General features: G+C 44.3%; 1 protein-coding gene across 1 annotated transcript; it reads right to left on the minus strand.

Moving 5' to 3' along the window:
* Nucleotides 1-29,687: 29,687 nt before the first annotated feature.
* Nucleotides 29,688-201,062, minus strand: MAN2B2 (mannosidase alpha class 2B member 2). The gene is made up of 20 exons (XM_030191167.1): nucleotides 201,059-201,062; nucleotides 185,097-185,240; nucleotides 180,562-180,708; nucleotides 173,967-174,072; nucleotides 150,972-151,144; nucleotides 142,009-142,124; nucleotides 137,786-137,963; nucleotides 133,196-133,394; nucleotides 122,849-123,039; nucleotides 110,479-110,665; nucleotides 105,133-105,266; nucleotides 81,485-81,750; nucleotides 70,049-70,240; nucleotides 67,707-67,959; nucleotides 63,891-64,001; nucleotides 57,136-57,328; nucleotides 51,186-51,332; nucleotides 45,425-45,537; nucleotides 34,166-34,283; nucleotides 29,688-29,892 (listed from the first exon to the last, which is right to left on the minus strand). The coding sequence occupies exons 2-20, from the start codon at nucleotides 185,217-185,219 to the stop codon at nucleotides 29,786-29,788; spliced, it is 3,054 nt and encodes a 1,017-aa protein (XP_030047027.1). The 5' UTR covers nucleotides 185,220-185,240; nucleotides 201,059-201,062; the 3' UTR covers nucleotides 29,688-29,785.
* Nucleotides 201,063-222,397: the final 21,335 nt, after the last annotated feature.

Consider the following 222,397-nt stretch of genomic DNA (forward strand, 5'->3'; position numbering starts at 1 on the left):
TCCTCAACCAGCATATGACCATCTAAATCTGAATTGACATCATCATCATTTTCCTGAATGAGGTTGACATCAGTTAGCGCAATTTCCAAATCCACAGCATATTTTTGTAATTCCTGTTTTGGAATTTGTTGAAATGTACTTAAAAAGCCAAATAAATCAACATTTTTTTCAGTTGCTTAAACCGTGGCTCCAAAGACTGCATAGCTTTGTCTAAGACTTGGTTGAAGCAATTTACCTTGTAAGCTTCCTTGGGATCAGTAATGGGATTATCAGCAGACTCATACATAAAGTGTCGTTTTCTTTTTCGCAGTCGGTTTGTTTGGAATTCTGGAGTTACCTCCAAGTCATTTGCAAGCTCAGTTGCACTAACCAATACTTGTTCAAAGCCGGTTTCTCTATACTGTTTCAGCCATTGCAAGAGCTTTTGAAATGAAGAAAGAGCTGTGGCAAGATCTACTGTTTTACTCTGTAGCTCTTTGCTGACAAAATTAACTTGAAACAACAAGTCATACCAGAAAACCAAAGAAACAATGAATTTGTAATCTTTCATTTGGTTAGTTAATGATTCAGCTTCACTCCTTGCCTGTGGGTCCTCTGATGCTTCAGCTATTTCTATCAGTGCATCATAGAAATTGCCAGCTTGATACCTTACAGCCCTTACACTTTGTTTAGACATAATTCTCCCTAGGCCCACCCAAAATTTGTTGTCTGGCTACGCCCCGACCCAGCTTCTTAAGTCATACACTCCCAAAAGCTGTCTCTGAAAAGTAAGAATTACTGTTTCCATTCCTGATCTGTTCTATATGACCGATCAGAGTTAAGCCAAGAACGCAATAGCTCAAGCACTGAGAATAAGGAGCTCTCATGAGCCAACTTTTCAAAATGATTGAGGTTGCTTACACTCAACACAAATGAATGCTCCCTTGTCAGAATAACAGCATTTGCTCACTTTTGGGGATGCTCAAGCAGCCACAGAACTAGTACCTACTATCCGGAACCTGAGCAACTTGATCCAACGTATGTTAGTCAAATAAAATCTTAGCTTTGCTAACAGAGTGTGATTCTTGATCTTTTCCTAAAATCACAGTGGAGGGGCTGAGCCCTTTTGGATGAGACTGAGAATCTCCAGGGCAGGCGGTTCACCTGATAGCACCAAAGGCACACTCATCATTATCACACACAATCATTATCAAAGTAGAAAGATTAAGCATGCAAAATAAAATATTGAGCAGCATTCTGTGATTCTTGCAAAGAGATGAAGCTCTTCATTTCAGGATGCAAAGTGTTCTTCGTTTTCTGTTAAGGCCTGTACGTTGCATTTATTCTGAGCAGTGGAAAGGAAATGGGGTGATGCCATTGCAGTAAGGTGGTCTATGGAATTTGTGAATGTAAAAATGTATCCAACTGGGATGGAAAAAAAACTAGGGTGGGGGGGGGGGGGGGGTAGGCAGGGAGCTTTTTTATCAGCAAATCCAGGTTAGGTTGCTACCACTGAGATCAATAAACACATGGCAGGAGAGGAGACTCAGGAGAGAAAACAGTGATGTGTGAAATTGCGGACATACAGGATTATTCTGCGTTCTGTTAAATCTACCACTGAAAATTAACTGGACACTGATACATTTCCTTGACTGAAAATGTCTATTAGAGTAGAAGATGCCAATTAGTCAATGTCTACCACGTTTCATCCCTCTCCAAACTAAAATATTAATATAAAGCTGGCGGATCTTTACAATAGGCTTTAAATATCACACAAATAGTAGAGTAACAGGGATTCAAATGTACGACTAAAAGTCACATGATGAAACTCTCCTAATATACAGCAACATGGGAAACTGAAATTCACTGACTTCAAAACACAGCCATGCAACCTGCATTTCAGTCTGTATTATAACCTTCGACAAACAACCTCTCCCACCCCCCCCCCTGCGGATTATTAAAAAAAAAAGTCTGTGAGTGCCTGAATGACTGCCTACCTCCTGCTCACCTCCGAGGAGTCGATCACGCCACGCTTTCCAAGCAGCTCTTTCTCTTCCTCCCGCTCGGGCCGCTCAGATTCCCGCCCGCCCTCGAGGAAACAGGAAGTAATCATCAGAAGGCGGGCGGGAAGGCGCGTGAGCTGCTGCTGCACTGTGTCTTTTCCGGGGCGGGACTTGCTTTCGTCGACGTCGTCGTCCTGACTCCTGGCCTGGGAGTGGACTGGGAGCTGTCGTCGGGCGGGCTCAGCGGGGGGGGGGGGGGGGGGGCGGGAGCAAGCGTCACGTCAGAGGCAGGCATTCGCGAGCAGATCGGATCAGCCTCAGGATCATGTTGCGAGCGAGCAGAGCAGCAGCCGGGTCGAGTCTCGGAGAGGCAGAGGTGAGGCGCGCCGCGCGGGGCCCTATGCGACCGCCTCGGTCGCCTCTGCATGTCCCCACCTATATATCTGCATTTGGCCCCTCAGCAATATGTTAAGCTGTATTGTAGAAAAGCATTAGTATCATAGAAATGTTATTGGAATGTTCTAATTCTATGCTTATTAGATATTCCATCACTATTATGCTTGCATCATATTATCTCTGTTATTTGAATTTCAGTGCTGTTAAATGTGTATATTTTGATCCTGTTTCATAGTAGTCTTATTAAATTAGGTTGCAATTTGCTGTTTTCAAGTGTTCCTTTTCATTGTATTTATAACTAGTAAAAAAGGCCCGTTTCTGACACAAATGAAACGGGCGCTAGCAAGGTTTTCCTCGGAGTGTGTATGTTTGGGAGAGTGTATGTGAGAGTGACTGTGTGAGAGACAGAGTGAAAGTGTGAGTGTGTGTGTGTGAGAGAGAGAGTGAGTCTGGGTGTGAGTGTGTTTGTGAGAGAGTGTGTGTGTGAGAATGAGAGTGTGTGCAAGTGTGTGTGTGTGAGACACAGTGTGAGAGAGAGTGTGTGTGTGTGCGACACAGTGTGAGAGAGAGTGTGTGTGTGTGTGTGTGTGTGCGAGAGAGAGACTGTGTGTGAGACACAGATTCTCTGTGAGAGTGAGTGTATGAGACCAAGCGAGTGTGTGAGTGACTGTGTGGCACATAGAGAGTGAATGTGATACAGTGTGAGACAGAGTGTGTGAGAGTGAGAGTCAGAAAGACATTGTATATGAGAGAGAAAGTGTGAGCCCTGCCCTCCCAATCCATGCCCATCTGCCCCCTGCCCCCTCCATTCATCCTTTTCCAGCAATTCCCCTCTCTCCCTGAGCCCTGCCCTCCCAATCCATGCCCATCCATGCTCCTCTGTCACCTGCCCCCTCCATTCATCCCTATCCAGCAATTTCTCTCTCTCCCTGAGCCCTGTCCTGCAATCCATATCCATCCATGCCCATCTGTCCCCTCCATTCATCCCTATCCAGCAATTCCCCTCTGTCCCTGAGCCCTGCCCTCCCAATCCATGCCCATCCATGCTCCTCTGTCACCTGCCCCCTCCATTCATCCCTATCCAGCAATTCCCCTCTCTCCCTGAGCCCTGCCCTGCAATCCATATCCATCCATGCCCAACTGTCCCCTCCATTCATCCCTTTCCAGCAATTCCCCTCTCTCCCTGAGCCCTGCCCTCCCAATCCATGCCCATCCATGCTCCTCTGTCCCCTGCCCCCTCCATTCATCCTTTTCCAGTTATTCCCCTCTCTCCCTTCCATGACCCCCCCTCGCATCCATGCTCCTCTCTCTCCCATGTCCCAGCCTGGCCCGCCCTCTTCTCACCCCCCCCCCTTCGCATCCATGCCCCCCCCTTCGCATCCATGCTGTTGTTTCTCCCCTGCCCTCCCTCTCCCATTGTTCAACTTTACTGCCCACCCTCTTCTCTCCCCCCAACATCCCTTTTTTTTTTTCTTTTTAAATTTACCTCCGTGGCGGTTCCGGCAGTGCAGCGTCAGGGAAGGAGGCGGCGCTCCCGACGTCTCTAGCCTTCCCTTCGCTGTGTTCCGCCTTTTTCTGACGTCATCCTTGACGTCAGAAGAAGGCGGAACACAGCGAAGGGAAGGCTAGAGACGTCGGGAGCGCCGCCTCCTTCCCTGACGCTGCTGGAACCGCCACCACGGAGGTAAATCTAATATAATAAAACGCACTGTGCGTGGGTGCGATCCATTTGTTTGTTTTTTTTCCCGCCCTCGACGTCATGACGTTTGACGCGAGGGCGGGGCAGAGACGGCTGGCTGGCTTCACACCATGAATCCACGAACCCTACAGGGAGTGTTTGAGTGACTTCAGAACGTTGTCTTCAGAACGTTCACGGTGCGTTTTATTATATTAGATTGCACATTTTACAATTGTTATGCTGTCAACAAAATTGTAAGCTTGATTTTAAACTGTATCTACTGTACACCACCTTGGGTGAATCTCTTCATAAAGGCAGTTAATAAATCCCAATAAATAAATAAAAAGGTTGACAATACCACTTTACAGAACACTGTTTTGTTTGTATAAGTACCAGATTGCTGTACTAGTCCATTCAGATACCCCAAAATAAAGGCCAGCCACAAGTTGTAGGCAATATCTATTTTTCTGGATTTATTGTTACAAATGTATAGAGACCTAGATCAACCGGGCAAAAATAACTTCCTGCTTTAGGTGTTCACATAAAAGGGACGAAACAAAATATTTATTCAAAATATAAACAATTTTTACTCAACAACATGCCCTAAGGTATGAAAGTAGAAAAATCAAATAAAATCAAAGCACTGTAGCACCAGTGTTCTTCACACAATCAAAAACTAAACAATACCAAACCAGAACATCAAGCTAATCAAAAAATGTATTGTCAGTCCAATAAAAAAGGTAGCATCTTATTTTCTTTTCTATGTTTTTGTTTTATTTCTATGTATTACTTTTAAAAGAAAATTAGAAAGAAACAGGAGACAAGTGAAGAAATAAAAACAACCTACCTAAACAATCCATGCAAAATGTCAAAAGAACCAGTTGGAATGGGAAAGTCATGATGATAACGAAGAAATAGTTCTAATGAAGCATTTTCGGTCATGTCAGGGAAGGAGTGCAGGAAACTGAATCAAAGACCAAGAGAGACAAAGGGACTCAGATCTAACACCTCAGCTTCCTCTTCCACAAAGTGCTGTGTGTACTGATGACCACAAGATGGAAAACAGCTATTCAAGTACACCTACCAACCGAACCAGACAGAAGACATTCATTCCTAACACCACAGCATCTAGCAAGCTAAGAGATACAAATTTTCTTCTAGCCCAGATTAGCAGGCATATACTTAATGGCTGTATTTCAAAGAGGCAGAGACATAAGTAACTTTGTAAGTCTAAGTGCTTTAAAAATACGCCTCCACGTAACTTTGTAAGTCTAAGTGCTTTGAAAATGCAAGTGTGTCACTTATAGATCGTCACAGATTTATATGTTTGACTCTACATAAAAGGAACATGCTAGTATTATTTATTGGTATCATGAGGGTGAAAGACTTACATTTACCCTGTGTAACATTTTGAAACATATAGAAGGTAATTTTAAAACAGGGCACTTAGGCAAGGAGAGAACATGGGTGTTTATGTCGTGTCTACTTTTATTCTTTCCAATGCAATGGAAGGGGTCAAGAGTATCTGCCTGTCTAGGGTGCAAAATAACTGTCTAAAAATTTAACAGAATGGGATAAAAATTGGCATGAGGGGAAATCTGGTAAAAAAAACACAAGAAGCCCAATATTTAGCCAGCGGGGAGGGGGGGGGGGCAGTGCTTTTGCTTTCTGCTGCTGGTATTGAACCTGGATATTCAATGGCAGACCATATCCAGCCACTGGCATTGAATATCCGGGGGGGGGGGGGGGGGGGGGGGTTGGCTGCTAAAAGGTTAACAGGTTAGGCCAATATTCACTACTGACCGGTTAAGTTGTTATCAGCTATTTGTGTGGTCACACTTAAGTACTAAACTTATCTGGTTAGATGCTGAATATCAACACCTAACCAGATAAATCATGCGACATAGCCGGGTTTTCTCCAAACTGCCCCACCCCTAAAACTACTCTCCAACACACTCCAAACAATTATCTCCCCAACTACCCCTCCATCCTGTAAACTGTCCAATTCCCAAAAACTACTCCACTGCAACTACTCCACCACCCCACAAATTTCCCCTTTTCTAAAAAATGCCTTCTGCAACTGCTCCCAACCCAAAACCTACCTCTTGCAACTGCCACACCTCCGTGCATACTGCTCACACACCCAAAATATATTCCCTGCAACTGCCATATCACCCCAAACTGCTTCACGCCCTACACTTACCCCCTGCAAACTGCCCTAACCTCAAAAACTACCTCTACACAATTGCCCACTATCCTGTAAACTGCCCCATCCTTTAAAACTACCCCTACACAATTGCCCCATCATCCCACAAACTACCCCAGAGCATCCCACATACTGTCCAAACCCCCATAACTACCCCCTGGAATCATTCACCACCCCACAAATTGCCCTACCACCATTAGACCCCCCCCCAAACCACCCTAAATGCTCCAAACTACCCCGTCCCCTAAAACATGCCACCCCACATCTGCTCTCACTCCACTATTTTCTTCCACAAACACAAAACATGTATTGCACACACACACAACAGAGATACACATAAATACATGCAGACACCACAGATACACACTCAGGGAATGTAAATAATTCCCTCTCTATTTCATTTTCTTTGTTATTAAAATTCTAATGTGAAAACTACTTCAAGAATCACACTGTTTTCTTATTGGATACTATTGGGCTCATTTTCGAAAGAGAAGGACATCCATCTTTCGACATAAATCGGAACACGGACGTCCTTCTCCCAGGGACTTCCAAATTGGTATAATCGAAACCCGATTTAGGACGTCTCCAACTGCACTCCGTCACAAGGACGGCCAAAGTTCAAGGGGGTGTGTCAGAGGCATAGCAAAGGTGGGACTTGGGCGTGCCTAACACTTGCACGTCCATGACCCATAATAAAAAAAAACAAGGATGTCCCTGACGAACACTTGGACATTTTCACCCGGATGTGTTTTTATTACGACTAAGGCACAAAAAGGTGCCCAAAATGACCAGATGACCACCGGAGAGAATCAGGGATGACCTCCCGTTACTCCCTCAGTGGTCAGTAACCCCCTCCCACCCTCAAAAAACATCTTTAAAAATATTTCGTGCCAGCCTATGATGTCATACTCAGGTCTATGACAGCGCATGCAGGTCCTGGGAGCAGTTTTAGTGGGTACTGCAGTGCACTTCAGACAGGTGGACCCAGGTCCATACTCTCCCTACCTGTTACATTTGTGGAGGAAACAACGAGCCCTCCAAAACCCACCACAAACCCACTATACCCACATCTAGGTGCCCCGTTCACCTGTAAGGGCTATGGTAGTGGTGTACAGTTGTGGGTAGTGGGTTTTGGGGGGCTCAGCACACAAGGTAAGGGAGCTATGTACCTGGGAGCAATTTATGAAGTCCATTGCAGTGCCCCCTAGGGTGCCTGGTTGGTGTCCTGGCATGTCAGAGGGACCAGTGCACTACAAATGCTGGCTCCTCCCACGCCCAAATGGCTTGCATTAGGACGTTTTTGACATGGACGTCTTTGGTTTCTAAAATTGCCTAAAGTCAGAAACGTCCATGTCTAGGGACGTCCAAATATAGGGACATCCAAATTTAAGGATTTGGACATCCTTGACGGTATTTTCGAAATGAAAGATGGACATCCATCTTGTTTCAAAAATATGGGATTTCACCGTTTTGCAAGGACATCCAAATCGTAACTTGGACGTCCCTTTCGAAAATGCCCCTCCAAGTGTATTGCCAAGTGTACACGCTTGCTCTTCTTGAAGAAATTGAAGACTTGGCTGTTTGTAGGTGGATGCCCAGTCTTCCAGTTTCCTAAGGTCTTCCTGCCATATTTCACCGTCCGCACGTGTTTTAACAACCTTGAATAGTGTTGTAACATCTGCAAATTTGATCACCTCATTCGTCATTCCGATTTCCATATTATTTATACATATGTTAAATAATACCAGTCCCAGTACAGATCCCTGTGGCACTCCACTGTTCACTCTCCTCCATTGAGAGAAATGACCATTTAACCCTACCCTCTGTTTTCTGTCCAATAACCAATTCCTAATCCACACCAGAACCTTGCCTCCTATATGTCCCTGGACTTTTTTTTTGTTGTTTAAAGCCTATCTGCAGTTCTCTAGTTCTCTCCCCCTCCCCCTGCCCCAATCCCTCCATTGTAAATGAGCCTGCCTTCCTGCTCACATTTTAACTGGTAGCAGAGACTGTAGGTAGGATCCAGCCAATGGGAAAGCAGTGGGGGTGTAGGACTGGAAGGCTGCTCTAGTCTCAGAAAGGAAGGGGGTGAGCCAAGTGGAAGTTTCTGTATTTGGCTGGGGGCAAAAGAGAAATTAACACATGCACAAACACACACAAACATATATACCCCTTTTCTCCTCCCACACATAGATGTATTTACATGTAGAAGGGTTGGAAAGAGCATCATGAGCCATGCTTTGCATACTTTCCCCACTCATATAAGGTAACATGTGCTTATATGCCTTTTTACAGAATAGCCCGCCGGAAAGCCAACATGCAAAGTTACCTATGCTCTGAGGCAGGAGTTACTATGTATGCATACAGACCTGCCAAGTCTCCCGCATTCTGCAAGAACTTAGACCAGTTCCTTATATCTTGATTAACTGTACAAAGAACTTGCCTTTAGTTTAGACACCCATTTATACCAACTGACTCTGTACCACGCATCATGTCCCCAGGGCCGGTCTTAGCAAGTGCGGGGCCCTATGCAGACCAACTTAGTGGGGCCCCATCCTAGCCCCGCCCCACTGTAGCTCCGCCCCACCATAGCTCCGCCCCATTGATAAGATTATTCCATTTTTAGAAAATTTTTTTATTTATGAAATTTCAAATAAAGACAAATGAAGCTAAACTTGTACAAAAAAAACTGATTGAAATAATAAGCACAATGCTATCATGAAACCTCCCCTCCCCAGAAATTCAGTTCAAGTCCACTACAATTAGTAGTTCCAATTCTCATAACAAAGGAGAATAAAGGAAAAATATTAAGAAAAGATTCAGTACTTTCAAATTCCCCTATTACTCTGTAACCCATCAAACCAGAGAGGCAAGTAGCCAAAAAAGAGGTAAGTGCAAGGTTCCCATTAAAGACAAAACCACAACACATTTACAGTACCAAATGTTTCCATAAATCAGGTATATTACAGATAGACTGACTGTCCTAAATCTAGTCCTCCTGCTCCTGGGTGTGCTGCTTTGAAATCAGCTCCCCCTGCTGCCGCGAATCTTCCATGAAGAAGGAAAAATTGACTTTTGTGCTTCCATTTCCTCAACCAGCATATGACCATGTAAATTGACCAACATCTGAAGGACTGTTATTGAAAAAAAAATACCCATTAGTGTGTCTAGTGAAAAAAGGACTACCATGGATGGTTCTCCTTCAGCCAGAGAGCTATGTGCTTCATGGGTTAGGAGAACTTGAGGCCCGCGGCTGCAAGGGTGAGGGCCTTGGGCCAGGGCTCCATATTATCTTTGGTCCCTCCGGGCACTGCTCCTGTCCCATTCTCTCTCTGCACACTGCTCCTTAGAAGAAAAGAGTCAAAAGGGTCCACTGTCTGTCTGCTCAGAGGTCTAACAGGGGCTGTCCTCCCTTCCGATTCCCAAATCCCAATTGTGAGAGGAAATATACCAGCTGAAACAGAAGTCTCTGCAGACCTACAAAATGTTAAAACAACAAAACAATACTTATAAATTAACCTTTCTTGCTCTCTCTTCTGCAAAGGCTCTCAATATTTTGTTGAACTTTAATTTTTTAGCTTCTTCACTTTCTATGGATAATATTGCAAGGCTGTTCAGACTATCTTGGAGCATGTTTGACCTTAGATATGATTTGATCAATTTTAATTTGGAAAAGCTCCTTTCCCTGGAATAGTCAAAAATATGCATAGAGCAATAAAAAAGTGTGGAAATCCAGTTGCTCTCTCATTCAGTGCAAGGAATTCCAATATTTTCAATGGCTTTCCAAAAGATGAAGAAGGAAGAATTGGCTTTAGTGCTTCCATTTCCTCAACCAGCATATGACCATCTAAATCTGAATTGACATCATCATCATTTTCCTGAATGAGGTTGACATCAGTTAGCGCAATTTCCAAATCCACAGCATATTTTTGTAATTCCTGTTTTGGAATTTGTTGAAATGTACTTAAAAAGCCAAATAAATCAACATTTTTTTCAGTTGCTTAAACCGTGGCTCCAAAGACTGCATAGCTTTGTCTAAGACTTGGTTGAAGCAATTTACCTTGTAAGCTTCCTTGGGATCAGTAATGGGATTATCAGCAGACTCATACATAAAGTGTCGTTTCTTTTTCGCAGTCGGTTTGTTTGGAATTCTGGAGTTACCTCCAAGTCATTTGCAAGCTCAGTTGCACTAACCAATACTTGTTCAAAGCCGGTTTCTCTATACTGTTTCAGCCATTGCAAGAGCTTTTGAAATGAAGAAAGAGCTGTGGCAAGATCTACTGTTTTACTCTGTAGCTCTTTGCTGACAAAATTAACTTGAAACAACAAGTCATACCAGAAAACCAAAGAAACAATGAATTTGTAATCTTTCATTTGGTTAGTTAATGATTCAGCTTCACTCCTTGCCTGTGGGTCCTCTGATGCTTCAGCTATTTCTATCAGTGCATCATAGAAATTGCCAGCTTGATACCTTACAGCCCTTACACTTTGTTTAGACATAATTCTCCCTAGGCCCACCCAAAATTTGTTGTCTGGCTACGCCCCGACCCAGCTTCTTAAGTCATACACTCCCAAAAGCTGTCTCTGAAAAGTAAGAATTACTGTTTCCATTCCTGATCTGTTCTATATGACCGATCAGAGTTAAGCCAAGAACGCAATAGCTCAAGCACTGAGAATAAGGAGCTCTCATGAGCCAACTTTTCAAAATGATTGAGGTTGCTTACACTCAACACAAATGAATGCTCCCTTGTCAGAATAACAGCATTTGCTCACTTTTGGGGATGCTCAAGCAGCCACAGAACTAGTACCTACTATCCGGAACCTGAGCAACTTGATCCAACGTATGTTAGTCAAATAAAATCTTAGCTTTGCTAACAGAGTGTGATTCTTGATCTTTTCCTAAAATCACAGTGGAGGGGCTGAGCCCTTTTGGATGAGACTGAGAATCTCCAGGGCAGGCGGTTCACCTGATAGCACCAAAGGCACACTCATCATTATCACACACAATCATTATCAAAGTAGAAAGATTAAGCATGCAAAATAAAATATTGAGCAGCATTCTGTGATTCTTGCAAAGAGATGAAGCTCTTCATTTCAGGATGCAAAGTGTTCTTCGTTTTCTGTTAAGGCCTGTACGTTGCATTTATTCTGAGCAGTGGAAAGGAAATGGGGTGATGCCATTGCAGTAAGGTGGTCTATGGAATTTGTGAATGTAAAAATGTATCCAACTGGGATGGAAAAAAAACTAGGGTGGGGGGGGGGGGGGGTAGGCAGGGAGCTTTTTTATCAGCAAATCCAGGTTAGGTTGCTACCACTGAGATCAATAAACACATGGCAGGAGAGGAGACTCAGGAGAGAAAACAGTGATGTGTGAAATTGCGGACATACAGGATTATTCTGCGTTCTGTTAAATCTACCACTGAAAATTAACTGGACACTGATACATTTCCTTGACTGAAAATGTCTATTAGAGTAGAAGATGCCAATTAGTCAATGTCTACCACGTTTCATCCCTCTCCAAACTAAAATATTAATATAAAGCTGGCGGATCTTTACAATAGGCTTTAAATATCACACAAATAGTAGAGTAACAGGGATTCAAATGTACGACTAAAAGTCACATGATGAAACTCTCCTAATATACAGCAACATGGGAAACTGAAATTCACTGACTTCAAAACACAGCCATGCAACCTGCATTTCAGTCTGTATTATAACCTTCGACAAACAACCTCTCCCACCCCCCCCCTGCGGATTATTAAAAAAAAAAGTCTGTGAGTGCCTGAATGACTGCCTACCTCCTGCTCACCTCCGAGGAGTCGATCACGCCACGCTTTCCAAGCAGCTCTTTCTCTTCCTCCCGCTCGGGCCGCTCAGATTCCCGCCCGCCCTCGAGGAAACAGGAAGTAATCATCAGAAGGCGGGCGGGAAGGCGCGTGAGCTGCTGCTGCACTGTGTCTTTTCCGGGGCGGGACTTGCTTTTGTCGACATCGTCGTCCTGACTCCTGGCCTGGGAGTGGACTGGGAGCTGTCGTCGGGCGGGCTCAGTGAGGGGGGGGGGGGGGCGGGAGCGAGCGTCGCGTCAGAGGCAGGCATTCGCGAGCAGCGGGCGGATTGGATCAGCCTCAGAATCATGTTGCGAGCGAGCAGAGCAGCAGCCGGGTTGAGTCTCGGAGAGGCAGAGGTGAGGCGCGCCGCGCGGGGCCCCTTTAAGTGCGGGGCCCTATGCGGCCGCCTCGGTCGCCTCTGCCTAGGACCGGCCCTGCATGTCCCCACCTATATATCTGCATTTGGCCCCTCAGCAATATGTTAAGCTGTATTGTAGAAAAGCATTAGTATCATAGAAATGTTATTGGAATGTTCTAATTCTATGCTTATTAGATATTCCATCACTATTATGCTTGCATCATATTATCTCTGTTATTTGAATTTCAGTGCTGTTAAATGTGTATATTTTGATCCTGTTTCATAGTAGTCTTATTAAATTAGGTTGCAATTTGCTGTTTTCAAGTGTTCCTTTTCATTGTATTTATAACTAGTAAAAAAAGCCCGTTTCTGACACAAATGAAACGGGCGCTAGCAAGGTTTTCCTCGGAGTGTGTATGTTTGGGAGAGTGTATGTGAGAGTGACTGTGTGAGAGACAGAGTGAAAGTGTGAGTGTGTGTGTGTGAGAGTGAGTCTGGGTGTGAGTGTGTTTGTGAGAGAGTGTGTGTGTGAGAATGAGAGTGTGTGCAAGTGTGTATGTGAGACACAGTGTGAGAGAGAGTGTGTGTGTGTGTGTGTGTGCGAGAGAGAGATTGTGTGTGAGACACAGATTCTCTGTGAGAGTGAGTGTATGAGACCAAGCGAGTGTGTGAGTGACTGTGTGGCACATAGAGAGTGAATGTGATACAGTGTGAGACAGAGTGTGTGAGAGTGCGAGTCAGACATTGTATATGAGAGAGAGTGTGAGCCCTGCCCTCCCAATCCATGCCCATCTGTCCCCTGCCCCCTCCATTCATCCCTATCCAGCAATTCCCCTCTCTCCCTGAGCCCTGCCCTGCAATCCATATCCATCCATGCCCATCTGTCCCCTCCATTCATCCCTATCCAGCAATTCCCCTCTGTCCCTGAGCCCTGCCCTCCCAATCCATGCCCATCCATGCTCCTCTGTCACCTGCCCCCTCCATTCATCCCTATCCAGCAATTCCCCTCTCTCCCTGAGCCCTGCCCTCCCAATCCATGCCCATCCATGCTCCTCTGTCCCTGCCCCCTCCATTCATCCTTTTCCAGCAATTCCCCTCTCTCCCTTCCATGACCCCCCCTCGCATCCATGCTCCTCTCTCTCCCATGTCCCAGCCTGGCCCGCCCTCTTCTCACCCCCCCTTCGCATCCATGCCCCCCCTTCGCATCCATGCTGTCGTTTCTCCCCTGCCCTCCCGCTCCCATTGTTCAACTTTACTGCCCACCCTCTTCTCTCCCCCCTACATCCCTTTTTTTTTTTTCTTTTTAAATTTACCTCCGTGGCGGTTCCGGCAGTGCAGCGTCAGGGAAGGAGGCGGCGCTCCCGACGTCTAGCCTTCCCTTCGCTGTGTTCCGCCTTTTTCTGACGTCATCCTTGACGTCAGAAGAAGGCGGAACACAGCGAAGGGAAGGCTAGAGACGTCGGGAGCGCCGCCTCCTTCCCTGACGCTGCGCTGCCGGAACCGCCACCACGGAGGTAAATCTAATATAATAAAACGCACTGTGCGTGGGTGCGATCCGTTTTTTTTTTTCCCCGCCCTCAACGTCATGACGTTTGACGCGAGGGCGGGGCAGAGACGGCTGGCTGGCTTCACACCATGAATCCACGAACCCTACAGGGAGTGTTTGAATGACTTCAGAACGTTGTCTTCAGAACGTTCACGGTGCGTTTTATTATATTAGATTGCACATTTTACAATTGTTATGCTGTCAACAAAATTGTAAGCTTGATTTTAAACTGTATCTACTGTACACCACCTACTACTACTACTACTTAACATTTCTATAGCGCTACTAGGGTTACGCAGCGCTGTACAGTTTAACAAAGACCACCTTGGGTGAATCTCTTCATAAAGGCAGTTAATAAATCCCAATAAATAAATAAAAAGGTTGACAATACCACTTTACAGAACACTGTTTTGTTTGTATAAGTACCAGATTGCTGTACTAGTCCATTCAGATACCCCAAAATAAAGGCCAGCCACAAGTTGTAGGCAATATCTATTTTTCTGGATTTATTGTTACAAATGTATAGAGACCTAGATCAACCGGGCAAAAATAACTTCCTGCTTTAGGTGTTCACATAAAAGGGAAGAAACAAAATATTTATTCAAAATATAAACAATTTTTACTCAACAACATGCCCTAAGGTATGAAAGTAGAAAAATCAAATAAAATCAAAGCACTGTAGCACCAGTGTTCTTCACACAATCTAAAACTAAACAATACCAAACCAGAACATCAAGCACTCAAAACTTGAACGAGACATCAAACACAGTGCACTCACTGAGTGTAGTGGCTAAGTGGAGGGGGTAGTCAGCTCAGGAAGGTTCCGTTAGAGGTTGGGGGGGGGGGGGAGCTGATGTTGAGTGTGTGTGTGGGGGGGGGGGGGGGGAGAACTACTTTTCTCACTAGGACAGTGGACAGCTTCTATACTACTGGGCTGCTGGTAGAGTTATTGTACTTAACATCACCTCTTACTACTACTACTACTTAACATTTCTAAAGCACTACTAGGGTTACGTAGCGCTGTACAATTTAACATGGAAGGACAGTCCCTGCTCGAAGAGCTTACAATCTAAAAAGACAAATGTACAGTCTTGATTTTGAAGCAGGGTCTTGATTTTGGGGGTGGTTACTGTCCAGGAGGGACTTGATTGTGGGGCTGGTTGCTGGCTGAGGTGGGGGTGCTGATCAAGGGGGGGGGGGGGTGTCAGATTAGATCAAGACCTTTCTGTGAGGTTTCCCTTTTTATTTTATGTTGGGCAAGGCCAATACTCAGTGTATGCCTTGGCAGGTGTTGATAGTACATATGTGCTAGTTGCCAAGGCATAAAATGTGGGCTCATGTAGTAAATGCCTGTCCTGTGCATTAAACACAGAGTCGATGTTGGGCTCACCATAGTGTAGGTTCAATAACTGATACCAGGTGGAGGTGGTAGCCAGACCTTGATTGGAGGGGAGCCAGAGCCCAAAGTGTTGGGGGGGGGGGACATTTTGGCCCGCCTTCCTGCTGCCGTCCCCCTGCCCCCCCACTGCCCCCTCGCACGATGGTATCTTGGCTGGCAAGGGTCCCCAATTCCCGCCAGCTAAAGCATTTTTCCCACGCTGGTCTCACATTGCCTGCCCTGCTCTGTTCTCAGTTGCGCTGTACACGATCATTTTAATGAAAAAGTGTCGCGCATGTTCAGTTTCACTAAAATGAGTGTGCACTGCACAACGCAGAAAACAGCAGGGTAGGCAATGCGGTGAAACCAGCATGGGACAAACGCTTCACCTGGCAGGGTTGGGGACACCTGCCAGCCAAACGGGGGCCAAAGAGCCAATTTGGGGAGGCCCAGGCCCCCCATAGCTATGCCACTGACTGGTACCCAAAGTTAGCATGGATCACCCTGGCACCTAACCTACTATTCTATAATGGGCACTCTGCACTCTGCGTCCTGCATAAAAATACTAGCTTACTCCGCATTTCACGCCTAACTTTGTTTGTAAGCATTTATGCCAATGCTTGTGCCCAACTGATGGCGGTTAGGTGAGCATATACAGATATTCTATAACATCGTGCCTCGTTTCTAGAAACACCTCGACCAACCCATGCTCCTCACACGGCCATGCCCCCTTTGCAGTTGTGCACTATGAATTTAGGCACACGTTATGGAATAGGGCATAGGGCACATCGATGCCTAATTCCTGTCAATCAAGTGCTTGTTAACTCCAATGACTGATTGTTAGCATCTATTTGACTAATTGGTTTGCATGTGCCACCCTAATTTAGGCAACCTATACAGACTCTGAGGGCATATGTATTTACTGCACAGGCTTTGCTCTCCCCACCCCTTAAGTTTGTTGTTAAGGCACAGCAAGTGCACAAAACAGGTCCCAAAGATAGGTATTGTGGTTAATAATTGGTTTTACACATTGCATTGATGTTTGGAAGTGACTTTTAAGAACAATTCTTTAAGACATTGTAATACACGTTGGATTACACAGGCTTCATCACAAAATTTGGGATGATTTCTCTATGAGGAAAGGTAAAAGCAGCTAGGGCTCTTTAGCTTGGAGAAAAGGCAGCTGAGGGGATATATAATAGAGGTCTATAAAATAATGAGTGGAGTGGAACGGGTAGATGTGAATCACTTGTTTACTCTTTCCAAAAATACTAGGTGTAGGGGGCACACAATTAAGCTACGAAGTAGTAAAATTAAAACAAATCAGAGAAAATATTTCTTCACTCAACGTGTAATTAAACTCTGGAATTTGTTGCCAAAGAATGTAGTAAAAGCAGTTAGCTTAGAGGGGTTTAGAAAAGGTTTGGATAGCTTCCTAAAAGAAAAGTCTATAAGCCATTATTAAAATGGACTTGGGGAAAATCCAGTGCTTATTTCTAGGTTAAGCAGCATAAAATGTATTGTACTATTTTGGGATCTTCCCAGGTACTTGTAACCTGGATTGGCCACTGTTGGAAATGGCAATACTTATGTACTTATAAGGACTTTGTGGCTTTCTGTTAGATCAGATTCCTGTGCAGCTTTTTTGATTTTTCTACTACATACTCTTATACACGCTTTCCTTTTTGCCCATCTTCATTACTGTAACCTTGTTTATGCTGGTTTACCATCATCTCAGGTAAAAAGGCTTCAGATTCTACAGAATTCTGCAGCCAGATTACTCTATTGGGCATGAATCATTAACCACCAGACAGACATAATAGATGATTATCTGTTTAAATCAGAAATAATTAGTATTGCCTTGCTATTCATTACATAGCAAGAAGGCTTGTTATTTTCATCTATCTGCTATGAGTAATCAGCTGCTCCATGCTAGCTTGACTCCATTTGACCTAAAAACACAACTCAAATTCTTTGAAGGCCCATCCCATTCATGAGGCCTATTGATCATATTATGCCTCTCTTAATCTGTGTACACTGGCTCCCAGTATTATTTCAAATTTTATTTTATAATACTTTGCCTTATACATAAGAGCATATCATTTGGGTCAACTTCCATATATATATCTTCCCTTACAATACTATATATTCCTACTTGAGTATTGCGATCTTTAGGTGCTCATAGGCTAGTGCATCCCAGGCAGGTGCACTATGGGGCCCATTTACAAAGCATTGATAAGCCCAACGCGGGCTTACCATATGCTGTCCCGGAACTACTGCCAGCCCAACACGGCCGACGGCGGTAGTTTTGGCTCGACAATGCCCCATTTCTGGCGCTCTGGAGAAAAATATTTTTTTATAGCATAGAGTTAATCCGGCGGTTAATTGTGCTTCGCTGCAGTAAGTGCTCCCCGCTGCACGGTCACGTAGTAAGAGTTATCTTACTACATGGCCAGATTTTTTAGGGGCTTTTTACCCATTGCAGAAAAAGGCTCTGGCACGTGGGAAAAATGGCCCCCAACACTACTGCAGTGTCCTTTTTCTCGCAGCTTAGTAAAAGGACCCCTATGAGTCATGCCGTGCTGCATTTATTTTTAGCCTCAAAGTTGTGGAATGACCTTCCCCCAGCTATCCGTAATGAGTCAGTGTATATGAAATTTAAAAATCTTTTAAAAACACATTTTTTTTTAAACTTAAGCTTACGGGACTAAGGCATTTGATGGGTTACTGAACACACAAATGTGTCCTCTATGTGTGGATGTTATCTTTCCTATCTAATTTTTGCATTTCCTTTCTGAAATTTGATATTTTTTAGTATTGTAAACCGCTGTGATCTGTATGCAGCCCAGGCAGTATAGCAAGATTTTAAATAAACACAAACTCTATATACCGGCAGAGGAGGTAGAGAGAACAGTTTCCAACACTTGCATAAGTCTTTAGTAGGTTTTCTTTGGAACACACTAAGTAGATACAGACTCCTGGTCAGGTCCTTTTTACAGCTTTACTCGATCTGGGCCCTTCTCTCAGTGAGAAGCTGCTCTGTAAGTTTCTAATCCAGTTAGTCAAAAGGACCTTATGAGACTGGGAGACTGAAGGGACACAGAGACTGAGCCAGGCCCAGGGCAGAATCGTCATCACCGCCACCGCCCCCCCCCCCCCAAACTGTCATTGCTGCCGCCACCGCCCCCTCCCTCCCGTCCAAAGTACCTTGGCTGGCCCTGCCAGCTGCAAGCAGTGTGGCTCCTTCTGCCCAGCATTGCCTGCCCCTGTGGCTGCTTTCCTCAGGTCGCACTTGCTCAGTCTCAAACTGAGCATGCATGGCCTGAGGGCCCAGCAGCTGCTAGGCAGGCAATGCAAGGGGGGCCCAGCGGCAGAGTTCTCTCTCTTTTGCTCCTATCGGAACACGATCATCCGGGTCCCGTCAGGAGCAGGAGAGAGAGAGCCCTGTGCCGTGCCGTGCCGGGCCGGGCCGCCCCCCCCCCCCCCCCGGAGACCCAGACCCAAAGAATTTTGCTCCCCCTCTTGCCGGCTATGGGAGACTGGCATCCAAATGGCAGAAGACATTTAATGTGAGCAAGTGCAAAGTGATGCATGTGGGAAAGAGGAACCCAAACTATATCTACGTGATGCAAGGTTCCAGATTAGAAGTCAGAGCCCAGGAAAAGGATCCAGGTGTCATCGTTGATGATACACTGAAACCTCTGCTCAGTGTGCAGCAGCAGCTAAGAAAGCAAACAGAACGTTAGGAATTATTAGGAAAGAAGTGCAAAATAAAAATGAGAATGTTATATTGCCTTTGTATCGCTCTATGGTCCGACCGCACCTTGAATACTGTGTGCAATTCTGGTCACCACATCTCAAAAAAGATATAGTGGAATTAGAAAAGGTACAGAGAAGGGCGACAAAAATGATAAAGAGGATGGGACGACTTTCCCATGAGGAAAGGCTAAAGCGGCTAGGACTCTTCCGCTTGGAGAAGAAACGGCTGAAGGGAGATATGATAGAGGTCTATAAAATACTGATTGGAGAGGAATGGGTAGACGTGAATTGATTTTTTACTCATTCCAGAAGTACAAAGACTAGGGGACACTCAAGGAAGTTACTACTACTACTTAACACTTCTAAAGCGCTACTAGAGTTACTTAGCGCTGTACAGTTTAACAAAGAAGGACAGTCCCTGCTCAAAGGAGCTTCCAATCTAATGGACAAAATGTGCAGTCAAATAAATTGGGACAGTCTAGATTTCCTGAATAGAGGTATAATGGTTAGATGCCGAAGGCGACATTGAAGAGGTGGGCCTTGAGCAAGGATTTGAAGATGGGCAGGGAGGGGGCTTGGCGTATGGGCTCAGGAAGTTTATTCCAAGCATAGGGAGAGGCGAGGCAGAAAGGGCGGAGCCTGGAATTGGCGGTGGTGGAGAAGGGCACTGAGAGGAGGGATTTGTCCTGTGAGCGGAGGTTTCGGGTAGGAGCGTAAGGGGAGATAAGGGTAGAGAGGTAATGAGGGGCTGCAGATTGAGTGCATTTGTAGGTTAGTAGAAGCTTGAACTGATCGGAAGCCAGTGAAGTGACTTGAGGAGAGGGGTGATATGAGCATATCGGTCCAGGCAGAAGATGAGACGTGCAGCAGAGTTCTGAATGGATTGAAGGGGGGATAGATGGCTAAGTGGGAGGCCAACGAGGAGTAGGTTGCAGTAGTCAAGGCGAGAGGTAATGAGAGAGTGGACGAGAGTTTGGTTGGTGTGCTCAGAGAGGAAAGGGCGAATTTTGCTGATGTTATAGAGAAAGAAGCGACAGGTTTTGGCTATCTGCTGGATATGCGCAGAGAAGGAGAGAGAGGAGTCGAAGATGACTCCGAGGTTGCGGGCAGATGAGACGGAGAGGATGAGGGTGCCATCGACTGAGATAGAGAGTGGAGGGAGAGGAGAAGTGGGTTTAGGTGGAAAGACAATAAGCTCTGTCTTGGCCATGTTCAGTTTCAGGTGGCGGTTGGACATCCAGGCAGCAATGTCGGATAAGCAGGTGTGGAGAGATAAAGCTGGGTGTCGTCAGCATAGAGATGTTACATTGAAATACTTTTAAAACAGATAGGAGAAAATATTTTTTCACTCAATGAATAGTTAAGCTCTGGAACTCTTTGCCGGAGGATGTGGTAAGAGCGATTAACATATCTGGGTTTTAAAAAGGTTTGGACAAGTTCCTGGAGGAAAAGTCCATAGTCTGATATTGAGACAGACACGGGGAAGCAACTGCTTGCCCTGGCATTTGTAACATGGAATGTTGCCACAATTTGGGTTTCTGACAGGTACTTGTGACCTGGCTTGGCCGCTGTTGGAAACAGGATACCAGGTTAGATGGACCATTGGTCTGAGCCAGTATGGCTATTCTTATGTTATGTTACCTCTATCTATTAGGAAAACTATTTGCTTCCTAGCTTTTAGCCAGTTGTTGATCTGTGGTAAAACATCATCTCCTAAAAGGAGGAGGGGGGTCATGGATTTAATATACTGCTTTGCTGTGGGTACAACCAAAGGGGTTCACATATAATATTTGCAGGTACATTTTCTGTCCCTAGTGGGCTCACAATCTAAGTTTTGTACCTGGGGCAATGGAAGGTTAAGTGACTTGCTCAGCATCACAAGGAGATGCGATGGAAATTGAACCCAGTTCCCCAGGTTCTCAGCCCACTGCACTATTAGGCTACTCCTATTCTATCTAATTTCCTAAGGAGTCTCTCATAGTGGACTTTATTAAACAGTTTCTGAAAATCCAATTACACTGTTTTGACTGGTTCAACTTTATTCATATGCATATTTACACATGTTCAAAGAATTCTAATAGAGATGTCAAATCCATGACTCTTTATTAGTTAGGGTCAACCTGTCTTTCCTAAATCAATGCAGGCTCATTCCCATAAAGCCATGTTTATCCATGTGACCAGTAATTCTGCTCTTATGATGACTTGTACTATTTAAGTGTGACCAGCATGAGGCTCATCGGTCTATTGTTTCTTGGGTCCCTTTTAAAAAATTGGCATTATATTCATTACTTTGCAGTCCGCAGATTTAAATAAGTTAAAGATTATGAGTAATAAGTCTGCAATTTCATATTTGAGTTCCTTTAAAACTTTGGTGTGAATACTTTATTTATCATTCCATTTTCCTATGAGGCTGCAAGATGGTTTACAACATAAAATTAATACAAACGTTTACTAGTTATAGGTAGCATATTAGTTCACATTAAAAAAAATACAATTCATAACAAGTCAGTCATGGCAGATCAAAAAAAAAAGCACCTTTGCAAAGTTTTCTAAATCATTCATCATCTTGAGATCACTAGGCCAGTGGTTCTCAAACCTGGTCCTGGAAGCACCCCAGGCAGTCAGTTCAGGATACCCACAATCACTACTCATAAGAGAGATTTGCATGCACTGCCTCCACTGCATGCAAATCTATCTCATGAATATTCATTGTGGGTATCCTGAAAACCTGACTGGCTGGGGTGCCTCTAGGACCAGGTTTGGGAACCACTGCACTAGGCAATAAATCAATTACATCAACACAAAAATACATCAGCATACATGAATTCCCTGACTGACACCTCCTCTCACTAGGGAATGGAAGCAGAGCACATTACAAACTACAGCAAAGTATGACAATATAATCTCTTCTAAGAATCCACACATTATGAAAACTGTTAAATATTTAACATTTCCAATCCCAGACTCCCAACAGTTACCTTCCCCTGCTCCATTGCAGTTTTCATGGAGAACCCCACAGGAGTAGCATAGTTATAAACAATCCATTCTGCTGCTCTCCATCAAAGGGGAGACCGTTTTGGTATGTCCTTTCAGGAGTGTCCTACCCCCAGTAGCAGACTCTCATTTATACTCTGCTATTGATGACATCACAAGGGCTCCCAATAAAGGACCAGGTCCAGATTCAGTAAAATGGCAAGAACAGTAGCATCTTGGCTGTGGAGGAGGGCCTGTTAAAATATCTCGCACTTTCCATGGATCTCATGTCTTTTAAACTAGTTTTAAGGTGCTGGTTCAGAGATATATACTAAAGCAAGTGTGACCTCCAAGGCTGGAAGGTAGCAGCCCTAATATGGCTCCCATTCACATCAGTGGAAGAAAGGTTGGTATTCTAAACTGGTACCCAAGCAATGCCGACCATGGAGTTTAAATATTTGGGGGGGGGGGGGGCCCTACCAGGATACTCATGCTGAATATTTTTTTTGTACAACCCACCCGCTGGAAGTTATCCAGGTGCTGGCATTATTCAGCGCAGGTATATGAATAGTTATCTGGTTAACGTAGGACAGTTTTTCTGATGCCATAAGTTAACCAGATAGCTATCAGGGTTTGGCTTATAAGTACATAAGTAGTGCCATACTGGGAAAGACCAAAGGTCCATCTAGCCCAGCATCCTGTCACCGACAGTGGCCAATCCAGGTCAAGGGCACCTGGTCACGCTCCCCAAACGTAAAAACATTCCAGACAAGTTATACCTAAAAATGCGGAATTTTTCCAAGTCCATTTAATAGCGGTCTATGGACTTGTCCTTTAGGAATCTATCTAACCCCTTTTTAAACTCCGTCAAGCTAACTGCCCGTACCACGTTCTCCGGCAACGAATTCCAGAGTCTAATTACACGTTGGGTGAAGAAAAATTTTCTCCGATTCGTTTTAAATTTACCACACTGTAGCTTCAACTCATGCCCTCTAGTCCTAGTATTTTTGGATAGCGTGAACAGTCGCTTCACATCCACCCGATCCATTCCACTCATTATTTTATACACTTCTATCATATCTACCCTCAGCCGTCTCTTCTCCAAGCTGAAAAGCCCTAGCCTTCTCAGCCTCTCTTCATAGGAAAGTCGTCCCATCCCCACTATCATTTTCGTTCGCCCTTCGCTGTACCTTTTCCAATTCTACTATATCTTTTTTGAGATACGGAGACCAGTACTGAACACAATACTCCAGGTGCGGTCGCACCATGGAGCGATACAACGGCATTATAACATCCGCACACCTGGACTCCATACCCTTCCTAATAACACCCAACATTCTATTCGCTTTCCTAGCCGCAGCAGCACACTGAGCAGAAGGTTTCAGCGTATCATCGACGACGACACCCAGATCCCTTTCTTGATCCGTAACTCCTAACGCGGAACCTTGCAAGACGTAGCTATAATTCGGGTTCCTCTTACCCACATGCATCACTTTGCACTTGTCAACATTGAACTTCATCTGCCACTTGCACGCCCATTCTCCCAGTCTCGCAAGGTCCTCCTGTTTGTTGTAGTCGATAAAACTGCTTTTTTTTTACACAATAAATCAAGGCGATGTACAAAATTAAAAATACAGAACAGAACTCCATTAAGATGAGGAAAGAACACACCCCTACAATACAACAGTCCAGTTCCTATCATATATCGTATAACATCTGGCGGCAGTATCCCCTACTCTCCTGCACCATCTACACCCTTACCTCATCTACTACAAAAGGCCAAAGCAAAAAAGTGGGTTTTTAAATCTGTCTTAAATTTTTAAAGTGATGATTCAGCACAAAGAGGTAAAGGTAGTCTATTCCACAGGAATGGCACAAGAAAATAAAACACATTTTTCCAAGTGGATTCCCAACATACTTGTGAGGGGTTGGGAAGAGCCAATTGGTGAACATTTAAGGACCTCGGAGAGCGAGTAGGTATGTATGGAATTGTTACTCTCACCTTCTGGGCGACTAGCACTCAATATCACCGGTACCTTGCCCAGGCTCTTTCCCCAGTCCATCCCAGTGTTATCTAGATAGTGCCAGGGTAGGTATGGCCTCGGCAGCCCTGCCACGGGCCCAGCTCAGTGTCTCGGCAGCCCTGGTCCTTACCACTGAAAACCATTACCAGCTTGGAGCAGGCATTAGGGTGTTTGAAGAGAGGATTTCTCATGATTCTCTCTTTAAAATCTGCCAGTTTTGATTTCTTTTGGAAGTAGAAGAAAGCCTGTACAAGCCTGTAAGTACTGGTACTAAGAAATAAATATGTGCGAGCCCGAGCAATCCTGAAAGTGAAAGCACACATTGGCGCCTGTTTCCTGCACTTATATATAAGCTCATACTTAAATGCAAAGAAAACAGGTGCTAACGTGTGTTTCACTTTTGGGTTTGCTTAGGAGGTCATGGAGAACAGACTGAGTCAGTTTGGGTTTTACTTCCATTGCAGTCAATGGTAGTAAAACCCGGACTGGCTCAGTTTGTCCTCTACAACCTAGAGCCATAACTCTACCTGGCGCATGCGCACAAGAGCTTAACACAATATTCTTCTGCGCATGCACAAAGCATGGTCTTCCCTTGTTTTCGCTTTTACAGTGCACATATAATTCGAATACCATTTCCTTTGAGCATTGGCGAGCTAGTTTCCTGCGCTGCTCCAGCAGTATAGGTTTTGCACTATTGGCTTTATCATGGGAATTCTGAGCTTCGGCCTGTTAGGCAGGTAGGAAGTGCTCCTACCTTGATAAGTGATGCTGAATATTGGGCCTTTATTTTTTAGCTGCAAGCACACTATCAGGAATATGACGACATCAGAGTCAGACAGAAGGCAGCAATCTGTCCTTATCAGTTGCCCAGATTGAAGAAAAGACTTTGTGCCACCATGTTCTGAAAGAAATATAGTTTACTACTATTTAGTCTATCAATTTTCTCCAGCAACTCTTCCAGATCCACACAGATTTATTTCAGCTCTTCTGAATCACCACCTACAAAGAATGACTCCAGCATGGGTATCCCCCCCCCCCCCCCCCCCCCCACCATTCTCCATTGTAAAGACCAAAACAAAAAATTCATTTTTTTTCTAGCTATGACCTTATCCTCCCTGATGACCCATTTTTACCCCTTGAGTCATCTCAGGGGAAATTTTATAAAGGTTGTTTTATGCATGTAAAAGAATATTTATAAAATTACCCCAGGAGTTATATACCTTAAAATATGCTGTGAGAGGTAGCAGGTGAAGTGGCAGATGTTAAAGAATCACCCTGCAGCTGCACCTAGCCATTTTATTAGAAGGTCTTAGTCCTTTGAGAGGATCTCTTTATTTTTGAGATGGGATCACTTTAAGAGAGAGATTCATCCAGGGAACTTGGAAAGGTCCAGACAACTATGGCGCTAGGGGATGACTTAGCAATCCCCTGGTAAGACAGTCAGTTTCCCTTAAGAGTGTGTAAACTACTCTTTAAAGCCAGGATCAAGAGACCAGGAAGCTCTCACTGAACCCCTGCTTGAATCCCAACTGAGCTCTGGAGATGCTAATGAGTGCATGAAAGTAGATCTGGAAACTGAAGATTCTATGATACCCGATTCAGAGGAGACGGAATTCCTAGAGCAAGGTAATTGAACTCTTCCTTCTGCTCAATTGAGCTTTCACTCTGGGAGAGAGAAGGCATGGTGTTTATGATGCTGGGGAAGGAGGGAAAAGCAGGAGGTAGGAATGAGCATACTGCCACTGAAGAGATGGAAGGGGAATGCTGAAGGGCTGAAGCAGCATGGGCCTAACAGAAGACTAGATGTTATTATGTTAACAGGTGAATATTGGGTTATTTTTCCTTCTTCCTTTTTCTAGGGGATTCACAAGATAGCAAGTATGTTGGGTTTGTAAGTAAATGGGACCGAAGTATCCTGGGGACACCAAATGGAGCAAGGAATAAAATCATTTCTATAGTGCTACTAAGTGTACGCAGTGTTGTACACATACATGGCACCAAAAAAAATCAGTGCTAAAAAAGCATATTCTATAATTGGCACCTAGATTTAGGCACTGATTATAGAATATGCTTAGTTGATATTTCAGCGCCGATATCTACACGCATCCATTTACGCCAACAAAAACCTGGTGTAAATCTCAGCGTGTAGATTTAGGCACACTGGGCCATATTCTATAACGAGGCGCCTAAATTTTGGAATGCCCATGAAACGCCCATTTCTCCACCTAGAACCATGCCCCTTTTCGCTGCACATCTTTACAGAATACGCTTAGCGAGTTGTGCATCTAAATTCTAATCAGTGCCAATTAGTGCTCATTATTGCTTGTGAACTGCTGTTATCAGCATTCATTAGCTTGTTAAGCCAATTAAGTTATGCGTGGTGTTACAGAATTTGCATTAAATTGAGCGCCTAAATCTAAGTGCACTAAATAGAATCCAGGGGCATATGCAGGTATTTTTCCTGTCCCTAGTGGGCTCTCAATCTAAGTTTTTTGTACCTGGGGCAATGGAGGCCTATGTGACTTCTCCATGGTCACAAGGAGCTGCAGTGAGAATTGAACCCAGTTCCCCAGGATCTCAGTATGCTGCACTAGCCATTAGGGGAGACTGTTGAAATTGGAAGATGGGTGTAAGTGTGAGAAAATTAGATTCAGAGAGCTGAGAGTGAGTTTAGGGTGTTTCAGTGACGAAGGGAGAAGAAGAAACGTGCGTATCATTGAAATGGGAACAGCAAGCAGGGTGCTACTGGGATAATTTCCCGATGAAAGAGGAATGTATTTGCTAAATAATATAATGAGAGAAGACTAATTTGAAAAGGATCTCAATAAACACTGATGGCACCTGTTCACCTGTAAAAAGAAGGAAAGTTCTAAATTACTTAAAGGGGAGGCAGGCATTGCCTTTCTGCAGAAAACACACCTTGACCTGGCTGAGAATAGGAAATTAAAAAGACTGGGTAGGGGGATTAGGATATTCAGCATTTAATAAAAGACAAAAAAGAAAATGTCATAATAATCCACAAAAGGTATTGATTGAATTAGTTATTTATTGCATTTGTATCCCACATTATCCCACCTATTTGCAGGCTCAATGTGGCTTACAGAGGCCTGTAATGGTGACGCCATTCCAGGATATCAAATACAATTGGTAATGCAAAAAGAATAAAGATAGGAAAAGAGATCTAAGCAGGTTCATCATAATACTAGGAAACATCCAGAGCCACAGCCCTTATGAAATGTGTGCAAGCCTATTATACACAACCATAAATTCTTTTTGGCATTACCAGCCGAACTGGCAGAGTACAGCAATTATCCGATGATTATTGGTGGACACTAACATAAACAGAAGATCCATCAGTGGACTGTAAGCTGCCAAAACCATTGCCCTAGGATAGGGACAGAAAGAGGATTAATGAAGGAAATGGGCTTGCTTGATACTTAAGGGTCATTGCACCCGACAGAATCTGATTTTACTTTTTCTTCCAACAGACACAGTTACACATGGTTAAATTTATGAACTAGTATCAGAGGGCTTGTTCCCTAATTTGGAACCAGCTTCAATTACAGATCCAGGAATGTTAGACCATGCAGTGGTGACTATCATAGTCAAGCTGACAGAGCATAAAAATGACACTATATGGAGGAAGGCTCCTCACCTATACTGGGATGAAGAATTGGTGTATCTCAGAAAGGTATAGCAGGAGTTTGAGAAGGACAATGACACTAAGGATGTAACACTGTGGAAAGTGGCAAAAACAGTTCGGAGGGGCAAGATGATGGAATATGTGACAGGGAAATGAAAATAAAGAAAACTTCTGAGGCTGACTAGGGAACTCCAAAACTGTACCAAATCCATACTGCCCACTATGAGGGTGTGTAAAAAAGAACCCCAGTCTTCCTCAAACACATGGCTCACTAGGCCACCTTCCCAAGGCCAGAACAGAAAGGTAGCCAGCAGGGCACGGTCTCAAAGCAGAAATATAAAAACCTGGGGTTAGAGACCCAGAGAGAAGAAGGGACCTCCAGCATAAATAGGGAAGACTACTCTGGAGAAGTTTAACACTGTATAACCTGCAGGACAGAATAGACCTCTCTTATGCTGGACAAAAATTCTGTGTGTTAAACCATAAACTATATAATAAAGTGTTTGTCACATTTAACCTGTGATCTGCCTGGTTACTTAAAGGTCCAGGGCTCAAACACTCACCCATGGTACCACACCCACAGAACCTTTATTTTCACAAATATAAATTGCATGTGTGGGGAAACAAGACAGGGAGTGACTAGTCAAACTGGTTAAAACCTGTGACACAATACAAAGTGTAACACAGGTTAAAGACAAAAAGGAGAAGGTGCAGTGAGAGGAGTGAAGACAGCAGAATAATTTTTGGAGTTCTATCAGGACCAGGATAAGGCAGCTTGGAAGGTGTTTTTCAAAGATTTAAAACTCCCAGAGGTTAGTGCAGATCAGTTAATAGACCGTTCTCACTAGAACAGATTAGTAAGGTGCTCTGTACCTTAAAGTTGGCAAAGGCCCCAGAGCTGGCTGGCCTGGGCCTACAGTTCTATAAAATGCTCAAGGAGCTGGTGATCCTCCCAACAAAAGAATGTGTATGGAAGACCTTAGCATGTATGCACTGGGAGGCATGCAAAATGGGGCACACATGACAGTGGTCCCGAAGCTAGAAGGGCAAAGCATCAACTGGGATCCTACAGACCAATCTCATTGCTAAATCAAGATGTAAAGATTATTAGAGCGATGCTAGTTAAAAGATTGAACAATGTGCTGCTGCAAATAATACAAACAGATCAAGCTGGTTTTGCAAAGGGTTAATATGTGTCGAGAATCTGCTTACGGTTTTGACTGCAAAGAAGAGGAGGCATGAGCAGGTGGTGAAAACTAACCTAGATCCTGAGAAGACTTTGGTCAAAATGTCCTGGGATTACCTGTACTGCGTAACAGAGCCCTTTGGGATACAAGGAGACTTAGAGGCATATTTTCAAAGCACTTTGGGAGGCTAAGTTCCATAGGTTTCTATGGAACTTTGGGAGGCTAAGTGCTTTGAAAATGAGCCTATTAGTGGAGCACCCAAAATATTATAGAGGAATCCAGTAGCACAGTTTTTAAGTAATGGGAAACTTACAAACCAATGTGAATTAAAAAAAAAAAAAAAAAGGATTAGGTAGTGTTGCCCTCTTTCCCCAATGATGTTTGCATTGGCCCTGGAGCCACTAGCTATAAAAACCCATCAAGACCCAGAAATCACAAATGACACACTCCTATTAGTTTTGGGGGGGGGGGGGGGGGGGGGGCTGACAGACCTATGGGGAAAATAATTTGACTTATATATCAATTTGGAAGATTTTTTGGGATTAAAAATTAACTATGATATGTCAGATCTGCAATGAAGTACAATCAGAAGAAATGTGACAAATTACATAGCAGCTTAATCATATGTGCAACTTATTTTAGAACAAAATATCATTTCAAGGGCCCTGTTTACTATGGTGTGTTAGCATTTTTAATGTATCTACAATTAGCGCATGCGCTAATCGTGTACATGGTTAGCACATGTTAAAAATGCTAATGCACCTAGAACGGAGCTTTGTAAACAGGGCCCCAAGTACCATCAGAACCCATGGTAACCATAAAAATATCTATAAAAATGAACCATTTTGAAAATACACAAATAAAGTCTTAATCTCCTTTGGCTGAAGAGTCACAGAAAAGTCTCCTCTCATCCTTGTGGCATCTTTTGAAAGCCCTGTAAAATACAAAAAAAGAGACGTTTTCTGTAAAATTCAATATTCTTTTTGTATAGTCAATAATCTCTGCTGGCTGACCTTAATGAGCCTGATGCTGTAAGAGGCAGTACCACAAGGCTGCTGCTAGAAGTCCTGGCAGCCATTTTGAAGGTGCAGCTGTGACGGGCAGGAGTGGGTCCTGGTTGAATATTGGTGGCCTGCACAAGTCTTGTAAGACACTGATATTTAATGCTGTTGCCCGAATAAAGCCCGATATTGAATATCGAGGCCTAATTTAGCTGGCGATGGTGAGCTGGCCGAATATTGACTAGTACATTACTATGTAACTGTTGAAAGTTTGTCAAAGAAACATTAAGGGGTCCTTTTACTAAGGCCATTAACAGATTTAGCACGTGCTAACAACTACAGCATGCTAAATGATAAGATGCCCAATATATTCCTACGGGCATCTTATCATTTAGCACACGTTAGTGCGCCTTAGTAAAAGGACCCCTAAGTGGGTCCAATAAAAAAATATCATCCTGTTTGACCCTTATGTCCCCATAATTTTAAAAACTTACAATTATGCAAACAGTTTTGAAGTACACCCCAGCACTCCTCCCCACAGAGTCCATAAGCTGCACGATTAATAGTACTACAGAGACACTTTTATCCACCTATACAGCCCGCAGTTTTAAAACAACCCATTTCCACATATAAAGGGAGCCCTATTACTAAGCTGCAGTAAAAGGGACCCTGCGCTAGTGGCGGAGGCCATTTTTGCAGTGCGTCAGTGCTCTTTTTACCCCAGCAGGTAAAAAGGCCGAAAAAAAAAATGGCCGTGTGGTAAGTTTGCACTTGCCATGTGGCCATTTCGGGGGGAAGCACATACCACCATCCACTGAAGTGGTGGTAAGGGTTTCCACGCTAACCCGGCGGTAACCGGGCAGTGCCTGACACATCGAGTTGCTATGTGGGCAGCAAACCAATCCCCTGAGGAAGCCGAGCGGTGAAACGGGTCTCCGTTGGGATTATTCGGAACCATCCGATTGCCTCAAGCTAAGTTTAGCTGTTTAGCAACATATCTTTATGTTCTATATGGAAGTTGTGCATGTTAAAGAAAATTGACCATGCTATAACTTTATTCAACGACAAAATATTTTTCACACAAAATTTCAAATAAACAGTTTTGTTGTTTTTTTTTTAGACCAATGATAGAAGCTATGAACTGTGGTTCGAACATGATGACATCTTGATATGGGGTTATTTGATTAATACCACAGTCATTTGAGGTCTTTCTTCCCCCATCATTCCGTTGTTTTGTTTGATTTAAGTGAGTTGGCTTTTCTCACTGTTTTGATTGAGTTTGGGCAGATTTTTGAGTGACATTTTCCTTTTTTTGTATTTTGTCTGTATGATACACAAATACCCATGTGCTTTTAGCTTTTTGATATATATGTGATGTATTTCTAGTAAAGAGTTTTGCTAAAAAATGTGTTTGATTAAATACTGTTGTTGCTACTTTGACAATTTGTACAATTTTTGTCCTATTTCATTAATGTCTGGTTCCTCTGAATTCATGTCTTACCCCACTCTTTACTAAGCCAGCTAGCGGCTGCCTTGCGCTAATGTCGACACAATCCATTCACTTTGAATGGGCTGTGTTGGCATTGCCGCACGGCTTAGTAAACAGGGGGGTTACTCTGAAAGTTGTAATTCTGGAAATAAATTGCTTTCTGTAGATACTAATGAAGGACATTACACCTGCTGCAGTATAAAAGCTTAGTTAATTTGTTACAACAATGCATCTTAGCACCCTCTGGAATTCATTGCTAGAGAATATGGTAAAAGCAGTTAGCTGAGCAAGGTTTAAAAAAGGTTTGGATAATTTCCTAGAAGAAAAGTCCATAAGCCATTATTAAGATGGACATGGGAAAAATCTACTGTTTATTTCTAGGATAAGCAGTATAAAATCTGTTTTACTCTTTTAGAATTTTACCAGGTACTTGTGACCTGGATTGGTCACTGTTAGAAACAGGATGCTGGGTTTGACGGACCTTTGGTCTGTTCCAATATGGCAACACTTATGTTCTTATGTTCACAGGCCATGCTATCACAAATCATGTGTGTTTTATGATATAGGGGATGTCATTTAGTGTTAACGAAATATACACAAATTTGCTGCATTGTATTACACACTGACAACTAGAGTGAGTGCTAGAAGCATACAGAATACATAAGTTTCAAGACATCCTTTTCAGCTTCTTGGTCTACTTGTTAGTGGTGCAGTTTACCACATTACTTCTTTGTAGTGTCAATTCAGCACTATCTAAGCTTTTGCAAGATTCCTCCAGTAGGTACGTTATAAGTGAAATATCAGAAAAGAATATCCTAATTCTTTCTGGAACGACTCTCCTCAGAGCCATTGAGCCAACCGAAATGGAAAGTGCTATCTGAGAAATATCGAAAGGGCCACTAGAGTGCTGCTTATCTACAAAGCCGCGGTAGAAAACGGGCTTAGTGCTTGGTAATGCAGGACTTTTCAGCATGCTATGCCTGCATGAAATTTCCATTTTCCTATTTTTTTTTCTGGCTGTGCGCTAATGTGAGCAATAGTGCACAGCAACTGAAAAAAAGGTAACATGGGTGCACTTACAGCCTCCTATTTAGGGGACACCAAGGGCTCCTGAATTAAGAATGTGTAAATCAGTTAGTGTGTGGTAATGCCAACGCACTAACCGGTTTACACTTCCACAACCATTCTCCACCCATAACATTCTCCCAGCCAAAAAAAATAATAATTAGTGCACTATTACCACATGCTAATGGCAAAACTACCACAAGACGCTTTACCACATCGTGCATTAGCCCATTTTTATCACATTAAGCACAAATTAATGCTTAACGCAGCTTAGTAAAAGGGCACCGAAACATTATTTTGGAAAATTACACTTTTTTGCCAGGGTAGCCTTCCACACTCCCAATTGGTACCCCACACAAGATATTCCAGTTCCTAGGTCAGAAATCCTAAAAGCATGCCTCAAAAACTGAGTAGGATTGATATACATCATTATAGAAGTGATTCTTAGGATGTCTTCCCTTTTAGTGTTCTCTGTACATGTACAAGGATGACCTGCAAACAAGATAAGGGCAGTCTGCACAGCAGTCCCATTACTAGTTCTCTGATGTGAAGGGGCATAATCGAACAGCGCCGGCCAAATCGATGGCCAGCCATCTTCGGAGCTGGCTCTGCAAAGGGGCAGAGCCAACCGCATTTTCGAAATACGGTTGGGGCCGCCTAAATCAACATTTAGGTCAAATGTTGAGATCGCCGGGTGTACAGCAGATGGCCGGCTTCGGTTTTCAGCCATAATGGAAACCGGGCCCGGCCATCTCAAATCCGGCGAAATGCAAGGCATTTGGCCGTGGGAGGAACCAGCATTTGTAGTGCACTGGCCCCCTGACATGCCAGAACACCAACCGGACACCCTAGGGGGCACTTCTAAAAATAAAAAAAAATAAAAAAAATTGGTCCCAGGTGCATAGCTGGGTACCTTGGGTACTGAGCCCCTCAAATCCCCCCCGAAAACCCACTCCCCACAACTCTACACCATTACCATAGCCCTAAGGGGTGAGGGGGAGCACCTACATGTGGGTACAGTGGGTTTTGGGGGGTTCTGGAGGGCTCAACATTAACCACCACAAGTGGAACAGGTCAGGGGGGGTGGGCCTGTGTCCACCTGCCTGAACTGCACTGCACCCACTAAATACTGCTCCAGGGACCTGCATACTGCTATCAGGGAGCTGGGTATAACATTTCAGGCTGGCATACAAGCTGGCAAAAAAATGTTTTATTTTAACTTTTTTTGGGTGGGAGGGGGTTGGTGACCACTGGGGGAGTAAGGGGAGGTGATCCCCGATTCCCTCCGGTGGTCATCTGGTCAATTGCGGCACTTTTTTGTGACTTGGTCCTTAAAATACATGGACCAAGTCCAGTGGCGAAATGCTCGTTCGAGCCAGCCATCTTTTTTCCATTATAGGGTGAAGCCGGCTATCTCATAACCACACCCCACCCCCGCTCCACCCCGCCTTCTGTACCCTCCCTTGAAGATTGGCCGGCTCAACGACGAAAAAGCAGTTGGCGCCGGCCAAATTCGGCTTTCAATTATACCGATTTGGCCAGGAGCAGGAGATCGCCGGCCATCTCCTGATTTGTGTTGGCAGATGGCTGGCGATCTCTTTCGAAAATGAGCTGGATAGTGTCTGTAAAAACTTATAAAAATAAATCCTCACCTCTGCTTTTCTGCTTTACTGTTTTCCATTTCCACCGATTCATAGTATTGATGTCCCAGGTTCCAGTGAGAGAACGTTCTTCCATGGACACTAGAGTCCCCAACCCCTTCAGCAGAGGCTGCAAACACAGTGTAGTAAGAGCAGATTGTAAGTAATATGCCTTGTAATGTCTGCAAACTATAAAGGATAATATATCACAACCTATTAAACAACACTGAGGATGTCAGGTTACTTTTAACAAAAGTGAGAAAAACTGTTTAAGAGATGCCAGCAAGGAATTGTTTAGTAAAATTTAAGGGTAAATATTCAGCTGGCTTTATGCCCTGATATTCAATGCCAGGCTATGTCCAGGCACTGGCACTGAATAGCCGGGTCTGTGCGGATGGCTGATGCTTACCCGGTTAAAGCCAATATTGAGCACTTAACTGGATAAGTGAGACAAAGAAAGGACTGTATTTTATTCAATCCAATTTGTCCGGTTATTTTATGCAGTTAAGTGCTGAATGTCAGCACTTAACCATATACATGCCGGCTCTGCCCTAGAATTACCCCCACAACATAGCTGGTTTTGGCTTAGGTGGTCAGAGGGGATGTTCAGTTGCACTATCCAGTTATGTGGCCCGAGTTGGACGCTGCTATAAGATAAGTAGTGTTTTTGCACTTTATGTCCTGAATGGTTGGATGGAGCATTTTTTGCATTAAAAATTATTTATAAAAATGTACACTGTTTAACACCTAGGGAGGAGGTTGGTTAAGGACCAATGATTGAATCACGATGACTGTTCATGAGCAATCCCATTAATTTGGCTGATTGTCACCCGTCTGAGGTCTTTTTCTCCCCTTCCATTATTTTTTCGCTATCTTGCAATCTGTTTGATCAGACCCACTGATTTTGCTGCTGTATTTCCAAAAGTAAAGCGGAGTTTTTCCCATTTTTGTTTGTTACCTTGGCAGCTGAATATAGACAAATAGCCCTGCCCAGATGATTTAACCAGCCAGCAGCCTCTCCTGCCTGGTTAAATTGGTTTGAATATCAACCCACCAGATTTAAAATATTTTTAATGAGAAAAGTCTATCAGATCGTACTTCTTCGCTAAGCTAAACCTGAAACACAATGAAACACGTTGTGATTTTCATTTAAATTAGATATGACAGCACTGATTAAAAAACAGAGTCAGTATTCAGGTACTGGAAAATTAAAGATTTGTTCGCTTTGCAAATTGGATGTAGAAATATGGAATGATGATATCCTTGTCATGTTGAGGAACAAGACTAAATAAAGATTCAATACTGATTTGGTCTTGTCTTTATGATTCTATGCACATGCATTCTCTCCTGCAGATTCCACTCCTGGCTGTCCTGGAGATAAGTTAGTTAGTTTTCATCTGGGGAAAGGGAAGGAGGCAGGGGTTCTTTGGAAATAGTGTGTGAGAATTTAAGTCTTATGCCAGTAGGTAAGTTTGAATTCCCATGCATTTTGCCTCAGGCAAATGATGAAGTAAAGGGGAAATATTATGACTGTTCACTTCTCTGCTTTAGTAGGATTTTCAAAGTAAATATATACATGTATGTTCACTTTGAATATCATCTCAGGGAAAACAGCTACAAAAGTTTGCACCTGCTAATTTCTGCAGATACTTTTTTCTAAGTAAAAATAAACGGCTTTTCAAAAATTCAAAAATATTATTATTATTATTATTTATTGCATTTGTATCCCACATTTTCCCACCTTTTTGCAGGCTCAATGTGGCTTACAGAGTGTTATCATGATGTAGTCATTACATGATCTTAAATACAATCGATAATAGGCTGAAGGTATATGAGGATTTAGATGGGAAGGTGTTCGGTAAGGTCGTGGGAGAGGTGTTTTTTGATGAACCTGAGTGGTTTGAGGAATGATTTGTTTTATTAAGGATGTCATGAAGTTCCAAATCATTGCCCAACAAACACCTACCCCTAAAGCAGGCAACAATGTGCATGAAACTGCACTATGTATGTAAATTTCCCAGAATATAGGCGGCTTTATAAAAGCCCAATTCTATGTAAATTTGCCTAAGTTAGTCTGCTCTCTGAAAACTGCCCTTCTCAAAATGGGTAAGGACACATACAGGAATCATAGGGGCCCTTTTACTAAGCGGCGGTAAGCCCACAGCGGGCTTACTGCGTGGCAATCCAGAACTACTGCCAGGCCAATGCAGGTGCTGGTGGTAATTTAACCCCAGCGCGTGGCATTTCTGGCACTAGTGGAAATATTTTAAAAATATTTACGCAGGAGGTTACCCAGCAGTTAGCGCAGGAGCCCTTCGTCACCTCAATGGGTGGAGGTAAGTGCATTCTTACCGCATGGCCATTTCATTTCTCGGCCTTTTCACCCACTGCAGTAAAAAGGGCCTCAGAACACGGCAAAAACTGCCACCACTGCTAGCACAGGCCCCTTTTACTGCTGCTTAGTAACAGGGCCCCATGATGAGCATACCTTTAACCTCATTAATAAAAGGGCATTCCTACAGGCATACTTAGGTAAGGGAGTAAAGTATGCATGTAGAGTAGAATTTTAAAAATCTGTCCATGTTTTTACCCTCTTTCTTTCACCTCCAGAAAAATGGGTACAAAGTCTACATGTACTTTTTGCTACCAGCTACGCTGCCTAAGCAAATTTTCTAAAGCTATGGCTGCTATGTCCACTAGACAAAAGGAGAAATTATGTTTTGCCTGATAATTTTCTTTCCTTTGGTCCTGCCAGATCAGTGGGAATAGTTATGTCCATCAACCAGCATTTGGAGACAGAAAAAGAAAGTTGTTCTGTGATTTGCTCCTTTAAGGCTAATGTGAAGTCCTAGAATGTTCCATATTTAGAACTGCCATGCAGTGGTGCTCAGGATTACCTTGTCTACCAATTATGTACATTCAAGACGAACCAATGAAATTAGGGATGCCTGCAGCAACCCAAAAGGCTTATGCTGTACTGACATATAGTGTCTTCACTGAGCCAGGAGTCAAGAGAGTCAGGAAACGAGTGAGATGTAATAGGTCGAATAATCCAACAAACCAGGAGACTGTAACCTGATAACAAGGAGAGAAACAGACTCGGTGCGGGATTCTGGACTGGTCTGGTAGGACTAAAGGAAAGAAAATGATCAGGTAAGACATAATTTCACCTTCATTTGCACCTATACCAGACCAGTCCATATCAGTAGGATGCAGCAAAGCAGTACCCATATAGGGTGGGACTAGAAGAAAACTAAAGGAACATATGAGACCCCAACCAGGGAGAAATCAACCACTTGAGACTCTCAGTCTAAAAGAAAGGTCACCTTAGTAGCAGTGCTACTGACTAATATAGGCAAACGCTATACTACCCAGCCGAACTGAGCATGAACAGGAATACAGGGACCCCATGGGACTGATAAAAAATCTAAGAGGATTAAGGTTAACATTGGTGAGCCTGTTGGTTGGGTCTGGTTTTCTTTGTGTTGATCTTGTAAAATAAAAATAAAAAAAACTAAAACATGGCGAGCCTGAGCCATAGCAGAGGCTGGAATAGGAAAAGAGCACTGATGAGCACAAGGTCCATGCCACCAATCTGATGGCTGTCACTGTGCCATAGTGTTGGTTGGAGAAGGAGCATATCAAAGAATGATAGGACCTTGAAACTCCTAAACTTCCTACAATAGCTACAGTAGAGAAAGAGAAAAGCTCCCTACATCATAATCGTAGGGAACTAGATCTTGCACAGAAAGTTCTCATCAGGAAAAGATGACAAACAAGGCAAAAAATGCAGAAGATTGCTGTTGACAGCTATAAGACTTGTGTAGCCGAAGGCTGCACTAGAGTCCTGAGCAGCTGCAGCCTCAGAAGGTCATAACAGGAATGCCGAAGAGTTCAAACAACTTCAGCAGAGTCTGCCTTCCTCAGTGAGCACTGTGGTCGAAGAGGGGAGGGCAGGGGAGAGAGGAGAATCACAGCTTCAGGTAAAACATTTTGCAAGTGAGCTGACGTCAGGAAACGGTAGGCGCCCTCCAGAGGTCGGCGCCCTCCCTGCGGTGCTTACCCCACTTACCATGTTAGCACGGCCCTGGCTATAGCATCTGTGGCCAAGGTCACTGCTGTAAAAGCTAGAACAGAAGCCAAGAACTAGTACTTCTATACCACTGATATGGGTGCAGGGGCTGTAGAAGGCCAGTGCTGGCTACCAGGATAGCTATCATTCCAGAAGTGACAACAGCAAAACTTCAGTAAAAAGGAGTTTTCTGTGGAGCTATGGGAAGGACTGCCTGACAGAGTACATCTGCCACAGAGTCAAGCACTGTCACCACTGTGATGTAAAATACCACAGATGAGACCAAAGACCTCATTAGTGAAGCAGCCGAGTGCCTAGGTAAACCCCATCATAGATTAAATGAAAGCATAGCCGCTTGCACTATTGCTGTTCTCATGTACTGGAAGCTGCTGCAGCCATAGGTACAGTAGCCCAGCGAACAGGGTATGCTGACCCAAGAGGGCACTTGTGCAAATGACACATAGGACACAATTCTACCACAGCCGTATCATAAGATGCTTCTGCTGCTGAAATTGTGACCCACTGGCGACCTTGCTGACAAAGCAGAAACAAGCAAGCAATCTGCTGCTGATGCCTGGGCATTACCATACAGAAGGCAGCCAGTGTCGATGCAATACCATGCAAGAGACTGCCAATGTTGCTGCTGTGGCATGGCAGCAGCTGACAATGCTGACACAGTACCATGGTAGTGAAATTGGCCAAAGATGCAGATGCAGTTCCTTGCAAGTGACTGAAAAAGCTAACAGTGCCACGAAAGCGGCAGAAGGTGTCAATGCTGCGTTCTGCAAGTGGCTGATAAAGCCAATGCATGCTAAGTAAACAGCAGAAGATGCAGATGAAGTGCCCTGCAAGCAGCTGAAGATGCTGATGTAGTGACATGCAAGTGGATAAAGATGACGATGTAGGTTCTGGAAGTGGCTGATATTGCCGATGTTCTATATGAGTCTGATATTGACACCAGTGGCGCAGCAACAGGTGGGCCTGGGTGGGCCAGGGCCCACCAACTTAGGGCTCAGGCCCACCCAACAGTAGCACACATTTGGTGGTAGCTGGTGGGGATCCCAAGCTCAGCCAGCTGAAGACTTCCCCTTGATGGTAATGAAAACAGTATTCTCCATGATACCGGCACCTGCTCATGCTCTGTTTTCTGCACATGCCTGCTGCAGACTGAAAAGGTGGAAAGAAGCATTTTCCCACCTGCTGAGATATTTTTTTTTGGGGGGGGGGGGGGGGGGAGGGGAGAACACTTGGTGTCCACCCACTTCTTGCCTAGGCCCACCCAAAATCTGTAGTCAGGCTACGCCCCTGATTGACACAGTGCCACAGAAGTGCCCATTAACGCTGACACAGTGCCATGCAAAAGGCTGTGGATGCAGTGCCAAGCTACTGGCTGCTGAAGGTGACTCAGTTCCACGCAAATGGCTGTCAAAGGTGACTCAGCACCATAGAAGCAGCTTCTGATGCTGAAGCTATGCCGCAAAGTGGCCTCTGATAGTGAAGCCTAGCCTGAAGTCTGCAGAAGTTACTGAATCAAAAATTGAATCATCTAGGGAGCTGGTACTGCAGAAGCTGTGCCCTGCAATGTCTACAGAAGCATTTTTTCATGCAGGTAGCTGCTGCTGCAGACACTGCACCAAGCAGGGAGGTGGTACTGCAGATTCTGCAGCAAGCAGAGAGCTGATGCTGCAGATGCTGCACTATGCAGGGAGGTGGTGCTGCAGATGCTGTGCTACAGAAAGGTGGTGCTGCTGAAATTGTGCCCTGCAGTCAGATAGCGTTGCTGAAGCTCAGTCATGCAGGAAGCTGATGCTATTGAAGTCGTACCATGAAGTTAGCTGGCACTGCTAGAGAGTAGCTACACAGGAGTCTTGACATGCAGGTGGCAGGGGCTACTGAAGCTGTTCCAGGTTGTGTCAGCTGCTAAAACTCTACTATGTAGCAGGCTACTGGTGACGCAGAACAAGGTTGGAAGCTTTCACAGAAGCGAAGCCAAGAAGTAGCCTATAACTGATGCTGCAACATGCCACTAAGCACTGGTGAAGCTGCTGAATAGAGCAAGCAATTGTTGAAATGAACCATGCTCCTGGGTGAGTCTGAAGAAGTAAGCTACAAATAAGATGCTTGTTGTTGGACCACCTTAACAGAGAAATAAGCAAATGAAATACAGAAGTAGGAACCTATGTGTTCCAATCAGTCAGCTACTAATACCACGCCAGGGAACCCTAAGCCCCTGTAAAGCTAAACAGCAATATGTTTTCTGCAAAATGTTGAAAATTCAAAAATATTCATATAGTTCCAAATTATTGCCCAACAAACACCTCCCCCTAAAGCAGGCAACAATATGCATGAAACTGCACTATGTATGTAAATTTCCCACAGAATATAGGCGATTGTATGTGTTCTTTCCTATCAAATATTGTAGTTCTTCTTTTCTGTTTCTTCTAATTTCTGTTTTTAGAATTGTGAACTGCTTTGCCCTGCTTTCTAGTTAAATCTGTATAGAAAGTATGGAATAAACAAAATAAATAAAAGACAACTCTAGAGATTTGCGGTATCGTCACCTACTTAAAGTCAGGAGACAGCTGAGAACATAACAATATAGCTTGTATTCCTCAAAATACCTCGCAGTTCAAAGCGGATCCCAATTCACAAGAAGCTGGACATTTCCAGGAAATACAAATTATAAACAAATAAACTAATCCAAGCTAGTTATTTGACTGTAATACAAATTTCCTAAATAAGTAGGTTTTGATATGTTTTTGAGAACTAAGAGAATTAGCACTATTTTTTTTTCACTTGCAGCTCAAGAAGTTGATGAGCTGTGGAAGGCCATAGCCTACAGCTTCCTCAGCCCGTCCTGACTTGGGGAGAAATACAGAGGGGAACCGAATAAGGAAGACTATGAGACCATCACTTACATAAAGCAAAACACAGCAGTGCTGTCCAGAGAAAACAAAGCATAAGTGGAGGTTTGGCCTCTGAGCAGTCGATAATAGTTCCTAAAAATGACTGCTATGTGCTGAGTGAATAAAAAGGGAATTATATAATTCCACTATATAGAACAGAATGAGCAGAACCTAGAAACTAAACTGTTCTAAGCAGCCACTCCTTGCAACCAAGAGTAACCAGGGGCCAGCCAGCCAGCCAACTTTACCATCTGAAATAACCAAGCACCAACATAGTCATGAAGGCGGTAACAGAAGCAGCAACCGATTGTAAGGCTCAATATGAATTGAACTACCCATGGAGCCAATACCACCTGGGATGCAGTCCACACAGGGCTGCCGAGAATCAAAGCTGGGCCCATGTGCCGGCCCTCCTCCCGGGCCTGCTTACTTGCTTGTCTTCTCTCTTGCTAGCTCCACTCTGCTGCACAGGTCCTTCTTCCTGCCATGTTCCAACAGGAAGTACTTTACACAGGAGGTGGAACTCGGAAGGAAGAAGGATCTGTGGCCGGCAGAGCAGAGTTAATGTGATAGCTCTGATCTGCAGCACACAGGAGCGATAGTAGAGCTGGGTGAGAATCGAGGCCGGGGCCCTGGGGAATTTTGCCCCTCCTCTCGGCAGCCCTGGGTTCACAAGAAACATTTCCAGTTTTCAAAATAATAAAGGTGCGGCAGCACAGTTAACTACCAAGCCGATGAAAATGCCAGAAAATAGTGAGCCAAAGAATTTCCCGCCAAAAAGGGCGCCAGCAACTGGGAGTGAAAAATTCATTGCTGTAATGGAGAAAGAAATAACTGTGTTAAACAGAGAGCTTGAGAAAGAATCTCTTGTCATTCTCTCGACCATTAAGAGCCTCAGATACAGGAAGGAAACTACCTCAGAGTAACAGAAAAGGTATTATTTACCCTATGTGAGAACATGCCATCTTACTCAATAGGAAAAAATATTGAAGAACCATTTCTTGTAATAAAAACGTCTGTCTCACAGAAAGGCATTTTAACTTTTATTATTTGCAGCACCCATAAGGAGTGGTGGGGCGGGGGAGGAACTCGGCCTCATTGAGTGTCACCCAGCACCAGATATGCCTTCAGGACTGAATTCAAAGGTGCGTTAAATGTGATTAGCAAGAAACCCCTGCTCTACTGAGACCCAGATACTAGCTGGAACAGGAGCTAAGAGCACCAAAGAGCTGCACAGTCCATCCACCATCCGCTTGGAGAAAGAAAAAAATACTGAACATTCTAGGGCTGCACACTATCCTTAAAGGGGCGAATCACAGAACTACTTTCTTCTTCCATCTCCATCCGCTGACTGACAGACATAACTATTCCCACTAGTCTGGGCTGGTCTGGTATGGACACAAAGGAAACTATTTTGTATTTGCTTTCCAAGTTTCTGCATTTTCCAAAGAAAATAATGCACGATGCCTTGAAAACAAATCTACACACACTATTATCAAATCGCACACCCTTGGAATGTTCCCCATCTAGTTGCAGAATGCTGCACACACTTTTAGCAGTATTCTGGGAGGGAATTTTTCAGAGCAAATTTACATGTACAAACAGCTATTTACCTGCACAAATGGCTTTGAAGATTGTTCTCTATTTGCTTTAATATACTTCACCTGAAACTGGGTGTCACAATTTTCAGCTGAAAATCATCCTAAATCTAATCAGCTAAAATATAGTCGTCTAGAGTAGAACGGGTGTGCACAGCCTTTAGGAACCTAAATTTAGAAGGCTAACTCTGGAAATCAGCATTAACTGGTCATCCACCTAAAAGAAAAAATTATCTCCAGGGCCCTACAATCACCCTCCCACCTGCTGAAATTCAAAGGTAACTAAGACTGTCAACCCCTCCCATATGTGTGAAGATAAAATAACTGGCAGAGCTGACAACACCTCCTGGCAAAATTCTCCAAGATCTTGCTTCTCAACCCCAAGAAGATTGTTAAGCCTAGCCAGGAGGACAGCAGCGTTGGTAGCACAGAGCTACCAGACATGGTGAATCAAATCCTTATATTGGGGTAATTCTGTAAGGGCCCTTTTACTGAAGTGCCTTAAGCACTTAGGGACGGATTCTATAAATGATGCTCAAAAATGGGTGCTGGAAAATATTGGTGCTAAACAAGATTCTATAAAGGCCACACACCCTTTATAGAATAGGGCTTAGTGCTAATTTCTGGTCCCTAACTATGGGCGCCAAACTTATGCCTGTTGAAACCCAAGTTGGACTTGTTGGTCTATTATTCAGTAACAATGCGTGCAACCTTTTGGAATGCCCCTGTCATGCCTATGCCAAGCCCACTTCATCATTTTCACCCAGCAGTTCAATCTTATTTTTACCCCCATATCATCAGACTCCTGAGGCAGGCACGTTTTTATGCTGAAACACGGTGCTGTCTTGAGTATTGATTTTATGTTATTGTGTATTGTTTTATATACATCACAGCAATACATTTTAATCTGATTGATCCTGCATTTGTCCAGCCTTCTTCCATTCCCCACATTCGTGTGTGATGCCCATGCTCCTCCCTTATGAATTGTGCGCTATGGGATCTGGGTGCCCAGCGTTACAGAATATCACGGAGCCAGACGAGTGCACAGATCCCAATTGGTGCCAATTATTGCTTGTTAATGGCTCGTTAGCCAAATAAGATGTGTGCATCTTGGCAGCATGCCAAAATGTGGGTGCCATATATAGAATCCGGGGGTTAATGCATAAATTAGTGTACATTAACTGCTATTGCACAGGTACACCAATTGTTACCATGGTGGGTTTCCACTTTGCATGCACTAATTTGCATGTTAAGTGTTTTCCCCCAAATTCTATCAATGGCACTAAAATCTGCATATTTGGACGTACACCCAATTTGCATGTGGAATTTAACTGAATAAAAAGCCAATTAACGCCAATACTTGGGCTCTGACAATCAATTATCAGTGCTAATTGGCATCAATTAAAATTTATGCAGGCATTTTTATGTGTCTGGATCCACACGTAAATTTTATATGTGGTTCCAAAAAGGGGGCGTGGTCATAGGAGGGTCATGGAGAGATCCGGGGTGTTGTAATTTATGCCCGCTGTTACAGAATAACAGAGATCCACACCTAATTTAGGTGTGACAATTTACACTAGGGTTTAGTTGGTGTAAACTGTGCCTCAAGTTAGGTGCAGTTCCTGGCATAAACGCTATTCTATAAATGGTGTCTAACTTTTGAGCACTGTTTATAGAATAGCGCTTACCATGTTTTTTAGTCGGCGCCGATTTTTTGGCCCCATTTATAGAAGAATTCAGTCTTTTATGTATTGGGGGCAGGAACTAGGCGGGCCATGAGCAGATAATGCGCATGGTAGAATACACCAGCTAGCATGGGGTATATACTGCATGCTGTCATTTGTTCAGTTAGCGTGGCTTCATTTAGCACCTGCTCAACAGGGTGCATTAAGTGCAGGCCGTGCTAATTACGACCAGGTTCTATGAGCAGTAACACATTTGTCCACGTGTTAATTTCACAGAATGTGTTGGGCCTGCCCCCAACTATTAGTGCACAGGCTTCGTACATAATGCGCACTGATTTTTTCTGTTAGGGCACTTTAAGAGGAAAATACTTAACGCACTTTATAAAAGACCCTCTAAATATTTTTTCTGCATGTCAAGCCCATTTCACATGCAGCAAAGGCCTTTTATACAACTGCAAGGCTTTATACGCACATATGCCAACAGACTGCCCCAACGTTTACACAACCACTCAAGAGGCATCCCCATGGGCAATAGTTTGAATGGAGCAGATGTGGTGCTAAAAAGTACACACCAAACACACTTGTAGTACAAGACACAGATTTATACCATCTACAAAGCATGCATAAATTCATTGCATTTGAGTTTGCACAGTATTAGAAATAGTTTTAGGAGCCTATTTTATAAAGGTAGGACAGCTTCTACGTTGTCTTTATAAAATAAGTGTCCTGTTTTAAAACTTCCCCCTGGATGCAAGGTGATGTACCACAGGAAAGATGTTTATGTCTATTAAAACTTTTGATATACCACGATTTCCAGCAAGAGGATCAAAGTGGTTTACAATACATAACATAACAATCAAGCAAGCAAATAAATGAAAGGATCACCATCATAAAAATAGGACAGAATACATTATAAAAAGGTTAAAAATGACTATAGCAACAAGAAAGGAATTTTCATCAGACTCCAGAGAGACAACTCTCTAATAATGAACCAAAAGCATAGCATTTACCTTCAGATTCACCGTTGCAGGCTGAGACAGAACAGGGTCCTCTCCCACTTCATAAAGGTGCCTGAGTCGCAGCAGCACACGGCTGAAGTTTGCATCTGTTGATTTCAGTTTAGCTTTTATATAAAGAAAAAAATATTATTAAAATACACAAAAAGATAGTAACGTAACATAGTAAATGATGGCAGATACCTGCACGGTCCATCCAGTCTGCCCAACAAGATAAACTCATTTTACATGGTATGCGATACTTTATATGTATACTCGAATTTGATTTGTCCTTGCCATTCTCAGGGCACAGACCATAGGAGTCTGTCCAGCACTGTTCTTCTACTAAAAGCTCTGAAGCTAATGTCGAAGCCCCTTAAAATTTACACTCTACCCCATCCATATCTATTCCATCACAATCAGGGTACAGACTGTAGAAGTCTGGCCAGTCTGCGAAGCACTGTTTTTACTTCCCAATTACTGGTGTTGCCACCCAATCTCCATTAAGATTCCATGGATCCATTCCTTCTAAACAGGATTCTTTTGTGTTTATCCCATGCATGTTTGAATTCCATTACCGTTTTCATCTCCACCAACTCCAGCGGGAGGGCATTCCATGTATCCACCACCCTTTCCGTGAAAAAATACTTCCTGACATTACTCCTGAGTCTGCCCCCCTTCAACCTCAATTCATATCCTCTAGTTCTACTGCCTTCCTGTCTCCAGAAAAGGTTTGTTTGTGGATTAATGCCTTTCAAATATTTGAACATCTATGTCATGTTACCCCTGTTTCTCCTTTCCTCCAAGGTATACATGTTCAGGTCGGCAAGTCTCTCCTTGTATGGTTTGCAACACAAATCCCATACCATTTTTGTAGCTTTTCTTTGAACCGCTTCCAGTCTTTTTACATCTTTAGCAAGATACAGCCTCCAAAACTGAACACAAAACTCCAAGTGGGGCCTCACCAATGACTTGTAGAGGGGCATCAACACAATATAAACACAGTGATTGAGAAAAAAAGAGAACCCTAACATTTTGTCATCTAGCTATGTTAACAGTTTAATTTAATCTGGTGTATGAGGCAGTAGAAAGGGGTTTTGTGCTGCTTCTTTTTTCAACAGGAGGTTTACTGAATGCCTATCAAGAACAACCGAAGAGCAAACTTAAGGGAACAGAGTTTGAAAACAATAGGCATGATCAAAAAGTTCCATACCTTTTGTTATAAAAATATACAAAATAACACAATTTTAGAAAAGAGAGGGGAAACCACAATCTACTCCTCCAGCTGGCTGTGGCTAGAGATGCTAAGCAGGTTCACAGCCCCCAGGTAGGGAAGAAGGGAGGGAGAGGGAGGAATGGCAATGGTGACACCAGACTTAGGGCATGCATAGAGTTTCTGGAAGGAACTATGGTCTGAAGGTCCATTCCAGAAACTCTATGCAAGGAAGATGGAAAGAGGAATTTAAATGATGCCATTTCAGAAGCAGCTGTGAAAGATAGCTCATGTGCACAGCTTCATTAGGTAATGGTTCTGATTGAGTTTAAAGCTCAAAGGAGAGTGAGGTAACTGCCCGGATTCAAAAATAGTAAAAAACAAAAAAAAAAATAGGAAGTAACAGATCATAGAAACAAGTAAAGTGATATCTCTAGTATATTGTCCAGTGCTATAGATTCAGGACCTTCCAATACCACTGCACCAATGCTAAAAATGGTTCTAGGTCAGTTCCCACCTGGACAGTTCCCACCTGGACAATTACCATCTAACCAATTCCCACCACATGAAGGAGGACAATTCCCACCTATAACCCCAAAAATAGAAAACACACAGGACAATTAATCCCCTTCCCTTTCTAGATCATTTAGGAGGGAGCAGTGCCCCCCCCACATCACCCAAAACATTATCTTTTACATATCCCCTTTCCCTTCCAGACATGCAGTTTGTGTGTGTGTGTGTGGGGGGGGGGGGGGGGGGGGGAGAGCAATGCCCCCCCTACACTACACCCATCCATAAAGAAAAGGCTTAAAATAATCCAGTATAGTTTTACTTGCCTGTCCGCCACTACATGGAAAATGTAGTCTAAGCCCCCTAGGCACAGTTTGAACCTAATTCATGTTTATAAATGTTATAAATAAGTAGCCATTACAACAGGAGGGTTAAATTATTTATTTTCATCCTAAAAAGATGTGGGGAGGATCAGCTTCAATCACATCACACCCATCAACATATGCTTTAAAAAAAAAGCAGGAAACATCCTACTACAACAAGCAACAAGAAGACTACTTATCGCCTACTGTGACTCAGGCCCAGATGCATCAACCAAACGTAAAAAAATGTAAAACGTAAAAGTCCTTAACGAATTTTAAAAAATGAAGAATGCACCAAAAAAACAGGTCTTTAATGTTCGGTACGGTATTGTAAAGTACAATGCATTCAAGATTCGTTAAATTGGTGTAATCCCCGTAGGTAATCGGCCCCTAAAGCATGCGCAGAGCAGCCAAGCATTATGCTGGCTGCTCTGCGCATGCCACAAACGTCAAAACAAACAAAAAAAAAAAACAACACAAACACGTGGCTCCCCGCTTTCCCCTGCATAAAATATAAAATCTAAACAAACATCAAAAAAGGATCGGGAGGGGGCAAAGGCGCTCATCAGGAGTGTCCTGTATGGACGGCCTTGCCCCCCCCCCCCCTGCCTGAGGTCGCCACTGCTCCCCGCTTCTCCCTGTATTAAATAAAAACTCAAAATAAAAATCAAAACTTTTGCAGCGCCGGGCCCCCCTCCCTTCCTCTCTCTTTCTCCTTCTCCCACCACTGCTCCGCCTCCCACCATCCTCCGCCCCCGTGCCCAGCCCCCCTGAGGCCGTCGCCGCCACTCCCCCCTCCACCGGGCCCCCCCCCCCGTCTTACCGGGCCCACGCAGCGCCTCTCACCTCTGTGTGAAGGCGCTGCACGGGCAAGAAGAACAACAGCTGATCGACGCAAGTCTTCAGGACATCTCTCCTTCCCTGACCTGGGCACGCCCCCGTCTGACGTAGTAACTATGTAGGTTACTTACGTCAGACGGGGGCGTGTCCAGGTCAGGGAAGGAGAGACGTCCTGAAGATTTGCGTCGATCTGCTGTTGTTCTTCTTGCCCGTGCAGCGCCTTCACACAGAGGTGAGAGGCGCTACGCGGGCCCGGTAAGGCGGAGGGGGAGCCCGGTGGAGGGGGGAGCGGCGGCGACGACCACAGGGGGGCAGGGCACGGGGCGGAGGATGGCGGGAGGCGGAGCAGTGGTGGGAGAAGGAGAAAGAGAGAGAGACAGGAAGGGAGGGGGGCCTGGTGCTGCAAAAGTTTTGATTTTTATTTTGAGTTTTTATTTAATACAGGGAGAAGCGGGGAGCAGCGGCGACCTCGGGCAGGGGGGGCGGGGGGCAAGGCCGTCCATACAGGACGCTCCTGATGAGTGGGGAGATGACAGCTCAGGCCTTAACGACAGGTCTGACCTCACGTTAAATTTATCACGGTAAATGATTCGTTGCTATCGTCGGTATGGTTAGTGCATCCTGAATTGTTCACATTTCAATGGTAGTTACTCGTTTGCATTCCGTTTTCGTTAGCTGCTAGCGTCGTCGGAAAATGGCCTTTAATGCATGCTACAGTTGAAAATTTCTTCGTTAAAGGGTCATTAAGGTTCAGTGCATCTGGGCTTCAGAGACTTCCAAAGTAGTTATACTTCCCTTATTTCTTAGCAGCACAAAATTCGAGCCTGGCAGGCTCCTTGTGTTTTGTCTCGCAATACAGTGAGAAGCCTTAACTGCTTCACAATAGATTGTGAGCCCTCCTGGGACAGAGAAATATCCAGTGTACCTGAATGTAACTCACCTTGAGCTACTACTGAAAAAGGTGTGAGCAAAATCTAAATAAATAAATAAATAGAAGTGAATTCCATATACATACCTGAGTTTACTGCCTCCTTGTAACCCATCAGAGATTTAAACGCACACACACACACACACACACACACACACACACACACACAAAGCTCAATATGCAAGTGTCTGCTGTATTTCCACAATGCCTTGAGGTACAGTAAGGAAAACACTTGCAAGTTTACAGGCAGACAAGACCATCTAACACCATATATTCAGAATTAAGGATCGCACTGCCTGCATACAAAAGAGGTGAAAGAGAGGCTCTCAGGTGGAGACAGTCTCCTCTCAGGTGGAGGAGAGGGCTCAGAAGGAATCCCATAGGACTCATCGGAGGAAAGGTACCTGGAATCCTCTTCTGATTCCTATGAGCGCTCCTCTTTGATGTCGGACAGCACTTCCCTAAGGGATGTCCGAGACCAGGCCAGCCTCGATGCTGAGTTCCTATGTTGAGAGCGGCGTCGAGAAACTGAGTCCCATCTCGACTCTGGCGAAGCTTTCTCCATCGACGTCAAGGGGGTGCTGACCTGGGTGGCTGTTGACACCGGTGCTGCAAGTGGTGCTGGCGACGGGGGCCACACTCAGGCTGAGAGCCAAGCGGGGCCGCAGTGGGAGGTATGGTAGGCGCAAGAACCCCCGTACCGATGCACATCTCTGCATAAGGCCATCCAGAAGCTTAGGGAACAAGACCCGGATGTGCTCATCGAGGGCCGCCATAAGGAAAGACTGTGGTGTTGGCTGAGGCGCAGGCTGCAGAATTGCTGGGGCCAGTGCAGGAGCAGGATCTCAACTGCTTGGAGACACACGTCGGCGCCTCCTGGATAGAGGGGGAGCGGTCCTCCCGGTGTCAACGCTTCTCGGCTGCTGAATCCCAGGTTATTTTGTTAAATTGGAAATATATGATTGCTACTACTACTAATAGTAATAATAATAATAAATCACAATACTGGATCCACTATAGTGGTCATTAAATCATAGTCAATGGTAGGGGCCTACGAAATGCTAACCATGAAGAATTTCCTTTTTAAACCTAAGGAGCAGGAAGAAAGGAACAAAGAGAAAGGAATCAAGAAAATATGAGAGAGCACCCCATTATACTGTGGATGAAAACAGATAAAAGAGTAGGAAGACAGCTGCTGAGCAGGAACTCATGGTGCCAATAGATGCACCTTTCACTGATGTGGCCGATTTCATCCAACTTGTTGACAGAGAAACCAAGACACATTGTTTCAGCCCTCATATTGCTCTCTTCTTTTTGATAATACTAGCGATACTAAACTAGTAAATATGCACCTTTCAGGGGGCCTTTTACTAAGGTGCGCTGAAAAATGGCTTGCGGTAGTATAGGCATGAGTTTTGGACGCCCGCCAATCCATTTTTTTAGCACGCCTGTAAAAAAGGCCTTGTTAAAATTTTTGCCGAAAATGGACATGCGTCAAAATCAAAATTGCCGCGCGTCCATTTTGGTTCTGAGACCTTACCGCCAGCCATTGACCTAGTGGCAAAGTCTCACGCGGTAACTGGGCGGTAATGAACTACACGTGCCACAAGCCACTTGGCGTGCATAGATGACCCCCCCCCCCGGAAATTAAAATTATTTTTCGGGTGCACATAGCAGACGCACACCAAAAATGAAATTACCACAAGGGCCATGTGGTAGCCGTGCGGTAACTCCATTTTGGCGCGCATTGGGTGCACGTAGACGCTTATGCTGCTTAGTAAAAGGGCCCCTCAAAGCCAAAAAAATAGCTGCTTGGGGACTGTGAACATGACTTTGGGCAGACAGCTTGGGATGGTGATCCCTCAATTACCCGATTCTTTATGGTTCACTGTACAGTACCTTTGAGTTGTACACAAAACTTACCTCTGTAGATGCTCTGCATGTGTTTGGTGTGATTAGAATTATAGTTCCATCCGGGAATGCTGAGGATCTGGAGGTGAAGATTAGGGGGCAGGTTTACAGAATAACTGGAACTTTTATGCATTCTTCTTTGCAATTTTGATCCGTCACCTGTACAACACAGAAGTGTATAATAAAAATTACATTATGAAAAAAAGCCAGTTTGAGCTGCAAAAAAAAAAGTACCACAGAGGTAAGCGTCTATGCAAGAGGACTAGTTTGGAAATTAATATCGGGGCAAAGAGGAGGGAAAATTAGTATTCTCTTATGCTTTCAGGTTTAATCAAACTTAATAAACCACCTTTTTTCATCAATACATTAAAGGGTGTACAATGATAAATATTTAGGGGAATTTAGCTTAACAAGAGACAAAGACTGAGGCAAAGAGCCATAAGGATATCTAATACAGTGTATTTGGATTCAATTGCTGTTACAGCATAGACTACAGATGGCAGGCAAGGATTAAGGAGGAAAAAGCTAGACACCTTTGTCAGCCAAGCCAACATCTTACTGCCCAGACAAAAAAAAAAAAAAAAAAAAGGAATTTCGAACTAGGTAGGAGTCATTAGTTATACTGGCTACCAGAAAATGATGAAATGAAAAACTAGGGGGTCCTTTTACTAAGGTGCACTGAAAATGGCCTGCGGTAGTGCAGACGCAGGTTTTGGGCACGCACCGAATCCTTTTTCAGCGCACCTGTAAAAAAGGCCTTTTTAAAATTTTTGCCGAAAATAGTTGTGCGGCAAAATGAAAATTGCCACGTGTCCATTTTGGGTCTGAGATCTTACCGCCAGTCATTGACCTAGTGGTAAAGTCTCACGCGGTAACCGGGCAGTAATGACCTATGCATGCCAAATGCCACTTGGCGCGCATCCAATATGTGCAGCGGAAAATAAAAATTATTTTTTGGCCGCGAGGCAAAAATGAGATTACCATAAGAGCCATGCAGTAGCCATGCGGTATCTCCATTTTGGCGAGTGTTGGGAGCGTGTAGATGTTTACGCAGCTTAGTAAAAGGGCCCCTAGGTGTTTAGGTTATCTTTAAATTTTTGATAGCTCATCTCCCCTCTAAACTCTGTAAGCAAGAGCAAGAAATATAAAAGTTGTCTTATAGGTAACCTCTAATCTAACACTATAAGCAGACAGGAGACAAAGCTGATGAAGCTGTGAGGCTCTCAACAGCCACAGTGGGTTATGAGGTTTAGTAAGGCAAGATAAGTGAGGACACCCATATAAAAAGTGCACAGCATCAGTAACAAGATTTTAAACTGAATTCTGAAGTTTATGGGAAGCTAACAGAGTTCACAAAGGAGAGGGGTGACTCGATCATATTTTTTCACCTTATAGAGAAACTTACTGCTGCGTGCTCAATCATTTGCAGCCTTTTAACTGCCCACGTACATAAACCAAAAGATTACAATAATAAAAGTGGTTAATAATTAAAGAGTGAATCAGACATTGCAAACTCAATGGAAATTGGAAAGAATTATACAATCAGGGTCAAGAATGTCTGTCTGTCAACAAATTCCACAGTTTAATTGTTCACGGAGTGAAAAAAATACTAGTATTTCTTGAAAGGGTAAACAATTCCTTATCAACTTCTTCCACACCAGTCAAGGTTCTATAAATTTCTGTCACACCCCCTTGTCAGTCATGCTCTCCATGCTAACCTTGTAAACCTTTCTTCATAAGTGAGCTGTTCTACTCTCTTCATCAGTTTTGTTGCCCTTCCCTGTACCGTATTTAGTTTTCCTCTATCTTTTTTGTGCTGCAGTGACCAGAACTGCACATATTATTCAAGTGTGGTTCATATAGAGGTATTAAGATATTCTCAGGTTTATTACCTATTATTTTATGAGTAACTCTTAATATTCTATTTGCATTTAGATTGCTGCTGCACACATGGAGGGGTACTGTCCACAATAACTTTGAAGTCCTTTTTCCTTCTGGTGTGACTGCTAATATGTACTCTACACCACGCACCTTGTTCCCATCAGATATCTGATCTTGGTCCCTCAGCTATACGGTAAGCCATATTATAGAAAATCTTTAGCATCTTATCTATGTTAGTTAAATGTTCTAATTCATGCTTATCAGGTGTATCATTAGTATTATGCTAACATTGTATTATATCTCTGGTATTTTAATTCCAATGTTGTTAAATGTGTATATTTTTGATACTGTTTCACAGTAGTTATATTATTAGGTTTCAATTTACTGTTTTCAAGTTTACCTTACTTAGGGCCCTGTTTCCTAAGGTACGTTAGTGTTTTTAGCACGCCTACACTTAGAGCACACGCTAACCATGTAGGCGCCTATAGGGTTATTGTAGGCACGTATATGGTTAACGCACGTTAAAAACGTTAACGCTCCTATAACGCTGCTTAGTATTTATGTTTATTCTTGGTCATTTTACTATTGTTATGCTGTTAACAAAATTGTAAGTTTTATGTTAAATTGTACCTGCTGTACACTGCCTTGGATGAATTTCAGTAGTTGGGGACATATATTCAGCAACAGGCTCTAATGTGAAGGTGGATTTGTATATTAAGGCAATCCCACCTCCTTTCTTTTTTGGTTATGTTGATTTGTGTTATTTTGTAGCCCGGTGGAATGATGGAGAGGTAAAAAAAGAACAGAACACACAGATAACTACAAACTGTTAAGCATACCAACATTAAATTCCTATAGGATACATAAACACAAGGTCAGTAGCTAACAAGACAGCGATAATCAGGGACTGGATTGAAGCTGAACAACTAGACTTACTACTCATAACAGAAACATGGCTGCATCTTAAAGATGACCCAACACTGCTGACCTATGCCCACTGATACTGTCCCAACTAGACTACTGCAATGCAACATATATAGGGTGCAAAGAAAGCATACTAAAATTGCTGCAGACTGTTCAAAACACAGCAGCAAAACTGATATTCAAAAATTTGATATATGAAAGAGAAACACCACTACTCAAAGCGCTACACTGGCTCCCAATCAAGCCAAGGCTATCCTTCAAAGCAAGCATCCTTATATTCAAAATATTATTTGGCATGTCCCAGACTACATGCAAGACCTGATTAAACTATCCCCAAGAAATGCAAACCCAGGAACCAGAAGCTACCTACTACTTCACCTACTAAACTGCTAAAACATAACATACAAATCCGTCTACATATCCGGATTTAGCTATCTGGGATCTAAATGGTGGAACTCAATACCCAAGATCACATGAAGCCTCACAAACTATCTCCAGTTCAGAAAAGAACTAAAGACATACTTTTTCAAAAACTTTTATGGACAACTACATGCACGACCAATGCTCTATACCACTTTATAATCATACTACACAGCATCTTATTGGAAACTGTAAACCACACACATAAATGTAATTTCAATAATTGCAAACTGTAAGCCACTTTGAACCGAAACTTCCTTTTGGATAACATTAGGATACAAGAATGAATGAAAGAATAAATACACAGTACCTCCTGTACACCACCTTGGGTGAATCTGTTCATAAAGGTGGTTAATCAATCCAAATAAATAAATAAATAAAAATTTTCAGTGATTTTCTGATGGCTGTGACTTTGAACTATTTCAAGATTTTATAAATTGTGTTTGCCATATCATGTGTTTTGGAGTATTAGCAACAACTTCACCAGACAAGTGAATGTGCTGACAGAAAAGTGAACTATTTTCATCTTACCAAGCTTTGGTGCTGTGTGATGTTATTTACTTGATTTATTATTCAATACATTGCCAGATTTGAAGATCTTGTGGCATTATATTTGTTAAATGTGTGTTAACAGAACCTTTGGGTTCATTTTGAACAGCACTAGCATATTAGAGTTTGGAGGGTTTGTCCGTACTCTGCTTGTTTGTAGGGAACACATGATGTGCGATAATAGTTTCCAATCCAGTTTTCACTTTTTTACATTATAGGTGATCACACTGGTGAACTGAGCACATTATATTATATTTCAAAATTTTTAGAGTTTATATTTTTATATATTTATGCTTGAGTAAACATTAAATGGAACTGGGCACTTTATTTAGTTTTATTGTGAACACATACATTAATAGTACCTTATTATTAATTTGGTCCCATTGATTTATAATTTTGTAAAATCCTTTTATTCACACCACATTGTGGGTATGGGATAAACTGGATAAAATACTAATTGGTGACAAGAGGCTATCTAGAATGACTCCTCTTTGTGGAAATGATGAGTTTCCACCCGGGAGAGTGTATAAGGTCTTTGGGTGATGGGGGGAACACGGCCTTAGTAAAAGGCAGATGAAGAAGTGTTATCTTTACCAGATGCCAAGGAGAAATTTGGGCTAGGATGAGACTTTTTATTACAATCAGTGAATCCACTTTGTGAAGAGTAAGAGCAGATCCACATGGGTGGACTTAATGATACGGAAATGTTGTTTGAAAGACTTTATAGGTCGATGAAGAGGCTCTAAGGGGTTGCTTTCTAAACTTGATACTATCTTGCTGGGAGATGGGAGCATAGAGTGGGGATATATGAAGGTTTGGGAAGAGGATTTGGGAAGGAGCCTTACAGGAGAGGAATGACAGCAATGTTATAAAGATCTAAGACTATCTACAGTCTCAGCAAGCATATTAGAAAAAGGGTATAGAATGGGGTATAGAACCTATATTACACCTACAAAATTGAGCCACATATGAAGTAAGGGATCTAATTACTGGACGGGCTGTGAGGAGGAAGGGACTTTTATGCATATGTGATGGAAGGGCCCAGCTATTGCTTTTTTTATGGGATTATAGTTTGGAGAATGCTGAGTGATTGTCTCAGGGTAGAGGTGAGGAAGGATATGGCAACTTGCCTCTTGATAAGGAAGTTTATTTGCCTGTAGATATGTGGAAGCTCGTGAAGGTGTGGTGTGTGTCCACTCATAAGGAAACACCCAAACTATGGAAAACCAACAAGGTACCTGGATCTGTTGATGTTTTATGGAGTATAGATTTGCCATATGTATGAGATCACTGCTTGGAAAAACTACATGGTGGAGGGGTTCAAGAGAGTCTGCCATGGGAACTTGCAGCCACCATTTTCAAAACGCAGCCAGTGGGGGCAGGATGCATTATAGAAAGTATGCGATTATACACCTTCGATCTCTGTATTAGCACACATATTGAAAAATTTGTAACAGCATTAGTGCAGGCATCCTCACAGCATAGAAGTGGCAACATGGTGCCTCGGGCTATTTATTTTTTCTGTGCATCTTGGAGCTAGTCTTGTGCTTTGAAACATGATGTAGCACTGTGACATCCTCTATGGTTCAAAGCATGACATTAGGGCATCAAACAGTAAAAGAGAGAAAACAGTCTGAAGCACTATGTTGTTGTTGCTGCTATTTTAAGGAAGTCTAGATTGGAGGGGGATTAGAAAAGATTAATCAGCCACTTGAATTTACACATGCCCCCCCCCCCCCCCCACCCAACAGTCTCCTACAGCAATTCTGCAAGGAATGGAGAATTCTATATGAAGGGATGTGTTTTATGGCCCTTCTTGCACACCACAGGAGACCAGAGGCCCTGAAATTTCATATATGAACACCTTTGGAACTCTGGAGTGAATGCCACAAGGTTCCAATGATTTACTACTATCTGGTTTATCACTGATTTGCCCGAGTTCCTCTATTTCGTCACCTAACAGGTGGTATATCTTGATTTGCAGGATGAAATAGAATTATTTTTATTAGCCACAAAATAAATAGAGTCTGGGCACCTGCTGAAATAATGTATGCCTGAACTCTTCATCTGTAAATGTTTGCAAACCCAATGAAATATAACTTTCCAGCTACTTTGTTGGATTTCTTAATATTAAATTTGTTCATGTGCTCAGTAAAACCAGGTTGGAAAATACCATATAATCACTCACCTGCCAGCTGTCCAAATGTGACCACTGGTCTGTGCTCCAGTGCCAGTCCGCTCTTCTGATAGAGAGCTGTTGTCACATGTTTTGATCCCAGCATGAGCCAGATAACTGGCTTCACCACTGATGTATCGTTCAGAGTCAGGTTGTAATTCAGGTCCCATTCAAAGTTGTTCCACAATCTCCTGTGAAGCATTACCTATTTTATGAGTAACAAATTAAAAGATCACCATCTTTTCACAAACCACTGGTGAAATAAACACTGCATTGCTTTTGTAGATGCAGCATCCATGCTTGTTATTTTAACAGGAGTGAAACATTGCAAAATTTTCAAATTCTCTCTTAAATCACTCTTGGTCACTATAAAATAACACCCCCCCCACCCATCTTCAAAGCTATTTAACTGGCCAGACATGGCTGCTGACCAGTTAAATAGTATATCGGTGCTTAACCACTAATATTCAGCAGAAGATAACCGGTTATCTCCGCTGAGTATTGCTGGTTAGCACCTAGGGCATAACCAGCTATATCATGCGACTTATCTGGTTAGGTACCCATATTCGGCACCTAACTGGATAAGTTTAGCAGTCAAATAGGACCACATAAATAGCTGTCCTATTTTTAACCACTAAAAAATTAACCAGTTAGCGCTGATAACCGGTTAACATTTTAGTGGTTAAAAAAAAACCCTGGATATTCAATGCCAGTCACTGGAAATGGCCTGGCATTGAATATGCGAGTTTAATACTGGCGGCGGACAGCAAAAGCGCTGCCTGCCGCTGGCTGAATATCAGGCCCAAAGAAAATAATTATTTGGTATAATAGACATCTCCTTTGTTAACTAACTGTGACCTGGCCTATTTAAAATATGAGTAATGTCCTTATATTATGCTTTAACACCTAAAAGAAGTACAGTGCAATCCGCTTAAGTGCAAGGGTCTGGGACCAAAGAAATGCATGCAGTTAACCGGAGCATGCACTTAACCGTTGTGACACAAAGAAGCTTGACATCTGATAAACATATGTACAGTACTGTTTATTATATGTACAGATACAGTCTCCGTTAACTGACGTTAGGCTTACTTGAAGTAATCAGTCATAGTCCTCTGTACACTCTTGTGTCTGTGAGTTCCATAGACTACGTCTGCCAGACGGTAAAAACTGTCATAGCACTGACATCCAGTGGCCTCCAGATAGACCAGCACAGTGTTGAGACTCTCCAGCGCTCTTGCAAAAGTGACAGGAGATTGTTGAATTTCGTCAGCATGTGCCTCGCTGCTCATTTCATCATCTGTTTCATCATCAGCCGTTGCCTGCGTGTAGGCACATATCTGGACATCAGTGCTGTCGTCAGCTGTTTGTAGATCGTAATCAACAGCTACGTAGTGATGAAACTCCTCTTCAGTAACACAGGCTGGGATGTCAATAGCCTGTTCATCTGACGCTTTTGCAACAGCTGCATCTGTTTCGTCCCTCTCCACATCCCTAACAAAGCCTGCCCGCTTGGAGCAGTTCAAAATGGTTGCCTGTGTAACATGATTCCAGGCTTCTTTCTGCATATGTAGGGAATCCAACAGTGATAGATTACGAGCCAGTTCAACAGCACATTTATCCTTGCCAGTCTGGTCATCCATAACACTCATCAGACGACGTAGCACAAGAGCCCGATAATGTTGTTTGAAATTGGCTATTATGCCCTGATCCATAGGTTGGATCAGAGAGGTAGTGTTTGGTGGTAGGAAGACCACCTTTACGTTAGACAGCCTGACAGCATCACTGTGTGCTGCACAATTATCACAAAGCAACAAAATCTGACGCTTTTGTGCACGCATCCACCTCCCCACTCCCCCCATTTTCTATTTCTGTTGATGGCTCTCATATTCTCCCTGTCTCCTCAGCTCGAAACCTTGGGGTCATCTTTGACTCTTCTCTCTCCTTCTCTGATCATATCCAGCAGATCGCCAAGACCTGTCGTTTCTTTCTTTACAACATCCGTAAAATCCGCCCCTTTCTTTCCGAGCACTCTACCAAAACCCTCATCCACACCCTTGTCACCTCTCGTTTAGACTACTGCAATCTGCTTCTTGCTGGCCTCCCACTTAGTCACCTCTCCCCTCTCCAATCGGTTCAAAACTCTGCTGCCCGTCTCGTCTTCTGCCAGGGTCGCTTTACTCATACTACCCCTCTCCTCAAGTCGCTTCACTGGCTCCCTATCCGTTTTCGTATCCTGTTCAAACTTCTTCTACTAACCTATAAATGTACTCACTCTGCTGCTCCCCAGTATCTCTCCACACTCGTCCTTCCCTACACCCCTTCCCGTGCACTCCGCTCCATGGATAAATCCTTCTTATCTGTTCCCTTCTCCACTACTGCCAACTCCAGACTTTGCGCCTTCTGTCTCGCTGCACCCTACGCCTGGAATAAACTTCCTGAGCCCCTACGTCTTGCCCCATCCTTGGCCACCTTTAAATCTAGACTGAAAGCCCACCTCTTTAACATTGTTTTTGACTCGTAACCACTCGCCTCCACCTACCCTCCTCTCCTCCTTCCTGTACACATTAATTGATTTGATTACTTTATTTTTTGTCTATTAGATTGTAAGCTCTTTGAGCAGGGACTGTCTTTCTTCTATGTTTGTGCAGCGCTGCGTACGCCTTGTAGTGCTATAGAAATGCTAAATAGTAGTAGTAGTAGTAGTCTAACTTCTTTAGCCACTGCTTCCAAATTTCCCCCGTCATCCATGGATTTGCGTTGGCCTCGTATGACACAGGAAGTTGCTTCACATTCTTGAAGCAACAGGGCTGTTTGCTCTTTCCAATGATGAGAGGTTCCAACTTCTCACTCCCATCCATATTGCAGCAAAGGAGGATCGTCAGTCGGTCCTTCAACGTTTTACTTCCTGTAGTTTCGGCTTGTTTGAATGCAAGTGTTCCATCAGGAATCGCTCGCCAGTAGAGACAGTTTTGTCAGCATTGAAAATGTCACGAGGTGCAAACTCGTTCAAGATAGTAGGAAGAACTGAAACAACCCAATTTTCAGCACCAAAGTCATCAGTGTCTTGTTTTTCACCATGCTGTTTCTTGAATTTTATGTTGCTCCTCTCCTTCCATCTTTCCAACCATCCAACAGTGGCTTTGAATTCAGTTAGTCCAATACTTTCAGCTAGCTGATTAGCTTTCTCCATAAGCAATGGACCACTGGCAGGAAACTGTCTGCTCCTGACTTGAGAAAACCACTGAAGAAGAGCATCTTCTACCTCGTCAGCTTTTCCCGCCCATTTTTGTTTCCATTGTGGATTTGTATTGTTTTTGCCAGTCTTCCAGAAGCTGGTCTTTCTGCTTCAAGATACGTGAAATTTGACTGGGATTGACACCATATTCTTTAGCAATAGATGCTTGACTTTGTTTGTTTTCTTATTTTTAAGAACTTCTATTCGTTCAGCCAGTGTTAAAGTCTTACAGTTGCGCGACGACGACCCCAGTGTACACTCTAACAACATTCTTTCGCTTATTCTGCCTGTGGCAGTTAAAGAGGCGGTAAATTTGAAATCTCGTTGGTTGTCACACACCAATCAGCTTCCATATTCCGTGCACGCGCTTATGCGGAGTCTTTCCTGCAGAGGAGTGGTCTTAAACCATGCATATAAGCAAATCTTGCACTTATCAGTGGTGCGCTAAACCAGTTTGTCCCCATAGAAATTGATGGCGCCAAAACGGGACCGAAGTACAGCATGCAGTTAAACAGAGCAAGCGCTTATCTGACGTGCACTTAAATGGAGTGCACTGTATATCACAATAGAGTAAGTTTACAAATATAGTAAACCTTAGGCTACGTGCTCACTGGTGAGTTTTTTTCTTTTTTTTCATTATGTGTGCTATCTTTTAGGCTAATGCAGAGATCGAAGGTGTTTAATCATATATTTTCTGTAATGCATCTACAGTGTTTTTTTGGAATGCTTTACCTTTTGGGAGCAAGGCTGAACAAGACTTGATTTCAATTATGACATATCTGTTTATAAAAGCATATTCTGTTTAGTGTATTTTGTATTACAGTGGTCATGCCATTACCAATCCCAAAATGGCAGCCGTGACCTCCTGAGTTAGTCTTGTGAGGTTGCCACGGAAAGTTGTGGCCACCATTTTCACAACGCAGCCAGTGGGGAGAAGCAACTCGGGATGCTCATACCCCAAAGAAGCCACTAGATCACCAGGGCTTTTAGAAGGTATGCCCGGGGAGAGCTTATGGGGGGGGGGGGGGGGGAGCGGTCATGCTTGCTACGGTTTCGGTCTCCACTGAAAATTACGGGCATTTTCGGCCAAAACCCAAACCTGGATTTCAGTGCTGAATCTTAAGTAGAGGAGTGTGGTAGCCGTGTTAGTCCACTCTTAAGGTTATCAATAGAAATCAAACAAAATAAAACATGGAAAAGAAAATAAGATGATACCTTTTTTATTGGACATAACTTAATACATTTCTTGATTAGCTTTCGAAGGTTGCCCTTCTTCCTCAGATCGAAAATAAGCAAAAGTGCTAGCTGACAGTGTATATAAGTGAAAACATTCAAGCATTACTATGACAGTCTGACAGGGTAGGAGGAGGGGGGTGGGTAGGAAGTATGCATGGGGACTGAATCTGAAACCAAAATTCGGTTGGCCTCTACTACAGGATAATTTTAAAAGGGAAAGGATGCACACACTGTTCCTTTGAATGGAGTCAAATTTTTCTTGTTTCAAAGCTGCCCCATAAACACACCTTTTCACCCAGGTTTTTGGGGACTGGATGGCACTCAATGGACAGCAGTGTGTGTGGGGGGGGGGGGGGGGGAGGGGGCAGGGGTTGCAGTGTATTTTATTTTAATTGTAAACTACCTTGCTGCATTGTGCAATTGAGAGGCCATATATTAAGTCAATAAACAAAACTTTTACAATTGGTATGTGCATATCTGTTGCACGTAAAGGTTGCTTGTTTTACATGTGCCTTTTTAAATTTTATTCAGAAGTTTGCCCTCCACATGTATAATTTGTGCTATTTCAATGTTATAAAAGGTATTTCTATGCAGGAAAGGCATCCTATAGCATCTCCAAGTTTGCTCAGATGATTGTATTCATGATTATATTTCGTAATTTTACAACTGTTATGCTGTTAACAAAACTAAGTTTTATGTCAGGCAGTACCTATTGCACATTGTCTTGGGTGAATCTCTTCACAAACATGCTTAATAAATTCCAATAAACAATAAGACTACAAAATAAATCCCTATAAATAAATAAAAACATGCTTGCTCTCTGAATTCTAAAAAAAGAAAACAAAATTACCTTAACATTGTCCATCTGTAGCACAAATAATTTTATGTCCAAGTTGGTGAGCTAGAGAAGTGTGGTGAAAAGCAGTATAAGGCCACTGAAGGCATCAATGTGGTTGATAAAAGAAGGTCTTTTACAGGGCAGTTCTACAAAGGAGTGCCTACTTTCCTTCACAGAATACTAACACAACAGTTAAAATACACACATATAATTTAGACAAGATCACTTAATTCAGCCACAGAGCTGGTGTAATTATTTGCAGCTAGATTGTTTAAAAATGTCCATAAATTATATTATAATTTACATGTGTAACTGTGAATCCTGCTCATGCAGATTTCAGGAGGACCATGGTAGCATGCTCCATCCAGACTCCACCCACATGTATGTCCACCTTCAAACTTGCCATCACATTTAGGTGCTGCTTTATAGAAAAGCGCATTGTGTATAGGCACATTTATGACAGTATTCTGGTCATCTACACACATTCTTGGCTCCTAAATATTGGCACCTTTTTTTTTTTTAAAGAGTTACCACCTTAAAGTCCATCTCTTCATGTATTCCTTAATCACCTCTCTACTTCTAGTCTCTTTGTATCCATTCACTCCTGGCAGATCAAATGCACCCACAACCACACAGTAACTGCAGGAAAAGAAATAAATTTTAAACATCACATATTTCTGCTAAGAGAAAGCTACACTCCTTGCCTGATTTGTTTTTAATCTCCTGTTCTATTACCTTAATCAGTTTAAAAGGCAAGGAGGAGGGAGGGAAAGTGAAGGTCCTCTAAGAGCACAACCTATAGTTGTTCCTGTGAGAATTTGCAAAGGAACATGAAGAACATTTGCTGGCTCACTAGGACAACAAGCTGAACTAACCTGTGAACATTTTCATAGGTTAGTTTAGAGAGATAGGGGTCCTTTTACCAAGCCACGCTAAAAATTGGCTGGCGCTGGTATCAGCGCATGGATTTTCTGCACGCTGCGGCCACTTTTAACGTGGTGGTAAAATGGCCACCGTGACATAGTTTATTGTAATGGCCACACACTAATTTCAAGCAGAAAAACAGCACAAAGGGCTGCTTGGACTTTTTTTGTACTTAGCTCCCTCTCTTTGTTACATCACACACTAATTTCCCCATTAGCACATGGCCATTACTGTGGAAGCCCTTATCGCCACCCTTTTAGGAGGCATTAAGTGCTCCCGTACTACTCCCATGCTAATCAGGTAGTGCATGGAAATGTGCCCACTCTAATGGGGTAGCGCAGGCATGCCTACTCTCTGCCCTTTACCCGCTCTGAAAAATAAAAAAATATTTCTAGTGTGAGCTTAGCACATGGTGAGCAGGAAACTACTGCAGGATGTGCTCTTTTAGCGTGAAGTAGGCCTGCTTTAGGTCTACTACCTCTTAGTAAAAGGGCCCCTTAATCAAAGTGAAAATAATTTTCAAGTCTCACCCACCTCCATCTGCCCACTTTCTTGACTGGAGACACCATGCGCTCTGTCTGACAGCATTACCAGCCTCGTGGTATCATCTTCAATGTAAGCTGTTTGAACCATTGGATAATAGTTCTGTTAAACCAAAAGAAAGAGAATGATAAAAAAACAAAAATTCCCAGCTGATTTACTGCATTTATGCAGCCAACGAAGCTCATTCCAGTCAATAAACACCTGAAACTGACACATGAAAGGGCTGAAGATTAAGGCACAGACAAATTGGGCACATGACTAGGGCTCAAATATTTAGGAAAAGCCATCTACTACTACTACTTAACATTTCTATAGCGCTACTAGGGTTACGCAGCGCTGTACAGTTTAAACAAAGAAGGACAGTCCCTGCTCAAAGGCGCTTACAATCTAAAGGACTAAATGTCAAGTTGGGGTAGTCTAGATTTCCTCAATGGAGGTGTAATGGTTATGTGCCGAAGGCGACATCGAAGAGGTGGGCTTTGAGTAAGGATTTGAAGATGGGCAGGGAGGGGGCTTGACGTATGGGCTCAGGGAGTTTATTCCAAGCATAGGGTGAGGCGAGGCAGAAAGGGCGGAGCCTGGAGTTGGCGGTGGTGGAGAAGGGTACTGAGAGGAGGGATTTGACCTGTGAGCGGAGGCTGCGGGTAGGAACGTAAGGGGAGATGAGGGTAGAGAGGTAGTGAGGGACTGCAGATCGAGTGCATTTGTAGGTAAGTAGGAGAAGCTTGAACTGTATGCAGTACCTGATCGGAAGCCAGTGAAGTGACTTGAGGAGAGGGGTGATATGGGCATATTGGTCCTGACGGAAGATAAGATGTGCAGCAGAGTTCTGAACGGATTGAAGGGGGATAAATGGCTAAGTGGGAGGCCAGTGAGGAGTAGGTTGCAGTAGTCCAGGCGAGAGGTAATGAGAGAGTGGACGAGTGTTCAGGTGGTGTGCTCCGAGAGGAAAGGGCGAATTTTGCTGATGTTATAGAGAAAGAAGCAACAGGTTTTGGCTATCTGCTGGATATGCGCAGAAAAGGAGAGGGAGGAGTCGAATATGACTCCGAGGTTGCAGGCAGATGAGACGGGGAGGATGAGGGTGTTATCATCTGAGATAGAGAGTGGAGGGAGAGGAGAAGTGGGTTTGGGTGGAAAGACAAGGAGCCATCTCTTAAGTGTTAATGATTCCTAATGCAGATTTTTGCTCTGGTAAGTTAGCTATGGGCAGAAAAGAGCGCCTCCTTGTGTATTGGGGAGGTTAACCAGAGCCATCACTGCCCACAGAGGTCTGTCAGTTCTCCTCACTTCCTATATATTGTCCCCATGGACAGCAGAAGAAGTCAGCAAGTAGTACTTCTTATCTGCTGTTTCCTTCTTTTCTGGTTTTATCTCTGATAGTCAGAACCACCCAGGACACTGTTTGTGAGATATTTAAAATGTATATAATGTTGAGTGGCCTGACTTGTGTTTTGCTTAGGGCCCACCAATGGGTAAATCCTGCACTAAGAATTATCTCAATTAGTTTCACTTTACCTTCTTGTTAAGACCATCTATGCAGAGGACTCCCTAGACCTACACAATTGCCATCTGGCTACTGCCTGTATCTCATCCTCAAATGCTGGCGTTATGCGGCCAGGATACACATGCCCAATCGCAGGACAACATGGAAAGAGAAAAAGAGGCTATGACTTCAAACTTTGCCATTTTCCTTCATAATCACTCTACACTACCATTCTCTTTCTTGCACACATGCACAGCTGATAGTTCTATGGACAAAAGAGGTCACAACAGAAACAAAGACCATGAATGCAGATCCAGCCTGAGCCCGCCCAGTTTAGTTCCTGTTAAAATACCTATATCCAGTTGCAAAACCATATGCACAATCTTCAGTCAGAGCTGGCAACACACTCTGAAGTCATCTTCAGAGCACACAGAACAGCTCCTGACCATGTGAGCATTATATATCACCACAGAAGTTGAGTGTGTCAGTGTAAGACTATCCTCCTCATACATTGTTATCAAGGCACAAAATTTAGTCAACCACCACCACACTGAAAAAAACAGCCACCAATTGTCTCTCTCTGCTTTCATTTCTTCCTTTCCCCATCACTTCTTCCCTAAACAGGAAGCTGTCCTGACTCGGAGATGGTGAGCCCTTGGGCCGCAGCTGGTTCCAGCTGGCAGCAGGCGAGTCACCCGGGCTAGGCACAGCATTAGGCAAAGAACTAGTCAAGGCAAGCTCGGACTGGTGAGAGGCAAGGCAGGCTCGAACTGGAGATAGGCAAGGCAGGCTCAAACTGGAGACAAGACAGACACGGCTGGAGACAGGGTAGGCGAAGCTGGACCTGGAGACAAGGAAGGCAAGGCCGGAGTAGGAGATGAGGCAGGCAAGGCTGGAGCTGGAGGCGAGGCCAGAGCTGGAGACAAGGCAGGCAAGGCTGGAGCTGGAGGAAAAGCAGGCAAGGCCAGAGCTGAAAGCAAGGCAGGTAAGGCTGAAACTGGAGGAAAAGCAGGCAAGGCTGGAGCTGGAGACAAAGCAGGCAAGAATGGAGCGGGAGATAAGGCTCGAAGGTAAGGCTAAACAGGCAAGGCAAGCGAACTCGTTGTGAAGGCAGCGCTAGAGAGAGCGAAGCTGCCTTAAATAGTTCCCACTCTATGACATCATCTCTGCGTGTCTGGGCGGGTTTCCTGCTGCTGCCCCTAGAAAGCCAGGGTTGCGGCGTGTATATTTGCCTAAGGAAGGCAGCACTGCTGGCCCATCACCTCGATGAAGGGCCAATACCTCAGGAGGACCGCGGGAACTGCTCCCGGCGCCCCGAAAGCAACAGGTGAGTCATATGGTGGCAGCCTTAACAGAAGCTTCATCAATGCCAGTTCTCTCTATTATCAGGTACCAAGAATGTGAGCCCCCTACGCTCAGACACATCACTTCTGCCTACAGCTTTGAACATTACCATTCTGCAGAGCAAAACACCATCGTTGTTTCTGGCTGAGAAACAAGCACAATGGTTTAAGTGTCCTATGTATTAGCCCAGTGATCTTCAGCTTGCAGCGATCAGTTTTTTTTTAAATGCTGCGCCAGGCTTTCCCCGAACAACAAGTACTAAATATTTGGAGATTGGGTAGCTGCCATCACATCCATTGAATAACATGGAACTGTTTGAGAACAGAGTGCCGTTGGAGTGTAAAAAAACTAAGTCAACTTCCCTGATACAGCTGGAAGTGAAACATAGCACTATGTCGGACTGACTCGCTGTGTGATTCATAGATTTTATAACAATTATATGTGAAGAGATCATGCACAAAATAAGTGGAAATTTAAAAAAAAACATATAATTTGATGGAACGTAAGACATTGATGACAATATATTTGAAAATGAAGTTAAAAACATGGACTGATGAGGAATGTTGGTGTTGATTAAAGCACACTATCTTGGTGAATATTCTTTGAATATATCTACCTTCTGATGGTCCACAAAAAATGTATATAATCTATTTTTTGAGAACTATATTTCATGGACCACATCCATACTGGCATTTTTCAGACTGTTAACTGGATACATTTTTGCTACCCTAACTTTTTCCAGGTAATTACCTGGTTAGTGAATTGAAATTTGCTGCTAACTAGGTAACTCCCAGCTCTGCCCAGACCACACCCCCAGACCACCTCAGCAGTAACCAAGTAGTGCCGAGGAGGTCTGAGCAGATATTCAGCAATCTGGTCAATGTAAGTCAACCAGGTTGGAGCCATTCCTACCTGGTTAACTCTTGATGAATAGCGACCTCTACATGTTTAAGTTGCTGTGTAGTCACTCTACTTACTCTAGCCAGTGAGTTCGCCTTATATGTCTTGAATAGTCTTTTCTGCATTTGATACCCGTTGTTGTCCGTATGAATTGTCTTGTTAGTTATTATATCTGTACTTGTCTTTATGACTGCTTCACGGTTCAGCTCTAGTGGTCCAACTCTGTATTCTTGCTCTAAGCGGTGACAGAGTAGAGTCTTGTCATAGCCATCGGGCACATTGTAGATCCTTGAGTACACTACATAGGTGTAATCCTGAGAACTTAAATTACTACAAAGAAAAAAAGTGGAGATTAGCGCAGTTAACCGATGATAAAATAAAATATTTTTAAGTACAAATCTATAATGTGTGAGCATGAGGTTATTGTACAGGAAAGCCACAGACAGCTGGCACACGTAGAGGGGCATAATCGAACGGGGCGTCCAAGTTTTCCTGAGGGCGTCCTCGTAGGACGTCCCCGCGAAGGGGCGGGGAAACCCGTATTATCGAAACAAGATGGGCGGCCATCTTTCGTTTTGATAATACGGTCGGAAATGCCCAAATCTCCACATTTAGGTCGACCTTAGAGATGGTTGTCCCTAATTTTCGGCAATAATGGAACCAGAGGATGCCCATCTGAGAAACGACCAAATGCAAGCCCTTTGGTCATGGGAGGAGCCAGCATTCGTAGTGCATTGGTCCCCCTGACATGCCAGGACACCAACCGGGCACCCAAGGGGGCACTGCAGTGGACTACACAAATTGCTCCCAGGTGCATAGCTCCCTTACCTTGTGTGCTGAGCTCCCAACCCCCCCAAAACCCACTTCCCACAACTGCACACCACTACCATATCATTTAGGGATGAAGGGGGGCACCTAGATGTGGGTACAGTGGGTTTCTGGTGAGTTTTGCTGTTCTAATGGACCTGGGTATATATTTGAGGCTGGCATAGAGCCTGGCAAGTAATATTTGGGAGGATGGGAAGGGGTTAGTGACCACTGGGGGAGTAAGGGGAGGTCATTCCTGATTCCCTCCAGTGGTCATCTGGATATTTAGGGCACCTTTTTGTGCCTTATTTGTTATAAAAACAGGTCTAGGTCAAAACGTCTGGATAGTTTGGTTTTGTTCCATTATGGCTGAAAAATGTCTAAGTCTTAGGAACACCCAAGTCCCGGCCTAAACACACTCCTGACATGCCCCCTTGAGATTTGGATGCACTTTTGACGGACGTCATAGTAAAATGTATAAAAATAGGTTTCGAAAAGTGGGTCTAAAAAGTGGCATAATGCAGCATTTGGATGATGTTCTCACAAAAACGTCCAAATGCTGCTTTATGCCTCTTTTTAGACATTTTTCTGTTTTGAAAATGAGCCCTATAGCCACGCTAGCTATTCCTGTGTAGCAAATGTGACGACGCCATAGAAACTGAATGGGCTTCATTGCATTTGCTGCACCAGAACCGTTAGCATGGCTTTGTAAAAGGAGCCCTAAGTTTTTAAAAACATGAGAATGTGTGGACATTTCAACCTGTCTCACTTCTTTCTTCAGTATCTCAAGGCTAGTTGTGTGATCTTCTGTGAAGTAAGTATATCATTAAACATTAGAGACCTTTGTTTATCTACAGGAGATTAAATAAGAAGTGAAATCATGTGGCATCCACATGACAAGGCCGACTTAAACATGCTCAACATCACAATGTGTTAGGACCAACCTGAGATGGCAATATATATGAGCTGTCTGTTTATGTTAGTGTACAGAAAAGCAAAAGAAAAGAAATTCTCCTGAGAAACTGAAGGTACTCTATTATCTGTGGCAGAGATCTGAATGAAACTGAATAGAAGGGGAATAAACAGACCTACATGGTAATCTTATAGGCCTTGCCAGGAAATTACACACGTACACATACACCCATGCTCAATACATACAGATACTTTTAAAACTATACACCTTTTTCTTTTGCCATTTTGAAACTGCTTCTTGAAACTGAAGAGCTTACACATCTGAAATGCAGAAAACGTTTCAGGTCTGTAGATTCTACTCATCTTCTTTCAGTCATGCGAAGGTGGGGGAATGTTTTTCACTTATTCTTCCAAGCAGCTTGACTGCACAAGTCTCAAGAGTTCACCTACATTCTTTCAACCTACACTGCACTGACATTTTTTAAAATTATGAGCACACTAATATATGTGCTTTTTATTTTTTTTACATTTTCCACTGATACAAGCTCAGTTTTACACAGCACTGAAGAAAAAAAAAATAATCAGTCACATGCTTCCAAGATTCAGTGTTTCATATTACCAGGGAAGTTATATGAGAGCATGGACCCCCCCCCCCCCCCCAAATCGCACATAGCAGTGAAGTCAAACTATATAACAGTACCTGTAAAAGAACTGCCTAATTTCAGTCACAAGTGGTCCAGTTATAATGTGCAATTCAACTGCTGCTGTGGCAGGGACAGCTGTTTCATTTGCAGTAAACAGGTAGTTATCTGAAATAGGTCCCTGGTTTATATCTCCATTGGCATGATATTCAAAAACGTCTTGGGTGACTCGGACAGTCCGGTTGTTCTCTCTTAAGGTCCAAAACAGAGAGGGTAAAGACAGTTTAATGGCACATATTATGTACATCATAAACTGCAGCATAAATAGGGGTGAAAAACTCTTAAAAGTCTTTGAAGCCATCCACAAATAGGGATTCAGTTAATTTTTTTCCGCTTTTTCTGCCTTTTGCTTATTTACGCGTATGTTTACTAAGGTGCGCTATGGGTGTGTTAGCATTTTTGACATGCGTAAATGGTTTACGTGCATTAAACGCTAACGCGCCCATAGAAATGTATAGGCACGTTTGCATTTAACGTGCCTTAAATTCAATAATGCACCTTAGTAAACATACCCCATAGCTTTCATTTTCTTTTGTTTTTTTTCTTTGTGGTGTTATATTGTTAAATACATTACATTAAATTGTATTTCTATACTGCTGAAACCATAAAGTTCAGAGCAGTTTACAAAACTAAAAAAAAAGAGTAACAAATTCATACACTTGGGAATCACATCGAAATAGATTTCTTAAAAAGCACTATCTTCAAATTTCTCTTAAACAAAGGGAAATTAGACAAAATATTAAAACATGGCTGCAATTCTGTCAAAATTCTGACAGTCTGATAAGCAAGCAATTTCTTATATAGTTTAAATCTTTTAACACCTCTTGAAATAAGAAAAGCAAAGGGAGAATTACATAATGCACTTCTAGATCTAACACAAGTCATGAACAGCAAATGATGTAATAAATACTCCGGGCGATCACCATTTATGTTCCTATACAGTACACATGAAAATATAAACAAAATCCTTGCTTCTACAGGTAGCCAATGGAGCTATACAAAACATATAGGGCTCTGTTTACTAAGCTGCGTTGTAGGCGCTCTAGCGTTTTTAGCTAGAGCTAAACATTAGCACGAGCTAAATGCTAAAGACACCTATAGGAATCTATGAGTGTCTTTAGCATTTAGGGGCCCTTTACAAAGGTGCGCTGAAAAATAGCCTGCGGTAGTGTGGGCGTGTGTTTTGGGCGCACACAGAATCATTTTTCAGCGCACCTGTAAAAAATGCCTTTTTAAAATGTTTGCTAAAAATGGACATGCGGCAAAATGAAAATTGCCATGTGCCCATTTTGGGTCTGAGTCTTTACCGCCAGTCACTGACCTAGCGGTAAAGACTCATGCGGTAACCAGGCGGTAATGACCTATGCGCATCAAATGCCACTTGGCGTGCGCCCAATACGCACATCCGAAAATAAAAATTATTTTTCAGACATGTGTATCGGGTGCACACCAAAAATGAAATTACCGCAACAGCAACGCGGTAGCCAGGCAGTAACTCCATTTTGGCATGCGTTGGGCGCACGCAGACGCTTACATAGCTTAGTAAAAGGGCCCCTTAGTATGCATTAATTGTAGGCATGCGCTAAAAATGCTAGCACATCTTAGTAAACAGAGCCCATAGACATTTGATCATACTTTATCATATTTCTGCAAGGAAAAAATTTCCAAATAACTTGTTTTGAAGCACCAAGGTATATGAAATTACAATAATCCAATTTAGACACCACAAGTCACACATTTCAAGAAAGCATCTCCTCTGCTCAGGAAACTACACTGGCTCCCTATAAAAGCCAAAACAGCCTTTAAACTCTGTGTATTCGTTTTCAAAACGCTATGTGGGTTAACCCCATACTATATGTAATCCTTTAATTAATGTACCTTTATGTAACGCTCTTCCTGGCTCCAGAGACTATTTAACTCTCCATTACCCTAGTTGCAAAAAAAGTAGTATATAAATCAGTTTTTACGAAAGGGTTCCAGATGGTGGAACTCCCTCCCAAAACTAGTAAGATGGAAGCACAATTATTTGAAATTCTGTAAATCTTTAAAAACTTCTCTTTTAATTAATTTTTTTACTGATAGGATCCTTCCTTATAGGTGGGTCTAACACAAAGTGTCCATTTCTATTCTTTTTCTACTTCATGTTATTCTTTCAAATTAATTATGACATTCTATGTAATCATTGTTTAATTCAACCCTGTAAGTCTTTTTATACATAAGTATTCACAGACTAATTTGCATTTTTAGTTTGATAATATGTTAGACATATTGAACCCGATTTGTATTGTTAACATTATAATCTGTTAGCCACATTGAACCCAATTTGATTGGGAAAATATGTGATATAAATGAAATAAATGATTGTACCAGCAACCTCAATTGCTCAAATTCATAATACATAAATAATATGTCACATAATCACAAAAATCCAAGTGGATTACAATAAAAACATATTTAAAAAATAATTAAAACAAAAATAAGCAAATTATAACATGTGGAGGGGGCATTCTCAATATTTTTTTTATTTTACTTTTTTGTTACATTTGTACGCTGTGCTTTCCCACTCATGGCAGGCTCAATGCGGCTTACATGGGGCAATGGAGGGTTAAGTGACTTGCCCAGAGTCACAAGGAGCTGCCTGTGCCTGAAATGGGAATTGAACTCAGTTCCTCAGTTCCCCAGGACCAAAGTCCACCACCCTAACCACTAGGCCACTCCGCCATCCTATAATGTCTAAGTCCAACTTTGGATATTTTACTCAGAACATCCAGAATTCAAGTGGTGAATATGCGATTTTAGAAATAGCAAAATGTCATGTTTTTTTTTTTTCCAAAAACGGCCACTTCCTAGATGTTTTTGTGCTCTGTGCATTTATCTTTTTGGTCCATTTTCAACCCCCCCCCCCCCCAAAAAAAAAATCTAAGTAAAAAATGCACAAAATCAAGCCATTCGGATGTATGAGGAGCCAGCATTCTTTAGTAGGCTGGCAACACAGACATCCCAGCAGAGCAGTGGGGCACCCTAGGGGGCATTGCAGTGGACTTCACCCAAAAGCTCCCAGGTACATATCTCATCTTGACCCTCTTATATTTTTATGGTGAGCCCCCCAAAACCCACTAAAAATCTACTGTACCCAACTATACACCACTACAATAGTGCTTATGGCTGCAGTTATCACCTATATGTGGGTACAGTAGGTTTTTGACAGGTTTTGGGGGGGCAGACACTTTTCAGCACAAGTGTAACAGTTAGTGTGGATTATGGGCCTTCTCTACAGTGCACTGCACTGACCACTAGGCTATTCCAGGGCTCTCACTGCTGCTCTAATAGGTCTGGCCACACCATCTGAGGTTGTCAAAGAGTTTGGTATGCACTGTTTCTTCCAATTTTTGAGGGGTGGGAGGGGGACAGTGACCACTTGGAGACATTCCTTTATTCCTCCAGTGGTGATCGGGTCACTTAGGGCACTTTTTTGTGGCTTATAGCGCTATAGAATTGTTAAATAGTAGTAGTAGTAGTAAAACAGGTCTAACTCAAAATGACTTAGTTTTAGTCCTGGACGTTTTGGTTTTGTTCCATTACGGCAGAAAAATGTCCAAGTGTTAGAAATAACCTAATCCCGCCCCCAACATGCTCCCTTGTGATTTGGATGCACTGCAGATGAACTGCATAGACAGACATCTACAAAATAAGGGCCCTGTTTACTAAGCTGCGCTGTAGGGATGCTAACTTTTTAGCACTTGCTAAAAATTAGAGAGCGCTAATGATGGAGACACCCATTATATTCCTATGGGTTTCTCTAGCGTTAGCGCGTGCTAAAAGTCTGCAAGACTACAGTGTGGCTTAGTAAACAGGACCCTAGGTTTTGATTTGAATGTTTTGGCAAGCAAAACATCCAAATGCTGCTTTATGGCACTTTTTAAACATTTTTCTCTTTCGAAAATGAGCCCCATAGTTATATAAATAGAGCGGGCACTGGTTAATGCCTCCATGCCCATTCCCTGACCATGCCACACTCCCTCAGAGGCAAATTCTTAACATAGTAACATAGTAGGTGACGGCAGAAAAAGACCTGCATGGTCCATCCAGTCTGCCCAAGAAGATAAATTCATATGTGCTACTTTTTTTATTTGTACTGTCCTCTTCAGGGCACAGACCGTATAAATCTGGCCAATCCTATCCCCGCCTCCCAACCACCAACCCCGCCTCCCACCACCAGCTCTGGCACAGACTGTATAAGTCTGCCCAGCACTATCCTCGCCTCCCAACTACCAGTCCCGCCTCCCACCACCAGCTCTGGCACAGACCGTATAAGTCTGCCCAGCACTATCCTCGCCTCCCAACTACCAGTCACGCCTCCCACCACCAGCTCTGGCACAGACCGTATAAGTCTGCCCAACACTAGTCCCGCCTCCCAACCACCAGCCCCGGCACAGACCGTATAAGTCTGCCCAGCACTAGCCCCGCCTCCCAACCACCAGCTCTGCCACCCATTCTAGGCTAAGCTCCTGAGGATCCCTTCCTTCTGCACAGGATTCCTTTATGTTTATCCCATGCATGTTTGAATTCCGTTACCGGTTTCATCTCCACCACCACCCGCGGGAGAGCATTCCAAGCATCCACCACCCTCTCCGTGAAAAAATACTTCCTGACATTCTTCTTGAGTCTGCCCCCCTTCAATCTCATTTAATGCCACTCGTTCTACCGCCTTCCCATCTCTGGAAAAGGTTTGTTTGCAGATTAATACCTTTCAAATATTTGAACGTCTGTATCATATCACCCCTGTTCCTCCTTTCCTCCAGGGTATACATGTTCAGGTCCCCAAGTCTCTCCTCATACATCTTGTAACGCAAATCCCATACCATCCTCGTAGCTTTTCTTTGCACCGCTTCAATTCTTTTTACATCCTTAGCAAGATACGGCCTCCAAAACTGAACACAATACTCCAGGTGGGGCCTCACCAACGACTTGTACAGGGGCATTAACACCTCTTTTCTTCTGCTGGTCACACCTCTCTCTATACAGCCTAGTAACCTTCTAGCTACGGCCACCGCCTTGTCACACTGTTTCATTGCCTTCAGATCCTCAGATACTATCACCCCAAGATCCCTCTCCCCATCCGTACCTAGCAGACTCTCACCGCCTAACACATATGCCTCTCTTGGATTTCTATTCCCTAAGTGCATCACTTTGCATTTCTTCGCATTGAATTTTAATTGCCAAACTTTAGACCATTCTTCTAGCTTTTTCAGATCCTTTTTCATGTTTTCCACTCCCTCCGGGGTGTCCACTGTGTTACAAATCTTAGTATCATCTGCAAATAGGCAAACTTTACCTTCTAACCCTTTGGCAATGTCACTCACAAATATATTGAACAGAATCGGCCCCAGCACCGATCCCTGAGGCACTCCACTACTCACCTTTCCCTCCTCCGAGCGAACTCCATTCACCAACACCCTCTGGCGCCTGTCCGTCAACCAGTTCCTAATCCAGTTCACCACTTTGGGTCCTATCTTCAGCCCATCCAGTTTATTTAAGAGCCTCCTGTGGGGAACCTTGTCAAAAGCCTTGCTGAAATCTAAGTAGATTACGTCTATAGCACGTCCACAGTTCAATTCTCCGGTCACTCAATCAAAGAATTCAATGAGATTCGTTTGGCACGATTTCCCTTTGGTAAAACCATGTTGTCTCGGATCTTGCAACTCATTTTCTTCCAGGAAATTCACTATCCTTTCCTTCAGCATCGCTTCCATTACTTTTCCAATAATCGAAGTGAGGCTTACCAGCCTGTAGTTTCTAGCTTCTTCCCTATCACCACTTTTGTGAAGAGGGACCACCTCCGCCGTTCTCCAATCCCTCGGAACCTCTCCCATTTCTAAGGATTTATTAAACAAATCTTTAAGAGGACCAGCCAGAACCTCTCTGAGCTCCCTCAATATCCTGGGGTGGATCCCATATGGTCCCATGGCTTTGTCCACCTTTAGTTTTTCTAGTTTTTGATACACACTCTCTTCCGTGAACGGTGCTATATCCACTCCATTCTCAAATGAACTTTTGCCAGTCCATCGTGGTCCTTCTCCCGGATTTTCTTCAGTAAAAACAGAACAAAAGTATCTATTTAGCAAATTTGCCTTTTCTTCATCATTATCTACATAGCGGTTTGCAGTATCTTTTAGTCTCACAATTCCCTTTTTAGTCAATGTCCTTTCACTAATATACCTGAAGAAATTTTTGTCACCCCTCCTTACCTTTCTAACCATTTGTTCTTCTGCTTGCGCTTTCGCCAGACGTACCTCTCTCTTGGCTTCTTTCAGTTTCCTCCGGTATTCCTTCCCGTGTTCCTCGTGTTGAGTTTTTCTGTATTTCTGGAACGCCAACTCTTTAGCCTTTATTTTCTCAGCCACTTGCTTGGAGAACCATAGCGGTTTCCTTTTTCTCTTGCCTTTATTTACTTTCCTTACATAAAGGTTTGTGGCCCTATTTATAGCTTCTTTCAGTCTGGACCACTGTCCTTCCACTTCTCGTAGGTCCTCCCAGCCCATCAGAATTAAATGATGCACAGTTTAGCAAATGTAAACAGTACCACAAAATGTTTTAACGTGTTTCTGCAGTAACATGTTCATGAATGATAACCATGCATTAAGGGCTTAATGAATAGTTAATGCAGGAGCACTTAGTGCCTTCTCAACAGGAGGTGTGAAGTGCTCCCCTGTTAACTTTCTTCAGGTACTGCACATGACTTGCAAATTAAAAAAAAGTATAAGCCCTCAAAAAGTGTTGTGTTAAATCCGACTTTAGAGCGTAGTAAGGTCATGTGTTATAACGTGTGAAAACCCAGATTTTACTGCACTTTAGTAAAAGGGTCTCTCAGCTAGTTAAATCAAGCTCCGAAGGCTGTTCAAAAAACAATGCTTTAACTCTTTTCTTACACTTTAAATAATCAAATCTAAGACAGATTAACAAGGAAATTCCACAAGATGGAACTGCACAAGAAAAAGCCTTGGCTCGAGTTTCAGCTTTAGGCATCGCCTTCAGCCTGTCCTGATTCTATCATCAAAGCGACCTCGTAGGAGAGCATTTTTGCAAAATGTAAACATAAAATAACTGGAAGCAAGATCAGGCAATGCCTTGACATGTTTGTTTTGTCTATTTTTCTCAGTTTCTTTTCCTTTCCTTTATTTTTACTTTTCATTCCTGTTTCTTTTCTCCAGACGCTCCCTCCTTCTGGCTCCCCACTCACTCTGGCACCCCACTCACTCCACCGCCCCCACTTCCAGCTTCTCCTCCTTCCAACCTCTCTCCTTCCATGACTCAGCAGCAGAGGGTAGCCCCCACAACATGCTGTCTCTCTCCAGCTGTCCCTCAGATGGCAGCAATCAGAGCCAGCTCAACCAGTGGCGTAGCCACAGGTGGGCCTGGGTGGGCCAGGGCCCACCAGCTTAGGGTTCAGGCCTACCCAACAGTAGCACACGTTTAGCGGTAGCTGGTGGGGATCCCAAGCTCCGCCAGCTGAAGACATCCCCCTGATAGTAATTAAAATGCTGCTCTCCACTATACTGGCACTTGTGCATGCTCAGTTTTCAGCACATGCTTACTGCAGACTGCCAAGGTGTAAAGAAGAGTTTTCCTGCCAGCTCAGATATTTTTCTGGTGGGGGTTGGAAAGAACACTTAGTGCCCACCCATTTCTTGCCTATGCCCACCCAAAATCTGTTGTCTGGCTACGCCCCTGACGTCGCTCAACCATTAGGCAAGACTAAGCAGTCACTTAGGGCAGCTGCTTGTTGGGGGGCAGCAAAAAGCAGCTGCAGTCAAAGTAAAACAATTAGTCCTGACAGTCACATAAACTCAAAGAACCATGAGCATACACTTCAACCTGCATTTCTATACGATGTTTGTGTGATGATCAATGGAGTAGCTACATGGGGCCAGGGGGGCCTGGGCCCCCGTAGATTTGGCCCTGGACCGCCCCTGCTGACGACCCTCTCGACCCCCACTCTTGCCGCCAACCCTCCCCCGCCATCGCCTACTTTTCCTGGCAGGGGACCCCAATCCCCGCCAGCCGAGAAGGTCCTCTTCTTTCCGCGAAGGCTTCGTTCTGTTTCTGACGTCCTGCACGTACAACGTGCAGGACACCAGAAACAGAACGAAGCCTTCGCGGGAAGAAGAGGACCTCCTCGGCTGGCGGGGATTGGGGTCTCCTGGCAGGAAAAGTAGGCGATGGCAGGGGAGGGTTGGTGGCGGCGGTCGGCAATGTCAGCGTCAATAATGGCTGGGGGGGGGGGGTCGACGGCGCAGAAAGGGGCTAAAATGTGCCCCCTCACCTCTGGCTCTGGGCTCCCCTCCAGCCGAAGTCTGGCTATGCCCCTGGTGATGATTATGATTGTTGAGTTTAACTGACAAAATCTTGTGGGAGGGGGGTAAGGCTGAAGATTGCCTAAGGTCCACCACCCTTCTGTTAGCTCTGGCAGCAGTAACCACTATCTGTCTGCCCAGGCCCAATTCCTGCTGCATTTCTACTTGAGCCAGGCTAGCAACAGCAACACTGATATCAACCATGACAATAAATACTATGTAAGCATTTCTCAAGGGCTGTTTTGATATGGCAGATTTTTCCTATTACTTTGAGCTTCCAGTTTTGTAGGAACCAGGGGGTCCTTTTACTAAGGTGCGCTGAAAAATGGCCTGCGGTAGTGTAGGCGCGGGTTTTGGGCACGCGCGGAGTCATATTTCAGCGTACTTGTAAAAAAAAAAGGCCTTTTAAAAAAATATTTTTGCCGAAAATAGACATGCGGCAAAATGAAAATTGCCGTGTGTCCATTTTGGGTCTGAGACCTTACCGCCAGCCATTGACCTAGCGGTAAAGTCTCATGAGGTAACCAGGTGGTAATGACCTATGTGCGCCAAATGCCACTTGGCGCATGTCCGATACGTGCGGCAGAAAATAAAAATTATTTTTCCGCCACGCATATTGGACGCACGGCAAAAATGAAATCACCGCAAGAGCCAGGTGGTAGCCGTGCGGTAACTCCATTTTGGCGCACGTTAGGTGAGCATAGATGCTTACATGGCTTAGTAAAAGGGCCTCAAGGGCTGGTGTCTGGCACTTTAGGGCTTCATTTGCAACTATGTTTCCCCATCTACCACACGCCTGGTCCCTGTAACAACAGTCCTATACCAAAGACTCCAACTAGAACCCTACCATTGTGAGCCCCAAATTCAGCCTTTAGCAATGACGACCAGTCCCCTCCTTCAAGGGTTGTGAAATCTGCTTCTGCAGCACTTCTAGGCCCAAAAGTACCAGGAATCAAAATAGGGCATAATACTGCTACAGAGCCACCAAGCCAGTCTGTATCTTCTAGTCTTGGTAAAGGGGAGGAAGTCAATAGATTCATCTTAATCCCGACTCTTACAATGGTCAAGGTTGCAGTGAAGACTGCACGCTCGGCTGTCATAAACCAGGACTTATCACCTGTACACACCAGCCCTTCACAAGATGCCCATGTCAGAGCACCCCCCTCCCCCAAAGTTTAACAGAGCAATTGTGGAAGATATATATCAAGTTCCAACATAAGAACATAAGAAACGCCATGCTGAGTCAGACCGAGATCCATCAAGCCCTTCATTATGTCTCTGATAGTGGCCAGTCCGGGTCACAAGTACCCAGCAGATTCCCAAACGTAGATCTGTTTCTCATAACTCATTTCCAGGGATCAGCAATGACTTTCATGTCTATCTGGCTAATCAGTTTTGTGGACTTTTCCTCTAGGAATTTGTCCAAACCAGTATTAGAGCAACCAGAGCCACCACATGTGCTTTGCCATATTATATGTACATAGCCAAACAGAATGAGTCACATACAATGCAATTTTGTTTTCTATACATGCATTATGCGACTGAGCCAAAGCAGTTTTTAATTAGACTCTGCTGTGATCAGAATCTAGTCACCCACAAGAGCTACTGCTTATATGGCAACAGGATATTCATGGAGACAAAAAAAAAAAAAAGAGCCCAAAAATCAGTATGGTGTAGTAAAGAACTAGAGCTGTGTATTCAGGTAAGATTCAATATTTTGAAGAGGGGAACCAAATGGCACACCCTGCTGATGACTACTGGGTAATCCTTCCTTTTTAACTGGGCAGTAAAACACTTGTATACCTTTACATTTGGTCATTTCCAGACAACCTTCATTATTCACATGCACAGAATTTGTTTTAAAAATTTGCATAAAAATCAAATCTGAAATTGTGGAAAATATAAAGGGTTATTCAGTTTTATTTTAATGCATACAATTTAAAAAAAAATCCCTGTATAGCTCCACAAAAGGGGAAAGTTATCAACGTGGGCTACTGTTAGAATGGTGTTATTTTACCACAGGTCCCATTTTATGCAATGAGACCTGGTTACTAATAACCCAGGTTAACAGCAAAATAATTCATCTTAACGGTAGCCCACTTTAATAATTTTCCCTAAAAATGTAAAAAGAAAAAAAAAAACAAAATATCTAGGTAGGGATGATATCTTTATTTAGCTATGGAACGTTTTTACATTGTTTATTTGGCACAACCTGAGTCCTAACACTGCCTAAGAAACAGTGGTTAAACAGTCAAAAAAAACTTGCAAATTTAGGGGTCCTTTTACCAAGCTGCGGTAAAAGGGCCCCTGCAGTGGCATCAGCGCACAGGTTTGCTGCACATCAAGGCCCCCTTTTACCATACCGGGTAAAAGGACTTTTTTTTAAATGGAAATGGCCATGCGGTAAGTTAAGCACTTGCTGTGTGGCCATTTCCTGTGGGAACCCTTTCTATTTAGGAGGTGATAAGGGATCCTGGGCTATCCTGGCGGTAACCGGGCAGCAATTACCACCGGGTAAGCCCCAATGCCGCAGTAGCACTACTGAGGCTTAGTATAAGGGCCCCTTATACGTTTAATAGTAAATATTATTTAAAATTTATTATAAAATCAATACATGTACCAAACACTACAGTGCTCACAAAACCATCCACAAGCGCTAAAAATAATTTTAGAAAACATCCTTTTGACGTATAGGGACATTTTAACTAAAGCTAAAGTGTGACCCATAAGAATAAAGCTTTAGTAAACAAGACCCTTAGTTTCATGGGATTCATTTCTCTGGACCTCTCTCATATATACTTTCTCAGTAAGGACATATTTTTAATGTGTGTAAGTGGGTGGGTGAGCGTTGTAGTGTTTTGGTATATGGGTTGATTTTGTAATAATAAATACACATTTTTTTCTATATTATGTAGTATTAAATTTATATACTGTAAGTTCTTTGTATGCTCTACCACTAATTTATTTGTAATTTAATCTTGGTTGTGTTATGCTTGTTTTAGGCCCATTTTTGCCAGTTCATTGTGATCAATAAAGTCAGGGTGGCATCCTCCTGCATGGAATCTTTCAGCAGTCTCTTACCTATCGGTGATACTGTGCATTAGATGACTGCCCTCGTCGAGTGTCACCAGGTAACAGTCATTCTGCACAGGGGGAAGCCGCATACGTTGCCTCTCAGTACTGTTTTTTAATCGTCGCTTAAACATTACCAGTCTTCCAATGAAAGCCAGCCCCCTGCTGGCAGAGGAATCGCCAGCTCTTATGGTATATCTTCTGTAACTGAGGCCTCCAATGGTGACGAGGATATGCAAATCATAAGTGATATAAGAGTCTGCTGAACTCTGGATCTACAAAGGCAAGCAAGGGATTCACATCATGCACTGAAAGGAATACTATGGCACAGTGGCTAAAGAATGACCTACAGTAATGGACTGGCTCTTGAAAATGAACCGTGTGGGAGAGATGGAGAAATTATCTGATACACGATTCGTCAATACAATCTCACTCATGAGGAATGATCTCTCCTACAACAGCTTGTTAAAGAAGGGGGGGGGGGTTATAGGGTAAATAGGGTATACTGAAGGATCTATGATATACCCTTGGCTGAGTTTGCAATTGGGATAAACAGGGGGATAGGTGGAATGGAAAGGGGGATAAATGGGGGAGTTGGGGTTTTCAGAAGGGGGGTTGGTTTAAATACATTGTATGCTACTTTTATTGTGGGTATCTTAAAGTTTGTGCTTTTTTGATTACTTTTATATTTCAACATTTTTTATTGATGGTTCAGCATGTCAAACTTTATGATCAACATTTAATAGTTTAAATAACATAACATACTTATATGAATAAAGTATTTACTACCATTTCCAGTTTCCCCCCCCCCCCCCATTTTCTTCCACCCTCCCTTCAAACTTTTATTGCTGTGAACTAAATGTTTATATTTTATTTTGTAAATAAACAGTAAAATAAAAGTTCAAACAATACCTCGTATTGTGCTTTATTCAATATTTCCCATCCCATTCTACTTTCCTTCCCTCCCTTCTCTTCCTAAAGATCTCAATTCCATACTTCATGGTATCTACTTCCCTTTGTCCTTTTCCCCCAAACTCCTTTCCTGTCTTCCTATAGAGAATTCCATAACTGACCTATTATTTGGTACTTATTTACCTATAGCTGAGCGCTATAGGTAAGGAAGCTCCGTGACCGAGCTCCTGAGGTCCGGAAGAGTGGACTTACTTGGACCGTACTAAGCCGTCTCCAACCGATCTGGAACGGATCGGAATTAACCCGCAACCGACAGGAAACCACAACACCGCGAGGATCTCGCTGCAATTCTGAACAGAAGAGCGAGTGGAAACTGATCGCGGTGGTCTACCTGAGGTCCGGAAGACTGGGCCTACCTAGTCACGCTGCGCTATCTCCAACCGGACTGGAATGGTCCGGAGCTGACCCGAAAGTAACAAGTAAACTGCAGAACCGCGACAGGCTGATCGCAACGGTGATTGCCTGCCTCGTGGCCACGACGCATCCACATCCCGAACCGGACTGGAGCCGAGCTGGATCCGACAAAGAGCAGGCTCGAAGACAAAGCGAGGAACTAACTAGCTGAATTCCGCCAGACCTACTAAAGGTGGGAATTCTCTGCCCGCCCCTGACATCGCTCCGAACGGCGGCGACGAAAGAACACAGTGCTGAGCTTCCTCCACCGCCAAACGCCCAGCAACTGACCACCACGTGACCAGCCTCCTCCACGGACGAACAACACCAGGCCTCCAGAGCTTACCGGAGAACCCCTCGTGGACGGCTTCTCACCCCCCGAGCTCATCCCCGTCACAACTGGCCAGGCACGGCTGCCGGTCAACCATCAAGGCACACGTCACGTTCACCATCCGCCACTGCCGACTGGCACCCACCCGCCTGAACATACCGGAGACCACCTCATGGCCGACATCGGGGACTAACATAGAATTCAGCTAAGAACCTGCTCGCTCCCACGGTGAACTCCAAAATAGCCAAAATAACAGTTTGCTCTGATTAATCTGCATTTAATGCTTTTAGCTAGATTTAAAGTTTAAACCCTGCATTGCTTGCTTACAGATAAAGCTTTAATTGCTCTCAGCGCGATCTAAAAGCTATACTCTGCACTGCTTGCTTTAATAGACACTTTAATCTAACTTAATTGTCTTCAACCTAATCTAATAGCTGATATTCTGCACTGCCTGTTTTAAATAGATGCTTTAATCTAACTTAATTGTCTCCAACTTGATCTAATAGCAGATATTCTGCACTGCTTGCTTTAAATAGAAGGCTTCATCTGCTCTTAGCCCGATTTAAAAACTTACATTTTGCACTGTTTGCCACACATATAAGGCGTTAATTGCTTTCAGCTATATATAAGAGTTCTACTCTGTGTTGCTCGATTCAATAGTTCATACCATGCATTGCCTGCTTAAACAGAAGGCTCTAACTGCTTTCAGCTTGGTTAAAAGTTTATACCCTGCACTGCTTGCTTTAAATAGAAGGCTTTAATCCAATTGCTTTCAACCCGATCTAAGAACTATACTTTGCACTGCTTGCTTTAAATAGAAGGCTGTATCTATTAATTTGCTCTCAGATCAATTTAAAAGTTTGTACTTTGCATTGCTGCTTTACATAGAAGGCTTTATTGTGTCCAGATCGACTCAAAAGCTTATACTCTGCACTGCTTGCTTTAAACAGCAGTTTTTTTTTTTACCATGCTCTACCTACTTGAATGCTAACCAGCTGATTATGCTTTACCTACTTGAATGCTAACCAACTGAATATTGCCACAGGGACCAAGCACAGATATGAATATCAGCAAAACACTCCTAACCATTTATTGTCTCACCCTACTCTCACACACAAACACAACCCGTAATCCAGATAACAACAGCACCATAAATCACAAATCAAACAACACTCACATACACACTATGCCCACCCCAAGGAACATCTATAATAACTCACCCACAACACACCAATCATACGCACAACCTACCAATAACTCGCCAAACCAACGACACAACAACCAACCAAGAGGAAAAATCTCCGAACAGGAACACCACCAACAAAAAGAGGAAAACAACAACAACAACAAACTCAACCACCGAAGACACAGGCAACTAATAAATATAAACACATCGAACCCCCCCACAGAACCATATCGCTCAATCCAAATAGGATACATCAATGCAAGATCAGCAGCAAGGAATTCAGTAGATATACTAGACTGGATCACCACAGACGACTTAGACCTTCTATTCATTACAGAAACCTGGTTCCACTGCCCTACAGACCCCGCCATCTTAGAAGCATGCCCACCAGAATACAAAATCACCCACTGGACAAGGAGTGGAAAAAGAGGGGGCGGAATAGCCATAATTTACAAACCCGAATTCGCCATCACAACCACGGGTGAATCTACCTCATCACAACTTGAAATTGCATCGACAAGAATTAATCACCCAAACCTAATAGGACACCTCAATGCAATCCTATTCTACAGACCACCAGGAAAATGGCAAGACTCCCAAACACAACTCATGGACTTCATCTCGAACACATGTGTATCTGCCACAAACATCCTTATATTAGGAGACATCAACCTACACCTTGAAGATGACACCTCAAGAGGCACACGAGAATGCAAAGAATTCCTAAAACTCTGGGATCTACATGCACCCTACACGCAACCAACGCATGAAAAAGGACATACACTGGACATCATAACACACAAATTCGACCCGGACTCAACTATCACAATCACCAATACAAGATGGACACCCACACCATGGTCGGACCACTATAAAGCAAATGTCTCTCTCAACTGGCATAAAACACACATAAACACAACCAATACACATGAGCGAACAACATACACCACGAGAGGAAAAATAGACCCCACAACATTTTGGCTACAGATCTACCAGAACGAATGGTCAACCAATGCTGACACCATCCAATTCCTCCAAGAATGGGACGATTTATGCACAACATTAGACAAAATCGCCCCAATCCAAACCAGAACATCACGCAGAAAAAATCTAACCCATGGTTCACCGAAGAGCAGAAAAAGCTTAAAACACAAGTCAGGAAACTAGAACGTGCATGGAACAAAAAAAAGAGATGAACAAACACTGAATGCCTGGAAACTACTCCGGAGGAAATACAAATATACCATAAAACAAACTAAAAGACTACACTACAAGACAATGATAGGACCAAACTACAAAGACACACACAAACTCTTCTACCTCGTGAACAAACTATTAGACACCACACCAGTCACAAACAACAGCAAAGATACACCAGACGTGGACAACCTTGCGAAATACTTCAAGGAGAAAATAATAAAATTAAGACTCCAAATACCTACCAGCCCTACTGAATACGCCACACTCCTAGATTGTCTAGACCCAGAAGACGGAATATATCCAGCAGTCAGAACCTGGACCGAATTTGAACTACTATCAGAAGACCTCATCTCTGAAACACTTAGAAGATATGCCAAATCCCACTGCAAACTAGACATATGCCCAAATAACCTCATGAAATCAGCTCCTCAACAATTCACAATAGACCTAACAAACCACGTAAACTTCATGCTACAAAACGGACTTTTCCCTAAAGAAAAAGGAAAGATTTTACTCACCCCCATACCCAAAGACACAAAGAAATGCGCGAGGGAAATAACCAACTACAGACCAGTAGCATCCATACCACTAATAACCAAAATAACCGAAGGAATTGTAACTAAACAACTCACAAACTATCTAAACAAATACTCAATACTACACGATGCCCAATCAGGATTCCGATCGAACCACAGCACGGAAACAGTATTAATTACCCTCATGACTAAATTCAAACAAATGATTGCAACCGGCAACAACATACTCCTCCTACAATTTGACATGTCTAGTGCCTTCGACATGGTAGACCACGGAATCCTACTACACATACTTGAATACTTTGGCATAGGAGGAAATGTCCTAAACTGGTTCAAGGGGTTCCTAACCCAACGTTCATACCAAGTCACATCAAATTCAGCCACGTCTGCCGCATGGACACCTGAATGTGGGGTACCACAAGGATCACCTCTCTCACCAACCATCTTCAACCTAATAATGACCCCGTTGGCAAAACTCCTATCAAACCATAACCTCAACCCATATATCTATGCCGATGATGTAACAATATACATCCCTTTCAAACAAGACATCAAAGAAATATTCAATGAAATCAACCAAAGTCTACGCATCATGAACACCTGGGCAGATGCATTTCATTTGAAACTAAATGCAGAAAAAACCCAATGCCTGATACTCACCTCCCAATACAACACGAACGAATTCACTGCAATAAATACACCTAACCTAAGCCTTCCAATCTCAGAAACATTAAAAATCCTTGGAGTTACTATTGACCGACACCTAACACTCGAAACCCATGCAAACAACACAACCAAAAAGATGTTCTACTGCATGTGGAAACTGAAAAGAATAAGACCATTCTTCCCAAGATCCGTCTTCCGCAGCCTAGTACAATCCCTCGTACTCAGCCACCTGGATTACTGCAACTCACTGTACGCCGGATGCAAAGAGCAAATCTTGAGGAAACTGCAAACAGCCCAGAATACAGCAGCCAGACTCATCTTTGGAATACCAAAATATGAAAGTGCAAAACCCTTACGAGAGAAGTTACACTGGCTTCCACTCAAGGAACGAATCACGTTCAAAGTATGCACATTAGTCCACAAAATTATTCACGGCGAAGCCCCAGCATACATGTCTGAATTAATCGACTTACCACCCAGAAACGCTAAGAGATCATCCCGAACCTTCCTCAACCTCCACTTCCCTAATTGCAAGGGCCTGAAATACAAGACGCTGCACGCATCAACCTTTACTTACATGAGCACGCAGTACTGGAATGAACTACCGCGGAACCTGAAAACGATCTACGAACAAACCAACTTCCGTAAATCACTAAAGACACATCTTTTTGATAAAATCTACGGAAGAAACCACAACACATAAAGCTCACACTCACTGTTCAGTTATACATCAATACATCTACTTATGAATTCTTAACCCTAATCTCACTACACCCAAACATTTACTCACAGAAAAATGTGTACCATTTGCTTCATATAACGCCCCTTAATTTCTTGTTGTCTCCTTCCAATGTCTCAATGTTCTTTCAATTGATTTACTCCTTAACGAATTTGATTTTGACTCGTTTAACTCTTCACAATGTAATCCATAACCTGAATTGTAACAAATTGTATTTCCATTATTCATAATGTATTGTAAGCCACACTGAACCTGCAAACAGGTGGGAAAATGTGGGATACAAATGCAATAAATAAATAAATAAATACTCCTTGCTCCCTCACTGGCTTGTTTATTCCTATCCATTCTTCCCCAATTACGACTTACCACCACCCCTGTTACCTTTATGCTTAGTCTATGATATTGAAAGTTTGTTTAACACATCGCTTCGTGCTTTATGAGAGATATTTTGCAAATAGTTGCTCCAAACAGAAACAAAGAACTTCCTTTTCTTTGGAGTGCCCTGAGCTGCCCACGCCTCCCAGAACATTAACTCATGAAATCTATTCCACCAGAACCAAAATGAGGGCTTTTTGCTTACTTTTAATAAAAATGTATTGTTAACAAAAAAAATAGAATGGTAAAACCAGAAGAATTTGAGCCTTCCCCCTTGTACTCATCATGCAACCTGACCAAGCCACTTGCAATTGGAGTCTCAGAGTAGGGAGGGGTTTGATTTGATTTACTGACTTGATATACTGCATTACACAATAATGCTTCAAAGCAGTTTATACATTTACTAAAATATAATACAAAATATTAAACAAAATCATTTCAATAAACAACATACAACACTCAAAGATTACTAATATACTCCAGCATTATTTCAGAACTGCCTAAAGGAATTCTGAAAAAGCCATGTTTTCAAGGCTTTACGAAACATGAAATAAATATTAATGCTTCTTATTTCTTCTGGCAAAGAATTCCACAAATAAGGACTAGAGTAACAAAAAACATGATAACTGAAGACAATTTAACCAAAGATAATGAAGGGAGTACCAGCAAAGTTTGCTGAGAAGACCACAACTGCCTTGTAGGTGTATATCTCTTAACCATATCAGAAAGATATTTTGGAACTCCCATATGAAAAGCTTTAAATACCAGACATAATATTTTAAAGGTTATTCTCACTGACACCGGCAGCCAATGCAAAGCAGAGAGAACCGATGTTATGTGATCAGTCCTTTTCTTTCCAGAGATCAATCGTGCCACTGTGTTCTGTACCAACTGCAATTGCTTTATGCTGATCATAGACAAACCTTGAAAAAGTGAATTGCAATAATCCAACCTACTTGTTACAAGAGCATGTGTTATTTTTGCCAAGTTTGTTACATTTAGCAATGGCCTTAATTGATGACATCATCCTCATTTGAAAACAACATGACAACCACATTACTAATTTGTAAATTAAGGGGTCCTCTTACTGTATTCTTTACCATGTAAGATGCTTTCTTTTACTATGTAAGCCGCACTGGACCTGCTGGATGTGGGAAAGAGCGGGGTACAAATTGTAAACAAGCCCGCTGTGCCAGTAGGGGGAGGAAGGAAGTCTCCTCCCCAGGATTAGTCCAAGCTCCACAAATTGCCACCAACAGATACTTTCAAATATTCTTTTCTTTTTATTTTTGGTTTCCAAGTTACAGACAAAAGCTTCAGTCCAGCCCTGGGTTAGGGCTGCCCCAGGCAGGGCTATGCTGCCCCTCACCCAGCAATCCAAAGTCTCTGCCCTTTCTTGCAGGGCTGCAATAGTCCCCTTTGAAAATACCTCTTTTCAAAGTCCATATCACAAGCCGTGCTGGCCTCTAAGCAGGATTGTTCCCTCCTGGTCCAACCAGGGTTTCCAGCTCCAACACAGTCCTTACACCACAATCAGGAGCAGCTGGGGGAACCAGGCTTGTAACTCTTCCAGCCCTCTGCCCCCCCCCCCCCCCCCCCCCAGCAAACAGGTCTAATAAAAAAACAGGCTTCTTTACAGCAGGTTTATAAATCAAAACATCTTTTAAACACATAGATTTCCACCTTCAGGTGCTACCTTCCTCAGGGCTCTCCAGCTCCCATTCCATCCTGCTTTCTGCGTCTTGCTCAGCCTCCTTAACCCCCTCCTCCACCCAATCCATCCAATCCTCCTCCTGCTTCTCACCCCACCCTTCCCTCTTACAGGTGGGAGGCATGATGTACTGATTATGGAGCCAGGGGAATTGGGCTTCTTCATTCCCCTCCCTCTTGTGGTCTGAGTTGGTATATAGCCAGCTTGCCTATCCCTGGGGCTCCCCTTGCTGGGACGAGCAATGCATTCTGGGAGATGTAGTTCAGGGTTTTGTTGTTTCTTTTTGTACCTCTGGGTTGTAGCCTTGTCACAAAATGTAATAAATAAATAAATTAAATAAATAAATACTAAGGGGTGCTAACAGATTTAGTGTGAGATAACAATTACTGCATGATAAATGAAAAGACATCCAAAGGAGTATAATGTAATCTGATCTATCTGGGCTGTTCTAAGGGCTCATTAAGAAGGCTTCAAACAGTACACAACATGGCGATAAGACTGATTTTTGGAATTCTGTGTGTATTTTAGCTAAATATGAATATGCTGCGGCTGAAAAACATAACTCACTTGTTAAGTACAACAAAATATGGTCTCCTTTACTAAACCCACTACGTAATAACCTTTGTCAGAATTGAAATTATGTATTACTCCTGTGACTTATGATTATGATCTGTTATTGAAATAATCCCTGACTTGCCCTAACTTGAACATGTATGCTGATGCTTGTTACTGTTAACTTGTTAAGCTGGCTAATTGCTTTATTTTAGCCATTTGTTATCATTTATAAAACACAATAAAAATATTTCCTCTTTCTACATCAAGCTTTGGTTGCCCATTGCAGCTAGAGTCTTATTTAAGTTAGACTGCTTTCTCTTTAAAGCAGTAGCATAGCCGGGGGCTTGGGGGCCTAAGCCCCCCAAATTTGGGTTTAGGATCCCTCAAGGTCTGTTGGTTTGGCTGGTGGGTGTCCTCAAGCCCCACCAGCAGAAGCTTTCCTGCAGTGATATTTGCCAACGTGCTGCCTGCTCTGCTTTCCCCCTCCCCCATGTGCATGGTCATTTTTAGTGAAATTGAGCATGCACGAGCTTTGTGCATGCCCAATTTCACTAAAAACAAGCATGTGTGCTGGGGCAGGAAAGCAGGGCAGGCAGTGTGACAGCGAATATCGCCGCAGGAAAGCTTCTGCTAGTTGGCGGGAATTCGGGACCCATGTTAGCCCAGGTATGTGGGGTTATGGCAGGGGTCAAGAGCAGTGGGGAGGCGGGGCAGAATGTGCTCCCCCCACTTTGGGCTCATGCCTCCTCCCAGATCGAGGTCTGGCTACGCCTCTGCTTTAAAGTGTTACAAGGGCAGATTTCTAACTATATGCTTGCTCATTTTTGTTTTGCATTTTCATACAGACTTCAGAGATGTGATGCTGATAACTTCCTAAGCACAAAGTAACAGTGAAGGAAACAAGATGGATGATGTAAAGAAACTTCCACCGGACTTGAAAAAGTTCACAGCAAAAGTTTATTAATAAAACCTGGACTAGATACGAGTCGTGTTTCGGCCACTCTGGCCTGCCTCAGGAGTCCCTGTATATTATTGCTATAGTGTTTTCTGGAAAAGCACGCAATCTTCAAACAATATGTACAGCAAAATGAAAGCTGTGTAACAACGATCTCCTTGACTTAAGTGTGTGTAGTCAAAACAATAATATATATCTCTTCTTGTTTCTATCTGGTACTTTGTTACATTTACTGCAGATTTGATATGGTGTGAAATGTTATGTACTGTTCTTGGCTTGCTTTGTCTAAATGACAATTAATAAAGACTTCTATAAATTAAAAAAAAACAATAATATATATCTTGTCTCCTTCACTGTTACTTTGTGCTTCGGCTTTACCAGTGTGAAGGTTTGTTTTCTTCTGTGCTGATAACTTCCTTACACTTTCTTCGGTTAAAGGAAAGTAAAGATTAGCATTTTTTGATAAATCTCTAGCTGTCCAAGGATTACGATTATGGAAAGATGTTGCTGGAATGTTCTTCATATTACAGTCATATTTCTCATTTAGGAAGAACATAAAAATTTATTTATTAAAAAAAAATTGTAGTTAATTAGTTTTCTCTTACTTGAGTTTTATAGATTCCCAGAAGTATGTTCTGGTTTTCTTGATATTTGGAACCCGCTTAGATCTGAAAGGTGGTAGCGAGATATAAGCCTAGATGCAATGTAATGTAATCATTTAGGGACCTTTTTACAAAGGCACAAAAGGGTTAACAGGTGTCCAATCAGCACTACTGCAGGGGTAGCATATGTGCCCAGTGGTAATTCTGAGTTTGGCGCATGCCGAATCCCGCGGTAGAAAATAAAGCGAATGCTACATACCTGTAGAAGGTATTCTCCGAGGACAGCAGGCTGATTGTTCTCACTGATGGGTGACGTCCTCGGCAGCCCCTCCAATCGGAATCTTCCTAGCAAAGTCCTTTGCTAGCTCTCGCGCGCCCACGCGCACCGCGCATGCGCGGCCGTCTTCCCGCCCGAAACCGGCTCGAGCCGGCCAGTCCAGTATGTAGCAAGACAATACACTTCAAGGGAAGACACAACTCCAAAGGGGAGGCGGGCGGGTTTGTGAGAACAATCAGCCTGCTGTCCTCGGAGAATACCTTCTACAGGTATGTAGCATTCGCTTTCTCCGAGGACAAGCAGGCTGCTTGTTCTCACTGATGGGGTATCCCTAGCCCCCAGGCTCACTCAAAACAACAACCATGGTCAATTGGACCTCGCAACGGCGAGGGCATAACTGAGATTGACCTAAAAAATTTACCAACTAACTGAGAGTGCAGCCTGGAACAGAACAAACAGGGCCCTCGGGGGGTGGAGTTGGATCCTAAAGCCCAAACAGGTTCTGAAGAACTGACTGCCCGAACCGACTGTCGCGTCGGGTATCCTGCTGCAGGCAGTAATGAGATGTGAATGTGTGGACAGATGACCACGTCGCAGCTTTGCAAATTTCTTCAATGGAGGCTGACTTCAAGTGGGCTACCGACGCAGCCATGGCTCTAACATTATGAGCCGTGACATGACCCTCAAGAGCCAGCCCCGCCTGGGCGTAAGTGAAGGAAATGCAATCTGCTAGCCAATTGGATATGGTGCGTTTCCCTACAGCCACTCCCCTCCTATTGGGATCAAAAGAAACAAACAATTGGGCGGACTGTCTGTGGGGCTGTGTCCGCTCCAGGTAGAAGGCCAATGCTCTCTTGCAGTCCAATGTGTGCAGCTGACGTTCAGCAGGGCAGGAATGAGGACGGGGAAAGAATGTTGGCAAGACAATTGACTGGTTCAGATGGAACTCCGACACAACCTTTGGCAAGAACTTAGGGTGAGTGCGGAGGACTACTCTGTTGTGATGAAATTTGGTGTAAGGGGCCTGGGCTACCAGGGCCTGAAGCTCACTGACTCTACGAGCTGAAGTAACTGCCACCAAGAAAATGACCTTCCAGGTCAAGTACTTCAGATGGCAGGAGTTCAGTGGCTCAAAAGGAGGTTTCATCAGCTGGGTGAGAACGACATTGAGATCCCATGACACTGTAGGAGGCTTGACAGGGGGCTTTGACAAAAGCAAACCTCTCATGAAGCGAACAACTAAAGGCTGTCCTGAGATCGGCTTACCTTCCACATGGTAATGGTAAGCACTGATTGCACTAAGGTGAACCCTTACAGAGTTGGTCTTGAGACCAGACTCAGACAAGTGCAGAAGGTATTCAAGCAGGGTCTGTGTAGGACAAGAGCGAGGAGCTAGGGCCTTGCTGTCACACCAGACGGCAAACCTCCTCCACAGAAAGAAGTAACTCCTCTTAGTGGAATCTTTCCTGGAAGCAAGCAAGACGCGGGAGACACCCTCTGACAGACCCAAAGAGGCAAAGTCTACGCCCTCAACATCCAGGCCGTGAGAGCCAGGGACCGGAGGCTGGGATGCAGAAGAGCCCCTTCGTTCTGCGTGATGAGGGTCGGAAAACACTCCAATCTCCACGGTTCTTCGGAGGATAACTCCAGAAGAAGAGGGAACCAGATCTGACGCGGCCAAAAAGGAGCAATCAGAATCATGGTGCCTCGGTCTTGTTTGAGTTTCAACAAAGTCTTCCCCACCAGAGGAATGGGAGGATAAGCATACAGCAGGCCTTCCCCCCAATCCAGGAGGAAGGCATCCGATGCCAGTCTGCCGTTGGCCTGAAGCCTGGAACAGAACTGAGGGACCTTGTGGTTCACTCGAGATGCGAAGAGATCCACCAAGGGGGTGCCCCACGCTTGGAAGATCTGGCACACCACTCGGGAGTTGAGCGACCACTCGTGAGGTTGCATAATCCTGCTCAACCTGTCGGCCAGACTGTTGTTTACGCCTGCCAGATATGTGGCTTGGAGCACCATGCCTTGACGGCGAGCCCAGAGCCACATGCTGACGGCTTCCTGACACAGGGGGCGAGATCCGGTGCCCCCCTGCTTGTTGACATAGTACATGGCAACCTGGTTGTCTGTCTGAATTTGGATAATTTGGTGGGACAGCCGATCTCTGAAAGCCTTCAGAGCGTTCCAGATCGCTCGCAACTCCAGGAGATTGATCTGTAGACTGCGTTCCTGGAGGGACCAGCTTCCTTGGGTGTGAAGCCCATCGACATGAGCTCCCCATCCCAGGAGAGACGCATCCGTTGTCAGCACTTTTTGTGGCTGAGGAATTTGGAAAGGACGTCCCAGAGTCAAATTGGACCAGATTGTCCACCAATAGAGGGATTCGAGAAAACTCGTGGACAGGTGGATCACGTCTTCTAGACCCCCAGCAGCCTGATACCACTGGGAGGCTAGGGTCCATTGAGCAGATCTCATGTGAAGACGGGCCATGGGAGTCACATGAACTGTGGAGGCCATGTGGCCCAGCAATCTCAACATCTGCCGAGCTGTGATCTGCTGGGACGCTCGCACCCGCGAGACGAGGGACAACAAGTTGTTGGCCCTCGCCTCTGGGAGATAGGCGCGAGCCGTCCGAGAATCCAGCAGAGCTCCTATGAATTCGAGTTTCTGCACTGGGAGAAGATGGGACTTTGGATAATTTATCACAAACCCCAGTAGCTCCAGGAGGCGAATAGTCATCTGCATGGACTGCAGGGCTCCTGCCTCGGATGTGTTCTTCACCAGCCAATCGTCGAGATATGGGAACACATGCACCCCCAGCCTGCGAAGTGCCGCTGCTACTACAGCTAGGCACTTTGTGAACACCCTGGGCGCAGAGGCGAGCCCAAAGGGTAGCACACAGTACTGGAAGTGGCGTGTGCCCAACTGAAATCGCAGATACTGTCTGTGAGCTGGCAGTATCGGGATGTGTGTGTAGGCATCCTTCAAGTCCAGAGAGCATAGCCAATCGTTTTGCTGAATCATGGGGAGAAGGGTGCCCAGGGAAAGCATCCTGAACTTTTCTTTTACGAGATATTTGTTCAGGGCCCTTAGGTCTAGGATGGGACGCATCCCCCCTGTTTTCTTTTCCACAAGGAAGTACCTGGAATAGAATCCCAGCCCTTCTTGCCCGGATGGCACGGGCTCGACCGCATTGGCGCTGAGAAGGGCGGAGAGTTCCTCTGCAAGTACCTGCTTGTGCTGGAAGCTGTAAGACTGAGCTCCCGGTGGACAATTTGGAGGTTTGGAGGCCAAATTGAGGGTGTATCCTTGCCGGACTATTTGCAGAACCCACTGATCGGAGGTTATGAGAGGCCACCTTTGGTGAAAAGCTTTCAACCTCCCTCCGACTGGCAGGTCGCCCGACACTGACACTTGGATGTCGGCTATGCTCTGCTGGAGCCAGTCAAAAGCTCGCCCCTTGCTTTTGCTGGGGAGCCGCGGGGCCTTGCTGAGGCGCACGCTGCTGACGAGAGCGAGCGCGCTGGGGCTTAGCCTGGGCCGCAGGCTGTCGGGAAGGAGGATTGTACCTACGCTTACCAGAAGTATAGGGAACAGTCTTCCTTCCCCCGAAAAAAACGTCTACCTGTAGAGGTAGAAGCTGAAGGCTGCCGGCGGGAGAACTTGTCGAATGCGGTTGTCCCGCTGGTGGAGAGACTCTACCACCTGCTCGACTTTTTCTCCAAAAATGTTGTCCGCACGGCAAGGCGAGTCCGCAATCCGCTGCTGGATTCTATTCTCCAGGTCGGCGGCACGCAGCCATGAGAGCCTGCGCATCACCACACCTTGAGCAGCGGCCCTGGACGCAACATCAAAAGTGTCATAAACTCCTCTGGCCAGGAATTTTCTGCACGCCTTCAGCTGCCTGACCACCTCCTGAAAAGGCTTGGCTTGCTCAGGGGGAAGAGCATCAACCAAGCCCGCCAACTGTCGCACATTATTCCGCATGTGTATGCTCGTGTAGAGCTGGTAAGACTGAATTTTGGCCACGAGCATAGAGGAATGGTAGGCCTTCCTCCCAAAGGAGTCTAAGGTTCTAGAGTCTTTGCCCGGGGGCGCCGAAGCATGCTCCCTAGAACTCTTAGCCTTCTTTAGGGCCAGATCCACAACTCCAGAGTCGTGAGGCAACTGAGTGCGCATCAGCTCTGGGTCCCCATGGATCCGGTACTGGGACTCGATCTTCTTGGGGATGTGGGGATTAGTTAAAGGCTTGGTCCAGTTCGCCAGCAATGTCTTTTTGAGGACATGGTGCAGGGGAACAGTGGACGCTTCCTTAGGTGGAGAAGGATAGTCCAGGAGCTCAAACATTTCAGCCCTGGGCTCGTCCTCCACAACCACCGGGAAGGGGATGGCCGTAGACATCTCCCGGACAAAGGAAGCAAAAGACAGACTCTCGGGAGGAGAAAGCTGTCTTTCAGGAGAGGGAGTGGGATCAGAAGGTAGACCCTCAGACTCCTCGTCAGAGAAATATCTGGGGTCTTCCTCTTCCTCCCACGAGGCCTCACCCTCGGTGTCAGACACAAGTTCACGGACCTGCGTCTGCAACCGTGCCCGGCTCGACTCCGCGGAGCCACGTCCACGATGGGGGCGTCGAGAGGTAGACTCCCTCGCCCGCATCGGCGAAGCTCCCTCCGCCGACGTAGTCGGGGAGCCCTCCTGGGAGGTGGCCGCAGTCGGCACCGCACGCGGGGTACCGACGTCGGGGACCTCACCCCGGGCGACGGGCCAGCCGGCGCCACGCTCGACGGTACCGGAGGCGCAAGCACCGCCGGTACCGGAGGGGTAGGGCGCAACAGCTCTCCCAGAATCTCTGGGAGAACGGCCCGGAGGCTCTCGTTCAGAGCGGCTGCAGAGAAAGGCATGGAGGTCGATGCAGGCGTCGACGTCAGAACCTGTTCCGGGCGTGGAGGCTGTTCCGGGCTGTCCAGAGTGGAGCGCATCGACACCTCCTGAACAGAGGGTGAGCGGTCCTCTCGGTGCCGATGCCTGCTGGGTGCCGACTCCCTCGGCGACCCAGAGCTCTCGGTGCCGACGCGGGGAGGGGACCGGTGTCGATGCTTCTTCGACTTCTTCCGAAGCATGTCACCGGAGCTCCCCGGCACCGACGAGGAGGACGTAGAATCCAGCCGTCGCTTCCTCGGGGCCGAGGCCGAAGGAGGTCGGTCTCGGGGGGGCTGTACCGCAGGAGCCCTCAGGGTAGGAGGAGACCCACCCGAGGGCTCACCGCCACCAGCAGGGGAATGGACAGCCCTCACCTGCACTTCACTCGATGCACCACCGTCCGACGACATCAGGAGACGAGGTCCCGGTACCACCGACGTCGATGCAGCTATCCGATGTCCCGGCGCCGATGCAGAGGGCCGATGCCTCGATGCACTCGATGCACTGGCAGCCAAGGAAGAAGGTCTGGACGCTGATGACGTTGATGCACACGATGACCCCGGTGCCGATGCCGACGAAAAGCCCGAGAACAAAACGTTCCACTGGGCCAATCTCGCTACTTGAGTCCGCCTTTGTAAAAGGGAACACAGACTACAGTTCTGGGGACGGTGCTCGGCCCCCAGACACTGAAGACACGAAGAGTGCCTATCAGTGAGCGAGATTACCCGGGCGCACTGGGTGCACTTCTTGAAGCCGCTGGAAGGCTTCGATGTCATGGGCGGAAAAATCACGCCGGCGAAGTCAAAATCCGAAATGACGAATTCGGAGCACCAAAACTTTAAGGGAGAAAAATCTCGACCGAGGCCGAAAAGAGGCCTACCCCGACAACGAAAGAAAACTTACCGGGGCAAAAACTGGAGATACGGGAAGGGGCAAACGAAACCCAAGGGGGTTTCCGGAGCACTTTCCGAATGAAAAGAAACTTTTCCTAAGCAAAAACACGTCGATTAAACACCGGACGCGCGAGGTCGACTCTCCGGGGCTCAACACGGCAAAAAACACAGCCGTACCGAGTGCGGACGAAAGAAGACTGGCTGGCTCGAGCCGGTTTCGGGCGGGAAGACGGCCGCGCATGCGCGGTGCGCGTGGGCGCGCGAGAGCTAGCAAAGGACTTTGCTAGGAAGATTCCGATTGGAGGGGCTGCCGAGGACGTCACCCATCAGTGAGAACAAGCAGCCTGCTTGTCCTCGGAGAATTTTCTATTTTCTACCACAGGAGGCGTTCCCAGCGGTAACTGGCAGCATGACCATGCTGGCAAGCGCTGCATGGTTACTGCGTGGGTAGTGGATGACCCTTACCGCTAGGACAATGGGTGACTGTAAATAGGGGCTCACTAGTTTTAATATTAGCGCACGCCCATTTCCCGGCCCATTAAAAAATAGCCTTTTTCCCAGCCGTGGTAAAAAATGGCCTAGTGCGTGCCTAAAAGATGCATCCACACCAGTGGCGTAGCTACGTGGGGCCACGGGGGCCTCGGCCCCAGTAGATTTGGCCCTGGACCCCCCTGCCAACGACCCTCTCGACCCCCCTCCCGCCACTGACCCTCCCCCGCCGCCGTCGCCTACCTTTGCTAGCGGGGAACCCCAACTCCCGCCAGCCGAGGTCCTCTTCTTCTGGCGCAAGGCTTCGTTCTGTTTCTGAGTCTGACGTCCTGCACGTTTCTGAGTCTGATGTCAGCTGATCTGCAAGGCTTCGTTCTGTTTCTGTGAGTCTGACGTCCTGCACGTAGAACTTGCAGGACGTCAGACTCAGAAACAGAACGAAGCCTTGCGCCGGAAGAAGAGGACCTCGGCTGGCGGGGGTTGGGGTCTCCCGCCAGCAAAAGTAGGCGATGGCGGCGGGGGGGGGGGGGGGAGGGTTGGCGGCAGGAGAAGGGTCGAGAGGGTCATCGGCAGGAGGGGTCAAAGTTGGTAGTGGTGGTGGAGGCGGCGGTCAGCAATGGTGGGGGGGGGGTCAGCAATGGCGGGGGGAGGGGCTAAAATGTGCCCCCTCACCTCGGGCTCTGGACCCCCCTCCTGACGAAGTCTAGCTACGCCCCAGATCCACACCACTGCAGGCCATTTTTTACCATGGCTTTGTAAAAGGACCCCTTAGTGTGTGCTAAATCTGTTAGCATGCCTTAGTAAAAGGACTCCTAAATCATGAACAATAGCAAGTTGTTTACCTTGAAACATAGGTTTTAAAACCAGAGGATTAGATTTGTAGGAAATTCACATGAGCACAGATTTTTTCACATTCAAAACCAACTCCTGATTGTGTAACCAATCACCTATAATGGTCAATTTCTGGTTAAAATCCTAAATGGCATCTTGCTGATTATCTTTCATAAAAACTATCAACTGAATATTGTCTGCAAAAAAAGATGAAAATATAAATTCAAACTCTCCAAGAACTTTGTCAAAAGAAAAAAATATATAGATTAAATAATAATGGAGCTGGAAGTGAATCTTGAGTAACACCTCTTACTAGCTCCTTTGGCAAAGAAACATCAAAATTCCAAGAAACCATTCACAAATGATTAGACAAATACGAAGAGAACCATTTCATTACAGTTGAACTTTCAATATATCAGGCAACTTAGAATGGGACACAATATCAAACGAAGCTAAAGATGAAGCTAAAGGCTAAAGATGTAAAATGAATGGAAGAAGTGCGAAGAAAAGCTACAAAAATGGTATGGGATTTGCCTTGCAAACCGTACGAGAAGAGACATTTGCTGACCTGAACATGTATACCTTGGAAGAAAGGAGAAACAGGGGTGACATGATACAGACGTTCAAATATTTGAACAGTGTTAATCTGCAAACAAACCTTTTTCGGAGACAGGAAGGCAGAAGAATTAGAGGACATGAATTGAGGTTGAAGGGGGGCAGACTTTGGAGTAATGTCAGGAAGTATTTTTTCACAAAGAGGGTGGTGGATATGTGGAATGCCCTCCCGCGGGAGGTGGTGGAGATGAAACAGTAATGGAATTCAAACGTGCGTGGGATAAACACAAAGGAATCCTGTTTAGAAGGAATGGATCCATGGAATCTTAGCGGAGATTAGGTGGCGATGCTGGTAATTGGGAAGTGAAATTGGTGCTGGGCAGACTTCTACTTTTAAGGGGTTTCGACGTTAGCTTCTCTTTTCCGAAATTGGTGATCACCATTACGGAACAATTGTAAGCCACATTGAACCTGCAAATAGGTGGGAAAATGTGGGATACAAATGCTACAAATAAATAAATAAATAAAATAAACTTTGTAGAAGAATAATGCTGGGCAAACTTCTACAGTCTGTGCCCTGAGAATGGCAAGGACAAATGAAACTTGGGTATAAAGTATCACATACCATGTAAAATGAGTTTATCTTGTTGGGCAGACTGGATGGACTGTACAGATCTGTCGTCATTTACTATGTTAGTATGAAGCACTCAAATCTAATTGAACCTAGAGGGCATCAAAGCCCTGATCAACTTTTACTAGTACATCATTTGCAATGGATGATAGAAGAATTTTGGTACTATGGCTGTGTCTATAGCCAGATTGGCATTCGAGCAATACTTGGTGTCTCTCAATGAATTCTGATTACTGATTCAACACAATCTTCTCCAAAAACAGGGATAAATTTGAAACAGGGTGAAAACTGGAATAGCCGCCCTCTGTCCTTTCTTCAAAACTGGAGTAATAACTGCTCTCTTCAAGTTGTCAGGGACAAATCCGTCACTTGGAGAAAGATTAATCAAATGAGTAATGAATGGCAAAAGGTCTTTGCTACACTGACTTAAAATGGAAAAAGGAATATTGACTAAAACAATGGATGAAGAATTAATGCCTTGAAGAAATGTACTGCTTGCTCAGACACCTCAGAAAATTTCTCCCATGTCTCTACACAGGAAGCTATGCCTTCACCAATTAATGAATAATAAACCTTATTTGAAACCTGCATTGAACTACTAACTGAAACAAAATCAATTATCTTTTCTTCAAAAATGTCTGAAAACCCCAAACTAGTTAAAGAATCATCAACCACATCAGAACAAGATTGCAGAGTGAGATCAGAAACTAATTTGAAAATTTTGTGGAGGTTATTTCCAACCTAATCCAGTTTCTTATTAATAAACTGTTTTTTACTCTTTAAACTTTTTGAGTGATAATACCTAGTAATTTCACAGCACTTATTTTTAGATTCAGTGGACAGATTTCTCCTTCAAACTCGCTCTTGCTGTTGTACCTGATGCTTCAAAAGGGATAATCCTTGATGATACCATTTTGCTGTTTGTCTATGAGACTCAGAAATCATTTGAAAATCTAATATTCCACTGGCTATATTACTCAGCATGTCAAACCAGAGATTTGCCCCTCTTTCTATACCCAAATAAGAAAATGGTGGTATTAAAAGGGTTACTATTTTACCTAAATCAGCATCTGCCAACTGCTTTTTCAAACTAGCTTTGACAGATTTCTTTCCTATAGAAACAGAAGATGGCTTGCTCAAAAATTTAAAATCACAATGAACAAAATAAGGATCAGACCACAAAACTGGATAATTAGCTACAAAAAACCATGTTCAGGTATAAAGAATGTGTCACAAAAAAGTAAATCAAAAATATTACCTTGCTGCTGATGAGTAGTAGTAGTAACCAGTTGAACAAACCCAAAACCATCACCTAGCTCTAACAATTGGTCATACTTTACTGAAAGTTCTGAAATAAATTCTAAGAAAGAAAAAATGCTGTCTGAAGAGGTATCAGGCGGATTATATACTAACAATACACAACACCCAAAGATACATTTTGATTGTACAAGAAGCATTGTATAGAAGAAAGTTTTTTAAATCAAAATAAAACAATGATTAAAATGAAAAATAAAAAGCAAACCACTCTCTTTCTTCGATTGCCTTGGTGAGTTAATACAAATGTACTCTTCAGGCCTTAACTGCTCAGGAGGGGCATAACTGCCCAGGAGAAATACTATTTCCTTCTGCTAATCATGTCTCAGTCATACAAATACAAAGAAATATTTATTTATTTGTTGCATTTGTACCCCACATTTCCCCACCTCTTTGCAGGCTTACATAGTACTGTGAGGTGTTAGCCACTTCCGGTGATGAAACAAATACAGAGTGATGTTGTTACAGAACATTAGAGAATCAAGAGAAGAAGAGTGATATATTGCTCATTGCAGGTTATGGCTTCGTTGTGTTGCTGAGTTCAGTTACTTAAGTTGGATCAGTAGTGTATGCCGGTTGGGCCTACTGCTGCTTTGTGAAAGTGACCCTAAGTTCTCTATGACATGGTCTCAGGAATCACGTGAAACATCCTGCACAATGCTGTGCATGCTGAAGGCACAAATACAAACTATAAATGCTGACTGCAATACAGTTGGAGTCGCCAGTTTGATGGTATTTATTGCTTATATTTTTCCATCTCTCTATCTTGCAATGTTTCCACAGTCTTTTTTTTCCTTTTTTCTAGATCCTGGATTGTGTCTATTTGTACTTTGGAACCCTGCGTATGCTACCTTAAGACATGAGGGGTAATTTTATAAGAGGTCATTTAGGTGAAAAGTCCAGAATGGAACGTATTTTATTAGGATAACACAGATGCCTATCTGCCTTTAAAATGTAGGAAATCAGAACCAGCCTCATGCACCAATTTACACCTGTTCCCACTACACAATTTTAAAAAAATCCTTTTTCTGCATGTAAAATAAGCTTTGCAATATAATGGGCTCAGATCAGAATCAGGATGTTTTACCACCATACAAAAAATGAGTATTCAGATTCTGGTGTTACTTCAGTTATAACAACACAATCACTACCGGGCAACTTGTGAAACACATTTCCCTGTACACAACACACTGGGCACCTAGACTTCAAACAGCAAAAACTGCACCTCTGAAAAAGTGGAACTGCAAATAGAGCAATGCGTTCTAGAACACCCACCTCCTATCAGGTGCAGATTTGAAAATTAACCAAGGTAGACTTCTATTAATCCCTACACAGAAACAACACTCCAGTAGAATACCTCACTTTGGCCACACATGCAGAACACATACAGAGAAACCAACAAATACAGAATAAGCAATAACAGACTGGAAATAACTGAATTGAAAACCCATGAAGCAAGACACTGCATCCGGTGCAACATAAGAGAAACAAAAACAGAAATGCATTTGCTCCTGTATCGTGCAAAATAATAAAAAAAAGAAGGTTATCAAAGATGCATGTTCCCAAAGCTGACATTGGGATGGAGAGAGCCCCAGTGCCAAAAGTAGACTAGTGGGAGAAGCTGAGTGTCAGCACAGAGGCAGCTTCAGGGCATCTAGAGGCTGATGCAAGAAACTAACGTGGGCAGCAGCATCCATTTACTGCAAAGTGTACGCAGGAACGATTCTGGAGTAGAAGTTAGCTCACACGGTGACCACAAGCATACAGCATATTTAAATCAATGGTAAGATTTTAGCTATTCCACCCTGATTCAGAGAAGTTTTGAAGGGAGCACAATGCCTGCACAACGCTGGCATGGGGCAGAAAAGGTAATAAATATCCTCCGATCACTGATCTTACTAAAAACATCACTGGTAGGCTAGCTTCCCCCCCTCCAACCCGACACCCTGCCCCCAATATAAAAAAAAATATCCTTAGTGTCTGGTAGCACCACTTTCTCCTTCCCCTGACTTCTCCCTCCCTCCCCCCACACTTAAAACACAATTCTCTAGTGTATAGTGGCATCCATCCCTCCTCTCTCTGCCCCATCCCCCAACTGTAAATAAATAAATAAATAAATCTGCCACCCGATATTCAGAGTAATTTAAAGCAGGCAGGAGAGGCTCTTACCTCAGCGTAGCCATATTTGAAAATGGCGGTGCCTAGGATGCACCGAGCAAGGTCTGTTTGCCAAATAAGAGAATTTTATTTGGTACTGTGAGTGGAGACTATCCCTACCTGAAATTCTGTGGACATAAGTCGAGTTGTCTCAACATTCTAAAATGAAACCTGTTTTTTTTCATCACCAACCCTTTCTGGGGCTCCAGAAAAGTAGTACATTCATTTATACCCCTAAGCCTTGCACCTTACCAAGATCAGTGTTTGAACGTTCTTATAACATAAGACTTCATCTTGTCCAGTACTGGGGAGGAGCTCATCCATAACATTTCTGTTTCATCAGGATTCAGCTTTAAAAAGTGCTTACCTATACAGAACTGGATCTCATCTAAACAATCCTCAAATTTCTTCAAGGTTTGAAACGTACCCTCTTGTCAAGCCATCAAACCTCGATTCACATCTACCCATTCCACTCCACTCAGTATTTTACAAACCTCTATCATATCTCCCCTCAGCCATCTCTTCTCTAAACTGAAGAGCCCTAGCTGCTTTAGCCTTTCCTCATAGGGAAGTCATCCCATCCCCTTTATCATTTTCATCGCCTTTCTCTGTACCTTTTCTACTTCATGCCAATAAATTACCTGGATTTGAGAGAGCGGGACAGAGACTACAATGAACATGAGAGCTTTTTAAATTCTGAAATAAATGACATCTGGGGATGTGAGCAGGATTTTCCAACCTTTTACTTTCTACACTTTTTACATTTACTTATGTTGATGTTTAGTATTGTACTCTGCTTTGCTGTTTGCTTGCAAAAGGCACTTAAAGAAATACTGTAATAAACAAAGACAAATAGGGCAGAGGGGATAGCTTGCCACTTTGGTTTAGTGACTGGTGGACAATAGATGGAAAATCATTCTATATACTACACAAATGTGGCAATTCTATACACTGACGCCTCATTTTAGGCGACACAAAGGGGCATGCTTACCGTAAATTCTATAACGGTTTAAGGCACGCCTAAGCCATCGTAGAAATGAGTGCAAAGCTACCCTGGCACGCCCACATATGACAGATCAATGGCTGGCATAAGTGGGTGTGCCTAAATGCACCATGAATGCACACAACTGATAGTATTCTAAAAGCTGTGCACGGTGCTGGTGACACACTCCTGCTCCGCCCACACAGACACCTCCTTGACAGTATCACCTTATGGAACTGCCTTTAAAGATTTTAAAGGTCTCAAATCTATGTGGGAAATTATTTCAAGTAAAGTTTGTGCCATCAGTCGAAGGGAAAATAAACAAACAAAATTGCAAAATGCCTATTTTGCTAGCTTGATTAATAAAATTAAACAGAATAGAGATACCTGTGCTGGCACTGGATGTCCCATTTCATCAAACACATTCACTGTTGAGAAGCTCACGGAAAGGATAACAAAGGTTGTGATGTTCCAGGCAAGAGGGTTGTATACAATCACATAGTGTTCTATATTACTAGAATCTTTAAAAAAAATGCAAAAAAATAAAAATAAAAAAAAGAGTTACAATGTTCAATTAAAGAGCCATAATTGACCACAACTGGGGTTTTTTTTTCGCCCTGTAGATTTCTTTCTGATGCTTCAGGCTTCAGATGTTTTAGAACCAGACTGTTGGGATACAGCACCATAAGCCTGTGTTCCAAACTATCCATGCCCCCCCCCCCCCATTTTACAATCTGCCACTTAGCCCAGCCATTACAGTGACAGTCACTAGCCAGAGGCTACCAGCTAGGATTCCCACCAGACCTCAGCAAATCTAAACCCTGAGCTTATTCACTTAGGGGTATTAAAATTCACACTAAGGCCCCAATATTAAGCACAGCTCATATTTGAACCAACTGGCACTCCATACACATAGAATGTGCCACAGTTCAAACAGCAGATGTTTCTCACACCAGACACAGAAGGGAACAGAAGGCAGAAGGATCAACAAGCAAAGGGGGTTCGAAGTGGCAGCTTGAGGAAGCAGCAGCAAGGAATGAAACTAGGAAGGGTAGGGGAGAAAGGGACTTGGGACGCTATGGGGGGGACTCAGCTTGGTTGAAAGAAGGAAAAGCAGGAAAGGAATAGGATTAAAGAATGGAGATTGGGAATTGGAGGTCATCCAGGTTTTGGGGGGCGAGAGAGCAAGTACTCTGGGATTAGGGATGACAGGGGACTTTAAGATAAAGTGGACAGAGGGGTATAGCCAGAATTTGGGGGGAAAAAGAAGAGTGGGGATGTGGACATTATGCAGGTATTTGGTCAAACAGTGAAGACTTGGCAATTAGGTATGTATGAAAAGGTGTGTGTACTGAATTAGGTGGGCTGAGCATGACAGCATGACCTCTGATGCAAGATGGTAAAAGAAAGGAGCTAAAGGGTGACAAAGGATGATCTAGAGGGCATGAGAGAGGGTGAGAAGCAGTTGAAAGAAATGGAGGCACTGTAGAGGGGTGAAAGAGGAAATGGACGGAATACTGAAAGGGTTGAGAGGGTGGAAACTAGGGAGGCTGGGGGGGATGGAGGCTGGGGAGGTGCTAAAAGAGGAATAGTAGATTGGGTAGAGGATAAGAGACAGAAGGGGACAGAGGACAGAGAAAAAATGGAAAAGAAATCCTTTAAAAGACATTGGCAGAAGATTGAGAATGCCCAGGAAAAAGTCAATTAAAAAATAAACTACGCAGACAACAAAAGCAGAAAAGAAAAAGAAAATGGTTAAATTTTACAAATTGGTATCCATTAGCTTCAGGAATATGAATTTCTTACATTTTTGCATTTTGCTCTATAAGAAGAGTTACTCACCTGTAGTAAGTGTTCTCCAAGGAGAGCAGTTTTTACAATGGCTGAGAAAATTCAACTCCAAGGGAAAGAGAGCGGGGCAGTAAGAATATTCATCCTGCTGAAGGACTATCTGACCAAACTGGCTGTCAAATTTGGAATCTTGCTCTAGACAGTAATGAGGGGTGAATGTATGGACTAAAGACAGCATTACAGTTCTGCAAATCTCTACCATTGAGGCTGACCTCAAGTGGGCTATTGACACAGCAATGGCTCTAATGTTGTGAGCTGTAACATGAACACCAGAGTTACCCCAGTTTGAGCATAAATAAAGGAGAAGCAGTCTGCGGGCCAGTTGGACTGTTGGCAGTCCAAATCCTGTTGTAGTCAAAAGAAACAAAAAGCTAGGTGGACATTCTATGGGCTGTAGTCCAGTCCATATGGAAGGCCAAGCTCTCCTGCAGTCCTGTTGGCTGATCCTCCTGAACCACAGAGACAGAGCCTCCATTCATTAGACTGGGAGGAAAGCCCTGTCTCAAATCATATCTAGCAGGGCTCCTATGAATTCCATTTGCTAGGATGGGCTGAGATGGAACTTGAGGTAGTTGATCTCAAACCCTAGTAGCTCCAGCACCTGAATGGTTCTGTGAATTGATTCTATTGTCCCTTCCTGTGCTGTGTTCTTGCCCAGCCAATTGTCCAGATTTAGAAACACATGCATGTGTAGCAACATCTTGTAAAGACCTGGGGTGCTGACCTGAGGCTAAATGGAAGTACACAGTGCTGGTAGTAGAATCTTAGAATCTCAGATACTTCGTGTAACTGGAATGTGGGTATAGGTGTCCTTCAAGTCCAGAGAACATAGCCAGTCTTGATACTGAATCTTTATGAGTAGGGTGTCTAGGGAAACAATCCTGAACTTTTGTTTTGCCAGATATTTGTTGAAGGCCTTTAAGCCTAGGATGAGTCATAAGCCCCCCCCCCTCCCCCCCTGCATCTTCTCAGTGACCGGAAAATCTTGGAATAAAATCCCTTCCTTTTTTCCCCGGTGGAACAGATTCAACTGTATAGGCCTGTTCAAGGGAAGAGAGTTCCTTTGTAAGCAATTTCTGGTGCTAAGAGCTTAACTTTAACACTTTTGTTGGGCAATTTGGAGGTGTGTATCCAACTGCAGGTGTAGGTAGTCTGGATTATTTTGAGAACCCACCGGGCTTGAGGTTACAAGAGGTCACCTTGCTTGGAAAAAATTCATCTTCCTTCCCACCAGGCATATTTTCAAAGCACTTAGACTTCCAAAGTTCCATAGGTTTCTCTCAGGCTCATTTTCAAAAGAGAAAAATATCCAGAAAGATAAGTCTGCATTTGGACATATTTCTCACAAACGTCCAAATCAGTATTTTTGAAACCTCCTTTTAGACGTTTTTCTCTGAAGTCCGCAGAAGTGTGTCTAAATCTCAAGGGGGCGTGCCAGAGGCATGTTCAAGGCGGGACTTGGGCGTTCCTAAGACTTAAACGCTTTTCAGCCATAATGGAACAAAACAAAAAAGTCCAGGACTAAAACTTAGAAATTTTGAGCTAGACCTGTTTTTATTACGAATAAGGCACAAAACGTTGCTCCAAATGACCACTGGAGGGAATCAGGGATGACCTCCCCTTACTCCCCCAGTGGTCACTAACCCCCTTCCACCCCCAAAAATTGTGATTAACAACATTACTTGCCAGCCTTTATGCCAGCTTCAGATGTTACACTCAGGTCCATTACAACAGCATGCAGGTCCCTGGAGTAGTCTAGTTTTGGGTGCAGTGCACTGCAGACAGGTGGACCCAGGACCCTACCTCCCCCTACCTGTTACACTTGTGGAGGAAACTGTGAGCCCTCCAAAACTCACCAGAAACCCACTGTACCCACATATAGGTGCCCCCTTCACCCGTAAGGGCTATGGTAGTGGTGTACAGTTGGGGGTAGCGGGTTTTGGGTGGGATTTTGGGGGCTCAGCACACAAGGTAAGGGAGCAATGGTCAGATGTGTACCTGGGAACAGTTTATGAAGTCCACTGCAGTGCCCCCTAAGGTGCTCTATTGCTGTCCTGGGATGTCAGGGGGTCCAGTCTACTAAAAATGCTGGCTCCTCCTACATCCCAATGGCTTGAGTTTGTGCATTTTGCACTTGGACGTTTTTGTGGGGGGGTTTTCGAAAATGCCCCCCCCCCCCCCCCCAAAAAAAAAAAAAAAGTCCAAATCACAAAACATCCAAAAAACAAAACGTCCATAGTATTTTCGCAAATAAAAGATAGACGTTTTTCCTTTTTGAAAATTACCTTTCCTGTTCAGAATTTGGATGTTTTGTGTAAAACGTCCAAATTCAGATTTAGACGTCATATTGAAAATGCCCCTCCACATAACTTTGTAAGTCTAAGTGCTTTGAAAATGAGCCCCATAGTTTGCCAGCCAGGTTGAGATTGTACGTTTGGCGATGGCTATCCATAATCTGTTAGAGTTGAAGGATACAAAAAGCTGGGACGATTTCCAATGAGGTTTTGTACATTCTAGATAGTATGTTAGAGCATGCTTGTAGTCTAAGGTATACAGTACAGCTTCTCCGGGATTACAGTGTGGCTTAAGGAGGAAGACAGGTAGTTCAATGGATTGATTGAGATGGAACTTTGATACCACTTTAGGAAGGAATTTGGGTGGGTTTGGAGTACAACCCTGTCGTGGTAGAACCTGGTATAAGGAGGGTCTGCCGCCAGTGTCTGAAATTTGCTGACTCTTCTGGCAGAAGTGAGAGCTATTAAGAACACTATCTTATATATGAGGAATTTTAGAGAACAGGAATGAAGTGGTTCAAATGGCGGTTTCATGACAGCAGTCAGAATGACATTTAGATCCCATGCCACCAGAGGTGGTTTAATAGGAGGTTTGGTAAGAAACAAATCTTTCATGAATCTAACTAGTAAGGGTTTAAAAAAGGTTTGGACAAATTCCTGGAGGAAAAGTCCATAGTCCGCTATTGAGACAGACATGGAAAGCAACTGCTTGCCCTGGGATTTGTAGTATGGAGTGTTGCCATGATTTGGGTTTCTGCCAGGTACTTGTGACCTGACTTGGCCACAGTTTGGAAAACATGATACTGAGCTAGATGGACCATTGGTCTGACCCAGTATGGCTACTCTTATGTTCTCATGTTAACTAGAGAACAGTGTTCCTGCACCAACTTTGGATAGCCAAATCCAGACTAAAGATGATGCATATTAAGCTTAGTTTAAGCCTGTTTATGTTTGTGTGTATTGTTCTAGTTTCATCATCATATGGTTGGCTGACCTAAGATGGTGAGAGTTGAGCATTGTTTTGAGCATGTTGATGCACCATCTGCCTCCAGTTCCAGTACATCTCCTGTCTCCAGCTCCGATGCACATCTATCTTCAGTTCCAGCACATCCTCTGCCTTCAACTTCAGTGCGCCATCTGTCTCCAGTTCTTGTACACCTTCTGTCGCAAGCTCCCTGTACACATTCAGCCTCCAAGCTTCAGCACATCTTCTAGTCCATAGTTCCAGGCCACCATAGCTGGGGCGTGACTCACCTGCCGCCAGTCGGGGCCTGCTTGACCTCCAGGTTGGGTAGGCAGTGCAAATCTGACTGCGGCCCAAGGGCTCACCAATCCTGTGGCGTGACAGGACTCTACCTTATTAAAGGTAGAATAAACATAAATTTTAAGCTTAACTTTTATGACATTACCCCCTAAATGTAAGACAATCAAGGGTTTTTTCAATATCACTTCAAGCAGAAAAAATAATTGGTTAAACATCACATATTTCTTTAATACCACTTAGCGGAACATTTTTTAATCTAATTCTATTTGGAATATTTATGATTCTTATATTTTGATAATTTAAGAATGAAATGATCAAACATACCGGGTCTTCCAAAATCTTTAGTGGAAGTGTAAGAAGAGAGCTCTCCTTTCTTCTTAGTACTGAAGGTGTCTAAAATTATAGATGCCATCAGTTTCTTCACCACATACATCCCTTGCATTAGGTTAGTCATGTACATATCCTGCACCTTGGGGGATTCAGTACCTGTTATCCCATCATGGTGTTGAACCTTCACAAACAATACCAGATAAATATAATTATTAGAGGAGGAGGGAGCAACAGTCTAAGCCTTGCAGCCTGAGTGAAACTGTACCATGATGCTAAGGGACACCTCAATTGACATGGCACATGAATGTCATGAATCAAATGGACAGGCCCTATTAAGAAAGTTTCTTGAAATGTCTCATAGTCCAGCTAGAGTTAAGTGTAGTGTGTGCCATGCTTACCTCCCAGCACTGACACCACTGCCTCCGATTTTTTTTTTCAAAATCAAACTTCAATCAGTCCAGCAGCAGGCAGCTAATACCAGCGGGTGGTCCTTGGCTTTTGCTCAATGGCACCTGTGCTCCTCCCTCCATGCATTACCATTCCAGTATTCTTAGAAATCTAATGCAATCATTTCAGTACTGTCTAGGGTTTAAGATTATGACCACCACTCAGTGAAGGTTGTCCCAATATTTTCTTGGAAGTTCAATGCAATCATATCGCTGCAGTTTAGATCTATAACACTTTCTAACTGCTACAGTGCATCTCTGATATAGGAAAGAGATGGGCACCGTTTGTAATAGCTTCAAGTCAAGCTTCTCTATACAAATGTTCAATATTAACAATTAGCAGTCAATGTTTCACTAGCATGGGAGCTCACTAGTACACTCCAGTAATATAATATTCAGATAGATCTACTCTCAAATTTTAATAGCTTGCTCAAAAAGCAACGCAGAACAAATACAACTCTGAATCTGTTTCCAACTTTCAGGTTTTTTTCCTCCTGTACTAAAACAGAAAAGTTTTTGGGCAGATTTTGCACTCTGTGTCGGCTGCAGTTTAGCACAGAAGAAAAATGGTACACAACAAGCTGGTCATAGTGAGTCGAGCAACATCGAATTTACATATAGAGCAGATTATTATACAGATAACTGACTTGAATATTGCCACTTTTCTTAAAGGTATGCAGAATGTGTATGATCACCCTGGTACTAACTGGATAATGCTGAAGCAGTCTTTAAACATTTTTAGCAAGACTATTTGTATGAAGGGCAATTCCATAGCAAGTCACTTATATTACATTTATGTCCCAACTGAACCCCTAAATGTAAAGTGTGATAAACACAGGACCTGTCCTACCCTAAAGAGGCCACCCGAGGGTGCTCCTGTAGTGAAATCCCTGTGAAATGCCAGGAACTGGCCACTAGAGGGAGCTCCAAGGGGGACACCAGTGAAATACTGGGAAGGAGTCACTAGAGGGAGCTCCAGCAAAGGCCAGGCATATAGAGGTCAGGGAGGACCCATAGAAGGAGATTTCCCCTTTAAGAGAAAAGGCACCCAGGAGAAGGTTCTAGACTCTTCCAGAGCCAGGGGGAGGGACCTAAAGAGGTGGGGAGGATTATTAGCCACCCTATAAAGAGCACCCTCCAAGGAGAGAAAAGAAGAGAGGAAATGGGGGCCTGAACGCCTGGAGCCTGAAATTTTGTCACAAGCACAAAGTCCTGTCATTCAGAGCTCCACTGGGCTATGAGTGCTGGACTACAAAACAGAGCATTCTGGGACCATGAGACAGGAAGTGTATGCACAAGGCTGAGGGAGTAGGGGCTGTGACCAAGCATTTAAAAAAGGGTTTCAAGAAAGTGAAACATGCAGCTGACATATGAGAAAGCCAGGGAAGTGTAGGGTGCGAAAAGTCCTTAGGAAACTGGTGAGAAGGTAAAATTATGTATAATCATACCTGATAATTTTCTTTCCATTAATCATAGCTGATCAATCCATAGACTGGTGGGTTGTGTCCATCTACCAGCAGGTGGAGATAGAGAGCAAACTTTTGCCTCCCTATATGTGGTCATGTGCTGCCGGAAACTCCTCAGTATGTCGATATCAAAGCTCCATCCGCAGGACTCAGCACTTAGAGAATTACACCCACGAAGGGACACTCTGCCCAGCTCACCACCGCCGAAACGGGGGAGGGGAATTAACCCAGCTCATCCCCACACAAGTGGGGGAGGGGAATCCGTCCAGCTCATCCCCGCGGAGCGGGGGAGGGACACCACACCCGCCGATGCGGGGGGATCTGGCTTATCCTGCAACCGCAACCGCGGGAGGAGCTGACTGACCCTAACACCGCCGAAGCGGGAGGGTACAAAGCTGCCCTACAGCCGCACGAAGCGGGAGGGAGTGCCGGCAGAATTTTAAGTCTCAATCCAGCCCCGTAAAACGGAGGGGAGAGGAATGCAGCAGCTCACTGTAACACAAACTCGTCTTAACTCTTGAAGAATCCAAGTGAAAAAACTTGAACACGAAGTCTTTCTGAAGTAACTGAAGACTAAACTTGAACCTGAAATGCAACCAGAATAAAAACAGTACAGATATCTGGGAGGGGCTATGGATTGATCAGCTATGATTAATGGAAAGAAAATTATCAGGTATGATTATACATAATTTTACCTTCCATATCATCAAGCTGATCAATCCATAGACTGGTGGGATGTACCGAAGCAGTACTCACCCAGGGCGGGACATTGAAATCCCTGACCTCAACACTGAAGCTCCAAACCGGGCCTCCGCCCGTGCAGCCACAGTCAAACGGTAATGCTTGGAGAATGTATGAGCCGAAGCCCAAGTTGCCGCCTTGCATATCTCTTCCAAGGAGACGGATCCGGCCTCTGCCATCGAGGCCGCCTGAGCTCTCGTGGAGTGAGCCTTCAGCTGGATAGGCGGCACCTTCCCCGCGGCCACATAAGCCGCTGCAATGGCTTCCTTGACCCATCTTGCCACTGTAGGCTTAGCAGCCTGCAGACCCTTACGAGGACCTGCAAACAGGACAAACAGATGATCCGATTTCCGGAAATCATTGGTCACTTCCAAGTATCTGATGATGACTCGTCTCACATCCAGATATTTAAGAGCAGAGTACTCCTCTGGGTAGTCCTCCCTACGAAAGGAAGGGAGACAGAGCTGCTGATTCACATGGAAGCGAGAAACAATCTTGGGCAGGAAGGAAGGCACTGTGCGAATAGTCACTCCTGCCTCAGTGAACTGCAGAAAAGGCTCTCGACATGAGAGCGCCTGGAGCTCGGAAACTCTTCTGGCCGAAGTGATAGCCACCAAAAAGACTGCTTTCAACGTCAGGTCTTTCAGAGATGCCCTCGACAAGGGTTCAAAAGGCGGCTTCTGCAATGCTCTTAGTACCAGATTGAGATTCCACGCAGGCACCACTGAGTGTAGAGGAGGGCGAAGGTGATTAACTCCCTTGAGAAAGCGCACCACATCTGGCTGCGAAGCCAGGGAAGCACCCTTCAGGCGGCCCCTGAAGCAAGCCAGAGCCGCTACCTGGACTTTAAGGGAACTGAGCGACAGGCCTTTCTCCAGACCTTCTTGCAGGAACGCCAACACTGAAGAGATTGGAGCAGTGAAGGGAGAAAGTGAGCCTGCTTCACACCACGCTGCAAAGATACGCCAAACCCTGGCGTAAGCAGTAGAAGTAGAGCGCTTCCTCGCTCTCAGCATAGTGGCGATGACCTTGTCTGAGAAGCCCTTCTTTCTCAGACGCTACCGCTCAATAGCCAGGCCGTAAGCCCAAAGGGGGAGGGATCCTCCATCACCACGGGACCCTGATGTAACAGGCCCTGCTCCACTGGCAGCCGCAGAGGATCGTCGACTGAGAGCCTGATCAAGTCCGCATACCAGGGACGCCTGGGCCAATCCGGACCCACCAGGATGACCCTGCCGGGATGCTTTGCCACCCGGTCTAGCACCCTGCCCAACATGGGCCAGGGCGGGAACACATAGAGAAGCTCTTGTGTCGGCCACTGTTGGAGAAGAGCATCTACTCCCAGGGATCGAGGGTCCCGTCCTCTGCTGAAAAAGCGCGGCACTTGGCAATTGGCCGATGACGCCATCAGATCTAGGCTCGGCTGGCCCCAGCGCTTCATGATGTCCAAGAACGCCTGAGCAGATAGCTGCCACTCTCCGGGCTCCAAGGTATGGCGACTGAGAAAGTCCGCCTTGACATTCATGACTCCGGCAATGTGGGCCGCTGAAAGCTGCTCCAGGTTCGCTTCCGCCCACTGGCAAAGATTCATAGCCTCCTTGGCTAGAGGGGCGCTCTTGGTACCTCCCTGGCGGTTGACATAGGCCACAGCCGTGGCATTGTCCGACAGGACCCGTACAGGCTTCAACACCAGTACCGGGATGAACTCCAAAAGCGCCAACCGAATGGCTCTGAGTTCCAGGAGGTTGATAGACCACTTTGCCTCTGCAGGAGACCATAGCCCCTGCGCTGTCCTTCCCAAGCAGTGGGCTCCCCAGCCCGACAACGAGGCGTCCGTCGTGACGACAATCCACTCTGGGGTCACCAGAGGCATTCCCGCAGACAACTTGACTGTCTGCATCCACCAGCTCAGCGCCTTGCGCACTGCTGGGTCCAAGGGAAGGCGCACAGCATAATCCTCCGACATCGGAGTCCAGCGCTGCAGCAAAGAGTGTTGAAGTGGTCTCATATGAGCCCTGGCCCAGGGCACAACTTCCATCGTGGCCGTCATAGAGCCCAACAGCTGCACATAGTCCCAAGCCCGAAGGGGAGAGGCTACTAGGAACTGGTCCACCTGAGCCTGAAGTTTGACAATCCGATTGTCTGGCAGGAACACTCTGCCCACTTGGGTGTCGAATCGAACTCCCAGGTACTCCAGGGACTGAGTCTGGCGCAGCTGGCTCTTCTCCCAGTTGATGATCCATCCCAGGGAGCTCAAAAGAGCAACTACCCGGTCCACAGCTTTGCCGCACTCTGCATAAGAGGGGGCTCGGATCAACCAGTCGTCCAGATAAGGATGGACTTCTACTCCTTCCTTTCGTAGGAAGGCCGCGATGACCACCATTACTTTGGAAAAGGTCCGCGGAGCAGTAGCCAACCCGAAAGGGAGGGCTCTGAACTGGAAGTGTCGTCCCAGGACTGCAAAACGCAGAAAGCGTTGATGAGGAGGCCAGATGGGAATATGTAGGTACGCTTCCTTGATGTCCAAGGATGCCAGGAACTCTCCTGCCTTCACTGCCGCTATAACAGAGCGGAGAGTCTCCATGCGAAAGTGCCGCACTTTCAAGGCCCGATTGACCCCTTTGAGGTCGAGGATAGGCCGGACAGAACCTCCTTTCTTTGGTACCACAAAGTAAATGGAGTAACGTCCCTTGCCAAGCTGACTTTCTGGCACCGGAACGACCGCGCCCAGGCGGATCAGATTGTCCAAGGTCTGCTGCACTGCCACAGCTTTGACCGGAGACTTGCAGGGAGAGAGTACAAACCCGTCTTTTAAGGGTCGGCAGAACTCTAGTTTGTAGCCGTCTCTGATGACTTCCAGCACCCACGCGTCTGAAGTTATTGTGGTCCACTCGCCCAGAAACGAGGACAGCCGTCCTCCAATCTGCACTGGGGCGTGGACCAAGACCCCGTCATTGGGTACGAGACCCTGGGGGAGGACCGGAGGGAGCACCTCCGGGACGGCGGTCTCTGCGAAAGGAATGCTGCTTGGGGGAGAAATTCCTCTTAAAGGAAGAGGGGGCAGAAAAACCCGACCTGCCCGGGCGGTACCGACGGGCTTCCTGAAGCCGTCCTCTGGAGGTACCGGGACGAGCACTAGCCCGAGCCCTGACCTCTGGTAACTTCTTGCCCTTAGACGTGCCGAGATCGGTCACGATTTTGTCCAGCTCGACCCCAAAGAGCAGCTTGCCTTTAAAAGGCAATCTAGCCAGGCGGGATTTAGAGGCGTGGTCAGCAGACCAATGTTTCAGCCAAAGCCACCGCCGCGCAGAGACTGTCTGAGCCATGCCTTTAGCTAAGGCTCTCAAGACATCATACAGCAAGTCTGCCAAATAGGCTAAGCCCGATTCCAGGGCCGGCCAATCAGCCCTCAAGGAATGATCCGAGGGGGAAGCCCGATGTACCATAGTCAGGCACGCCCTGGCCACACAGGAGCTGCAAACTGAGGCCTGCAAATTTAAAGCAGCCGCCTCAAAGGACGACCTTAAGGCCGCCTCCAATCTTCTGTCTTGGGCGTCCTTTAGGGCTGTGCCACCTTCCACCGGCAACGCCGTTTTCTTAGTCACCGCAGTGATTAAAGAATCCACGGTAGGCCACAGATAGGCCTCACGTTCACTCACAGCCAAAGGATAGAGGCGGGACATAGCCCTAGCCACTTTAAGGCTCGCTTCTGGGACATCCCATTGAGCCGAAATTAAGGTGTGCATGGCATCATGCACGTGGAAGGTTCTAGGCGGGCGCTTCGTCCCCAGCATAATGGCAGAGCCAACAGGGGCTGAGGGAGAGACGTCCTCCGGAGAGGAAATCTTCAAAGTGTCCATGGCCTGTAACAACAGGTTGGGCAAATCCTCTGGGCTAAAAAGCTGCGCTGCAGAGGGGTCATCCGCTCCATCCGAGCGGGGATCTATCTCCTCCAAGGAATCCGCAAAGGACCGTTGGGAGACCTCAGCCACGCTGCCCTCATCTACATCGGAGGAGACAAAGTCCTCCAAGGCCTGGAAATCAACCCGAGGGCGTTTACCTCTGGGAACCTCAACCTCTTTATCAGAAGAGGGAGCAGGGGCAGCGTTTGCATGAGGAAAGCCTGATGCAGCAGCAAAACAAACTCAGGGGAGAAACCCCCCAGACTGTGCACTTCCGCAGCCTGGGCAACAGCCCTAGATGCACTCTCAACCGGCGCTCGCAATAGCGGGGGAGAGACATGCTGCGCATCCAAAATGGCGTCCGGCGCGAAACTCCGCGAAAGAGTCGCGCGGGAAGAACGGCGCTTAACTTTAGCCGCTTTGTGCCGTCGCCCAAATTAAGGGCGTTCATGGCATTAATGTCTCCAACCTCAAGGGCGGCCCACGAAGAAGCCGTCCGAGCCGCGTGGCCGGCCAAGATGGCGGAGGCGAGGAGCGGGGGATGGGCGTTTATGGCGGGAAAAAACCGCCACGCCGGAGGAACGACCGGGACATTCATCGGTCACTAAACTGTCACCCATCAAGGGCGAATCAGGTTGTAAAACCCCCGCATCCCCTCCAGAAGCGCTCCAGCGATCCGGGGAGCGACCCTTTGCGCCCTCGCCCTCCGACGCCATATGCCACGAGGAGAAGAATCGGGGAACCCCCTGCCCGCTATAAAAAGGTAAAATTACCTGCTTGCCGCTCCGAGCTGTAACGAACTGGTGTCCCAGTGAGTAGCTGCAATGAACGTTTAAAGAAACGTCGAATTAAACGCCTTTAAAGACGTTTAAAATTTTTTTTTTTTTTTTTTTTTTAAACGGAGCCAGCGGGAGGGGGGAGAAAAGGAGGGACCTGGCACCACCAGGTTTGCACTTGCTCAAAAGAGCCCTCAACCCCAGGCCTCAACAAAACCTAAGGATTAGGCTTGGAGGCCTAGCCAGAGCTGCTGCTGTGTGTGACCACCACCTGCTGAGATAGAGAACATACTGGGGAGCAGGGTTGCCAGGTGGAAAATATTTTTCCAGCCTAAAGGAGCCCAAAATCCAGCCCAAAACCCGCCCAAACTCAAACCCCGCCCCTGACACCCCCGCCCCCGCGTCATCACCCCCGCCCCCGCCGTCATCAACCCCGCCCCCGCCGTCATCGGCCCCGCCTTCCCCGTCACTAACCCCGCCTCCCACGTCTCTAACCCCGCCTCCTACGTCACTAACCCCGCCTCCCACGTCACTAACCCCGCCTCCCACGTCTCTAACCCCGCCTCCCACGTCACTAACCCCGCCTCCCACGTCACTAACCCCGCCCACCGCGGCCGAAAAAGCCACCTAAAAAAACCGCCCGAAGCACAAAAACCAGCCCAAAAAACCGCAACCCGCCGCGGGCAAAAATTTCCCGCGGCGGGTCGCGGAAAACCGCCCAATTGGGCGGTAAAACCGCCCACCTGGCAACACTGCTGGGGAGTTTCCGGCAGCACATGACCACATATAGGGAGGCAAAAGTTTGCTCTCTATCTCCACCTGCTGGTAGATGGACACAACCCACCAGTCTATGGATTGATCAGCTTGATGATATGGAAGCTATTATTTCAAACTGGAAGATTAGATTATGCTAGAAAAATAGAAGAGTGCCTGTGCTTGTGGAAATTCTGGGATTTTGAATGGAATAGAGCTGTTTTGCTGTGAAAAAGTAGATGTCTGAGTTTAAACCTAACATAAAGCTCACGGTTGCCCAGCTTTATGGGAAGAAATAGTTACACTTAAAGCAGACTGCGTGATGGGCAGCATTTATGATTTAAGTCTGCAGAAGCTGTAAATCTTGTACTGGACTGAAGTTTAATATTAGAAGAGAATTTTTTTTGTCTGCTAAGAGGCAGAATCAGTTTAACATTGCTGTTTTTGGTATTATGGAGAGTGCAGGGACTGCATTTAAAACGATGGAAAGGAACTGAAGGGAGAAAATGAAAACTACTTTCCAGCATATGTTCTGGAAGATTCTTGCTCACTTGATTACATCCAGCCATTTCCATAGAGAAGGATAAAGACTTTATAAAAGTGAAAGAACTGAAACTATCACAGAGTAGTACCTGCTAGTATATCTAGCATACTTGTGGATTGCTGTAGCAGTAACAGCATACTATCTTGCAGCTCTAATACTACTACCACTACTTCTTATTTCTATAGTGCCACAAGATATACGAACATGAAGAGACAGTCCCTGCTCGAAAGAGCTTACAATCCAATCAGGACAAATGGGACAAATACAGGATAAAGGAATTACTTAAGGTGGGAATGAAAAATCATACATGGGTACTGTACAAGTGAATAGGGGTTAGGAGTTAAAAGCAGCATCAAAAAGGTGGGCTTTTAGCTTAGATTTGAGACAGCAAGAGATGGAGCTTGACGTACCAGCTCAGGAAGTCTATTCCAGGCATATGGTGTAGCAAGATAAAAGGAATGAAGTCTGGAGTTGACAGTGGAGGAGAAGGGTACAGATAGAGTTTTATCCAATAAACGGAGTTCCCGGGGAGGAGTGTAAGGAGAAATAAGAATGGAGAGGTACTGAGGAACTACAGAGTGAATGCACTTGTAAGTCAATAAGAGGAGTTTGAACTGTATGCGGAAACGGATAAGGAGCTAATGAAGTGACTTGAGAGGTCTAAAAAAAGCATAGCGACAGTGGTGGAGTATAAGTCATGCAGAAGAATTTTGAACAGATTGAAGGGGAGAGAGATGGCTTAGTGGGAGACCTGTGAGAAGCAAGTTGCAATAGTTTAAGCAAGAAATAATAAGAGTGTGGATAAGGGTTTTGGTAGTGTGCTCAGAAAGGAAAGGACAAACTTTGGTGATATTATAGACAAAGAAACGACAGGTTTTAGCAGTCTGTTGGATATGTGCAGAGAAAGAGAGAGAGGGCTCAAAAATGACCCCAAGGTTACAAGCTGAGACAAGAAGGATGAGAGTGTTATCCACAGGGCTAGAGTTTGGGGGAAAAGGAGAGATAGGTTTAGGGGGAAAGATAAGAAGCTCAGTCTCGGCCATGTTTAGTTTCAGATGGCAGTGAGACATCCAGGCAGCAATATCAGACCAGCAGGGTGATACTTGGGCCTGGATTCCTGCTGAAATTTCTGGTGTGGAGAGGTAGATCTAGGAGTCATCAGCATAAAAGTGATACTGAAAACCATGGGAGGAGATCAGAGCACCAAGGGAAGAAGTATAAATGGAGAAAAAAAAAAAGAAGTCTCAAGACAGTCTGAGGTACACCAACTGATAGTGGGATAGAAGTAGAGGAGGATCCACCAGAGTATACACTAAAAGTGCAAAGGGAGAGAAGAAGAAAACCAAGAAAGAACAGAACCCTGAAATCCAAGTGAGGACAGCGTTTCAAGGAGTAGGCTGTGATCAACAGTGTCAAAAGCAGCAGACAGACCGAGAAGGATGAGGATAGAATAGAGACCTCTGGATCTGGCCAGGAACAGGTCATTGGAGACTTTAGCAAGGGCTGTTTCAGTTGCATGAAGGAACAAAAGCCAGATTGAAGTGGATCAAGAATAGCTTGAAATAAAAAAGTGAAGACAATGGCAGTGAACAGCACCGTTCCAGTATCTTGGATAGGAAAGGGAGGAGGGAGATGGGGCAATTGTTGGAAGGACAGGTTGGGTCCAATGACAGTTTTTTGAGGAGTGGTGTAACTACAGCATGTTTGAAGGCATCAGGAAAAGTTGTAGTGGAAAGTGAAGGGATTGAGGATATGATAGAAGGGATGATAGTAGGAGAGATAGTGCTAAGTAGATGGCGGGAATAGCATCAGAAGAACAGGTAGTCAGTTTGGAGGAGGAAAGAAAATGTGCAGTTTCCTCTTCAGTGATTTCAGAAAAGAAAGAAAAGGAGGAAGGGGTTGAAGGAGGGTTGACAGAATGGACTGAGGGAAGGAAAGGTGGAGGTGACTTGGTTAAGAATTGAAGGTTAATCTTGTGAACCTTATCATGAAAGTACTCAGTCACAGCCTGGGGAAAAAGTGAAGGGGGAGTTGGAAGTGAAGGTACTTTGAGGAGAGAGTTCAGTGTATCAAAGAGATGTTGAGGGTTTGAGGCAACAGAATTTGTCAACTGGATGTAGTAGTCCTGCTTGGCAAGTGAAAGAGCATACAGGAAGGAGGTCAACAAGAATTTGAAATGTATCAAGTTATCGAGTTATTGGCATGGGATTTCATCCAAAGGTGAGAAAGGAAGAAAGGGACATATCAGGGGGTTGATAAATGACTGCTACTTGGAGAGGTAGAGGAGTGAATAGATGGATGAAGTGGACTTCAAAAGAAGAAAAGCATAGAGACTTAGGTGGAAGAAGAGCCTGAAATCTACAGAGGGCGAGAGTAGTAGCCTGACACCACCTCTGTGGCCAACTAGGCAAGGAGTATGGGAGAAAAGAGAACCTCCATGACACAGGGCCGTGGCTGAAGCAGAGTCTTCAGAGCAAAGCCAAGTTTCAGTTAGGGCAAGCAAATGGAGAGTACAAGAGATAAAGAGGTTGTAGATGTAGGAAAGTTTGTTGCAGACACAGCAGGTATTCCACAGAGCACATGAGAGGCAGAGAAGAAGGGGTAAGGAGAAGAACAGAAATTAGATTAAAGACATCACTGTGTGACCAGCATGAATAGGATGAGAACTGATGTGGAAGACCAGGATTAAGACTGAAATCCCCAGCGGAGAGCAAGAGAAGCAAGAGAGTATGGAGAAGAGTAGGAGAGGCATGATGACAGAGATGCACTCAGACAGAATGGAGATGGTTGAATGAAAGGAGGGAAATGTTGAGAGCTGAGAAGGGAGAAGACAAAAGGGATGGTGAGATAATGAAAGCAGAGGTGGGCAATGTGTTCCTGCAGTGGTTTCAGATGGAGAAAGAGATTGGGAAGGGAAAGTACCAAGAAAAGAAACTGTACTGGAGACACAAGAAATAGCAGAGAGAAAATACAAATAGTATAGAATGGTGTGCAGCACCTGGAGTGGAGTCCCTGGGTGGATTGGGGCGGACCTGGAAGTCATCCCAGACTAGGCTGTGAGGATATGCAGATGGGCTAGAAGTCCTCCACAGCACCTGGAAGGCAGCTGGTGGAAGCGCTTTGCACCTGGAGTGGAGGCCTTAGGTGGATCAGGGTGGACCTGGGAGTCACCCCAGACTAGGCTGTGAAGATATGCAGATGGGATGCAAGTCCTCCACAGCACCTGGAAAGCAGCTGGTGGAAGTGCTAGGCACATGGAGCATAGCCCTGGGTGGATCGAGGTGGACCTGGGAGTCACCCCGGACTAGGCTGTGAGGATATGCAGATGGGCTGCAAGTCCTCCTCACCACCTGGAAGGCAGCTGGTGGAAGCACTAGACACCTTGATAAGGCTGTTCCTTACCTAGTCACTGGTGAGAAGATGACATACCACCATTAAAGAAAATAATTTCAGGATCTACCTGAAGTCCACTAGATTAAGTTCTACTGAGAGCAAGGCCAGGGATTGCCACTCTATAGAACAGAGATAGGAAAACAGTGTCCACACAGAACAGGCTCACACCCTGTGTATCAGAGCACCAAAATGGAGGCGCTCTCTTGCAGAATTGCCCCCATAATGCCACTAAAAATCCACAGATAGTGTCACCCAAGGCTCTTATTCAAATGCAGTTGTCTGGATATTGGAGCCAATATAATCTCTTTAGCAGTCCATTATCTTAGAAAAGAAAATAACTGACCTCAGACACTGCCCATCGAAGGATGCGAAGCTGCTGTAAAGCCCATGTTTTACAGACAGAGCCAGATGGGAAATTCAGAATGTACTGTGTGAACGCAGACTCCCCGGCATACAAAATGGAACTTGCTCTTCGGGCAACTCCTTTTAACACATTACGGGAAGTGTAGAAACCTGTCCAAGCCTGAAAGGGATCTGAATGGAATTTTAGTAAGCATTACTTACACTGAAACACACTTTAGAATTCATATACAGTGCAGTCTCGATAATCCGATGGAAACGCAATCGAGCAATTGTCAGATAAGTGAAAAGTCAGTTAATATGAAAAACAATGGTAACCCCTTAAAAAATGCACAGAAAACATACTTTGTGCATAAAGAACAGGCACAGGGTATCTGTATTTAAAATACAGCATTGTTTATTAACATTAACCAGCAACGGCGATGAGGGGTGCATGAAGGAGTATCAGCTGCAAAGCATGGTTCCCACACAGCCTCAGATCAAACATGACTTCCTTGAAGCGTGAGAAGCTGGAAAACAGGAAGATAACCTGCACACTTCTTAATGGCAACGTGATGATGTCACTAGCGGGGGGTCTGTCAGATATGCCGGATAGTTGGATTAATGAAGGTCAGATAATCGAGACTGTACTGTATATAAATACACAATTTAGGGGGTAAGGGCTAGATTCTGTAAATGGTGCTGAAATGATATACATTAACCGTGAATTTCATAAAAGCAGTTCCACAAGGACCTGTCTTTATAGACTACTCGCTTAAGTAATTTATGCACCTAACTTTTGGCGTGAGCGTTTACGCCTGCCAGAGGCTGGTGTAAATGCTCGCACCTAGCTACTGTTGGTTAGACACAGAAACAGAAGAATTCTATAACTCAATGCCTAAATCCTGGGAACACCACTGACCCGCCCATGACCCTCCCTTGGCCACTCCCCCTTTGAAGTTGCACACAAGATGAATGGACGTGCAGGTTACAGAATGGGTGTGGATTGTACATAACCATTAACTGGTGCCAATTATAGCTTGTTAAGGCGAATTAATAATTATCACCAATTTAGCCAATTACTTTAGGCAGGGATCATAGATCTGTGGCCAAAATTGCATGTATAGGGCGACCTATACAGAATTTGGGGGGAAACATGGAGTAACTGTATAACTGTCTAAAAAAACATAAAATCTCCATGTACTTTTTGATATGCAGACTTTGCTGTACTTTTTTTATGTACATTAATATTATACTCTGAAGGTTATCCCAGGAAAAATACTCACACACATTTACAATTATCAAATTCTGTAGGCAGTTTTTCAGAGGAAAAAAATGTGCATATTTTTAAAAATCAAAAATTATGAATGTATGTACACAAATATCCCAGAAATGTCAAACTGCAGGTAAACTTACAAACAATAAATAAATGTTGTCAAGGCAACTTACACAACAAGATTCAAAAGAGGTTTAGATAAGTTCTCAGAGGAAAAGTCCATAAAAATTATCAGCCAGGTTGCCTGTATAGAGACAGCCGAGGTTTTAGCTGTTGAGCAGTAGAAGAACCTTTAGTGTGTCTACCAGAGTAAAAGAATTCTGACCTTTTCCTTAACATACAGTTTCAAGAACAGGGCCTGTGTCTTCCTTCCTGACATGGTAGGCGGATACATCCCTTAGAGGAAAAATCTGGGCTGATAGAAATACCTAGCCCAAGGAGGGGGGTGGGAGGGAGGAGGTCCTGTCTTTGGCTCCAGATCCCTGGCCACTGTACCTCACAACAAGGGGATCAGGGTTGGATCCTGGGCCCCTGGCCAATTTCTTACCATCAATAGCTATTCTTGATCCACTTCAATCTGGCTTTGGCCCTCTACGTTCAACTGGAACAGTCTTTGCTAACGTCTCCAATGACCCATTTCTGGCCAGATTCAAAGGTCTCTATTCTATTCTCATCCTTCTCGATCTATCTGCTGCTTTTGACACTGTTGATCACCATCTACTTCTTGTTATGCTGTCCTCACTTGGATTTTAGAGCTCTGTTCTTTCTCGGTTTTCTTCTTATCTATCCTATTACACATTTAGTGTATGCTCTGGTGATCCTACTCCACTTCTATCCCACTATCAGCTGGTGTACCTCAGGGCTCTCTTAGGACCTCTTTTCTCCATCTATACTTCTTTCCTTCTGATCTCCTCCCGTGGTTTTCAGTATCACCTTTATGCTTTCAGAGTCTTTATCTCTAAAGGAAGTATTAACCCCTGAAGAAGAAAGGATGACACAAACAGCCAGAGAGACAACCTGAAATTCATGCAAGAATGAGGAGCAAACAATCATCTATGCAATAATGATGTGATCCAGCTGCAGGACCTGATCCTTGACTGAAATACAAAAAACACAGAAGGAAGCAAGGAAGGCAGGACCAGAGTTGCCCTGTTAGGAAAGTATTAACTATACATACTGAAACTTATTGGTTGCCCACTAGTAGAAAAGTGTTGCCAGATGGATTGGGGCAGGAGAGGTAGATATCAGCTGGCTGTAGCAAGAAGGTAGTGAGTGCAAATTTGCATGTTAGTATGGATGTGCACACCACCTTAGGCATTATTTTAAAGTAGTTCAGCCAAAGTGAGAAGCATATGCAGCTGCAAACCAAGGCAAAGCGACTATTGGAGAAGCAGGCCTTATCTGCTACAGGCCAGGATAGAGACCATAGAGAAAGCAGGTCCCATCTTCTACAGGCCAAGCTGAAGCAAATGCAGGTAAGAAGACCCTGTCTTCCATGGCCTGCACTGTAATTGCTGCAGGGAAGGAGAGCAATATTCATTGTGCCAGCTGGTGTTGGGGTGGCGGGGGGGGGGGGGGGGGAGTGGAGGAAGATACAGATAAAGTGCTTAAGAACATAAGCATTGCCATACAGGACAGACTGAAGGTCCATCAAGTCCAGCATCCTGTTTCCAACAGTGGCCAATCCAGGTTACAAGTACCTGGCAAGATCCAAAAACAGTACAATACAATTTACACGGTTTATCCTAGAAACTAGTAAAAGAGGCCCGTTTCAAACAGAAAGGAAACGGGTGCTAGCAAGGTTCCAGGGCCCTCTCACCCCCTCCTCCTCCCCCCTCCCCCTCCTCCTCCCCCTTACTCCCTCCCCCCCTCCTCCTCTGACTCCCCTCCTCCCTTCCTCCTCCCCCTCCCATCTCAGGACCCCCCCCACCCCCTCGTCTCAGGACCCCCCTCCCCCTTCTCTCTCTCTCTCGTCTCAGGACCACACCCCTCCCCCTCTCTCTCGTCTCAGGACTCCCCCCTCTATCTGCGCCCCCCCTCGCCTCCGATTTCCGCCGCCCAGCACCTCCCTCCCTCTGTGTCTGTGGCCTGTGAGTGCAAGGAGGACGTGTGCTGTTTAAAATGTTTTACCTCCTGCTTGGCTGCCAACACTGAAGTGCAGCAAGTACAGACACCGCTTCAGAAAGGCTGTGGTTTCAGCTGTTCCTCTGGTCCCGCCCTCATTTCCTGTTTGCGGAAACTGAGAGTGATTGCGCTTGCCTGTGGTTGGTCCCTTCTCCTTCTGACGTCACGTTTGTTTCCCTGGCAACTATACAGAGTTCCCTCGAGGACGGGGCAATTACAAACCCTACGAACACTACATGGCTTCACTGCCACGCTGCCACGGAGTCAGCTTCAGAACGTTGGAGGTGCGAATTATTATATTAGATAAGCAGTGGATTTTCCCCAAGTCCATCTTAATAATGGCTTATGGACTTTTCTTTTAGGAAGATATCCAAACCTTTTTTAACCCCCTGCTAAGCTAACTGCTTTTACTACATTCTCTAGCAATGAATTCCAGAGTTTAATTACACACTGAGTGAAGAAATATTTTCTCTGATTTGTTTTAAATGTACTACTTTCTAGCTTCATTGCGTGCCACCTAGACCTAGTATTTTTGGAAAGAGTAAGCAAGCAATTCACATCTACCCATTCAACTCTACTCATTATTTTATAGACTTCTATCATATCTCCCCTCAGCCATCTTTTCTCCAAGCTGAAGAGCCCTAGCCGTTTCAGTCTTTCCTCATAGGGAAGTCTTCTCATCCCCTTTATCATTTCTGTTGCTCTTCTCTGTACCTTTTCTAATTCCACAATACCTTTTTTTGAGATGCTGTGACTAGAACTGCACACAATATTCAAGGTGTGGTCGCACCATGGAGCAATACCAAGGCATTATAATGGCCTCATTTTGTTTTCCATTCCTTTCCTAATAATAACCTAACATTCTATTTGTTTTCTTAGCCGCTGTCACACACTGAGTAGAGGGTTTCAACGTATCATCAACGATGACACTTAAATCCCTTTCCTGGTCGGTGACTCCTAATGTGGAACCTTGCATCACGTAGCTGTAGTTTGGGTTCCTCTTTCCCATATGCATCACTTTGCACTTGCTCACATTAAACCTCAACTGCCACTTGGATGCCCAGTTTCCCAGTTTCGTATGGTTCTCTTGTAATTTTTCACAATCCTCTTGCGATTTAACAACTTTGAATAAATTTGTATCATCAGCAAGTTTAATTACCTCACTAGTTACTCCCATCTGTAGATCATTTATAAATATGTTAAAAAGCAGCAGTTTCAGCAGACCCCTGCGGAACCCCACTATATACCCTTCTCATTGAAAATACTGACCATTTAACCCTATTCTCTGGTTTCTATCTTTTAACCAGTTTTTAATTCACAATAGAACAACCTCCTATCCCATGACACTCCAATTTCTTCTTTCATGAGGTACTTTGTCAAATGCCTTTTGAAAATCTAGATGCACAATAATCGGCTCACCCTTAATTCACATGCTTGTTCACCCCTTCAAAGAAATGTAGTAGACTGGTGAGGCAAGATTTAACTTCACTAAATCCATGTTGGCTTTGTCTCATTAATTCATGTTTAAAAATAGGTTTTGTAATTTTGTTCTTTATAATAGTCTCTACCATTTTGCCCGGAACTGACATCAAGCTCACTGTCTATAATTTCCCGGATCACCTCTGGAACCTTTTTTAAAAATCAGCATTAAATTGGCCACCCTCTAATCTTATACCCTGCTTGATTTTAAAGATAAATTACATATTACTGATAATAGTTCTGCAAGTTCATTTTTCAATTCTATCAGTACTCTGGGATGAATACTATACTATCCAGTCCAAGAGATCTGCGACTCTTCAATTTGTCAAATTGCCTCATTACATCTTCCAGGTTTACAGAGATTTGATTCAATTTCTCTGTCTCATCAGATTTGAATACCATTTCTGGAACTGGTATCTCTCCAAAATCTTCCTCAGTGAAGACCGAAGCAAAGAATTCATTTAGCCTCTCCGCTATGGCTTTGTCTTCCCTAAATGCCCCTTTTACCCCTCAGTCATCTAGCGGTCCAACTGATTCATTGGCCAGCTTCTTGCTTTTAGTAAACCTAAAAAAGTTTTTACTATGTGTTTTTGCCTCCAACGCAATTTTCAGTGTTTTTGCATTTGACTTGCCATCCCTTATGCTGTTTATTATTTTAAGTCTAATGCTTCCATTTCTGAAGGATTTTCTTTTATCTGTAATAGCTTCCTTCACCTCGCTTTTTAACCATGCCGACTGTCATTTGGCCTTCTTTCCTCCTTTTTTAATACATGGAATATAACTGGCCCGGGCTTCCAGGATAGTATTTTTGAACAGCATCCACACGTTATATAAAGTTTTGACCTTTGCAGCTGCTCTTCTAAGTTTTTTTTTTTGTTTGTTTTTTTACCACCTTTCTTCTCATTTTATCATAGTCTCCTTTTTGAAAGTTAAATGATAACGTATTGGATTACCTGTGTATACTTACTCCAGAACTGATATCAAATCTGATCATATTATGATCACTATCAAGTGGCCCCAGAACCATTACGTCCTGCTCCAGATCATGCGCTCCACTAAGGACTATGTCTAAAATTTTTCCTCCTCTTGTTGGCTCCTGTACCAGTGGCGTAGCCACAGGTGGGCCTAGGCCCATCCACTTAGGGCTCAGGCCCACCCAACAGTTGCACAGTAGCTGGTGGAGATCCCAAGCTCTGCCAGCTGAAGACTTCCCCCTGATGGTAACGGAGACGCTACTCTCCATGGTACTGGCACCTGCGCATGCTCAGTTTTCAGTGCATGCCTGCTGCAGACTGCCAAGGTGGAAAGAAGCATTTTCCTGCCAGCTGAGATATTTGTTAGTGGTGGTTTGGGGGGGGGGGGGGGGGGGATAACACTTGCTGCCCACCCACTTCTTGCCTATGCCCATCCAAAACCTGTTGTCTGGTTACACCCCTGTCCTGTACCAGCTGCTCAATAAAGTAGTCCTTGATTTCATCAAAGAATTTTATCTCCCTAGCATGCCCTGACATTACATTTACCCAGTCAATATCGGGGTAATTGAAATCACCCATTGTTGTGTTTCCCAGTTTGTTAGCCTTCCTAATTTCTGATAACATTTCTACATCTGTCTCTTCATCCTGGCCAGATGGACAGTAGTACACTTCTATCACATTTTGTTTCCTTTTTGCACATGGAATTTCAATCCATAGGGATTCCAAGATGTATTTTGTGTGCTACAGAAGTTTTAGTATATTTGATTCAAGGCCCTCCTTAACATTCAATGATACCCCTCGAGCTGGAGAAGGAGTGAGACTCTTCCAGGGAATTTCATTAGGTATCAACACACACACTCTTTACTATTATGATAAGCAATATATCATTATTTTTAATACCTGTACTTTGAAATGTTCATATCTAATCTTCATATGGATTAAAATTATGCCTAAGAGCAGCAAAGATGATCGAACAATGACCTGTTCGGCTTGGAAGCTTTTCAGAGAAACTAGATTTGAATTGCAACTTTAGAGTGCCATCATGTGGTAAAAGAACAGAGTTGTATAATTTTACTTTCAATCCTCTTTGACATTCAGGCAATAATTTGTTTTAACTCCCTGATGCAGGAAAGGCTTAGTCCAGAGGACAACTGCAAGGGCATCATACATACAACTGAAATGCAGATATACAGAGCTCAAAAATTCTAATTCTCATCTCAAGAATGCCCATCCTCACAAGATTTTAATACTACAAGACAACTCAAAATTGTAATTACTCTTCTGTCTGTTGTTACTAAAGTGTTATAGGATGCTGGAAAGATTGTAACCTACTTAATGTTCATTTTTGATGAAGTCAGCCTAACTTATTTACAAATTTGGAGCTGCTGCTGCTGACTATAGAAAATGATTTTTAAAAATCTAGAAACTTTTTTACCTACACATATGGATAACCTAACAAATACAATTACAGTATTATCACAGGTCTCCTTTTATATATTCAGATTATTGTTAAAAGTTGGTTTTGATCATAGCATTCTACTAAAAAAGTAAATGAGGTTAGTGGTACTCAATCTTCAAAATAACATATCTGCAAATACCACTATCAAATCAAAATCAAATCAGTTCTTGTATACCACTTTCACTATGATGTGAAATAAAGGAGGAAAAGCTTCATAAAGGAATTTTACCTCCCTAGTGTGCCCCGATGTTACATTTACCCAGTCAATATCGGGATAATTGAAATCACCCATTTAGATTGTAAGCTCCTTGAGCAGGGACTGTCCTTCTATGTTAAACTGTACAGCGCTGCGTAACCCTAGTAGCGCTTTAGACATGTTAAGTAGTAGTAGTATTATGTTGCCCAGTTTGTTTGCATCCCTAATTTCCTTTAACATTTCTGCATCCATCTGTTCATCCTGGACAGGCGGACGGTAGTATTATTATTATTATTAACATTTGTATAGCGCTACCAGACGCACGCAGCGCTGAACACCTGACATAGACAGACCCTGCTCAATAGAGCTTACAATCACTCCTATCATTATCCTTTTCCCATTTACACACAGAATTTCAATCCACAGTGATTCCAAGAAGTGTTTTGTTTTCCTGCAGAATTGTCAATCTATTTGATTCAAGGCTCTTGTACAATGCTACCCCTCCACCAATTCGATCCACCCTATCACTACGATATAATTTGTACCCCGGTATGACAGTGGTTATCCTCCTTCCACCAGGTCTCAGAGAAGCCTATTATATCTCATTTTTCATTTAGTGCAATATATTCTAACTCTCCCTCTTATTTCTTAGGCTCCTGGCATTTGTATATAGACATTTCAAACTATGTTTGTTGTTCCTATTTACATCATGTTCAATACTTGACAGTACTAATTTGCAATCTTTTGTCTGATTTTTTTTTTTATTTAAGTACACCTGTGGTCTCTTTTTCAACCTCACTATCGGGATACCCTATCTTCCCTGTTTTGGTGATACCTTTGAAAGAAACCTTATCCCAAACCATTTGCTTTTGAGCGACTGTTGGCCTTCTCCCCGTTTCTAGTTGGCATTTGACTGGTGGGATTCCTCAGGTGTCGCCACTTTTGCCCATGTTGTTCAATCTTTTTAAGAGCTCTTTGTGTAATATTTCATTAATAGATGGGGAATGCTTATTTTCTTATGCGGATGACATTTTGATGCTGGTTCCTGTATGTAGTACTCTGAACGACATTTTTGAAAGAATATCTCATATGGATAAGATTCAGTAATGGGCCACTGATAATATGCTTAAGTTAAATTCAAACAAAACTAAATTCCTGATTTACTAAGCTATGTGCTAATGCCGACACAGCCCACTCACTTTGAATGGGCTGTGTCAGCACTGCCGCACGGCTTAGTAAATAGGGGAGTAAGATTTTATGGTTTTCTAGTTCACAGGAGGTTATTCCTTCAGCAATTTTGTTGACTAATGGGAAAACTGTAAAGTTGGAAAAAGAGTCTAGGGTTTTGGGAGTTATTTTGGACTCCTCTCTCACCTTTGAGTCACAAGTTAACCAGTTATGGAAAAAAGCTTTCTATTGTTTGAGACAATTGAAATTGATTAGACCTTATTTCTAAGATTCTCATTTTGCTCTCTTAGTCCAAATGTTGGTGCTGTACTATCTGGACTATTGGAATTCTCTGTATGTTGGTTTTGGTGGCAATTTGTTATATAAATTAAAATATGGAAGTAATGGGACCTATAACTACAGTGGTTAAATTGTGGAGCGAGAAGTGGTTCCTGGACACGAAAAGTTTAAAGGAGAGACCTAGGTCCCATCAGATGGAATTTGTTGAACTCAGCTCTTCATTGCAATGTACAAGGGGTTGGTGAGGGGCAAGGGAGGGGGGAAAAATAAAAATGCACTGTGGTGAGTTGTATTAAGGCAGTGTGGTATTGCATTAGTGGAACATGGATTTTTTAACACGGTGACTGTATTGTGTATGTTTATCTTCTGCACCAATAAAAATATTTAAACATAAAATATGGAAGTATGGATTTGTTTTCCATTTTAAAAAACATGATAATATTTCTCAATATGTTAAGACTTCACTGGCTTCCTAAAAGAGTGCGGATTGTTTATAAAACTACTTGTTTTGTTTTTCATGTATTGTACGGCAATTCTTCAGAGTTATTCATTCAATTTTTTCTTATTCATTTTATTTTTCTGCTCAAGTCAATGATAGTCTTTTATTAAAATTTCCAACTTTTAAAGTTTAAAATGGCAAAGTTTAAATGGCAACTTGATGCTATGTTTTCTTTCCAAGCAGTTTGTATCTGGAAAAAACTCCCTATACAAATTTGGTTGGAATCAGACTAAATGCAACTGTGAAGGAAGCTGAAAACATTTTTATTTGATAAATTTTGATATGTTTTTGTCTAATTGATGGCTGATATTTTCAATGTGTTTATTCATGATTGATGTTATTTCTCATGTTATTTGTTTGGACTAGTGTGATCTACAAGTCATGAATTAGATTGGAAGATACTCTTCTCTGACACATAAAGCCCTCCATTTAGGGTTACGCTTGTATCTTTTCTCAGTTATTATTCCTTATACTCCTGCCAGAGCTCTCCATTACCTAGATCTGCCCGCTATGAGACCACCCATAAGTCAGCTTTTTATTTTGTGGCCCTAAGCTCTGGAACGATCTTCCTCTGATTATTCATTCAGAGATTTCTTTTATTAAATTTAAATCATTACAAAACTAATTTTTTCCAACATGCATTTGGCCCCCTACTACAGTCCTGAGATTGTTGAAAACTCTTCCACTCTCTATTTTATCTCTTGTTTACTTTCCTATCCTTACGCTGGAGTTCTTTTCTATTTGTTGATTATTGTTTTTATTGATTGCAAACTACTTTGATCCTCTTGCTGGAAATTGCGGTACATCAAATATTTTCATAAATATAAACAAACAGACAGATAGCAAGAGATTTCCATACTACAGACATTATAAATACCTGTTGAATATGGAAGGAAGTCTTCATCGTTTCTAACATCCCACACAAGGCTTCTGTTATAAACTGCCTGGAAATAATCTCTGAGTGTGGCATACTGTACGGTAACACCAAACTCCCCAGCATGACTATTAATGTAATCCAGCAATGGGTCCATATTACTGAACTGAACCGAAGAATTAAAGAACTGCTTATCACAGCCCTGGAATTTAAGAGCAGAAAAAAAGACACAAATTTAAGAGTCATTAAGTGATAAAAGAAAATGCTTCCAAGTTTAGAAATATTCAGCACACATTCTTTAACATTTTTACTTTGCTTAACTTTTTCTTTTCTTTTTTTTTTTTTTTTTACAGTTAATGCTGCTTGGAGTTTTTCTTAAGCAACAGTGGGAGTAATTCTATAAGGAGGTGCCTAGTTATAAGTACGAACAATGCACATAAAGGCAATGTATGAATATAAATGACCTCTTATAAAATACTGACCAGCATAAAAGTAGGCACCTTGCTTGCATGGTGTGTACATAGTGGTTGGTAGCCAACCGTTTTGATGACTATATTGGATAAGAAGATTTGAGTGAACCTATACTAACCGAGTTCAGTGCCATGGGGAATGAACGAGAGTTGACCGTGATGGTCCATTTTGATATAGAGCACTTTGACTGCATGTTTTGGACTGTGATGCAGCAAAGCTTCAGTGTGTTTTTCTCCATGAAGAAAGAAAAGAACTGACTTTGTACAGATAAGTGGTATCTAGTTTATGGGACATTTCATGTGGATAGTGGTATTGTTTTATACTGTAGGCCTTATCAGGACTGTGACCAACTGATTAAAAGGTTTAACAGAAGTTTAAAGTGATTTGTAGTAGTTCTAAATAAAGTGATATTCATATTTGTTAATATATAAAACAATTATTTTTTTAAATTTTAGAATTGTTTGTGCTATTGTTATAAGTTGGTAGGCCAGATTTTTATTGTGCATATTTATTATTCTATTACTAGTAAAAATGGCCCGTTTCTGACACAAATGAAACAGGCGCTAGCAAGGTTTTCCTTGGCGTGTGTATGTTTGAGAGAGTGTATGTGAGAGTGACTGTGTGTGTGAGAGAGAGAGTGAATGTGTGTGTGTGTGTGCTCCTGGGAAGAAAAAAAAAAACGTCTGTGTGCTTGGTTTTGAGTGTATAGGAATGACGGCTGTGTTGGGGAGTGGAAAGAGATTAACCAATGGGCTTCCTTGCTCGTGTGTAGTAATCGTCGTGCACCATGGCCGGAGTCGGAGAGGAGAGGGAATGGGGTGGAACGGTGAGCGAGCGGCTGCGGGAGGGTGGGTGAGGGGGACTGTGGGCGGGGTGACGGGGTCCAGCGCCGATTTTGGTTGGTTTTGAGTGCATGGGAATGACGGCTGCATTGGGGAGTGGAAACAGAGATTACCCAATGACAATCCGATTTGTTGTGTCATTGCTCCGCCCTCAACGTCATCACGTTGTGATGCGGAAGCGGCGCAGACACTCATGCGATCTTGCAACTACAAATTTAGAATGTTGGAGGTGCCTTTTATATATAGAGATTATATCTATTCTATTCTATCCTCATCCTTCTCAATCTATCTGCTGCTTTTGACACTGTTGATCACAGCCTACCCCTTGATACACTGTCCTCACTTGGATTTCAGGGCTCTGTTCTTTCCTGGTTTTCTTCTTATCTCTCCCAACGTACTTTTAGTGTATACTCTAGTGGATCATCTTCTACTTCTATCCCAATGTCAGCTGGTGTACCTCAGGGATCTGTCCTGGGCCCTCTTCTTTTCTCCATCTATACTTCTTCCCTTGGTACTCTGATCGCATCCCATGGTTTTCAGTATCATCTTTACGCTGATGACTCCCAGATCTACCTCTCCACACCAGAAATCTCAGCAGGAATCCAGGCCAAAGTATCAGCCTGCCTGTCTGACATTGCTGCCTGGATGTCTCACTGCCATCTGAAACTAAACATGACCAAGACTGAGCTTCTTATCTTTCCACCTAAATCAACTGTCACAACTATCAGGAATAGTGAGCCCTTGGACCAAAGCTGGAGCTTTGGCAGACAAGTCACCTGGGCTAGCACAGGCAGAAATCAGAACAGACTGGACTAGGATAAACTAACAGACTCAACAAGGCAGGACAGGGGTAACTAAAAACAATGGACAACACAAGAACCGGATCCAGACGAGGCAAGGAAAAGAAGGCAAAGGGCCAGAACTGGAACCCAGACAGGACAAGGCAAGACTCGGAACTGGATTAAAACTGGAACTGGGACCCAGAAATGCAAGACAAGGCAATACACGGAAGTAGATTAAAACTGGGTCCAGAAAAGGGCAAAACAAGGACAAGGCATGGACTGGATCTGGACAGGACTAGACTGAAAGAGACAAGACAAAGCACAACTATACAGGCAAGACAGGGTAGGACCTACGCAACAAGAATAACAAAAGCAAGACAATACACAAGCCAGGAACAGGATTCAGGATTCTCAAACAGGCTTGGCTGGAACAGGATTCAGGATTCTCAAACAGGATTCAGGATTCTCAAACTGGCTTGGCTGGAACCGGATTCTGGAACGGGCTTGGCTGGAACCAGATTCTGGAGTGGGCTTGGCTGGAACCGGATTCTGGAATGGGCTTGGCTTGGCTGGAACAGGATACTGAAAGGGACTTGGCTTGAACAGGATACTGAAAGGGACTTGGCTTAGCAGGGAACTGGGACAGGACTAGCTCAAACATAGAGCAGGAGCAGAACCTGGCTCAAACACACACAGGAACAGAACTTGGCAGAAACAGAGCTCAAGAGCCAGGAAGCAAACATGGCAGGCAAAGGATTAAGCAGACTAAGGGAAGACAAACAAACAAACAAACAAACAAAGAAGCAAAGAAGCAATGTGCTTACCAGCACCCACAGCTGGATAGCAGTGAAGTAATCAGGTATGATGCTGGCTTCTACAGACAAGAACCAAACACACAAAGGAAACAGAACAGGGAATACAGAAACAGAGCTTGGCTAAACACAGAGGTTGTCTTAAACACAGAGCTTAAGTATAGCAAGAGTCAAAAGCAGGGCTAGACTAAAAGCAGGAGCCAAGGGTATAGTTAAACAGATACAGACACCAAGGGCAGGGTGTGGCTCTCAGGATCAAGGTACAAAAACAAAAACACAGAAACAAAGCAAGCACTGAAACACAAGACTCAAAGAAACACAGCACAGACCTTCGGAAGTAAAACACTCAGGAACAAAGCCAAGCATGGATAAGATCTAAACAGGTAACACAAGATTAAGAGACCTCTTGCAAAGGCAATGTAGGAAAGCTCCCTGGGTCCTTATAATGGAGTAGGCTCATGATGTCACATTTAGGAAATGAAGCAGAAGCAGGGAGACCAAAGCAAGGCTTGGCTTTAGGGCCACAAAAGCGAGGTTTGGCTAACAGGAAGAACAACAGAAAATGAAGCAGAAGCAAGGAGACCAAAGCGAAGCTTGGCTTACAGGAAGAACAACAATAGGAAAAAAGGCAGACTGGAGAGGTCACAGAGCTAGATACAGAGAAACAGTAGGTCTGAACATAAGGGCACAGCCACAGCCGTGACATCAACCTCTCCTCTTCCCCCATTCGATATTTCTGTGGATAACACTCTCATCCTTCCTGTCTCATCAGCTCATAACCTAGGGGGTCATTTTCGACTCCTCCCTCTCCTTCTCTGCAAATATTCAGCAGACTGCTAAAACCTGTCATTTTTTTCTCTATAATATCACCAAAATTCACCCTTTCCTTTCTGAGCACACTACCAGAACCCTCATCCACACTCTTATCACCTCTCGCTTAGACTATTGTGTTTTTCACAGGTCTCCCACTTAGCCATCTCTCTCCTCTTCAATCTGTTCAAAATTCTGCTGCACGACTAATATTCCGCCAATGTCGCTATGCTCATATTAGCCCTCTCCTCAAGTCACTTCACTGGCTCCCTATCCGTTTCTGCATACAGTTCAAACTCCTCTTACTGACTTATAAGTGCATTCACTCTGCAGCTCCTCAGTACCTCTCTACTCTCATCTCTCCCTACACTCCTCCCTGGGAACTCCGTTCACTGGGTAAATCTCTCTTATCTGCACCCTTCTCTTCCACCGCTAACTCCAGACTCAGTTCCTTTTATCTTGCTCCTGAGCCGGTACGTCAAGCTTCATCTCTGGCCGCCTTCAAATCTAAGCCAAAAGCCCACCTTTTTGATGCTGCTTTTAACTCCTAACCCTTATTTGCTTGTTCAGAACCCTTATTTTATCATCCTCACTTTAATAGTCCCTTATCTCTTATTTGTCCTGTTTGTCTGTCCTAATTAGATTGTAAGCTCTGTCGAGCAGGGACTGTCTCTTCATGTTCAAGTGTACAGCGCTGTGTATGTCTAGTAGCGCTATAGAAATGATAAGTAGTAGTAGTAGTTATTAGAGCTATCCTAAAAATCTGACTGGCTAGTGGTCCCCCAGGATAGGTTTGAGAACCACTGCTTTAAAAGACAGAGATCCTCCCACTGAAAAGCTTTATACAAAGAGAAAGTGATCTAAACAAACTCTTACCCAAGGCCATAGGACATCATTGCTTCTAAACCAGGTGGCCCTATTTTTAATGTTTGCTACCATGGTTTCTGCATACCGCCGAATAGTGTCATTAGTTACTGGAAGACTCATGTTTGGATAAAAGCCATCCTTTGGAGGATCAGGGAAAAGTGCAATGCCATTCCAGTAAAATCCTGATCTATAAGAAAGGGAAGTAAAAGTATAAACGTTACATATCTTGCTGCTCAAAATTTTACAATGGGAGCTAAACATTTAAGTTAAAACAAATACACAAATACAATTCATACCCAAGTTGCTAAACAACTCAGATATCTGAAAGAGGCACAACATATCTAATTAAATAAGAAACCATAATATTTATTTTAGATACAATTTGCTTGCACAAACTGGTGAAGTAAGTTGTGAGGGAGTACATGGTATAAGGAAGAGCACTCCCTCACTGATACAGTTCAGTCACCTTGCAGCAGGTGGCGCTAGTATGCCAAGGCTGATGTTGAGTAGGAGGGTCATGGTACATGGTATGTCAAATAATATATTTTCCTTTTCTTGCAAACCCTGTGTCTGACTGAGTTTGTTCCCAATCCAAGCCACACCCTTAACCACATTAACATAACATAGTAACAAGATCATACACCACATAAGTGCTGAGAGATTTTTTTTCTGCAGGTATATATCAGTACAACACATTTCATCACTGCTACCTGCAGCCTGCTTCAATTACTGTTCTTGATATCTTTCAGATGTGCGAATTTTGTTCTGGGACAGAGATGAGCAAAACAATTGTAATGTGGTGCTATAACCCCACTTCTAATTAGCGCGTTATTGGAATGTAACAGCTCAAGATAGCTTATAGGAACGTAACAACTCAGGAAAAAAATTGGCATAAAAATGAAAATATCCCCTAAAACAAACCAAAGACTCAGACTTAAGTCACCCACTTTACCATCCTTCTGATCCATCCATCCATCCATCAAGATGCTTCTGCTGTTCAAATCGCGCACAATCTCTGCTCTGGTTGGTTATCAGCACTGGCACAGGTTTATACCTCAGGCTGATGGCAAAGTGCTCACAAAACACATATCTGGTTCCTTCATTAAGGGATCCTTTTACAAAGCAGCGGTAAGCCCAACGAAGGCTTACCGCTAGCTAAAAGGGAAGTACCGATGGCTACCGCAGCAGCCTGGCAATAGTTCCCACCCCCAGCATGCATCATCCGGTGCTACAAAATTATTTTTATTTTTGGAGCACCGGTGTGTAGCTGGTGGTAATCTGGCAGTGCCGTGCGCTGCCTGGTTACTGCCAGGTTAGCGCGGGAGTCCTTACTGCCACCTTAATGGGTGACTGTACGTACTCCCCCCTTGAAATGGTCATTTCCTGAAAAAAACTGCTTTTTACCTGCTGCGGTAAAAGGGGGCCTTGTCGCACATCAAAAACGCGCGCTGATGCCAGCGAAGGTCCCCTATTTCCACAGCTTCATAAAAGGGGCCCTAAGTATGGGAAAAATTGGGTGAGAGCCTTTTCAATATATGCCCCTTTTCTGTGGAATGGAGTACCCTTTGGAGATGAAGCAAGACATAAATTCAATAGATACTGTGATTGGGGATCCAATATATCACACTTGTGGGTGAATACACAGAAAAGTGGCAAGATTTAGGATCACAATCTCTAATAGCAATTGCCCTGCCTTATTCAAACATTCTCTATTGCTGACAACATCTTAAGCTATCTATAGATAATGTCAGTTTATTTATTTTTATTTTATTTATTTTTTAAAAATGGAGCCCGCTGTATCTACAGTTCTAGGCAGAGTAGTGTTTCACAAACATAATATATAACAGTGTTGCAGTACTTGCCGAGTTTAACTTCTTGGGGTCTCCAGTTCAATTTTGGTCTTCATATTTGTTCCGTATTTGGTGAATGTCTGTGTTTTGTGTGTGAAGAAGTTAAAGTTCTTTTATGTGTGGTAGTAATGGCAGGTGGGAAGACTGGGGAAGGGGGGAAGAGAGGAGAGAGAATTAGGGGGAAGGTCCCTCCTTAATATCTGCCTTGGGCTCCAGAATGTCTAATACCAGTCATGAGCGGGAGAAGAAGGATCTAAATCCTTGTTTCCCTGGTTATCAACCTGCTGTTCTAACCAATAGGCAACTCCTTCACTCCAAAATAAGGGGTAGATGCACTAAAACCATCGCTAAAGCCCTTCCCTTACCGATTCCTTAGTGAATCGGTAAGCAACGGGAATGCATCAAGGAAATCGCATGCAAATGAGCTGGTCGCTGGTAGTAAGAGAAGGAGTAAAAGAGAGCGGAGGAGAGTAGGAGAGGTGTGGCCACGAAGGCGTCGAAGACGAGAGGTATTTACTGTAGGTGGCATGGGGAAGGCGAAATGTAGGGAAGAAAGAGGCGGAGATTAAAAACCAAGAGGGAGGAAGAGGGTAGGAGAGAAGGTGAGGTGATGAAGTCGATGGATGGGCAGTGAGTTCCTGTAGCGGAGAGAGGTAGGGGGTGAGGGAAAAGATTAGGAAGGGACAGGACCAGGAAGAGAATGTGAATAGGGGCCATAAACGACTGAGGTACTTTAGCAACTGGGAAGAAGATTAGATGTAAACGGCGCGCGGCACCTAGAGCGGAGGCCCTGAGTGGATCGGAGTGGACCTGGATGTCACCCCGGAGAAGGCTGTAAGGATATGCAGATGAGCTGCAAGTCCTCCACAGCACCTGAAAGGCAGCCGGTGGTAGAGCTGGGCACCTCTCAGCTGAGGAAAGGCTTACCAGGGGTTAGGCCGAAGCCAGCATTCCTCCCCCTGAGGGTCGCCTCCCTCCCTCTGGATCCGTCTCTCACCAACTTGATCTTCGAATTCTTCGCCTGACCGCTAGCGCTGACTCTCCCCTGCCGGTTCGCGCTTCAAAATGGCCGCTGAAACTTCAGCAGAGGTCTCGCGAGGCCGCCTCTGGAAGTCTCGGCGGCCTTTTTTAAAGCGCGAACCAGCAGAGGAGAGAGCGCTAGCGGGCAGGCAAAGGATTCGAAGATCAGGTCGGTGAGGGACGGATCCGGAGGGAGGGAGGAGAGCCGGCTCACGGGGGGCCAGGGGGGGAGGAGAAGGAACGGGGAGAGGGCGGGGTGAAGGGAGAGCTGCCTGGTGCCGGCCCTGCGTTTGGGGGGGCATTGCCCCCCTTGCCCCCCCAGTCTACGCCCATGGAGGAGGCTCCCGATGCTGCTGGCAGCTATAGGCGGCTTCTGCTCCGGCCGCCTTGCTCCTGTCTGTCTGCCCCGGGTTGTTAGCAGCACGTCCGATGCCCCTCCTCCAGGTGTCTCTCAGTCAATCACAGCACGTTTAGCTGTTACTGTCGTCAGCTAAACGTGCTGTGATTGGCTGAGACCTGGAGGAGGGGCATAATCAAAAGAGACGTCCAAATAGTTTTTTGATTTGGACGTCCTCGGCACTAGAAGGACACCCATCACAAAAAAATCTGGGGGAAAAATGTCCAAGTGCTAGTCAGGGACGTCCTTTTTTTTTTTTTTGGTTTTGTGAAGGACGTCCATGTTAGGCACTTTAGAAGGATGGCCCTGACGAGCACTTGGACGTGGCTAGGCAGTGAAGGAAATCCATAAAGGACGTCCCTGATGAGCACTTGGCCGTTTTTTTTCTTTTGTTAAATCTATAGAAGTTTTTAGAGGCGAATAAATCCCGCGCAGCCCCAACGAGAGGTACAGACCTCCCGTTAGATTTTCCACGGTTAGGCAATCGGAAAACAGTAGTGCATCTCATTACAATACGATTTATTCACATTATAATATTAATTTGCTCATCTGTATTCCGTTTTCATCAGCTGCTATCGTGATAGGAAAATGCCCTTTTGTGCATGTCCTGGTTTACTACTTGCACGTTAAACTGGCTAGAACCAGTTTAAAACCCACGTTAATGGCTCTTTAAGTTTAGTGCATCTGGCCCTAAGTAGCACTACACTTTAGCTCACAACAACAGTGGTATAAGAGTGTGGTGCTTCCAAGAAATAGCACTGGGTAACCTTATGTAGGATAATGATTTAAGTGCCATTCTGTGCAGTAATCCCAGTGACTGGATAGGACTATTAATAGTGCTGTTCCTTTTCTCCTCTCTGGAAGCTCCCAGGAAGAGCAGGTAGCTGCATCATTCCACAGTCTTAAAGCTGAAAGGCATGTGGAATGAAAAGTACTAAACAGAAAGAAAGGAGTATTCATGTTACCTGTCAGAGAAGGGTAGGTATGAAGGGGTGCAGTAGCTGTACTGGTCCATAACGTGAGTGAAGATCTCTTGCTTTTCTGATAAGGAAGGAGAGCCCCTCCATACAAACTGAAGCTTCTAAAAGCAAAGGGAGACATACAACAGGTCATTACAAATACATACACAATCCACCGATACTAACAAATCCGCTGTGAAGGTTCAGTCATTCACAGTGATAAAAAAGAAAAGAAAAACAGGATAGAAGTGTTTAAAAAGAAAAATCTAGAGCTACTTTGTTAATTCCGTATGCTAAACATCAATCATTCATTTTGGCTTCATTAAAAAAAGTTGTAACAATGATTATAAAGGTGAGCTAATTAGCCAGAGTCAGGATTGTCATGTTACCACATGTGCTCCAAACCCACTGCAACACACACCATTCACATTCACTGTGGATTAGATTTGATAAATGATGCTCAAAGTTAGGAGCCAGGATGATCCGCGCTAAGCTAGTATTCTTAAAGGGTGCTCTGCACGGAGGTTCCTGAGAGCCCTTACACTTGCCAATGGCTGGTATAAATGATTGCACCCAACTGATGGCAGTTAGGTGTGCAAATCCAGGTATTTTATAACATTGCACCTAAACTCTGGGAACGCTCCTGACCCATCCATGCCCCTCCCATGGCCACAACCCCTTTGGAGTTGTGCACTATGAAATTTAGGTGTGCGTGTTATGTTATAGGACAGATTCAAACCTAACTATTAATTACTGATAATTAAGTACTCGTTAACTCCAATAATTGAGACGTAATGTGTGAATCTGAGATTTGCACCCCAGGGGCCTAGCCAGACTTCGGCGGGAGGGGGGGTCCAAAGCCCAAGGTGAGGGGGCACATTTTAGCCCCCCCCCCCCACACCGCCAACCCCTCCCTGCCATTGCCGACTTTGCCCCCCCCCGACCCTCCTCCCGCCGCCAACGCCTACCTTTGCTGGCGGGGGACCCCAACCCCTGCCAGCCGAGGCCCTCTTCTTCTCGCAAAAAGGCTTCCTTCTGTTTCTGACGTCATGTACGTTGTACATGCAGGACGTCAGACTCACAGAACGAAGCCTTGCAGATCAGCTGATCTGCAAGGCTTCGTTCTGTGAGTCTGACGTCCTGCACGTTGTACGTGCAGGACATCAGAAATAGAAGGAAGCCTTTTATTTTATTTTTTATTTATTTATTTATTGCATTTGTATCCCACATTATCCCACCTCTTTGCAGGCTCAATGTGGCTTACAATTCATCATGGATACTGGAAATAGAAGAGAATATACATTTGGTTTTACAGAGGGTTTTAGGTTACATGCTGGCGAAATACATGATAGTGTTCAAGCAAAAGACATTAAAGAACATTTCTGGATATGCTAAAGATTGTGCAGTTACACGTGTTGATCTTTGTGATATATTTTGTTGAAGAGATAGGTTTTCAATAGTTTGCGGAAATTTGCAAGAAGAAGAGGACCTCGGCTGGGGGAGGGGGTTGGGGTCCCCCCCCCCCCCCCCCCCAGCAAAGGCAGGCGACAGCGACGGCAGGTTGGCGGCGGGAGGGGTGGTCGGGCGGGTCATCGGCAGGGGGTCCAGGGCCAAATCTACGGGAGCCCAGGCCCCCCTGGCCACACGTAGCTACGTCACTGTTGCACCCAAATCTGGGCAACCTATACAGAATCCGGGGGTGTGCCAGTTTGCAGCCTATGTACATGTGCAATATATTTAAAAATAAATAAAATCTGGACAGTTTTTTCCTATGCTGGTCAGATCTTTCATCTTTTAAAATATCCTTCTTCACACCCAAAGGCAGGAACTTAAGTAAGGTATAACAAGGGATCTGAAAATAAACAGGTTAAAGTTCAAAACTATTTAACCAGGTAACAGATGCTCATACATAGAAACACAGTGCTGACCAGGGTCATCCACAGATTTTTAACGGCATTATCCAGATGTTGATACTGAAAATCCATGCAGACTGTGTCGTCACTCTCTATAACTTGTGCATCCAATCGGACGCTTAACATGCAAACTTGTGAACGCCACTTATAGAAGGCTAAACACATAGGACTAGATGCAGTAAACTGCGTCAAAAATCGGTGTAGAAAACATTATGCATTGAGCCTAAGCTCCTAATCTGCGCCTAACTTAAATCACCTGAATTTAGACCTCCTGAAGCAGATGTAATTGCCACATCCTAAATTCGGCTTGGATTGGGTGTATTCTATAAGAATTGAGTAATTCTAAGGAATGCCCTCCAAAAAATACGCATCCTAGGATTTACACACAGATCATTACAGAATCCGTGTGTAAATCACAATTACAACAAACTTGCATCTTGGTACAGAGTGAGACACAGCAAGGAGGCAAGTAAGATACTCCCTCACACCTCACTCTCAGATACTAGGGTGAATCTTTATGAAGCATCTGGTGCAGAGACGGGGCCCAAAAAGGCTCCGCCACATCTCACTCTTGGATATTAGGGCCCAAGTAGTCCCTACTATTTTATTTTATTCTGAATCAATTATACCCTAGGATAAATCCTAAAGATGGAAGGGACATGTTGGCAACTGCTCCTAATTTAGCTAGTGTTATGAGCTTAAGCACCCTAGAGGGGGAATGGCCACCATTCTCAAATGAGATCAACCTCTGCCTCAACAGCAGGAGGGTACAGCTTAATGCTATTAATCAATAAACCTCTAACCAAGATCTACTCCCAAATCCAATCGAAATCCTGAACCAGAGAGGGAACAGACAAGCCCCGAATTTAAGGAAAGCCACCAAAATGAAATACAAGAGAAAACGTAAACAGATAAGATAGAACACTGATCCAAAGTGCACTGCTACTATTTTAATGCAAGATCTCTGGTCAACAAAGAGGTGGTGATCAGGGACTGGTTGGAGCTGGAGGACCTCGAGCTGGTATTTATAACAGAAACTTGGTTACAATCCAGGGATGACTCAGTTTTGAGAGACCTCCTACCATGGGGTTATAAAACAGCTCATATTTTTTGGAGAACATAAGAAAGGGGGAGGGGAAAGATTTCTTTGATGTACAGATTTTAAACTCACACCAGTCATGTTGTCTAGAATTGTTATCTTGTAAAATCAGCATTTCCTTCTAGGAAATTTATACTGCACAGTATGCTACTGCCCCAACCCCCTGGAAAATGGAAAGAAGATAAAAGAGATCTATATGACATACTAATGACCCAGGGTCTAAAACCTGGTGGTCAGTTAATAACCGGCGATGTCAATATTCATCTGGAGGACCCTAATGATACCTCGGTACATGATTTTAAAATTTTCTTAGATAGCATAGGGCCTTCCAGAGCATGAACCAAAAGGGTCATCAGTTGGATTTTGAGGCCTGGGGTATAGATAATGAGAACAGGATGAAGCTAGAAGACAAAGGATGGGCTCCTCTAATATAGTTCGACCATTTTGTATCATACTGTGTAATCTACTGGCAAGAAACTAATAATGGAAGACAGGTACACAACAACTTTCATTCACATGAAGTTTGCAGCAGAATTGATCATGAATCTTTCTGGTTAAAGATAGAAGATAAACTGAACAAATTAGATTATCCTGTCAATATGGATCAATGGAATGATATTATGGAGGAAGTACTAGATGAAATAGCCCCAAAAAGGATAAAAAAAAAGGTGAGGAAACAAAGGAGTGTACGCCACTTATAGAAGTGTGGTTCAACAACACACTTTTGAACTTGAAAAAATCTTGCAGAAAATTAGAAAGAAACTGGAGAAAGTCACAGAGCATATCAGACAGAGAAGCATGGAGGAAGTTAATAAACACCTACAAATATCAAATCAAATCAGCCCAACAAACATACTTCTCAGAAAAGATAGGGAAAAGTAAACCAAACATAAGGAAACTGTATCAGATACTAGACCATTTAATGAAACCCAAATAATTAGTAAGCTGGACTACTTTGATTTCCTCTGCAGAAGCCTTAGCACATTACTTTGAAAAGAAGAATACAAACATAAACCAATCAATAGAAAGGGAAAACATCGATCTTACAAAGTATGAAGATATCCTCTCTAGTGGAAATTTGATAAGAGGGAGGCAAATGGGATACACAGCAAATAGATCTCGGACAGAATTTCTTCCAGTCTCAAATGAAGATTTCAGAAGTACGGTGCTAAAATACTCCAAATCTCAAAGTAAGCTGGATATTTGCCCAGCCTACCTGCTAAGACAGCCACCAGAGAGCTATATGAAAGTTGGAAAACAATGGATAGCAGACTCTTTCAATAATGGCAGATTTCCTAAACAACTAGGCAAGACTGTACTCACCCCCGTCCCAAAAAAACAGAAGGGAGACTTGGGTGACATGGAAGCATATTTTCAAAGCACTTAGCCTTCCAAAGTTCCATAGAAACCTATGGAACTTTGGAAGGCTAAGTGCTTTGAAAATATGCCTCATAACCAACTATAGGCCGGTGGCCTCCATACCTATACATGTTAAAGTCCTAGAAAGTATAGTGGCCTCACAACTTACTAAATTCTTAGAGCAGTTTAACTTATTATACCAGAATTAATCAGGGTTTAGGAAAAGCCACAGTATGGAGACAATACCAGGCACACTACAAATTAAGAAAGTTTATGAGCCATGGCCAACAAGTTGTGATCATGCATTTCGACCTCTCCAGCGCGTTTGACATAGTAAATCATCAAATACTGCTGGAAGTCCTAGCCTCTTTTGGCATAGGAGGCCAGGTGCTAGACTGGATAACAGGATTCCTCAGCTCTAGATCTTACAGTGTGAAAAGGAACAGACTATTATCAGAGGAACGGTGAGTGCACACAGGAGTATCACAAGGACCCCCCCCCCCCCCCAATACTATTTAACTCTCTTATGACCTCCCTAGGCTTTTTTATGAAAACGGAGGGGGTAAACTGCATCTTTTAAGCAGACGACATCACCTTATACTTTCCTCTCTACAAGGATAAGGACAATGTCAATCTAATATCTCATGGCCTCACCTTAGTGGAGAAATGGGTGAAGAACTTACGTCTCAAATGAAACAGTGACAAAACAAAGTATCTCATTATTACAACACCCTACACTGATATCTCAAATATACAATTACACATCAACAGAGCCCCCCCCCTGAAAGTAAACACAGAATTAAGGATATTAGGAATTATGGTGGACAGACACCTAACACTGGAAAACCACTGTCAAAAGGTAGTCAAAAAGGCATTTAATGTCCTTAGAAAGTTAAGGCAAGTACATCACTGTTTTAGCACTGAAAACTTCAGAATTCTGGTACAATCCCTCATTTTGTAACAAATCAATTACTGCAATGTATTATATGTAAGATGCCCCATGCTAGTCAGAAAAAGACTGCAATTAGTACAAAATGTAGCCGCAAAATTGATATTCTCAAAGCCTAAGCTTGAAAGAGTTACCTCACTGTTTGTAGCGCTACATTGGCTCCTGGTGGAGGCGAAAGGGATCTTCAAACTCTGTACAATGATTTATCTAACTCTGTATGGCACTTTACCTGAATTTATAAATCAATGGATAATACTACCAAAACAAAGAATTAGGAGACAAGCCGGCAGTCTCCTGGAGCTGTCATTTCCACCTCCCACAGATATCAGATTCAATTCACTACACTGACTTACAGTACCATACTTATCTGCGAAATACTGGAACGAATTACCAATTCAAATTAGGACCATGACTCAATACACAGCATTTCGCAAACTTCTGAAGGCCTATCTGTTTGAAAAACACGTTTTACGAAACTACAACAACTAATGTTTGCCAGTAATTAGTTCTTTAGACAAACGTCAATCTCTCCCTCTTTCTGCTGTAACTGATAAAAATGTACTTTTAAGTCAATGTAAGTTGCCTAACTGTTAGAAAGAATTGTCTTACAAAATTACAATAGCCAATGTTTGCCAGTATTTAGCCCATCAGACACTCTCCAATCTCTCCCTCCTTATCATGTAACCAAAAAATGTACTTAGTTTCTTGATGTAAGTCGCATTGAACTCTATGTGGGAATATTGGCGACTAAGAAGAAATAAAGTAAAGTAAATATATGATTATACATAAGAAGCAACATAAGCAGTGTCAAGCTAGATAAAAGCACTGACAAAGAAGAATAAAAAAGAAGAAAACCTTGCTGCGGAGACAAAAACTTGTAGGAACACTATTTTCAGATATATCAAAGAATAGTTAAGCTCTGGAATTCATTGCCGGAGGATGTGGTAACGGCGGCTAGCGTATCTGGGTTTAAAAAAGGCTTGGAAAAGTTCCTGGGGGAAAAGTCCATAGTCTGTTATTGAGATGTACATGTGGGAAGCCACTGCTTGCCCTGGAATTGGTAGCATGGAATTGGGTTTCTGCCAGATACTTGTGTCCTGAATTGGCCACTGCTGGAAGTAGGACACTGGGCTAGATGGACCATTGGTCTGACCCAGCATGGCTGTTCTTATGTTCTTATGAACAAAAACATTCCTTAACTAAGGGTAAAGTGAGTTGATAAACCCAAGGAGGAGACTTTCATCACCAAGACTGTAAGAAGCAGATCTCTGATGCCTGCTTAATGCATGTCTTCCCAGGCCTAAGGTGAATCTTCTGATAATGAGAGCTGGCAAACATACTGTAAAACCTCTGTGGCTGTATCGAAAATGTGTATCTTTCCTCTGTTTTGTACTCGCAAACATGCAGGGTAAAGTAGTAAAAACTGAATTTTATGATTATATAGCTGATTGCTGCATACTGGTGCAAAACCTTTACGTTGCACTTGCACTCTTGTGGAAAAGTCCTGAAAACAAAGGAAGCAGGTAAAAGCCTGGTTCTTCTCCCAAGCCTTTAATACATTGGGTGACTGATGTTATTGAATTTGTCATAGCATAAGCCACGCAGCATTACACTGACTACACACTAATTTTGCACCTGGACTAGCTTGATACGCCCACTGTAACTTAGACCAGTTCCTTATATAACTGTACAAAGAACTAGCCACCCATTTATGTATCCCAACTGACTCTGTACCACACATCTTGTTCTCATCTATATATCTGCATTTGGCCCCTCAGCTATATGGTAAGCTGTATTTTAGAAAAGTATCATAGCAATGTTATTTGAATGTTCTAATTGTGTGCTTATTAGATATTCCATTGCTATTATGCTTATATTGTATTATATCTCTGTTATTTGAATTTCAGTACTGTTAAATGTGTATATTTTTGATCCTGTTTCATGGTAGTCCTATTAGGTTTCAATTTGCTGCTTTCAGGTTGTCCTCTTTCACTGTTTCTATGTCTATACTTGTTCATTTTACTATTGTTAAGCTGTTAACAAAATTGTAAGTTTGATGTTAAACTGTATCTACTGTACAGTGCCTTGGGTGAATCTCTTCATAAAGGCAGTTAATAAATCAATCCCACTAACTAACTAAATAAAGTACTTTTTTTTCATAAGTAAGAGATCCTTACACTCAGTTTACTTGTACAATTTCCAGCTTGTGCACATTACTTAAGAGTTTGAAGATCACCACTCTCAGGTGTTGTTGATCCGGCCTCTTTGCACCTAGGTAATGTGCTCTTTCGAGTCGAATAGGCCCCGACGATGATAGCAAATTTAAAGATTTCTCCAGCCACAATTCCAAAAAGCCTCTAAGTTCACCATCTGAGATTGTTGCGGGCAAACCCACCAAGTACAAATTACAGAGACATGATCTGTTTTCTAAATCATCCAATTTTTCCTCCATGTGACACCCCGAGTGAGGGTTGAAGGTGGGCCTGTGAAATAACAGAGCCGGACAAAGGGATATAAATGAAAACAAGTGTTTATTTAATTGAAACTTGAGGCCTGTTACGTCACAGAGCCAGGAACACAAGGAAAAAAGCCTCTGTAGTTCAATACACTGTCTTAAGCAGGCCTCTGGCAGGCAGGCCCAAAACACAGTCTGTGGCTGGTGGGGCTGCCACGCTCCAAACACAGCCTGTAAGTCCTTCTCAGTTCTTCACCGAGTTACAGGGTCTGGCTCCAGCCAGGCCTCAGAGCAAAGCTCGCAAGTCTCAAGCAGGAACAAAAGTGGCTTACCTCAGCCAGGTCACAAATATTAAATGTCTGTTGTAGTGCAGTAGGCTGGGGTCTCAATTCTTCCTTCCCTGGGCCTCCTTAACCTCAGTCTGGCCCTGTCCTTTATATTTCCTGGTTCCGACTCCACTCTCCTGGCTCATTTCCTCCTGGGGCAGGACTAGCGTTCTTAAGATGGATCAGGCTGTCTGAGGGGCAGTGTTCTATAAACCCCCTCTCATTCCATTTTAATCAATTTGTCACGTCAATTGCTCTGATCATCTTCTACTTTTTGCACTCGGTCTTCCAAATCCAACACTCGCTGATGATAGGCTTTAAAATCTGTGCTTAATATTGCCATGCCTTCATCCAGTACATCTATCTTCTCTGATACACTCACCATCTTTAACCTCAGTGACAATTTCGGCTACCCATGCTGAGCTTAGAGATGACCTGTCTGCCGGCTCTCCCTCCACTATTTTAGCATCTTGCACTCGGCTCTTTTCTCGATCTTTACGTTGTAATTTTGATGACATTCCCACGTACCCAATTGCCACAAGGTATTTGAACTGGTCTGGAAGATATCTACTTTCAGTAGGTGGAATAATAGTTAAAAAAAAAAAAAAAAGTTCAAGGAAGGATTACAGAATCAGGGACTAGGAGCTTATCCCACACACACACATCCACTCATCAGCTTGGCATCACATGACCCTAGAAATACCCAGATATTCTTTTTAAATCAAACATAGTCTTGTATATAATCTAATATCATATATCTTCCAAATAAACAAATATGCAATCAATGGAAACAAGCAATGCATGGCAAACATGTCTTTCCAATCCCAACTGAGGAAGCATGGTATGTATCTTGTATTTTTTTTTTTACCTTGGCATTCTGCATGTTATCTTTGACATCATAGTCAATGCGGGAGATGAGGTGTGCATTAAAACCTGCTAGTGCAAACACCGTGGCTGTAGCAGCAGAGGCACCAAAGGGATCCACCTGCCATGAAAACTCAGGTCTGACTCCAAAGGTGTCATACAAAAAACCATGTCCTTCTGCAAGAAAAATAAAAGGTATTCTGTGTTTTTAAAAGCAAGCTAAGCTTGGTTAGCAGTTTCACATAAGCTGCCATAGTACTTATGGTATAGTCTGCAGAACATTTCCTACCACTACTATTAAACCTTTCTGTAGCACTGTAGGATTCATAGCACTGTACAAACACATGCAAGAGACATTCCTTTCTCTATGGAGCTTACAATCTAGTGAAAATTAGTGACCGCCCATCATGTACACTTTCTCTGGAGCATCAAAGATGGTATTACCAAAGACTCCATGAAATAAGGCTATGAATGAGCAATGTCTGGCAGCCTGATGTACACTATAAAACTATCAAAAATCTAGAAAAGCTGAAGAGCAAAATCTATACAGAAACTATAACAAGAGAATCAATTTGCTCTTATATTGGCTCTCACTAAGTACATACAGAAGATCAAAGAAATTCGTTAACAAAAGGAACCTCAACTGCCTGGAGTGCCCCAAACTGTCTAAACCCCTCATTAATGGCTACTATCCTCTGTTTTTTTTTTGTCTGCAAGGTTTTTTCTCTATATGAGTTATTTTCCTTGCAGTTGGGTTTGGAGGATCAGTTAGAACCCGTGATAGTAACCGTTATTGAGGGTTTAGCCATAGTTTGGGGCACCCCAGGCAGTTGAGGTTCCTTTTGTTAAAGAATTTCTTTCATCTTCTATATGTACTGAGTGGGAGCCAATATAAGAGCAAATTGATTCACTTGTTACAGTCACTATAAAACTAAGCCATGTGTTATTTCCGTTGCATTTTTATTCTGTACTGTTAAATAGTCCCTTTATATAATAACAAGGCAACTTGATTCCAAGCATGTCACCAGTCTAGGATTTCTACATTTTCCCAAGACAACCATTGTTTCTTAACATTTTATTTTCATATTCTGCAATAAACTGTGTGCTCATGATCCTGTACAGGAAATGAGCAGGCTGAACAATCCATTTTCCCAGCCTGAATAATCTATTTTCATATAATAAATTGACATAGTAATAAGTGATTCTAGTTATAAAAGTTGGATATGACTTATTCTAATTTAGGTTTGTGGCTTGTCGTGCCACAAAGGCTTGCGTACATCAATAATGCAGAGAGCTATACCACTGGTAACTACTGGCAGGGTCTCCCAAAGTGGACAGGTCTCAGCTGAGGTGCCAGACTACGACAAACCACCAATCTGGATAGTAGCCATATGAGACAGTGGTGGCAGCATAGGATCACATTTCTGTGACAACAACCTGTGTGGAAGAAAGGCCAGGCAATCTACTCAATGGATAATTACAATGAAACAAATTGCAACATAGTGCTGGAAGATAAGCCTCTCAGGTCAGAAGGCACTCAATAGATTGCCAGGGAATAGCTGAAGACTACTGTCTTACTGAATTATAGAAGCCAGCATTTGTGATGTGGTTGGAACAAAGTCCTTAGGTTATTTGTTGATATAGCTCTACGTGAAATTATAGTCAGAAGTTACAAAGATGTTTTGTGCATTAGGACATGGAATGTGCAAAGCATGAACCAAGGAAGGATGAATGTGGTCAAGAATGAAATGGAACGGAAAAAATTTCAAAATGAAAGACAAAGAAGGAATGGTGTTATAATTAAGAAGGTTGTAAAAACTTTGATGAAATAAAATGCAGTCAGTGAACACTTAACTTCTGTTCATCTACAAGGAATGCCCATTCACACCTCTATTATTCAGGTATATGTACCAACAATAGATGCAGAAGAGAACAAAGTTGATCAGCTTTATGAACAAGTACAAGCTGAAATTGAGAGAACATTCAAACAAGGTGTACAGATAGTCTTGGAACACAGACGTTGGGAACAAAGAAAGTGGCCAAGTGGTTGGAAAATATGGGCTTGGCAGAAGAAATGGAGCTAGAAAATGTTTGATAGAATTCTGCAAGGCCAACCATCAGTTCATTTCAAACACCTTCTTCTACCAACACAAGAAGGAGCTATATGCATGGATTTCACCCAATGGATTGTTAAAAAAAAATCAAATTACTACATGGAAGTCAAGAATAGAAAAGATCAATAACATCAACAAATACAAAGCTTGGAGCTGACTGTGGTACAGATCACTAACTACTAATATGCAAACTAAAGCTATAGCTGAAAAAAAGCAAGTCAATCATGAAAGTAGGAAATATGATCTTGAAAATATACCACCAGAATTTAAAGACCACCTGTGAAATCAATTTGCCTCATTGGCTACTAAAAGTACCAGAGAAGTTATGAGAAGACATCAATAGAATTGTTCTAAAAAAAGTGAAAATCCCTGCAAAAGGTGCAAAAGTACAAACCATCAAAATGGATGACCGACATAACTCTCAAAATTGCTCGAAACAGAGAGAAGTTAAAGACATAGGAGAAAGAGAGACAGCTGGGTAATTTAGCTGAAATTTCCAATGTCCCACAAGACAAGATAAAAAGAAATACTACAATAATGCATGCAAGAAAACACAGGGGCCCTTTTACTAAGCCGCGTAAGCATCTATGCGTGCCCAACATGTGCCAATTCTGAGTTAACGCCCGGCTACCGAGTGGCCCTTGCGGTAATTTCATTTTTGGTGCGCATCCGCTACAAACGTTCGAAAAATATTTTTTAGTTTCTGGTGTGTGTCAGCTACGTGCATCAAGTGGCATTTGACACACGTAGGTCATTACCGCCCAGTTAGCGCGTGAGACTTTACCGCTAGGTCAATGGCTGGCGGTAAGATCTCAGACCAAAAATGGATGAGCGACAATTTTCATTTTGCCATACGTCCATTTTCAGCAAAAATGTTAAAAAAGGCATTTTTTTTACAGGTGTGCTAAAAAATGATTCTGTGCGCATCCAAAACATGTCTACACTACCGCAGGCCATTTTTCAGCACATCTTAGTAAAAGGACCCCAGAATCAGAAACTATTAGAGTAAGATCATGATCAGCTTTTCTAAAGCTACGAGAATTAAGGAGAAAATTCCAATCTAGGACTGGAATGCTAAAAGATGCTCCAGGATCCATATTGAATGACACTGAGAAGATCAAGTCATTATACCGTAAAGATCAAGTGGATCAGCAGCCTTTTTTTTTTTTAGTTACATTTGTACCCCGCGCTTTCCCACTCATGGCAGGCTCAATGCAGCTTACATGGGGCAATGGAGGGTTAAGTGACTTGCCCAGAGTCACAAGGAGCTGCCTGTGCATGAAGTGGGAATCGAATTCAGTTCCTCAGCTCCCCAGGACCAAAGTCCACCGCCCTAACCACTAGGCTACTCCTCCACCTGCACCTTATGATCAAGAACCCTTGGTGATGAAAGAAGTTGAAGCAACATTGAAAGCTTTGTCAAAGAACAAAGCACCGACTATAGATGACTTTTCCCATTGCTTTTTCTGATGTTTGTTCTTGCTATTACAGGGTTTTCTTATGTTTATTTTAAAGAGGCAAGCATGACTTTACTGTGAAACATTTGTATGGTGGTGTTGTTGTCTTGCTTTAATCTGCAATTTTCTTGTGTTTGTTTTTATTGCTACCTGCCTAGAATGGCAGATAGTGTGGGCTAGAAATTTTTAATAAAATAAGTATTTATTTATTTATAAAACATATCCCGCTTAAACCTAAGCAGGTAACAATAAAACATTCACAATTACAACATATAATACAGACAATTACAATAACCGCTGTCCCAAGGGAATAACAGCTGCAAAATATTAAAAGGCCTAAACACATAAGTGTTCCTTCAGAAACTTTTTGAAGTGTCCTGCATTAATACAATAACACAAGTAACCAGGTAGAATATTCCACATCACAGGACCTGTAACCGAAAAGGTTGCCACTCTCGTAAGAGCATAGTGCGTACTCATCAAGAAGCCTGTTGCCAGTGTTTTAATAAAATCAAATCTCAGTCCCCTAGCAGATACAAACAGCTTAATTATTGACTGAAAATCACGCAACTTTACCATACACAGTCTGATGAAGATAACACAAAATCTTAAAATGAATCCTATATTGCACAGGCAACCAATGTAGATGTTTCAAAGCGGGAGTAATATGTTCTCTCCGTGAGAGACCCATAACCACCCTTGCCACATCATTCTACACTATCTGCAATGCTTTAATTCTTGTACAGAGAATTACAGTAATCTAACCTCAATATCATCATGCTTTGTACAACAGAACGAAAATCAGAAAAAGTCAACACTGGCTTCAAATGATATAACAAACATAATTGGGCAAATGATGAACAAATTACACGATTAATATGAGATTCCATAGTAAGATGTACATCCAATAACACCCCTAACAATTTCATCTCAGTCTTAATCATCATCTCCACACCACACACCTCCACTGACTTAGGCTATCTTTCATCCTTCTTTCGTTCCACAATCATTATCTCCATCTTCTGCAAATTCAAAGCCAATATATTCACCCTCATCCACTCTTGAACGGCCGTCAGGAATGCTGAAATTTGGTCTGAGAAACCAACACTCCATACCATTATTGGGAAAAATAAATTGAAGTATTACAGCAATCAGATGCAGTTATTACAATACTTACATGGCTCTGCCAGGAAATTTGGAGGACACACATCATGGTCAACTGATTGGGAAAGATCTGTTTCCATACTAATACTGTTGTAAGGTGATCTGATTGACTGAAGAAATTATCGCTAACTTTTGAAAAGGAGATAAAGCAACTTTTAAACTAGAATGGGGGGAGGGGGAAGCCAACAGTTGCACAGGAGCACATGGTTCGGTATGGAGTATCCTTGAAGGATACTATTGAAACAGGACATTCAGGGTATCCCAGCAGAGGTTTCAACAATGCTGAAAGGAAGCTAGGTGTGTTTAAAGAAGAAAACAGGATAAAGGATGCACATTATCCCCTTCAACTTCTAAACAGCTTGTAGATGCATGGAGAACACAATCTGTATACAAATGCTAGAAACTTAAAAAATAAGATTGGAGAGTTAGAGTATATAGTACTAAATTATGAGGTAGATATAATAGGCATCTCAGCAACTTGGTGGAAAGAGGACAATCAATGTTGTATTGCAATAATAGAAAGGATCAAATTGGAGGGGGGGGGGGGGTTGCGCTATATGTTAAACATGGAATTGAGTCAAATAAAATAAACATACCACATAAAACAGATAGCAGAGTGGAATCATTATGGATAGAATTCAACGTGTGAAGGGAGGAAATATTCTTATAGGGCTGTACTACTGTCCACTGGGAAAGAACAAACAGACAGATGAAGAAATGTTTACAGAAATGAGGAAAGCTGGCAAATTGGGCAACAGTATAATAATGGGTGATTTCAATTACCGTACAGACAGAGAGGGTAATACAGTATACAGTCAAAGAAACCAAAAGAAAAAAAGCAACACTGGGCCTTCAAGAATGAGACAACAGGAGTACTTTATTAAGCCAAAGACCCGACACGGGCCGTGTTTCGGCGCCAAAAAGGCGCCTGCCTCAGGGGTCAGGGCCTTAGACGCAATGCAAAGGCCTTTGCATTGCGTCTAAGGCCCTGACCCCTGAGGCAGGCGCCTTTTTGGCGCCGAAACACGGCCCGTGTCGGGTCTTTGGCTTAATAAAGTACTCCTGTTGTCTCATTCTTGAAGGCCCAGTGTTGCTTTTTTTCTTTTGATTTCAATTACCCCAATATTGAATGGATAAATATTACATCAGGGAGCACCAGGGAGATAAAAATTTCTGGATGCAATAAACAACTGCTTCCTGGAGCAACGTGTCCAGGAATGGACAAGAGGGCATTTTAGATCTAATCCTTGGTGGTGTGTAGGGCATAGTATGAGAGGTAACAGTGTTGGGTCCCCTGGGAAACAGTGATCATAACATGATAAAGTTTGAGCTACTATCTGGAATGAAGCCACAAACAAAATCTACTGAAGCTGCATTTAATTTTCAAAATGGCGACTATACTAAAATGAGGAAAATGGTTAAAAAGAAGCTAAAAGTATTGGCTGCAAAGGTTAGGACAAATGCAGGCTTATTTTCGAAACAGAAGGACGCCCATCTTTCGACACAAATCGCAAGATGGGCGTCCTACTCACAGGGTCGCCCAAATCGGCATAATCGAAAGCCGATTTTGGGTGTCCCCAACTGCTTTCCATCGCGGGGACGACCAAAGTTCACGGGGGAATGTCGGAGATGTAGCGAAGGCGGGACTTGGGTGTGCCTAACACATGGGCATCCTCGACCCATAACTGAAAAAAGAAGGGCGTCCCTGATGAGCATTTGGATGACTTTACTTGGTCCTTTTTTTTGTTACGACCAAGCCATGAAAAGGTGCCTGAACTGACCAGATGACCACCGGGGGGAATCGGGGATGACCTTCCCTTACTCCCACAGTGGTCACTAACCCCCTCCCACCCTCAAAAAAATTCTTTAAAAATATTTTTTGCCAGCCTCTATGCCAGCCTCAAATGTCATACTCAGGTCCATCGCAGCAGTATGCAGGTCCCTGGAGCAGTTTTAGTGGGTGCAGTGCACTTCAGACAGAGGACCCAGGCCCATACCCCCTACCTGTTACACTTGTGGAGGTAAATGTGAGCCCTCCAAAACCCACCATACCCACATCTAGGTGCCCCCCTTCACCCATAAGGGCTATGGTAGTGGTGTACAGTTGTGGGTAGTGGGTTTTGGGTTTCTTTGGGGGGACTCAGCACACACGGTAAGGGAGCTATGCACCTAGGAGCAATTTCTGAAGTCCACTGCAGTGCCCCCTAGGGTGCCCAGTTGGTGTACTGGCATGTGAGGGGGACCAGTGCACTACGAATGCTGGCTCCTCCCATGACCAAAGGTCTTGGATTTGGTTGTTTCTGAGATGGGCGTCCTCAGTTTCCATTATCGCCGAAAATCAGAAACAACCAAGTCTAAGGACGACCATCTCTAAGGTCGACCTAAATTTCCAGATTTGGGCGTCACCGACCATATTATCAAAACGAAAGATGGACGTCCATCTTGTTTCGATAATACGGATTTCCCCACCCCTTCACAGGGACGTCCTACGACGACGTCATCAGAAAAACTTGGGTGTCCCTTTCGATTATGCCCCTCTATATCAGGAATGGACGTTGTTCAAAAATACCATCTTGGAAGCACAGACCAAATGCATTCCACGTATTTACAAAGGTGGAAGGAAGAGGACACGACAGCCAGCATGGTTAAAAGGTGAAGTAAAAGAAGCTATTTCAGCCAAAAGAATGTCCTTCAAAGAATGGAAAAAGGACCCTAATGAAGAAAATAAGAAGCAACATAAGCACTGGCAAGTCAGATGCAAAGCATTGATAAAGAAGGCAGAGGAGTGTGGAAGGCAAAAAGAGAATATGAAAAGAAACTTGCTGCAGAAGCTAAAACTCACATTAACAACTTTTTCAGGTACATCAGAAGCATAAAGCCTGCGAGGGAATCAGTGGGATCGTTAGACCATGAAAGAGCAAAAAGGGCACTCAGGGAGGACAAGGCCATAGCAGTGAAACTGAATGAATTCTTTGCTTCGTTTTTTACAGAACATGTAATAGATCTACCTGTACCAGAAATGGTTTTCAAGGGTGATGATGTGGAAGAAATGAAAGAAATCTCTGTGAACCTGGAAGACTCACTGAGCCAAATCAACAAACTGAAGAATAGTAAACCACCTGGACCAGATGGCATACATCCAAGGGTAATCAAGGAACTCAAGCATGAAATTGCTGATCTACTGTTAGTAATATGTAACCTGCCATTAAAATCATCCATAGTACCTGAAGATTGGAGGGTGGCCAATATAACGCTGATTTTTAAAAAGGGTTCCAAGGGTGATACAGGAAATTACAGACCAGTAATTACGGAACATATAAATAAACATGCTTTAATGGGACAGAGTCAGCATGGATTCAGCCAAGGGAAGTCTTGCCTCACCAATTTGCTTAATTTCTTTGAAGGCATGAATAAACTTGGGTGCTAGGCGTGGCAGCAAGCCCTACCTACTGAATTTGACACTAGACGTCATGGGGTTTTGAAACCCATGCTGTGATACCATCTGTAAACCAATTCTGCAGCTGACTGATGAACAGAACTGTTCCTGATTGTGGTGCTTCTTATTATAGCTTGCTTACTGTTGTCGCTGTTCTTGGCATGGGAGCAAGCTTCGTTATAGTTGCCTTTTCCATCTGGGTGCTAGGCATGGGAGCAGGCTCCGCCTACTGAATTTGATGCTAGAAGTCGTAAGGTTTTTAAACTGTACTGCCTAGCGGTATGCTGGCTCACACCTTTGCAAAGCGAATTTGTGAAGCGAGTATTTGTTAACATTTAAAATTTTTATATTATCTTGAATCTTATTTTAAGATGAAACTATTACTGATTTTATGTTTGTTGTTAATTAGTTTGAACCCAGGGACTTCAGGAACTCTACAAGATTGTGAATTAAAAATTCCTGTACGGATATCTTCAATGCCTAGGTTGAAAGTTAAAACATCTTCCTATATTTCTAAAAGAAAATTAATTGACTGCCTGGATTTCTGTCCTTGCAGCACTGAAGTTATTATAGGAAGAAGAACCTTGTCTGATATATATTCTAAATCTAAATCTACTAAAGCAAGACATAGAAATGTAACACCTTTATTGATACATCCTACCCAACCTTATTTTTGTTCTTTAACTCCAGTCCCGGCTTATTATAATGCTAGGTCTCTTAGCAACAAGTTTTTAATATTTCAGGATCGTCTTTGTACACTAGATTTAGGTTTCATGCTTATTACTGAAACTTGGATGTTAGAGGATGATACCGCAATTAAACCTCACCTTTGTTTACCAGGTTATGATATGTTTTGTTCCACTAGAAAGGGCAAAAGAGGTGGAGGTCTACCTATAATTTATAAAACAAAATTTTAAGCTTTCTATTGAATCTTCTATGTCCTCTCCTGGTTTAGAATTTTGCTATGTAACTTTCAAGATGACTTCTATAATTATACTACTAGAAAATACTCCACTTTAGTTGGAATTTTTTTGATTTATCAACCACCAGGCCCCTTGGTCAAAATCATAGCAGGACTTATTGGATGTAATTATAAGAATTGTACCTGTTATTACGAAATGATCATGTCATAACCACACCCTGTAAGCCACTTTGAGCCTACAAATAGGTGGGAAAAAGTGGGATACAAATGCAATAAATAATTACATAAGATTCTTGTAAATTTGAAAGACTGATTATTTTGGGTTCATTTAGAGGACTTTGGCGATCCTAATGTTGTTAATTTATAGAATTTTGTAACCTTAACTTGATGAATAGTGGAACAACACACGAAAAGGGACATGTTCTCGATTGTTTAATCAGTAGTTTGACTCTTTTGATATACTCCTAACATCTGGTTGCTGTTCCATGGTCAAACCATTCTCAATTATTGTTTAAGTTCAATTTATGTCTCAAGAAACCATATAAATACTCTAATATAAAAACCATTTTGACTAGGGGGAAAATTGATAGTAATAGTTACTGGTCTGAAATGCAATTATGTCTTGATAATCCCAATCTTAATAACTCTCTGAAACCTTGCTGGGATAATTTGTATAATTATATCTAATTGGATAATATATCGCCTTTGCAATTTAAAAAAGTAGATTCTCACAAAAAATTTGCCATGGTTTAATTCTGAATTAAAAACTCTAAAACTTAGTTGTCGAAAATGTCAAAGACAATGGCGCAAGCCCAATAAATTATAAAATAAGCTGGCATGGAAATCTATCTACTAAATGTCTATTTTCTCATATATTTCCACTATTCATGATGTATTGTAAGCCACATTGAGCCTGCAAAGAGGTGGGAAAATGCGGGATACAAATGCAACAAATAAATAAATATCTTTAAACAATATTTAAAAAAAAAGATTATTGAAACCAGAAAAAAGTATTTATAGCCAGTTGATAAATGAGGGTAACATCAATAGCAACAAACTTTTTTCACTGATGAAATCCCTTACAACTGTGTCTAATAATCCTTTAGATTCTTTTATGTTTGTACCTTCTGCTCAAGATTTAGCAGATTTTTTTCATAATAGGGTACTAAAGATTTGTACTGATGTACTGACCAGCACTATTGATAAAACGGTTTATTTGGTAAATTCCTCTTCAGCTTTGTTAGATGGAGTTAAGTCTGATTAAATTTGGGAAACTTTTACACCATTAACTGCTATCAGCACTGCTAACTTGTTGAAGAAATGCTCATTCTCACAATGTATCTTAGATCATTGTCTCATTTTTTTCAACTGTTCCGCAATTTATTATTCAATGGTTGAGGCTGGTAAAAAAAGTTTTTAAAGTTGTTTTTTTCAGGGTGGAAGGGGGTTAGTCACCACTGGGGGAGTAAGGGGAGGTCATCCCCGATGCCCTCCGGTTGTCATCTGGTCAATTCGGGCACCTTTTTGAGGTTTGGTCGTAAGAAAAAATGGACCAAGTAAAGTCGGCCAAGTGCTCGTCAGGGACGCCCTTCTTTTTTCCATTATCGGCCGAGGACGCCCATCTCTTAATCACGCCCCAGTCCAACCTTCGCTACGGTGCCGACACGCCCCCATAAACTCTGGTCATCCCCGTGACGGGAAGCAGTTGGGGATGCCCAAAATCGGATTTCAATTATGCCGATTTGGGCGACCCTGAGAGAAGGATGCCCATCTCTCGATTTGTGTCGAAAGATGGGCGCCCTTCTCTTTCAAAAATAAGCCTGATAGTGTAAGTTTTCACAAAAAATTATGTGGTTACTGGTCATCGGGGTGTGCAGTCCCTCAGGGCTCACCGCTCTTTCCGATTTTATTTAACTTTTTCATGTCATCTCTGGGTCAAATCAAATTGAATGTAGATGAAAGACTATCTTATGCAGATGATATTTTTTTACTTGTACCAGTCCCAGATGTAATTTCTGATGTTTCAGACATAATTAATAATGGACTAAATAGAATACAAGAATGGGCTTTTGCAAACAATTGAAACTAAATTCAAATATAACTAAGATTTTATTGTTTAAAAGACCAGAAGATATAATTCCGTCCACTATAAAAATTGCAGAAAAAGCGAATGCTACATACCTGTAGAAGGTATTCTCCGAGGACAGCAGGCTGATTGTTCTAACTGATGGGTGACGTCCACGGCACCCCCTCCAATTGGAATCTTCACTAGCAAAGACGTTTGCTAGCCCTCGCGCGCCCATGTGCACCGCACATGTGCGACCATCTTCCCACCCGAACCGGCTCGTGTTCGTCAGTCCCGTATGTAGCAAGACAAAGACAAGGGAAGACACAACTCCAAAGGGGAGGCGGGCGGGTTTGTGAGAACAATCAGCCTGCTGTCCTCGGAGAATACCTTCTACAGGTATGTAGCATTCGCTTTCTCCGAGGACAAGCAGGCTGCTTGTTCTCACTGATGGGGTATCCCTAGCCCCCAGGCTCACTCAAAACAACAAACATGGTCAACTGGGCCTCGCAACGGCGAGGACATAACTGAGATTGACCTAACAACTTATCCAACTAACTGAGAGTGTAGCCTGGAACAGAATAAAAAATGGGCCTAGGGGGGTGGAGTTGGATTCTAAACCCCAAACAGATTCTGAAGCATCGACTGCCCGAACCGACTGTCGCATTGGGTATCCTGCTGCAGGCAGTAATGAGATGTGAATGTGTGGACAGATGACCACGTCACAGCCTTGCAGATCTCTTCAATAGTGGCTGACTTCAAGTGGGCCACTGACGCTGCCATGGCTCTAACATTGTGAGCCGTGACATGACCCTCAAGAGCCAGCCCAGCCTGGGCGTAAGTGAAGGAAATGCAGTTTGCTAGCCAATTCGATAAGGTGCGTTTCCCCACAGCCATTCCCCTCCTGTTGGGATCAAAAGAAACAAACATTTGGGCGGACTGTCTGTTGGGCTGTGTCTGCTCCAGATAGAAGGCCAATGCTCTTTTGCAGTCCAATGTGTGCAGCTGACGTTCAGCAGGGCAGGAATGCGGACGGGGAAAGAATGTTGGCAAGACAATTGACTGGTTCAGATGGAACTCCGACACCACCTTCGGCAAGAACTTAGGGTGAGTGCGGAGGACTACTCTATTATGATGAAATTTGGTGTAAGGAGCATGGGCTACCAGGGCCTGAAGCTCACTGACTCTACGAGCTGAAGTTACTGCCACCAAGAAAATGACCTTCCAGGTCAAGTACTTCAGATGGCAGGAATTCAGTGGCTCAAAAGGAGGTTTCATCAGCTGGGTGAGAACGACATTGAGATCCCATGACAGGAGGTTTGATGGGGGGGCTTTGACAAAAGCAAACCTCTCATAAAGCGAACAACTAAAGGCTGTTCCAAGATCGGCCTACCTTCCACACGGTAATGGTATGCACTGATTGCGCTAAGGTGAACCCTTACCGAGTTGGTCTTGAGACCAGACTCAGACAAGTGCAGAAGGTAGTCAAGCAGGGTCTGTGTAGGACAAGAGCGAGGATCTAAGGCCTTGCTGTCACACCAGACGGCAAACCTCCTCCATAAAAAGAAGTAACTCCTCTTAGTGGAATCTTTCCTGGAAGCAAGCAAGACATGGGAGACACCCTCCGACAGACCCAAAGAGGCAAAGTCTACGCTCTCAACATCAAGGCCGTGAGAGCCAGAGACCGGAGGTTGGGATGCAGAAGTACCCCTTCGTTCTGGGTGATGAGGGTCGGAAAACACTCCAATCTCTACGGTTCTTCGGAGGACAACTCCAGAAGAAGAGGGAACCAGATCTGATGCGGCCAAAAAGGAGCAATCAGAATCATGGTGCCTCGGTCTTGCTTGAGTTTCAACAAAGTCTTCCCCACCAGAGGTATGGGAGGATAAGCGTACAGCAGGCCTTCCCCCCAATCCAAGAGGAAGGCATCCGATGCCAGTCTGCCGTGGGCCTGAAGTATGGAACAGAACTGAGGGATCTTGTGGTTGGCTCGAGATGCGCAGAGGTCTACCAAGGGGGTGCCCCACACCTGGAAGATCCGGCGCACTACTCTGGAGTTGAGCGACCACACGTGAGTTGGCATAATCCTGCTCAACCTGTCGGCCAGATTGTTGTTTATGCCTGCCAGATATGTGGCTTGGAGAAACATGCCGTAACGGCGAGCCCACAGCCACATGCTGACGGCTTCCTGACACAGGGGGCGAGATCCGGTGCCCCCCTGCTTGTTGATGTAGTACATGGCAACCTGGTTGTCTGTCTGAATTTGGATAATTTGGTGGGACAGCCGATCTCTGAAAGCCTTCAGAGCGTTCCAGACCGCTCGTAACTCCAGGAGATTGATCTGTAGACCTTGTTCCTGGAGGGACCAGCTTCCCTGGGTGTGAAGCCCATCGACATGAGCTCCCCACCCCAGGAGAGACGCATCCGTAGTCAGTACTTCTTGCGGCTGAGGAATTTGGAAAGGGTGTCCCAGAGTCAAATTGGACCAAATCGTCCACCAGTGTAGGGATTCGAGAAAACTCATGGACAGGTGGATTACATCCTCTAGATCCCCAGCAGCCTGAAACCACTGGGAAGCTAGGGTCCATTGAGCAGATCGCATGCGAAGACGAGCCATGGGAGTCACATGAACTGTGGAGGCCATGTGGCCGAGCAATCTCAACATCTGCCGAGCTGTGATCTGCTGGGACGCTCGCACCCGGGAGACGAGGGACAACAGATTGTTGGCTCTTGTCTCCGGAAGATAGGCACGAGCCGTCCGAGAATCCAGCAGAGCTCCTATGAATTCGAGTCTCTGTACTGGGAGAAGGTGGGACTTTGGATAATTTATCACAAACCCCAGTAGCTCCAGGAGTTGAATAGTCATCTGCATGGACTGTAGAGCTCCTGCCTCAGATGTGTTCTTCACCAGCCAATCGACGAGATAAGGGAACACGTGCACTCGCTGCTACCACAGCCAGGCACTTCGTGAATACCCTGGGCGCAGAGGCGAGCCCAAAGGGTAGCACACAGTACTGGAAGTGACGTGTTCCCAGACGGAATCGGAGATACTGTCTGTCAGCTGGCAGTATCGGGATATGCGTGTAAGCATCCTTTAAGTCCAGAGAGCATAGCCAATCTTTTTCCTGAATCATGGGAAGAAGGGTGCCCAGGGAAAGCATCCTGAACTTTTCCTTGACCAGATATTTGTTCAGGGCCCTTAGGTCTAGGATGGGATGCATCCCCCCTGTTTTCTTTTCCAAAAGGAAGTACCTGGAATAGAATCCCAGCCCCTCTTGCCCCGGTGGCACGGGCTCGACCGCATTGGTGCTGAGAAGGGCGGAGAGTTCCTCTGCAAGTACCTGCTTGTGCTGGAAGCTGAAAGACTGAGCTCCCGGTGGGCAATTTGGAGGCATGGAGGCCAAATTGAGGGCGTATCCTTGCCGGACTATTTGAAGAACCCAACGGTCGGAGGTTATAAGAGGCCACCTTTGGTGAAAAACTCAACCTCCCCCCGACCGGCAGATCGTCCGGCACAGACACTTTGATATCGGCTATGCTCTGCTGGAGCCAGTCAAAAGCTCGCCCCCTGCTTTTGCTGGAGAGCTGTGGGGCCTTGCTGAGGCGCACGCTGCTGACGAGAGCGAGCACGCTGGGGCTTAGCCTGGGCCGCAGGCTGTCGAGAGGGAGGATTGTACCTACGCTTACCAGAAGAGTAGGGAACAGCCCTCCTTCCCCCATAAAAACGCCTACCTGATGAGGTAGATGCTGAAGGCTGCCGGCGGGAGAATTTGTCGAAAGCGTTAACCCGCTGGTGGAGCTGTTCTACCACCTGTCCAACTTTTTCCCCAAAAATGTTATCCGCTCGGCAAGGGGAGTCCGCAATCCGCTGCTGGATCCTATTCTCCAGGTCGGAGGCACGCAGCCATGAGAGTCTGCGCATCACCACACCTTGAGCAGCGGCCCTGGACGCAACATCAAAGGTATCAAATACTCCTCTGGCCAGGAATTTCCTACATGCCTTCAGCTGCCTGACCACCTCCTGAAATGGCTTGGCTTGCTCAGAAGGGAGCTGGTCCACCAAGTCCGCCAGCTTCCGCACATTGTTCCGTATATGGATGCTCGTGTAGAGCTGGTATGATTGAATCTTGGCCACGAGCATGGAAGAATGATAGGCCTTCCTCCCAAAGGAGTCTAAGGTTCTGGGGTCTTTGCCCGGGGGCGCCGAAGCATGCTCCCTAAAACTCTTAGCCTTCTTCAGGGCCAGATCCACCACACCAGAGTCGTGAGGCAACTGAGTGCGCATCAGCTCTGGTTCCCCATGGATCCGATACTGGGATTCTATCTTCTTGGGAATGTGGGGATTAGTTAGTGGCTTGGTCCAGTTCGCCAGCAATGTCTTTTTCAGGACATGATGCATAGGTACTGTGGACGCTTCCTTAGGTGGAGAAGGATAGTCCAAGAGCTCAAACATCTCAGCCCTTGGCTCATCCTCCACGACCACCGGGAAGGGGATGGCCGTAGACATCTCCCGGACAAAGGCCGAGAAAGACAGACTCTTGAGAGGCGAAAGCTGCCTTTCAGGGGAGGGAGTGGGGTCAGAAGGAAGGCCATCAGACTCCTCGTCAGAGAAATATCTGATGTCCTCCTCTGCCTCCCACGAGGCCTCATCATCGGTATCAGACACAAGTTCACGAACCTGTGTCTGAAGCCGCACCCGTCCCGACTCCGTGAAAACACAGCCACGGTGGGAGTGTCGAGAGGTGGACTCCCTGGCCGGCAGCGGCGAAGCTCCCTCCCCCGATGTCGTCGGGGAGTCCACCTGGGAGGCAGCCAAAACCGGTGCCGCAAGCGATACCAGTACCGGGGACCTCACCCCGGGCAAAGGGCCAGCTGTCGCCTCACTCGACGGCACCGGTGGCGCAGGCACCCCCGGTACCGGAGAAGGGCACAACAGCTCTTCCAGGATGCCAGGAAGAACGGCCCGGAGACTCTCGTGCAGAGCGGCTGTGGAGAAAGACTGAGAAGCCGGTGCAGGCATCTAGGTCAGAATCTGTTCCGTGCACGGAGGCGGTACCGGGCTGTCCAGGGTAGAGCGCACCGACACCTCCTGGATGGAGGGTGAGCGGTCCTCCCGGTGCTGATGCCTGCTGGGTGCCGACTCCCTCGGCGACCCAGAGCTCCCGGTACCAAGTCGGGAAGGTGACCGGTGTCGATGCTTCTTCGACTTCTTCGAGCGAAGCATGTCACTGGAGCTTCCCGGTACCGATGAGGAGGACGTTTAATCCAGACGTCGCTTCCTCGGGGCCGGGGCCGAAGATGGTCGATCCCGGGGGGGGGGGCTGAACCGCAGGAGCCCTCAGGGCAGGAGGAGACCTACCCGAAGGCTCACCGCCACCAGCAGGGGAATGGACAGCCCTCACCTGCACTCCAGACGAAGCACCACCGTCCGACGACATCAGCACCAGCGGGGGTCCCGGTACCACCGACGCCGACGCACTCTTTCGAAGTCTCGGTACCGACGACGCAGGAGGAAGACATCTCGATGCCGTCGACGCCGATGCGATCTCCGAAGACTTCAGTGCTGCCGACGCCGATGCACCCGACGAATCCCGAGATGCTGTTGCCGTCGAAGCGCCGGAGAACAGAACGTTCCACTGGGCTAATCTCGCTACCCGAGTCCTCTTTTGCAAAAGAGCACAAAAACTACAGGCCTGCGGGCGGTGCCCAGCCCCCAGACACTGAAGACACGAAGCGTGCCTATCAGTGAACGAGATTATCCGGGTGCACTTCTTGAAGCCGCTGGAAGGCTTCGATGACATGGGCGGAAAAATCGCACCGGCGAAATCAAAATGCGCGATGATGACAATAGGCACCGAGAAAAAAAAAAGGGAGAAAAACCCATACGGGCAGCCAACAAGGCTGCTTCCGAAAGCGAAAGGATACTTACGCTGGGAAAAAGCTAGAAATACGGGAAAAAAGGGAACCTTCCTCTCTCTTTTTTTTTAAAAAACAAACACAGAAAAATAGAAACACGAAAGACGCGTGAGGTCTTCTGAGGGGCATGAAACAGCGGCAAAACACGACCGTACCGAGCGCGGACAAAAGAAGACTGACGAACACGAGCCGGTTCGGGTGGGAAGACGGTCGCGCATGCGCGGTGCGCATGGGCGCGCGAGGGCTAGCAAACGTCTTTGCTAGTGAAGATTCCGATTGGAGGGGGTGCCGTGGACATCACCCATCAGTGAGAACAAGCAGCCTGCTTGTCCTCGGAGAATAATGCTTTAAAGGTGGAACAGAGTCTTGAGTCCTAGGAGTCATACTTGATTCTTCATTATCTTATCATTCATAAGTGAATTTCTTATGGAAGAGAATTTTATTGAAATTGAGACAGCTAAGATTAATACGTGCATTCTTTACCAAAGATACTTTTGCTTGTGTGGTTCAAATATTAATACTAACTCATTTAGATTACTCTAATATCTTATACTTAATGCTTAATACAAAATATCTTAAGAAACTTCAGCTTACGCAGAGAACAGTGGTGAGACTGATCTTTAGGATTAATAAATTTACCAGTGTTTCCCTGGTTTCCAGTAGCTGAACGTATTTGATTCAAAGCTATTTGTATTTTATATCAAGAAATTCATGACCTGGCACCTTATTTTCTGATCAATTCAATCTCTACATCTCTATTTGGCTCTTCTTCAAGATTGATTAAGAAGTTACTTCTTTGGCCTGTGTACTTTGGTAAGATTAATTTTTCACAAAATTTTAGCACTATCTTTGAAGTTGTATTGTTACCCTTATGGAATTCTCTTCCAGTTAATGTCAGGGTGGAATTGAACTATTTAAGTTTTAGGAAAAAATTGAAAACTTATCTTTTTAGTAAGTGTTATTAGTCTTCATGAAATTTTATTTACACTTTGTTCATTTACAATTTTATTTGTAAATCGCAGTGAACCCTTAATCAGGAGATATGGAGATTAATAAGCAAAACATTGACAATGACATTGACATGTGGATAAATGTAAGCCAGTTGATGTAGTGCATCTGGATTTTCACAAAGCTTTTGACACAGTTCCTAATAAGAGACTTCTGAGAAAATTAGAGTCATGGGGTAGGAGGCAATGTTCTGGTGTGGATTAGGAATTGGTTATTGGACAGAAAACAGAGGGTAGGGTTAAATGATCATTTCTCTCAATGGAGGAGGGTGAACAGTGGAGTGCCGCAGGGATTAGTACTGGGACAAGTGCTGTTTAACATATTTATAAATGATATGGAAATTGGAACAAAGAGTCAGGTGATTAAATTTGCAGATGACACAAAACTATTCAACTATTCAAGGTTGTTAAAACACATGCAGACTGTGAAATATTGCAAGAAAACCTTAGGAAATTGGAAGACTGGGCATCCAAATGACAGATGAAATTTAATGTGGACAAATGTAAAGTGATGCACATTGGGAAGAATAATCCGAATCATAGTTACCCGATACTAGGGTCCACCTTGGGGGTCAGTGCCCAAGAAAAAGATCTAGGTGTTGTAGATAATACGCTGAAATCTTCTGCTCAGTGTGTGATGGTGGCCAAAAAAGCAAACAGGATGCTAGGAATTATTAGGAAAGGGATGGTGAATAAGACCAAAAATACTATAATGCCTCTGTATCGCTCCATGGTAACTCGCCTTGAGTATTGCATTCAGTTCTGGTCGCCGTATCTCAAAAAAGATATAGCAGATTTAGAAAAGGTTCAAAAAAGAACGACCAAAATGATAAAGGGGATGGAACTCCTCTCGTATGAGGAAAGGCTAAGGAGGTTAGGGCTCTTCAACTTGAAAAAGAGATGAATGAGGGGAAATACAAATCCTGAGTGGTATAGAATGAGTAGAAGTGAATCAATTTTTTACTCGTTCCAAAAGTACAAAGACTAGGGGACACTCAAGGAAGTTACATGGAAATACTTTTAAAACAAATAGGAGGAAATATTTTTTCACTCAAAGGATAGTTAAGCTCTGGAATTCTTTGCCGGAGGATGTAGTAACAGCGGTTAACGTATCTGGGTTTAAAAAAAGGTTTGGACAAGTTCTTGGAGGAAACGTCCATAGTCTGTTATTGAGACAGACCTGGGGAAGCTACTGTTTGCCCTACGATTGGTAGCATGGAATGTTGCCACTATTTGGGTTTCTGCCAGGTACTTGTGACCTGGCTTGGCCACTGTTGAAAACAGGATACTGAGCTAGATGAACCATTGGTATGACCCAGTATGGCTATTCTTATGTTATGCCCTGATCCCACATGCCAGCAAGATTCTACTCAAGATCATTTATTACAGACTACAACCATGACTGGAACAAGAACTGACTTTGCAGTCCTTTTGTTAAGGTGTGCCAAAAAATGGGCTTCTCTAGTGTAGGTGTGAAAATTGAACAGTGAAGAAGCAAGACAGGATGCCTTTGAATTATGCTGTTGGCAAAGAATGCTGTGTATACCATATAACTGCCCGAAGAACAAATCAATCAGTATTGGAGGAGATCAACCTAAACTTTCCTTGGAAGCTCAAATAACATCATGCGAAGAGAAAGATCAATCGAGAAAGACATCGTGGTTGGCAAGGCTGAAGGTTAACACAAAAGAGGAAGGCCAGAAATGTGAAGGATCAATCCAATAACAGCAGCTATGGATGCCTCTCTACCAACAATTAGCCTCATGATTGATGACTGAACGAAGCTCAGGACAAATATCTATAGGGATCGCCATCAGTCGACATTGTTATTGCTATATGCTTTCAAGGCAAACTGTTTTTATTTCAACTGCTGCAAAATTCTGGAAATATTTAACTTAGAATATCTTCTTGCATTTAATTAGGTTCATTTGTATTAGTCTGCATTAGAAGTTTCCCTTCCTAATAGAACTCTAATCCCTCAGAACCTACAGATATTTACAAGCTCTCACAGCAGCTCTGACAAGAAGGATTAAAGACAGCTAGGTGCCATGCACCTGATTCAAGTTCCAAGAAAAAAACCCCACATTATAACTAAAAAGATGTTCATAAGTTCACTATAACCCCCCCCCCCCCCCCAAAAAAAAAAAAAAAAAAAAAAAAAAGTCAAGCAAATCAAAATTTAGAAAGTCCTCCAATAAGTAAATAAAAGGGAACACAAGCAGCATAAAAATGTACACAAAATTAGAAAAAAAAATAAACGTGGTCTAATAACCATCAAAACCTCAAACAAAAACACAAGTAAAAATAAAAGAAGTCTAGTTTATAAGAAATAAGTTGACATCAATAATGACAACTTCAACCTTTTAGGATGGGTGGGGGAGGGGGAAACAAAATGGGCCAGATATTCGAAAGCACTTATGTTTAGTAGCAGCCGTTAAATATACAAGGGCCCCTACCTGTTAATTTTCAGCAGTATTATCCATATGGTGCTGCTGAAAATTCTTACAGACCACTCTGGCACTAGCCGGAGAGTATGGGGGCAGAACAAGGGCAGCGCAGGGACTTTCTGCATAACTCCATGGACAGCTGGCGATATTTGGTTGTTATTCATATAGCTATGCAGTGTAATTTAGGACAGTAAAAAGAGTGTCCTAAATTAAACCACCTAGTTATTAGATACCAGCAAAACATCATTACAATATATATATATATATACTAGCCTTTGAGCCCGTAAAAACGGGCTATTATAGGAAGGGGGGGTTGAAAGCCCCCCCCCCGCGCCGCCGAGTTCGCCGCTGCCCCCCCCCCCCCCCCCCCGGAGCCATCGCTGTCGCCACCCACCTTCCACCCGGCTGGGCCCCTCCGCTATTGAAACAGTGAACGTCCGAGCGGGACACAGGCAGAGAGAAGAAGAAGGAAGGCCGACGTCGGCTGCTCAGCAGAGCTCAGTGCTGCGTTCCCGGACTCTCGCTGTTTCAGTAGCGGAGGGGCCCAGCCGGGTGGAAGGTGGGTGGCAGCGGCGACTCCGGGTGGGGGGAGCGTTAGCGACGGCGGTGTCCCTCCCTCGCAAATGTGCAGTACAGACCCTCTCTGTTCCGCCCCCGTCATCACGTATTGACGCGGGGGCGAGGCAGAGGTCTCTACTGCGCATTTGCGAGTGAGTACGACACTCGCCTTTTATATATATTGATATATATATATATATATATGTGTGTGTGGGTGTGTGTATATATATACAGTGGTGGAAATAAGTATTTGATCCCTTGCTGATTTTGTAAGTTTGCCCACTGACAAAGACATGAGCAGCCCATAATTGAAGGGTAGGTTATTGGTAACAGTGAGAGATAGCACATCACAAATTAAATCCGGAAAATCACATTGTGGAAAGTATATGAATTTATTTGCATTCTGCAGAGGGAAATAAGTATTTGATCCCCCACCAACCAGTAAGAGATCTGGCCCCTACAGACCAGGTAGATGCTCCAAATCAACTCGTTACCTGCATGACAGACAGCTGTCGGCAATGGTCACCTGTATGAAAGACACCTGTCCACAGACTCAGTGAATCAGTCAGACTCTAACCTCTACAAAATGGCCAAGAGCAAGGAGCTGTCTAAGGATGTCAGGGACAAGATCATACACCTGCACAAGGCTGGAATGGGCTACAAAACCATCAGTAAGACGCTGGGCGAGAAGGAGACAACTGTTGGTGCCATAGTAAGAAAATGGAAGAAGTACAAAATGACTGTCAATCGACAAAGATCTGGGGCTCCACGCAAAATCTCACCTCGTGGGGTATCCTTGATCATGAGGAAGGTTAGAAATCAGCCTACAACTACAAGGGGGAACTTGTCAATGATCTCAAGGCAGCTGGGACCACTGTCACCACGAAAACCATTGGTAACACATTACGACATAACGGATTGCAATCCTGCAGTGCCCGCAAGGTCCCCCTGCTCCGGAAGGCACATGTGACGGCCCGTCTGAAGTTTGCCAGTGAACACCTGGATGATGCCGAGAGTGATTGGGAGAAGGTGCTGTGGTCAGATGAGACAAAAATTGAGCTCTTTGGCATGAACTCAACTCGCCGTGTTTGGAGGAAGAGAAATGCTGCCTATGACCCAAAGAACACCGTCCCCACTGTCAAGCATGGAGGTGGAAATGTTATGTTTTGGGGGTGTTTCTCTGCTAAGGGCACAGGACTACTTCACCGCATCAATGGGAGAATGGATGGGGCCATGTACCGTACAATTCTGAGTGACAACCTCCTTCCCTCCGCCAGGGCCTTAAAAATGGGTCGTGGCTGGGTCTTCCAGCACGACAATGACCCAAAACATACAGCCAAGGCAACAAAGGAGTGGCTCAGGAAGAAGCACATTAGGGTCATGGAGTGGCCTAGCCAGTCACCAGACCTTAATCCCATTGAAAACTTATGGAGGGAGCTGAAGCTGCGAGTTGCCAAGCGACAGCCCAGAACTCTTAATGATTTAGAGATGATCTGCAAAGAGGAGTGGACCAAAATTCCTCCTGACATGTGTGCAAACCTCATCATCAACTACAGAAGACGTCTGACCGCTGTGCTTGCCAACAAGGGTTTTGCCACCAAGTATTAGGTCTTGTTTGCCAGAGGGATTAAATACTTATTTCCCTCTGCAGAATGCAAATAAATTCATATACTTTCCACAATGTGATTTTCCGGATTTAATTTGTGATGTGCTATCTCTCACTGTTACCAATAACCTACCCTTCAATTATGGGCTGCTCATGTCTTTGTCAGTGGGCAAACTTACAAAATCAGCAAGGGATCAAATACTTATTTCCCCCACTGTATATATATATATAGAGAGAGAGAGAGAGCAGCAACCTGCTAAATATTGATCTAAATTAAAATTATAATGAAAAAAAGCATACTGTGTACCTGTTAACTGTAAAATCTGGTCATCAATTGCAGTTACTGCCTCATCATGCATTACTTGACCTCCGATTATGAATTCTAGCTGTCCCTCTTTCAGTAACTGATATACCTGAGACAGACAAAAAAGAAAAATGCAAAACACTATGAGAGGCTGTAGATGACAGATAATCAAGAAGCTAGGATGCAGGGGGCTTCATAGGGCCAACTCCAGCGTTTCACTTATCTACACACAGACACACACACACACACGCACACACACACACACATCTTAATATCTATATATAGAGCAGGAATGTACAAAGAAAAAATGTTTGGTTCATTTTTGGACTTTTTTCTCTTATTTTCATTTTTTCAGTTTGTTTCAAAATGTTCTGTTAATAAAAACATTTTAATGCACAGGAATTGACTTTATGGGGGTAATTTTATGAAGCTATTTTCATGCACATGTGACTATGTATGTTTATAAAGGGAAAATGTGGATTTACTTGTTAATTTCCTTTCCTTGCGACCTGCCAGACCAGTCCATGCAAGTGAGTAATGTCCCGCTGTCCACAGACAGAGCCAGAGAAAAACAGCTCAGAACTGACTTTTGTTGCTGGTTCCTCAGTACCTTATGTCAAAGCTAAGATGACTGAAGACAATTTACCACCAAGACAAACTTGATGCAGTCAAAAACATTTCATGGTCACTAACCCAAGAATGAGATACCACCATACACCATGAGTACAACTTCCTTCAGACTGGATGGACTACAACATGCTCATTGTTAGCTTTCTGAATTTGTTGGACTGAGAGCCCTTAACTGCCATGGCTTCTATGGATAGGTTCTGGACTCGTCTGGCAGGATTCAAAGAACAAAATTACAGAGCATATTTAAAAGCATGGATTAATGAGACAAAGCCAACATCGGCAGGGCTAGAGGTTTTAAGACGCCTTGTAGCGCTATAAAAATGCTAAATAGTAGTAGTAGTAGTAATGGCTCACAGTACCTGAGAGATCCTTCTTAAGGGTGAGGAGCAGTGTTCTGTATACCCCCTCACAGGCTGGTTTACATGTATGCATGATTTCCTTCAGTTAAGCTAATATTTTATAAAAACAAGTAGGTGCCTTCCTGTTTTTATAAAATTAATCTAAAATCAACGCCTGAAAAATGTGCTTCCACTAGGCAATCCCTTATAAAATTATCCTCTCTTTGTATAAATTTGTAGGTTAATGTGCACTAAATTGATTAATTTGTGCAGTTTTTATTTAAGGCACCTAAATGAAACAAATGCATATTAATGAATGCAATCCCTAATATATGGACATAAATATATTCATAAGCAGATGAAAGCAGTCCGCCTCTAATATATCCCCACTGGATAACTCTGACTCAAACAGGCTGTAAATAGAGGAGAAAAAGGGATACCCAAGTTTCAGCTACCCAGTGCAAGTATGTTCTTCAGTAATCCCAGTGCACAAGGTTATATTAAGAAGCCTAATCCACAAGGAAGAACAAAGATGAAAGCTGGAGTTTCTCCCTTGTAATGCAAATGTCACAGGAAGGCTGAAAAGGCCTTCAAAATAGCCCTGGAAGTGCAGCTTGAAAAGTCCATTATGCCCTGGCTCTGATTCAAAGAATTATCAAGCAAGCTCCAGATATAAATTTTCTCCAAAGTGGCTTCCTGTCGCACTCCTCTTCAGACACAGTTGAACAACAATACAGCAGGTAAGCATCCTGCTGTCCTCTAAAAGAATTCAACTCCTCTTATGACTACTAGCATAAGGGCCTTTCAAAAATGATGGGGAAAAAGACATATTTATGCCACTCCCTTAACATCTTCCTGCCCCTAAAAAAACAGCACACTGCACCGGGCAGACATATATATATACACATATACACCTATTTTATAAACTGTGTGTACCCACATACAGAACGTGCACATATTTGCATCTGCCCCATATGAGGATAGTTCTGCTAGCCTGTTTTATAACGGCACATAGGTTTTTACTTTGCCTTTAAAAAAGTGTATTTTTGAATTTTTTTTATAGATGTTCTGTTATAAAATTACTCTGATAGAGGCCAGGCAATGTCCATAAGTCTGTTTTTTATGCATGTCATCCCCTGGTAAAAGGAAAACAGAATGGATTTCCCCCAGGGGATTACTAAGGAGCCCTTTTACTAAGCTGCGGTAAAAGGGGGCCTGCACTAGCATCAGCGTGTGGTTTTGACACTTGCCGACGCCCTCTTTTACTGTAGCGGGTAAAAGGCTGTCTTTTTTTGATGAAAAGAAATGACCATGCAGTGAGTGAAACACTTACCTCGCAGCCATTTCGGGGGGGGGGGGGGGGGGGGGGGAGGGGGGAGCCCTTACCGTCACCCATTGAGATGGTGGTAAGGGCTCCTGTGCTAATCTGGTGGTAACCGGGCGACGATTACCACCAGTTAAGTTCCAGTGCTACAAAATAGGGCATATTTTTGTAGCGCCGGAAATGGCATGCGCTAGGTGTGGGAACTACCACCAGGCTCCTGTGGTAGCCCAGCAATAGTTCCGTATTGGCGCGCAGTAAGCCTGTGGTGAGCTTACCGCCACTTAGTAAAAGGCCCCTAAGATTGGTATTAGGAGCTCTCCAGGTACACTAGGGGGATGGGGAGGGGGGGGTGTAAAGAGCCCAGCCCAAAGGGAGATGTTGAGAGGTGAGTGACTTGTAACGTCATATGGGGGTGGAGTTAAATGTTATAAAAAAGGTAATAGGGTCTTTGGATGCCCTCACCCGTCGGGACCTATGAGGAGAGGGGAAATCCTGGTCAGGCCCAATAACCTAAGGCTGAACAAAGTGGTAGTTTCTGCTGAATGAGCAGTAACTGAGAGGAGAACTCTGGGAGGGTAGAAAGGGTAAAACCCCTGGGAGCAGAGTAGGGAGAAGCCTGTTTGGAATCAGAGGGGGAAGTTCACCTCTGAAGGTGAAGGATGGACAGGGAGGTCCGGTGGCTGATGAAAAGTCCAACAGGATGCTTGCCTGCGGCAGGAGCAGGAGGCCACAGCCTTGGATAGTTCTGCCAGAAAGGATGGGTATAGGTGGGCAGGCAGTATTGTAAATATGTAATTACAATAGGATTACCGAAGAATATACATTTCAGTTAAGGTCTCTACCAATAACATAAACTGCTATTACTGCTTCTACCAATAACGTGAATTACTGTTAAGTGAATAAGATGACGTTTGGATATCTGCCTGTTGCAGCATTCTAGTGAAGAGTTATGTGCATTTCATACAACACTTGGTGTGGCGAGTGAAGTTATTTTTGCTCAGAGACTTAAGAGAGAAATGAAAGAATATAAGAATAGCTATATTAGGTCAGACCTATGGTCCATGTAGCCCAGTATCCTGTTTCCAACAGTGGCCAATCCAGGTCACAAGTACCTGGCAGAAATCCAAATAGTAGCAACATTCCATGCTACCAATCCCGGGGCAAGCAGTGGCTTCCCCCATGTCTATTTGTGCTGTTTATTTTGAATAGAAAAGCTCTGTCAAGCAGGGATTATCTCTTGTGTGTATTTCTTCAGCCCTGTGTATATCTAGTAGGACTATAGAAATGATAAGTAATATTTAGCAATAGATGCACGACTGCCTAATAGTCGCATGTGTCCAGAGAAAAACAGTTAAAGCAGAGCCAAACAGAATAACAATATGCTGAAGACTGACAGCAGCAACTGGAAGACAGTAACATAAGAAAATCAAAAATGTACAAATAGAAAATAAAGCCTACTAATGAGGCAACACATACGGGGAAGCATATGAACATATACTAAAACCATTTTATGGTTATGTCAAAAATAAATGCTTCAAAAGCCACATATAGACATGTATTCCAATGCATTCCTATACATCCTGCTTTTTACTTAAGTAAGTTGACAAGGTCTTGCTGTTAGAGACAAAAGAGAGAAGGCTTTTTTGTATGACGATCATAAAGATTTAATACCTGTCAGATCTCCTCATCAAAGATCCTGAAATACCTGCTCTGCTCAACAGAGAAGATTTCAGAGTATGTGACAATGTAGAAATACTAATTATAATTATAATTATAATTCAAGTACTTATATTCAACAATTACCCTTCAAGTTCAAAGCTGATTTACATTAGATTAACTAGTCATAAAAAGGATGGCACATAAAACGACATCAATCAAATAAAGACACACAAATCTTCCACAAAAAAACAACCAGGTAGCACAAAAGTGGAACCAGCCAACTACAATTGACACAACAAACCCAACACAGGCCTTGTTTCAACAGACAAAGCCTTTATCAGGGGTTCTTATGAAGCCAGCAGAACAGATAATTGTTGGTCAAAGTCATAAAACAGACCAAACAGTGATTACAAGCCACGTCACCTCCTTGGTAAAAAGCAATCTGTGCCAAAAAATGGCAGCCTGACAAAGTATTTCAGTAATGCAACTTGTGCCACATAAAAAATTGTACTTGTCATCATGAAACGACTATGCTTATCTTCTATTACCAACATTCAAACTACAAGAAATGTACCTGTTAACACGAAATGATTATGTCATAACCACACTCTGTAAGCCACTTTGAGCCTACAAATAGGTGGGAAAAGGTGGGATACAAATGCAATAAATAAATAAAAATAAATAAAACAATATAACATCAATGTACCAGAATCCCATATTATTCATTTAAAAACTTTTTAAACAAATAAGTTTTCAATTTCAAAGGAATTACAGACATTTAGAATTACTCCACATTACCACTTTTAGGGGCCCTTTTACTAAGCAGTGGTAGGGCTACCGCGCGGGTAACACGTGCCAAATCAACCCTACCGCCAGGGTAGCGCGGGCACCTGGCAGTAGTTCTGAAGTTGGCACGTGCAGTTTCCTGCAGTAGAAAATAATTTTCTATTTTCTGCTGCACGGGGCATTCCCGGCAGTAATTGGCAGCATGGCCACATTGCCACACGCTGCCCAATTACCGCACGAGTAGCGTGTAAGCCCTTACTGCCTTCTAAATAGGTGGCGGTAAGGGCTCAGGCAGTAAATAGCTGCGCGCTAATTTTAATATTAGCACTTGGCTTTTTACTGCCCTATTTTTAAAAAGGCCTTTTTCCCACCGTGGTAAAAAATGGCCAAGTGCGCCAATTTCACGTGCCAAAACTAGCATGGATCACTTTACCACAGCTTAATAAAAGGAACACTTACCCCAAGATCACAAGATAAAATATCACAAGCAAAACTGCTTAAGTAGCATAGGTTATGTTAATTGCAATCAATTATAATTGTGAAGTAGCTTGCTTAACTGTTGTTATCTATTATGAAATCTTCTAGAGAAAATTTCTGATGTCTGAAACTAAGGAAAGTTCTTTTTCTAAATGTTCATCACATAAAATATTTTTTAAAAGTTTTATTCTAATATCTATACATGTTGCATGGATTTTTTTATTATTACAATTTCCATTTCAAGCAAAATGCCAAATATTTATTCTGGAATAATTCTGCAGTTCATAGTTTTTGGAAGATTCAACTGCAGATATCACAAAAGGTTTGGTATAGATAAACTATATTGTACAATATTATGTTCAAATTGTATATAAAAATTATTGTGAAGTTACAAAAAAAAAAATATATATATATATATGAACACACAAGCACACACAAATCCACTCTTTCTATAACAGGTCACCTACATTTTAGTGCCTTTTGAACACTTAAATTTATAGAATACTGCCATCCACGCGGGTAGGCAGGAGCTCACTTACACATGTAAACAGCAGTAGCATGGCCAGGCGCTATTCTATACCTACATACTTAAATGGCATAAGGTTCCTTTTACTAAGCCATGGTAGTGATTCCCATATGGCAAATGCAACGAAGTCCATAGGAATTGAATGGGCTTTGATGCATTTGCCGCACTGGGTATCATACCACGGCTTTATGAAAGGAGCCCATAGTGTGTAACTGAAAAGAGGGGCATGAGTGAGTCATAGGGAGGGCCAAAATTTACGCGGCCAACTTACATAATACTGTAAGTTGTGCGCATACACATTGCATTTGGGTGCTAAATTTGCCAGAGCCATAGGCCTGTTGTAAATGTTTGCGTCTACATGTAGGCATGTTGATGCAGGTTATGCTAGTATTCTACAGGGACACTTATGCTCATAAATATTCTTATAGAATAGGCTCATTATCTGCGGTATTATGTTGCCTAAATAGTAGCGCCCTTATGCAGTAGAACTGCCTTCAAAGAGTGCATTTCTCTATACAGGAGAAAATAAATATGCTGTGAGCAGGATCAAAGAAATATGATCACATTTTTAAAAAGTCTTCTAAGTTCTTAAGCATCTGGAGCTTGGATCCAATCAAGAAAAATATATAACCTTTTAAAACACATCTTCTTAGAGCATATTCGCTTTCCAGATCTGTCAAAGTCAGGTAGTCATGGGTACATAGCATTTCATTCACATCGAGCTGGAAAGATCCTAACAATTATGCAACAAGACCCCAACCCCTGTGCAGAACAACTGACCGGAGCGTTTGTTTCATTCATTTTTTCAGTCTTGTCTGTAAAGGTGCTATTAAAAGTACCAGCAACTGCACTCATTACCTGCTGTTTTTGTGTGTTCGTAGCTACAGCGTCCCACCAGAGACGGAAAAACTCCTGCTCCACAATACTGAATTTGCGATGTTTCACTTTCACCAGTTCTTCTACCACCGAGGAATAAACGTTGGCAGCATAGGCATGCATACTTTCCTGTGAGAACCAAAAATGTTGCATTTTCAGAAAGACCAGGCCATAGAGTTCATACCAACATAACTCAGTTTGATATTTGCTCCTTAAAAACTGAACATAATTCAGAAACATAAATGCAGAGTATGGTGACTATGACAAAACAGTGGGTTTTAAACCTGTAAAACAGTATTATTTCTTGAAGTGTATTTCTCTAGTGTGGCCAACAGGTGTTGCATGCTTATGTTTAAAGCTGTTACTGAGAACTGACTGTTCCTTCTTTAGTTAACACAGATAAGAGGTAACCTGCACTGATGTGGCCAGCTATTTTTTAAAACTTGCTGTTCTGGGCTTTGATTAGCACCGGAGCTCAAAATTCAGCTAGGATGTACTGGCTTTTTCTTCGGTCTCAGCTTGGGAGAAGAGAGAAAAAGATCTCCTTGCTGAGGCCCTGTGAACAGTTATATTTGAGAACCCGTGAGTAGCTATATGTCCTGATCTCAACAGGTTCTATTTAGATAGTAAACAAATGTTTAGTCAGTTTTATAATTGATCTGTATCTCAATTACCTATTATTGTTTTGCTGATTACACCTTTTCTGTTCATTGTTTTAATTTTTCTTGACAATAAATATTTTTAGTTGATTGCCTCTGTTTGTCTGGACTGACTAAGAATCCTGGTGGTTTGTGTGTTGGGTCTATGAGTGCTTCCTAGGAACTGTGGGACCACTGGGAGAATGGCCCTAGTACCCTAGAAATCACTGGGAAACACCTTGAGAGCAGGAGACTCACCCAAAGACGGTTGGGACCCAGTCAGTGGGAGGAGGGTGCTAGTGTAGAGCACAAGTAGCAGGTGCAGGCAGACTTGAGCTGTGCTGGGGATAGACCCTCTAAGTGACCATGGGGTAGCCCCAGGCAGGTGGCTAGGTGTTTTGTGCCAGACCTTTCCCTTCTTTTTTGGCTAGGCGTTTCGTGACAGTGACAAAATCTGTAAGGTTCATCTAGTCTTCCTAATTAACTTTCTCATTCAAATACCATAAGCCCAACTACACCTCCAATTTTACTTTCAATTCCTTGAAACTAAGAATTCCCCATGCCTATGCAAAATTTTCTTGAATTCTGCTACGGTATTTGACTCTAGAACTCTATTAAAAGACATTTATTAATGTTATTTCCCGTACCCCCCTCCCACCTTGAGTTTCATATTCTCTCATCATGAAACATTCTATCCATTGGAAAATGCTTGCTTCAAAATAAAGACTATAAAAAGATTAAGAATGAACAAATTTAGACTTGTTAAACATGGATAATAAAAGCTGGAAAACCATCTGGCTGTTGTGACATTAAAGACATGGCATTACAGGCTTTTCAATCTGCTATTCACAGATGCACTTCACCATGACAGGAAGCTTCAAGTTGGCTTTCTTCCCAAACTAAACAGTCAAATAAACCTTTCTTGCATTTCACTTGAGGTCCTCAATTTTTGGACAAAATATTGTGAAATTTTAGAATGTGATTCCATATATGCAAGTGCCTGAAATCTCAATACTGCACTACAGATGACATCACTACATGGAAATACCAGACACAGGTGAAAAGGACACGGGACAGCAACTGTTCTGGTACAATAACTAACTTTTAAAAGGCTAGATTTTTGGCAAAAGCAGAAGTGTTTATTTTGAACCCATCAAACAGAAAATGCTCTGTAAAGCTCAAAAGAAAAAAATATACCAAGATATCACAAGAAATATCTCATGCAGCTGCTGTCTGCCATGATACCAACAAGACAATATCTGCACATCTGAAATGGAATTGAACATAATTTAGCAATCAGCACAGAGGAAAACAAAATAAATACAGGGGACAATATTTAAAGATTCATATCCTCATCAGCAGAGAAGCCAAGAGTGAACCATCCCAGAGTGAGATCTTTCAGACTCCCGACAAACAGGGTTGGGGATATAAATCTTAGAGTACATATTCAAAGAGGTTTAAGTAGGAAGGAGAGGGCCCCCCGCCTGATTAACCTTGATCAGCACAAGTTAGTGGTAAAATAATACATTGATAACTATGGCGTTAAGGGAAAAGGAATGGGTCTTGCTATATTGCCTTTCTGTGGTTACTAAGCGCTTAAGAGTTACATAGTTAGGAGAGATGTCTTTTCAAAACACTTAAGACTTACAAAGTTAGGTGGAGGTGTCTCTTCAAAGTGACTTACAAAGTTAGGTGGGGACATCTTTTCAAAGCAACTTATACAATTAGGTGGAGGCATCTTTTCAAAGCACTTGGACTTGCAAAATTAGGTGGGGACATCGTTTGTAAGTACTTAAGAGTTACAAGCACATCCTAGACTTACAAAGTTAGGTGGTGGCGTCATTTCACAGCACTTCAGACTTACAAAGTTAAGTTGAGGCGTCTTTTCAAAGTAACTTACAAAGTTAGGTGGAGGCATATTTTGAAAGTAGTCAGACATACAAAGTTAGGTGGAAGTGTCTTTTCTAAGGATTTAAGCGTTACAAAGTTAGGTGGAGGCTTCTTTTCTAAGCACTTAAGAGTTACAAAGTTAAGTGGAGGCGTCTCTTCTAAGCACTTAAGAGTTACAAAGTTAGGTGGTGTATTTTGAAAGCATATCTTAGACTTACAAAGTTAAGTGGAGGAATCTTTTCAAGCACTTAAGACTTACAGTTAGGTGGAGGCATCTTTTCAAAGTGACTTACAAAGTTAGGTGGAGTCTTTTCAAAACACTCAGGGCAAGATGCACTAAACTAAACAAGCCTTTAACGACACTTTAACGAACAAGTTTTTAACCCTGGCATGTACTAAAGCCCAATTTCCGACGACGGTAGCAGCAAACGAAAACGGAATACAGATGAGCAAATTGTGTAGAAACCCTATTGAAATGAGATGCACTAAGGTTTTCCGCTTGCCCTAACGCTGGAAAACTCTGGGAAAGCTAACGAGAGGTCTGTACCTCTCGTTGGGGCTGCCCGGCTTCAAAAACACTGTGAGAAGTGCTTTAAAAATGATCCCGTCACACACATTAAACATGGAAGTTATGCATTTGGCTTCCTTTACTCTCACACGCTAAACACCCCTCTTCACAGCACTCGGGGACCTTGCTGCCGCTCCCTCCGGTCCAACATGTGCGTGATTCGGCACCTCTTCCTCAAACCCTTCATTCTACCGTCAAATTTGTATGTGTGCACCAAGACAATAGAATACTATTGTTATTATTAGCATTTGTATAGCGCTACCAGACGCATGCAGCGCTGAACACCTGACACAGAGAGACAGTCCCTGCTCAATACAGCTTACAATCTAAAATAGCACTAATATGCCTGCACATTACATTCACATGCGTTAAGTGCCAATTGGGCACTAAGTGGTATTCTGCAAACTTAATGCGCAACCCACATATCATGCAACTGCCACAGGGGTGTGCATGTGGGCAGTGTCCACACTTACACATGTAACTTACAGAATACTGTAAGTTGAACAATTAAGTGCAATATTTATCACATTTACACGGCATGTTAGCACCTAAATGTTGGCATGCACATGCAAACATACACTCTATTGCAGAGCTTCCCAGCCTTTGGGGGGGGGGGGGTCACAACCTGGGGAGCTCTCCATAGATGCATCATTATTCTACACCTCCAGGAGGTCACACAATTTTATGTGGTTGCGCCCATGGGGCCACAGTCACAAAAAAATATTGAGAAGCACTACTCTATTCTATAATGAAATCTAGGAGCCCTTTACAGAACTGCATATAAGCACCTATATGGCTTTTTGGCCTAGAAACACTGTCATAAAATTATCTTCTTTGTATCTAATTCCAGAAAGCCATATACTAAGCACTTTCCCCACAGCTATAATCGGAAAACAAAAAGTGCATGATATGCTCCTTTGCTTTTAATAATTTAGCTGCCGGTTTGAATATGCTCTCGCTTTTTGTTCAAAATGCACCAAACAGAACCTTAAAATAGAAAAGGCAATGTAGAAGTATGCCAGTAAGCAAAAACAGAGCATTCACTTTTTCGATCCTTTGTGATTTGAGGGCTTGTTGTTTTACAGCAGTCCAAAGGCTAATTCTCTAACCTGTCAAAATACTTTAGCTGATGACTGGTCGACTGTATGTTGTATGCCAGTATATCAGGTACTACGAGTCAGCTCTGTGGGTGCACCCCAAATATTGAACAAATACCTCGACTGTGTGTATCAAAGGAGAGGAAATTTCCATTGGATTTAGCACCCCCTCCATAATTTTGGAAACCTGGCTCTTATATATATTGGCATTACAACCTTAAGCATTCACCGAGTCAAAGAGTTTGCTTGTTTGTTGTTTTTTTTTTTTTTTTTTAAGTCTGCCCCCCATCCCGTGTCCCGCAAGAAGAAGAGTTGTGCGGCTACCTGCACGGTGTACACCCAGCCCACATCCATGTGACTGTGCGGCACCACGAATACTTGCGTGCTCCTTACAGCACGCGCCGCCCCGCACAGAGCCAAGAGCGGAAGCATAGACAGCAGCTTCATTTGCACGAGCGAGCTCTTAGTCTTCGCAGAAAACCTCCCAGCCGGGTTTGGAGCAACCCGCTTCCTTATTCACTTTCAGTTGCAAAAAGCAGGTAGTCACGAGCTACGGATAGGAAAGAGGGACCAACCTCTGAAACAACGAGTGTTGTCAACGACCGACACACCCACACGCTGCCTGGTGCTATGGTTTGTAATACTGTGACTCAACAGTAAGGGTTAGTGCCTATATTTTGAATGCAAGTTTTTAAAAATTAGTAGCGAGGCCATCTGTTATAATAGGCTTTCATTTTACCATTTTTGAACCACTGTGGGCAATATGGAAGAACCCATTGGGTCTTTTTATTTTATAATTTTTATAAATTTCTGCACAGTTGCCTTAATTACTTAATAACTGTTGGACCTCTTTGCTTTTCTTACTACACATTATGTTCCAATTAAATATATAAGGAGGTAGTACAATCTTGAAGAAAACTGTGATATTTATATTTATTTTAATATAAACCATTAAATCAAGAACAGCAAAAGTGGGAGAGAGAACAACAAACAGAAGGACAGTCACATGTGGAATGTTTATTTTATTTGACAAAGAGGGCATTGTGTCAAATAAAATAAACATTCCACATGAAATAGCAGCGTGGAATCATTATGGATAGAAATTATATGTGTGAAGGGAAGGAGTATTCTTATAGGGCTGTACTACTGTCCACTGACACAGAACAAACAGACAGATGAATAAATATTTACAGAAATTAGGAAAGCTGGCAAATTTGGCAACTCTATAATAATGGGTGATTCCAATTACCCCAATATTGACTGGATAAATGTTACATCAGGGAGTGCCAGGGAGATAACATTTTTAGATGTAATAAATGACTGCTTCTTGGAGCAACTTGTCCTGGAACTGACGAGAGGGGGAGCCATTTTGGATCTGGTGCTTGGTGACGTGCAGGGCATAGTGCGAGAGGTGGCGGTGTTGGGTCCCCTGGGACAAAGTGTTCATAACATGATCAAGTTTGAGCTACTATCTGGGATGAACCCGCAAAGGAAATCTACTGTACATGCAATTAATTCAGCCAAGGGAAGTCTTGCCTCACCAATTTGCTTCATTTCTTTGAAGGTGTGAATAAACGTGGATAATGGTGAGCCGTTTGATGTAGTGTATCTAGATGTTCAGAAAGCTTTTGATAAAGTTCCTCATGAGAGACTCCTGAGAAAATTAGAGAGTCATGGGATAGGAGGCAAGGTTCTGGTGTGGATTAGGAATTGGTTATTGGACAGAAAACAGAGGGTAGAGTTAAATGAACATTTTTGTTAATGGAGGAGGGTGAACAGTGGCGTGCCGCAGGGATCTGTACTGGGACCAGTGCTATTTAACATATTTATAAATGATATGGAAATCGGAGCGACGAGTGAGGTGATAAAATTTGCAGACGATACAAAACTATTCAAGGTTGTTAAAACATGTGCAAACTGTGAAATATTGCAAGAAGACCTTAGGAAATTGGAAGACTGGGCATCCAAATGGCAGATGAAATTTAATGTGGACAAATGCAATATGATGGAAAGAATAATATGAATCATAGTTACCTGATGCTAGGATCCACCTTGGGGGTCAGCACTCAAGAAAAAGATCTAATTGTCGTTGTAGATAATATGCTGAAATGTACTGCTCAGTGTGTGGTGGCGGAATTATTAGGAAAGGGATAGTGAATAAGACCAAATATACTGTAATGCCTTTGTATCACTCTATGGTGTGACCACACCTTGAATATTACGTTCAATTTTGGTCACCATATCTCAAAAAAGATATAGCAGAATTAGAAAAGGTTCAAAGAAGAGTGACCAAAATGATAAAGGGGGAGGAACTCCTCTCGTATGAGGAAAGGCTAAAGAGATGGGTGACGGGAGATATGGTGGAGGTTAACAAAATCCTGAGTGGTGTAGAACGAGTAGAACTAAATCAAATTTTTACTCATGCCAAAAGTGCAAAGACTTTAGGGGACACTCAATGAATAGTTAAGCTCTGGAACTCTTTGCCGGTTGATGTGGTAGCAATGGTTAGTGTATCTTATTTATTTATTGCATTTGTATCCCACATTTCCCCACCTTTTTGCGGGCTCAGTGTGGCTTACAATACATTATGAATGATGGAATTACAATTTGTTAGAATTCGGTTATGGATTACATTGTGAAGAGTTATACGAGACAAATCAAATGTCGTTAAGGAATATAGCAATGGAAAAGAACAGTGAAACATTGGAAGGAAACAAGGGAAACTAAAGGGCAATATATAATAACAAGAAAACATATGGTATACATTCCTCTGTGGGTAAAGGTATGAGTGTGGTGAGATTTCGGGGGATGAGAGTTCAGAAGTGGATGTATTGATGCATTACTGAACAGTGAGTGTGGACTTTATGTGTTTTGGTTCTTTCCGTAGATTTTAGCAAAAAGATGTGTCTTCAATAATTTGCAGAAGGAGGTTTGTTCGTAGATCGTTTTCAGGTTGCGCGGCAGTGTGTTCCAGAACTGCGTGCTCATGTAAGAAAAGGTTGACGCGTGCAGCGCTTTGTATTTCAAGCCCTTGCAGTTAGGGAAGTGGAGGTTGAGGAAAGTTCGGGATGATCTTTTGGCGTTTCTGGGTGGTAAGTCTATTAACTCAGACATGTAGGCTGGGGCTTCGCTGTGAATGATTTTGTGGACTAATGTGCATACTTTGAAAGTAATGCGTTCCTTGAGTGGGAGCCAGTGTAGTTTCTCTCATAAGGGTTTTGCACTTTCATATTTTGGTTTTCCGAAGATGAGTCTGGCTGCTGTGTTCTGGGCTGTTTGAAGTTTCCTCAGTACTTGCTCTTTGCAGCCTGCGTATAGTGAGTTGCAGTAGTCCAGATGGCTGAGTACGAGGGATTGCACTAGGCTGCGAAAGACGGATCTTGGGAAGAATGGTCTTATTCTTTTCAGTTTCCACATGCAGTAGAACATCTTTTTGGTTGTGTTGTTTGCATGGGTTTCGAGTGTTAGGTGTCGGTCGATAGTGACTCCAAGGATTTTTTACGTTTCTGAGATTGGAAGGTTTAGTTTTGGTGTGTTTATAGCGGTAAATTCATTCGTGTTGTATTGGGAGGTAAGTATCAGGCATTGGGTTTTTTCTGCATTTAGTTTCAAACGAAATGCATCTGCCCAGGTGTTCATGATGTGCAGACTTTGGTTGATTTCATTGAAGATTTATTTGTTGTCTTGTTTGAAAGGGATGTATATTGTTACATCATCGGCGTATATATATGGGTTGAGGTTATGGTTTGATAGGAGTTTTGCCAAGAGAATCATCATTAGGTTGAAAATGGTTGGTGAGAGGGGTGATCCTTGTGGAACTCCACATTCAGGTGTCCATGCGGCAGACGTGGCTGAATTTGATGTGACTTGATATGAATGCTGGGTTAGGAACCCCTTGAACCAGTTTAGGACATTTCCTCCAATGCCAAAATATTCAAATATGTGTAATAGGATTCCGTGGTCAACCATGTCGAAGGCACTTGACATGTCAAATTGTAGGAGGAGTATATTGTTGCCGGTTGCAATCATTTGTTTAAATTTAGTCATAAGGGTAATTAATACTGTTTCTGTGCTGTGATTCGATTGGAATCCTGATTGGGCATCATGCAATATAGAGTATTTGTTTAGATAGTTTGTGAGTTGTTTAGTTACCATTCCTTCGGTTATTTTGGTTATTAGTGGTATGGATGCTACTGGTCTGTAATTGGTTATTTCCCTTGCGCTTTTCTTTGTATCTTTGGGTATTGGGGTGAGTAAAATTTTTCCTTTTTCTTTTGGGAAAAGTCCGTTTTGTAGCATGAAGTTTACGTGGTTTGTTAGGTCTATTATGAATTGTTGAGGAGCTGATTTCATGAGGTTGTTTGGGCATATGTCTAGTTTGCAGTGGGATTTGGCATATCTTTTAAGTGTTTCAGATATGAGGTCTTCTGATAGTAGTTCGAATTCGGTCCAGGTTCTGTCTGCTGGGTATATTCCATCTTCAGGGTCTAGACAATCTAGAAATGTGGCGTATTCAATAGGGCTGGCAGGTATTTTGAGTCGTAATTGTATAATTTTCTCCTTGAAGTATTTCGCAAGGTTGTCTACATCTGGTATGTCTTTGCTGTTGTTTGTAACTGGTGTGGTGTCTAACAGTTTGTTCACAAGGTAGAAGAGTTTATGTGTGTCTTTGTAGTTTGGTCCTATTATTGTCTTTTAGTGTAGTCTTTTAGTCTGTTTTATGGTATATTTGTTTCTGGGTTTTAAAAAGGTTTAGACAAATTCCTGGCGGAAAAGTCCATAGTCTGCTATTGAGATAGACATGGGGAAGCAACTGCTTGCCCCGGGATTGGTAGCATGGAATGTTGCTGCTAATTGGGTTTCTGCCAGGTGCTTGTGACCTGGCTTGGCCACTGTTTGGAAAACAAGATTATGGGCTACATGGACCATTGGTCTGACCCAGTATGGCTACTCTTATGTTCTTATGTTGTAAGAAAAAATGACAAGATTGCAATCCAAGATTTAAGAATTTACAAAGAGAGCAAAGCAAGGAAAAAGAAAAGCCACTCCTAACTACAGCCATTAGGATCATCCTTGAAGTGCCACTGCAATCACAGGCATTTTTATTTAATATAAATAATGTTTTTAGACCGGCTTTAAATCTGAAAAAGCAATATTCATCTCGCAACTCTTGGAGAATGGATTTCGAGAAAAAGTAGGTGAGTGCAGAATTGGCAGATTGGCGAATTGATTTGAGCCAAATATGCATCAGTGAGGGAGTTCGAAGAAGACTCTGCTGAGTGAGGGCCTGATGCACAAAGCTTACTGTGCTTATGTTTGCTTTAGACTGGTTGTAACCACTCTAAAGCAAATGTTATTCACAAAGACTTTCTGCATGGCTTTAACTGTTCGCTGTAGCAGCTACTGATAATCTAATTCAAATGTACTACAAGCTCATTAGTATTAAAATGAGCATTCCATGTGATGCACAGAAAGGAACACCTACCTTTAACATGCAAAATTTTCTGGCAGGTCTGAAGCTGTCCTTATGTGAGGGCGGCTTCTGGGAGGTGCAGTCTGCTTGCATTTTTCAATAGCAGGAGGAACAAAACAGTATGCCAGAGCAGAAAACAGCTTAGAGAGAGAGAAACAAAAGTAGACAGCCAATTTGGCTGGGGAATGCCCCTTTCCATTACGTTCCAAGGATCAGTCCAGACAACTGGGTTGTGACCATCTGCCAGCAGGTGGATATAGAGAACTCTAATGAGTTGTGCCTCATAAGCTCCTGTGCTTAGCAACAAAGCCAGTAGTCTCTATCTCCAGCAGGCAGGATAGCAGTTCCTGTTCACAGTGGTGACTTCTGTGTGGCCTCCTGTCCTGCTTGCAGGTTCAGTTGAGTTTGGGGTTGAGAATATCTTGTGGCTCATGTGTAAACCTAGTGGTCTAGTTTCCTCCGTGCTCTCCCATTGCCATTTTCAACCTCTTTATCTCAGTCTTCCCTTCTCTTTTTCTCCTGCCTCTATCTTAAAAAAAACAAACAACACTGCGGTTCTTTTTGAAAGCGCTTGGCTATGGGAAGATTGTGGGACTTCAGTGCCTTGGAGGTCACGAGACTGGCTCTTTTCTGTGAATATATTCTACTAGTAAAAGAGGCCTGTTTCAGAGCAAATGAAACGGGCGCTAGCAAGGTTTTCATCGCCAACACCCCCCTCCCTCCCTGGCCAACCCCTTCGTTATTCTTTCATTGCTCCGCCGCCAACCTCATGACGTTTGACGTGAGGGCGGGGCCCGGAGCGATTTCCCACCCCCCCACCTCCCTCCCTGCCAACCCCTTCGTTGTTCTGCCATTGCTCTGCCCTCGAGGGCGGGGCCCAGAGCGATTTCCCACCCCCCGCCTCCCTCCCTGCCAACCCCTTCGTTGTTCTGCCATTGCTCCACCCTCGAGGGCGGGGCCCAGAGCGATTTTGGTGGCTTCACCACCATGAACCTTCGAACCTTTTTGAAGGAAGTCAGGGCTTGGCTTCACTGACGTCAGTGTCCTCAGAACGTTGAGGGTGAGTTTTATTATAGTAGATGTGTGATGTGATAAACACAGTGTCTGCCCTTACTTGAGGAGGCCGCCAGAGGGCGCTCTCCCACTGAAAACTGGGAAAATGCCCATTCTGGTCACTAGAGGGAGCTCCAGGGATCTAGCTGAGTGTTGACTTGCATGGCCCAGTAGAGGGAGCTCCAGAGGGCTAGCTGGGGGAGTGAGAAGAGACTTCTAGACCCAGATCATTCTGGAACCAGAGGGGCGAGGTCTCAAGAGGTGGGGAGGTTTATTGGACACCTCATAAATAGCTTCCTCTCAGGAGAGGAGGGAGTTTTGCCCGAGGGAGAGGAGATGGGAGCCTGGAGGCCTGAAGCCTGGACTGTGTGTCCCAGGTGCTGAGGAAGAAGGACTGTGTGTCCAGGACTGTGGGTCCCCAGAACTAATGTTGGAACTGTGAAGTGTTGAAAATGAACAAACAGCCGTGGGGTGGAGGATAAGACCGTAAGGTTAATGAGAGTAAAAAAGGTCCTATCCAGGGGTGGTGGCTGTTATACCCTGAGACCCAGGTGTCCCACAGTAAATGGGCTCAGGGAATGAATTGGTAGTAAATGAATAATAGTGGAAAGGAAGGTTCCCACATGACAGAAGCATAGCTCTAATAAATGGAATTTACATTTACTCAGCTAATTTGCATATTTCTGAAAGCAGAGGAATCCGTGCTATCTTCCAGAGAAGGGTGAGCCAGGGGCCCCACCAGAAGAACTGGTAAGGGGGTCGGTTACCTGGAGATACAGCAGGGAGGCAGGTCCAGGACCGGAGGTTAATGAAGAGGGGGCCCAAACATGGAGGCCTGAGTCACCGGAATCATATAGAAGTCTAGCTTCCAGGTTGTTCCCTGAAGAAGGGCTGGTGAGGCCAGGCAGGAGCCACTAGAGGGCCACTGCACACCTGAGAGCACCCCTGTGGGCTTATAGTGAGTATATTCTCTTTGTGCGCGCTGCAGGGGTAAGCTCTTAGCTACCGGTTCCTGCATGCTTTGCTTTACTTCTGTGGACCTACTGCTTTTGTCTACTTTGCCCATCAGTACGCCCTGCTCTGATGGCAGTTTTGGCAGGCTCAGCACCAACGGCTCCTGTGCTTCACGAGACTTCAGCAGCCATTTTGTCAGTGGGTTTCTCACCTACTATCTTGCCCTGGGATGTTGGTTTTGCAGGGGTAGAAATCTCTGCCCGGCCGTTTTTGCCTGAATTTGTTCATTACATCGCACATAAGTACCGCCATACTGGGAAAAGATCAAGGGTCCATCATGCCCAGCATCCTTTGCTTATATATATATACTAGTATAAAAGGCCCGTTTCGGTAGGCAATGAAACTGGCGCAAGGTAATCCCCCCCCCCGCAGCGTCCTTCCTGTCTCCCCTGCAGCCACCCATCTGGTCTCAGGACCCCCTCCCCACCAACCCTCCTCTGCCCCTGCAGCCACGCATGTGCAGCGGCCCTCCTCTCTCCCCTGCAGCCACCCATGTCCAGCGACTCTCCTCTCCCCCTGCAGCCACCCATGTCCAGCAACCCTCCTCTCCCCCTGCAGCTACCCATGTCCAGCGACCCACCTCTCTCCTCTGCCCCCCCTGCAGCCACTCATGTCCAGCAACCCTCCTCTCCCCCTGCCCCCCCTGCAGCATCCCTTCTGTCACCGCTGCCCTCCCCTGCAGCCACCCATCTGGTCTCAGGACCCCCTCCCCACCTCCCTCTTCCCTGCTCCCCCTGCAGCCATCCATGTCCAGTGACCCTCCCCTCCCCCCTCCAGCCACCCATGTCCAGTGACCCTCCCCTCTTGGTGCATCACCCAAACCCCTACCCCCCCCCCCCCAGTGCATCACCCAAGCCCCTACTCCCCCCCCCTCGGGCACATCAACCCCCTCGCCACCCGCAGCCGCCAATACTAACGCTGTCCGGCCACTGCTGTGTCTCCTGTTGAGCAGCAGCGGCCGGTACAAAAAGAAAAAAGCCAAAAAAAGATTTGAAACCTGAAACATGGCTCCGTAGACGGCCATCTGGCATTGGCTGTCATCTCTGCAGCCGCTCCTCCTCTCCCCTCTGACGTTGCTGCGCTTCTCCGGGGTCTTCCTGCAGGGGCAGTGACGTGGAGGGGAGAGGAGGAGCGGCTGCAGTGACGACAGCCAATGCCAGATGGCTGTCTACGGAGCAGCATTTCAGGTTAAAAATCTTTTTTTGGCTTTTTTCTTTTTGTACCGGCCGCTGCTGCTCCACAGGAGAAGCAGCAGCGGCCAGACAGCGTTAATATTGGCGGCTGCGGGTGGCAAGGGAGTTGATGTGCCCGAGAGGGGGGGTAGGGGTTTTGGTGTTGCGCCGGGGGGGGAGGGTCTTGGGTGATGCGTCGAGGGGGGGGAGGGTCTTGGGTGATGCGTCGAGGGGGGGTAGGGGCTTCGGTGCTGCGCCGAGGGGGGGGCACTGAGGGCTGATTGGTAGGCAGGGGGAGGAGTGCCTGGCTCGCGGTTTTGCAGGGCAGGGGCTTGGCTGTTGCGCCGAGGGGGGGCACTGAGAGCAGTTTCCCAGGCAGGGGGAGGAGTAGGGAAACTACTTCTCCCCTTGCCTTGGAATCAGCTGTCAGTGACATCACTGACGTCAGTGCATTCTAAACTGTCTAGCAGACTACCTCCGAGGGAGCCACGGTCCCAGGCACATTAGAACGTTGGATCCAAGATGGCGTTGTGAATGGACGCACCTGTGTTAGCTCCTGGAAGTTGCTCTGTTTGTAGGTCCTCTTCGGTGCCTCTGTCGCCTCATCAAGCATGGGGAAACAGAGGGGAAAAGTGAAGGAACATCCCTCAGCTCCTGTGACTTCTTCAGCGACGAGGCAGACAACTTTGCAATTTTTCAGACAGCAACCAGGTCCTCAGGGCTTTTTGACCCCCTCTGCAACTCTCGGTGCTTCGGCGTCGATTGAGAATGGAAACAGGGCTTCCCTGAGCCCTGTGGAACGAGTTGCTCCACCCCAGCCTGGAGGGGAGTTGCTGGCAGCTCTGACAAGGAAGGAAGCCGAAGGGGCTCAGCCCGACCTGTTTGAGGGAGTGTCTGCAGTAACGGATGCTGAATCTCAACACCAAGAACTATTGCTACAATCAGCTTCAAAGGTATTGCCCCAGGATATAGTTTCTAAACTTGCTCGTGTTGAAGATCAACCTCACCCTTCTCCAGCCCTTAGTGGTGTGAATAGACCAGCAACTGTGACATTAGAGTCACTATGGGATATGGTTTACAGCATTCACACTTCTATGCAAACTACTTTAAAAATGAATACTTCTGACATAAAGACTCTTTCTGAGGCTGCCCTGCTTCAGGCGCAAAAGACTGCACAGCAAACGTTAGATTTGGAGACTGTGAATATTAAAATTCAAGAAATGGGATCTGTAGAAACGGCTTTGGTTAAGGATAATAATTTCCTACATAAAAGATTGGAGTACCTGGAAAACCAGGCTAGAAGAATTAACCTCAGGTTTCTTAATTTTCCCAAATCACCTTTAATTTCCCCTTTGGACATGGTTAAAAAATATATGATTGATATTCTTGGAATGGATAAGGACTCACTGCCTCCCCTTACTCGGGCTTATTACATCAGGAGTGGTGGAGTGGTGGAAGAAAATCCCCCGATAGCAGGGGAAGGAATGGATCTTACTTCTTTCCTTGAAAGTTCATTGGAGATAATTACTCAGAGGTTGACTCTGCTTGTTACTTTTGTGCTGGAGCCTGATAGGAATGCCGTATTAAGGCTTTCCTTGAGACACTTAGAAAATCTGTTTTTGGGCTCAAAAATTCGTATTTTTCCTGATCTCTCAAGGCCTACACAGATGAGACTGAGGGCTGTTTTGGAACTCCGCCCTAGGGTGGTGGCACTGGGAGCAACTTTTATATTACATTTTCCTTGTTATTGTAATGTAATGCTTGAGGGTAAACAGTTTCAATTTGTAGACCCAATACAGTTAAAACAATTTCTAGATTAGAGTGGAATTGAATGTTGTGTGCCCTCCCTAAATGCAGGCTGGGTCTGAACCAGAGGTTGCAACCACTAGTCCGTAATTATTGCTATATGTTTTACTTTAAATTCTAAATTCTTGGATTCCAAATTTCCTAAACTTGTGGACAGAAAGGCTGTTAATGATATTTCCTTTTATTTTTGCCTCTTGTATAAATGCCGATTGCATATTCACGTATTGTGATGATATATTGAAATATATGAATAAAGAAATAATAAAAACAAAAAAAGAACGTTGGAGGTGAGAATTATATATATATATATCCTATATAATAATTCTCACCTCCAACAGGATGTGCTTGGGACCGTGCCTGCCGGAAGTGGTCTGCTAGGCAGGCAGGCAGGCACTGACCTCAGTGACAGACAATTTGGCAAAGCAAAACAATCTGAGTGCTGGCCATTAGGACACAGGGTTGATAGGAGAGTTTTAAAAGACTGAAGGAACCAAAAGTGCTAAATGGGGGGAGGGGGGAGTTCTGAACGACTGAAAGACATGAACATTTGGGAAAGGAAAACAATCTGAATGCTGGCCATTAGGACACAGGGTAGATAGGAGAGTTTTAAAAGACTGAAGGAACCAAAAGTGTTCAGGGGGGGGGCAAGTTCTGAATGAATGAAAGAAATGAAAATTTACGAGAGGAACACAATCTGAATGCCGGGCATTTGTACACAGGGTAGATAGGACACTTTTTAAAAAAAATGAAGGACGAGAAAGTATTACATCTTGGGGGAGGGGTGAGGAGGAAAGCGGTGGGGTATCCGGATACTGGGCGTTAGGGCCACGGGGGTACATAGACTTTTGAAAGCCTTAAGGAACCCAAAGTGTGGGAAGGAGGAGGAAAAGGAGGGGAGGGAACGGGGTGAGGGGCATTAGGAACAGGGGAGGGGGCCCTGTCACACACTCTCATTCTCACACACACACTGTCACACAGTCTCACTCTGTCACACACCCGCACATTCACTCTGGCTCTCTCTCTCAAACATACACACTCCCAGGAAAACCTTGCTAGCACCCGTTTCATTCGTTCCAGAAATGGGCCTTTTTTTACTAGTATATATATATTGTGTATGTGCTTTATTTCATTTGACCTCTTCAGGGGAATCTAGGATAAAGAACTGATAGGTTCCCTGGTGGGGAAGGGCATATAAAGATCACACTTTCAAGATCACAGCTTTCTTAGTAATAGCTCAAGACAAGTTTCATTCAGGTACAGTAGGTGTTTTCCTGTCCTTGGAGGGCTTTCAATTTAAGTTAAGATGTGTTAGCATTTTTAAAACGCTTTTAAGGTGTGTTAAATGCTAATGCACCTATACATTCCTATGGGTGCATTTAAAAATGCCTATAGCGTGCCTTATTTTTATTTATGACATTTATATCCCGCATTAGCCTGAATAGAACTCCGGTGCGATGTTGCTTACATAACAATTAGAAAAGCATGAGCATGTTCAAAATATATTAACAGAAAGTAAAATGTATCATATGTTAGACCAGTAAAACTTGAGTTAGGAATTAGTAAACACAGCCCTAAGTTTTTTTTTTTTTTATCCGATTCAATGGAGGGTTAAGTGACTTGTCTAAGATTTCAAGGTGTAGCAGTGGCCTCCCTGTTTTTCAGCCTGCAGCTCTATTAGGTACATCTAATACAGATAACACATATTATCTGTATTAGCCATACCTAATCTTTGGTAACGCAACCGCTTACCAAATGCTAGATGAGCTGAAGCCTGGTGGCCATTTGGCAACCTCCCCAAAACATTGATAGGTAAATTATTTTATGGTTGCCAGTAATCTCAGGATTTCTGTTACAGTGTTGCTGAACATCACTGTTCACATTCACATGGCCAATGGGAAGACGCTGGACTGATGAGCTAGGGCTGACAGATAGCCAAGTACTGTACCTGCATATATTTCCAGAATACTTCAAATACTTTTCTGTTTAATATGATGCATTGTTTTGCCATGCATTATTTTGAATTTTTTTGGTACATAATTCCCTGAAGTGTATTACAGTATGCATAATACCATTAGTAACAGAGGTACTGGGGGAGGCAGCTGGAAAAAAGTTTCCTACTGTCCTTTTTTTGTTTTGTTAGAAGAGGTGCTTGTACAGGGAGAGAGCAGTGTTCACACTAAGCTGTGCTACATATCCAGTAGCTGAGTAAAATTCAGAGTAGCTGTAAATATAGTTAGACTACAGGCAAACGAGGGAAAGCATGCACAGCATGGCTCATGGAATTCTTTCCTACCTCCCTGCAAGTTTATGTATGTGCTTGTGTTATCTGTAAGAAGTGATCACAAGGTAATGTAACGGACAATGTTTGCTCATGTCAACTTTAATCCTTAGAGGGAAGATTGCTACAATTTCTCTCTCCACCTTCCCTGACCCCCACAACGAATTTAGTACCTTACCTCCCTCCCTCAGGTCAGTGATACTCCAACTGGCACAGCACCAAAAGCCGATGCGTCAGAAGAAGGCGGAATACTGAGCGAACCATTGGAAGGCTAGAGACGTCGGGAATGGGAGCGCCGCCTCCTTCACTGACGCTGCGCTGCTGGAGGAAGGTAAATTTAAAAGAAAAAAAAAAGGAAAGGGATCTTGGGGGGGTGGGGGGGGGGGAGAAGAGGGCGGGCAGTTCCTACATGGGAGCGGGAGGGCAGGGGAGAGAGGAGCATAGATGGGAGGGCAGGGTTCATGGAAGGGAGAGAGGGGAATTGCTTGATCGGGATGAATGGCGGGGGCAGGGGACAGATGGGCATGGATGGGTGGGAGGGTAGGGCTCAAGGAGAGAGGGGAATCGCTGCCTTGGAGCCAGGCAGGTGCGGGGGGGGGGGGGGCGGCGCCAACTGGTAGTCTGCAGGGGGGCGCCAGAGACCCTTGGCACGGCCCTGCTGGCGGGTGTGGTGTCTTGAGCATCAGAAGCCCAAGGCTTGTCAGCTTCTGCTCCATCTGAAATAGGAAGTTTGGAGATGAAGGAAGCAGGTAGGCTTTGAGCATGCACAAATGCTCAAGACCCCATGCCCTGGGAAGGCACTAAACCATGGGCATAGCCAGACCTCGTGGTGGGAGGGGGCCAGAGCCCACCCCACCGCCTCCCCTCACCATCTCGTCGCTCCCCCCCCCCCCCCGAAAAAGCAAATACCCAACCCCCACCAGCCAAAGCGTTCTTCAGCGCCGGTGTCTAGTGCAGCCACATTTGCTGCCCAGCTCTTTCTTCTTTCTGACGTCCTGTGCACACTCCTTTACGTGAAACTAACTGAACATGCTCAGCTTCACTTAAAGGAATGTGCAGGACGTCAGGAGGAAGAAAGAGCACAGGGCAGGGAACGCGGCATGCCGGAGACCAGCGCTGAAGGCTTCAGCTGGCGGGGGTTGGGGACCCTCGCCAGCAAAACCAGGGGCCCGGATGAAATTTGGGGGGGGCCAGGCCCCATGTAGCTATGCCACTGCACTAAACATGTCGCAGGGGGTGGGGAAGTGCTGGAGATCATGAGCAGGGGGTTAGGGAAGGAGAGAAGTGCTGGAGCCTAGAGGGGAGGGGAGAAATGCTGAGTACCATGGTACGGGGTTCAAAGGTAGAGAAAGATGTTAGATGCCATGGGAGGGGACGACTATGGGATGGTAGGTAAAGGGAGATGTTGGAGCTGGGGACAGAACATGGCACCCCCAAACAAAAAGGCATTCTGCTACCCCTGCATGAAATCAAAACAAACAAGAAAAAGACCTATATCATCAAATGGAAACCACACCCACCCTTTTAACAGAGTCAAACTGTATCTCAAGAGGGAAATTTTCCCATGCAGCCAACAGACAAAGTCGCTACCACACCAAGAAATGTTTTTTTTTAATCACCTTTAATAAGGTGACAATTAACATACAGCTTTAAGATGATCTTGTATTTCTCACAGGAACATACTAAGACAGACTATTAATTGAGAGGTTGAAATTCAAAGCAATTTAACCAGCCAGAAATGGCTCCTGACTGGTTAAATCGCTTATTTGGGGCTAACTGGTTAAATTCAGTGGCACTTGACAGGATAGCACTGCTGAAAATGTCTGGTTAGCACGCAACTTGAAACCAACTATTTTGGGGATGTTCTGGAGGTGAAATCAGCACTTGGCAGTTAAGTGCTGATATTCAGCACTTACCGGCCATGATAACTGCATAATAGCTAGCCCTATCTTTATGTGGTTTACCATAGCTGGTTAAGTGCTAAATATCACACTTAAATGGCTGTGTTTTCACCCGCTCCGTAAACCCAGAAATTTAATACTGGAGCCCAGACATAGCCCAGCATTGAAGTTCAACTTTCTATTAAGGATTTCTTAGCCCGCCCATCAAATAAGTGTCTGGGTGGCTTACATGCTAAGAGTACATATAGGTTATATATATTCAAAGACAGATGATGACAAGACATGACTAAAAGGGAAGAAGGTGGAACTACAATGTAGATATAACAGAGGGGAAGGGATATAGCAGTCAGCAAAATGCTGATCGCCACCAGCTGACGATCGGGCCCTAAGTATTTAGACCTCAGCTGGATGAAGCACCTTAAAAATCAGTTCTATCAGTTTAAATTCTACATGTTCTCCGTATTAGGAGAAAAGCACAAATGAACCTCCAGGAACAGGCCAAAATGCCGAGATGTCAAATTCTTCTTCCGTTAATAGACCTTTGAAAAATCGTCTAATTTTGATTTATATGGAATTTAGAAAAAAGCTGAAAACACATTTTTTAAAACCAAGTTTGTATGTGCTGATCATTTTTATATATATTTCAATTTAAGATTGTAGGTTTGATGATGATATTAACCACTTTGAACCTGATTGATTAAGGATTTGGCAGGATACAGATCCTTTACATAATACAAATTTTGTCCGATCAGGGCCTCCAATGCCTAAAAATTCCATTTGAAATTCAGCATCATCCCACTTGTTTGCTAGCCAATCAACCAACCTGCCTGCTTGTCAGCCCATCAACTTGCCCGCTTGTCTGCCCATCAACAACTTGCCTGCCTCCTAGCCTGCACAACTACCTACCTGCCTCCCCCTCCTGACTGCTCAGCCTTCAACCTGAGGTTCTAAAAGAGATGATAGAACCTCAGTCCACGTGGGTGTTGTCTACAGACCCCCAATACAACTGGAGGAACTAGATAGGGATCTGATCGCAGATATTCAAAAGTTAGGAAAGAAGAGGGAGGTGCTGTTGCTGGGAGATTTCAATCTGCTGGATGTAGATTGGAAGGTTCCGTCGGCGGAATCGGAGAGAAGTAGACAGATCATGGATGCTTTCCAAAGTGTTTTGCTCAAACAAATGGTGACGGAACCCACGAGGGAGGGAGCGACGCTGGATCTGGTGCTCACAAATGGGGATAGCGTGTCAAATGTCCGAGTGGGTGCCCACCTGGGCAGCAGTGACCATGAAACGGTTTGGTTTGATATGACTGCTGTAGTGGAGGGCAGCCACTCAAAAATCAAAGTCCTGGATTTCAAGCGTGCTGACTTTACTAAAATGGGGGAATACCTGAGGAAGGAGCTGATGGGCTGGGAGGAAGTACAAGAAGTGTAAGGACAGTGGTCTAGGCTGAAAGAAGCTATAAATAGGGCTACAAACCTTTTATGTAAGGAAAATAAATAAAAGCAAGAGAAAAAGGAAACCAATATGGTTCTCCAAACAAGTGGCTGAGAAAATAAAGGCTAAAGAGTTGGCGTTCCAGAAATACACAAAAACTCAAGAACAGGAACATGGGAAGGAATACCGGAGGAAACTGAAAGAAGCCGAGAGAGATACGTCTGGCGAAAGCACAAGCGGAAGAACAAATGGCTAGAAATGTAAGGAGGGGTGACAAAAATTTCTTCAGGTGTATTAGTGAAAGGAGAATGACTAAAAAGGGAATTGTGAGACAGTGAATGATACATACCTGTAGCAGGTGTTCTCCGAGGACAGCAGGCTGATTGTTCTCACGACTGGGTGACGTCCGCGGCAGCCCCCACCAACCGGAAAGAAGCTTCGCGGGACGGTCGGCACGCAGGGCACGCCCACCGCGCATGCGCGGCCGTCTTCCCGCCCGTGCGCGACCGCTCCCGCCAGTTGAATGACTAGCAAAAGATGAAACACACAACTCCAAAGGGGAGGAGGGAGGGTAGGTGAGAACAATCAGCCTGCTGTCCTCGGAGAACACCTGCTACAGGTATGTATCATTCACTTTCTCCGAGGACAAGCAGGCTGCTTGTTCTCACGACTGGGGTATCCCTAGCTCTCAGGCTCACTCAAAACAAGAACCCAGGTCAATTGAACCTCGCAACGGCGAGGGTATAACAGAAATTGACCTACGAAGAACAACTAACTGAGAGTGCAGCCTGACCAGAATAAATTCGGGTCCTGGAGGGTGGAGTTGGATTTACACCCCAAACAGATTCTGCAGCACCGACTGCCCGAACCGACTGTCGCGTCGGGTATCCTGCTGGAGGCAGTAATGAGATGTGAATGTGTGGACTGATGACCACGTCGCAGCTTTGCAAATTTCTTCAATAGTGGCTGACTTCAGGTGGGCCACTGACGCTGCCATGGCTCTAACACTATGAGCCGTGACATGACCCTCAAGAGCCAGCCCAGCCTGGGCGTAAGTGAAGGAAATGCAATCTGCTAGCCAATTGGAGATGGTGCGTTTCCCGACAGCGACCCCTAGCCTGTTAGGGTCGAAAGAAACAAACAACTGGGCGGACTGTCTGTGGGGCTGCGTCCGCTCCAAGTAGAAGGCCAATGCTCTCTTGCAGTCCAATGTGTGCAACTGACGTTCAGCAGGGCGGGTATGCGGCCTGGGGAAGAATGTTGGCAAGACAATTGACTGGTTAAGATGGAACTCCGACACCACCTTCGGCAGGAACTTTGGGTGGGTGCGGAGCACTACTCTGTTGTGATGAAATTTGGTATATGGAGCATGAGCTACTAGGGCTTGAAGCTCACTGACCCTACGAGCTGAAGTAACTGCCACCAAGAAAATGACCTTCCAGGTCAAGTACTTCAGATGGCAGGTATTCAGTGGCTCAAAAGGAGGTTTCATCAGCTGGGTGAGGACGACGTTGAGATCCCATGACACTGTAGGAGGCTTGATAGGGGGCTTTGACAAAAGCAAGCCTCTCATGAATCGAACGACTAAAGGCTCTCCAGAGATGGCTTTACCTTCCACACGATAATGGTAAGCACTAATCGCACTAAGGTGATTCCTTACTGAGTTGGTCTTGAGGCCAGACTCTGATAAGTGTAGAAGGTATTCAAGCAGGTTCTGTGCAGGGCAAGAACGAGGTTCTAGGGCCTTGCTCTCACACCAAACGACAAACCTCCTCCACTTGAAAAAGTAACTCTTTTTAGTGGAATCCTTCCTAGAGGCAAGCAGGACCCGGGAGACACCCTCCGACAGACCCAACGCAGCGAAGTCTACGCCCTCAACATCCAGGCCGTGAGAGCCAGAGACTGAAGGTTGGGGTGCAGTAACGCTCCGTCGTTCTGCGAAATGAGAGTCGGAAAACACTCCAATCTCCACGGTTCTTCTGAGGACAACTCCAGAAGAAGAGGGAACCAGATCTGACGGGGCCAAAAGGGCGCTATCAGAATCATGGTGCCGCGGTCGTGCTTGAGCTTCAGTAAGGTCTTCCCCACCAAAGGTATGGGAGGATAAGCATACAGGAGGCCGGTCCCCCAATGGAGGAGAAAGGCGTCCGACGCTAGCCTGCCGTGTGTCTGAAGTCTGGAACAGAACAGAGGCAGCTTGTGGTTGGTCTGAGAGGCGAAAAGGTCCACCGAGGGGGTGCCCCACTCTCGGAAGATCTTGCGTACCACTCTGGAATGGAGCGACCACTCGTGCGGTTGCATGACTCTGCTCAGTCTGTCAGCCAGACTGTTGTTTACGCCTGCCAGGTATGTGGCTTGGAGGAGCATGCCAAACTGGCACGCCCAGCGCCACAGCCCGACGGCTTCCTGACACAGGGGGCGAGATCCGGTGCCCCCCTGCTTGTTGACGTAATACATTGCAACCTGATTGTCTGTCCGAATTTGGATAATTTGGCAGGACAGCCGATCTCTGAAAGCCTTCAGCGCGTTCCAGATCGCTCGGAGCTCCAGGAGGTTGATCTGCAGATCCTTTTCCTGGAGGGACCACAGACCCTGGGTGTGAAGCCCATCGACATGAGCTCCCCAACCCAGGCGAGATGCATCCGTCGTCAGCACCTTCGTGGGCTGCGGAATTTGGAATGGACGTCCCAGAGTCAAATTGGTCCGGATGGTCCACCAGAGCAGTGAAGTGCGGCAACTGGTGGAGAGGCGGATAACATCTTCTAGATTCCCAGTGGCTTGGAACCACTGGGAAGCTAGGGTCCATTGAGCCGATCTCATGTGAAGACGAGCCATGGGAGTCACATGAACTGTGGAGGCCATATGACCCAGAAGTCTCAACATCTGCCGAGCTGTGACCTGCTGAGACGCTCTGGCCTGCGAAGCGAGAGACAGGAGGTTGTTGGCCCTCGCTTCGGGAAGGAAGGCCTGAGCCGTCTGGGTATTCAGCAGAGCTCCTATGAATTCCAGAGACTGGGTTGGCTGGAGATGGGACTTTGGGTAATTTATCACAAACCCCAGCAGCTCCAGGAGTTGAATAGTGCACTGCATGGACCGGAGGGCTCCTGCCTCCGAGGTGTTCTTGACCAGCCAATCGTCGAGATATGGGAACACGTGCACTCCCAGCCTGCGTAGGTACGCCGCCACCACCACGAGGCACTTTGTAAACACTCGTGGGGCGGAGGCGAGCCCAAAGGGCAGCACACAATACTGAAAGTGCCGTGCGCCCAGGCGGAATCTGAGATACTGTCTGTGAGCTGGCAGTATCGGGATGTGAGTATATGCATCCTTTAAATCCAGGGAACATAGCCAATCGTTTTTCTGAATCATTGGCAGAAGGGTGCCCAAGGAAAGCATCCTGAACTTTTCTTTGACCAGGAATTTGTTCAGGCCTCTCAGGTCTAGGATGGGACGCATCCCCCCTGTTTTCTTTTCCACAAGGAAGTACCTGGAATAGAATCCCTGCCCTTCCTGCCCGGGTGGTACGGGCTCGACCGCATTGGCGCTGAGAAGGGCGGAGAGTTCCTCTGCAAGTACCTGCTTGTGATGGGAGCTGAAGGATTGAGCTCCCGGAGGACAATTTGGAGGCAGGGAGGCCAAATTCAGGGCGTATCCACACCGCACTATTTGGAGAACCCACTGGTCGGAGGTTATGAGAGGCCACCTTTGGTGAAAAAATTTTCACCTCCCCCCGACCGGCAGATCGTCCGGTACGGACACTTTGAGGGCGGCTATGTTCCCGTGGATCCAGTCAAAAGCCCGTCCCTGGCTTTTGCTGTGGAGGCGCAGGGGGCTGCTTAGGCGCACGCTGTTGACGGGAACGAGCGCACTGGGGCTGTCCCTGTGCCTGACGAGGCCTTCGGGCCGGCTGGTTGTACCTACGCTTTGCAAAAGAATAGGGTGCAGCCTGCCGGGCCCGGGAAAAACGTCCACCTGTGGAGGTGGATGCTGAAGGCGCCCGGTGGGAGAGTTTGTCGAGGGCGGTTTCCCGCTGATGCAGTTGGTCCACCATCTGCTCGACCTTCTCACCGAAAATGTTATCCCCCCGGCAAGGGACGTCGGCCAGTCTCTGCTGGGTGCGGTTGTCCAGGTCAGAGGCACGCAGCCATGAGCGCCTGCGCATCACTATACCTTGGGCCGCAGCACGAGATGCCACGTCACAGGTGTCATAGATACCCCTGGACAGGAACTTTCTGCACGCCTTCAGCTGCCTGACCACCTCCTGATAAGGCCTGGACTGCTCCGGCGGGAGCTTCTCGACCAGGTCCGCCAGTTGTTGCACATAGGTCCGCATGTGAATGCTCATATAGAGCAGGTATGACTGGATGCGGGTCACGAGCATGGAGGATTGGTAGGCCTTCCTCCCAAACGAGTCCAGAGTGCGAGACTCCCGCCCCGGGGGCGCCGAGGCGGTATCCCTCGAACTCCGTGCCCTCTTGAGAGCAGAATCCACGACCGCCGAGTCATGGGGCAATTGGGGCCGCATTAACTCTGGGTCGGAGTGGATCCTGTATTGGGACTCTGCTTTCTTGGGAATGGTGGGGTTAGTTAACGGTCGCACCCAGTTCCGAAGCAGTGTCTCTTTGAGGACATTGTGCAGCGGCACCGTGGAGGACTCTCTAGGTGGTGATGGATAGTCGAGGACCTCGAGCATCTCGGCCCTCGGCTCTTCCACAGAGACCACGGGGAAGGGAATGCTAATAGACATATCCCGCACAAAGGAGGCAAAGGAGAGACTCTCGGGAGGTGAGAGCTTCCTCTCCGGTGAAGGCGTGGGGTCCGAGGGAAGGCCCGTAGACTCCTCTGAGGAGAAATATCTAGGGTCCTCCTCTTCCCCCCACGAGTCCTCATCCTCGGTATCGGACATAAGCTCATGTAGCTGAGTCCTGAACCGGGCCCGGCTCGACGTCGAGGCACCAGGGTCTCGGTGTCGTCGAGCGGTGGACTCCCGCGCTGGCGGGGACGGAGCTCCCTCCAACGACGTCGACTCCACCTGCGTGGCGGTTGAGACCGGCGCCGCAAGCGGCGGCGGTGTCGACGGCCCCGGCGCCGGGCTAGAGCTCGCCGGCGCCACAGACATCGGCGCCGAGGGCGCAAGCACCCCCGGCGCCGGCACAGCCTGGCGCATCAGCCCTTCCAGGATCCCCGGAAGGATGGCTCTGAGGCACTCGTCCAGGCCCGCTGCCGGGAAAGGCGGTGGGGCCGGTAGGGGTGTCGGCATCAGAAGCTGATGGGGGCCAGGAGACGGCACCGAGGTGCCGTAACCCCGACGCGTCGGTACCTCCACAACCGACGGGGACCTCTCCTCTCGACGAGTACGCTTCGGCGTCGCCTCCTCTCCGATATCCGGATGCACCGAGGGCGACCGGTGACGACGCTTCTTATCCTTCTTGCGATGCCCGTCACCGGCGCCGGAAGGCATGGAGGAGGAGGAGGTCGATCCCCCTCGGTCTCGAGGTACCGGGTCAGACAGGGTTCGGTCCCGTGGCCCACGAGCTGAGGGAGTGACCGGGGCCGACTGCCCACGCGGCCTCTCACCTCCACTCTCACCGGAGGACCGGCGGGCCGACGGGACCTGTTCTCCTGGGGTCGATGCCATCGGTGCCGATGTCTCGGGCATCGATACCGGTACCGAAGGACCGGGCGTCGATACCGATGCCGTCGAGGTCGACGTCGAGGGGCCGGCGCAAGTTCCAAAAAGACGGTCCCGCAGAACTTGCCTCGCAACCTGAGTCCGTTTCCGGAGACCGAGACACAGGGAACACGACTTGATATTGTGCTCCGGCCCGAGGCACTGGAGGCACCAAGCGTGGGTGTCGGTCTGCGAGATCGGCCGGCCGCAGCGACCACACTTTTTAAATCCACTCGGGACCTTCGAGGACATCGACGGAAAAATCGCGTCGGCGAAGTCAAAGTCGTCAATGGTGGCTGGAATCACACCTCGAAAAAAGAAACGACCGAGCGGCCACTAGGCCGCAACGCGGCGTTCCCGCTGGAAGCGAGGGAAAAGGGGAGCGCGTGCTCCACACGCTCAGGTTTTTTTTTTTTTTTTGAAAAGGAAACCGGCGATAACCAAAAACAAGAGAAAAAAGAAAAGCGACGATCCGCATAAACGCGATCGAAATTCCGGCGGCTGAAACAGAGAGAGAGGCAAAGCACGACTCTCTCCAGACGCGGAAAAAAAGGAACTGGCGGGAGCGGTCGCGCACGGGCGGGAAGACGGCCGCGCATGCGCGGTGGGCGTGCCCTGCGTGCCGACCGTCCCGCGAAGCTTCTTTCCGGTTGGTGGGGGCTGCCGCGGACGTCACCCAGTCGTGAGAACAAGCAGCCTGCTTGTCCTCGGAGAATAAAAGATACTGCGAACCGCTATATAGATAGTGATGAAGAAAAAGCAAATTTGCTAAATAGATACTTTTGTTCTGTTTTCACAGAAGAAAATCCTGGAGTAGGACCGCGATGGACTGGAAAAAGTACAAATGAAAATGGAGTGGATACAGCATCATTTACAGAAGAGAGTGTGTATGAACAACTTGGAAAGCTAAAGGTGGACAAAGCCATGGGACCGGACGGGATCCACCCCAGGATATTAAGGGAGCTCAGAGAGGTTCTGGCGGGTCCTCTTAAAGATTTGTTTAATAAATCCTTGGAGACGGGAGAGGTTCCGAGGGATTGGAGAATAGCGAAGGTGGTCCCTCTTCACAAAAGTGGTGATAGGGAAGTAGCTGGAAACTACAGGCCGGTAAGCCTCACTTCAGTTATTGGAAAAGTAATGGAAGCGATGCTGAAGGAAAGGATAGTGAATTTCCTGGAAGCCAATAAGTTGCAAGATCCCAGACAACATGGTTTTACCAAAGGGAAATCGTGCCAAACGAATCTCATTGAGTTTTTTGATTGGGTTACAGGAGAATTGAATCAGGGACGAGCTATGGACGTAATCTACTTAGATTTCAGCAAAGCTTTTGACACGGTTCCCCACAGGAGGCTCTTAAATAAACTGGATGGGCTGAAGGTAGGACCTAAAGTGGTGAACTGGATAAGGAACTGGTTGACGGACAGACGACAGAGGGTGGTGGTGAATGGAGTTAGCTCGGAGGAGGGAAAGGTGAGTAGTGGAGTGCCTCAAGGATTGGTGCTGGGGCCGATTCTGTTCAATATATTTGTGAGTGACCTTGCCGAAGGGTTAGAAGGTAAAGTTTGCCTATTTGCGGATGATACTAAGATCTGTAACAGAGTGGACACCCCGGAGGGAGTGGAAAACATGAAAAAGGATCTGAAGAAGCTAGAACAATGGTCTAAGGTCTGGCAATTAAAATTCAATGCCAAGAAATGCAAAGTGATGCACTTAGGGAATAGAAATCCACGGGAGACGTATGTGTTAGGTGGCGAGAGTCTGATAGGTACGGACGGGGAGAGGGATCTTGGGGTGATAGTATCTGAGGATTTGAAGGCGACGAAACAGTGTGACAAGGCGGTGGCTGTATCTAGAAGGTTGTTGGGCTGTATAGAGAGAGGTGTGACCAGCAGAAGAAGGGGAGTGTTGATGCCCCTGTATAAGTCGTTGGTGAGGCCCCATCTAGAGTATTGTGTTCAGTTTTGGAGGCCGTATCTTGCTAAGGATGTAAAAAGAATCGAAGCGGTGCAAAGAAAAGCTACGAGCAGGGGTGTGCTGGTAAATTGTTAACAGGGGGCTCTCTCTCGCCAGCAAAGTAAAAGAGAATTCAGGAGGGGCCCAAGCCCACATTTTGGGATCCATTTGTTAAAGTAGCCATGGAGAACCGGCTCCCAAAATTCTTAAAAACTTAACAAACGGCTCTCGAGAGCCTGTGAGAGCCTGCTCCAGCACACCACTGGCTACGAGAATGGTATGGGATTTGCGTAACAAAACGTATGAGGAGAGACTTGCTGACCTGAACATGTATACCCTGGAGGAAAGGAGAAACAGGGGTGATATGATACAGACGTTCAAATATTTGAAAGGTATTAATCCGCAAACGAACCTTTTCCGGAGATATGAAGGCGGTAGAACGAGAGGACATGAAATGAGATTGAAGGGGAGCAGACTCAAGAAAAATGTCAGGAAGTATTTCTTCACGGAGAGAGTGGTGGATGCTTGGAATGCCCTCCGGAGGGAGGTGGTGATGAAACCGGTAACGGAATTCAAACATGCGTGGGATAAACATAAAGGAATCCTGTTCTTAAGGAATGGATCCTCAGGAGCTTAACTGAGATTGGATAGCAGAGCCGGTAGTGGGAGGCGGGGCTGGAGGTTGGGAGGCGGGGATAGTGCGGGGCAGACTTATACGGTCTGTGCCAGAGCCGGTGGTGGGAGGCGGGGATAATGCTGGGCAGACTTATACGGTCTGTGCCCTGAAGAGCATAGGTACAAATCAAAGTAGGGTATACACAAAAAGTAGCACACGAGTTGTTTTGTTGGGCAGACTGGATGGACCGTGCAGGTCTTTTTCTGCCGTCATCTACTATGTTACTATGTCCATCTATCTGCCAGCCCATCACTCTCCTGACCGACTGCTCACCCTTCAACCTGTCTCCCAGCCCATCTACCTGCTGCCACCCAGCCCAGCAACCTACCTGCCTGCTTGCCCCCATCAACCTACCTACCCGCCGCAAACACCTCAGTCACTACTTATGGCCCCCATACACATTATCTTCCTTTCCCTGTCCCTTCCTAATCTTTTCCCCTTCCCCCCACCGCTATATACCACACGAACTCACTGCCCATCCATGTCCTCTCCCGTCCTGCTCACTACTGCAATACCCTACCCACCCCCGTCCCCCATCACCTCACCTTTCTACTGTCCTACTCCTCCTTCCTAGCTCTCAACCTTCAACACCTCCTTCCTGCCATGAACCTTTCCCCATTCCTCCTAAGCGCATCCAGTCTTCGTCGCCCTACCTCCCCCACCCTCCTCCGCACTCTCTTGCTCCTTCTCCTGCTATCCGTGGGAGACATCAATCCCAACCCTGGTCCCCCACACCTGTTCCTCCTTCAAGAAAGGATTAAGTCCACAACAGCACTTTCCCTATTAACCCCAATCAGGCACACCTAGCTAACAGCATGAGTTCCATTAAACTAAATGTAGAGTTCAAGACTAATGCAATTAATACAGAATCATTGTTATCTAGATTAATTCAAAACCACATTCAACAGAGATTCAATCCCACTCCCTTCTCTAAAATTGTCCTCTCATCAAAAGCATTATTTTAATGTAGAAGTCTCTAGTAGGAGGTTTACAATTATGACCTCTGATCAGATGTTTATTTTTCAGGCAATTAGGTGTTTATAAAAATAGATTTTTATTGTTGTGTTGTGATATGAAATTGTATGTAACCTTCTACATAGTTCACTTCCCTCTTCCAGTTCTCTTTGCTCTCTACCTTTGATCATATGGATATTTACTAATAACCTACCTTTCAATGTGGGCAAGATTGTACTTTATGGTACTAAATCAATTTTTCTCTCCTTAATATTCCACCCAAGTTTTCTTTTGATGATTTGATTTTTTTCATTTTTACCTTGTGTTGAAAACCTTGGTGTCCTATTGGTATTATTGATTCAGCCTCAGATTAAGAACATTATTAAAAATGCTTTCTCCTGACTGAAACCCTTTTTGAGTAGTTCTGGCTAGAGAAAGAACAAATGATTGCACCATAGTTCTCATCTTGACTACTGCAATGTCACGTTTAAGACTACCTGCTTGTTCTTCGATTGCTATTTTTATTTATTGTATTTGTATCCCACATTTTCCCACCTATTTGCAGGCTCAATGTGGCTTACATAGTACCGTGCTGGTGATCGCCAGTTCTGGTATGACACATACATAGTGATATCATGGTAAAGATCATGTGTGACAGACACATTATGCAACAGGAAAGGAGAAGAGTTATGTTATGTCAATTTCGAGTGTTATATTCATTGTGTTGCAGTGTTTAGGCATTTAAGTTGGATCATTCAGGTATGCCTTTTTGAATAGGTAAGTTTTCAGTGACTTCCGGAAGTTTAATAGGTCTTGTGTTGTTTTCACAGGGTTTGGTAGAACGTTCCATAGTTGCGCGTTTATATAGGAGAAGCTGGATGCATAGGTTGATTTGTATTTGAGACCTTTGCAACTTGGGTGATGGAGATTTAGGTATGTGCGTGTTGATCTCGTTGTGTTTCTGGTTGGTAAGTCAGTGAGGTCTGTCATGCATCCTGGGGAATCGCCGTAGATAATTTTATGAAACAAAGTGCAGATTTTGAACGCAATACATTTTTTGATTGGGAGCCTGCAGTTTTTCTCATAGGGGGTTGGCGCTTTCGAATCTTGTTTTTCTGAATATAAGCCTGGCTGCGGTGTTTTGAGCTGTTTGGAGTTTATGATTAGTTCTTTGCATCCCGCATAGATTCCATTACAGTAGTCTAGGTGGCTTAGTACCATTGATTGTACCAAAGTTGTGGAATATTTCCCTCGGGAAGAAAGGTTTTATTCTTTTGAGTTTCCACATTGCTATGCAAACTATGCTCATATATTGCCTGGACTAAAGCCATCCAATCATATTAAATTTAAAATATTATTATTCATTGTGGGTCATTCCATGCCAAGTGGTCTAAACCTTCCCACCATTATGTCTCCAATTTTGTTCAAATTTTATCTGTTGCGCGAGTCAGGTGTTAAACGAAGTTTCCCAAAATTTGAGGTCTCTAACTGCAATAGTTGCAGATCTAGATCCCTTTTTCTGAAAGGTTGTCAGTCCATGAGCGTGCAACATTTACCAAAATGCCATTTTTAGGGTCTAATAAAATCCAAGCAAATTTATAAGAATGGCTAAAAAATTCAAATCCTGTACAGTTTTTGATGCTAATTCCGATGAAATACATTTTAACATTATGAATGCAAAATCCAGTCAAACAAGTTGACTCAAAGTGTGCATCAAAATTGGTTGCGACTCATCGGAACATATTTGGACCAATATTCAGACTGCAACAACTTCCATGCAAACAAAGATACGGATTTGAAATTTTGAACAAGCATTATGCTTATGCTGGACATAATACTGCCAGATTTGCAACTAACCAGCATCTATAACCGCCCTGCAGGAGCTCTTCAAAGTTGGCACTGTCAGCACAAATGGTAAAATGTACCAAAGTTCAAAGCCAATTATTAAAAAGGAGTCTGCCTGAATCAGCTTGTGAACAGTATCATCTGAAAGAGAAAATTGTGCACTGATATGGTTTTGGAAACATGATGGTGGGAAGGTTTAGACCACTTGGCATGGAATGACCCACAATGAATAATAATATTTTAAATTTAATATGATTGGATGGCTTTAGTCCAGGCAATATATGAGCATAGTTTGCACAGCAATGTGGAAACTCAAAAGAATAAAACCTTTCTTCCCGAGGGAAATATTCCAGAACTTGGTACAATCAATGGTACTAAGCCACCTAGACTACTATAACGGAATCTACGCGGGATGCAAAGAACTAATCATAAACTCCAAACAGCTCAAAACACCGCAGCCAGGCTTATATTCAGAAAAACAAGATTCGAAAGCGCCAAACCCCTATGAGAAAAACTGCAGGCTCCCAATCAAAAAATGTATTGCGTTCAAAATCTGCACTTTGTTTCATAAAATCATCTACGGCGATTCCCCAGGATGCATGACAGACCTTATTGACTTACCAACCAGAAACACAACGAGATCAACACGCACATACCTAAATCTCCATCATCCAAGTTGCAAAGGTCTCAAATACAAATCAACCTATGCAACCAGCTTCTCCTATATAAGCACGCAACAATGGAACGCTCTACCAAACGCTGTGAAAACAACACAAGACCTATTAAACTTCCGGAAGTCACTGAAAACTTACCTATTCAAAAAGGCATACCTGAATGATCCAACTTAAATGCCTAAACACTGCAACACAACGAATATAACACTTGAAATTGACATAACTCTTCTCCTTTCCTATTGCATAATGTGTCTGTCACACATGATCTTTACCATGATATCACTATGTATCTGTCATACCAGAATTGGCGATCAACAGCACGGTACTATGTAAGCCACATTGAGCCTGCAAATAGGTGGAAAAATGTGGGATACAAATGCAATAAATAAATAATATATATATTCTGTACATTGCTTATGATGTTTTATTTATTTTTTTAATATAATCTATATGTATCTTGACATTTTGAGTTTATGTATATATATTTTTTTCTTTAGATGTTTTGTGTATGTTTTTCTCAGATATCTCTTTGCCTGTTTTATATTAGTGTATATTTTATTTTTTAATCATTATTTTCTGACTTATTGTTTAGACTCCTGAGGCCAAAATACGGTACTGTGTCGAGTCTGTGAATAAAGTGGTACTTTATACATCAGTATCCCGTCTCCCTGGAGTCACTGGTCCACTTCCTTTTAACTGTTGTTTTCTCGTGGGAGTTAGTGTTCATCTACCTCGGTGGATCACCTCCTCCGGGAAGAATTGCTGGACATGGATGGAGGCGAGAGACGGAAATGCTGGACATGGATGGACAGAAGGGAAATGCACATGGAGGGGAGATGAAAAATGCTAGACATGGATGCAAGGGATGGGAGAGAGAAAAGAAGAAGATGCACATGGATGGAGAAAAACTGTACATGGATAGAGAAAATAGGCAAAAGCTGGATCCACTCTATACCTCCTCCAGTCAAGTCTGCTGAGTACCCAGCTTTTATTTATTGAGATTATGACCTGTGCAACCTATCCAGACCTCATCTTGAAATACTGCTTTCATAGTAGCTGTATTAGTCACATAGATTAGACTAGTTTGATGGAGATTATACTCTGCCAAAATGCTTGAAACAAAATGACGAATATTCTCATCTGATTAGTGGTCTCCCATGTACCCATCAAGGTGAGCGCCTCTTTGGTTTTTTTTTTTTTTTAAGCCGAGCTGTTGGTGTCAAGGTGTCTCCTACATGGGCGATGGGAACAGGAGTGAAAGAGAGAAGAGGACAACATTAAGAGGTAGAAAGGGAAATAATCTGGATGAACAGAGGAGCCAGATATACAGAATTCACTGAAGGAAAACAACAAAGGAAGAAAACATAAAAAAAATAGAAAATAGAGCACAGGAGGCCTATTATACTCATAGTTTCGATAAATTGTTTTATTAGTTTGATTATGGTAACTTATGTTATTTATACAATTACTTGTGCATCACCTTGGCCTCAATGTTAGGTTACAGATAAATAAATTACAATGAAACCAGACACCAAAAAATGGAAAAGTATTTTATTTGCTGAAAGAGAAGATGAATAAAACCAATCTAAAGAATCTTGGGACCCATTTCACAGTATATCAACCTCCTAATTTTGAACAGGACAAGGGGACAGAATTGCTTGTGCATCACCTTGGCCTCAATATTAGGTAAGAGACAAATAAATAAATTACAATGAAACCAGCCACCAAAAAATGGAAAAGTATTTTATTTTTTGAAAGAGAATAATAATGAAACCAATCTAAAGACTCTTGGGTATCATTTCACAGTATATCAACCTTCTAAATATGAACAGGACAGGGGGGAATATGGACTATCATACAACCCAGAGATGCCCAAGGTTTCTTTTAACAAGGAGTAAGATTTAGTTTGGGACACTTGGAAATAGCGGCATTCTCCAGCTATCCAGAAACAAAGACTCATCTACTCCAGTACCCACCGTGGCACACATTATCTCTATTTGTCTCTCTGCTGTAAAACTACTGCTTTCTATCTGAATCTTCTGTATTGTAGGCCCAGACACTGACTTCGCTGGATGTGAATGTAGTGAACCTAGCTCCACCCCTCCCATTCCTGGGGGCAGTGGTGTGCTGGAGCCAGCTCCGTTTGTTATTTCTTTAAGAAGTTTGGGAGCTGGTTGTTAAACTTTAACAACCGGCTCTCAAAATTTGGGCTGGGGTGACTCAGGTCCTATCCTGGCAGCATTGGCGTCCAGCTGTCCTGTGGCTTGGGCATCTCACTTGCTCTCCTCCTGTCCAACCCTCGCAGTGGCAAAACAAAGAACAGCATGAAACTGTGCATGGGGCCATAGCCCTGTGCACGCCACTGCCGGCTCCCTCCCTCTCCAAAACAGGAAGTTACATCCCGAGGGGAGGGAGAAGGAAGGAAGCTGGCAGCGGCACATGCAGGGCTATGGCTCCGCACAGAGTTTCATGCTGATTTTTTTTGTTTTGCCTGCCATGAGCATTGCAGAGAAGAATGAGTGAGCGCAGCTCATGGTTCCTTCAGGCTGCCGCAGTACTGGTCTGGGAGGAAGAAGGAAGCCAGCAGCAGTGCATGTAGGGCTGCAGCCCAAGGAGGTTAGATTGAGAACAGGAGACATATAAAGTCAAAAAAGTTGAATCCACAGAGGTTTGTCTCTCTTTCCCCTCCCCTACGCAGCCATCATTCTGCACTTTCAAAACAAAGCAAACAGTCCTTGGAGCTGCTGCATCCACGTTGTCATTCCTTAATGTTGGTAGCATTCTTATTTAATCTCACTTATATTTTCAAACATGCCAACCTGTGCAGCATACGGATGTACAGAGGAGTATAATAATGGAATAACTTTTTCATAGGTAGAGTAGTAATTTGTTATAAATCGTAATTAGTGTGTCATTTGGAGGGGCTGGTCATAGGGACACTAGCACCTGTTGTATCTGTGCAGAATTTTTTTTTTGTGATAAAGGGCCACTAAAACAGACATGTTATGAGAATCAGGTGCTCAACATCCAGAGTTTCTATCTATTTATTTACTTATAACATTTATATCCCACATTAAACATGAATTGAAACCTGGGAGCATTTTTTTTTTGCCTGTGCCTAGATCAAAAGAGAAAGATGGTTGGCATCCTTGTCAGCAAAGGTATGCCTAGCGTGCCCACATAGGGGGAGGGAAGAGTAAGGAGTGCATCCCCCCCCCCCTAAACTGCATGGCTGGCTATGCCTGGAGAGCCTGTTAAAAAATTTCCAGCACATCACTGCCTGAGAGTGACATTATAACTGGTAGTTCTTAAATTAGAGTAACCACACCTCTAAGCGTGCCTACTTTGCTTCTAGTTACATTTGGTTTATTTGATTCTCTTATGACCTCAACTTATTCCGTTCCTATACATTGAAAGGATCACAGCCCAGTTCAATCATTACGCACCACTCCTCACCAGGTAAGAACCCTGCATACAATTCAGGCAGTTTCTCCTGCCACTCGCTATGAAAATACTCCTTGCAGCTATGGGTGAATAGGTTTTCTCAATGACCAGAGGAAAACAGTTCCTGACCAAGGACTTAATTCTTGCTCAACGGCTTGATATATTGTGTCTTGCTGTAAAATGGGTGGCTTTCTGATTCAGATAACTCATATTTAACTCAGGCTGCCTCCCCAGTTTTTCTCAGCTCTATCGCAATTGAGTCAATAAAAAATTGGGGTGGATGGGCAGTCCTCTTCTCCTCCTAACCCCATTCAGCTTGTCACACCTATTTCAACCCTTCTTCTGGAATTACTTCTATTTTGATCAGCAATTCCCTCCCCAACAGATATTTTCCTCCTATACATTCCCCCATTGCTTACAACTCATTCCTTCCATACCCTTCAAACTTTTATCAGTCATGCTAGACTTGTATCTGTTCGTCTCATTAAATGAGACTAACATCTACCTAGACGATGCTCTGCTCTTTTCAGTACAGTACAGCAAAAGTGCAGGTAGGATTAGTAGCTATTCAATTGTCTTAATACTCACATAAATATGATATATTACATAAATCCCAATCAGATTTTAGAAAACATTTTAGTACTGTAACAGCTTTAGGTGCTTTGTGGTCCGTTCTGGTCCAGGTACCCAATATGTGTATCCTTGGCTCTTGTGTCTCGTAGCCCAAGGTCTGTAAAAGGGAATAAGACACAACAAGAAAAACAACAAATGTACTTCCAAGATAGCCAAGGCCTTGGGGAAGTCATTGTCACAACTGCAAAATCCAGCAGCCTTGCTCCACCGATTTCTGACTTCCCTTCTAAGCTCTGGCTTTTTATTAGCAATAATCAACACATACTGTACATAATTATAAATTTAGTAAATACAGCTCCCATCACAACAATTTAATAATTCTTCTTTATATGACCGACACATACTTTCCATTTATCCTTGGTCTCCTACTGGATCTCTTCCACACTCTGATATCGGAAGCAAGAAATTTGCTAAGTCGCAATAATAGGGTGCTGATTATACATTCGATTTGGTGAATCATTACACTGATTTTTTTACCTTTGTTGTCTGGTGACTTTTTCTGATCACTTTGGTCCCAATCTCTGATTTTGCTGCACTCTATCTGTTTTCTTAACTCTGTTTCCAGGGCTTCCTTTCCATTTATTTCTTTACTTTCCTCCTTTCTTCTTCATTTCCTGCCCTACATCCATAAGTAAAAGTTGGGTCCTTTGCAGACTTGACTGGAGGAGGTATAATGTGGATCCAGCTTCTGCCTATTTTCTCCATCCATGTGCAGTTTTTCTCCTCTCTTCCTTTTCCCTCATCTCCCTCCTCTCCCTTCCCTCCATCCATGTCCAGCATTTCTTCTCTCTCTCTTCCCTCCTCCTCCATCCATGTCCAGCATTTCTTCTTTCTCTCTTTCCTCTCCTCCTCCATCCATGTCCAGCATTTCTTCTCTCTCTTCCCTCCCCCATCCATGTCCAGCATTTCTTCTCTCTCTTCCCTCCCCCTCCATCCATCCATGTCCAGCAATTCTTCTCTCTTCCCTCCCCTTCCATCCATCCATGTCCAGCAATTCTTCTCTCTTCCCTCCCCTTCCAAGCATCCATGTCCAGCATTTCTTCTCTCTTCCCTCCCCCTCCATCCATCCATGTCCAGCATTTCTTCTCTCTCTCTTCCCTCCCCCTCCATCCATCCATGCCCAGCATTTCTTCTCTCTCTCTTCCCTCCATCCATGCCCAGCATTTCTTCTCTCTCTTCCCTCCCCTCCATCCATGTCCAGCATTTCTGCTCTCTCCCCTGCCCTCCCCTCCATCCACCCATGTCCAGCAATTCTCCTTTCTCCCCTGCCCTCCCCTCTATGTCCAGCGACTTCTCCTTTCTCCATGGGCCCTACCCTCCCCATCCAGCGATTCTCCTTTGCCCCTATCATTTCTTCCCATCCATGTCCAGCGATTCTCCTCTACCCTCCCCTCCATGTCCAGCAATTTCTCCTCTCTCCTCTGCCCTCCTCTCTCGCTCCCATCCATGTCCAGCAATTCTCCTTTGCCCCCTATCCTCCCCTCCATGTCCAGCAACTCGCCCCAGCCCCCACCTGCCCGCCCTCTTTACCCCCAACACCCCCCTTTTCATTCCTGCCACCCTGCATGGTTTAAATCTTTTATTTTACCTCAGTCGCAGCGGCCGTGCCAGTGAAAGCACTGCTTGTCTCTAGCCTTCCCTTCGTTCCCTCTTGTGTCCCGCCTTCTTCTGATGTAATTTCCTCTTTCTGCGAGTGCAGGACACAGAGGGAACGAAGGGAAGGCTAGAGACGAACAGTGCTTTCACTGATGCGGCCGCTGCGAATGAGGTAAAATAAAAGATTAACCCCCCTCCAGGGCGGCGCAGGAACGAAACAAGGGCTGTCAGGGAGCTTAGGTAAGCATGGCTTGTGGCGCCTTCCTGAGGTTGGTGCCCTCCTGCCATGCTTACAGTTTTCCGCAGGCCCTGTTGAGGTACATATTGAACAGAATAGGTGACAGTATCAGTATTGATCTTTGTGGTACCCTGCAAGTCAGTGCCCCAGCTCAGCTAGTGGGTTGAGGTTCATATGAACAGAATACGTGACAGTATTGATCTTTGTGGTGCCCCAGCTCAGCTAGTGGGTTGAGGTAGATATTGAACAGAATAGGTGACAGTATCAGTATTGATCTCTATGGTACCCCGCAGGTCAGTGTCCATGGTGGCGATGAGTTGCTGCCAAACATTATGGATTGTTGCCTGTCTGATAGATAGGATCTGAACCAACCAAGTACTGTTCCACTGATACCTGTTTCTGTCAGTCGTGCTAGCATATCATAATCCAGTGTCAAAGGCTGCCGAGAAATCTAGGAGTACTAACACCGAGGCAAATCCTGGTTTCTGTGAAGATCATGTAGTAGGAATACGAGGACTGTTTCTGTTCCATAACCAGGTCTGAATCCAGATTGACATGAATCTAGCCAGTTTCCCTCTTCTAGCCAATCATTGAGTTGAACACAGACTGTTCTATAAGTTTCTCTAGAAATGGGATGTTGGGATACTGGCCGATAACTGCATGGAGACTGGGTGGCACTGCCTGTAATTTTGTTGGCAAAGTATGCAGCAAAATCATTGCATTTTTCTTTGCCATGTCTGTAATATAGACTGTAGAAATCTGTCTGGCACTGTCCTTATGTTCTAACTACTGGAGTTGCCGTCAAAGCCCACTCCAGCCTATCCTAATCTATCTTAACATATAAAGGACATAGACTGTAGAAGTCTGCCCGGCCCTGGCCTTAACTCTTCACCACTGGAGTCGCCATCTAAGCACAAGTCAACACACATGGACTCATTTAAGTTTTGTATTTCATACCATCCATTTTCAAATTAGGGATCCTCTGGGTTCATCCTACACCTTTTTGAATTCCATTACTGTTTTTGTCTGTACCGTCTCCCTTGGGAGGGCATTCCAGGCATTGACCATAAGTGCTTTAGCCCCCCCCCCCCCCCCCCAGTGCATCCCAGAATGCACTGGGCAGGGGCTGGGCACCGTCATTTTGTTCTGGGGAGGGGAGGGTCTTAAGATACAGGGAGGGGAGAGTCACTAGACCACCAGGTAGATCTTTGCTGGGAAGGGGGGTCAGGTCCACTGGACCACCATGGTGATTTTACTGGGGGGGTCCACTGGACCACCAAGACTTTTATTCCTGGGAGTCTGGGAGGGGGTGTCAGGAAATCTAAAAGATCTGTAGGATTGCTGGGGGGGGGGGGGGGTGGAGGGAAGGAGAATAATACATAGTTGGATCTTTTAACTGAGCTTTTAGTTTTTTTACTTGCTTGATATACTGGTTGTATTCTAAACATTGTGTTCATTCTTTTACTTTGTGATTCGCAGTGAACTGAATCGGAATTAGCGGGTTATAAGTTCAGTATAATAATATTAATAATGAGAGGTAGGGAGCACAAAGCAGGCAGCCTTTGCAGCTGTCTGTTGGTGTTTTCTTCCTCTCTGACAGCTCCAACCAGTCTAAAGCAAACATTACCAGCACAGTAAGCTTTGGACATCGGGCCCTCAGTTGAAAGTAATGCTAGTGCACAAAAAATTAGCAATAAACTCTTGTGCTGGCTATACAGCAGTTTATAATATGTGACTATCACTGGGAAAAGATGACGAAAGTCACCAGAAACAAAAAAAATGAGGTTTTAATGAATTCTGTTAGAGGAATTTGTAATACAACAGTCTAGAGTTGCATGATGACAAAATTTTCACCCATCCCCAGCTGTCCCCAATGGAATTTAACCCATACCTGCTAAGATTCATTCCATTCCCACAATTAATCTGCTCCATCCCAACCTGTATCCGCAGGCGTCTGTGCTATTACTTGCTCGCAGCCCTCTATTTCCTCAAAACCCAAACAGCCTCCAGTGGTTGTTTGGACGCTGTTTTCTATTCAACCAATAAGTGTTCCAAACCTCAGTCTGGTCTTTCGGCTGCCTCTCTGGGCATTTAATGGAGGAAAAGATCTCAAATAAACCCTACATGGTACTTCACAGAACTCCTCTGATATATAGTAACCACTGGATCATTCATTATCATAGGTCAAAAACCTCCATTTTTTTTCATTATGCACATTTGTTTAATTTGTCACCAAAGCAAGAGAATCAAAATTGAAGTACATTTATCTTATTAATGAGGTCCCGTTTCGCCCATGGCTTTATCAAGGAATGCAAAACATTTTTTCATTATGCACATTTGTTTAATTTGTCACCAAAGCAAGAGAATCAAAATTGAAGTACATTTATCTTATAGTCATCCTAATGAGGTCCCGTTTCGCCCATGGCTTAATCAAGGAATGCAAAACATTCTTAAATAGTGTTTTGCCAATCTGTTGCGCTCTGCTCACACTCTTCTATACAGCGCACCCCATTTCTTTTTATCAAGCCTTGCTCCGACTCCCACTAAAGCTGAACAGTATAAGTAAATGGTGTTATCCTGCACAACAATCGAGGCCATGCGATTGTTTACTTTATTTACATACCGCCTTTTTGAAGGAATTCACTCAAGACAGTGTACAGCAGGAATAAGTCAAGCGTAAGCAATAGACAATTACATTAGTAAAAGTATTCAAACAACAATACAAAGTATGACATTACAATGCCAACACAATAAAATATTTTAATAGACAGCATAGGATGTAAGCAAAGATGGAACGTTTAGATAGATAAGATAGAATAACAGGAGTAAGAAAATAAGGGACTGGTTAAAGACAGTTGTAAATGAGGTCAGAAAGGTGCTTGAACATAGGGTGGGAGTGGATAAACATGTCCTGCTATAATATGTGCAGCTGGTATCATTTACTTCTTCAGTTAAAGGTCTGGTTGAAAAGCCAAGCTTTCACCTTCTTCCTGAAGTAGAGATAGTCTTGTGTTAAGCGAAGCCTTTCAAGGAGTGCATTCCAGAGCATGGGGGCTACTCTGGAGAAGGCTCACTTGCAGGTATCACATCATGTGATGTCCTTTGGAGAGGGTGTGCTTAGGGAAACTTCTTGGGAGGACCTTAGTGAACTTGAAGGGGTGTAGAGAGAGAGAGAGAGAGAGATCCTGTTCTTCAAGTACGCCGGGCCATTTCCTTTAAGGACCTTGGAGGTCAAACAGAGAGTTTTAACTTTGGTTCTGTGTAGTACTGGTAGCCAGTGATGTTTACAACCTTCTGTTAGTCTTGCTGCAGCATTTTGAATCAATTGGAGTTGATGCAAACCCTTTGTAGTCAGACCAGTGTAGAGTATTATAATAATCCAGTCTTGATGTTATCATGGCATGCACAACTGAGACAATGCTTGTCTTCTCAGTGTAAACAGACAGGCAGTGTAGTTGTTGCAAGTGATAAAAGCTGCTCTCGAAGGTTACTTGGATTTGGGGGATCAGAGTAAGAGTTGAATCGAACTGTATTCCAAGGTTCCTGACTTGTGATTTGAGGGGGAGTTCATATTTCCCAAAAGAGATTTTGATGTCAGGGATATCTCCACTTGTGTTAGGGACCCATAGAAGCTCAGTTTTTTTCAGGCAAAGGTTGTTGTTTTTGGCCTATTCTTGAATTGATGTTAGACAGGTAGTCAGTTTATTCAGGGCTGTGGGTATAAATAGCTGCATGTCATCCACGTAGATGTAGAACCGAGTGTTCATTGACTGAATCAGCTTAGCTAGTGGCTTGAGGTAGATATT

The sequence above is a fragment of the Microcaecilia unicolor genome, chromosome 2 (assembly GCF_901765095.1).
Source record: "Microcaecilia unicolor chromosome 2, aMicUni1.1, whole genome shotgun sequence".
In the NCBI taxonomy this organism is placed as follows: Eukaryota; Metazoa; Chordata; class Amphibia; order Gymnophiona; family Siphonopidae; genus Microcaecilia; species Microcaecilia unicolor.

What these genes read in the sequence shown, in the direction of transcription:
- MAN2B2 (XM_030191167.1), bottom strand. Translation starts at nt 185,219, where the DNA reads ATGAAGCTGCTGTCTATGCTTCCGCTCTTGGCTCTGTGCGGGGCGGCG. An exon ending in TAAAGATTTTGGAAGACCCG is followed by an intron (nt 105,267 to 110,478) that starts GTATGTTTGATC and finishes TTTTTTTTAAAG; the next exon opens with ATTCTAGTAATATAGAACAC. An exon ending in CACATTTGGACAGCTGGCAG is followed by an intron (nt 51,333 to 57,135) that starts GTGAGTGATTAT and finishes TGTGTTGTACAG; the next exon opens with GTGACGGATCAAAATTGCAA.